Source organism: Micromys minutus (genome assembly GCF_963924665.1).
Source record: "Micromys minutus genome assembly, chromosome: 24".
NCBI lineage: Eukaryota > Metazoa > Chordata > Mammalia > Rodentia > Muridae > Micromys > Micromys minutus.
In genome coordinates this window covers 27,588,904-27,837,259 of record NC_137959.1, presented here as the reverse complement: position 1 = coordinate 27,837,259, position 248,356 = coordinate 27,588,904, and the positions used below count along the sequence as shown (strand labels likewise).

The 248,356-nt window shown below is 45.9% G+C and overlaps 8 protein-coding genes and 2 pseudogenes across 19 annotated transcripts; 5 read left to right on the top strand and 5 right to left on the bottom strand.

Moving 5' to 3' along the window:
• The first annotated feature begins 2,467 nt into the window (after positions 1-2,467).
• DYNC1LI2 (dynein cytoplasmic 1 light intermediate chain 2) lies at positions 2,468-24,828 on the top strand. Of its 2 annotated transcripts, XM_080937354.1 has the most exons (13): positions 2,468-2,778; positions 2,925-2,998; positions 4,860-4,976; positions 7,614-7,844; positions 14,338-14,507; positions 14,885-14,978; positions 16,180-16,315; positions 18,284-18,395; positions 19,120-19,179; positions 20,309-20,350; positions 20,703-20,820; positions 21,479-21,595; positions 23,156-24,828. In XM_080937354.1, the coding sequence occupies exons 1-13, from the start codon at positions 2,672-2,674 to the stop codon at positions 23,254-23,256; spliced, it is 1,479 nt and encodes a 492-aa protein (XP_080793480.1). In that variant the 5' UTR covers positions 2,468-2,671; the 3' UTR covers positions 23,257-24,828. The 2 variants fall into 2 exon arrangements, with proteins under 2 accessions (XP_080793480.1, XP_080793481.1); XM_080937355.1 differs by lacking the exon at positions 20,309-20,350.
• Positions 24,829-43,362: 18,534 nt separating this feature from the next.
• CMTM4 (CKLF like MARVEL transmembrane domain containing 4) lies at positions 43,363-78,701 on the top strand. The gene is made up of 4 exons (XM_080936843.1): positions 43,363-43,618; positions 74,992-75,168; positions 76,255-76,353; positions 78,193-78,701. Exons 1-4 carry the CDS (start codon positions 43,433-43,435, stop codon positions 78,355-78,357), a joined length of 627 nt encoding a protein of 208 aa, XP_080792969.1. The 5' UTR covers positions 43,363-43,432; the 3' UTR covers positions 78,358-78,701.
• A 6,851-nt stretch (positions 78,702-85,552) lies between these two features.
• CMTM3 (CKLF like MARVEL transmembrane domain containing 3) lies at positions 85,553-92,400 on the bottom strand. The gene is made up of 6 exons (XM_080936840.1): positions 92,369-92,400; positions 92,037-92,252; positions 89,334-89,489; positions 88,385-88,480; positions 87,894-88,014; positions 85,553-86,438 (listed from the first exon to the last, which is right to left on the bottom strand). The coding sequence occupies exons 2-6, from the start codon at positions 92,181-92,183 to the stop codon at positions 86,404-86,406; spliced, it is 555 nt and encodes a 184-aa protein (XP_080792966.1). The 5' UTR covers positions 92,184-92,252; positions 92,369-92,400; the 3' UTR covers positions 85,553-86,403.
• Positions 92,401-96,332: 3,932 nt separating this feature from the next.
• On the bottom strand, positions 96,333-97,646 carry LOC308436261 (large ribosomal subunit protein mL41-like; annotated as a pseudogene). Its single transcript has 2 exons — positions 97,640-97,646; positions 96,333-96,680 (listed from the first exon to the last, which is right to left on the bottom strand). The product of its transcript is annotated as a large ribosomal subunit protein mL41-like (transcript).
• Positions 97,647-106,592: 8,946 nt separating this feature from the next.
• Positions 106,593-130,746, bottom strand: LOC308436472 (CKLF-like MARVEL transmembrane domain-containing protein 2B). 5 transcript variants are annotated; one of them, XM_080937402.1, is made up of 7 exons: positions 130,613-130,746; positions 127,922-128,014; positions 121,191-121,288; positions 119,928-120,097; positions 116,992-117,150; positions 107,418-107,519; positions 106,593-106,871 (listed from the first exon to the last, which is right to left on the bottom strand). In XM_080937402.1, the coding sequence occupies exons 5-7, from the start codon at positions 117,139-117,141 to the stop codon at positions 106,644-106,646; spliced, it is 480 nt and encodes a 159-aa protein (XP_080793528.1). In that variant the 5' UTR covers positions 117,142-117,150; positions 119,928-120,097; positions 121,191-121,288; positions 127,922-128,014; positions 130,613-130,746; the 3' UTR covers positions 106,593-106,643. The 5 variants fall into 5 exon arrangements, with proteins under 5 accessions (XP_080793528.1, XP_080793526.1, XP_080793529.1 ...); XM_080937400.1 differs by lacking the exon at positions 119,928-120,097; XM_080937403.1 differs by lacking the exon at positions 127,922-128,014 and having other exon boundaries at positions 130,613-130,685.
• On the top strand, positions 117,957-118,504 carry LOC308435870 (small ribosomal subunit protein eS7-like; annotated as a pseudogene). The gene has a single exon. The product of its transcript is annotated as a small ribosomal subunit protein eS7-like (transcript).
• A 335-nt stretch (positions 130,747-131,081) lies between the features above and the next one.
• Positions 131,082-143,212, top strand: LOC308436473 (CKLF-like MARVEL transmembrane domain-containing protein 2A). The gene is made up of 5 exons (XM_080937405.1): positions 131,082-131,219; positions 131,946-132,104; positions 140,376-140,477; positions 141,060-141,142; positions 142,795-143,212. Exons 1-5 carry the CDS (start codon positions 131,172-131,174, stop codon positions 142,796-142,798), a joined length of 396 nt encoding a protein of 131 aa, XP_080793531.1. The 5' UTR covers positions 131,082-131,171; the 3' UTR covers positions 142,799-143,212.
• Positions 143,213-153,026: 9,814 nt separating this feature from the next.
• Positions 153,027-162,839, bottom strand: CKLF (chemokine like factor; the record flags this gene model as incomplete). The annotated part of the gene is made up of 4 exons (XM_080937130.1): positions 162,678-162,839; positions 158,629-158,787; positions 154,808-154,903; positions 153,027-153,149 (listed from the first exon to the last, which is right to left on the bottom strand). The coding sequence occupies exons 1-4, from the start codon at positions 162,753-162,755 to the stop codon at positions 153,027-153,029; spliced, it is 456 nt and encodes a 151-aa protein (XP_080793256.1). The 5' UTR covers positions 162,756-162,839.
• A 2,492-nt stretch (positions 162,840-165,331) lies between these two features.
• Positions 165,332-190,920, top strand: TK2 (thymidine kinase 2; the record flags this gene model as incomplete). Of its 4 annotated transcripts, none has more annotated exons than XM_080937387.1 (10): positions 165,332-165,464; positions 166,212-166,243; positions 171,431-171,505; positions 173,708-173,761; positions 175,911-176,000; positions 177,901-177,974; positions 185,183-185,271; positions 185,821-185,900; positions 187,307-187,387; positions 188,270-190,920. In XM_080937387.1, 10 exons carry the CDS (start codon positions 165,332-165,334, stop codon positions 188,366-188,368), a joined length of 807 nt encoding a protein of 268 aa, XP_080793513.1. In that variant the 3' UTR covers positions 188,369-190,920. The 4 variants fall into 4 exon arrangements, with proteins under 4 accessions (XP_080793513.1, XP_080793512.1, XP_080793515.1 ...); XM_080937386.1 differs by having other exon boundaries at positions 166,206-166,243; XM_080937389.1 differs by lacking the exon at positions 171,431-171,505.
• A 7,966-nt stretch (positions 190,921-198,886) lies between these two features.
• On the bottom strand, positions 198,887-231,304 carry BEAN1 (brain expressed associated with NEDD4 1; the record flags this gene model as incomplete). Of its 2 annotated transcripts, XM_080936937.1 has the most annotated exons (4): positions 198,887-199,220; positions 200,716-200,866; positions 204,542-204,805; positions 231,280-231,304. In XM_080936937.1, the coding sequence occupies 4 exons, from the start codon at positions 231,302-231,304 to the stop codon at positions 198,887-198,889; spliced, it is 774 nt and encodes a 257-aa protein (XP_080793063.1). The 2 variants fall into 2 exon arrangements, with proteins under 2 accessions (XP_080793063.1, XP_080793064.1); XM_080936938.1 differs by lacking the exons at positions 204,542-204,805; positions 231,280-231,304 and adding an exon at positions 201,826-201,919.
• Positions 231,305-248,356: the final 17,052 nt, after the last annotated feature.

Genomic DNA, 248,356 nt, shown 5'->3' with positions numbered 1-248,356 from the left:
CCCCACTACCTTCTCCATGGAAGAAAAGCAATTACAGCTGCTTGTTCTGCTGTGAAATACTGACTCTGAAAAATAGCAGTTAAAAAATCCAAAACCTTGCAGGGCACTGTGGCAGTCCCAGCATTTCAGAGGCAAAGACAAGCAGATCTCTGAGGTTGAAGCTAGCCTGGCCTGCAGAGTGAGTTCCAGGATAGCTAGGACTATACAGAGAAACCCTGTCTCAAACAACAACAACAACAAAAATTGGTGAAGCAAAGTTAACTATGGTGATAATCATTCACAGTTAATAAAGTCTACACAAGAGGAGATTAAAAACATTCTGAGGATTTGTGCTAAACTTTTTAATTAATAGAAATATTTAAAAAATACTAGTGTTAGTGTGAGCATAAATAAGAAATTCTATTTCCAGGAGAAGATTGCTAGTGATACTGTTTAGAAGTGTAAAATCATTCACCCAAAAAAAAAAAAAAAAAAAAAAAAAAATGCTTGCATTCAGAGTCTGGGAGTAGAAAAGAGCAGCTCCTGACTGTCTTCACAAGTCCACAGATGAGAATTTCTTTCTTTTTTCTTATTTTTTTCCTCTTTCAACTTTATTTAAAAAAGAGAGAGATGTACAGATTTTTAAAGGCATTTTGGCATAACACTGTATGAATATATTTTTGTCAGTACTTAATTCTTTTAGAAGTTTGATAGTATGCATTGAAATCTCCTAGTTACCATAAGCATAAAGTACATGTAGAACAGAACGTAACATGGAAGCAGTCAGAGTTTTCTTGGTGTGTATAGATTAAACATAATGATTTTTGTATACCAAAAATTGCCACAAGGCTATATTCTTAGCTCTTGGATTATTAATGATTTAAGGTTCAGGAGTACCACACTCTGAGAGGGTGCTATACACTTACGTTTTTTTTCCTCGGAAGAACTGAGGCTTTCACTTTTTGGCCTTTGCTTTTCTTGAGCTTCATATGGCCTGTGAGTTGTTTCTGGGGTGTTCACAGATGAGCATTTCTTACAAGAGACAGCTCCAACCTGGGAAACCATAGCCCGCTCCACTGCTCCTGCACACACTGCCAGTTCTTGTCTCGTACATAATCCTTTGCTTTGCCATCTTAATGTCTCATTGGAAATCCAATGCCAATTAAGTCTACCTGGATCCAGCTCATCCTTCCTGAGCTTCATCTTGATCCTCCTGTCCCCTTCTCTATCTGTGCTAAACTTTCAATGAGCATCTTGAGAATTAAGCCAAGTTCATTATTACACAATAGTTTAAGAATAGTGAACATGGCTAGAGAAATGGCTCAGTGGTTAAGAGCACTAACTACTCTTCCAAAGGACCTGGGTTCAATTCCCAGTACCCCACATGGCAGCTCACAACCATCTGTAATTCTAATTACAAGGGGGTCAGACACCCTCTTCTGTCCTCCACATGCATTGCATACACATAGTGTGCAGATGTACATGCAGACAAAACACCTATACACATTTAATAGAAGTAAATAAAGCTAAAAATAATGACTGGAAGTGGCAGAATACTCCCTCTAGAACTGGATCTTGGGTTGCTTTGAGATAGGGTGTCTTCAGGTTATCTATTGCTGTGATAAAACATCATGACCAAAAATGCAAGTTGGAAAGGAAAGGGTTTATTTGGCTTACACTTCCAGATCATAGTCCATTATTGGAGGAAGTCAGGACAGGATCTCAAGCAGGGCTAAAAACTGGGGGCAGGAGCTGATGCAGAGGCCATGGAGGGGTGCTGCTTACTGGCTTACTGGGTCAGCCCAGGCATGGTACCACCCACAATGGGCTGACCCCCCCCCATTCTTCCATTAATCAGTAATTGAGAAAATGCTGGATCTCATGGAGGCATTTCCTTAATTGAGGTTCCTCCTTCTCCGATGACTAATTGACACACAAAACTAGCCAGTGCACAGGGTCTTACTATGTAGCACTGGCTACCCTGGAACTTGCTATGTAGACCAGGATGGCTTCAAATTTATAGAGATCCTCCTGCCTCTGCCTCGCGAATGCTAGGATTAAAGGCGTGTGTGCCACCATGTCCAACCATTTTTAAATTAATTTTTTGGAAGCAGGATCTCACATAACTCAGGCTCATTTAAACTTGTCAAGTAGTCTAAGACCTTGAACTCTGATGCAGCTGCAGCAGCTTCCCGTTGCTGGTATGACAGACATGCAAATCTATGTCCAGTCATTTTTTTTCTGTGTGGATCTTTGTTCATGCTTGGCTACATCCCAGCCCATTTTCTTTTAAACTTCTGAGCTGTAGTTTCCTCACCTCACCTATTAAGAGTTAAGCAAGGTTCAATGAGACCGCTTATAAATAAGATCGGCAAGCTTGAGTTCATTTCAAAGCTTGGGCTTGCCACGTCTGGCCCCGCCCTGCAGGGGTCGCCAGCGCGCCCTAGGTCTGGTGGCGCCCGCGGCTCCACCTCCCGCGTAAGGCTGTCCGGCTGGCTGCCTGACCGAGCAACGTCCCTAGCTGCGACGGTCCCGCGACCCGCAGACGCTCGCGGACATTGCTGGCCCGGCGGGACGTACTGGATAACGAAGCTTCTGCTGCGTTGCGGGCGGACAGCGCGGCCCGGCCGGGGTCCTTGCGGGTCCTCGGCGGGCCCGGGGGAGGGCCCTCTTTGTGGCTGCAGTTGGCAAGATGGCGCCGGTGGGGGTGGAGAAGAAGCTGCTGCTGGGTCCCAACGGGCCCGCAGTGGCGGCTGCCGGCGACCTGACCAGTGAAGAGGAGGAAGGCCAGAGTCTCTGGTGAGGAGCGTATAGAGTCGCAGATGGCGCGGCCGGACCGGGAGCGGGCCGGAGTGGCAGGACTGTGGGCAGACATTGACGGGCAGTCGTGGGCCGAGCGGTCCAAGGCAGTCCCGCGCTGACCACTCTTGTCATTGTCGCCGCAGGTCTTCGATTTTGAGCGAAGTGTCCACCCGCGCCAGGTCCAAGCTGCCGTCCGGCAAGAACATTCTGGTGTTTGGTGAGCAGCCGAGTCCTGTCCTGGGGCGCAGGGGTGGGTCAGGCGGCGCCCCTCCCACAGGTTCCAGGCTTCTCCACCCTTACCGCCTGTTTGTCGCTAGCCTGCCTGGGAGGGCACACTGGATTCTAACAGAGTAGCCGGAGAGTGTCCAAGCCCACACTTCTACTGACCCCCTAGGATGCAGTTTCGTTTGGAGTCCAGTGGTGTGGTGTGGGCTTGTGGCACATTGATTCCTTCAGTCATTTGGCTGAGCCTTCAGCCTTGATTCCGTTCATCGTTTAGCCTTGTGCTCACCAAGTTGAGGATGTGGAGAAAGAAAAAAAAGAGGATGTGCAGGCTGGATGGAGAAGATGAGGGAACTAGGTGAACTGGACTGGGCACCGAGGAGATGTATGGAGCGTTTCTTCAGTCTTACGAGCAGTTCAGCAGTGGCATAAGGCAGTAGAGCTTGGGAGTGAGCCTCAGGAACTTTCTTGCATTAATCCCGTCCTCACTGCTAGGTTGCCCAGTCAGTCATTTAACCTCTCTGGCTTCAGTTATTTCATACAAACGAAAGAGATTATATGCATTCATGTACAATGCTGTTGTGGAGTGGGGAGCTGAGCAATGGGACAGGACAACCTTAGACACAGTGCAAGAATCCCAGTCTAGCAGACGCAGATTTGTGCGTGGTTGCATTGCATCTTCCCTGTCAAGAGCAGACTGTTGTGGGCGCTTCACACTGTTTGGTGTGTTGAGAGAGAACTTGGGGAGTCAGGTGTTTTGCAGGGTAATCGTCTAGGTAAGAGCACATTGACATAACAGGGTGAAGCATTTGGACCATGTTAGAAGTTTTTTGCTATGGGGATCAGATGGGGTCAGATCATGAAAGTCTGAAGGACTAATCCTCTTTCCTGGAGACTCCTGATTTTCAGATTTTATATTTCTCCACCCTTCCCCAAGTCTTATGGAGATAACTGCAAACTGCATGGGGATGTCTGTGTGTTTTTCTCATCATAGTGATGGCCACTGTGGTAGGTTATAGCCAGATACGTGCTTTAGAAAAATAACTCGGGCTTCCTTGGACCAGCTAGATCAGAATGCGCAGGAGCTGAAGTCAGGCTGACAAGCACTCTTTATGGTCCAGGTTGATCGTGGCCAGAGAGCTCTGGGGAGGAGAGAGGATCTTTGTGGACTGCCTTTCATTTCTTAAGTTTTCTGATTCCATAGTATTGAATCCAAGGTTGTCCAGTGATATTTGGTAATGATTCTAGTTCATGTTTAGAGAGGAGGGTGTTTGGCTATGGATAGCCCTAGAGAGATGAGAAAGCACTTGCTACAGAGACTGTACTTAGGAGTTTTGCTTGGGTCCATAATTCTTCCCCAATTTCTAAGCCTTTAGGATGCTTGTGAAGTTGTTCTACAAATGTGTGTAAATAACATAAGCCTCGTGACTTGAGACAGAACCATAATTTTATTTCAGTATTCCTTGACTTTGGGGGTTAGTTGAGGTTTTGAAGAGTTCTTGCTTTTACTGTAGCAAAGATTTATTTTGTGGGAAACTAGCCCCATCTCTGACTTTCACTTCCCTGGATGTCTATCTTAGAAAATGTAGGTGGAGCTGGTGGGTTTACCATACTCTTTCCCTTGTGAAGTGAAGAGACTTGTAGCAGAGGGTCATTTGGGATCTTGGGTTGGCTGTTTCTGCTGGTCATTCTTAAAAGCAAAAGCAGGTCTCCTTTGTTCATAAGTGCTGGTGAGAGAGACCTTAGCAGACTTGCTTGACATTCCTGGTTGTTCCATACTGTGTTGATGTTGTGACTGTCTTTGTGTAAAGTGATACACAGTACACTTTTTGTCTTCTTGCAAATGTCATTTGTAGGTGAAGATGGTTCTGGTAAAACAACTCTCATGACCAAACTCCAAGGAGCAGAGCATGGCAAAAAAGGAAGAGGCTTAGAATATCTTTACCTCAGCGTTCATGATGAAGACCGTGATGGTGAGTGACTGTTACTCCATCGGCAAGGGAACTTGTAGGCCTCTGACACCTTGTGTCCACACAGTCTCTGCTCTCTGTTACACCCAGAGAGAATGGGTAAATGTATGTCATTTGCAAGACTTTAGTCAGTGTTTTTTGTTTAGTTATTTTTGTTTGTTTGTTTGTTTTTGTTTGTTTGGTTTTTTTTTGAGACAGGGTCTCTTGTAGGCCTGGCTGGCCTGGAACTCACTATGTAGACCAGGTTGGCCTTGAACCCTCTGAGATGTTACTCTGTAGTTACTCCTTCATAATTTTTCATTTTTAATATTTGCCTTTGTCCACTTAAATACTAGTGATTGTGATGTTAGAGTGTTTTTATAACACATTCTCCTACTTCCTCATTGTTAAATTGAAGAAGATAAACTAAAAGCTGCTTTAGCTCTAAGAGTTGTATAGGAGAGGACATAGGCTCTTCCTTAAGCTTGGACACCTCCATGCGCTGATTGAGATCTCCAGGGATTTTATCCCTGCTCCCTTGACTTCGTCTTATTGAACATTCCTTAACGGTCCTGAAAAGAAGGCAGAATGTCGGCCTGGTGTCAAGCCCTCTATCAGAATAAGCATGGAGTGTCTTGTCTAGATCCACTGGAGTCTGCTTATATAACAGCCCACTAAATCAAGCCTGGAGGATCTCAGGTGTTTGCAGCTTTTGCTTCCTGCTTTTGCAGGCCACCTTGGTTCTCGTGGAAAGACCTTAGGCTTGGAAGCCAGACCAAACTGGTTCAGAATGCCACGCCAGTGGTCAGCAGTAATATGGCTTCTGATTAGTAACTTAACCACACTTGCGTTTCCTCCTGTGAGGAAGAGGTGCTGGTACGTTTTGCAGGTGGACAGAGTGTGTGTGTGAGGAGTGCTGGAGACGTAGTGAAAGCCTCCCTACCTTTGTGGTAGATGCTCTGAGCCTCTTCATCCTCTGGTGTTTCCAAGACTGAGGCACATTTCAGGACACAGCATCCCAGTAGTCACATTTACATGTCTTTGAGTTGAAGTTTACACTAACATCAAGTTCAGATTCCTATGAAAGTTTTTCCTTTCTGTATTTATGGAACTTTCTCTTTCGGCTGCTTACTTATGAGAATCCTTGTTTGATGGAAGAGTTGCCCTTACCTCAGGTTAATTATACATCTTGCAGCCCTAGCCTTTTTAATTGTGGGGTATGACTGGGTTGTAAGTGCACATTTCATAGGCAGTCACCTGCTAAAGACACTAGTCTCTGGCTGTATCTGGGTTGTGGTGGGATACTATACGTCAAAGGACCACTGCCTCTGGGTTACTGTCTCCTGCTGCATGTGATGTGTGACTCCCACACATGGGGGGGAGTCATGTATGGCTGGCATTGGCCAGAAAAACTGAAGAGACTGCTTACTGATAGGTAGGCATATAAACCTCAGATTTTGAATACAAAATATGTTTGGAGTCAATTCACAGACCCAGACTAAATACACTAAAATATACTGGTTTGGGACCAGTGAGGTAGCTCAGCTGGGAGAGTTTAATTCCTAAGACCCACATGATGGAAGGAAAAACTTGACTCCACAGGTTGTCCTCCATCATCACTGTGGAACCGCCACCTGTGCCCTGAGGAGCACACACAGCTCTAAATAAATGGTTTGAAGAACTTCAAGTAGGCGCTGGAGAGATGCATCACTTGCTGTTCTTTAGAGGACCCGTCCCAGCACCATGTCTGGTGGCTCACAGTGGTTAAAACTTCAGGGGGTCCAAGCAGGCACCTGTACTCATGTGCACATAACCACATGTAGGCAGGCACACACCTAATTAAAAACAATAAATTAAAATTCGTGAAAGTAACTTAGAGTTTGGGAATATAGCTAGACGTAGATACCTTTATGCTCAAACTCATAAAAATGCATTTTTATAGATATTAATAATTGGTTATACAACAAGGAAGCTAAAGAAAGGTAGATTTTAAAAGTATATGTTGAAAAAAGAAGTTAATGAAATGATGTTTTGATGTTAGGCGTTCCCTCTCGAGGTACTTTTACAGAAACAGTAATTAAGGAATATGTTTGAAATGTCCTAAAAATATCCTACTAAATTTAGAGAAATGTCTTCCATAGTTGAATTAGCCCAGTTCTTAGTCTGTTTTGATTCAGCTGTAACTTAAGATCTCCCTTTAGCCCACTCAAGCTGATCTCAGACACTCACACCATTTTATTAGTAAGTACTTCATAAGTCTGTCTAAAAGGTAAAGATGCTTGGAATGTATAACTGATATCCTGCAGAATGACTGCAGTCGCTTAGTGCAACACACAGAAGGGTTTGTTCACTCAGCTTGCTCACCAACTCAGATAACTGGTATCTTAGGACACTAGATTCTTCAGTTCATCATTAAACATTTGTGTCCTTTGGTTGTTATCAGCAGCTAATTATTCTCACTCTACTCCTTAGAGTCTGTCAAAAGCTTAGAGAGTTGTCCTATATGTGGCTATCTAAACTTTTAAAAGCCTAGGAGTTCAGGCTATTTGGCCCTACTGGCCTGGCTTCCTGTGTGAATTCATCTCTTCCTGCTGCTGCTGCTGTTATAACTGTACACATAGTCCCTGTTGGGTGATAACGCAGCTTCATTCCTCTCCCCAGATCACACGCGCTGCAATGTATGGATTTTGGATGGAGATCTCTACCACAAAGGCCTGCTGAAATTTGCAGTTTCTGCTGAGTCTTTGCGGGAGACCCTGGTCATTTTTGTTGCAGATATGTCTCGACCTTGGTCTATAATGGAATCTCTACAGAAATGGGCTAGTGTTTTACGGGAGCACATTGACAAGATGAAAATTCCACCAGAGGAAATGAGGGATCTGGAACGGAAATGTGAGTAAAATTCACTAGTCTGATTTTGGATTATCGGAGCTGCCTTCTACTTTTTTAGGCAAGAGGGTTTACTTGGGATAGAATTTGCTTTTGTTTTGAAATACTTGTTTCAGTTTTTGAAATTCTGTTATCAAGAATAATTTGGAGGGCTGGTTGAGTAGTTAGGAGTACTTGCTGCTCTTGCAGAGAACCCAGGTTCAGTTCCCAGTACCCAGCTCACAGCCACCTATAGCTCCCATTTCCAGGGGATCTAGTCAGTAGCATGCATATAGTGTACATGCAGTCACTCTAGTACATACACACAAATACAAGTAAGTAAGTAGATAACTAATAAAAAGAGTACTTTCGTCTGGTGTACTGGTGTGTGCCTCTGATCCCAGTATACCGGAGGAAGATGCAGATGGAGTTGGTGTATCACTAGAAAGGTTTGCTTTGTTTTGGCTTACAGTTTTAGATCTCGGTTCATGGCCACGTGACTTTCTAGACCTTGTAATGAGGCCATCCGTCGCTGCAGAAGGGAGGCAAAGTGGGTAGAAAGAGGGGGAAAGGATAGCCTTCAAAGGCCTTCCTGCAGGGCTTCTTTCCTCTGGGTAGGTTCCCCTTCTAATAACCATTGAGCCGAGAATACATGAGTAGAAATCTACTTCGAGCTTAATGGATTCTCTTCAGTCTTACCTCAGTAATGCCATCAACGAGGGACAGAGTCTTTGAAGACATTTTTCCTCAAACCCGGAGCCCATGTTTCTGGAATCGCATGGAGATCCCACGTCTCTTCTTGATCGGTTTAATAAAAACCCCAAAGAAGAGAAATCTTTTGTTTCTGACTAGTTGTTTTGTAATCTAGCAAATATGATTGCATTCAGGAATACGAAGATTGTTTTCAGTGAGAGGGGGTCATTAAAATACAATAAAAGTTATTTTAGGTTTTTTAAAACCCTTCTGAGAACTAAGAACTTACAAATTAAAGGAAGTTTGGTGGGTTTTCAAATGTGGTTCAGAAGCTTGTTTTTCCTTCCTTTGCTTCTGTGCAGTTACATCAGCTTCTGTCCCTGTGCCAGGGAAATGGGAGGGGCAGGGAGCGGAACCGGCAGCCACAGCATCTTGGCCAGCGTGAGCTTGGCTGCCCTGGCTCAGTGCCATGGAATGACATCACCCCCTTTGGTGAATTGATGAGGGCTCTGGAGCATGGCACACAGTATCTGCACGCTAACTGTCAGGAAAGTCTGATGGTGCTTCTCACACTGAGTTTCCTGCTGTATGCCTCCTGTCGCACACTTCACCTTGCCCTGTCCATCATCGGCTCAGCTGGAGCTCAACGCCTTACTCTTCCCTTGGTTGCGTGCGTGTGCCTCCTGGCTCGTCCACGCGTGGGTATTATGATTGCCATGCTGTTCATCTCATCTCTCTTCAGCCACTGACCTTTTTAGATAATGTCTCTTTTTCTTGCAAAACAGAGATGCTAAAGACAGCTCAGCAAAATAGGTCTGAGGCTGAAAAGCTGTTCCCAGACCACTGCACACACATAGCTTCATACACAGACTGGTGAGCTAAAGTGCTGCAGACTTCAGTTTTGTGAACTCAAGTTTCTTGGGTCTAATAACTGTACAAAGGTTTATTAAAATAGAAAGCCACATCTGCCAACAGTACCACTCTTTGTCAAATAAGGAAAGCGTTGGGTGCTGGGTGTTGTTCTAGGTGCTGTGAGGGTACAGCAAACAGGATACCTATTCTTGGGGAGCATGTGGAGGAGACACTGAATTAATTTAATGGTCTTAGTTATTGGCGTCTATGTCACTGAAGATTAGATTCAGAGACATATGACATATGAAAACTGGAGAGGAGGGTGGCTTAAACAAGACTGAGGTTTATTTGTCAGGGAAAACAAATCTCTAGAGGCAGGCAGTTTGCAAGTAGGGCACAGCCCTGGGGCATGACAGCTCAGGAGCCCTGGCTCCTATGTACTCCCCACTTTGTCATTTTGAGGGTGTGGTTCTTTTCCCTTAGACAACTAGAACTTTAGCAATATGTCCCTGTTCTAAGTAGCAACATGGAGAACAGGAGGCAATACTGTGCACCTGCGTGAGAGTGGAATCTTTTTGGCTTTTTAAAGAGTGTGGGCGCACTTGCACATACATGTGCCACGTAACTTCCAGAAGGTTCTCTCCTTTCATTGCAGGTACCACGGGTTGAACTCAGTGTTTCACAGTGTCCACTTTTTCTTGCTCACCACCCCACACCCCTTGCTAGTTTAGAAAGTGTCTTAAATTCTGTGTCGGGTTAGGGGGAAGAGGAGAGAACACCGGAGGATGTCTAGCAATTGCTGAACCATGCGTATGTCTGAGCATCTCTGATTTCACTGTCCCTGGTCCGTGATGTTTGGAATGGCAGCCATGCCTTGGTGCTTGGTGTTGAAGGGGTGCTTGTGTTCATGCCGGTTTTGGCTTTCCTTAGCGAAGTAGTTAGTTCTTCATATTCCTGCTCAGAGGACCACTGCCTTCCAGACTAATTAGTCTCTAGTATTCTCTTACTAAGATTTATTTTAGTTTTAATTAGAGGGAGCACAGTATGTGTGCATGTGAATGAGGTGCTCACAGACTGTGGTTACAGGAGCTGGGGTTACAGGAGTGCTGGAACTGAGTTCCGTCCTTTGCAGGAGCAGGAAATGCTCCTAACTGCTCAACACCTCTCCAGCTGCCTTTAGTATTATCCTCAACAAGGGAGCGCTGCTTTACAGTTGGGTTCCTGTCGGCCTGTCTGCTGTGGAGCAGACTTGTGATCAGCCACTGTGACCCAGAGCTGGCAGAGGGACAGCAACCTGGTGCTTGTTGTTGCAACAACTGGGCAAAGACATTGTAAAGAAGGTTTTGGTTTTGGTGTTTTTTTGTTTTTTTCCTTTGGTTCGGTTTGGTTCGGTTCGGTTCAGGCTGTTTGAAGGAATACAGCCCATCGTGGCGAGGAAAGCACAGAGGCCGTTGTTGGTCACGGTGTATCTGCAGTCAGTAAGCAGACATGAATTCTAGTGCCCAGTTAGTTTCTCCTTTTTTAAAATTTAGTCTAGATGCAGAGACTCTGGGATGGTGTAAATAAACTGTAAGCCATTCTGGAAACACCCTTACAGGCACACCTAGAGATGTATGTGTCTCCTAAATGATTTATTTATTTACTTATTTTTCTTAATGCAGGATCTGCTTACCTGGCTTACCTGGAATTCTCTGTGTAGGGTGGGCTGGCCTTACAGAGAGCAACCTGTGGCTCTTGACCCCTTTGGGGGTTGAACAACCATTTTATGGAGGTTGCATATTAAATATTTACATTATGATTTATAACAGCAAAATTACAATTATGAAGTAGCAAAAAAAAAAAACAGTTGTGTAGTTGGGTGTCACCACAATGTGGGGAACTGTTTTAAAGAGTTGCAGCATTAGAAAGGTTGAGAACCACTGATTTAGAGTAACTAGCTTCCCTTAGGACTTGTAGGCTACTTTCACATGTGACATGCAGAACACAGACCTGGAGAACTCCTGGAATAGGTGATCCAGCTGCTCCACCCCGCTGTTCCTCAGCTCACCTCTGTCTTCTTCCTGGCTCTGCCCTGCTCCCAGTTCGGGAAGCCCTGGACAAGTGCCTTCTCTGTTCTTGGACAATCAGATCTCACCCCGACAGTTAGCCAACCACTGCATTTTTTATTGACTTGACTGTTAAAAGAGTCTTTAATTCCTTTAAGTTCCTACAACAACATCAGATTTTCTGGTTTTGTCCAACGTAGAATGGAGATAACCTCGGTGGGTTTCTTTATGTTGACAGTGGAGTTTTGCAGCGTGTATTAGTCTCTGTGAGAGAAACTTGAGGAAACAAAAGAAGGTTATAAAATACTGCTGTGATGCATAAGGGCCAGAGTCTAGTCCTCTTCCCCATGTAAGGATTCGGTGTGGTCGCACACAGCAGTAATCCTTGCACTGGAGAGGAGGCAGGAAGATTCCTGAGACCAGCCAATAATGCTAAATTGCTGAATTCCAGGTTCAGTGAGAGACCCTATGTCAAAAAGAGTGAAGAGCGATTGAGTAAGACAGTACACTCAAGCACTTGCATGCATGAGCATGCACACACGCACACACCATACAGAGTGAGTTTTGTCTAGCTATAATTTCAGTTTGCTTGCACTGGTGGGTTGCTCTGTTGCTTTGGTGGGAAAATATTGCTCACCTGTTAGTAGATAGGGAACAGAAAGAGAAAAGAGGGCCTGAGGGTGTAGCTCAGTTAATCGAGGGCTTATCAGTTGGTAGAGGGCATACAGGAAGCCCTGGGTTCAGTACTACATAAACTGGGCATGGTAGCTCTGCTTGTAATCACAACACTAGGGAGGTAGAGGCAGGAAGACACGAAGTTCAAGATCTTCCTCAGCTATATAGTGAATTTGAGGTCAGCCTAGGCTACATAAGAATACACACAGTTAGGAGGGAGGGAGAGAAGGGTAGAGGAGAATGAGAGCAAGCCATAGTATATCCTTCAAAGGCACACCCTTAATAACCTGCTTCTTTCATAGAAGCACCCCCTCCACAATAGCTCATTCAGCTGGAAATTTATGTCTGAATTAATCCAGTAATAAAATTAATGCCTTCTTAATCCAGTCACCTCTCAAATACCACCAGCTAAGAACCTTCAACACATGACTCTTTTGGGGACATCTCATGACCAAAGCACAACACTTGTTACCTTTTAGTTTACCTGGTATTACTTGAAAGACCATGAGTTTTTCAGTCATTTCAGAAGCACAGACAATGATGAACTAAAATCTCTTCGTTTTTAAAGAATTTGAAACCTGTTCTGTGGGTGTAGAGGAGAGTGTCTATCTTTTCTTGATTTTCAGGAGTGATCTATCTATCTGTCTATGTGTCTGTCTATCTATGCTTGAGGGAGGAGTTTCTGCTTGAATATATGTGCACCATGTGTGTCGTGTCCATGGAGACCAGAAGAGGGTATCAGATCATTTGGAACTGGAGTTACAGACATTATCAGTCATTGCATGGGGGCTGGGACTCAAACCTGGGAACAGGAGACGCAGTCAGTGCTTGTAACCACTAATTCAGGTCTCCAGTCCCTGGTCTCCCTCCCCATACTTTCAGTTACATTTATGTTGCATGGTTTTAATAAAAGCATAATAAAAGGCCTTGGACCTTTTTCAGTCCTGCTAGGTTTATTAGAAAAATAGAGCTACCTATTGGCACCTCAGCCTGTAGGGCTTTTCCTGTCCTGTGAAGATCTAGTAGGTATGGCAGTTCCCAGCTGTAATCCTACACTCAGGAGACAGAGGGAAGGGATAGGAATTGCTGCAAGTTCAAGACCAGTCTTGGTCTACATGGTGAATTCCAGGTATCTAGTGAGACCCTTTTCAAATACAAACAAAACCCATCATTCTAACCCTGAAGTACTCATGTACAGACAAGTTCTGGTTTGCAGGCCTTGTGTTCACCTGGTTTAATGACAGCACAGCCATTGGCTACTCTACCTAAAAGCCCCTTCTTTGTGTAAGGATTTGTTTCATTAGTGTTGCACTTGCTCACATATACATGTGCTACATCCATGCCTAGTGCTTATGGAGGCCAGAGAAGGGTATTGGATGCCCTGAAATGAGTTACAGATGGTTGTGAGTTTCCACATGGATGCTAGGAACTGAAGCTGAATCCTCTGAGCTGTTACTGTTCCAGCCCCTAAGGGGCCGTTAACCAAGATAACAAATGTGTGTACCAAGAAGCAGATGTGTTGCTCCTGCTGTGATAGGCACAGGTAGGATGTGCACATTGAATGTGCAACTCAAGTGCCCTAAAGACAAAGTCCCTAAGAGTGGAGACAAGGAGGAACTGTGACTGGCGCCTGGCAGTCACATGGTCTTTGTTTGCTGCTACTATATGGAAGTGGCATGCTCCTGGAATCCAGAGGGTAAGCATTTAGTAGCTCTTCTAATGAAGACCCTGACTAGGTGTGCTGCTGTTATTTCCAGTGGTCACCTAGGATGGAATGGTGCAGCTGCCTGGCACTGTGACAGATGCAGGATGCATGAGAAAAGTGTGCGGGGGGGGGGGTTGTTAGTGGTAGTGTTTTTGTTTTGTTTTATTTTTGGTGGGTTTTATATTAGAAACTAATATGAGCTTAAGAACATTCAGAACTTGGGCTGGGGCTCGGTGCTAGAATGCTTGCCGAGCACATGAAAAATCTCAGGTTTGAGCCACAGTACTATTTTTAAAACCAGAGCATTAAAAACCTGTTTAGGAATTGGATGGGATTGAATGTGTCGAGGTCTGCTGCTCCTGCAGCTCACAGCTCAGCAGACATGAGAGCTGGTGTTTTGCATCATGGTCCCTAAACTGTGAAGTTGCAACCCCTGCCATGCGTAGATGCTTTTGTTTTATATTTGTTATTACCTTTTCCCTTAATTTTCTAGGCCTAAGCGTGTTTTTATTTGTGTTTGTGTAATTTTTCCCCTTTTCCTCTGTAGTTATGAAAGATTTTCAAGATTATATCGAGCCTGAAGAAGGTTGTCAGGGTTCCCCACAGAGAAGAGGGCCTCTGACCTCAGGCTCAGAAGAAGACAGTGTTGCCCTGCCTCTGGGTGACAATGTGCTGACTCATAACTTGGGGATCCCAGTGTTGGTGGTGTGCACAAAGGTACGTAAAACATTTTGGATTTCAAAGTTGCTTTATTCCTACTTTTTACTATGCCCAGCTGCGGGTTCTTCCAGCTTATTGAGATAGATGAGGTCCAGTGCCCAGCAGGGTGAAGCGTAGTGCACATCGGGTGACCTCATTTGATGTTAAAAACAGTTATGGGGTGATCAGACTTGTTATAATTGTGCTTTGTGTATAAGCTGAGACCCGGTTGAAAGAACTCTCTTGTTCTTTTACTCTTCTCTAACATCGGGACCCTTCTCTTGAGTTGTTTTGTTAGACTACATTTTTTGTTTCTAAAGAAGTTCCTTGTTCTGATCTTCAGCAAGCAGAAAGGTGGAGGACTCACATTCCTCTTGGTTCTGTCTCTCCTGCAGTGTGATGCAGTGAGCATCCTGGAGAAGGAGCATGATTACAGAGACGAGCACCTGGACTTCATCCAGGCTCACCTGCGGAGATTCTGCCTCCAGTGTATCCTTGGGATGCTGTATCGGGGCCCGGAGCACAGGCTTTCCTCCAAAGGGGGTGTCTTCAAAGCCCCTCCTGAACAGAGTAGTCTTTTATTTTCATTTCACGTAATTATGTGGGGGTGGGACACATGAGTGTAGAGGTTAGAGGAAAACTGGGGAGTCATCTTTCATCCATCATGTGGGTTCCAGGTCAGATTTAGGCTGTCAGGCTGGACAGCAAGCACCTTTATTCAAGTACTAACCTGTCTTGCCTGCCTTGTGGGGTAGTTTTTACCACAGGGAGGGGGTGGATGAAAGGGAAGTGTAATCTTTCTATCAGTTTTATAACTTTGCTATGTTGGAATGTTGGGATCTCATCCATAATAACTTAGGCGTGTCTTTACTATGATGGGGTATTTTCCTTGTTGTTTTGTTTTGTTTTGTTTTTGATAGAGTCTCACTGTGTCACCCAGGCTGACTTGGAGCTTGTGATCTGTCCAGCTTTGTGAGTGCTTGGATTGCAAGCATGTGCTGCAGACCCAACTTAGTTGTTTGTTTTGAAGGCTGTACTTTGATAGGCTTTCTTATTAAGAAACTGATGCATGACCATCTTACTACCCAATTACATTGTTTGTACTTAAAAATCTTATTAAACTTTGCTCTTAAGCAGAGAGGTATAATTACCAATATGGTTACTGGTTTAGATGTTGCAAGTGTTTCTCATGTTTTGTGCTGCCCAGGAAAAAGATGCCACAGCAGCAGCTTTTTGAGTCTTCTGTAAATAAATCCAACCGTAGTTGGTACCTTAGTTCCACACTGGTGACAGGCGCTTTCCTTGAGCCCTTCGTTGGCACCTATCTTTGAAGGTGTCCCTGATGATAAACTTGTTCCCTTGTGAGCCCCTGCCTGGGAAGTAACCTGTGCCCTCTGTATGCTGAGCGTAGTCTACCACTGATTTTGCTTCTTAGCAAGCAGCCTTGGGAGTGAGCAGCACTCCAAGAGTTAGAAAAACAGCTGCATCCTACTTCTGCCTCTGCTTGGAGTATTTATTTATTATGGTTCTCTGCTCCCTCCATTCCTTTGTAGTTTTTAAAGTTTGCATGCTTCCTTGCACACGTGCAGATAATACGACAGATCACCTTGTGCTTTAATGATTATGCATATGTGTGTGTGATTGGTTTTTGTCTCATAATGAATTGGTTTTCCTTAAGCAAATTGACTAGATGGAGCCGCCTTGATTTACACCTCAGTGAAGGAAGAGAAAAACCTTGACTTGCTGTATAAGTACATTGTTCATAAAACATATGGCTTCCACTTTACCATACCCGCCTTAGTTGTGGAAAAGGACGCAGTTTTTATGTGAGTTCTTTGGTGGTGGAATTTAAGCTCTTCTCTTTATAGTCCACTTTCAGTGTAGTGCTTCTGTCTGAGAGGGCACTTGGGCTGGCCCTAGGGCGGGAGACAGGTGCTCCTCTGCTCCTTCTGCATTGACTTGTTTGGCTTAAGGGAAGTGGGTGGTGTGGTCAGAGGTGCCACATGCCTTTATTGAGAGAAAGTTGCCTGACTGTAGGTAAGCCATTTTGTGCACTTCCTGTCAGCTCTGGGGAAGCATTGGCTGTGAGGAGAATTGAAGTTAGAGATTTCAGTGTGGTGACCCGCAGTGGCTTATGTGAAAGCATCTGGTGACTGCCCTTGACAGGCGTGACTTCGAGCATCTTTTCAATGTCCCCATCAGTGTGGGCCTCAGCTCTGCTTGCTATTTGCTGGTGTCTGCATTTTAAATCCTCTGAGATTGGTCCTCTCCTGTCAGACACTTAGGTACCCTGTTTTCCTGAGCCAGTGTCTTTTCTCTCAGGAGAATTGTATTGCTCTATCGGCATATGACAGTGTTGTGGTCTTACTTTAGCAGATTGATGTTAAGATTTGATAGGCTCTGAACTTGACAGTTAGAGTTGTTCATTCAGCAAACTTTTCACAGCACCCTTTAGGTACCCAGGTTTCCTGTGGAGGACACAGAAATGAATGTGGTACATCCCTGTTACAGCACAGAAACAGACATGTTCCAAGGAGGAGGGGACAACACTGGGTTGGTTAGTGGAATGGGGGCCACAGATGTACTGCTGGAAGATGAGGGTTCTATCTCAGGCAAACCAGCAGGAAGGGTTAAGGGCATCTATGAGAGACCCAAAGTATGAGAGCCAGATGCTTCGGGAAAACTGAACAGGTTACCTCCTGCATATTTGGAGAGACTCATCCAGACTGCTCATACCCTAACTCTGAAGAATCACCCAGAACAGCAGACAGGCACTGAAGCAGAAGCTCAATAAGTGGTCTGCTTTTGTACTCACTTAGTTCTTAGTTATGTGGTCCTGAAGCAGGACTTCTGGTTGGATTCAGGGCTGATGTAGAATGGAGACGCATCTTGTGCCTTCTTGAGGTTTATAGATAGGTCATGATAGAACCTCAGCTGTGTCCAGTCCCTTTTTTGCTGTTGTGTTTCTTGCTAGTTACCTGTGTCGAAATTTGTAAGGTCAGCAAGGCTGTTTGGAAGAAGCATCCTGGATGGCACCCTCTTGGTAATAGAAGCTGAAGGAGTGAGGGTGTGAGAACAGTCAGTTGTCTTTTTTTGTTAACTTGAGCTTCTTGAGCTCACAAGTGTGGTCAGTGTGTAATTGCTGCCCTTATGGGAAGTGGGGAGTCTGATTCAACCTTGTTTTTTCCTGCCTCGTGATGTTGAGCTGTCTGGCACCCACATAGGACCCTAAGGTTTCCTTGTGTCTCTTGTCAAGGACTCGGGATAGATATAGGTTTAGACAAGACTCAGATAGATATAGATATAGACGTAGTTTCCTCCTTGGCTTCAAGGCACATCTTCCATGCCAACAAAATTAATGAGCTGTTCATAGATAACAAAGAAGAAAGGGACAGAGTACAAGGGGAGAGCCAAAGCCCAGGAGTAACGGTTCTCTCTGGATCTCCCTCCTCTGTGTGTCGTTGCTCTGAGCAGGGTCCCACTCACCCCTTGTTCTTATAGGTGGTGTTGGGGGTTTCTGAACCCTTCCACTGGGGTAGTATCTTCCATTGGTTCCTTAGGGCTAGCTTCCCTTCCTGAGTATCTGGAGCAGGATGCGTCAGGTTGATCTGATGGGATAGGTGTTGTACCTTTTGGCTCATGTACCCAGAGCTACAAGACACTGACAGCACCTCCAGACTTAGAGCTGTGGGAAAGGACCTCATGCAGGAGCATCTTATAATCTGGAATGTGTTTGAGATGTGCGTGGGAAGGTAGTGGGCAAAGCACACTAATCTGTGTCTCCTTGCCTTTAGACCTGCAGGCTGGGACAATGAAAAGAAAATAGCTATTTTACATGAAAATTTTACAACCGTGAAGCCAGAAGATGCATATGAAGATTTTATTGTAAAGCCTCCTGTGAGAAAGGTACCTCATTTAATTCCTTGCAGACTTTACGTGGGTGGTTTGAAGTCATGAAAATGAGAGCTGCTGTTCCAGGAGTGGCTCTGATGGGATGGCCATGTCATGGCAGTTGTGTCCCAACAGCACTCCTACCACTTGTGAGTTACTTTTGCCAGATCCCCTCCCGTTGGGGTCTCCTGCTGGAAGACTATGATCTGGGAGGTGCTTGCTGTTTAGGACCTGCCGGACTTAAAATCACGAACGGGAAATATACCAATGGCTAGTTACATACCAATGGGAGAAGGTCTCTACCCAGTTAGAACAGTAACTGCAGTCTCAAGAAGGATTCTCCAAGCCCATGAGGAGGCATGGACCAAGATTCTTTTTGTTTTTTTAAACCAAAAACGAGATTTATTGCATTTCATGCAGTTTGAAGTCTGTGCAGCAACGAAGATAAGCACAATCTTTAATGTATTTAAAAAATAAAACATTGGGCAGAACAGTGCACAGAGTCCTGGTTCTCCTGGGTCTTGGAGAGAATTGATGGGGAGGAGACCAGCTATTTGTAGAGAATGAGTTCAGGCCCACAGGCGAGAAATGTTTCCACATCTTGTGGATGTGGAAGGCTCGAGGGAAGGAGCAGAGAAGAATGCTGGTGGAGTAGCCAGACCAAGATTCTTATAGCATGAACTCTGGCGTATATTTGAGAATTTTCATTGCCTGTGGTCACAAATGTATCATTTCACAGTTGGTTCATGACAAAGAGTTGGCAGCTGAGGATGAGCAGGTGTTCCTGATGAAGCAACAGGTAAGAGGCCTCTCTCCCATGGAATGTCAATTCTGGGGTGGGGGGATGAGACTGTTTGAGAGCTTGCAGAGGCATGGAGGTTAAGATGAGGTTTCCTCTTTCCCAACTTTCTCTACAGGTAGGGATTGGAGCACGGGCTTCATGATACCTGCCTGCACTGCACATTAATCTACAGGGATGGACTTAGTATGTTTTAATGTGCCCTAGGAAGAATTTCAGGCTTACTTCTTGAACTGACAATTTACCAAGTGGCCTGGTTCACTTCCATTCTTTCCCACAGTGTATAAAAGCAGTAGTACCTCAGTCCCTTAATCTCAGCAATCATGAGGCAGACTCAGGTGGATTTCTGTGGGTCTGAGACCAGCCTGGTCTACAGAAGGAGTTTCAGGACACCCAGTGCTTTTACACAGAGAAACCCTGTCTCAGAAAACAAACATACATACATATATTCACGCATACATGCATGCATTTTATTCATTCAAGTAGTGCACATTTTATACATAAGGAAAGTAATATAGCCAAAGATGGCATTGAGTTTTTAATCCTCCTGCCTCTGACTCTCAGGTGCTGGGGTTATGTGTCAACTGACTGTAATTTTTTTATGTGGTGCTGGGGATCTAGCTCAGCTTTATGCGTGCTGGGCAAGTACTGTACCAACTGAGTTACATCCTCAGCCCCAAACTGACAATTCACTATAATATTTTATTAATTTTTTAAAGAGCATCATGTATACATACAATTGTTTTTATGACATTCACTCTCAACTTCTTACAGATCCACCCTGATTTCCCCTATGATAACAGTTTTGAGCACAAACCTGTTCTTAACACTTCTCTTTCACTCAAATTGTTAGATACATCCCAAGGGTATGGCCCAGCCCTGTTAGTTTTTAGCAATTTTTCCCCCAACTCCTCTTTTCTATGGCCTGCTTATTTTCTTAGTCTCATAACTGGTTTCTGGGATGTCTTCATATACCAAATATGGAATTTAAGTTGTTTTGCATTTGTAGTGTAAAACATGAGTCTGTATTGGTGCCCTGTAGTAGAGTCATAGGAATCAACCCTTTCTCCAGACCTCAGTTCATTGCTGCAGGCCTTGGTTAATGGCCAGTTTGTCCCTCTCTTTGCAGTCACTCCTTGCCAAGCAGCCTGCCACGCCCACAAGAACCTCCGTGAGTACCTTTCACCAAACAGAGGGTCATGGCCCAGTGTCATGGGTGCCTTCTAATGTTACACTGTTATCTGCGACAGTTTATATATATGTGGGCTTTTATTGTATTTAAACTGAGTTGGTCTCCCTAAAGGCCCATAGCCAGAAATACAATAGACCTTCAGAAATGTTTGAGGAAAGACAACAGCTGATATTTTGTAAGCTTTGGTTCCTTTCTCAGGAGACTGAGCTGGGAGCAAACCTCCACTGTGATACAGACACTGGACCGCAGACACGAAAATGTGTTGACTTTGATTTTTTTATTTTTTGTTATTTTTTTATCTATGTGTGACGTGGGCTGGTTTTGGACTTAGGAATCCCCTGCCAGAGGACCCTCTGGCTCTCCAAGGACGCAGGGTCGGGGTGGACCAGCTAGTGTACCAAGCGCCTCCCCAGGAACATCAGTAAAGAAGCCAGATCCAAACATCAAAAGTATGTATGCCGCCTTTGGGGAATGATTTTAGTCCTAGGTCCACAGGGCACATTATGACAGTAGCTGCAGCTCTCAGGTGGAAACCCAGGACAGCTAGGCTGATGGTTTTCCAGGAAAGGTTGTTCCAGCAAGTAACCGTGTACACATGGTACTTTTAAGACCTTAGGCCCTATAGCTGTCTAAGGAAAGAATACAGCTTAGGAAGTCACTGTACAAAGTATCTTGAATCTGTCGCTTTATTTCTTAGCTTTGTATTAATACTATTTATGAGTTGGCCTATTTTTTTCTTTTGTTCTCACCAAGCCACTGCTTATTGATACACAAAGATATTGATTGCAGTAAACCATCAGAATAAGTCTGTAATTCTTACGTGTTCAGTTAGCATCTTCCACTTTGGATATGAGCTTTCCATAACAGGCTGTGAGCCTTGCACACTTAGGAAAACAAAGATTTTTCTGTGACCCTCAAAGGTGGGAAATGCAGACTTGTTTCCACTGGTGATCTTATCACTACCCAGTTAGCCTCAGCTAACAGACCGAGCACAGTGAGTGTGGTCAGTGCACTAGGAAGCTCCAGGCATAGATGCACAGTTTCAAGCTAAAGACCACCTTTTCTGTTTTAGTCTGAGTGACGTTTTGTTTTTCTTTGTTTCCTTAGATAATGCAGCAAGTGAAGGGGTATTGGCCAGCTTCTTCAATAGTCTGTTAAGTAAAAAAACAGGCTCTCCTGGAAGTCCCAGTGCTGGTGGAGCGCAGAGCACAGCCAAGAAGTCAGGTACAGGAGGAGGGCACAGAGCTTCAGGTCTTTAACGGAACAGTGCTGTCAAATAGGGGTGCAGATGACAGTGGTCACTCTGACCAGCCTATACACCTCCAGTGTTCTGGCTAGCTATGAACAGAGCCAAGCCTTGTGCTGTGTTTGTAGAAGACCCAGGGTCTCAACAACCACATAGTAGTTCCCCACCACCCTTAACTCCAGTTCCAAGGGACCTGACCCCCTCTTCTGACCTCCTTGGGCACCAGGCATGCAAATGGTGCATGTTCATACAGGAAGGCATAATGCTTGTGTACATAAAGCAAATTAATCTAGGGCTGGGTGGAAGAGTTTAATTTGCTTCACAGCCCCTAATTTTGCAGGGGTGGGGTCTGGACCTGCATGGTCTACTGCAGGATCCCTCTGTGGCCCAGCCATCTGGTCTTCCATGTAGGCTGGTAGGACAAGCTAGTCTTGAAGGTTTCTAAAATAAAATGGTTATGTTCTTGGGAATCACATACTTTCGTAAACTAGAATACATTTACTTCTTTTTTGTGGGGCCAGGAATTAAATCTAGGAGTTGATGAATGCTAGGCTTGCCTTTGTGTTAGAGACAAACCTATGCTGGCCTCAGTTCACTGTCTGGCCTTGAACTCTTGATCCTCTTTCAAGGATTGTAAGTATGCACCCCAACACCCCACATATAAAGGGCAGATTAGGCATATGCTGTTCAGTGTTTTCTCTAATTGATTTTTCCAAGGTAGATAAGGATGTTAGAAGTTCTTGTCCTCCAACATCTTAGAAGTTCCTATAGACCCAAGAATCTGATCTGGGTCTCAGCTTTGACCTTGTGTTTGTCCTTTACCAGGTAAGAGTCATTGTCCAGGCCCAAATAGTGTTTGACAGCAGGAAATAGGAGCGCCAGCATTGTGCTGGATGAACTAATTGCCTGGCCTGCTCTCATCCTAAAACATGGTATTTCCATGTGCATCAGATTAAACTAAACTAAATGACTTTATGGGTAGGGTGTTTTTGTTTTCTAGAAATTGAACCCTACATGTTGTGCCAAAGCCACATCATCAACCCATTAATCAGTCTGAGGTGTTGTAGTTAGAAATTAAATCTGAGTGCCTGTCTGGGAAACATTGTAGTTTACTACATGCCTGAAATTCAGATGGAGACCTCCAGGGAGGTAGTGGAGAAGACACACAGGGCTTAGGGACTGGGGCTGAGGGTTTTCAGAAAGGCCCCTGGAGTTTGGCACAGAGGCATCCCCAGCGCCCACAGAGAAGGCAGCTGCCCAGTTGGAGAATCCAGACCTGTGACACTGGCAGTAACAAGAGAAGGGTCTGTTTTTATGTTATCCTTGGCAAAAAAGCTTTCCTTATTTTGAGGATGCTGTCACTAGGAATGATGGCAGAAGTCTGTATGTATGGTTTTGAGGCTAGCCTGGTCTACAGATTAAGTTCCAGGATAGTCAGGGCTATACAGAGAAACTCTGCCTAGAAAAAATATAAAATTTTCACACTGTTATTTTGTTGTGTTTTCTCTCTCTCTCTTGTTCCATTTTCTTTCTTTAAGGACAAAAGACTGTGTTGTCAAACGTTCAGGAAGAACTGGATAGAATGACTCGAAAACCAGACTCCATGGTAACAAACTCTTCAACAGAAAATGAAGCCTGACCCTCCTTTGAAAGTGCATATGTCAAATGACCAAATAACTATGTATATTCATCTGATAAGACCAGGATTTTTCTGATATGGCACATGCTATCAGTTTTTGGGGGTAGGGGAGATGAACTTAAAAAAATACATATACTTCATTGGCTTGTCCGAGTGTGAAATGCACATTTAGGAAGGTTACATGTCAGGCCCCTTGTTGGGGATGTCCCTTGGACTCTTGGGCTGCGATTCTCTTGTGGGAAGTAAGCGCAGCTGGGCTTATAGAGTGAGTGGAGAAAGGAGGCCCACTTTCTATCAGGGTGGAGGAAACAAGACTAGGAAGGCATTGTTGAGATGGATGGTTAGTTTGACCAGTTGCATGTTAGCAAATTCACTTGTTGGGAAGCAGGTTAAGTAGCAGAAAGTCCAGGAAAGAGAAAGGCTCAGGAGGGACGAGAGAAGTGCTGGTGGGGAAGCTGAACGTTGAGGGAGTCGGAGGAAGGGAGCGAGCGAGCGGCATTAATGAGGACATGCACAGTAGAAACCAAATAGCATCAGAAAAACCTAACAATTAGAAACATTTCCAAACTAAGCACTAAACAGAATGGGAATGGACTTGTTCTGAATGCATCTTTAAGTTATGGGAAATGTGTTTTATGTGGGGTGCCTGAGTAAGGTAGGCTGACTCGGGTACCATGTCCCTTGTCCTTGGAGAGATGCTGGGCGCTAGGCACATGTAACCTGGAGCAGGCAGTCGATGTGCGTTGTGTTCAAAGTCAGCAGATACAAACTAGATATTTTAAATAGTTTATGTTTTGTTTAATTATTATTTTTAACTACCACAGGCTGGCCAACTAATAGAAAATGGGTGGTTGATTTCTCATTGTACTGTATTGGCAGTGTACTTTAGAAAGTTTGGGGAAAGTACTTAATGTCATTGTATTCTGGTTATTTGGCTTGTTCCTGCCTTAGAGCCTGTGGTAACCTTCCCTGATACAGAAAGGTTCTTTCTGTAGCTCCCTGGTCGAATCATTGCTGTCAGACCGTCAAGTGGGTGCTTACATGGAGAATGGAGGTGGTCGGCTGTGCTTTTCATAATGGAGCACCTCCTCTATCAAGGAAGTGCGACTTGGATGTGTCTTCATTAGGGACATGTTCTTGAACACTGTCGTCACACCGCCATGCTGAAGAGAACGTCTGTGGATTTGAAATAGCACTTTGAGTTTTCTGTGTGACACAGCACATGTAAATGCAAACACTACCATGACTTTAATGTATAAAATATTTGTTGTCCAAACCAAGGGGAAAACCACAGTTCACATCCGTGGAGTTTACTTTTTTATATGAATGTTATTGTGTCTCAGCATAATGTCCCTAATGTCATCACACACATGCCAGATCTGACTAACCACTAATGTAGTTCTAGGTGTAAGCTAACATCTAGTTATGTGATGAGGCTCCTCGACTGTGAGTCACTTTGTAAAGGTCTGAACACTGTTAAGGAGGAAGCTGAGTGCTTACTTGCCTCTCTTACAACAAAAAGATGTTTCTTGTGCCGGTTTTACTATTGAAATATATTTTTTCCTTTTTTAATTCAGTTTTTTTGTTGTTGTTATTTTGGTTTTGTTTTTTTAAACATGCTCTGTGGTTAAAATGACCAGGTTGTCCAGGTGACGACAGTAAGCTGGCTGGAGTAGAGACTATGATGGAGGGCCACCTGGTCTCCGTAGCAGCCAGGACAAAATCAGTGACCTCAGAAACTAGGAATTCTTGCAAAGACACATGCCTAATAGTGTGATTTTTTAAGATTTTGTTACACTTAAAATGTATCACTTGAACAGCTAGGCACTTTTTGTGTTGATGTCAGATGTGCTCTGAGGAAGGAAACACTGAGGTCTGGCTGCGAGGGTTTGGACCACTGTCACTCCTTCACTTGGATGCTCCTAGTGTTAGAAGAAACTGATGCATATTACCATATGCTCAGTACTTGCCAAAGTCCACCAGCTTTGGGAAGCTTCAGGGTTCTTTGGGGGTTTGAGGAGATGAGGTGATTTTTATTATTTTAGGATTTTCCAGCATTGGAACCAAAGGCCAAATAATAAACAGCCTTTACTTTTTAAAGTAAAATTAATCTTATTTTCAAAAATACAAATGTATGGTAGACTATAAAAGACAATTTTATGACTATTTATACACATTATAATGATTACCTCTGTTGTCTTTAAAAGGCTAATTTTAACTCAGCCCAACCTAAAAATTATAGCCCAGATGAGAGCTATGAATTGGTCTTTGCTAAAATCCAACAGGTATGCTGCTAGATTGTTTTATTTTATTTGCACTTTTTTTTTCTTCTAAATAACAGGGAGGGTTTCTTTGTATTGCCCTGGCTGTCCTGGAACTCATTCTGTAGACCAGGCTGGCCTTCAGAGATCCGCCTGCCTTTGCCTCCCAGGTGCTGGGATTGGCGTGTGCTACTGTGCCTGCCCGGCTGCACCTTTTTCCTATTTTACTTTTTTTTTAATTGGCATTTTAAAACCAGTATTTAACTGAAGAGACTGTTTTCTAAACTTGATGAAGGGGAAGTGACTGCTCTGTACATCATGACCTTAACAATGTTGATGCTGTAAGTGAAACTTCACTGTTGTCTCTGCTAAGTTGATTGGTGTTTTTAACTTAAAATAGGACTGCAGACGATCTCCCATTAGCCTTAGTCCAGGGTGTGGCACTGTCTGGGTGCAGTATGCAGTCATGTGGAACCTTGCTTTCTAGTGCTGGGGGAAAAGATGTCTAATTACTGGCTTCAATAAACAAGAATCCAGACTGCTAACAGGTTTTGGTGACTTTGTTTTTGATAAAGCATCCCACTAGATAACCCATGCCTCCTAATCATATGTGGGTATGTGGCGATATAATGTGTATACCTTGGGGCTGGTAAGTTGGCTCAGTGTCACCAAGCTGCCATGAAGCTTAGCAGCCTGCGTTTAGTCATCAGGACCTACTTGGCAGAAGGAGGATTAGCTCCTTGAACTTGTCCTCTAACCACCACAAGAACATACACAGTAAGATAAACTTGAAAACCAAACATTTAAAATATGTACGTCTCTTACTTGGAATAATCGGAAGAAATGGCTCAGTGGTGAAGAGTACTGACTGCTCCTCCAGCCTCCAGGTGATCTGAGTTTGGTTCCTAGAATTTACTTTAGACAGCTCACAACTGCGTGTAACTTCAGCTCCAGGAGATTTGACAGGTACCTCACACACATACACGTAAGTAAAATGTCTTTCAAAAAAATAAAATGAGAGCCAGGTAGCAGCGGTGCATACCTTTAACCCCAGCTTGGAAGGCAGAGGCAGACATATTTATGTGAGTTCATGGCCTACCTGGTCCACAGAGCATGATCCAAGACAGTTTGGGGCCAAACAGAAATCCTATCTTACAAAACTATAATATAATAAAGTCAGAAATGTGTTTTTTATTTACTCTTTGGTTTTTTGATAAGGAGTCTGCCATCTATGCTAATGTCAAATTTACATCAGACCTTCTTTCTGCCTCTGCTTCCTAAGTTTTGGTCTTACAGCATTCCTGGCCAATAACCAGAAATTCTGGTAAAAACATCTTGAAGCTGTGCTTCAGTGGTTGTGGCAGTGCAGTGGCTCTGTGGGTAGCCGTGTGTTGCTTGCGTGTTCTGACGTGTGCTGTGATTTTTCATGTGGCTGATTTAGGAGTGTTGAGGGTTCATGGAGAAGCTTTAAAGCAGCATTGAGGGCCTTTCGCTGATTAATTTATTAAGGACATGTATTACTTTATGTGTACAGGGAGCATATGCACGTGAGCCCTGCTAGCCTAAACTCTTTGTCCTTCTGCCTCCAGCTCCCTGGTGCTGTCATCCAGCAAGCCCAACTCATGAATTAAAATTTTAATTATTGAAGTCTTACCAATTTTGCTCAAATTTTTGGTTGAAAAATTATAAACCGAAGTTGAGAAATGTATTAAACCCACCTATTCTTTTATAGAGACTCAAACTTCTGCTCTCCTATCTAACATATCTATCTCCAAGATATGTTCTCATCCATAGCCTAGGCTGGCCTTGAGACCCCCTGCCCATGCTCCCCAAATTCCAGGATTCTTGGCCTAAGTCATGGTGCTTTGCTTTGGTTTTATCTGTTCTTAGCTGTGTCACACACCCCTCGCTTCCCAGCCTCCAGCTTTCTCAGTACATAGGTTTTAAAGAGCCGTCTGGTAGTCTGTGGTTGTGGCACAGAAACAAATCAGTGCTTCACAGTCACGCTTGGCTATACATCGAGTTCACAGTCAGGTTATGAGACCCCCCTCCTCAAGAAACAAAAGTTTCTGGTATCTACAATTTATCATTTATTAAATGTGAAAAGCACTTTGTGTACTATTGAAATGACTTTTTTTTTTTTTACCAAAACTGGGAAACTCCATATTTGCAGCCTATTTCCCTGTCTTCATAAAGATGGGGTGCAGTGTCTTTCCAGTCATGAATAGAAGAGATTCGTGTAAGCCTGACATATGGTAGGGTTTCAGTGTGATGGTCCTAAAAGTCCCTTGTTAACATAGTGGCAGCAACCTCTTTCTTTACCCTACTCTTTCCATTTATGGCATGTTGGTTTGTAGTGTAAGGAAATGGAGGACAGAGGGAGGGATATGCCTCAGCATTTACCCATAAGTCCTAGCTCATTCTTACAGGATGCAGCAGCTGTGGCAGTGAGATTGATACTGGTATTGCATCCCTCCCTGTTCTGCTCCTTCCCATTCCCTACAAGGCCTGTAGGCAGCCAGCAAGATGGAAAATGCTCTTCTGGTGAGTTGGGGGTGGGGTGGGGTGGAAACGGGGGTCAGTCAGGCCTGGGTACCAGTGAGACTCTCCAGATAGAAGGAAGGACAGAAGCTTTGCTGAGTAAGAAGGGTTTGCAAAGCCCCGATTCTGGGGGATCCCAGAGCTGGGGGTAATCTATGTGGGACAAGACATCCCTTAGCCTCTTAGTCGTATTTCAGATAGTAGCCTGGCCTGCCAAATGTATACAACCTTGTTAAATTCCTTTGTGTCTGAATTGGTGGCCCCTGCCTATTTTACTTTCTTGCATGTGTGTGCACCATGTATGTATCTGGTGCCTGCAAGTCAGAAGAGGGCCTTGGATACCCCTGGGACTGGAGTTAGTCATTCGGGAGCCTCTGTAGATGCTGAGGATCAAACCTGGTTCCTCCAGAAGAGCACAAGTGCTCTCAACTGCATCGATACCGCTCCAGGCCCAGCCTAATCAACGGAGACCCTGTATTATAAACCTAAATGGCACTCCTTATCAGGGACACTTGTCTTTGTAGCAGACACAGATCATTACAGACAACCAAAGCCAAGCAGACTGCAGTTATGGGGCTCAATCTCAATGGATACAACTTTCATACCTAAGGCTTGGGACATTTCAGAAGAGGCAGCAGAAAGATTGTAAAAGCCAGAGAGGTTGCTGTGAAATTGTGTCCCCTGGTAATGTCAGAAGCTACACCCACAAAGTCTCATCAACAGGACTGTCCAATCATGATCCGAACAAGGACAACAATAAACAAGCCTAAGTGCATGGAGTGGGGGAAGGGTGGGACAGACTATAAAAAGATGTCAGGACACCACAAGGCCTCAACCCTACACAAAACTACACACGACTAAGGAGGCACCAGGCGCACACAGTGTACATACATGCAAACAAAACATACACAAAATAAATCTGTTCATATGTAGTAGATTTGAAGCTTGGACTCCATGGGGGTTCCCCAACAACTGGAGCAGGGACTTACCCTGACTGTTGCTTGCCTATGGATCCTGTTTCCCTAACTGGGCTGTCTTGTCTGGCCTCAGTGCAAGAGGATCTACCTAGTCCTGCAGTGACTTGAGGCGCCAGAGTGGGTTGGTACCCGAGGGCACCTCCCCATTCTCAGAGAAGGGGTGAGGGGTGGGGAGAGGGATGCGTGAGTGGGTACAGGGAGGGGGGCCACAATCGGGGTGCAAAATGAATAAATAATTAAAATATGTGAATCAGAACAAGGGCAGTGCTTGTCTTGCTTTCTTCCTGTGACAGCTAATAGAACCTATTTCATGGGTAGAATGGAATTCCCATTCCTAAAAGACTAGGGTTTTAGAAAGGCAAACACGTTTAGACTTTTGGGAAGAATTCAACAATTTAAAATTCCGTTCCTTTTTAAGACAGTAATTTATGTTAAAGAGTGGGGGTGCCTCCGAGCATCTGTCAGCAGCCTGTGTCATGTTACTATGTTCTTGATATTTTAAATACTTGGTACAGTCCTACTGTGAACTGATTCCTGGATTCCTGACCTATTCAGACTCGTCTGACAAACACTAGCCTGAAATTTTAATTCTTAGGTGTTTATAGGAAATGAGAAATAGCTACAAATAAATAACTGCAACATTTTAAATCCTGAACACGGAAAATGTGTGCACATTTGAAGGTATTTTAAAAGGTGGTTTTGTGTCCCGAGAGAACATCTCTCTCCTATCAGTCCCAAGGGGGATGAACAACCCCGAAGTTTGGTTTACTGAACTACTCAAGACAGACCAGAAATAAAATCCTACAATCTTAACTGCCTAACTCCTGCTTGCAAGACTCAAGCCTACCCTTCCCTAAGTGTGTTCTGGAGAGCATCAAACGGGTTTGGAGGACTTTGGAGTTCACTGCATTTTCCGGGCTTTTTTTGCCTTGTGAGTGGCTGAGTAGCATGAGTTGTTCAGAACAGCCTGAGTGTAGTGTTCCCCTCTCATCTTCCAGGTTCTGCAGAATGGGTAAGTGTGCTCCAAGAACATTTGCCTGCAGAGCACCAAGGCCCCAGCTAGGTCTGGGGTCCTCTCAAGTTTCAAATTTGGATTGTGGTGGACTGTAGTACCTTCTTTGACCCCATGTCTTTTTTTCCTGCCCTCCTTCCTTTTCATGTGTAATAGGACAGCCTTAAATTTTTCACAAGAGCAGTTGAACTTACCAGTGCCCACCAGTAGCCCCAACCTAGGCACAGAGGGAAGTTAAGTAAACATTTCCCTGCAGGTGACAGCAGGCCTTGTCACCCAACACAGCCTCCATTCAGCTGCTCTGGCAGATGGTTCCCATTGCACTCAGAACCCTAATGGGATTCAGCCAGACTGGGACAGCTGCAGAAAAGGGAAACCAGCCCACAGCTGCAGCCTTGACACCTGGGCTGCCTCAGCTGGGGACCGACCTAGACTTGGGTGTGAGTCTTGGCCCCTGAAGTTGACAGCTGAGTGGTCAGGGGAAATCCCTCAGCTTCTCTGAGTCTTGGTGTCATCCTCCAAAGAAGAGATAATCTCACCTGCCTCTTAGGGAGACCCCAAGTACTGTCAGACCTGTGTGTACTAAGAGACCTGTACTTAACAATGCAGTGTCCTGAATTATGTGTCAAGGACAGAAGTTAGAACTTTGAGAGGACTTAGAAATGGTGACAAAGGGTCAGGGGGGAAGAGCAAACAGGAACAGAGCCAGGGACAGGAATCCCAATGTGTCTCTAATATGGTCTCCTGCCTAGGTTGCATGCTTTCTACTCCAGGCTGAATAGTATCAAATACCAGGCCTTAAAACTGAAGAGAGAAATTGCTAGTTCAGACTGAGGAAGATAGCTATTTTAGGGCAGACAGCCTCTCAGCGAATCATAAATCTCATCACCTGGGCAACTGCCTGCATTCGTGGGTAAGGCAGTTCTCTGCCATCTGCATGCGTGGGCATCTGGATATGTGGATATATATGTAGCCCTGTGCCTCCTTCCTGCCTCCCTGGGTAGCTATGATCACCCTCCAAGGACCCATAGACATGGGCTGCTTAAGATGCTGGTAATGGAAAGTTGAACATGGAGCCCACTTGGTCCAGACAGGACCAGTGTCTCTGACACTACAGGTAAACTCCGTAATTTCTCTTAACTCCACACTCAAAAGCTAGAATCTTTACAGGTCCCTTTCCCCCCACAACAGTTTGGTCCTCAGGCCTTTTGGTGGGTAGTGCATGGGAGATGGCTACCTGTGGGTGTGATGGGGGACTATGGAGCCCTGGAGCAGGTGTTTGAAACATCAGTAGGTGGAAAGACATTTCCTATGTTTGGGAGTGGAATGGGTCTGGCATGGAGTATTAGCCACTGTCACAGGGGAAAAAGCACCCTCCTGCAAGACATCAGAGCTGAAATGAGCTTAGAAGTATAAAGCCATAGAGTTGACCTGACTCAGGATGTGACAAACACGCCAATTTGATGGGGTCTAGTATCACTAAGGAGACAAGTCTCTGAGCATTAATGTATCTTTATTAGGTTAATTGAGATGGGACAGCCCATCCTGAACATGGGCAGCACTGTTCCCTGGGCTAGAGAACTGGCTTGCATAGGAAAGAAAGCTGCCAGGTCTGCTGGCACATGCCTTTAACACTCAGGAGGCAAAGGCAAGGACATCTCTGTATTTGAGGTCAGCCTGGTCTGCAACTTGAGTCCCGGGCTAACCAGACTGCATAATGAGAGACCCAGCCATAAAGAAAAAAAGGGAGGCGGGATGTGTGTGTTTCAGCAGGGTACTGGCTGCATCTCCAGAGTACCTGGTTTGATTCCCAGGACCTACATGGCAGCTCACAACCATCTGTAACTCTAGTTCCAGGGGATCCAACACCCTCTTCTGGCTTCTGTGGGCACAAGACATGCATGTGGTATGCTTACATACATAAAGAGAAGCCACCCATAAACACGATAAAATAGAACATTTTTTTATAAAAACAAAAGGAAAAAAGCCTACCATTCACAGCCACTTTTCTCTGTTTCCTGACTCAGTGCAACATGATCAGAGGCCTCCAGCTTTACTGCTGGGGATAACTCACCATGATGGACTAGCTACCCTTAAACTGTAAGTTGAAATAAACCCTCTCTTCCCTAAGTTGCTTTTGCCAGGGTTTGCACATGGATGTATTACAGCCAGGTATGGGTGTGTGAGCCAAAGGGGTGAGCCAGCCACACGACAAGACACCCCTATAAAGATGAAGCTGGTGGTGAGGATGGGAGAGCATGTTATATAGAGACAATGGTCCAGTAAATTCACAGAAGATGATCAGGCATCTCTCTCCGTGCCAGAGGAGGGAGAAGGGTGGGATGAATACAAAAAAGGGCAAACTTCAGTGAACCCTGTGGTGTTGGGCAGAAAGGAGGCAAGACAGTGTGAACTTAGGCAGGAAGGCAATTAGGCTTAAATGTGTGGTGTTACCTTAGTACCATACACTGAAAGGGCCAGGAAAGGGCAGCAGAGGTCGTATATACTAAGCAAGGCAGCTGTCTCACTGCATACAATGTCCTGGGTTCAGTTCCCAACACAGGAGGAAAGGGAGGGAGGAAGGAGAGGAAAAGGATATGGATGGAGAGAGAGGGAGAGAAGAGGAAAGGAAGGAAGTTTTCCCCACTCTAAATGGGCAGTTGTAGTAGCCTTGGCTTTCCACAGATTTTCCAGGCAGCTGTTTCCTTTTGCCACCTTAGTCCCCAGCAACATATGATCCAGGGATGTGGGGTTGCTAAGAATCTGCCCCTAGTGAACATTGAGAACCCGTACATTCCAGAGAAAACAGCCAGGGTAGGATTCTTATCAGCTCAGTTCATATCATGTACTCAGCCCAATCAGTGGAAGGAAGGGTCTTTCTGTTTCGTTCTTCCTGGGTGGACCTCCTTGTTCCAGAACACAGGGAATAACTGTGTTGTCTTAGTGATCTTTCTCACTGTCCAATCCCCAACCTGGCTCTCATGCAAGAACCTACTGATCCCAGTGCATATCTTGGTACTTAGGGTGAGCCATTAGCACATGGCTGTGGGTGTCTCCTGCTGGTTACCTCAATGGCTTCCTGAGGTTCCCATGGCTAAACTAGTCGCGATTTGGCCCATCAGGACACCAGTCTTGGGGATAAACAGTCAGTTTGCAATTTTCCTTGTGGCCACATTTCTAGCCTTTGCCCAGAAGGAGGAGAAGTAGGAAAACAACCAGGAAAATTCCCCTGACAGCATCAAATGCCAACAGGGTATGGAGGACCCCGAGGACACAAAAAGTGGGGTTTCCCCATGGTGGGATGTCACTGGAAACCTGCAAACCAATGAGGGTTACAGGATGGATTGGTTTGAGTTGTCCTTGGTCACAGAAGGAATGTCAAACTGGAAAATCCCGGCAAGTACTATTTTTAGAGAAGCCTCAGAAAACATTTTTCTGGCCAAAGGGGACAGTTTTCTTTTTTTCTTTTTTTTTTTTTTTTTTAACAGAAACAGCAGTTAGCTCTAACCCTTAAACGAATCACTCCTGCCTGGAATTCTCCTCTGGCCCCTCCTCAAGTCACATGGGAATGTTGCTGGAGGAATGTGATGCTGCCACAGAGGAGACTAGAATCTTTCAGATGAAAAGATGTTATACTGGTAGCTTCCTCTTTTGAAAGGCCCTTGGAAGCAGAATCACTTCAAACATCAAATATAAACTTTTCCACTTGTCTGGCTCATGCTTGATGCTGACAATTGTGTTTTGAGACTTATTTTATTTTTCTTACCATGTTGAGAATCTAATCTGGAGCTTTGTGCGTACTCCACAAACATTCTAGCCCTGAAATACACCTTCAGTTCCCTCCTTGTTTTTCCTTTGAACTCACTCTATGGCATAGGTGTGCCTCAAGTGTGTCATCTGACTGTCTTGGCTTCCTAAGGTTACAGACCTGTACCCCCGACAGATTACTGATGAAAGATTTTTTCCCAAGATTTATGTTTTTAATTATATGAATGCATGTGTCTGTGGGAGTATATACACTTGAGAACAGGTACCCTTGGGTCCCTTTGGAGCTAGAGTCACAGGTGGTGGAGAGCCACCAACAAGAGCAATAAGGACTGAGCTTGAGTCTTCTGCAAGAGCAGTATGTACTCTTTATCTTTTCCCTTCTCTTATATTACCTCCTGAATGCGGTCTCTCCTTCCTCCTCTTCTCCCGTATCATCTCTCTCAACCTCCATCCACTCTTCCCCCATTTCCCTAAAGGAAATGAACAGGCCTCCCAGGGCTGTCAACCAAACATGGCATATCAAGTTGCAATAAGATGAGGCACAACCCCTCATAATAAGGCTGGACAGTCGTCATCAGAAGCTTTATCCAGCAGCTGGTGAAACTGATGCAGAGATCCACAGCCAGACGTTAGGTGGAGCTCAGAATCCCATGGAAGAGGAGGAGGAAGGATTATGAGCCTGAGGGGGTCAAGGAAACCATAGTCTGTACTCTTAACCTATGATCGATCTTTCCAGCCCAACCCCTTCTTTTTTGTCTCCAAAGACAGAATCTTGTTATATGTTCTAAGCTGTCCTCAAACGTACAGTAATCCCCCTGCCTCAGTCTCTTCAGTACTAGGATAATAACTGTGCTTCACTACAATAGCTTTGATGATGATCTTTAAGAAAACAGATTTATTTTTACTTTATGCTTTGGCAGCCTACATGTATGTCTATGCACCTTATCTGTGCCTGGTGCCCTCAGAAGTCAGAAGAGGATGCTGGATCCTCTGAAACTGGAGTAACAGACAGTTGTGAGCTGCCATGTGGGTGCTGGGAACTGAACCTGGGTCTTCTGCAAGCACAGTTAAGAGTAACTACTAAGCTGTCTCTCTAGGCCCTTCAGTGATAATCTTTGTCTTCTCATCCTATCCTTTCTGCTTGAAACCTACCTGCCAATAGTCTGTATTTTTCTTTAGAAACTGAAGTCTCTGGGAGCTCCTGCTAGTTACAGAATATATATATATGTTACTCACTCTAGGTGAGACCAGCTAGTTCACTGAAGCCATAGAAATACCTTTCCTGCTTCCAACCTTCACAAGGACGTGGCAGGGCATGGCCTGGATGAGGAATGAATTGGAAGCCTCTCACCTCACCATGGTCAGGAGACATAGGAGCTCAGAACCTGGGCAAATGGTTTGTTTTGTGGAATTTGGAATCTAAACTTGTAGGCTTGCTGCTTCGAAGCAGAGAAAGCTATGAATTCTGATGCTCAGGGAAGTGTGTGTGTGTGTGTGTGTGTGTGTGTGTGTGTGTGTGTGTGTGTGTAGGGTACAGGTGAGGAATTCCAAGTTTCCAGATTTGGAGGCAGCTGCCTTTGAAAGGAGCCAAATCCAAACCTAAACAAGAAGCTGAGGGACTTAAGAAATGCCAGACTTAATTCAGTTCTCTCTGATCTGCTGTTTAGTAGGGATGTTGCAGGGTGAGCAAGGTCTGCAGTCGGCTGAGTGGAGAGGAAAGGGGATTGGCCAAGAGCTTGTTCAGGCTCTCACTGCCTGGATGGAGAAGACTTGGCCCCTGACACTTGAGAGGCCCAAGCATGTCTGTAGGTGTGAGCTCTTTCTCTCTGGGTGTTCCATGGCTATTCTGAGCAGTTCATCCTGGATCCACTGAGAATAAGGTCCCTCTGATGGCTTGGAATAAAGTAGCGTCTGGCTTCTTCATCAGCCTTATCTGAATCTGCTTACGCTGAGTCAGCCCTAGACTTGTGGATCAGTCCCTGCAACAGGGACCTCTCCAAGTGCTGCCTGCTTCCCCATCTGTTCCTAACTTCTTCTTGCCTCTAGCACTAGCCGATACACACAGAGGCACAGTTACTGCTAGGAACTCCTGATGTATTACAATCCACCTCTGAAGAAAGGATCACAACACCAGGTTTTGTCTACTATTTAAGGATCCATGTGGGATTCCCAACAACCCCCCTTGGAAGTCTATGAACTTCTGTTAAAAATCAGAAGGGAAAAAAAAAATGAGTCTGTCTCTGGAACTAAAAATAAACGTAGGCTAGTGTCCAGGAATGGAGAACAGTTAAGTAGTGGAGAGAAGCCTCCAATCTTGCTTCTGCTCCATCCATCTCATGCATGGAAGCCAGAGAGAGTCCCAAGAGGCAGGCCACTGGGCTGCTCTACTGCCAGACACTCTTCCGCTTGGAACCCACCCTCTGAAATGCCTCACAAGGTCCGCACTGATGTGCAGCATCTGGCCTCATCTGTCTGTCTTCCCCTTCAATTCTGCACTTGCTCCCCACTCCTTTCTATCGCTCTCTATAATTAAACTCATTTTTATTTGTTTTAAAAATGTGTTTTATGCATATGAGTGTTTTGCCTACACCTGTATGGGTACCATGTGCATGCCTGGGACCCGGGTGCATATGCATCCAAGTGTGTGGCTGGTGCTTGTGGAGATTACAAATGGTTACGAGCCATCATGTGCATGCTGGGAATCAAATCTGGGTTTATCTGCTAAAGCAGACAGTGCTTTCTTCACTGTTGAGTTGTCTCTATGGCCCTTTGTTTGTTTGTCTGTCTGTCTGTCTGTCCATCAAAGGACAACTTGCAGGAGTTGGCTCTCCTTTCACCATTTGAGTCCTGGGTCATTGGGTTCGTCAGTAAGCACCCTCACTTGCTGAGCCATCTTGCCAGCCTTCTGTTTTTGTTTGCATGTGGTGTAGACAGGATCTCATGATGTATCCCTGGCTGGATTAGAACTTGCTTTGTAGACCATTCTGACTCCAAACTCACAAAGCTCTGTCTTTGCTCCCCTCCCCACAAGTGCTGGAATGAAAGGTGTGCATTGGCACGCCCACTCTTCTGGTTTGTTTGTTTGTTTGTCTCAGACGAGGTCTGGAACTGGCTCTGCTTCCCAAGAGTTGGAATTGCTGGTGTGCTCTGCCACACCCACGCTCCAAGTGTCTTCAGAGTACTTTGTTCTCACTCATCTCTGGGCCTTTGCATGTATTGTTCTCTTTGTCCAAATGCTTTTCCACCTCACCATCCTGGTGCTCATATTTCAGATCACCACTGAAAGTAGGACCAGAATGTGAAATCCTTTTGGTGGTGATGCATATAATGCTATGAGCATCCTCCTCTACTGGGGCTGGAAGTGGTCCATTCACTGTTCTGGTCATTGGGAGAAGGAGAGTCCTTCAAATAAAGCACTCATGCCTTTTAGTTCTTGAAAATGTAACTGAACGACCATTGTATATATGTATGTATGTGTGTATGTATGTATGTTCAAATGTTTGTTTCTTTTTCAGTCTCCATTTCCTTCATTCTAACTTCATGGAAGTTTTTCTTTTGGTCTATGTTCTATATATTTGGTCCTTTTATTTACTACTCAAGAATATGTATGTACTGATACATGTAGAACACACACACACACACACACACACACACACACGCACACACACACACATATATATATATACAATTTATCTTCTTACCCCTTTGAAGTGTGTCGCTCAATGGCATTAAGTACATGGACAATGTATATGACTGCCTGACCATTATCTAGTTCTAGAACTTTCTTATCACTCAACTGGAAACTCCATACTTAATAAATCATTATTCCTCGTTGTCGATCACTTAGTCCCTTGCAAGCATTGGTTTGCTTTTTCTTCCTATGGATTTGGCTATTCTGGATGTTATAGGAATAAGACAACGCAGTCTTGGATTCGACTATTTTCACTTAGCATGTTTTCAGAGTCCATTGCAGTTAGCATGTACCCATGAGCCAGTGACCATTCTTGTTCTTTCTGGTTTTGTTTCATTTGGAAACAGCTTCCCTATATGTTCCTAGCAGTCCTGGAACTCACTATGTAAAAACAAGGCTGGCCTCGTGCAATTCTCCTTCCTCCCAAGTGCTGAGATTAAAGATGTGTACCACCACTCCCAGCTTTTTTTTTTTTTTTTTAAATTATTTTATGCATGTGAGTACACAGTAGCCGACTTCAGACACACCAGAAGAGGGAATCGGATCCCATTACAGATGGTTGTGAGCCACCATGTGGTTGCTGGGAATTGAACTCAGGTCCTCTGGAAGAGCAGTCAGTGCTCTAACCACTGAGCCATCTGTCCAGCCCCACACCCAGCTTTTTAATGTCCAGTTCATCATGCGGCTATGCCATACTGTGTTCATCAGCTGGTCTGCTAATGGCCATTTGGGCTGTGTCCACCTTCTGGCTTTTTTTCCTGAAGTCTTGCTTCATGAAGCACCTGCTGTTGATTGCTTCAAGTATATATACCCAAAAGTGGAATTGCTACACATTGTGCATGTGTGTGTGAGTGTGAGTGTGTGTTGTTATTGTTGATGATGCTGATGCTGTGTGTGTATGCACATGTATGGAGGTCAGTGGACAACAGTTAGTCCTCTCCTTTTACCACATGGGACTCTGAGATCAAACTCAAACTCAGTTTATCAGGCTTGGTGGCAGGTGCTTTTATGGGAGGAAGTCTCCCTTTATTTTCATTTTGGGGAGGGTTATTTGTCTGTTTTTTTTAATTTTTATTTTAAATAAGACAGTGTCTCTCTGCATAGCCCCAACTATTCTGGAACTGGCTATGTAGACCAGGCTAGCCTCAAGCTCAGAGACCTATATGCCTCTGTTTCCAAAGTATTGGGATTAAAATTATGTGCCACCACACTAGGGGTTTTGTTTTGTTTTTAGTTTTCAGATTTATTTATTTTAATTGTTTATGTGTATAAGTGTTTGCCCAACTGTATGTGTGTACCCTGATGACTGCAGAGATCAGAGAGAGCATCAGATTCTCTGGAACTGGAGTCACAGATGGTTGGGAGCCACCCTATGGGTGCTTAGGGCCTTTGTTCTTAACTATGGAGTCATCTCTTCAGTCCCTGTATTATGGGGGGTGGGGCAGGGCCGGGTCATAAATATATGTGGGTTTGTGCACATGAGTGCAGTGTCCCATGGAGTCCAGAAGAGGGCGCCAGATACTCTGGAACCTACTCGCTGCTGAGTTGTCTCTCCTGCTCTTTTTGTTTCTGAAACAAGGTCTAACTGTTTTCCCAGGCTTATCTTGAATTCATGGTCTCAAGAGATCCTTATGTCTCATCTTCCCAAACAGCTGGGCCTCTCAGCATGTCCCTGGCTCCCCTATGGAAATTCTATGTAACTGTTTGGAGAATTGTTAATCTCCACTACTGTGGCTGCGCCATTTTATATTCCCACGAGCAATATGTGGAGTCCCGGGTTTTCACAACCTCACCAACATTGGTAGTTTTCTTCTTTCTTTCTCTGGACATGGTGTTATTCTGTAGAACTCACTATGTTGCTGAGAGTAGCCTCGGACCTGACGGCCATACTCTAGTCTCAACCTCTGAGGGGGGAGGACATAGGTGTGAGGTTTGTCTAGTTCTGCTTCTCTCTGTTCTGCCATCCTAGCAAATGTGAAATGGTTTGGATTTGCACACTCTTCATGAGTAATGACACTGAGCATTTTCCCATGAGTTTGTTCAAGAGGGTTTCCTTATACTCTTAAAGTTCTCTTTGTGGTCTTTATTTTGCTCTTTTCTTCTTCATTCTTTCCTTCCTTCCTTCCTTTCACCTCGAGACTTTCCTGCCTCAACCTCCCCAGTGCCCTGCTTGGCAATATCTTCCTTCTGTTTTTCTATTTTTCTTTTCATCTGTCTTTCTATCTTTCTTTCCGTCTGTCTTTCTTTGCTGTCTGTCTTCCTTCCTTTCTTTCATGCACACTGTTGCTGTCTTCAGACACACCAGAAGAGGGCATCGGATCCCATTACAGATGGTTGTGAGCCACCATGTGGTTGCTGGGAATTGAACTCAGGACCTGAAGTAAGAGCAATTAGTGCTCTTAACCGCTGAGCCAACTCTCCAGATCTTTTTTTCTCTCTTTAGATCTTAAGAGACCCTTTATACGAGCCTCTTTATACACCTCTTTTATCTGGACCCCCCACCAACGGTCACATCCCCATAAAAGTTGTGAAGAAAGTGGTGGAGCTTATTGAAAAATGCTCCATGCATCAGCGGTGACTTCCACACCAAGTGTCTGTGCAAGGATCCCCACTATTCCTTTGAGAGAAGCTGCCCAAGAACCTAGCAGCTGTGCCATATGTAAGCACATCGATTCAGAGACACTTTGTGAGAGGTACTTCCTTCACGCTACAGGAGCGGAGAAAATGGAAGCTTCAGTCCAGCCTCATAGAGGTAGACCCTGACACTAGGGAAAGACTGTAGCTCTGGACTTCGGCTGTCCCTCCAGCCGGCAGACTATTCAGCTTGCAGTGGAGATGAACTTGAAAATACCATGGAGTAGTTGAATGTTCTGTTGTAATATTTTCTTCTTTCTTTTTCTTTCTTTCTTTCTTTTTCTTTTCTTTTCTTTTTTTTTTTTTTGAGACCAGGTTTCTCTGTATAGCCTTGTAGACCAGGCTGGCCTCAAACTTATAGAGAGATGCCTGCATCTGCACCCAAGTGCTGGGTTAAAGGTGTGTGCCTTCACCTGCATCCTGGTCGTGTTGTGATATTTTCAATAAACCTGGGAATAATATACATGTATGTGTACACACAATGAAGTTGAAACTTCCGGTTCTTTGGAAAGTCAGTTATGTCGAATGATATTTTGCTGGGGCAGACAGGTGAAAACATGTTTTGCTATAGCAGACACATGAAAGGAATCATTTTGAAAGAATATAAATATGATCCCACAGACCCCACAATTCACTTAGCTCCGATTCGCTAATCTTTGCTGACAACTCGCCATGTATTGGTTCACCTTACATTATGTTGTTGAGATTCGCTTGTGGTGATTTCATAGGGAGAAACTCAACAAAGAACTCGTGAGGTTCCTGCATCTTCTTGATGCTTCTGTGAAGTAGGTCCAGTTGGTGAGCCTCAAGGTTTCTTCTGGATTGAACTGCCCTTTGCTGGTTTGTGTGTTGCATTTGCCAAGTGAACTGGACTGTGGCTGTTGGTTTGTGTGTGGTGTTTGCTAGGGGACTGGACTGAGAACGAAGATTGGAATTGCCCCAAAGAACTATTTCTAAACACGTTCACTTCCGCCATATCCTAATAACCCCCCCCCCACTATGTCTGCTGGGTGGTGGGCTAGACGGGAGGTTAAACCCTTATTAGATTAGGTTGAGAAAGTTATATGTCTACATACACAGATTTCTATTGGGGTATGGGAGGGGATCCAGGGATCCTTTTAGACTTCTTCAAAGCTTTTAATGGATCGTCTTGTATTTTTCCTGCCTGCTGTCACCCCTCCCCCAACACCCACACACTTCTAGACTTTGCTGGCGCCCCTGAGCCTTTTGTTCTGATATGCAGTCTGGGTTGTATTTCCGCCTTCCCCACAGCAAGCTTGGGTGTCCGTCCATTCTCAGACGTGTGCCGCGCATCAGTTGCTACGTGCACATTTCTTCCCAGCATCCAGTGTTCTATGGTCTTTTGTCTCCTTTCCTACTCTTTCTCTCAGTGGTTTCTGTAGCTACCATTTCAGAAAGATTTTAAGAGAGAGTATGTCTTTGCGGTTTTTTTTTTTTTTTTAAGAGCTATTAACATTTATCCTTGGGGTGGAAGGATTCTGGTACATGCTTTTGGAGGTCAGAGGGCAACTTGCAAGAATCGGCTCTCTTCTCACCCGTGGGTGTCACAGGAACTAAACAAAGGTGATCAGGTTTGGTGGCAAGCATCTTCACCCACTGAGCCTTCTCTACATCCCTGTTCTCAATTCTTAGCATATTGCCTAGCTTATACAGTATGTGTCCCCCCCCCAAAAAAATATTTGGTAAGCCAAATAATGCAAGTATTGAAACCGCTATCCTTTCAGCTGTCGAAACAGACCACGTGTGCTACTTACTGAATATTTGCCTGCCCGTGGACAAACCGCTTCCACTCTGGAACCTTGCTCTCTGCTTGTGTAGAATAGTAATGATCATAACACCTCATCCAGTGCCTTCCCCAAGGCCTAGAGCAGAGAAAGCTCTGTGTTCAGGGTGCTGAAAGGTTCAGTGTCAAAGTGACGATTCTTAGAAAGTCTGTGTTTTACTTAAGCCTAAAATTAGTCTTCACACTTGAATGACAAACTGGTCTATAATTAATGCCTCCAGGGCAAAATTTGTGTGTCACCTAGCCTGGCACTTAGAGGTAGCAAAAACTTTTCTCAGTCAGGATAGGGAACTAATATCAGTTGCCAAGGTCCTACTATGTGCTCGGATGCCTCCTATGCCAGGATGCTGGGTCCCAAATTGACACTGGGGTTGTGTGGATTCTGCGGGTTCCATTAGCCCCAACCTTTCACCCTCCTTCCTAGCCCCAGCCGGTTGTATCTCTGGCACAGAATAGGTTTGTCTCAAGGTGCCCAGTGTGGGAACACACACACTTATATCCTGCTGTCACAGCTGCAGACAGGTCCCGCTTGGAACTGGCACCGTGCCTGGTTCTAGGCCGAGATGAGACACCGCTGATCTTTACTATATTTACACTTCATTACATATTGAGGGAGGGTCTTTTGCTGCACCGTGTAGGTCCCTGGGATCAAACTCAGGTCATTAAGTTTGGTGACATGTGCCTTTCTCCCACTGAGCCATTGAGCCATCCAGCATAGCCTCTCTTTTTAAGATGTGTGTGTGTGTGTGTGTGTGTGTGTGTGTGTGTGTGTGTGAGAGAGAGAGAGAGAGAGAGAGAGGATGAATGAATGAATGAATGAATGTGCACACGAATGCAGGTGCCTGCCACGTCCAGAAGAGGGTGTCAGACAGCCAGTGAGCCACAGGAACGCTCTTAACTTCCTAACCATCCCTCCAGCCCCAAGCCTCGGGAAGTCCCCCAGAATACCTGCAGATGATCCCACTTTCTCTAAAGCAGGCTCTGAGGCTACGGGCAGAGAAAGCAGCTGTGACTCCTTGGTCAATCTCCATCCTTTCCATTCTTCTTCTCTTTTGCTCGACTGGGCCTTTCCTTGCTAGGGCAGCCAGCGACCACCGAGATCCAGGCCGGACGCCCAGCAGGTGAGGGCGTGGTGGGGGCGTGACTAAGGCTCTCCACCGGCCCCGCCCCAACCTGCAACGCCCCTCCTCTCCCTGACGACCCCCCGCCCCCAGCCCCCAGCGCCCCGCCCCTCCCCGCGCCGGCCGCAGTCTCCGCCCCCTCCGGGCCGGCGCGCGACTCCCGCCTCCTTCCCTCGGCGCCGGCTCCCGCCTCCCTCCCTTTCCGCTGCCGAGGCGGCGGGAGCCGAGCCCCAGCGGACCGAGCGGCAGCCGCAGCGGGCGGCGGGCGCAGAGGCGGCGGCGGGGTGGTCTGGCGACGGTGATGCGTTAGCCGTGCTGAGCCTGCCCGCTCCAGGCGCCGGGGGAACCGGCCTCGCGGGGCGGCAGCATGCGGGGCGGCGAGGAGCTGGACGGCTTCGAGGGCGAGGCCTCGAGCACCTCCATGATCTCGGGCGCCAGCAGCCCGTACCAACCCACCACCGAGCCGGTGAGCCAGCGCCGCGGGCTGGCCGGCCTGCGCTGCGACCCCGACTACCTGCGCGGCGCGCTTGGCCGCCTCAAGGTCGCCCAAGTGGTAGGTGCCGGGCGGGGCTCCAGGTACGAGCGGGCGGGTCGGCGGCCTAGCCCGCGCCTACTTTCCCCGCACCCCCGGCCGCTGGTGGAAGGCCCAGCGGATCAGAGTCAGATCCCGGCTGCGCGGTCCCCGCTCGGTGCACCCTGTACTCCGAGGTCCTTGGGTTGCAGTCCCTGCTCCTCTGGGGACCGCGCCCTCGGCCGGAGTCTGTCCTCTGCAGCTTCGAAGCCTCAGGAGTGCCTGGTCCCTGCACACCTGCTCCCGGGCCTACCTGTGCCCTCCCTGCTTCATCGACGAGGTTGGTGCGCCGAGCCGGTTGCGAGGGCCGTGCCATTCCCTGGTTACTACTATGCTTAGCAACTTGTGGCAGGTTTCGCGGAGCCCCCAGACGGTTCTCTGCTAAGAGAGGCAGGGGGCTGTGGCATGGTTTCCTCCCTGGCGCCTAGCAGGGTGCCCAGCAGATGGTGGACGTTCAATAAATATTTGTTGAATAGAGGCATGTAGCCCAGATGCAGTGGGGGAGTCCAGATCTACCCACAAAGCCTCCAGTCTTTATTGCGGACGTTAGCTTCCTTCTTAGCATCCCGTAGTTCTGGACAAGCACTGGTGGCTTCTTGGGACTGCCCAAATTGGTACCCAGAGTTAAGTCACTCTGGTAGGGCGGCCAGTTTGGGAGGTGACATACGGGTGTGTGTGTGTGGGGGGGGGTGGGTTTCTGTTGGACTTAGGCATTCTAGAGCACATTTCTTGGGGTCCTCAATTGTTTTATTTTAGCCCCCAGAGTCTTTGGTTCAGGTGCTTGTGGGTTCTGTTTTGGCTTTGTGGTTTTCTAGCAGGTCCATTTGGGCCGCGGTTTACCTTTGCTGTGGACTGGGCATGGTCCAGTTTAGGAAAACCTTTGTATCCCTCCTATTCTCTGTCACAGGTAGCCTTTTGCTGAGGCCTCAAAACTTTACAGACTTCCCAGCCAGACAGAAGCCATTTTCACAGACCTGCAACATACTCGCACTTTCTTTCCGGGAGCATTGGGCCTGTTATGCTTAGTAACTGAGTGCATGCTTGGGAGAAATACCATGCGTGGACGGACACCCTTTAAATAAAGGTTCCCGCGTTTGTACGTTGCAGAATGATGGCGAGTTTCCCCTCTTATGCATTAAGGCTTGGTCTTCTGGTGCATAGTTTTTGAAGGGCTTTGATGAGAAATAAGTGGAGCAAGTTATCTATCTTTAAATTTTAAAATCGCAATCCAGTAATCTGGAATGTTCTCAAGGATGTAATGCTTTTGTTAGGCGTTGCCATTAGCCAAGAGAATGTAGGTGTGTTGAGTGATATGTAATCCTTTTTTAAAAGAGGCAGTGGCAAGCTAGCTAATGTTTGAGTACACTGTAGATAACCAGAAGTAAGAAAAGGGCAGGGCTGAACTTGGAGCCAGGTGGGCTACAAGGTCTAGTCAGGGACCTTCTAGTTTACTTAGCAGGCCTTTGAAAGTAAATAGAACTCTAAACCTGCCCCTCGGAATGGAGGTAGATTGACTTGTACAGACCATTGTCAGCTCACTGCTGGGACTTCGCCGTCTCTAAGAGCTGGAGCCAACCATGTTTACCCCTTTGGAAAGGTGTGGTTGTGTGGTAGTCCGTACTTTCCATGTGGAAGGATTTTAGGGGCCAGCCTTTAAAAATCTTTCCTAATTGCTGAGTGTCTCCTCTGGATTGTTTACTGTCAAGTGAAGGAAAGGTCACTTGAGTGATGTGGCAGTTCGATGGTTTCATGCCCTTTGGGTTCTCAGCTTTGCTAAGTGTCAGGGCTTTTAGGGTGCTCCACCTTCCCTCAAGAAAACAAACAAGTTCCAAGAAATTAGACTTGAAATTTAAACTGGAAAATAAACGAGGGTCCTCCTGAGATGCTACACAGCTCAGACTCCGCCCAGAGAGAAGGGAAAGTACTAATTCTTTCACTTCAGCAAAATCTGGCTTTTAAAAGGCTTAGTATTTATAGACATTGTGATGTGAGGCCTAAGGAAACTGCAGATCCTTGCTTTTCCCACACTCCGTTCAGCATCACTGCCCTAGGCCTCTGTAGATTCAGTAGACCCAGACCCTCTGAAACCTGTTTAGGGTTTAACAGGACTTCCTAGGTGACCCTCATGAACACAGGAGGCTGGAAAGATGGCTTACTAATTAAGATCCATTGCCATTCTTCCAGAGGACCTGGGTTTGATTCCTAGCACCCAGGTCTGGTGGCTCACTTGTAACTCTAGCTCTATAGGGAATCTGATGCCATCGCCTGTCTTCTGTGACACCTAGGTGGCATTTCCTCACAACAGACCACATATTTACACATAAACATAAAATTTTAAGTCTTAAAAATCCAGAAAACCCGTGGTTGGGTGTTAGCACTTGTCTCTGTCTTAGCCAATGGTGTTTTTCCTTTAAGAGATTGAGTGGGTAAACTTTACCCCAGATCTCTGCTCCACCCCTTTCCTCAGTAGTAGAGTGTGGGGGAAAAATGACTAACTGAACGTTTAGGAATTGCAGGAATTAAAGGAGTTAAGGTAACCACCTAAGGTGCCTCTTTGGTGACTCAGAGGCAAATCTAAGCATTTGCATCTCAGGGTCGGGTATTAGAATGTCTTTTACTTTAGCCTTGTCAGTTTGTAACCTGGAGCCAGTCAACACAGTTGGGGATTGTTTTATTGTACTCTTGAGATGTGTGGGATGTGATGGTAAAACAGACAAAAACCAAACCCGCATTTCCACTATAGCCCAATGGGAATATAAAGAAACTATGTATGGCATAAAACAGCCACATTTCCACAGCTTCAACTCTGGTAAACACTGACTGCGGCCACTGTGCAGAGCCTATTGGTTCCAGATCCCATAGTTACTCTAGAGAGTCTGGGCCAGTTGAAGGTTAATTGCGACAGACTTTGGTGTCCACTCTTTTGGAGAGCTGGTCTAAAGACCAGGCACCAGAGCTGGGGAGATAACTGTCAGAAAGCGGCTTGCCTCAGAAGCCGGAGGACCTGTGATTGTAAACTCAGTGCTGGGAAGGCAGAGACAGGCAAATCCCTGGAGCTTGCTGGTTCACGAGCTCCAGTGAACATTCATGTGTCGGTCCTAGGATGACTGTTAGCTGCTTCTCTCCTCTACCTCTATGTGGTCTGTAGGGGTGTAATGAAGATCATCGGGTTTGTATCTCCAAGTGGCAAGCATCTTTACTCACTGATGCATCTCACCGGCCCCCGGATTCACCCTCTAAGTGCTGTCAGCAAACTTGGAGGAAAAGGGAACCTAGTTCTGGAAAAGGGTGACTGAAAACTCTGTAGCTAGCTTCCTACTTATGGAAACAGATGCTTTGCCCTCAGACGGGGGCCAGGCAGTGATGCCTGCTTTTCATAGTGAACAGCATACCAAAAGCTCTATTTGGTGCAAACATGGGTGGGTATGGATGGATATAAACTGGAACTTTTGTGCAGGTGGCCTGAACAACTCTGTGGATAATTATCTAGCAATATGCTAGAATTAATAAGTGAATTAGCAGGGTTATATGTAAGATCAACATGTAAAAATCAACCTTATTTCTGTATCCTAGCAATAAATTACTAGCAGTTCACATTTTTAAAAAGCCTGGTTTAGTGGCTCATACCTGTATGTAATCCCAGTATTGGGGGCTGAGCTGGGAAGGTTACTGTGAGTTTGTACTGAAGAGGAAATCTATCTCACCAACAAAGAAAAGAATAACAAAAGGAGTTGCTAGCTTTGGGAAGGATGAAATGCTTAGACGGAAATCTACCCCAATATGTAAATCTCTACTCTGAAAACTACGAGTCACTGGAGAAAGAAATCACTTGTGAGCAAAATAAATGGACAGATGTTCTGGAGAGCTGCAGTCTTAACACGTTCCAAAAACTCAGCAGCTGTTTTTTGTTTTGTTTTGTTTTGTTTTTTTGGTGTTTCAGAGACAAGCTTTCTCTGTGTAGCTCTGGCTGTCCTGGAGCTTGCTCTGTAGACCAGGCTAGCCTCAGACCCACCTGCCTCTGGAGTTCTGGAAGTAAAGGTGTGGGGCCACCATTGCTTTCCTTGGCAAGATTTTAGTATAGAGAAAAGCAGGGTCTAAAATTCATGTGGGCAGTCCAAGACTCCAGAGGTGGCAGTGGGAGAGAGGTGTTTGTGTTGGGTGGGGTGGCAGGAAGTTCCCTTGGGAATGGACTTTGTGTCTCTTATCAGTTGTGAGTCTTAGAAGCTGAGTTTGGTGCCCATCCACTGCAGATCTGCATAGCCCTGGACTCCCTATTGCTCCTGTTCACAAAGCTTCAGGGTGCTTGCTGTGGTCTGAGTGCCGCTCCAGAATCTCTACTTCATACCCTGGGAGCCTTACAGGGTGAGGTACTCAGTCACTCTGGGGAGGCTGAGGCAAGAGGAGAAGGAGTTTGAGGATAGCCTGGGCTAAAAAAAATGGTTAATGTTTGGGAAGTCTTGAGAGCTTAATCCTCAGGAATGGTGTCAATACCATTGTAAGAAATTATCATTGCATTATATGTGGGTGAACAGAAGGTGTCCACTGTAAGAAATAGGCTTTCACCACGGACAAAATCTGCAAACACCTTATCTTGGACTTTGCTACATCCAGAGCAGGAAGCAGTACATTTTTATTGTTTATATCTTAGCCAGTCTAGGATACCTTGTTATAATAGCGTGATTAGACTACAACAGCTGTATCTCTCTGGTCATTCTTTCTCTGGATTAGAGAAATGGATAGCTAAAGTCTTGAGTAGCAGGGAGACATTTTTCACTATCTGAATTTTTTGTTTCACATATTGAATTTTGTTCTCCCTGCAAGTATTTTCTCTTAAAAAGTGCTGGGATATGTAAAGTGTATATGGCTAAGGTATTTGTAAATATATTTTCAGTCTGTGTCTTATTTCGGGGCCGGGAGGAAGAACTAGACCTAACTTCAATAGGGATGTGTATACATAAGTATATATTATATATAAATTATCACATATATTCATAATATGATATATATAATACATGATATATATACTATAAAGTATATTAATATAGTTATATAACATGATATATATGCATGTGACAATACAATTGTATAGTATATATTAATATGTAATAAATTTATATTAATATCTACTATATAATTTATATGTGGGGATAGTTCAGTAAGCAAAGTATTTACATGTAAGCATGGGAGATTGAGTTTTTAAATAGTTCCCCAGAAGCCATTTAAAAAGATAAAAAAACAAAAAAACCCCAGGTGTGGTGGTGGACATTGGTAATCCCAGAATTTAGGAGGTGGCTCATCCTTGGGGCTCCCTGACTAGTCAGCATAATCTCTAGATTTCAGGCCAGTCAGAGACCCTGACTCAGAGCATATTGTGGATAGTATAGGAGGAATGATATCCCAAGTTGACCTCTGGCCTCCACACACAAGTGCACACATGATATTACATGTATCTGTAACTGCCAATATACACCTCCATGCAGATATTTTAGAAATAACTGGCACCAGCTCTACCTTAGTGCAGATTAATTTTAAAGGTAACATATCAGCCATAATCTGCAGTTCTTCCTTTTCCCCTGTTACATAATTTGGAGGTCTTTTTTTGTTTTGTTTTGTTTTGTTTTGTCTTTTGTTTTTCTCAAGGCTTGGTGGCTCACATCTTTAATCCTAGCTCTCGGGGCAGAGGCAGGCAGATCTATCTGAGTTTGCGGCCAGCTCCGTCTTCCCATCAAGTTCCTGGCCAGGGCTACAAGAACAAAATACATTTCCTTATAAAAAAAAAAAAAAACAAAAAACCCCCCAACAACCCAAGCATTCTGTATGGTAGCTGGTACTACTCAAGCTAATGGGTCACTTCTATCTAAAAGGAATCTTATCTTTAAATAATAAATCTTAATAGGGGCTGGAGAGATGGCTCAGCCCCTATTCACTGACTGTTCAATTCCCCATAACCACATGGTGGCTCACAACCATCTGTAATGGGATCTGATGCCCTCTTCTGGTGTGTCTGAAGACAGCTACAGTGTACTCACATAAAATAAATAATTCTTAAAAAAATCTTAATAACAATAAAAACTTTGTAGCATTGTAACTGTTTTATTTACATGATTTGTTTTGTGGTGCTGGGATTAAGGCATTCACTACCATGCCCAGCAAACTTTTAAAAAAATTTATTTATCTTATTTATTGATCTGTCTATAAAGATCTCATTATAGATGGTTGTGAGCTACCATCTGGTTGCTGGGAATTGAACTCAGGACCTGTGGAAGAGCAGTCAGTGTTCTTAACTGCTGAGCCATCTCTTCACCCCCCCCAACCCCCCACTCCCCCCAGCAAACTCTTAATGTTAAGGGAAATTAGAAAATCCATCTTAGTATGACAGACTCAGATGGACAGAATCTTAGCTATTTCATGTATGCATATCTGTGTCTGGAGAGGCTGGAGGCTGATGCTAGCTTGTTCTGTGATCATTAACCATCCTGTATACTGTTGCAAGCAAGAGCTCACTGGATCTAGAGTTTGCTCTGGGGATTCCTTCTTTCCCTTCGTAGTGCAGGGGCTGCAGGTGGGTTGCCCCGCCTACCTGGTGTTTACACGGTAGGCCAGTTCTCCGGCCTGAACCACAACTCTAGATGACACTTACATGGTAAGGAGCCAAACTCTAGTCCTCATGCTTGTGTGCCCAGTGTTTTACCCGCTGGACCGTCTTTCCGGACTGGAATTTACGTTTTGAAAGGTCACATAAGTACCTAAGTACCTCTGAAGGAAGCCCACGGAGGGGTTCTAGGGGTTTCGTTGCTGCTGTTTGCTTGTGACTGCGCGTCTGTAAATGTGCTCACGAAGTAGCCTGGATGTTTCTTTTGAATTGTTACCAGATTTGTTGTTAAGTTTCCAGGGGTGCAGTTGCTACTTCAAAGGTCAATCCTCCACATTTCTAAACATCACAAACCCAGACTTATTTAACATGTCCCATACATATGTGAGGTCTCTGTGTCCCTGGTCTGTACTATGCTTAATCATCCCTACAGAGACATGCAGTGGTGAGCTGTGAGCTCTCTGAGTCCTTGTGTCTTCCCCTGGGTCACCAGGCCCAGTCGGTTCTTTCCTGACCGCCCTAGAGGAACTGTGTTCCTAACTGGAGATTGGGACATGTCAACAATTCTGAGACCCAGGAGGAGAAACAAGGGTGGGGTTTATGTGTGCCTCTGAGTCCCAGGTGCTTCTCTGTCTTGCTCAAGTGATGACTGCTCTGTTGTTGAAGGACGTCCCCAATGTTGTGTTGTGGGTTTCATTTCTCAGTGCCAGAGTGTAGGGAGGTAGAGTCGGCTGAGAAGTGTTTGGATCCTGGATGCAGAACACAGTAAATGGGTGATTGCCTCTTTCTAGTAGGTTCTCTTCTCAGGGACTGGATTTGTTTCTGTGAGAATGACTTGTTACAAAAAGAGGCTGTCCCTGCCCCCTCCAGCATGTCCTCTCCTACACAAAGCCTGCTGACCCCTCTTCCCACCAGGATGGTAACATGAAGGGTTGAAGTCAGAATGGGGGGCTAAGCATGAATTATATTTCAAGTCTAGTATAGTATAAACCAAAGCACCATAAGATACATTTCTTTCCTTTGACTGGAGTTTTTCTAGTCCTGCTTTTGTGTTCATCAGGAGCCTTGGTTACCTTTTTGTTGTTACTGACTTGGAGGCTCAGCCAGGGTGGGGGGTTGGGGGAGTAGCTCAGGGCCTCACATGTGGGAGGACACTGGAGCACCAAGCTTTGTTCCTGTCCTTCACTAGCATGCGGATTGGGGATTGGCACCTTTCTGCCTCGCTCAGCCCTAACGCTTCGGCTTATCGCTGCTGTTAACTCCCTTTGTGAAGATTGCCCTCTTAGCTGTGTTCCTCAGGTTACCTCCTGATCTTTCTAGGGCTGCCCCACTCCATGCCCCCCCTTAAATCTTTGTCAGCCCCATGGGAATACGTTTTTCAGTTTCTGCTGTGTCCCCGGTGCCTGGTACATCATGAGGCACTGACTGAGCAGATGAATACACATATTTGTGTGATGAATGCGAAAAACATGGGGTAATTACTCAGCATAGTTTATAAGGCCAAGGTATTTAAACACAAGGAATGTATAAGGGGAAATTAATGTATGTTCATAAACTGCTAGATTCAGTTTTACACGGGGGAATGTTAAGGAGGAAGCATGGAAATAAAATGGCATTGTAATGACTTTTCGTTTGAACTTTTTGTGAAGAGTGTCTACTGCTCCTGGGAAACTGCAGCTTTTGCTTAGGAGACAGATTTTTGTAAAAGTGGGGGAAACCATAAGAAGCTTTGCCAAGTTGTTTGCTTAGAGACGTGTAAAATGAAAACCAGGGATCCTGTAATTATTATTGCAGTGGTTGGCTTTCTGATAACTCTGTTTAGAGGACAAGCTGCTCCTGTCTGCCAAGCTGGGGTCCTTTGGTACCCCTCAGAGCCCAGTAGATGTTTGTGGCCAACAGTTAGGCTGAGGGTCATGCGGCTCATAGAAAACCTGATTTAAAGCAAAGAACAGCAGCTCCAGCGCCTGGGGAAAGCCATAGGCAGTGATATAGTCCAGGATCTGTGGAGGCTGCCCGTGTAGCTCAGGGCCCTAAGTTCCTTCCTCAGCAGCACATACACATTTGAATACCGTACCCACCCATGCCCTTCATTTGAAAAGATTTGAAAGGACCAGCTGACTGAGTTTGGGAACTGAGTTAAGGAGTACCTAAGGTTGTCAGAGTTTCACCAGACTGGCTGGTTCTGGGGGAGTTCTTTGCTGCCACTGCAGTTTGATGATGGGGTGCAATGGAAGCTTTCATTTTTGTGGTTTCCCATTGATTCCAGCGTAGCTATGAAAAACAGCATAAGGTTAAAGATTTCAGTGCCAGTGGGGGAGGAAAAAAAAAGGAAGAAAGAAAGAAAGGCAGGCAGGCAGGCAGTCAAGCAAGCCAAAGGCAGGCTGAGGACTCTTCTCGTGGAAACCCCTTCAGCTGTGTGTGTCCAGGGGTTTGTGAGTGTGTGTAGCTTGAGATTCAGACCTGTGCGCGGCGGCAGAGGAGTTCAGCCACTGAGTGCTTGTCACACAAGCTTGATGGCCTGAGTTCAATCCTAAGGTCCCAATGTGAAGGAGAAACTCAAATTCTGAAAATTATCCTATGATCTCCAGGATGAGGGCCACGGCACATACAAGCATCCCTTACATTGCACACAAACAAACATGTAGAGTAATAATAAAACAAGAAAAAAGAATTATATAACACATCTGCCCTGTGTGCATTCGGGGTCAAACCTGGGCCTCCTGCACACCAGGTCATTGCTGTATGGTTGAGGCTCATCTCCAGTCCAGTGCCTATGTTTCCTTTACTTTACTTTTCTTTTCTTTTCTTTTTTAAGATTTATTTATGGGGCTTGAGAGGTGGTTCAGCGATTAAGAGCACTGACTGCTTTTCCAGAGGTCCTGAGTTCAATTCCCAGCAACCACATAGTGGCTCACAACCATTGTAATGGGATCGGATGCCCTCTTCTGGTGTGCCTGAAGATAGCAGCAGTGTACTCACATACATAAAATAAATTAAAAAAGATACGTTTTATATAAGTACAGTATCACTGTCTTCAGACACACCAGAAGAAGGCATCAGATTTCATTATAGATGGTTGTGAGCTACCATGTGGTTGCTGGGAATTGAACTCAGGACCTCTGGAAAAGCAGTCAGTGATCTTAACCACTGAGCCATCTCTCCAGCCTGTGCCTGCACTTTCTTAAAGCTTCATTGAGATGGCTAATATGGAGGACAAGGGAGAATAGACCCCTTTAGCTTCCCTGTTTTTGGGGTCAGGGAACCTCTTGATTCTCCTCTAGGACTAAACCTGTCATTACAAACTGTCCCTGCTCTTTCAGAATTGAGGTTGTTAGTTTTAAAGGATTTTGTTACTACAAAATATAAGCAGTTCTGGTAGTGAGGAAACCAGTAAGATGTTACAAATTGTTCAAGGAAAATTTGGAAATCATTACATCCCACTTCTAAGATAGATACAGATATCCCTGGTTTTGTTTTTGCGCCCTAGACAGAAATCATTTCAGTCAAACAAATTAGTTCCATACAATTCAACCAGTTGCAAAGTAGCTCAGAGACATGAAGTGTGCAAGCTCCACAGGACCAGGTAATTTTGAAACTCGAATCTGACAAGATCTAGTTTTCCATTGGAAGTACTTAGGAACCTTTTTACTCCATTTCAAAACTGAGTTTATCCTGAGATGGTGACCACTCTTAATGAGGCTGTGAAGGCTAGCGTTTTGTTTTATTTTAAGACAGTTTCTTTATAACAGCTCTGGAGGTCTAGAACTCTTGTCTGGAGACCAGGCTGGCCTCCAACTCACAAAGAGCCTCCTGCCTCTGCCTCCCAAGTTGTGGGTCTAAAGGAGTATGTCACCACTGCCTGGTGAGGGCTAGAGGTTTACCCATGCTTATTAAGCCCCTATTCCTCTTCTCCAGCCTGAAGCATTGTCCTTACATAGGACAGGTATCCTTCATGGTCTTGAGCGCCCCACTCTAGACTTCCTGCTTATCCCTGATCACCTTGATTCTCGTTAGGTGTTTTCTGCTGTGTGTAAGACTGTGTCCTAGGAGCCTTCTTAGCCTGGCCTTGCTGGGCCCAAGTGACTCATGAGACTTGGTCAGGAGTCTAGGTGAGAGGTTACCAGTAACCAAGGGCGGGGCGAAGGTGTCTGGCACTTAGCTGTGGGCAGTGCTTGGTAGATATTAGCCATTGTTTTAAAAACTCTGGGTCCTGTCTCATCGGATCCAGTTCTGACCTACTTCTTTTCCTTTCAGGTTCCCTCTGTAGAGTCCACCTTGGTTTAAAGGTGCTTGTTCCTCTTCAGTAGCATGAATCACACACTACTGCTGTACCTCCTAGTCCCAGCCTGTCAGGCCTGCAAGTGAATAGGCTGGGGCAGGGCAGGAACCCTATCCTCATTTCTGCCAGCCTCCCTTACTGACTGTCCTTGCTTGACTGAACACCTGTGTCCTGTGACACTTGCTGGAACTGTATATTTCTCTTTCTTGTTGGTCTGGTCCCATTGTTTTCTGTTCGTTGTACATACTGGGGACCCAGGTAGGACCTTCACTACATAATTGTGAAAGCTTCAGCTGCTGGTCTGGACTTTGAGGCCCCAAGGGCTGCCAAGCTAGGAGCCCACAGAGAACAAATGATTGCCAGGAAGACCCAAGGGAGTCTACAGAACCAAGGGTGTGTCAGAACATCTGTGTTCCATTCCCAGCTCTTGAAGGTTTGTTTGCTGTTTTGTTTTGTTTTTTTAAAGAAAATCTAGCTGTTTAAAATAAATGTCTTAGTAGAGCATCCATACCTGACAAATGCAGAATTTAGCTAGACTGGTCTAGCCATCTCTCTCAACTTCCTGCAACAAGTAGCTATGGCTTAAGTTGGGCAGGTTGTGCACTACGTGGCTCATTTGCCTGAGGATGCAGGAAGGCTCAAGTGCTGGTTGCTCAGCCACAGGCCTGTCAGACTGCAGGGAAGGCTGGCTGTTGTCTAGAATGAATGTGGTTTCGTTTGCTTATTTCTTCTGCGTCAGTCTCAGTGTATAGCTTAGGCTGGCTCCCAGTTCTCAGCACTCCTGCCTTGGTGTCCTGAGTGTTGGGTTATAGGTGTACCTTGCTGCGCCTGCCTTCCTATTTCAGAAGTTCTGTAGGGAACAGTGATGTCTGCCTCTCCCCCCCCCCCCCCCCCCATCTACAGCTTGTTTCTTTTGTTTTTCTTTCTGCAGCTTGTGGCTTATCCAGTAGGGAAATTTATTTCAGACATATCTTGGGCATGGTGTTAAGCCAGATAGAAAAGTAAGTTCTCACCTAAGCAAAGACATAATCTGTAGGTATCTTCCAGACATACTATGTAAAACTGACTTATTTTGAATTGATAGACGTGTGGTACCTTGCAGCATTTTCTTTGCTATATGCAGATAATAGTGTATTCAACACCACATAGTTGACTAAATGAATTCGGACAAACAAGTAGCTGACTTGCTGACTTATTTCAGCAAGTGTTCCTGTTTGTTGAGTGAAAAATTTATGGTATTCCCCCATCCTTCCCTACCCCCTGACCAGGTCTTTCTATGTAATCCTGGAGCTTGTAGATTAATCAGGCTGGCCTCAAACTAACAGAGATCCTCCTGCATCTGCCTTTCTCTGACTCTTCCTCCCAAGTGCTGGGGTTAAAGGTGTTCTCTCAGTGCCTCTTAAAACCTAAGTTATGGGGTGAGGTGTAGCTCAGTGGTAGAGAGAGTTCTTGCTTAGCATGCACAAAGCACTGGTTTCTGTTCCTGCTACCCTCTCAGGAAAACCCTGAAGTTACCAGAACATCCGGTGAAAAAGCAGTGATGTGTGATGGCAGTAGAGTTGGAAGAGAGGTGAGAGAATGTCTACCTGCATCCATGTAAGGAGCTTCTTCCTCCTCCTTTCTGCCCCATACCCATGTTCTCTTTTGCTCTTTCCTAGGCAGGCCTTGAACTGCTGAACTCAAGCAATTCTCCTGTTTCTACCTCCCAAGTAGCTTGCAGGGCTTGAGTCATTGTTCATTTTCTTCTGACTGTCTGGTCAAGGGCAGCCTGTGACCCTGAGCCTCAGTGGTCCACATCTCCCTTCAGCACATCAGACAATACATTTGAAAGAGATCTCAGCTCTGCCCAGCATTGTTCTGGCTCTACTTCTGCCTGAAGCCCATGAGATACTTCATTCTCTGCCAACCTGGCCAGCTTAGGGAGGGCATCCATCTGTCAGCCATGTCTGATAGAGGCTTCTGAGCATTAACTGCCTTGGACTGAGAACCTAGGGGCAAGACTGGTGGATCGCTAAGGGGTGTGCCACTGTGGCACTGCCTGTTTTAGAGGGTGAGGGCTGGCTACCATCAGCCAGAAAGCATCTTGTGAGTGTCAAGGTTTGAGAAAAGGTGCGGACCATTGCTGAGGAAGCTACTGTTCTGAGGACAGTGCCAGCCTCTGTGTAGTTACTGTCAAGCCAAGGAACCCAGCAGGGAGAATGCTGTGTTTTAAAGTGAGTGGAATAAACTGCAGGGAGTAGTCTGGGAAGCCTTGCTGCCTTGCCTGGCTCCGAATGCTGCATTAAGAGGTCGGCGGAGCAAAGCACATTTGCCGCACATTTTTGGTCAGTGCAGGGCAGTGTTCAGAATGTGCCCTGCTCTCCTATACGTTTCCCATTTTACAGTAGCACAACTCACACAGCTCCGAAGTGTCAGAGGAATCGTAAAGGAGTGGCTAAGCAGAGTTCAAGCATTACATTTTTTTAACTACCTGCAGTGCATTGTGATGGGCAATGCATCTGAAATGTCTGTGTCTGGCTGATTGCCAGACTCCACGCTAACCTGCTCCTGGCAGTTTGATCCCAGTGTGCATGAAACCATCCCTTTTATATCTATCTGGGTCAAGCTAGAGGTACCCGGCTAGCCTGGGTGTTGGGCATACCCCATTGTGTATAACCCCTCTGAGCATGGAACATGGTGTGAAGAGCAGCCTTGAGTCACATCTTTTAGTGTGATGGAAGGAATGAGTGGCTAGCTTCAGAAGCAGGGTGGTGTGTGCGTGTGTGTGTGTCTGAGTGTGCGGGTCTCTGGAAACTGCTTCTGGCTCCATTACTGGCCTTACTGCTGCTGTGTGCCCACACATTTCTTCAGGTTTCTTATTTCCCAGCTCCTGTCAGCCACCTGCCTCCCTCCACTGCCTTTGCTGCTTTCCTGGTGTCTTGCCCTCTGCTCTAGATCCAGGCTACGGCTTAGAGCTACTCCAGTCTCTGCTGCTCTACCCCACATCTTGTGAAGGGTCTTTGTGGAATCTGGGGCTGCACAGGTCCCTTTATGTCAGGAACCTCAGAGTTGAGCTCATTTGATTTAGGAATTGCACACTGTACTGGACTATAACCCACAGAGTAGGAAAACAACCTCTTAAATCATGTGTGCCTTAAAAAAAAAACAACAGGCTTTTGTAGAAAAGTGTTTTTAAAGTAAAAATTGCCAGGGCCTGGAGAAATAGTTGTGTTTTAGAGCACTGTCTGCTCTTTCAGAGGTCCTGAGTTCAATTCCCAGCAACCACATGGTGCTCGCAACCATCTATAATGGGATCCAGTGCCCTCTTCTGGTGTGTCTGAAGTAGCTACACTGTACTCATATACATAAAATACAGAAATAAATATTTTAAAGGGTAAAAGTTGCCAGTTTTCCCGGCTATCAAGCATAGCCTCCTCAAATAGTCGGGTCATATTGTGTTAGCCTTATTCCTGTGTGCAGGCTACTTTGAGATACTGTGCCTGCTGCTTCATAACTTATCCTTGGACATGACCGTTTGAAAATAGATTTACACTATTTCTCTTAAGAACTTTCCATGGAGATGGCCGTGTGGTTAATATGCCTGCTGTGAAAGCATGAAGCCCCGAGTTCAGCTCTCTAGCATTCACATGAAAAGTCGGGGTGCAGCAGCATGCCTCTAAACCTGAGTCTCGGGGATGGAGCCGAGACAGGTGGCTCCTTGTACCTCATTGGCCATCTAGTCTAGCTAAATTGATAAGAGACTCTTTCTCAAAAAAGAAAGGTGAAGGATGATTGAGGAGAGACATCAGATATGACTCTTTGACCTCCATGTGTGCCCACCCACATATGCACAATCTCGCACACACAAAACTTTGTATTGAAATCCAGAGTATATATAGGCATAAGTGTGCATGTAGCTTCTGGTAGCCCACTCTAAGGGGCTCTGTCTTGTTTGACTAGTATTTTGGAAATGAAACTTTTGTTTCATGATTGAGTGACAAAAATTGAATACTTTTCTCCACTAAACCTATAGACACAGTAACATGTCATGATTTTATATTAAAAAATTAAATTAGGAGACACCCATCATTTTTTTTTCTGAAAACATAACTCCAACAACATTGATCCTTTGGGGGTTGGATACATGCCGGCAAGGCTGGTGGTCATCACTGTGTTGTGTCATTATGAATGTGCACACAAGCATCGACTCATTTAACAACTCTGCAGTTGAGATACAGAGCAGTCAGCACAACACCCTCAGCACCTCCTCTCTGTGCAGTCTCACCCAGCCTGTGCCTGCCTCCCACTCCTCCTCATGACTACACTTTCTTTTCCAGAATGCCCTAGAAGGGGAGTTGTAGAGGTGTGTTTTTGAGACTCTTTCAATGGCATAATGTATGTGAAACTCATTCACTTTTATTTTTTGTCTGCTAATTTCTTTTTATTATTGCATAGTTTTTGATTATGATATATAACTTACTTTCCCTCTGCCTGTCCCTTCCTCCCTCAGTTCCTTTTCTTCCATTAGAGACAGTTTCACTGCCTAAGACTAATGTACATAGTAGGACCATAGGTACCCAACTCTGCTTTAGTTTAATTATTCATTCAACTCTTGGAAGCAATTGGGTTGTGGCAGGTTTTTTTTGACAGTGATGGATAGAGCTACTGTAGTTGGACATACGTTCTTCTGTTTGTTTCACTGGGCTGGGAGTGCAGTTGAGCTGGACATGCAGCTCATTATAGAACCCTTGCCTGGCATGTGCAGAAGTCCTGACGCCCATGTGAATATACACCTGGACACACTAAACCTACAAGGACTTAAGGGGATGGCCAAATATTAGAGTGCTTAGGCCCTGGTTCACTTCACACACATGCATGGGTGTACACACACACACACACACACACACACACACACACACACACACATACACACACACGTTTTCTAGGACTATGATTGCTCTCTATAGGGTGAATGTATGTTTTAATTAATTTTATGTGTATGGTGTATTGCCTGCATATATGTCTGTGTATTATGTCCATGCCTGCTGCCCAGGGAGACCGAAAGAAAGTTTCAGATCCCTGGAATTTTAGTAACAAACTGTCATGCTTATGTTGGGAATTGAACCTGGGTGGAAGAGCAGCCCTTACCACTAGGATGACTTTCAGCTCCCTGTTTATTTAAGGATGGTGTAAACAGTTTTCCAGAGTGCCTCTATAATTTGTTTGGGTTTTCTGTTTGTTTTGAGATTTTGTGTGTGTGTGTCTGTCTGTCTGTCTGTCTGTCCGTCCAATTCGTTATGTCCCCTACTATCCTGGAACTCATTCTGCAGACCAGGCTGGCCTGGAACTCAGAGATCTGCCTGCCTCTGCCTCCCGAGTGCTGGGATCAAAGGCGGGCCACCACCCCAGCTCTCATTTGTGTTCCTGCTAGCATTATTTGACAGTTGGAGGTGTTTTGCTTGGCCAGCACTTCATAGTTTCCCCATCTATTCTGTCTGCTTAGAGGTGGGTCTGACTGTATAGGTCAGGCTTGCCTTGAAATTGTGATCCTCCTGCCTCAGCTCATAAGTGTTGGGATCATAGGCATGCAACTGTGTTCTTTATATGATTTGGGTATTGACTGTTATATGATTTATAAAATTTCTCCCACTCTGGAGCCAAGTGGTGGTGGCACATCTCTGTGAGTTCAAGGCCATCCTGGTCTACAGAGCAAATTCTCGGACAGCCAAGGCTACACAGAGAAACCTTGTCTTGAAAAGCAAAAAAAAAAAAAAAAAAAAAAAAAAATAATCTCTGTAGTTTTATTGTTCACTCTGTGGATTCTTTTGTGTAGAAGCTTTGTGTTTTGATATAGTACTGATTCTCTTGTTAACTTGTATTTGGTGAGATCTTGGTGTCACGTTTAAGGAATCATTAGGAAACCCAGTATTAGGAAGCTTCTGCAGTCCCTCCTCCTGAGGGTTTCATAGTGGGGGCTGTGCTGAGACCTTTACCCCTCAGCACTTCTGCATTCTTGACAATTTTATTTACTGGTTGAAACCGGTTATGAGGAAAAGAATGTTGACTTGCATCTGTGCTGGTTAATGTCTTTCCCTGTGATAAGTTTTTGCTTCGTGTGTTTAGTGGCTCTGTTGTTGGTTGTATGAGCATTTGGGATTGCTCTGTCCTAGTGAGTTGGGTTTTTTGTGTAACGCAGTGTCCCTTCACTTCATGGCAGCGTTCAGGGTGAAGCTTTCTTGTCTGATGTTTATAGACTCATTCCAGCTTTCCTGGGAACCATCTGTGTAAATGCTAACATCTGCTCTGGTTGTCGTAAACGCCACCATAATTTTGTACTTCCCCTTTGCTGTCTCAGATTTGCAGAAACCATGTTGGGGGGAGCTAAAATTTTGCACTTAACTATCAGGCATATTTTAAAGAAGAAGATTATGAATTACTCAATTGTTTTTATTGAGGGATTTTTTTTTGGGGGGGTGGTGGTGGTGTTGCTTTGTTTTTTTGTTCTTGTTTTTGTTTTTTTGAGACAGGTTTACTAAGTAGTCCTGACTGACCTGGAACTCCTGTGTAGACCAGGCTGGCTTCAAGCTTATGGATTTCTGTCTGCCTCTGTCTCCCTAAGTGCAGAGGTGTACAGAGGTATATATAAAGGTATGTGCCACCAGACCTGGTTCCTTCTTTTGAGACTTATATACACTTGTACACATGTATACGAGTGTACACACACACAGAATACATAAGTTAAAAAAAAGAAGCCATTTTCGAGGACTAGTTCTTCTGATAGGGAAAGATGCATCCCATTTCTGAGAGTTGCGGGCATCCACATCTGCCTCCTTTGCTCAGTGCCTCTGCTCAGGTTTGGGATATAAGAAATGAGGAACAACCTCATCATTTTCCTTATCTGTGAGTGTGAAGAAACCCTTTGCTCACTGCCTGGACTATCTGCACCTGCTTCCCTGCTCTGGCTGTGAGGCTGCTTTAGATCTAACCTGGGAATACTGAAGGGAAAAATAGGTCCCCGACTGCTGAGGGTGGTCTCCCCCCTCCCCCCAACTCCCTTCCAGAGTCCTGCTCTGAAAACCTGCTTCAGGCAGCAGTCAGTAGGAAGGCAGACTGAGTTGAGCCTGTCATTAACTGAACTGGAATGTCAAAAAAGTTGTGATATTTGGATGCTGTCTAATTTGTTTTTATTCTGTGTATCTGGCAGTCTGTTGGCTTGCTTTGCTCAATGGTGTGATTTTTTTTTTTTCATATTATTCTTGGATGGGTGTGGCTAGGGCTAGGAATCACAGAAAAGAATCCATACTAATAAGGCTGGAGCTTACTGTTAATGTCTGCACAGCAGTGAATGGGTTTCCTTGGAGGATGTAAAAACAAGCTTTCTAGAAAAGAGTGGTGACCTCTCACTCAGTCCCCCTCCCAAACCAATCTTTTGTTTCTGCTCTCTTACCGCCTGTGACGCATGTCCCCAGATCATCAGGCCGGGTTTTCACTTGGCTGCTCTGCCCTCACATACTCCTGCTGCTGAATCTTTGAATCCTCAGCTCATGCAGGCTAGAGTTCACTGGCTCCTGGGAAGCTGCTCCAGGGCCAGGGTGATTATAATTCTCCTGTTGGTTGCTGCTTCAGATCTCCAGTCCATGAATAGCACAGGCGATGGGCCAGTTCTGCAGGTTTTCTCTAATGGTTTTTAGAAATAAATGTGGCCTCCCCTGAGCCTGTGCTTTGGGCTGACACGGGACATTAATTATAGCTTGTTAGAGATGTTCTGTTACCTGTGGACATGGTTTCGTAGTTGGCTCATGGATGCTTTTCTGGTTGCTGGGTTAGTCATTGCTCAGCCATCTTACTTCATATTCAGGGGTAGAGCAGGACATAAGTCCAGGAATAGGGCACAGGTGGCGGCTCCTGTCGGAAGGTAGCAGGTGACTGGAGAAAAGCCAAGTCCCAGGGTGGTGTGTGCTGAGTGCTGTGTGGACTCAGAACAACACAAGGGATTTGGGTTCCCAGAGGGGCCCTCAGCTTGGTAGCTCTTTGTTTTAAATTTACGTGTTAAGGAAGTCTTAACAAGCAATACCAATTCAATTAGAAAGAAAGAAAAGGAGAGGAAGAAAGAAAACAACCAGCAAGGCAGAAGATTTCTAATCTGAACAAGCAGTCTACTGTGTGCAAACCTTTTGACTGTGTGTTTGGATGTACTGGGATGATGGAACCCTGGGCCTCACACATGCTTGGTATGCATTCCACCACCATTTCCCTCAGTTTCAACTGACCCCTGTCAATCATTAACTCTGCTTCCACAAAGCTTTGCTTTCCCCAGAGCATCACCTAAAATACCATCATATCACATGGAGCCCTTTGAATCTGGCCTTACCACTTAATATGGATCCCTGACATTAATCCTCATCACGGGTGTGGGTAATCCATTCCTCTTCCCTGATGAGTGGATGTCTATTTGATGGATTTACTGCTGCTCACTTATCTATTTACTGAAGAACATTTGGGTTGTTATTAGATTTGGGTGGTCATGAATCGAGTCCACATGAATACTCATATAACAGGTCTGTGTATAGTTATAATTTTTATTTCTCTGGGGGTAATATTGAGGAGTGAGATGGCCAGGCCATATGGTCTGGTTAACTTTATAAGAAGGTGCCATGCCGTTTTCAGAGCTGCACCATTTGCCTCCTTCACAGTGTCAGTTACAGCCACCTGGAATCCTGGCCATCACTTGGTAGTTTTAGATTGAAGCCACCCACTGGAGTTGATTGATTCAAAGCAGTGTCAGTGGCTTGACCTTGCCTTCCTCGTGGCCAGTGTTGGGAGTGCTGTACTTAGTTGTCACTGGTGTTTCTCATGAGTGTTGGAATGGGGACATGTGTCCCTGCATATGAGTGGACATCAGAGCCAGCTTTTGGGTGTCTCCTTCTACCAGGTGGCGACAGGAATTGAATATAAGTCAGGAGGCTCGGTGGCCCCTGCCATATTTACTTGAGTCATCTTGCCAATTCTCAACATTTTTCTTTTAATTTAGCTTTTTGAAACAGGACCATCTGAGTGAAACCGATGTTCAGAGCCCTCACCCTGCTCTGACAGTTCTGCACTCCACACTGTCCCATATTTATTCACTCTACATCCCATTCATTCTTCCCAGTATGTTCTCACTCAAATCCCCCCCCAGTCCTCCCTCTCCTTCTCTGAGAAGGGGGAATCCTCTTTGGCATATCCCCTACCACACGAATACCAAGTCAAAGTAAATTTAAATGTGTTTTGTCTGCATGCATGTATGTGCATTAGATGTGTGCCTTTTGCCTGAAGACGTCCAAAGAGGTTGGAAATAGAGTTTAGACAGTTCAAAGCCACATGTAGGTGCTGGGAACGGAATTTGGGTCCTCTGCAAAAGCTCTTAAACAGTGAGCTAGCTATTTTTGTGATATTTTAAAACACATCTTAGATATTGTAACACTCAACTATAAATAAATACCAAGTGAACATCTTACCAGGTGAGAACCTCTCAACAGCTGCAATATCTGTAGCACATTTAAGTACTAATTCCTAGATGTCTTCTATTAACTGACATAGACCCACTTTGTCCCAGTAGCCTTTGCTTTGAGTTAGGATCTAAACAAGACCCACTCATTGTGTTTGCTTAATATGTTTGTTTTTAAAAAAAAAACTATTTTGACTGGTGTGGTGGTATATGTCTTTAATGCTAGCATTTGTGAGGCAGAGACAGGCAGACAGAGCTCTTGAGTTCAACGCCAACCTGATCTACATAGTGAGTTCAGGCCAAGGCTAAAGAGTAAGACCCTGATTCAAAAAACTAAAACATCCAACAAACAAAAACTTTAAAAAAATTATGTGTGCTGTGTGTATCTGTGTGTAGATATGTATATATGAGTGCAGGTGCCCATGGTCAGAGGCACCGGAACCCCTATGGATTTGGCATTATAGGTTTTGAGCCACCTGATATGGGAACTGGAGATTGAACTTGAGTGCTGGCTGTGTAAGAGCAGTAAGTGCTCTTAACCACTCAGCCATCTCTCCAGCCCCCATTTCTCTGTCTGTAGCAGCTCCATCTTCTTTGGCACTTTGGGGAGGGGAGGGGAAGCATGTGTGGCAGTTAGAAGACAGCCTTGGGTTGATTCTCATGTCTGTGTTTCTGCTGAGTTCCTGGGGATTCTCCACCTCCCATCTTGTCACAGGAGCACTTTAATTACAAATATCCTCCTGCATACGGCTTCTGTGGCTTCATACTCAGGCCTTACACTGGCACAGCGATCACCATACCCACTGAGCCACTCTGGTACTATTCCTTTGTTGAGGAAATGAGGCCATTCATCAAGTGTCTGTCCCACATGTCCTCATTGGTTGGAGTCCCCTCTGCATGATTTTACCCTGTTCATTCTTTATGTTCTCTGACCTGGTAAATGCACCCAGAAAGCTGTGTGCACGTATTGTGTGTCCCCCTACAGCCGTGTGAACAGGCAGTAGTAACGGACTGCCTCATGCTTAGTGAGAACCACACTGTCAGATGACCGATATGTGTATCTATTGTAAATCCCTAGCCATTACACAGGGCTTTAACAGCTATTGATGACCATGGCCCATCGGTTGTTTCACATAGGCATGAGGATTTTGGTTTGCTTTGCTTTGCTTTGAGTCAGAGTAGCCCTGGCTGTTCTGGAACTCACTCTGTAGACCAGGCTGGCCCTGAAATCAGAGATCCAACTACCTCTGCCTCCCAGGTGCTAGGACTAAAGGTGTGCACCACCACTGCCCCCCCCCCCCTTTTTTAAAGTTGATATGTTTAGTTGTTTTACCAGGAAGTAGATACCCATTGGCACCTGATGCAGGGAAAGGCCAGGGATGCCAACACACATGGTATCACAGTCAACATGCCAGTCAAAACTAAGAATGATTCAGTCCAAAATGTCAGTAGGGCTATTTCAGATATCCTGTTCTGGGGTGTAGCCTATGCTATAACAGGAATTTGGAAGGATTCCCAGTGACCAAGTATAAGAACTCTGAGTGTAGAACAAGGGCTATGGGAAATGAAACCAGGAGGCAGAGGCAGGTGGATTTCTGAGTTGGCATCCAGCCAGTGCTATATGATATGATCCTGTCTTCAAACAAACAAACAAAAACATAAAACATTTCATACTTTAGTGTCCTAAAGACAAGAACATTTTCTAACATAATCATGGTATCATTGCCCAACTCTGGATAAGTTAGTGACTCAGTCTATTTCTTTCCTGTTTCCCTGATTGTCTCAAAGCTTCTTAAAAGGAAGTCTTGCCTTGGATGTGGAGTTTAGCATCGTGTCTCTTTAATCTCACTTCTGGAATAGTTTGTCAGCTCTTGTGTTTCATGCCGTTGACATTTTGGAAGGATACAGGCCAGTTATTTTGTAGAATGGCCCTCAATTTGGGTTTGTTGACGTTTTCTGCTGTTTGGATTCTGGTCACTTTGTGGTACTGTCAGGAAGACCACAGAAATGATGACGCATTCCTTTCAGTGATCCCAGCCTACAGAAAGGGAGGGTGCCAGGCATTTCTGTTGCCGAGCTACACTTCTATGTCCTTAATATTCTTAGGGAGGGTACTGTTTGACCAGGCAAGTCTTTCTTAAACTCTCTCTCATGCATTACTTTGAATGACGCAAGACCATTCTTACTCAAGTATTTTTATGATGGCTGCCAAAAGATGATTCTAATCTACCCTTCTTCCACATGAGTTGAAGGACTATAAGGAAGGACCTGGAACTTGGATGCTCTGCACTAGTCTCTGTCATGCTGGGCTTGCAGGCATGTGCTGCTGTGTCTTTCCTTGTGTCCACATGAACTCATGAGCTTTATTCATAAACCTAAATACTTTGATGCTGGGGACTATACCACTCTCAGCCCTATTATGTTTTCTGAAGCTCAGATTGTCTCAGATTTGGCCACTGTGAGTTCCCATGTGCAAGGAACACATTTTCTTCCTTCTCTGAGCACAATGTGCTGGGCATTTGGACTCTTCTGCCATAGTTCTGGACTGGTCCAGAAGTTCTAGTTCCTTTAAATAAAAAGAGTATTTAGAAATGGAAGTTTGGACATGTCCCACACACTATGCCTAGCTTTCCCCCTCTGCCCTCCTTCCTTCCTTTTCTCTCTTCCTCTTTTCGACCCTCCCTTCTCTCCTCCCCCATCCCCCTTCTTCTTTCTGCTTCAGATCAGTTTTGCTAAGAAACCTTTGTTCTCTTCAGTAGAAAAGATATTTAAAGATGCATGTCTGGGTGCTTATGTTTACTGTAAAGTATTCTCATAACTGGGTTTGACTTCAGCTCTGCTGTTAATGAGACAGAGAGATCTAAGGCAGGTTGCTAGACATCTTTGCCTCACTTTCCTTATTAATAAGATGGTACTTAAAAGCTGTTCCCCAGCAAGATGGCTTAGTGGGCATAGGCAGTTGCCATCACTTCTGGTGACATGACTGCTTCTGCTTGCTTACTGATACCCCTGCCCCCTGCACCCTCACCCCATACAAATAAATACAGATGTTTTAAAAAATGAAAATCTCTATAATCCTTACTGGGACTTGCTGGTCACCACTTAGCTGGGTTAAGTCGGAACTCCAAGTTAGTGAGACCTTGTCTCCAGGAAATGAGGAGGCAGTTGATAGAGTACATCCCCCTACACACTGCACATATGTGCAAAACACACACACCACACACGCCACGCCACACAAAATCATTATCTTGGGAGTATAACTCAATGGCAGAATGCAAGCCCAGCCTAGCATGTGGGAGGCCCTGGGTTTAGACCCCAGTACTAAAAAAAAAAAAAACAAACAACACATCAAAACAAAATCCAAAATCATCAAACTTCTCTTCAGAAGAGGCAAATGGTTGCACACTCAACTGGGAATTTTATGGACTGTGAATTAGACCTCAGTAAAAAGCCAATGGACTGATCCTGATTTTTGCAGGGTTGATAAAGATTAAATTCAAAGGAGAATGCTTTGACTGTCCGTTTCAGCACAGTAGATGGCCCTTGCAGAAGCTGGACTTTACTAAGGCTGCAGTGTCACCATTTATAAATACAGCACTGAATGGTGAGGCAAGGGGGTCAGAGGTTTGGTTACAGAGGCATCATGGTCACAGGCGGCTGGCTTCCCAGGCTGGATCCCTTCCTCCCTGGATCCAGCGGAGTTGCTGGGACCATAAGGACAATGGGAGATTGTAAGTTGGGCTCTCCTCAGCACACATACCTCTTAGGACAGTTTACTCTTTACTGGACGCTGCCAAAGCCTTTGTTTGGTCAGTGAGCAAAGCAGTGTTCTGTTTTCACTTGGTTAAGGGGGCATGCTAGAGCCAGTGGGATGGCATTGGCTACTTGGGATTAAAGAGGAAAGGAATAGGGAAGGCTTTGCTTTGGGATTCTGTGGGGATGGATTCTAGCTTCTGGGCTTTCAGTATCACCCATGCTAACATCTCTGAACATCCTCTGCAGGGTATGGTTTGAAGGCATTTTGCTTCCTGTGTCCTGTGCAACTGTGCTGTTTTGCTCCATTACTAATCTAAACGGTCTGGAAATGGAACTTTTGGGGCAGAGTGGCATTTGCTATAAAACTCTGTGGGTATTTTCTTGGCAAGAAAGATGCTGACCGCCCTGTGGCTCTCTGAAATTGTGTGCCACTATATCATCAGACCACAGAAGATCTTCCAGGTTTCCCTTTAAAAAGAAAGAGAATATTTTACACAACACTCTTGTGTTCTCTAAGGAGTTGGATATCCCAGAAGACTATCATGGTTTGCTGGGACTGTCCCCTGTGGCCAGCCCTTAATAACAAGCAGCTCACAGGTTGAATGTGTACCCCGGTGCTTACTCAAGCTGCAAAATATAAATTCCTACGTTTAAAAAGTAATGCATTTTTAAAAGCTTCACTTCGAGCTTTAGTATACCAAAACTAAAATTATTTGTCCAGTGGAACCTGCCTTGGAAAGCCTGTCAGAACACTGGTAGAGTAGGCTTTGGTGGCGAACAATAGCTTGCTAGGTCACTAGCCACTGCACCCTGCCTAATGCTCCTAGCTGCACTCTTAAAGAGCAAGTGCTTACCTTTTCCTAGTTTCTACCTTTTTTTTTTTTAACTTTTTCTTTTCTTCTTTCTCTTTTCTTTCTGTTGGTTGTTTCTCTTTGAGATAGGGTCTCAGTTGTTAAGCTGGCTTGAGGCTCACTATGTAGATTAGGCTGACCTCGAACTTGAATTTTTTTGCTTTTCTTTTTTTGCCTCTGCCTCCCCAGTGCTGGTAGTACAGATGTGTACTACATTAACCAGCATCCTTTGCGACTCTTTTGTTTGTTTGAAAAAGGCTTTCTTTGTGTATTTTTGTATGAAATTTGCTCTGTTGACCAGGCTGGCCTTGAACTCAGGAGATCTGACTGCCTCTGCCTTCCTCATGCTGGGGTTAAAGGCATGAGACACCAAACCAGGTCTCCTTAGCAACTCTTAAATTAATAAATTTGGCATTGTTTATTTACCTGGAGAAAAATAAAGAACCCAAAGTTAATCTGAAGAAATGGATTTGCAGGTTAAATAATTTTCACTTGCTGTGAGCTCCTGTGTTTTAGAACCAAAATCAAACCAAAACAACAACAACAACAACAACAAAAAGAAAACCCAAAAACCTCTCTGGCTATGTTGTTTGAGTGGTGGAAGGGGCACCGTTAGAAAAGATCTGCCTTCCTCAGTAGATGGTGTCCATAAGAGGAAAGTACCCATGGATTTTCTTTCTTAGAAAAAGATGTGTTCCTATAGCTCCTTTGGAAGCGGTCCTTACACAGGGACTTTGTCAGATGCTCTCTTGGCACTGCCAGCCTAGCTTCCATGTTGTATTCTTGAAGAAAGCTGTACTGGTGGGCTTTCCTGTGCCCAGAATGCATAGAACTCCAGATAAGCTCCGTTGGGCAGCTCATGTAGGAGTCTGTGGCACAGCAAGAACTAACCTTGGCCATGTCGGTGTGTGTCTCAGAGCTGGATAGTCCCGTGCAGGTAGATGTGCAGTGTGAACTGTGGTCGTCTGGGGCACCTAGCAAGGTACAGTGCTTCAGGCCCCTCTGCAGACAGATGTGTAGCTGAAATTTAATACTCAGAAGGGTAGGAAGGTCTTATGCCTCTACTCTCTAGTGGCATTATCCCACCTGTCCCTTCAGAAGACTGCTAGAGACTGACCCCAGGTCCTCTAGCAGAAGCCTACATGATAGCTCAAAGCAGTTGCTAACTTAACAGGATCTTGAGAAACAAACCTCTGGGTATGTCTGTGAGGGGGTTTCTAGATCAGGTTAATTGAAGTGGGCCGCCCCAAACACAGTCCCGTGGGCTGGGCTGCAGCATTCATCTCTTTCTTCTTCCTAAATGGATATCATGTGACCAGCCGCCTCAAGTTCCTGCATTTTTTAAAAATCATATATATGAGTCCACTGTCACAGTCTCCAGACACACCAGAAGAGGGCATTGGATCCCATTACAGATGGTTGTGAGGCGTCCCACTTCTCTGCCTCAGGTTCCTTACTGCTTTGAAGCTTCCCTGTGTGCACTGAGGAGAGGGATGGCTCTGCTAGATCGACTTAGTGATGTAGGAGTCACCAGAGCACTGACTTCTTCAGGCCTTTTGTGAGTTGGAGTAGCTTTGTGTACCATCTTACTGGGGTTTGTTGGTGTGTCAGTTTAAAATTTGTGGGAATCTTCAGGTGCAGTCTAACAGATCTGCACTCTCCCACACATGTGCTTGCTGTTTGTGGTACTGCTTAGGGGTATGCCCCTCACGCCCTGGAGTGAGTTCTCTTCAGTGTGCTTTCCACCCAAAAGGAGAGCAGCTACAGAGCAGGCTTGTGGCTATATAGCTACATTATGCAGTATGTCTTCAAGACAAGAGACTCCATTTCTCAGGTTTCAGTCACATCAGGAGTCTCCTCTTGCAACCTAATGCTTGGGATGAGCAGAAGAATTTCCACAACAGTTTGATGGCTCCGTAGGCTTCAAACTGTATTTCTCTTCTGGTACTCACATGCCCCTAGTTGGTATGTAGAACACATAACTACTTGAGGAAAAGACGGCTAATCCCAAATTTAATACATCCTCCACTCAACTTCCTGTTAGTTGAACCCCTTGAATGTCTTTGCTGTTTCCTTATCATTCGCCACAAGGAGCAGAATTTGGAGTAGAAGAAGGTGGAGGTCTGCGTGGACGACAGTTGAAGTAGCTAACTTTCAGAAGCTTTGCGGAAGCACAGCCATGTGCACGCATTGCTGGGTCCCTTCCAGGACTTTGCAAGAAGCAGAAACAAGCGAGGAGCTCTGAAGCATTACCTTTATCTTGTAGAACAAGCCTGCTTTTACAGAGCCATACAAAATGGGTCTGCAGCTCCACGTGTGCCGGCACGGAAGAGAGCTGGCTTCATTGGGAGGATGCTGGTCCAGGAAGGCCTTCTCGGTCGCACGCAAGTAGCACAGGGCTTTCTCACTACTTACAGCATTGTGAGAGCTGGCAGCATGGCTCTGTGGAAAGGTGTGTGCTGCCAACCTGGTTACCTAAGTTAGTTCCCAGGTCCAACCAATTCCACGAGCTGTCCTCTGACTTCCACAGTAATACACATACACTCCCCACACCATACCCACCCATATGTATGATGAATATAATAAAAATTTAAAAACTTTAGAAGTGTTAACTTAAACATTGTTAAGTATTATTAATTATTGATTAATTATTAATAAAGTATTAATATAATAACTTGACCAGTCAGGCCTTCCCGTTCTCTCCTTCTCTTCCTCTGCTTTGATATTGACAGTCACAGCCATGGGTAGTGGAGACCTGACAACCGTGTCAATCTTGACTCACCAGTCAACTTTGAAATTATTCTGTGGTTGGTAGGTCCTGATGAGCAAAAGCTGTAGGATGCCATGCCTGTCATGGTTTTAACATGTGTACAGTTTTACATCTGCACGGTTGCAGGTTCAATTCCCAGCACTTATGTGGCAGCTTTCAACTGTCTGTAACGCCTGTTCCAGGGGATCTGACGCCCTCCTCTGGCCTCCCGGCACCAGACATACATGTGATAGGCAGATATACAGGAAGGCAAAATACCTACATGAATAAACAAAATTAAATGATGTGTTTTTGTATGTATGTGCATGAGTTTGTGTGTGGCACGTGTGCAGGGGGCTTTGGAGGCTGGAGACTACTATCAGATCCCCTGAAACTGGAATTATGGGTGGTTGTGAACCAACCCTGGGTCCTCTGCAAGAGCGGCTGTCACTCTTAACTGCAGAACTGTCTCTTCAGCCCCTATACCATGTTTTTATTCCCTTGTTTTTATTGGCTTATTATTCATAGAAATGATTCTATGTTTCTGTTTGTATTTGGAACACTGAGATGTCTACAACAGTCAGCTATGACTTCCAATATGAGAGTTGATAGGAGGCAGTAGAGTAAGGCAGTAAGAACTGGCTCTGACTCCTGGCCTTACTTCCTGTTCTTCTTTACCTCATAGACTTCTGTTTGCGCGTCTGTGATGGGCTAGTGCCTATGTTGAAGTGTTTGGGTTAATGGTAACCAATGAAAATTCCCATGTAGTCCTTGATTCTTGGTAACTAGTGAGTAGCAGATCCTGCTTGCTAATGGCAGCTGTATTATGAATGAGGTTTCCCTCTGTGTATCATCCATTTCTGGATAACCAATTCCTCCCAAAACATAGACCGGAACCAATAGTCCTTTGTCTCCCCCAGGTTCTTCTGAGGATCAAGCATTCTAGAGTGAAGGAGATTAGCTGTGGTTCCCTTCTGTGTTCCTAGACAGGATGTTGGCTTCCATGGTGGCTTTTCACCTGGCTGTGGGCAGAAAGCTTCTGGTTTTGGGTCTCTTCTGCAGCACGTTGTCCCTAAACGAACAAGGCAGCCTCCTCAGTGACTTTTCTGATTCAGGCTTTGAAATCAAGTAAACAGCTCAGCCCTGTGTTTTGTGCCACGGGTAAGAATAGTGGGGAAGTGAGGATGATTGTGGCCAGCTTGGAGGTTAGATTCCGTACTCCCATTGGCTTTTGAGTGTGCTCACCCTGGAGCTAGTCTCCACCTCAGCTTTTCTTCCAGCCTGGGCTTGTTTCACATTACTGTGTCCTAAGCCAGAGTTGATCCTCCCTGTCTATTTCTGCTGGTGTCCTTTCTCAGCCACGCAGTCAAACACGAGAATTACATTGGCCTCCTTGCTTATCACATCTCGTCAGCAACTCCCGTGGGGTTTTCCCTGAACATATGTCCAGAATTCACCCCTGCTCACCCTCTAGGCTGTCACCTCGTTGGTCTGTGCCACCATCCTCTCCAGGTTACTGCAGAGGTGCTCCCTCCACCTACCTGTTCTCCAGTCTCTGCAGCAGCCCTCCCCTTGCTGCCTTCTTCCAAAGGAGACAAATCATGGAGTGTTTCCCTGATGCTGAAAGCAGGAGAGCCACAGGCCTACTGCATTCCCAGGAGAGCCACAGGCCTACTGCATTCCCAGGAGAGCCACAGGCCTACTGCATTCCCAGGAGAGCCACAGGCCTACTGCATTCCCAGGAGAGCCACAGGCCTACTGCATTCCCAGGAGAGCCACAGGCTTACTGCATTCCCAGTCCTTGGCTCTGTGCATCTAGCCTTCCTTCCTGGGCATCTCCCTGGAGCTCATCATGCTACAGCCCTAGAGAATTTGCTCCTGACAACTTCCCCTCCTGGGCCTCCTCTTGCTTCCCCCACCCTTTTGGCAGCCAAGCCTCCCAAGGCCACACAAGTCCACAGCTTCTACAAGCTGCCTGCTGGCTTCACTCTTTCTCCTCTTATCACCAATTCCCTCTTTAAACTTCTGAACATTTATTAGACCACAAGTAGGGATTCCTGTCTGTTGTATTCATTACTGTAATGAGTGGCCTATCACACTTGTACATCCTTGAACCATTTTAAGAATGTAGGTATTGCCTTTCCATGCAAATGTGATCAAAATTAGGGTACCAGAAACATTTGTACGCCATCAACACAGAGTTATTTCTTGCCCAAGATTATTAGCCAAAATCATTTTGGAGTTTCCCTTATGTGAGCTGACTTGATGCAAGTTAGGCCTGTAAGTCAGAGAGTTGAGGTCCGTGGTATGGAGAATTAGAAGGAATATGTGCTTAGAGACCCTTATTTCCTTTTATTGTCTATTGGACTAAGAAAATTTGTATCTGTTGTGTGAGATGCTGGGGTTCTGATTGTGGAATGGTGCAAGCTTTACCTAAAAGAAGCCCCTTTCTCTTAGCCATTTTCAAACAAAATACATTGTTACAATCACCACAGCCATCTGCTGCACAATAGATCTCTTGAACTAATTCTTAAATGGAATTTTGTATTCCTTAACTAACAAACCAATATCCTGAGTATTGCCTTGAAATAGAGAAGTATAGACTGTGCAGGTTAGGTAAGGGTGGATTTGATGGCAGGAAAGGGGGGAGTCTGACACATTCAGGAAGGATAGGTACGAGGCTGTTGTGGCTCACCTGCCTTGCCAAATCCTGTTTGTTATGTGCATGTTACAGCGCTTGGTGCCATAGCCAAGGGAGTAAAATCAGGTCTGGTAGGGAAAGCAAACCACAGGGAGGGCTTGCGGAGGAAGCATTGTCTGGAAGTTTGGAAAGGTCTGAATGACACTTCAGGGGAGAAGGCCAAAGCCTGAGGCCGAGCCTCCACATTTTGAACCATCCCATTTTAACCAAAGGGATGCTGGAGGGCCTTGGAGAGCTTGTGTCTGCTTCATGACCTGTGTCTCAGTGGAGTGGGGCTGGAGTCCATCTGATAAAGGACATGGATAAGTGTGTGAGCAAAGGCTTGGAGCCTAAGGCAGATCAGTCACTAGGTATTAGAGCACCCTTGCTTTAATTAATTTAATTAATACATTACACTGCCTGGGATCCCCTTCTTCTCCTGGAATCTTCATATGGTCATGTCCACTAGGATCTCTTCAGTTTAATGATCTCTGAATTTTGGGGATAGATTTTTCAGAAGAAAGATTAAAATGATGATACTTTTTTTAAAGTCCAATACCAGCCCAGCTATTGATGGAACCCAGTGACCCACTTTACAAAAAAGTGTGAAGCTGATGAAGATGGGCTCTCTTTGTCTGTAGCTAAAGAGAAGCCAGGCAGCTTCTAAAGAGGTAGCTAACACATTGTAGTGATAACTTTTCCTTCTTCCAGAGGGCCAATGGCTCCCAAGAGGGACGATAGCACGCCTGGCTGGCTTCAGTATGGTGGTGGAGGGGCCTTTACTGTTTTCATTAGGAACCTGACCTTGCTCTTTCCTTGTTCTGCTTATGAGTTGAAACGGGTCATGTTTCTGTGAGTCACACTGTTCTCTGCAGAGAGCTCTGCCTCTGTACTGTTCAATTGTATTGAACACAGTAGGCATGTCTGTTCATAGTTCCTTTCCAAATATATACATGCTTGTATTTTCCAATTTTCGTTCCAGATTTTGGCGCTAATTGCATTTATCTGCATCGAGACTATCATGGAGTGTTCCCCATGCGAAGGCCTCTACTTCTTTGAGTTCGTAAGCTGCAGTGCATTTGTGGTGACTGGGGTCTTGCTGATTCTCTTCAGCCTCAACCTTCATATGAGGATCCCCCAGATCAACTGGAATCTAACAGTGAGTACACACCAGCTGTCTGGTTGTGAGAGAACGGACTGCTGCCTGGCTCTCAGGGAAAGTTGGAATCTTCTAGTTTGTTTTGGTGCTAAGAGCCATTTATAAAAGTACTGTTTCTAGAAGGTGTAATGGCTCACACCTATAATTCTAGCACTTTGGGGACAGAGACAGGGGATCACTACAAGTTCAAGGCCTTCTTGACCTACAGAAGGAATTCTAGACTTACTTGGGTAACATAACAAGACCTTGTTTCACCAAGTGACAAAATATTGATTCTGAAAAGATTAAGAATACGCATGAAAATACCAGAAACCTTAGGATACTGTCACATGCAGAGCCGTTGAGGGCTGCAGGTTTGACAGAAGGGACTTCTCTCATTGCTTTGGGTTCTTAGCCCCATTTGGACCCTCTTATCAATTGGCCTGAGATGCTCACAACTGGTCAGTCCTAGTGATATAGAAGCTTGAATGTCTGCTAAGAAAGTGTGTTCTCAGTGTATGAATACCATGTTTTAGATGTCACACAGGAAACAAATGCTGGGAGGTTGCCCTGGCTTCATTACCTTTGGATTTTTGGGAAGCTTGGCCTAATCCAATGATATGAGAACCTTTTTTAAAAGGTAATACTAAGCCAGGTGTGCTGGTGTAAACCTTTTATCCCAGCACTTGGGAGGCAAAGGCAGGTAGATCTCTGAGTTCAAGGCCAGCCTGGTCTACATAGCAAGTTCCAGGCCAGCCAAGGATCCATACCGAGACCTTGTCTCAAAAATAAAGTAAAAGATGACAGCAGAAAGCTGTGGGTAGGTTAATGGCAGTGTGTTGTCTTTCGGATGTTTCAAGGACCTGGGTTCAATGCCCAGCACTGCAGACAAATAACCCACACTCTGATGGTAAGCAGTGTTGCCAGTTTTGGTTGCTCTTTAAGTCAAGCCTTGGAACACAGGTAAAGGTGTGTTGTAAACTGTTTTTGCTTGCTTCCTCTCTGAGAGTAACCCTGTGGCACTGAGAACTGGAGAAACCTCTTGCAGGGCCTTAGTTGGAAAGTTCTTCCATTGTTTTGCAAATGACTCTACTTTTTCCTCTTTAGGATTTGGTCAACACTGGACTCAGCACGCTCTTTTTCTTTATTGCCTCTATTGTATTGGCTGCTTTAAACCATAAGACCGGGGCCGAGATCGCTGCTGTGGTAAGCAGACAACTGGTTTAAATCAGACTGTGTTTGCACTTTCTGAGACTTGCTCTCCTTTGTACCCAGGCATGTGTCCCATTCCCCTCCTTTAGTGTTTGCTATCCTGGCTTTGAGGGACTAAGATGAGAGGTGGTTATCAGGTAATAGAGAGCTCGCTCTGCATGCTCTGTGTTTCTGCCTTGCTGTTGATTTGTAAAGAACAAGAATCACCCTTGAGAAGGGTAACGGAGGATAAGTGGCTTTAAGAAACACTGAAATCGGGTGAGCATCAGAGTTGAGCAGGTAAAAGTCACATACTGCCAAGTATGGCCTCAGTCCCACCTCCAGGTCCCACTCGGGAGGAAAGAACTGACTTGTACAGATTGTTCTCCTGTGTGCCATGTGTGTACCCCCGACACACAAAGTGAATACATGTAACAAGCAGTTTGTTGAAAACCACAAACCTGACTGCCCTTCTCACATGATCAGGACATCTAGGGAGCTCGACTAAATAATTAAAACCCCACTTCATCTCGCCTGGTACTGCCCAGGCGAGAGCAGTAGGAGGTGTGCTTCTATAGAACACGGGCTCTGTGGCATAATGTCAGGTCCTCGTGTAAGACTCTGTTCTTTCTATATCATATTGTGTCTATATTATATTTTTACTTGTGGGACCAGTGACCATGAATTGCAAGCAATAAAAGTACTTTTGTGATTTAAAAATACAAAATATTCAAGGCCAGGCATAGTGGTACAAACCTGTAATCCCAGCACTCAAGAGGCAGGATTGCCTTATATTTGGCATTATGGCTTACATAGAGAGAGTTCCAGGTTAGCAGGCCTATATAGTGAGGTCCTCAAAATAATATCATCATCATAATAATATTAAATATTTTTCAAAAATGGACTGGAGGGCTGGCTTGGTTGGGTTAGTACTTGCCATGCAGGCATGAGACACTGGGCATGGTAGCAGGTATATCCATAATCCTAAAGCAAGACGGGGAGAGGGAAATCCCCAGAAGCCCTCGGGGTCATCTAGTATTGAGAAGGGAACTACATGTCACAAGACAAGCAGTGCACAGCTGGAAGATCCAAGAGGTTCTTGGACTGTCCCCCTAGTGACTGAGCTCTTCTTGTCTTCCACCCCCAGGGCATCTAGGTAGTTAGCATGCTCAAGTGAGAAACTTCCTTTTAAACAAAAAAGGATCGACAGCAGTTCTGACTCCACATGCATGACCCCTGCTGCCCCCACAGAAAAGGAGAGATGAAATAAAATAGCCAGACAACAGGTGACACACCTTTAACCCCATCATTCAGAGGCTAAGGCAGGTCTGTCTCTGAGTTTGAGGCCAGCCTGGTGTACACAGTGAGTTCTAAAAACAGTGGGATACACAGAGACCCCGCAACAGCAGCAGCACAACAACAAAGGGAAGGAAAAAATACATTTAAAGGATTTCAAAAGAACCCTCTTCAGTTGTTTCCACGCTAGAGTTTCTGTGGGTCACATGACTATAGCTTCAGACAGATAACAGCTGCACATTGTAGGACATATTGCTGTAAGGGGCTGCACACAGCTTGGGTCCCTATGACAACACTCAGCTTCTCCGGGACTGGAAACATGACTTAGCGGTTAAGAGCACTGTCTGTTCTTCCAGAGGTCCTGAGTTTAGTCCCCAGCAACCACATCGTGGCTCACAACCATCTGTAATGGGATCTGATGCCCTCTCTGGCATGTAGATATATGTGCAGATAGAGCACTCATACATAAAATAAATAAATAAGTCTTAAAGTGTGTGGGGGAAATCCCACTTGCTTCAGGGCACATGCACAAAGGTAAACTATGGCTGTGTATTTTAGATATTTGGCTTCTTGGCAACAGCAGCCTATGCGGTGAGCACGTTCCTGGCTGTGCAGAAATGGAGAGTCAGCGTCCGCCAGCAGAGCACCAATGACTACATCCGAGCTCGCACCGAGTCCAGAGATGTGGACAGCCGCCCTGAGATCCAGCGCTTGGACACATGAGAATGTCTGGAGTCCTCCCGCTGCCCTCTGCCCTTCTTCTAATCAAGTTTTCTTTCTCTTAGCACGTCAGATTTTTGTGTGAACCAGCTGAATTTTGTCCTGTTTGGTAAAAATTCACTTTGGGAAAGGTTGCCGAGAGTAGCCCAGTGACTGATCTGTGGTGGGCTGAAGAGGCCCAGGTCCTTTGGCATTGGGTGCCTGTGGGAGCAGCCGACTTTATTGACTGCTCTAGGTCTTAACTGTCTGTCTCAGAACACACGGTCTCACCTGACACTGAGCCACCCTGTCGTGTATTTGTGATGAGTCAAAGCCTTACTGAATGGCATTGAGGAGGGAATTCTATATCATAAGACCAGAAGCACAGGGATGGACCAGCCAGTGAGGTACTTGGACAGACTTCCAGCCAGTGGGGTGTGTGTTGAGTCTCTGAGACCCACCCTCCCTGTGTTCTGTCCCAGAGCATCTAGGCAGCCAGCGTGGCCGGAGTGGAGCTCTGAGGGCTCTGATGAATGGATGTGTTCCTGTAACTTCCTTGCCAGGCTTACATGTTACAGGGATAGGGAAAGCTAGCGTCCTAAGGGACAGCTCTATGGGACTGACTCCCAGAGCAGTGACCATTTGTCTCCTGCCCTGCTGAGAAATCACTTGATTCTTCCTTATGTGAATCACCTTCCTGTGGTCCATACTCACTTTCCAGAATAGGGGTCTATGACCTGTGCTGGGGTCCTGCCTACCTTACATTTCCGGAGGCTGAGTTGCAGTTTCAGCACTTTTACCTTCTCAGGTGAAAGCTGCAGAAGAAACAGTCCTTCCATTAGCCCAGGCACTTTGTCCACTTGCTGGCCTCATCATGGATCACATGTGTGTATGTGTGTGTTACAGAGTGGCACACTCAAGCTCACACTTCTATTGTATGGACACATCTAATTTTCTGAATATCCGAGACAAGTTCTACAGTGGTTCTAAGTCAGTTTTTCTAGGATTTGAAAATACTTGAATCTGTACCAGGACACACCCTTCTACGGATGTTCCATGAGACACTGCTATCATTCTGGGTACCTGAGTGTCTTCACTATGTTCAAAAGTCCTGGAACGTGTTAGGAATCCTAGTTATATATGGCTTTTGGATTGGTTCTTGATAAACTGAAGATTATTTTTGTGGTGGATGAGTTACACAGGCCCCTATGATGCTGTAATTTTATTAGAGACTAATTATACTTTTTTGGAAAGTTGTTCTAACATGTCAGAACTGTTGATGTTTACAGATCTTATTGTAGCTCTAAGATTTTGTGGCTAGCCTCACTAAGGAGATGTGGCTAGTGGGAAGATAGAGTGATGGTAGAGAGCCCCCACTCCCTTCTAAGGACTTTCATAGCCTGAGAGGTGTCCTTTGTTGTTCATAACCCAGAAGTAGGTGGCAAGGCTGCAGAGGAGAGACTGAGGAGGTGCTCCCTGTGCACCACGGCTCTGCATCATTCAGGGAAGAGCAGTGTTGTGAGGCTGAATAGCAAAGAAGGGCTATCGCCAAACACCACTGCAGGGCTCAGGAGTCCACAGACAATAAGGTCAGCTTGTATCTGAATGGGGACAGGGTAGGGAGCACTAGGGGCTGGTTCCCTAAACCCGGTATCCAGTGAAATCCAGTTCTGTTGCAGCTCCAGACTGGCAGTAGTCCAGGTCCCATGTTCAGAGGATGACCTGGCTAGTCCGGGTGTACCTCCCTCTCTGCTTCTTCAGAGGGCAGCCTGGACGTGCTGAGTCAGCGCACACTGTGCTTTACCAGCCTGTTGTGTGCTCTGATGTGGGGGCGTGGATGACATCTTGATTTGTATCTGTTAGTTTTACATGGTCATTTTGATGTTGTTGAGTATGTCTACATAATTAAAATTTGGCTTTTCTGTCTTGGAGAATTCCCTTTAAAATAGGGTTGCAAAGACTCAATCTGTATCAGATGGGGCCCACTTGGAAGGACCACCCTGAGCTTTATCATGTTACTGGGCCCCAGGAAAAAGCCACCTTTGAAGTGAGTCAGAAGAAAGAAGCATTCAGACAGGGTGTCTGCTCGGTTTCCCAAGTCCCTTCAATAAACCCGTTTATCCCGTGCTCAAAGGAGGCCTTCTGAGAAGTGTTTTGGCTGAAAAGAAATGATCCTGGGACCCACTGAGACCGTGAATACTGATAAATGATAAAATGTGGTGGTGTCTTAGGGCCAAAGAGACTTGAGAGCAATTTGCATCTTAGTGACAGAATCATTGTAATATTTATATCCCGGTAACTATTTAATATCCTTTGTGCTATGAAGCTTCCCCGTGGCCTTTTGTATATGTATTTTCTTGTACTATTTAACTAGCTCCCATAGAGCCAGAAGTGTCTTGTACACGTTCTAATAGCGTGATGCACAGCCCCCCTCACCCTGACAGCCAGCGTGATGAGGAAAAGCCATGAGGGAATAGGTTGTCTACAGTGAATGCAAAGACGCCTATATTTTTTCTGTTGTCCTTCTGTACAAACAGAAGGTGATAGATTTGGGGGAAAAGCATATTTTTGTGTTTATTAAGTCCACTGTGGATCAATGCCACTTAGGTTTGGGGCATTTTAAGTCAACCTTACCAGTCTCCATTTCCTGATGGGATGGAATTCCCTTTCTCGGTTGGAGAAAATGTGATGAGAGATGCAGTTGTTGGGAACATCTGGTGTGCTTGTGGAGACGTGGGGCCAGAGCCCTCTGGCATGTGGTAGTTTTGATGGATATTCACTCATCTCTAGAGAAAGTGTATTTTGACACTTGTTTTCTCAACTGGGTGCCAGCCACCACTCTTTTCCTCTACCCTCCCTGCCAAAGGCTCAGGGTAGGTAAGACTGCAGTCAAGAAAACCTAGATATGTATTGACTCCTAGGAAGGGCAAACACAGTGAGGTAGTGAATTCTTCTCAGAGAAGTTCTGTTTAAAGTATAGAGCCATGCGAGGCAGATTGCTTTTGTCTACAGCAAAAGCAAGAATTCAGTATGCTGCCCATATCTTTCTTAGCAATATGCTGAAACACCAGCGTGGGCAGAGCCTGGGCATCTCGAACCAGAAAGGACAAGCTCCTCACTGAGCACTCAACCCTAGGGTCCTTCTGTAGACCCCTAGCAGAAGACTCACGGGCAAGCCTGGTACGCCCTGTCTTCCAACCTGTGCTAGATGCTTCTGGGGAGAATTTCATGATTCAGTTGAAAACATTTCTTTTTTTTTTTTCAATTTTCTTTTATCTTGTTTAAAGTTTTCTATTGGTTCAGGCAATCTTAGAAGAAATGAAGGTCTAACCCTTGTCCCTGCATGTATATGAATTCTTGCTGTGAATGAGTCTTGGCTAGCCCTCTGTGATACAAACTCACCTTTTCTTGTCGATTTGCATGTACTGTTTGGAGGAAATCTCTTGCCTGTCTAAGAGGTGGCCTGAGGATTCATCCCTGCTCATGTCAGATTCCCTGTGGGTCAGTCTTAGGAGCACGGGCTCTTCTGTCCAACTTAGTAGTGACATAGGTGGTTCCTACTCTGCCATCTGTGTTCAAAACAGACAGAAGTCATCCCATGGTTAGTATGCTCCTGCCTAACTGCTTTTTTTCTGAAGATGTCATCTACATAGCAACAGTGACATTAAACAGGTAGCATTGGGGAGTGGGGGCATATACTATCTATGAAGAGAATTGTTGACTGATTCTCATAAGCTTAAAAAAAAAAAGTAGTTGCTGCTTCTAGTGTGTGAGGTTTCCAGGTACCTTTTAGTTCTTCGTAAAGCTGCAGAGTCTGAGATTCCTCTTGCTGTCTGGTTTCATCAGCACCAGCCCCACAGCAGGGCCAGCTAGGCAGAGTCTAGTTTGGTGGACACATGAAGTTTGTGTGACAGAGGCTTCAGTGGCAGCAGTGGGGAGACATAGATGGCACTTGATGTGTTCGTAACCCCTGCTGCCCTGGAACATGCCCACCACCTCCCCTCCTCAGAAGGGCCCCTGAAGGGCTGACTGTGGAGACCATGATTCCTCAGTGCTGACCTCTGCCTAGTCTGGGTCTGGGTCTGCCTCGAGTGTGCTCCAGGTAGGATGCAGACATAACACTCTGGGCTTTGTTAGCTTTCCTGACTCCTTAACACCTATTGTTTCTCTCTTCTCGGCAGACATCTTTAAAATAATCAGTTCTGTCTGGTTGAGAAAGTAATTTGGGATTTCTGACCTATCAGTGTTTACGTAGACATTGTCTCTGAAAGAAAATAGCATCAGTGTTAGATCTAAAATTTTCTTCTAAAAGGGAATGTTCTCTTGGGCTTCATGCTAGTCAGTATAGCATTGGATGTATGTTCTCAGGCTTTAAGACTTTTTCCCCCTTTCTAGTTTTCTCCTATTCCAAAGAAGCCCGAAGAGTAAAAGGGGTAGAGAAGGTTCACGCCCACTGAGCTCAAAGCACTAACCACTTCGCAGAATCAAATTTACATCGTGGGTTTTTGAACAATGTATTTGTGACATTAGTTTACCTCATCACCATCTTTATTCTGATACTTTAATTCAGGTGAGCCTTTGGTTAGAGGTTAGTATCACTTGGACCATGACGAGCTAGCAGAACTTGTTTGGTTATGATTATGGTTAAGAGCATGTCTGGAGCTACTTCAGGAGTGAGAGGTTTGTATTCTTTTGTAATTGTGTCTGATACCCTAGCAGGAAGTATTTTGACCTTCTTTAATCAGAAGCTTTTTATTCAATAGCTACCCAAGGAATCTACCAGGAGGAAGGACAGGGAAGGAAGACTTGTGTCTTCCACTAACTGGGCTTTGCTTCAGTTCTTTGAGAACTGATTTAGCAAGTTACAAAACTGTCCCTTTCCATGGCGCTGAAGGGTACAGCGATTCAGGGTTTAAAGAATTGCTGAGGTCAAGGGCTAGAGCGGGCAAGAACAGCTGTGTTACAGTCCAGGTTCACCTGTCCCAACTCTTTAGAAAACTAATACAAATAATGAAATTGACCCATTTGCCTGAAATCATTGCTTCTCGATAACTAGGTTTTGACATGGTCCCATGTGCAGGAATGCTGGGGAGAGAATCTGTCTGTGTGTGTTGAAGTTTGTGAGAGTTTAGGAACCCATGGAAAAAACACTAAGCTAATTATTTGTCTGTCTGTCCTCCCCCCCCCCCCCCCCCCCCAAGTAGGCAATTCTGTCTCTGTATATTTTGACAAACAACCACTTCACCTTCGGTGCCTTCCATGTGTCACATAAGCACTCTTGTCAATCATGGAACTGGGGCGGGGATGCACATTTAGTTAAAACAGATAACACTATTTTTGTAGCGTGATTGTGTCCTTTCAACATTGCTTTCCACAGTTATCGGTCCTGGTGTTTGGGCCATTTCCTCTTAAATTCTGTGTATTTTCCAAAACAACCCCGTCCAGCAAGTCCTGTCCCCTGCCCTGTGTGCTTCCCACACCGCACTTCTGCTGGTTTAGTCTGAGAGTCAGAGGATATTTCTGGAAAAAGTCAGGTTCTTGTAATCATGCTTGACACTGACTGTTTGAGACGGAAGAGCTGTTGCTCACCACCAGAAGAAAGTGTTCTCATTTTTCAACCGCGTGTCTCCTTCCTGCTTGCAGGGTCTGGTGAGAGCGTGCATGTGGCTACTGGGCCTCCGGTCCTAGCCAGGCCCGCGCTGCTGTCTGGCCTGTCACTGAGGAGAGGCTCAGTGCCGCTGTACCCTAGCCGCACTTCAGCCCTGCTCTGGGATTCACCCCCTGGGGCTTTGGTAGGGCTTTGGATGCGGCTGGCGGGTTTCTGGGTAGCCTGACTGCAGTAGGCCCGGTGCTGTGGAGGGCTGGGTGAGACCAGGGCACAGGGTAACCTAGTCTCCCATTCTGTTTTCCTGACCCTGCACCTTGGAGTTGTCTGGCCGGGAAAACCTCACTGAGCCGTTGCTGGGTAAATGTATCTCTGAGACATAAACTTGTAGCCCTTTGATTTTGTACTCTGAAGAGTCAAAATATGTAGTTCTGTGACAACAAGTCATTATGTGGCCGAATGACAGCTTTCTGCCAGGACAGGCCACGGCCACTCCATTTAACTAGTGGCACTCTGGGGGATGGTGTTTTTTGTTACCACATTTCATTTCTTGAGTTGGGTTTTCTTTGAGGATGGGTCTTGGTAGGTAGTCCTGTCTGACCCCTAACTTGTAGCAATCCCCCTGTTTCTTCCTCCTAAATGCTGGGATGGTACACAGAAGTGTACCACCATGCCCAGCTAAAGTTTGGCATGGGAATTCCAAGGTGAAGGCTGTTAAAAAAATTAATTTGTGCTGTTTGCAGTCGTAGCTTCCCATCCTGGCCATCTGACATTGCTACCACGGATGGGCCTCCCCTGACCCCCAGCTTTGACCCTGTGCATTTCAATGATGTGGGAGCCATGGCATTTGCTCCTGTTGATCTGCCAGACAGCAGGAAAAGCCTCACACTGCCCTCAACCTCCCCACTTTTCCTTTAAAGGACCAATTTTCCATGGTACTTGTCTTGATTGTTTTCATATTGTTCAAATCTGTATTTTTGTATGTAGAGGGGAATAATTTTCTCAACACTAATCACTAATGAATACTGTATTGTCATGAAGGAGTTCTTGTTTAATAAATGGACATATAAAAATGCTTTAGTCTTTCTCTCTCTCAAAGGCTTGGGTACCACTTTTGCAACAAGCTTGCCCTGTGGAGGTGAGATGGAACACAGTCAGCAGGCTGTAAAAAGACTAGACCAGCTTGCCAGGCCGTGGGGCATCACACAGCCTCTGCCTCTGACTGCCCACGTTTTCAGTGTGTGCTCAGCGACAGTGACCAGAATGTTTTGCTGCCTCCCATGTGCTTGGGCCAGAATGCTGACTAGGGTCCTGGTAGCAGCTGCTCTGAGGTCCCTTGCTCAACTAGTTTCTAAACCATGAAGCCTCACGCTTTGTCTGCCGCAGGACACCAACCTAGCTAGAGTGTATGCTTACCCTTTAGTGCCTCGACTACAAGACTGAGTAAAGGCACCCGTGGTGGTCGCGTGCTTCCCTGACGGCCTCAGTACGTACTGTCTTGCCACTGATGCCAGAGCTGCCTGGACTCGCTGTGCTAGTTGTGTGGAAACAGGCAGTCACTGCAGGGTGTCAGTTTGTTTTAATCCACTGTGGCTTTCTTTTAAGGAGGGGATTCACATGCAAGATAAAAAGGTTACAAATGCCCAAGACAAGGGCCCAGAACTCTGGCTCATTCATGGGGCCTCTTGGGTTACAGAAAAGGCCATTTGTTACATTGTTTTTATATAAAAAATGTAAAAGAAGAAAACACCATTAAAGACACATACACAGTATCAGTCCCCAAGTGAATATAGAGAAGATCCATGTCACCAGTGGTCCTACCTAGGTGTCCAGAGGGAGCACTTTGTCTTTTAGAATCCCCAGGAGGAGAGTGCTTGGCAGGGCCTGCCCAGCCACTTGTGACTTGGTCACTGCCACTACACTGTCTGTAGTGGCCCTGGTAAACAAATCTTTGGGTTCCTTTCTGAAAAGGTCTCAGACCCCTAATGGAAGACTCAGCTAGCCAGGTTTCTCCCTGTTTCACAGTGAGGAGGGAAACTCCTTGAACAAAGGATTCCTGAAAGTCATCGAAGTGCAGGGGTGAACAGGAGCACCCTGTGCAGACTGGGTCTGGTGGCCCAGCCTGCTGTGATTTCTGTCCCTGTTAATAAAAGAAGTCCCACCCCACCCTATGCTGCCACTTGAACTGAAGTGATTGGCTTCATTTGGTATGTGCTCCTCTGGGGCAGTAAGGTTAAAAGGGGCTCAAGGACTGAGGAGAAGGAAGGATATTCAATGTGCTCTACCATGCTAGCTCAGCAGCACCACGCCAGCACAGCTGGTTTTGAATGTGAGGCCTCAGGAGTATAATCTCTAGAGACTGGCTCCTCAGTTTTCTCTCTCATCCTACCATGCTCCTGTAGCCACGTCAGGACAGTATGGATGAGAGCGCTGAGTGGCTCCAGTTGTCAAGCGCAGACAGGCCTTCAGTCAGAGTCTGAGTCAGAGTTGGAATTCTCTTCTGAAAGGAAAGCAGAGGGGGTACTGACACCAGTCCCTGGTCTGTGGAGTAGGGATGGGGGCACCACCAGACAGCAGGAGACCTGGGCTCTCCCATCTTAGTGGCAGACTGGGCCTTGGGGCACAGGTAGGGTAGAGTAGGTACTTCTACTTAGCCCAAAACCCACATGCTTCCTTCCCAGGTGGTCCAAGCATGCCCAGACATCTCTCGGCCAAGGATATCAGAGTTGTACACCTGTACCCCTTTCTCTACCCCCATTCAGCAGGACAAGGCAGAGACAATAATTCTTATCCCTGAACTAAAATACACTGAAAGATGATGAGGCAACCCCCCCTACTTTTTTTGTAAAGCTATTTTATGGCTTTAGCCGTTAATATTCTGTAGAACCTTCTGGAACTGCCCCATAAGGCAAAGCACTGTACTCTAATGCCTGTCCCTAGGACTACCAGCTGTTTCCTGACATTTGTCACGTCCCTTCCCAAGCCCTGCTTCTTCCCCTCACCTACTAGCCAGGAAGGTACAAGTAGGACAGGCTTGCTGTATTCATACTTGGCATATAGGCCAAGAATTCTTTTATTGCAAGACAACTACTTTGCATTAAAACCATACAATATTTAAAATACATATTCATGGACCTTTATGCTGGACCTTTATTTGTGGGCCCTGAGCTGGCTGAGCATTTGCTACAGGTTCCAAAGGCCTGAAGACAGACAGCATCCAGGAACATTTAATTCACAGACTAGAAATGAGTTTGGAATGGCATTTATTTTTTTAGCACTCAGACAGTGTCTGGGACCCCCAATGGGAAGTTGGTGGCCCCTAAACCTAACCAACTAGGTCCTACTTTAGACATTAGTACTTAATGGAGAATATCTTATGGCCAAGAGCTGCCCTGAGCAATTCTAGTCCAGCACGGCACTGCTGACCTGCTCCAGAGAAGCACCTGGCTCAGGTGCACTTCCTTTGGGGAAAAAAGAACCAATCAAGCCAGGTAAGTAAGGGCTGTCATGAGTTCGAGACCAGCCTGGGCTACAGAGACTTCTAGGCCAGTTTGAGCTATACAGACTGAGGTCCTGTTTCAAAAACAAACTCAGCCCAGACAGAATCGAGGCCAAATTGTGCTGGTGTTTGCCTAGGTGCTGTGGGCCTCCAAGCAGGAAAGGAGCTGGTCTAGTACGTTGTTCCCAGAAGAATTGAAGTCCTGACTAGCTGTACTGGAGGCACATTAGGGATCCTCTAGAGGTGCAGACATACACTCACTTTCCCGATAAGCTGAGGCCCTAGAAGACTAACCTTGACAATGAAGGGGCATGACAGGTAGTCTATAAAACACTTCCCATGCTCCTTCAGCCCGTTTGTCCCCAAAGTGTTCCCAAGGAAGGGCAGAACCCTACAGCTGTCCTGAAAGTGGTCAGCTAGGTTCTTTATCAGAAACCACACAGACTGGCCACTCACCTTCTCTCCTGTGGGCGGTGGTCTCGTCCCCAGAGTCTCCTTGCTTGAGGAATTTGGCCACTTCGTTAAAGATCAGGTAGAAGTCAATTGCAAACACGATTGTGGCAAAAAAGCCAAAAACCTGTGGGATACACACATGGGATATGGCACGGGACAAATGATGGCTAGAAACATTGCAAGGACCTCCGGGTTCATAGACCAGGAGACGTAAGTAAGCAGCACTGAGAAATGTCCCAGGCAGGTACAGCCCTTGAGTTATTGCAAATAAGGGACACGGGTTGTGGGCCTGGTAGACAGCAGCCTCCCAGCTGAGGGCAGAGTAAATCTCTAATTAGCAGAATGGAATGGCAGAGACCCACACAGGGACCTAGGACGTAAGCAGGGGCAGGGTGTGCCCAGGTTCCGCTGTGGAAGTAGGTGCCAAGGGGGTGATCTGGAGCATCCGGAGGGACGGTTTGGGGTATCATCAGAGGGATAGGGCGGCCACTCACTCCAGCTGCTTTGTAAGCCCCATCTGAGTATTTGGCGACAGCAGTGATGGAGATGACGAAGTAGATGAGAGCAGCCGTGACGCAGCGCAGGAAGTCCTGAGGGGAGAGGGGTGTGTCCACTCTGTTCCGACCTTTCACAACGGGGCACGGCATGGGGACCCAACACACCCAGGCCCAGCACCCACGGAGTCCCTGTCCTGGCTCCACTTGCATGTCCTGGTCCTGAATCTGTTCCTCGTGTGCCTCTTGTCCCGAAGGCCTCCAGCAACCTACACTGCCCTGTCTCTGGTCCAGCTGTATTTTCTCTACAAATGGGTACAGACTAGGCTACAGCTTACTCTGCAGACATGGGAAGTGGAGACCATCTAGTTCCCCAAGAGTGGCTTTGCCACGGTGAGATCCACTTATGATCACAGACTGCTCACTCCCTAAGGTGGAGCTGCAGTGCTGGTAGCTATCCCCCCGGTGTATACACGGGCACTGGAGATTAAAGTCTCGAGAGCAGGGTTCAAGCCCAGTCTTTGGTGCCTTATTTTAGGGATGCGTTTTATCCATTAAAGGGCACTCTCTCAGGACTGCCAGGTCTTCAGGTGGTCACATAAGGCCAGGTGCCAGGTGACTCGACTCTAGGAAGTCCTGAGTTACCCTACTCTGCTGGAAATGGCTCAAATGCCTGTGGCTGAGGCACATTCCTCCAAGGTCAGAGCAACAGCTCCCCCTAGTGGCCATGAGCCATCCTTGGGTGCCCAGCTTCACAGACCAGCTCCTTCCTACCACCCATCAGTGATGTCAAGGGTGGCAGTGCTAATGGGTGGGCAGGGATGCAGATGTGTGAGGGTCCTGAATTATCTGAAGCTTTCAAAATGCTCACCATTGCTGGAGACAGTAGGACTGAAATGTGGAACCCCAGATTCTTCACGTGACAGCCAACCCAACCCCTGATCCTTACCATCATGGGCCAGCACAAGCCCTGCCACTTGTCATTCAGCTGCATGGCATCAGCAAAGAGGAAGTAAACAGCCAACAGAAACTCCAGCAGAGGCACCGTGAGGAAGGCAGATGCTGAGGACACCACGTAGCAGATGAAGGTAATGAACGAAAGGCCCTGCGGAAGAGCAAGGAGACTCAAACCCTCTTATCACCCCCAGTCCGGGACATAGCCCTAAGTCCTATCCCTTGCTGAATCCCTAGAACCTCATCTTGAAGCCCCAGACTCCCTAGCATTGGACTTGTGGGGCTGCTGAACTCTTTTAGCTCCATGACGGAACAGAGTCAACTTAGCTGTGTCCACAAGGGGGCGAGCCAGAGCTAAAATCTACTGTTTCGAGCCACCACACCTATGGAAACCTAACTTGATGACGTGCATGCCGAAGTGGTTACCGCTGAAATGGACTGGCATCTGCAGTTGAGTCTGCATGACTGAAAGTACAGGGGAGGTGGGTGGGAACGAGTGACAGGCTGAGCAATGTCAGCCAGTGTACCGTTCCGGTGGGGCGGGGGGATGCAGGGGTCTTGCCACTCCCACATCTGCAAATCTTCATTAAAAGAGCAATAGCTATGCATGAGGCTGGGGTTGCAGCTCAGCTGGTAGAGCACACAAAGCTTGCCTAGTGCATACAAAGCTCTGGGTTCGAGCCCAAGCACTGTATAAACTAGGCATGTGGTACAAGCATGTAATCTTAGCACCTTTTGGGGGGAGGGGAAGCAGAAAGACCAGAGGTTCAAAGCCCGCCTCAGCTTTGTATCTAAGGCTGTAGGCAGCCTGGGATGCACGAAACGCAATCTCAAACCGAGTTCCTGCTGTACCATTCACAGTCTCTATGAAAGGCAGGGTTAGCTATACCACATTGGCCTGGTTCACAGAGCTGGAGGTAAGAAGGATGCTAAGGCTGCTGGTCACTACTGCAGACTCTGTGCATGGCAGGGAAACAAGACAGGTCCGTGGCTTTTCAAGCCCAATTCTTGCTAAGGTTTCTTGACTTCTCTGCATCTGAAGACCACATGTGTGCTACTCACAGCCTCTCTTAAGCAGACCCAGTGTCACCCAGGTCGTGAGAGGGCATCAGAATCTGTACCTGGCATTTGAGGCGTTCATCTCCCTTCATCTATCACTGTGGACGGGTTGGAGCCTATCTATAGCTTAGTAGTTTCAGGGACTGTAAGGGGAAACCCAGTCCTGCAGGAAGTACCATGGCTGCTTCAGACAAATGAACTGATCTCAGGGACCTCACGCCCACCCCTTTCACTGAACACATCATGGGGGGAAGCTGAGCTTCCCTTGGACAAACAGGAAACTAAGGCTCAGAGAAAGACTTTTTGAGGTTGCCAAGAGCTCCTGCTGTATTTCCTTGTCAAAGGCTGCTCTATGTCTCTCTTCTTTCTGTTCCCGTTCTTCTTAAGAAAGTCTGGTTCTGGTGACACTCCCCTGCCCCAACACACACACATACACACATACACACACACACACATACACACACAGATTCTTGTTTTCTCACGCCCTAATTCTTGGTGGCTGCTTTCCCTAGCTCTCTATCCTGGTCAGACTCCCTACTTGCACGGGACCAAGGGAAGGAATGGCTAGCGATGGCTCCTAGACCCTATAAGCTTGCCCATCTTGTGAGTTCTGGTTGGCACTTACCCCCTTTCCATGAAGGGGTACTGGGTAGGGTAGGATTGAAACCAGTGGCCAGTGGATTCCAAGTCCCCTGCCCTATACCCCCAGAGGCTTCCAGAGATCTGAAATGGCCACTTGGTACCTCACTTAGGAACAAAGTATTAGGTTCTACTGGTGACCTGAGGGTAGTGCCTTCTTCATAGGTCCTGGGGTAAAAGGGAGAGGTCCTAGGGCAGAACCCCCGGTCCCTCCTATCCCCAAGGCCACTCGACAGTCACCTGTCAAATTTCCTAGCAGTTAAAGACACTGTCTCTTCTATTCCCGACTCTAAGTGGGAACAAGTCGGATATTAAGTTGCTAAGGATCTGAGCAACAAGTTGCTGTCACCATGGGCTGCTTGCTTCCTCTTTCCACTGTCCCTCCTCCCACCCCTTTCCCCATCTCCACAGGCTCCATGCCAGTTCCCGCCCCACACGTGATGATGCCGGGGTGTTGGGAGGACAAAGGAGACCTTCCTATCCGGGTGGGGACAAGCAGGGGGGGAGGAAGGAGGGCATGAAGTCACCCTGCTGGCTTGCCACCCCGAGACAGTGGTCGGCCTGACCGTCACTACGTGGCCCCAGCCTCACCCACTCCCCGGGGGCTCATCCCACTCCGCGGGATCTTCATCACACAGGCGGCTCGGTCTCTCCCGAGGAGGTGGAGGGTGTGCAGAGAGGGCGAGGCCAGAAGGAGCAGAGCGAGCGCAGCAGTCCGGGGGACCCAGAGAGGGTGGAGGCGCTTGAGGTCACACAGCAGCAGAGCTGCAGCTCTAGCGGGGTCCAAGTCCCTAAACCCTTGACCTCTGGTCCCTTTCCAGGGCCTCGAGGGCTGGAGAAGCCAGGAAGACCACGGCCCGGGCCTGATTCTGAATCGAGCTCGGCTACAGAGAAGCCGTAGCAAGTTTGGGGTTTGGGAGCGGTGGCCCAAATTCACGCAGTTCCCTGGGCTGGGGCGCGGGGACCTGGCTACACGCACCGGGGGAGCACGCGCACTCACCGACTCGGCCAGTAGGAGGCGGCCTTTGAGAGAGCAGAGAAAGGCGCGCGCGGGCAGCAGGGCTCGGAGCCCGGGCACTGTCCTGCCACTTCGGGGGCCATGCTCGGACTCCGGATCGGGCTCTGTCTCTGCGTCGGGGGGCCACATAGCGGCGCTATCTGGTCGAGTCGCGGTCTCACTGCCTCACCCACCGTTCTGGAGGGAAGCGGAAACCCGCTGTGCGGAAGAAGAAAAAGTGGAGTTAGACTAGGCCGGGGACTCATCCTCCTCTGCCCCGCCTCCACCTCCCCCATCCCCACCCACAACTGCCCCTCGAACCCTGCCCCGCCCACCCTCTCTCCGCCCGTTCTCTACGAAGCCCCCCGTGTTCCTGGGACGCTGCCCTACCCATCCGTCCCCTAGACTCTCGGATCTCCGCCTCCCCGACTGTCCCTCTGACTCAGTCTTGCCCATATCCTGCCCCATCCTTCCAACCACACTCCTCATTGCTCCTCAGACCTAGTCCAGCCTGTCTCTCTCCGTCTTCTCTATTTCCACTTACGTTCTCTTCCCTTCCACTAGCCCTAGGATCCATCTCCTGCCCCTTGTCCTTCTATTTTTAGTTTCCCCTCGGTCCTGTCCCACCCACCAATCCCGGTGCACCACACAGTCCCTCGGACCCTGTCCTGCTCACTTCCCCCCACCCATGGATCTTTGCACCACTCTAGGCCTCCGACCATCTTTTCTCGGGTCACTTCTCATTCTCCACCCACCTACTGCTTCTCCCGCGACCCCATGCCAGTCCTTCTCTCTGCCCAGCCACTCACAGCCTCTTTACCTGCCCCGCCTATCGTCTGCCCCATTCTCCCACCCCTTTCCATTCTACCTTCGAGGACCTACCTCTCCACCTCCCCCCACTCACTGCTTCCGCTCTGTCCCACCCCCTCTGATTCCGTACCCAGGACCTCCCTGTCGCCTGGTAACCCAGCTAGCTGCCCGGTTTGCTCTGTGTGGCTTGCTGGCTTGGAGTCTTCTTGTGTCTTTTGTCTCCTTGCCCCGTCCTGGGCTGACACAGATCCACTTACCTGCCCTAAGCGCCTCGGAACGCAGACCACCTGTCCTTGCTCCGCGTTTCTGCTCTTTAAGATCGGAAATAACTTTCTGCCCCTAGACAACTCCAGGACAGGGACGCCCCCTACCCCCCGCCCAGTCCTCGCTAGGCTTGGCTCTAACCATGTGATCAGTTTTTGCAGAATGCTTTCCTCCTCTTGACTCTTCTTGGAGTTTTCTTACGGCCCCAGGCCACCTTTCTCTAGTACTCCACTTGCCCACCTTCCTCTTGTATTTTACAGGCCACGCTCCTGTCAGGCCTCAGCTAGCCCGTCCTCCTTCCTACTCTCTTTTGTTAGCTGCTTGGGTTCATTCACCACTGGACTAACCAGAGATCTGGAATAACCTAGTTCTCCCCCACCGCCGGCACACCACAGATGCTCTCTTACCTCTACTAAGTTTGCACTCCTGCCCCCATAACTATTATGTGGGTCTTTAAGAGCCCCCTGTTTTCTTCCTTGTCAGCCAGATACACTTTAGTCATGCTCCCTCCCACTGCGCTCTCAGGAAAACTGATGCTTCCTCTTGCCATGAGGGACTTTGTACATCTGTCCCTTCTAACCGTCCACAGTGTGTGTGTGTCTGTGTGTGTAGCTGTCTTTGGCTATTTTGTGAGTCCTTCTTTCTTCCACCCTTCTCCATACCTTTCCCTCCACACTTTCTTTTTTAAAAAGATTTATTTATTCATTTTATGTATGTGAGTACACTGTCACTCTCTTCAGACACACCAGAAGAGGGCACTGGATCCCATTACAGATGGCTGTGAGCCGCCAGGTGGTTGCTAGGAATTGAACTCAGGACCTCTGGAAAACCAGTCAGTGCTCTTAACCACTGAGCCATCTCTCCAGCTCCACCCCCCCCCCCCATTCTACAGTTCAAACCCCTAACATTAGATAAGAGAAAAAAATGGATAGAGAGGAAAGGAGAAAGGAAAGGAAAAAGATCCCTGAATAAAGTCAGGGGTTGGAAAGAGGTGACATTATTATTAAGCCTTCCTGCTAACTAAGGGTATTGAGTTCCTTGGGGCAAGTTTGAACTTTGCTGTCAAGATGTCTAATTTCTTCTTTGTGCACAACTACTTAATAAACTGCAACCAATGACAACCAATCAACAACCGACCCTGCATCTCCAGACCCTAGCATGTATATACTCTCTCTGAGAAGTCCCCAGAATTCCAAATGTCACACAGTTGCATAAACTATCTGCAGCTGGCAAAATCACACCCTGCAAGAGCACGAGACAAATCTTGGTCAGCTGCTGTGGATAATCTGAAGCAGCCCCACACCCCACACTTGGGATTAAAATGGAAACATAATCTTAGGACCTTTCTGTGTTTTCTAAAGAAATCGAAATTTCAGAATTCTCACTGGTGATTATCCATAATATTTCTTGAGACAATATCTCATTGAGCTCGGAGCACACGGGATTTCCACAAAACTTACTTGGTCAAGGAGCCCCAGATGTTCTGTCTCTGCCCAGGACTCAACTCAGACGCAACTGAGGCCCTCATACAGCAAGCATGTTACTGCACGAGCTGTCTTTCCAGCTTCCGCCATCTTGCCATCTTAAGCAAGGATGGTTTTCTCACGGATGGTAAGGCAGTATGTTTTCTTCAGGAAGACGTTCCTTATATTTCTTTGTACATTCAGGAGCAGTGCAAGAAACCCAGGATGTGAAGAAACCCCAGAAGCTTAGGGTAGGGGTTATCCCTGAATAAGATGAGGTCTGTGATGGCCAGAGAGATGGCTCAGCAGTTAAGACCACTTGCTGCTCTTTCAAAGGTTCCCAGCATCCATAAGGCAGCTCACCACCATCTGTAACAGTTCCCATGTCACAGATGGCGTGAGGGGGAAAGTGATGCTACCCCCTTCTGGTGCCTTTGAGTATTGCATGATATGAAACAACCCTGCAGACAAAACACGTATTAAAATAAAAAATGGCTCAGTAGTCTAAAACTACACACAAAATTAAATAAATAAAATTAAGAGAGTCCTGTGTCTTACTGGCTGGTTTAGAGGAAAGCCAGCTGGCATTAAAATTAAACGAGATCAGTCCTGTCTGGGGCTTAGGAAGATGAGATTCTTGTACACAGCATTACTCACAGCACCCAAAGAAAACATGTGAGAATTCTAAGTGAGATTCCCACTTCTAATCTGTATTATAAAACGTGACTATAGGGCTGAAGAGATGGCTCAGAGGTGGAGGTCCTGAGTTCAGTTCCCAGCAACCACATGGTGGCTCACAACCATCTGTAATGGGATCGGATGCCCTCCTCTGGTGTGTCTGAAGACAGTGACAGTGTACTCATATATAATAAGTAAATAAATCTTTTTTAAAAAAAAAAGGGAAAAGGGGTGGGAGAGGGGCTGGAGGTGGAGGTTGGTTTATCTGTTAGGAGTGATGTGTAATGTTGAGGACTAGAATTCCAAATTCAGAACCCGTGTAGAGGCCAGGCCTTTCTCCTCATATTTTTAAGTCTGGCTCCAAGGAGGGTAGAGACTAGATGATCATTAGGGCTTGTTGGGAAGAAGCTGATATCTCTACAATCAGGAAGAGACTCTGCCTCAAAGAATAGGTGGGAAGTGATAGAGAAGGAACCTTGAAGCCCCTTTCTGGCCTCTACATACAGAGGCACACACATCTTACACACATACAAGTACCACATTCACACATAAGTAGGCATGTGTGGTAATCTGAATATGCTTGGTCCCTGGGAAGTGGCGTGGTGAGGAGGTGTGGCCTTTTTGGGTTATCAGAGGAAGTGTGTCACTGTGGGAGATCCTGGATGCTCAGGCTCTGTTCAGTGCAGAAGAATCTCTTCCTTTGCGGAGATGTAGAACCCTCAGCTGCTTTTCCAGCACCCTGACTGCTCATGTTATTCTCCTAGCTGGCAATTCTTTGTACTGCCAAGTAGCATACTTGTACGTGTGTGTGTGTGTGTGTGTGTGTGTGTGTGTGTGTGTGTGTGTGTGTGTAAGGCACAGTCTATCCCTTTTGGAACACTGGGCTCTTTCTTTTCTTTTCTTTCTTTCTTTCTTTCTTTCTTTCTTTCTTTCTTTCTTTCTTTCTTTCTTTCTTTCTTTCTAACTAAAGGCATTTAATTTAATAGATGTGCCCAAGGAAGCTGCCCCTACTCTGAGACACCCAGAATTCAGGTCAGTATCGTCTCCACTTTGTAGACAAACCTTGGGTCAGTGTCACGGTCTTCTAGCGTGGAAAATTCTTAGGATACAATTGGAACAGCTTGCCTTCCTGTGTGGGCTCGAAGCCATATTTCTCCAGGTTGTCAGGATCAAAAGTACCTTCTTTAAAGTCTTTTTTCGATAGCGGGTGTTTCCAGGAAGAGCACTTTGGCGGTCAGAGGTGTGTCTATGCCTGCAGGAGCTCGGTAATTAACGTAGGGCTTGAGTTTGAAGCCGGTCAAGTCTGGGACGACAAATTCTGGGACCATTTCTTTTATTTGCACAAACTTCCTATCAGAAGCATAGATGCCTGTTTTCTTGGCACCCCGACTCTTATTGAAGGTGCGTGGTTCCCGCTTGCTTGTCCTCGTGCCTTGAGTCACGGGCAGTCAGGAAACCCATGCTGGGCTCTGGATAAATCAGCTCTGGGCTGGCAGCTCTAGAGCTCGCCCCTTTCGACCTGAGTCAGCTCAGACACGGTTTCCCTGGCCTGAGCCGTTTAAAACACGGCCAGACCGCTCGTCCACCGGCACAGAACGGTCCTCAGTGCGTTTCCCCACTGGGCTCTTTCTAGGCTGTTGTCTGCTAAGAATATTGTAGTATACCGTTACTCTTGGCTAGGTACCCAGGAGAAGTGCTCACGGTAACCCAGAAGAAGGAACAATATGGGCAACTGTGTGGAGCTGCTTTCCCTCCTGGGCCTGGAAAGACAGCAGGCTGAGTAGTAGGGAAGAGTATCGGTCAAGGTCTTAATGCCAGATGTCTCCGTTTCTGGGGAGATGTGAGCAAATGTGTACTCAGCCTTGATAAGTCTCCAACCACAGACCCAAACAGTGATTTTGCCTGATACCCAACTTGGGGAACCCGCGATGGAGGGGATATATATCAGTAACATGCATGACTCAAAGCCACTGGATTACTGAAAACCCCACCCTAGCATAAATGATGTCTCACGGAGGTTGCTTCTCCAGAGATGGGATAATCACCTATGGGAGGCTTGACTACTTGGAGAGTCTCCTTGGCCAGAGATCATCCACTGCCTCTATGACCGTAGGGTAGGGACTTTGTGAATTTTGTCAAGTCTCAGCTTTCCTGGACTGGATTTTGTTTACTACCCAGGTCTCAGGAGCATCTCTCCTTCCTGAAGAGGGGGTGCTTGTCTGGTGGATGTCCTGGCTAGATTTATGCCAATTTGACCAAATATCTGAGAGGAATGAACTTCAATTGAGAAAATGCTTCTGGAAGATTCCGCTGTAGGCAAGCAAGCCTATAGGGTATTTTCTTAATCTGCCTGAGGGAGGAGGGGCCAGCCCCCTGTGGTTAGAGACACACTTGGCATGGTAGTCCCAGGCTCTATAAGAAAACAGGCTGAACGAATAATGGGATCAAGCCAGTAAACAGTACTCTTCCATGGCCTCTGTCTCCCATTCTGCCTGTAAGGTTCCTGTCTTGCTTGAGTGCCCGTCCTGACTTCCTAGATGGTGAACTGTGATGGGAAGGTGTATGAACTCCTTTCTTCCCAAGTCGCTTTGGATCATGGTGCTTCATGATGACAAAGCTCACCCTAGGAGGAAATAAAGGGCTTTATTACAGAGGTTGGCCCACCTGCCTATCTCTGCCAGCCTGAAACAGAGGCAGCAACCTCTTTCTAGCTAACACCCTGTGCCACAGAATTGTGTGCAGCATTCTCCCATCAGACCCTGCAGTTTGGTTAGCTTCGGGGATGCTTATGCCATCTAAGATGAAGTCTAAAATTATCATGGGCCCAGGGCATGATAAATAAACTACAAACAAACTAACACCATGGGCATTTGGGACTAAGAGAACTGTGAAGGAGCCATAGAGATGGTTTAGCAGTGAAGGTGTCTGTTGTCAGACCTGGGAACCTGAGTTTGATCCCTGAATCCCCATGGTAGAGGGAGGGAACCAACTCCCACAGGTTGCCCTCCAAATTCTTGCTAAGACACCACGCCCACATAGACAATAGGGAGATGTTTTTAAAGACAAAAGAGTGTTTTAAAATGGAGAGGCAGGAACAGTACAGATAAGAAATGGAAGGCCCTGGAGCTTGGCCTGAGCTAGACAAGCTGACCAGATAAGAGCTCTGAGAACAAAGTCAGTACAGATAGGCCAGTTGATTCTTCCCCAAATTCCCCAACTTGTGGAATATATACTGGATACTGCAGGCCCTTTCCCTAGTGTTTCTGATGTCGCTTAACTGTAACTGATCAAACTGTAATTACAAATTTCTTCTAGCATGAGGTTGCCACTTATTCCAGAAACAACACCCCAGATCACCCCGTAGACTTGGGGTAGGATAAGAGCAACTGCAGCTATGTCTCAGTAGGTGGGAAAGAGTTAATTCTCTATAGACACTGAAGGGGAGGACTTGTGGTAAAAGGGACTGGTCATACAAGCACAGGAACACACAGAATAGTCTCACATCTAGTAGACCCAGCGAAGGGCAGAAGCCAGTAAGATCTTCACAGCAGACAACTAGCAATGCTAGCTAGGGCCAGCGGAGGAGCAAACGTTAGAACATAGACTTCTTGTGGGGCCACTCTCCTGGCTGGCAAAGCAATGTATATGTGGCATTATGGGTATGGTTGATCCATGGGAACTTGTATAGTGCCCTCTTGTGAAACACTGTGAGAACTGTCCAGTCTCAATAGAAGCTACTTCTGTCTTTGCTTTCTGCCGTGAGTCCTATGAAAAGCTGCTAGACAAGTAGCCCAGAGCTTTTCTTTATCTTGAGGCTCCCTCTGGGGTTTTGTGTTCTTCTTGAGATCTGTTTTCTGCCATAAATTTTAAAAACTATTTTTTAGATCTTATAAAAATCTGTATGGGTAAGATACCCATGGAGATCAGAAGGAGGCACTGGAACCTTTGGAGCTAGAGGGACAGATCTTGTGAGCCACTGTGTGGGTGGTGGGACCTGGACCCAGGTCATCTGGAAGAGCAGCCAGTGCTCTTAACCACTGAACCATCTCTCTAGACCCTCTGCGCAAATCTTTTTAATTTTTCACTTTTAAGTTTTTTTTCTTATGCTTTGTTAAAGGCTTATGTGTATCTATGTTTTTCTGCGTGGGTTATAGGCATGTGAGCGCAGAGGCAGAAGCCTGGAGAGGCAGCTGGATTATGGAGCTGGAGTTAGAGACAATCATTAACCATCTTACCTCTGATCCTCTGTAAGAATGGGATGCTTAAACCACCGTTCCTGAGATTTCTTTCTATGATAATGCCTTTCCAAAAGTAACCTTTGTCCGTGGATTTCTGTTTTTTTTTTTTTTTTCTCTTGAGTATCTGAAACAAGAAACTGGAGCTAACTCCTGTGTTATGAACCCTTAGATGAGAAAGTCTCACTCTGCTCTCAGAAGAACTTCATTTGTCCCTGTTTCTCCTTTTCAGGCTTAGGACTCCAGGTTCCTCCTTACAGATCTCCTTCTTTAGATGCCTGTTGGAGTCTTCACTTTTCCCTCAGGAAGATGATTCCCCTTCAGGATGGCTATGGCTTGATCATCTAGGGTAATGATTCTCAACCTGTGGGTTTTGATCCCTTTGAGGGTTAAATATCAGATATCCTACATATCAGATATTTACATTATTATCCATAGCAGCAGCAAAATTATAGTTATGAAGTAGTCATGAAGTCATTTTATGTGTGGGGGTGACCACAACATGAAGAATGGTATTAGAGGGTCCCAGCTGAATATTAGCATCCATCACTCTATGTTTTCTGACAGTGAATGTGATGTTGGTAGAAGATTGCTTATCTCCTGGTGATGATGCTTCTCTTGCCACAATGTATTGTTCTCCCTCAAACTGAAAGCCAAAACTGTAGCCCTTTCTCCTTTAAGTTGCTTCTGTTCAGTGACCTGACAAGTAAATAGTACATCCTCATCACGGGCCAGCTCTGAGGAGCTTTCCTCAGGCTCCTTTTGTTTGCCCCATTGTCTTGACCACTGAACTTTAACTAAGGTCCATTTCAGACTCCAGAGTAAAAATAGTGACGGGAGTGCATAGTTCTCCTAGCAGCCAGTGAGGCAGGTGCTTTAAAAGGGGCACACCCTTTGGCTTTGTGGTTCTTTATATTTTTCTGGACCTTCTGGCTCATACATTTGACAATTTTCAGTAGGTAATGTCATTCATTATTTTTGGTTAGCCCCAAACTGTGCCCTCTAGTCCATAAATGTGGGAGAATTCTGGGTTCCAGGTCCAGGTGCAGATTTGACTTTAATTTTCAGAAGTTTCTATGGAACTAAGAGCATTGGATAAATGTTGTCCTGTTTTTTAAAATTTATCTATTTTATAAAATATTATTATACCTCACAAAATTTGTTACATAATAATATATGATGATAAATACATGCTTTTTTTCCCCTATTTTTTTTCTTTCATTTTTTCTAAGAAGAACTGAAGCTTCCACATTTTAGCCTTCCTTCTTTTTGAGCTTCATAAGGTCTATGAGTTGTTTCTTGAGTATTCAGAGATTTCTGGGGCTAGTATCTAATTATCAGTGACTGCATACCATGTGTGTTCTTTTGTTACTGGGTTACCTCACTCAGAATGATATTCTCTAGTTCCATCCATTTGCCTAGGAATTTTGTAAAGTCATTGTTTTTAATAGCTGAGCAGTACTCCGTTGTGTAAATGTACCACATTTTCTGTATCCATTCCTATGTTGAAGGACATCTGAGTTTTTTCCAGCTTCTGGCTATTATAAATAAGGCTGCTATGAACATGGTGGAGCATGTGTCCTTATTATATATTGGAGCATCTTTGGGGTATATGACCAGAAGTGGAATAGCTGGGTCTTCAGGTAGTATTATGTCCAATTTTCTGAGGAACTGCCAGACTGATTTCCAGAATGGTTGTACCAACTTACAACCCCACCAACAGTGGAGGAGTATTCCTCTTTCTCCACATCCTTGCCAGTATCTGCTGTCATCTGAGTTTTTTATCTTAGCCATTCTGACTTCTGTGAGGTGAAATCTCAGGGTTGTTTTCATTTGCATTTCCCTGATGAGTAGGTATGTTGAGCATTTCTTTAGGTGCTTCTTGGCCATTTGGTATTCCTCAGTTGAGAATCCTTTGTTTAGCTCTGTACCCCATTTTTAAAAAATAGGATTGATTCTCTGGAGTCTAACTTCTTGAGTTCTTTGTATATATTGGATATTAGACTTCTATCAGATGTGGGATTGGTAAAGATCCTTTCCCAGTCTGTTGGCTGCCATTTTGTTTTCTTGACAGTGTCCTTAGCCTTACAGAAACTTTGCAATCTCAAGAGGTCCCATTTATCGATTCTTGATCTTAGAGCATAGGCCATTGGTGTTCTGTTCAAGAAAATTTTCCCTATGCCTATGTGTTCTAAGCTATTTTCCACTTTTTCTTCTTATAGTTTCAGTGCACCTGGTTTTATGTGAACATCTTTGATCCACTTGCACTTGAGCTTTGTGCACGGAGATAAGAAAGGATCGATTTGCATTCTTCTGCATGCTGACTGCCAGTTGAACCAACAGCATTTATTGAAGAGGCTGTCCTTTTTCCATTGAATGTTTTTAGCTCTTTTGTCAAAGCTCAAGTGACTATATGTGTGAGGGCTCATTTCTGGGTCTTCATTTCTGTTCAATTGATCTACCTGCCTATCTCTGTACCAATACCATTCAGTTTTAAACACAATTGCTTTGTAATATAGCTTGAGATCAGGGATGGTAATTCCCCCAGAAGTTTTCTTGTTGAGAATAGATTTTGCTATTCTAGGGTTTTGTTATTCCAGATGAATTTGCAAGTTGCTTTCTCTTTCCAACTCTATGAAGAATTGAGTTGGAATTTTGATGGGGATTGCATTGAATCTGTAGATGGCTTTTGGTAAGATGGTCATTTTTACAATGTTGATCCTTCCAATCCATGAGCATGGGAGATCTTCCCATCTTCTGAGATCTTCAATTTCATTCTTCAGAGATTTGAAGTTCTTGGCATAAGAGCTTTCACTTGCTTAGTTACAGTCACACCAAGGTATTTCATATTGTTTGTCACTATTGTGAAGGGTATCTTTTCCCTAATTTCTTTCTCAGCATGTTTATTCTTTGAGTAGAGGAAAGCTACTGATTTGTTTGAGTTAATTTTATATCCAGCCACTTTGCTGAAGTTGTTTATCAGCTGTAAAAGTTTTCTGGCAGGATTTTTGGGGTCACTTAAGTATACCATCATGTCATTGGCAAATAGTGGTATTTTGATTTCTTCCTTTTCAATTTTTATCCCTTTGATGTCCTTTTGTGGTCTAATTGCTCTGGCCAGGACTTCCAGTACTATATTGAATAGGTAGGGAGAGAATGGACAACCTTGTCTAGTCCCTGATTTTAGTGGGGTTGCTTCAAGTTTCTCACCATTTACTTTGATATTGGCTACTGGTTTGCTGTATATTGCTTTTACTATGTTTCAGTATGGGCCTTGGATTCCTATTCTTTCCAAGACTTTTAACATGAAGGGGTGTTGAGTTTTGTCAAATGCTTTCTCAGGATCTAGTGAGATAGTCATGTGGTTCTTTTTCTTTGACTTTGTTTATATGATGGATTATGTTGATGGATTTCCATATATTGAACCATCCCTGCATTCCATGGTGAATGTTTGTTTTGATGTGTTCTTGGATTCGGTTTGCAAGAATTGTATTGAGTATTTTTGCATCAATGTTCATGAGGGAGATTGGTCCAAAGTTCTCTTTCCTTGTAGGGTCTTTGTGTGGTTTAGGAATGAGAGTAATTGTGGCTTCAAAGAATGAATTGGGTAGTGTTCCCTCAGTTAGTTTGGAGAGTATTGATTGGTATTAGGTTTTCTATTAAGGTCTGATATAATTCTGCACTGAACCCATCTGGTTCTGGGTTTTTTTTTTTTTTTTTTTTTTTTTTTTGGAGGCTTTTGATGACTGCTTCTATTTCTTTAGGTGTTATGGGATTGTTTAGATGGTTTATCTGATCCTGATTTAATTTTGGTATCTGGTATCTGTCAAGAAATGTGTCCATTTCCTCCAGATTTTTCCAGTTTTGTTGAGTATAGGCTTTTGAAGTAGGATCTGATGATTTCTTGAATTTCCTCAGTTTCTGTTGTTATGTCTCCCTTTTCATTTCTGATCTTCTTAATTTGGATACTCTCTCTGTGCCCTCTAGTTAGTCTGGCTAAGGGCTTTTCGATCTTGTTGATTTTCTCAAAGAACCAGCTCCTGGTTTTGTAGCTTCTTGGCATGGTTCTTTTTGTTTCTACTTGATTGATTTCTGCTCTGAGTTTTGATTATTTTCTGCCATGTAGATTTATGTTAAGGCAATACATGATTAGACAGGGAGAGGAGGTGGGAAAAGGAGATGAAACGGAAGAGGAGGAGTCAGAGGAGAAGGAGGAGAGGACCGAACAGAAACAGGACTGTTCAGGGCAAGTGAAAAGGCATCTCCTAGGAGGGGAATAGAGTGTAGTGGTAAACCTGCCCAAAATAGACGCAGCTTGTTTTCCTAATTACTGAGTTGTGTTTTCATTGAATAGGTTTATTTGGGTTGAAGAAGAAAATGCAACAAATTGGCCATTCGGTTGAAGAGGATATTGCAACACTATTGTCTACTTCTCTTGGGTGTATCTGCTTCTTTTTATTCTAGAGCTTTCAGCTGTGCTGTCAAGCTGCTAGTGTATACTCTCTCCAGTTTCTTTTTGGAGGCATTCAGAGCCATAAGTTTTCCTCTTAGTACTGCTTTCATTGCATCACATAGGTTTGGGTATGTTGTGCTTTCATTTTCATTAAATTCTAAAAAAAACCCTTAACTTCTTTCTTTATTTTTTCCTTGACCATGTTATCATTGAGCAGAGCATTGTTCAGCTTCCATGTGTATGTAGGCTTTGGTTGTCTTTGTTGTTATTAAAGACCAGCCTTAGTCCATGGTGATCTGATAGGATGCATGGGAGTATTTCACTCTTCTTATATCTGTTGAGGCTTGTTTTGTGACCGACTACATGGTCAGGTTTGGAGAAGGTGCTGTGCTGTGCTGAGAAGGTGTATTCTTTTGTTTTAGGATGAAATGTTCTGTAGATGTCTGTTAATTCCAATTGGTTCATGACTTCTGCTAGTTTTGCTGTGTCTCTGTTCAGTTTCTGCTTTTATGATCTGTCCATTGATGAGAGTGAGGTATTGAAGTCTCCCACTGTTATTGTGTGTGGTGCAATATATGCTTTGAGCTTTAGTAAGGTTTCTTTTATGAATCTGGGTGCTTTTGTATTTGGAGCATAGATGTTCAGGATTGAGAGATTGTCTTGATAGATTTTTCCTGTGATGAGTAAAAAGTGTCCTTCTTTATCTTTTTTGATAACTTTTGGTTGAAAATCTTTTTTATTCGATATTACAATGGCTACTCCAGCTTGTTTCTTGGGACTATTTGCTTGGAAGTTTTTTTCCCAGCCTTTTTCTCTGAGGTAGTGTCTGTCTTTGTTGCTGTGATGAATTTCTTGTATACAGCAAAATGCTGGATGCTGTTTACATATCCAATATGTTAGTCTATATCTCTTTATTGGGGAATCGAGTCCATCGATGTTAACAGATATTAAGGGATAGTGATTGTTGTTTCCTGTTATTTTTTTGTTAGAGGTAAAATTACGTTTGTATGTCTTTCTTCTTTTGGTTTTCTTGCATAATTATTTTCTTGCTTTTCCTAAGGTGTAGTTTCCCTCCTTGTGTTGGATTTTCCATTTATTATCTTTTGTAGGGCTGAATTTGTGGTCAGATATTGTGTGAATTTGGTTTTGTCTTGGAATATCTTGGTTTCTCCATCTATGGCAGCTGAGAGTTTTGCTGGATATAGTAACCTGGGCTGGCATTTGTGTTCTCTTAGGGTCTGTATGATGTCTGTCAGGATCTTCTAGCTTTCATAGTCTCTGTTGAGAAGTTTGGTGTAATTCTGATTGGTCCGCCTTTATATGTTACATGACCCTTTTTCCTAACTGCTTTTAGTATTCTTTCTCTGTTTTGAACATTTGGTGTTTTGACTTTTATGTGTCAGGAAGAATTTTTTTTTTCTGGTCCAATCTATTTGGAGTTCTGTAGGCTTCCTGTATGTTCATGGTCATCTGTTTCTTAAGGGTAGGGAAGTTTTCTTCTATGATTTTGTTGAAGATATTTACTGTGCCTTTTAGTTGACATTCTTTACCCTCTTCTACACCTATTATCCTTATGTTTAGTCTTCTCATTGTGTCCTGGATCTTCTGGACATTTTGGGTTAGGAGCTTTTTGGTTTTTGCATCTTCTCTGACTGTTTTACCTATGTTTTCTATGTTGTCTTCTGCCCCTGAGATTCTCTCTTCCATCTCTTGTAGTCTGTTGGTGATGCTTGTATCTATGACTCCTGATTTCTTTCTTAAGTTTTCTATCTCCAGGGTTGTCTCTTTTTGTGATTTCTTTATTGTATCTCTTTTCATTTTCAATTCCTTTACCTGTTTGGTTGTGTTTTCCTGTAGTTCTTTGAGTGATTTCTCCTGTAATTGTTTAAGGGAGTTTTTCATGTGCTTCTCAAAGATCTCCATATGATTTTAAGTCTAAATCTTGTTTTTCTGGAGTGTTGGGAAATATACTACTTGCTGTGGTGGGAGAACTGGGCTTTGATGTTGCCAGGTTGTCTTGGTTTCCATTGCTTCAGTTCTCATGCTTTTTTCTCTTACCATCTTGTTGTCAGTGACTGTAAGTGATCTTTTTGTCTCTTACTGGTGCTTGTCTCTCCTGTGGGTCTGAAGGCCCGTGGGCTCAGGAGGGAGATTGCTCCTGGTTGTTCGGCTCTTTGTGGGCAGGCAGTGAGTTCTGATGGCAGTGACTCAGTTCTGTCTCTGTGGGCTCAGGTGGGAGAGCCCTTGCTGTTCTGGAAGCTCAGCCCTCTACCCACAAGTCCTGAGTCCTAATGGTGGAGACCTGGCTCTTTTTCTAGTCCATAAGGGACAATTTTCCAGAGAAAAGGAAATGCTTCCTGCGCTCTGAGAACTCCCGGTATCCCTGTTTTTCATAAAAAATCCATTTAAAGAGAATTATCTTGGGCTGGAGAGATGCCTCAGTGGTTAAGAGCACTGACTGCTCTTCCAGATGGTTCTGAGTTCAATTCCCAGAAACCACATTGTGGCTCACAACCATCTGTAATGGGATCAGATGCCCTCTTCTGGTGTGTCTGAAAACAGCTACAGTGTACTCACATAAAATAAATACATAAATCTTAAAACAAAAGAAATATCTTTTATAGGATGCGTTTATTGATGGAGAACTCTTCTAGAAACCTGACAAAGGGAGATGGAAGAAAGGTCTCTGACCACAGGTGCTGTGCAGTCACCACTTAGGGTTCTCTTGCTCTTTCTTTGCTTTTGCTGCCAGCTGCCTTTGCTTCTCCTCCTCATCCTCTTTGGCCGCCAGCACTGCAAGGAGTTTCCGGTCTTGCATCTTGCCGTTCCTGTCTGGGGAAAGTCGAATGAACTTTCGAAGCTTCCTGGATTTGAAATGTCTCCTCTGAAGACACAGGTCAGTGATAGCAAAAACTGCGGTAAGTCCCATGAAGATCTAGGAAAACAAACGGCTGCTCATCATTTTGGGTTTGTACCTAGAAGGAAGGCACAGGTGCTCTCCCTAGTTTTTTATTAGAGGTGATACACACTGTACCCCTCAGACTTCCTGATCCCTCCCCTGAGTTTCATGCCCAATGGCCCATTCTTTTCTTTTGATAGTCATGAAGGTCACAGGAAACTTGGCTTAAATTCTTACACACCACCTTAAAAAATGTGTCTTTATCAACAGAAAAATTTATCGACTTTTTAAATTTGCTTTGACCCCCAACTTTTATTTGTTCATTTGAGACAGGTCCTCATATACCACTGGCTGGCCTTGAACTCATTATTGTACCAAGGATGACTTTGAACTTCTGGTCCTCTGCTTCTACCTCCTGAGTGCCAACATTGTACATAAGCTTGAGGCATGACAATAGGTTTTTGCAGTGCCATAGAGCGAGCAAGACAAGAACTCTACAGGATGAGCTCCCTCCCAGCCCTTCACCCTAGGATTTGTTTCAGTGATTCGACGAGATCCACAACTCAGCAGCAAACTCCTTACCATAGTGAGTAAGTAGGGCATGGGGTATTGTCGTCTCGCTTCAGTAGCAAAGGCTATTCCACATGAGAGACATACGGCAGAGAATAGGTCATTCATGAGATCCTGGAAGTGGGAGAGAGAAGCTGGTCTTAGATGCTGTGTCCCATCCACCCTGCAAACAGCACTGTCTCCTCCACAGAACCACTCTCAAATGCCTCCCTCTCTCTGACCATTTAACATGAAATACATAAAGGCAAATGTGCTTCTGACCAGGCAGATCAGCCAGAGACTCCCTGCTGCTAGCCTCTGTGAGTGGAGCACAAAGTCTAAACTTAACTGGCCCAGCCCTCAGGAGACATGGGATACCATCTTGTCTACAGAATCAGGTATCTGGGGCCCATCAAGAATCGAGTGAATAAAGGCATAGCCAGGCCACTTTGATGGCATCTCTGTTGGGTTCTCCCCTCATCTTTCTGCTCCCTCCTCTCAGGGGCTTCCATGAGCAGTGTTGCTGACTCGAGTTTCTTTCTCTCTCACTTATCACCGGGGAGCCTTACAGCTTTCTCTTCACCCCAACCCCTGGCTCAACCCTGGACCACCTTCCACGATGGCTTGCTCCTCCATCAACTTTTTTCTTTGCATTCCTTGGGGATTTGGCCTTCCCTTACAGAATACAACCTTTCTTCTCCCAACAAAGAATATGTGATAAAATAATAAAGAGGAGAAAAAACAAAACAAAAGCCCCAAATTTCTATGTATTTGTGCCAAATGTCCCATTTTGTATTACTTGTTTTTTTTTCCCAGAAAGTCTAAATTTTCATCTTTTTAATTTTAGTGGGATGTACAATCTCCCTGCCAATACTCTAGCATTCTCTCATAGAATATTCTGTACAAGTTTTCTTTAAAAGAAAGACTTTTAAGTTTTATTTTTATTTTATGCATGTGAGTATGTTGTCTGTATCTCTGTATTTGTAACTAATCTGTTCAGTGCCCAGGGAGACTGGAAGAGGACATTGGCGTCACAGTAATTAGACTCACTGCAGCTTGGGCACTGCTTGGCTGCTGGGATCCTAACCCAGCTCCCCCGCAGGAGCAGCCAGTGCTCTAAACTGCTTAGCCATGTCTCCAGCTCCTGTCCTAGTCTTCTTCACTGCCACCTCTGTCACATGCAAGTCACAGGATGTATAGATGTCTGGGTTCTCTGGCTAACTTCTGCATTGGTCTGTTCAGCATACCATTATAAAATGCTACAACACAATCCAAACAACACAAGCTCATCTTTTTAGAGTTATGGGGCAGGAGGACTAAGATCAATGGACCAGAAAATCTGGTTTCTGCTGAGAGTCCTCTCCCTGGCTGGAGGCAGCTGCCCTTCCCTCTCTGTCTTCATATGACCTTTCATTGGAGAGATGAGAAGGTGGGTGGGGAGCAGGCAGAGAAGATGCTTCTGTCTCTTCTTGTAATGACGCCAATGCTCATTTTGGACCAGGGTCCCAACCTTAAGTTTTCTGTTTCCTCCTCATGACACTCTCAAAGGCCCAGTCTCAGGATATGAATTTGTGGAGGACGCAGACATTCAATTTGTAACAATTCCATTAGTTAATTCCTGATCTACCACCAAAGCTTTGTGGCAAATCAGGTATCTGATTGAGAAAATCCATTCTTCCAAATGCTATTCTTCCAAACACTTTTATTTGTGATGTTTAAATTTCTCATGTTAGTGATACAGAACTATAGTTTCATGGTATTTTCATACATGTATATGAAGTATTTCAATCTGGTTCCAGGCTCTTCTATCACCTTCTCTTTGTGCTTCCCACTCTGGATACTCTGCTCTTTCCAACGGTCCCCGCCTGCTCCGTGTGTGTGTGTGTGTGTGTGTGTGTGTGTGTGTGTGTGTGTGTGCGTGTGTGTGCACTTCCGTGTGTGACCCAGTGAGTTTCACCATGGCTGTTTTGGGAGCATGGGTGGGGATTTGTGTACGAAAGCAAGGCTTCTTACCAGTGGCTCCACACTGAAGAAAATGTCTCTTCTGTCTGCGTCAATCCTGTGACTACACATACATCTTTAGGTCAGGCCAGCAGCCCCTGAACCTTCCATGGAGGGTGTTCATGGGCCACACGTGTGCATAGAACCACAGCTGTTATGAATTCAGGAGTGTGACAGCCTCTTCAGTCATGTCCATGCAGGAGAGGTCACCCTTGACAGTTGTTTCTGTCATCTCCATAGTAGTAACTTCACATCTGGGATTGCAGCAGACTTTTCCCAACTCCTTAGGTTTTCCCTTGCTACCCAGTCACCAGATTTCATAATCTTGTCATGAAGCTGAACTTGTCTCTGCAGGTTTATTCTCAGACAGGAGATAGACTCTGCCTGGTGTGAAGGTTTCATTTTCCCACTGTCCTCTGCTACAGGCAGGAGCACCACTGTCTGGGCCCTGGGACCCAGAATCACTCATTTGGAGCAGCTGTGGCTGCAGCTCCTCTGTGTTCTCTCTGCAGACTCCTGGTACATGGGAGCAATCCTTGTTCCCTGCCCCAGTCTGCACACACCTGCATTTTCTTATCACATTTTACTCAGATTTCAGTTCAATTAGAGACAGAATCTGCTGGATTTCCAAAGAAAGGCTTCACTGAGAAATGCAATGTTGGCTCCACAACTCTTATTAAGATCAGATGTGTCCTTGGTGCCTAGTTTGTTAGGATTTTTTAAAGAGTTATTATTGATAATTACCAAATAGTTATTCTGCAACTTACAACATTTTTGCTGTGAATACAACAGGGTAAAAGTGCATTGATAGGATTTGAGGACAAATCACATTTGCATCCCTGACGTGGATGACGCTTCTCTGCTATGGTTTTTGTGGTTGCTCTTTGATGTGCTGCCTGATTGGTGTGGAACAGTTTATTGAACATTCTGTGTTCCATGTAAGGAAGACCTGTGTTTATTTTTATTCTAACATCTGCTTTGAGGTGGAACCCCTCTCATTTAGAACATTATACACACTTTAAAAAGGGAGTTAGAGGAAAGGGAGACCAGGGAACTGGAATGGAAAGACAGGACGTGATTCTTACATGTGGGATTCTTTCAGCATTTGACAAAAACAACATTTCAAATTTCTGGGAGAAAGATGAGTGAATTAATAAAAGAATAACAGGGTTATGGTGTTGACAAATTATTTAGTTAGTGATTAGGATAATAAGGCAGAAGCCTTGCTTCATGGTGCACTCCCAAGTCACCCAAACAGATCAAATCTCTTAAATGCAGCAAATAAGTTACCCTATGAAAATATACATTTTAAAAATAAGTCGTCTTTCTGTGCACCTATTCAAGTGTGTGATTGAGCTGTTTTTTGTAAGTTATATTTTTTCTAGTAAGAAATTAATTTCAACTTTCCTATATTTTAGCATTAAACTTTATGTTTCCCTTGTGATCTTCTAAAGCTCTATTTTTCTTTTGATATTTGCACCATTTTCTTTGTTTTTTCATTTTTCTCAATATTTTATCTTATTTCTCATCCCTGCCCAAGGACCTAGATTTTAGTTCTTTTTCTCCTCTTTGTCCTCCTCCTCTTCCTTTTCCTCCTCCTCATTCTCTGCCTCCTCCTTCTTGTCCTCTGCCTCTTCTTCCTCTTCCTTCTCTATCTCTTCTTCTTTCTCCATTTCCTTCTGCTTCTCCTCCTCTGCTTTGCTTCCTCCTGTTGCTTCTCTTCCTCCTCCTTTTCCTTCTTCTCCTTCTCCTCTTCCTCCTCTTTTTCTATCTCCTCCTCTTTCTCCTGGTTCTCCTCCTCTTTCTTTCCATTCTCCTCCTCCTCCTCTTCCTCCTCTATTTCCTCCTGTTTCTCCGTCTTTTCCTGCTTCTCCTCTTCTTCTATCTCCTCCTGCTTTTCCTCCTTCTTCTCTCCTTTCTCCTCCTCCTCTTCCTTCATTTCTTCCTGTTTCTCCATCTCTTCCTGCTATTCCTCCTCTTCTATTCTCTTCTCCTCCTCCTCCTGCCTCTCCTCTTCCTGGTCCTCCTAGTCTTCCTCCTCTTCCTCCTCCTCCTCTTTTGTCTCCTTGTCTTCCTGTGGAATCTGGTTGTCCTGAGACTCACTATGTAGACCAGGCTGATTGATCTGCCTCTACCTTCCTGAGTTCTGGAATTAAAGGTGTGGGCCACCAATCTGCTCATTTTTTTTTAACCCTCACTGTTGTTATTTCTTTTCCTTTTTCATCAGTTTTGGGGTTACCTGTTTTCTTTTTGTTTATTGTTTTCTTTGAGATAGGCTCTCTTGTCTCCCTAACTTGCCTCAAAATCATGGTGTAGACCAGGATGAACTTGACGTTTGATCTCCTTGCTTCTGCTTATGAGTACTAAGACTATAGAAACACACATCCAGTTCCAGCAGTGCTGAGTATCAAATCCACAAGTGTGCACATTTTGGCAAGTATTCTACTAACAGCCACATTCTCAGATCCAGTGTCTCTGCCATGTCTTTAATACCCCGTCTTATTTTAATCTTGGTATTTCCTTCATTCAGACACTTAATTTCATTTTTCCTTTTTACACAGGGTCTTATGTTGGGACAGGCATGCATAGATGATAGTTTAAGAACTGGGACACAACTTGGTTTGGGTTATGTATACAGTCCTGTTCTGTTGCTATTTCTTTTTAACTTTTAATTGTATTTTATGTGTTTGTTTTGCTGGTGTATATATCTGTGTATCATGTGCATGCCTGGTGTCTGCAGGATCCAGAAGAAGATGCCAGACCCTCCGGGAACTGGAGTTAAATGTGGTTATGAACTGCCATGTGCTGGGAATTGAACCCTGGTCCTCTTGAAGATCAGCTTGTACGATCAGTCAGTGAGCTAACAACTGAGCCATCTCTCTAGCCCCATACATCCCTCTTTTAACAATGCATTTGACGTCCTAGGACTCACTTGCATGTTCTATGCATATATAGTCCTCTCTGAAGGAAGCACCTAGCAATGTGTTAGCAATCTAGGACCCTTACTTACATTAAAGTAAGAATTGGAATAAATTTCTCCTTCCCTATTAGCAACTTGGACATTTTCTACTGAAGTATATTTAGTATTATGGAGAGTGATGTGGAAGGTAGGAGGGCTGATCTGGCCTAAACTGTTTTTGGGTGCATGTGCAATAAGCCAAAACTGAGTGTTCAAAACAATCTCTGGAAGAACAGTTATAGTATGAAATATTTTATGTTCCTGGACCTTTAAATGGCCCAATGATCTTGATTGACAGTTGGCTCTTGGACTTCTGGGCACAGGAGTGAAGATAAAAGCCAGCAGACACTGAGAGAGTAGTGAGAAAGGAGTTTGAGAGAGTAGTCGTATTAGGCAGAAGTAGGGTCCAGCAGTCACAAGAATAGGTTCAGAGAAGACAACTGATGCAGGATGAAAGAAGATTGTGTAGGGTAGAGAGAGGAGATTTTTTGAAGAGTGACAAGAGACAGTTGAGAGTGAGTTGGGCTAGCAGGCTGAGAAGATAGTTGGAGGCACATGAAATAGAAGCTCAGCTGAGCAGAAGATATTAGGAGACAGATAAAAGAAGAACCCACAAATAAAGTAGCCACATAAGAATATGATGAACGAATTTAAAAGCAAAAGGCAATTATTATTACAAAAAGCTACATTAGCCCCCAACATGGTAGGCTGTTGAAGGAAAAAGAAACAGGAAAAGACATGTGGCCACCACTGCTTGAGCCTTAAGTCTGACAGAGCCACAGGCAGGAAAAAAAGGATGGAAACTTTGAACAAGCTGACAGGGTGTTCACTGAAGCTGCTTTGGGCCACCTCCTGCATGGGTTTTAGAAGAACGTTCCCCTGGCTTTTCCTTAGTTTGGGCTATTGTGTTTATCAAACCCTGGCTAGGCCACTGGAAAACAAATCCATTTGAAAGGAGCGAAAAGACTGTCTGAGCAACTGGGGGAAAATGTAGGTGGAAACAGAGAAGCATTGAAATTAAATAAAAAGAACATCAAGAAAAGAGAGGTCCAATACATTCATTCCCAGGACCTGAACAGGAAAGAGGGCTTTTCCCCAGGTAGAAAGGATGGAAGGAAAGGTGTCAAAGGACAGTCAATCAACAAAATGGAATGGGGTTAAACCCACAGCACCTTTGGAGGACAGATGGTACTTGATCAAAAATATTACCAACAGTGTTCCAGGATTATGCAGCATATGCCTACTAGTGAGGATAATCTACAAGGTTATGATGACATATGATGGCATCTAATAGAAATGAAGGACCTAAATCATTTTAAGGAACCAGTGATATCTTATGAGTTGCACTTACCCCATGTGAAACAAACTCTAAATAATTGGTCTATTCAAAATTGAATTATTATTCCCCAAGACTTGGGAGGGGGAGCATTTATAACAGCTGTCTTCAACTGCGATGGTTGTCATGGTGAAGAGAAGAAGCCAGGAGTTTGGAACATGGAAATAAAGCTAGAGAATTAATGAGTGAGGGCCCAGGTGATCGGGAAAAGGTTGTCATGCAGATATACAAGAACAGGTTCAATTTGAAGACACAATCATGATACTGTGGTCTAGCAGCTTTAAGAGCTTGGGACACAGTTGAGGAGCCAGGAAAGAAGTCCACATCATTCACAAAAATTATACAAGGTTCTGGAGAAGCCTTGATGGATTTTTTTTTTTTACAAAGATGGTCTCAGTAGTAAATAAAATTATATCAGATCCCGACATACAACAGGTATTGGTGGAGACTCTAGCATTTGAAAATACAAATGTGGGGTATAAAAAAAGTTGTAAGACCACTGAAGGTACAGACGGTGCCTATAGATGAATAGACAAAGAATACAAATGTTATTAGTTGTAATATATTCCATACTAATATAATAGGTCAAGCAATAGCTAGAAGTCTCTGGTATCAAAAGGCTCTGTGCTTTGCTTGTGGGAAATATGGACATGTGAAACAAAATTGTGAACAAGGAAATTCTAAGGATAGTGGTTTTTCAAAATGTAAATCAGAAAGAAGGCCCAGGCTTCCAGGAATGTGCAGATGATACAGCAGGGCTTGCCATTGGACCAATGAATGTAGGTCTGAAAGAGATATCCCAGGCCATTGCTTGCCATTGGTAAGCGATGTGGGGGTGGGGCTAGTTTGAGGCCCCTGCAGTAAAAAAGTATGATCGGTTTCCTTCTTGTCAGCCAGGAACTAACAAGCAGGCAGGAAAAACAAAACAAACAAACAAACAAACAAAACCCTAAGTATTAGAGATCTAACAAACATTTCTACAGGCAGTGCTAGACTTGGCCACAGATAAACATCTTACACTATCCCCAACATTTCTATGTTATAAAACATCTACTGGAGTTTATGGTCCTTTGCCCTCAGGGACAACAGGAATGGTTTTGGGAAGAAGCAGTTTGACTTCCCCAGGATTCATTGTGCATATGGGAATTATAGATAAAGAGTTCAAGGGAGAAATTAAAATAATGGCTTACGTAAAAAGAGAGATGTGGTTTAACACTCATGATGGAATTCCTCAGCTATTGCTGTTTCCCTACATCAAAGGCAAAAGTGCTCCAGAAAAAAGACCAAGAGGACTTGGAAGTACTGGAAAATGTGTGTTCTGGCAAACAGCTGGTAACCATCAAAGGCCAAAATTAAAGCCACAAGTGAATGGCATTGAAACAGAAGGTTTGGGGGCTACAGAAGCTGATGTAGCCAGTTCACCACCCAGTCCTACAGGACAAGTAATTATAGAAAGATCTAATTGCATCCTAAAAAAATACTTATAAAACAAAAAGGAAGAATAAAGACCCTCCAGGGAATGATGAAGTAGTGCTCTGTTAACTTTAGATTTTCTAAACATTAACAAGAAAGGAACAGCAGCAGCTGGGTCATAGACCAGACTGGAATTAAGTCAGACTATGTAGTATAAGGATGTGTTGACATCAGAATGGAAGTCAGCGATTGTTTTGCATTGGGGATGAGGATTTTTATATTTCTGCAGGAAATGAAAAGCTGTAGATACCATCAGACTAATAAAGCTCAGGGTTGAACAGGAGAGGTCTTCCAAAAACATTGTCAATGGCCCCCAAAGAGCAAAGATGACCAGCCAGTGCTTCCCACTCCTAGGTAGAAAGAAATGCTCAACACTTAACCTCTGACTGGCCTATGACCAGGACTTTGGACACCTGGTATACAAAGTCATCCACAATGAAGAGCAACCACAGACCTATGAACGGGTCTTTAAGACAGATCATGCTAAATACCACATTCTGCCAAAATCAGGACTACAAGCCAAAGGTTGACAGAGCTGGGGACAGAGATTAAGAGAGGAAGTCCAAAACACAAGATGCTAGAAGACAGTCCAGGAGTCAAAAAAGATCTGAGAAGCAGTACCCAAATCACCGGAAAGAGGAGTGGCCTCCTTAGGTTCTTATCTCAGTTGGGGATCTAGGGAAACAGAAAGGTCCTATCAGACACCTGAGGACCCTGGGAAGAAACTGGGAAGGACTGAGCAGCAGCTTCAAAACTGCATGATTTGAAATATTTTAGGTGCCTGGCTCTTTAAACGACCCTGTGCTCTTCAGTGACAATTGGACTTAGGGGATGAGGAGTACATAGTAAAGGAAGCAGAGTGGGGGAGCGTGCTGAGAGAGAGGAGTTGGACAAAGAAGCAGTGGCAGCCGAATAGGAGAGCCAAGCTGGAGAAGACGTGTTAGGAGAAGATAAATGAAGAATCTACTAGCAAAGTAACTATATAAGAATACAAAGACAAAGAATAAAAAAAAAAAAAAAAAAAAACAAGGCTGAGAAATGGTTCAGGGGTTAAGGGCACTTACTGCTCTTCCAGAGGTCCTGAGTTCAAATCCCAGCAACCACATGGTGGCTCACAACCAGCTGTAGTGAGATCTGATGCCCTCCTCTGGTGTGTCTGAAGACAGCTACAGTGTACTCACATATACAGAGTAAATAAATCTTTAAAAGTTTTTAAAAAAATTTTTTTAAAAATTTAAGAAAACAAAAGACAACATTTTTACAAAAAGCTACCGTTTTTATTTCCCGCCTAAAGGCTATGTGTAAGTGGGGTTGCATATGATTAAAATCAAATGCATTGTGGGAAAAGACAAGCTCTGTGAGCAAGTGCTTACATAATCCAAGCCTACTACCAGTCAAAATAGGGAACTAACCAAATTACTTCCTTTGTAACCAAAATCCTCCTTCACTTGACCCTCATAAAGGAAGTCTCAAACCATAACTGAAAGAAACACCAAGGAATAACGGGGATCTTGACCTGACACTTTTTTTCCCCCGTAGGATGGATATTTGCTTCGTTTTACTCTACAGACTTATGCAGAGTCTGATTTTTTTCTTTGGATCCTAGAATGATATCCCAATGAGACATATGCCAGCATTATCAGAAATGGCTGCGAATAGCAAAGCCTCTGGCTCTTCTCTCTTTGATCCAACACAGTTACAAACTGGGAGCATCTCCTGCCCGGCTTTCCCTCTCCAACCCAGCTTCCCAGCCTGAGCACCAGCAGAAGAGGTGAGGTTGTCTTTTTTTCAGTTATTAGAATGTGACTCATATCACCTTCCCCAAAGTCTTTACTCACCATCATAGGCCAGAAGATGAAGGGAATGTATCTGTTGATGGCAAAGGAGTAAAGGAAGAAGAAGAAAGCAAAGATTGCCAATTCCATAGTGAGGACCAGGGTCACGAAGGGGTGCGTGGCCACTCTTTGGGAACATGCCAGTGCAATCATTATGCAGATCTGGATGGAAAAATACATAAACCTGGGGTGTTGCAAGCACTCTCCTATGCTTTGAGGAACCCCATGCCACCCCCCAAAGACACCACTGTCATTCCAATCCAGTTTACCAAACACAAAGACTTGGTCTCTCCATGTCCCTGCATCCAGAAGTCTTTATTGCTGTCTTTGAATTCCCACTTGTAGCGGCGAAACCCTTTTTTGTCTTCCTTGGTCTTCTTGCCTATCCGTCCTCCAGGCGCGGGCGTTGCCATGGTTGTTCTCAGTTTCCTACTGCCCAGCCTTGCCTGCAATCCCTGAATAGGTCCAGCTCAAGAGAGAGCCTGGTGTCTCCTGACCTGTTCAAGGGCGGCTCTCAACTGACCACTGGGACTGCGGAATTCCAACGCGTGCTCTGCATTCGCGCGAGCCCACTTCAGGATCTCCTCCGTCCATCAGGAACCAGACAGTCCCGCCCTCCATGCACCAGCATTCAGCAAGTCCCACTGCTCCTAGCAGGGTCTTCCTTGAAAAGAAGTACCAGGCTTGTGGTTGCTCTCACTTCCTAGGATTTCCTCAACCCCTGGGTACCCCCAGCACCAAGCCCTGACCTCCTGGAGCAGCCTTGTGGAGCAAGCAAAAGTGTAACCTGCGCGACTTTTCCAGAAGGCCACAGGAGAAAGCGGAAGTGTTGCCTACTTAGAGGCATGCCTTTGGGGTTACACTCAGTCGGCATGGGAGCTCTGTGGTGGCCTAGGGGAGTACGTGTGGACATGATTTCGAGTCTCTGCCAAATGCTGTGGAGGGCTGGGTCTCTTCACGGCAGTTGGATGGTAACTAGGACACCTATCTATCAGGAGTTTTTCTTGCAATATTTTATATGTAGTGCATTTTATTTGTACAAGGCGCAGCTGCGGAAACTCAACATCACCGCGGGCAAGGAAATTGAAGTTGGTGGTGGTCGAAAGGCTATCATAATTTTTGCGCCAGTTCCTCAGCTGAAATCTTTCCAGAAAATCCAAGTCTGGCTAGTTCATGAATTGGAGAAAAAGTTCAGTGGGAAGCATGTAGTCTTCATTGCTCAGAGGAGGATTCTGCTCAAGCCAACCCGGAAAAGCCATATGAAAAATATGCAGAAGCGGCCCAGAAGCCGCGCCCTGAAGGCAGTGCATGACGCCATCCTTGAGGACTTGGTCTTCCCAAGTGAATTGTGGGTAAGAGGATCCGTGTAAACCTGGAGGGCAGCCGCCTCATAAAAGTTCATCTAGACAAAGCATAGCAGAACAACGCGGAGCACAAAGTCGAAACTTTTTCTGGTGTGTACAAGAAGCTCACAGGCAAGGATGTTAATTTTGAATTCCCAGAGTTTCAGTTGTAAAAAAAATGACTAAATAAAATGTCATTCATAGTTAAAAAACATGTTTAGGGAGTTGCTCCCACCTTTTTTTTTTCTTAACAGTACCCGTTGGTCTTGTTCCCCACAGACCCCATGGGACTCCTAACCTAGAGCTCTGCTAGTCTGAGCTGTATCCCCAGTCTTTGATCGAAAGCTGACTTCTCCATTCTGTGTTCTTAGGATGTTATCAACTCAATGGTAACCACACTATGCATGCTTATTGTGTCTGTGTTGGCTCTAATCCCAGAAACCTCGACAATGACAATCCTTGGAGGGGTAAGTAGAAGGCTTTCAGGTTTCTTCCAGTGGATCAAAATGCAAATCAATTTGGAAATCTGACAGGATCCTGGACTTGGCCTAAAGCGCCTACAGTCTTTATAGTTTGTGAGAGAGAGTGCATTCTCCGATTAGCATAAGCAGACAGGGTTTCACACTGGAATCCACCAAACAAAGAGGTCCCTGCGTGTCTCTTACAGGGCTATACCAGACTGAGAGAAGCAGCTAGAATCAGCTACCACTCTTAGCTCTGAAAAACCTGATGTTAAACAAGAAAAGAAGCATGACCGTTTATAGTTCTTCCTTTGAAAAGACCCACATCACTGTTAAGTGAGACAGAATGTTCCCATAACTCATCAGATGCAATATAACACATTTCCTTACTGCAGGGATGTGGCAAAAAGCCTTGCAAACCAAGGGTTATTCTGAGTACTGCCGAAAGAGAAGCAAGCCAACCTAGACACACTCATGCCTGGCAAGCAAGCTCAAAGGGAAGAGTGCAGAACTTCAATATTCTACCTGGTTTTCTCCCGAGCTTGGTCATCTGATTTTCCTAGGCTCTAACCTAGAGAGCTGATTTAGAAAGTCTTCCTTCCAACTTTCTTGTTCTTCCTTAGCAAGGGCCCACAGAACTGACCACACTCTGTCATGACTGTCAGAATCTTAGATTTCAACTCCTGTCGGGACTAAGCAACTTTGTGAGAGATGATCCAAGTTTTTCTAGATAGAAGGTATGCCAAACACCTCCCCCCAGTTGTTGTAAAGACAGTTCTGTCTACCTGTTTAAAAGAGGAGACAGTCATAGGACTCAAATTCATTTGCTTATCTGTGGAGTTTTCCCCAGCACAGCAGCCAGTAGCCGAGTGGCTCCTGAGCAGAGAGAAAGGGGCTAGTGCGGCTTGAGATAAGCTCTGACTATAAAATACACATTTCATTTCAGAGACTTCATTTTCTCCCCAAAGAACAGAGAATGTTTCATTAATAACTTTTATTCTAGCGAGGTTCTGTAAGGGAATGCAGCAAGCAATAGATAAAACATTAATGGGGTGCTGCCCGGTCCAGAAGAGAGGGAAAAGCTACTTCTCTCTGGCAGTAGACTTGCAGTCTGCCCACTTTCCCTTCAACTCACTTTTCTCCTCCTCCGGCCTGTGTAGACTCCTCTGCCTTACAGGGAGGGCGCCCAGCCTTGATGGTTCCCTCTGCAGCATCTGATCAGTCCACTTCTGCAAACATTGTGTCTCAACTGTGGTCTCCAGGACTTAATCTTGAGCTGCTGCCAGCACCCGCTCTTTCCCCAGACTAGTTTGGTGACAGAAAAAGCAAAGAACTGAGCCCTGGAGAGAGAAATGTGGGGTGGGAGCTAAACATGGTCAGTAGGGCTTTAAAGAACTCAGGCATGCACATGCGTAGTGCAAATCAAGATGGAGAGGCAACTTGCAGAGCACCTCGGGGGTAGTGAGTTCTGCTCTCTGCCTATCTTTTCCTTTACTGTGTGTGGGTCTGGGGGACCTTAGCAATGCTCTCTAAGGCCACAGGAACCTTATCAGGAAAGGACTGCTGATAACATAGACAACAGATAATTTTTTTGTATTCATTTTTACTATTTATTACATCTTTTATACTCTCATATATTTTCTGCAGTTTTTCAATTTCAGTGTGAGTTCGGGCTAGTTTCATGTCAACTTGAACCAAGCTAGAGTTCTTTGGAAAATGGGAACCTCAGTCGAGAGAAAGTTCCCTATTAGTAGGCCTGTGGTTACTTTTCCTTGATTGTTGATTGATTTGGGAGGACCCAGATGACTGTTCATTGTACAGTCCCTGAGCTGATATTTCCGGGTGCCGTAAGAAAGTAAGCTCAGTAAACCTGTAAGGACCTTCTCCAAGGCCTTTGTATCAGCTCCTGTTTCCGGGTTCCCTGCCTCGGGTTCCTGCCCTGATTTCCCTGGAGGATGAACTCTGAAATGAAAGAAACCTTTTTGCACCCAGCTGATTTTTGTCATGCCGTATTCTCAAAAGCTCTTAGCCCATGAGTGGCCCTTTACTGGACCGTGCTGTGCTCGACCAGCAGGCCTCACTGTATATGGCTTAGGGCTGGAATCTGTCCAGGTATACCCCCAAATAATTTCCAAACTCCTTTTCTCTGGGTTTGCTGGCAGTTGATCCTGTGGATGTAGTTGCTGGATCTTGAGTTTTCAGGCTAGGCAAGGTTTTTTTTTTTTTCCTCACAAGGACAGCAGACTGCTAGGTTAGGCAGCAACCATGAAGAAAAGGTGCACGCGGGAAAGGCTGGCAGCAGCCGTTGAAGCCAGTTGCCTAGTGGACTACCGCCCTGCGACCAACCCGCAGACGGGAGGCGCAGAGCCAGCCTCACATAATCAGGCTTGGGACCCACCATGAATCCTGCACCACCCAGGCATGAGTCCAGCCGCTTGACTCCAGGACCTTCGCAGTCTGTTGCCTCAGCTGCACCTCATCAGGGACCTTCAGTACCTGGAACACAAATCAGCCACGGACCTTCAGTACGTGCCACACCAGCCGGCCAGCAACCTGCGGGACCTGCCACACCAGCCGGCCAGCAACCTGCGGGACCTGCCACACCAGCCGGCCAGCGACCTGCGGGACCCGCCACACCAGCCGGCCAGCAACCTGCGGGACCGGCCACACCAGCCGGCCAGCGACCTGCGGGACCCGCCACACCAGCCGGCCAGCGACCTGCGGGACCGGCCACACCAGCCGGCCAGCAACCTGCGGGACCGGCCACACCAGCCGGCCAGCGACCTGCGGGACCCGCCACATCAGCGGGCCAGCGACCTGCGGGACCCGCCACACCAGCCGGCCAGCGACCTGCGGGACCGGCCACACCAGCCGGCCAGCGACCTGCGGGACCGGCCACACCAGCCGGCCAGCGACCTGTGGGACCCGCCACACCAGCCGGCCAGCAACCTACGGGACCGGCCACACCAGCGGGCCAGCGACCTGTGGGACCCGCCACACCAGCCGGCCAGCGACTTGCGGGACCCGCCACACCAGCCGGCCAGCGACCTGCGGGACCCGCCACACCAGCCGGCCAGCGACCTGCGGGACCCGCCACACCAGCCGGCCAGCGACCTGCGGGACCCGCCACACCAGCCGGCCAGCGACCTGCGGGACCCGCCACACCAGCCGGCCAGCGACCTGCGGGACCCGCCACACCAGCCGGCCAGCGACCTGCGGGACCTGCCACACCAGCCACTAAGTTTCCGCAGTCAGTCCAGAGAGATGACATTGACCACAATTTACCAAAGAAACAAAGCCAAGATGAGAAAGTGCAACCGGTCCAAGAGTCTGAGAAAACCGACAAAACACAGGCTGAATCAAAAAGCTTCAAAAGCCGCTTCTGGATTTTTTGCTTTTCAGCCAGTGGGATGCTGAAGGTCATGAGGATGGTGAGCAGGACCTGCCAGCTGACTGGTTGGGGGGAGGGAGAGTGGGTGCCCTTGGGAGTTGAGCACAAAGTTGCTGCTTGAGCAAAGTCTCCACAGTTCCCTCTGCCACAGTTTTCTGTCTCCTTTATGTCCCCAACACATTAAAAAAATTTTTTTTTAATGTTTTTTTGAGACAGAGTATCACCATGTAGTGCTGGCTGGGCTGGAGCTCACTATGTAGACGAGGCTAGCCTTGAACTGAGATAGATCTGCCTGCATCTGGCTCCAGAGTGCTGGAACTAAATACTGATCCAACACACCCAGTACCATAATCAACTCTCAGTACTAATGGGTTCCCCCTGTCCTCCTCCTTTAAGGGTTTCCCCTCACAAATGGAAGTAGGAAAACAGTAATAACACAGTTATAAACAAGCAATCACAACCAATAAGAACTGCCACTCAGAAGAGCTAGTCAGCGTTACACAAGAGGCAGGAGCCCAGGACAGACAGAGAGAGGGCAGACATGTAAAGTCAGAGTGGGGGAGCACTCCGACCATCCCTGAGAGTGAAGAGGAAAAGGGACAAGGAAGGTTTGGGGTCCAAACTGACCCCAAAATAGATTCAAAGGGCACAATGTATAAAACAAAGGGAAAGCAAGGGGCCTGTAAGGTGGCTAAGTGTGGAAACCCTGCTAGGGCCACGCCCAAAGACCAGACTGCAGTCCCCAGAACTCCTGTGGTAGCAGAGAAGCAGCCCCAGTGAGCATCTATTGTCTGACCTCCACATGCAGCCTCTCCAGAACCCCTGAACCCCTCTCCAAAACCATAAACAAATGGGATTTAGTTTGTTATTTTAATTCTAAAAGGATCCTTTCCCTAAAGTATTTCTTAAAAAGGGAATCAGACCAGGGTTGATGTCAGGGTCTGTGATTTCAAAGCACGTGGTTAGGGCTTTGTTCAGAGTCAGCATTTTCAAAGCATTAGATGTCATACTGATGATGCTCACTTTTTTTTTTTTTGTTTTGTTTTGTTTTGTTTTTTTTAAATATATAGAAACAAGCATTTGGGGATGATTTGCTTTTCTGAAGACTGAATCCACTTCCATTTGTCAGAAAAAATTCTCCCACTAGGCTAAGTCCCCATCCCCTATATGAGTGATTAGTTTATAGTCAGTGGAACATTGGCATCAAAGCTTGATCAGGTTTAGAAAAAACAAACTAGAGATCTCACAGAGCCAAGGCAGAGATTAGCATACAGGTCCAGGATGATTAGCAAGTGTGAGATCCTGGGATGGATCCCAGAACAGAAAAAAAAGTTACCATATTAAAAATTATTCATCTTTATTTTAAAAGCATATATAACAAATAAGAAAACAAGGGTGCTTTCCTATTAGAGCTCCTAAAATAATCCACCATTTTATAAGTAAAATGTTATGGGATTAGATCAAACAGTGTTTGAGAACATGTAAAAAACATGAATGTTTGTTTCTGATTCCCAGAAAGAAGGAAGAGGAGGAGAGAGCTGGAAAATAAGCATAGAGATCTCATTGCCATTCTAAAGCTAAACATCTTTGCCCCAGAATCAGCTAGGTCTTTAGTTAAGGTATTACAAGTATTCTTACTCATGTGCAAAAGAGAAAGGATGTCTACCACGTTAGTGAGTACTTTTCCAGGATGACAGTCACTCCACAATTCCTCATCATAATGGAAGAAAGGAAATGAGACTAAGAGAGGCAAGATCTATTTCTTTCCACTGGGAAATCACAAATCTTAAATCCCCCGGGAGATCACAAATCTTAAATCTTCCGGGAGATCATGTAGAACCAAATAACTTAGCTGGGTGGCAATCAAATTCATAAAAAGGCTTTCCTATAATCAACTAAAGTGCAAGAAGTCAAGACAATGACGAAAACGTTGATCAGATCCCAGCCTTTGGGAGACAGAGGCAGACAGATCTCTGAGTTCAAAGCCACCCTGGTCTACTCAGTGAGCTCCAGAACAACCCAGGACATAGCAAGACCCTCTCTCTAAAGCAAAATAAAACAAGCAAAATAAAAAGTAAGGAAATGTTTCTCTTCACTACAGATATCAAAATGAAGCAAAGAAGTAAAAAATAAAAACCTGTAAGAAGAAAACTTCAAAACCTTCCCCGGGGAGAACACACACTAAAAGAACAATCTGTTATTGGTTAAATGTTAGATGAAATCCTAATGAAATGCCAACAGGTTTGATGTAGGAACACAACCAAGATACACACGGATGTCATAAAGGGTTTGAAATGAAGAATGGGTCAAACAGGCACTAGTGAGCCACCCTACCGTTTGCAAAGCCTGTTGGTGGCTGGAGAATGGCTCAGCACTTAAACTGGGATCAGGTTTCAGCATAGGTGGCTCACAATCCCCTGTACATCTACCTGCAGGGATCTAATCCCCCTTGTCCTGTGTGAACAGACACACACACACACACACACACACACACACACACACACAACTTTTTTTAAAAAGTATTTAAAATTAAAAAGAGATACAAATACATCTCAGAATTTAGTAGATGACAAAGATTAAATTCTTTGTCCATGAGGCAAAATCCAAGCATCTCTCAGGGACTGACTGAGACAACCAGCTCTTTGGACAGAAAGAAAACAGGGGCTCTACCTTACTACTCCTGTGAATATCAACATATCTTTAGTTCTATAATTACCAGTGGATAGTTGGGTTTCCTTCTAGAAATACAGACCAAGGCTGGAGATACTTGGATTTTCTTCTAGAAATACAGACCAAGGCTGGAGAAATGACTCAGTGGTTAAGAGCATTGACTGCTCCTTCAGAGGTCCTGAGTTCAATTCCCAGCAACCACACATGTCTGTAGACAACTACAGTGTACTCATATAAATAAGATAAAAACATCTTAGAAATACAGACCAGTGTGAGTGATCTCCCCTCAGGAGGCTGACTTGCTAGGAGTCAGTGTCAGTCACCTCTAATCTCTCCACTTAGGAGGCAAAGGCAGGCAGATCTGTGAGAGTTTGAGGCCAGCTCGCAATAGTGAATTTCTAGCCAGCCAGAGATGCATAAGGCGAGTATGCATAAACATTTCCTATAAAAACAGAGAAGTACTAGGTTTGGATAGAGAAGAAGAAAAAAGTTTAAAAGCCTCATTGGCCAGTGATTGTGGTGTTGCCTGTCTTTAATTCCCAGCACTTGGGAGGTAGAATAGGTGGACCTCTGTGAGTTCCATGCCAGCCTGGTCTACATAGGGAGTTTGAGGATATCCAGTGCTATACAGGGAAATACTTTAGAAACCAACTACTGTTCTGTGTTCAATCTTCACTATTTGCATATATTTTAACAATTATATATGATATTTAATTTCCAAAATTAAAAAAAAAAAGTGGGTATGTAGCTCGGTAGTAGATTTGCTTTCCTAGCATGCTGAAGGCCCTGAGTTTGATCCCTAGCATTGTCGACTTAATTAGTTAAGTAGAAATTGAAAATTGCTAACTGGGAATGTAACTAAATAGTAGAATGTGGACCCGCATATGCCAGGCTCCTAGCTCAACCCTCAGTATCACAAAACTAAATAAATAGATAAATTAACTTAAAACAATATTGAAACCAACATTCTTGTGGAAAACAATAGAGGCTTGTGCTGGAAAGGTGGCTCTGGATAAAAGTGCTTGCTGCAAGCCCCGGCCTCCTGAGTTGGATAAGGTGGGAAGGACGATGTAAGCCCAGGATCCCTGCAGTAAGTTGGGAAGCAGAGACAGGAGAGTAGCCTTGAGGCCAGAGGGCCAGCTAGCCCAGAGTAGGTGGTATGGCAGGAAGCCATAGGCCCTGTGCCAAACAAGGTGGCAAGTGAGTCCTGATACCCAAGTTTGACCTCTGATTTTACATGCATACCATAACATGCCCATGTCCTCATATGTAAACATGCACACACACATGCACACAGACACACGCACACACAAGCACATTTTTAAAAAGAGGCTATTGTAGTATCATGAAATTAAACATAACAACTGCTGCCTGTTAATAGGCACTACTGGCAAATATCTACACGCATTGAACAATTCTGTTCTCTCCTTACAGTGTATTATTGCTGCATCGGCGTTCTGTTTTACCATTGACGGTGCCCAGGACATGTATATATCTATCACGATTCAGGAAACCTGCATTGTCCTATTTTTTATCATAATCAATTTTATAACCCATCTAAACCTGCTGACCTGTATCTACTGGCCTCTGATTGTAAGTTGTTCATTTTCGTAACTCAAATGTCAGCTTTGCTCATAACCCCAAAAATAAGCCTCCAGGGAAGACAATGAGCTATCTAGAAAAGTTCAAGATGAACCATTGTCTTGGTCCCAGGAGAGAAATCACCCAAAGCCCAGAAAGGTCTCTTGCACTTCTCTATTAAGTGGAGCAGTGAAGACAGCCTACCCCTACCTCCCAGAGTTTCTGTAGGATTAAGATTTATATAGATAAAGGTATCCCAGTATTTCACACCAAGTACACACTCAGCACACGGGATTCAGAAAAGAAAAACAAACTCCCACACCCCATAAGGGATTTGGATAGCTAGCTTATGTCATTCTCTCCTGTGCTGGGAACCACCCTGATATGGCTTTGGTCTCTTCCACATCCTTTGTGTTTTGTGGTTGAGGGGACTGAATTTAAGGCCTGTGTGCTCCATGCAAGTTTTCTACCACTGGGCTGAATTTCTGTCTCTTAAGACTCACTTTTATTTTCTGTGTCTGAGAATTTTGCCTGCCTGTACACTTCAAGTATGCCTGGTGTTCCTGAAAACCAGAACATGGCGCCAGATACCATGAAAATGGAGTTAGATCAGTTGCAAGCCACCAAATAGGTTCTGGGAACCCAGCCCAGGTCCCCTGTAAAGAACACCATGTGTTGTTTCCCACAGAGCCTTCTGTACAGCTCTTTCTATCCCCCCCCTTTTGGAAACAAGATCTTAGCATATTTTCAGACTAGCCTTGAGCCCACTCTGTGGCACAGGCACATATTGAATTTGAGATCTTCCAGAGGAGCTGGAATTGCAGGCCTGTGTTCCCAATCCCAGTCTCAGTTCCTTATAATACTTTTTTTTTAAACATTAAAGTGGGTGGGATGTGAGTGAGCTAGACCACACGTTTTCTTCAACTATAATATATATAGTTATAATATACATAATTATAATGTATATATAATAATATAATATATTATATCATATATTATCATATAATTATTATATAATATATTATATATATGTGTGTGTATGTGTATATGTATACATATGCAGTGGTTAAGAGCACTGACTGCTCTCCCAGAGGTCCTGAGTTCAATTTCCAGCAAACCCATGGTGGCTCACAACCATCTGTAATGGGATCTGACATCCTCTTATGGTGTGTCTGAAGACAGCTGCAGTGTACTCATATACATAAAGTAAATAAATATTAAAAGAAACATGCTTATTATAGACTGTTACACATAATTAAAACATACAAGTTAATTATACATATGCATATACTAAAAAACAGCCAACATGAATTTAATGAAATTAAACTTATTTCTACAATGTTTATCCAACACCATTTTATCACATGAATTCATAGCTCTGAAAAAATAATAACTATATCCCTGAATATCCCTGTCAATCAAAAAAAGTATTCAAAAGTATCTGTTCTAGAGTGGATAATTGAGCAGATTAAATGTTTTGAAGTTACCTTCTCATTCAAAGTTGATCATCCTCAACTCTGTATTGCAGGATCTGCTCAACGCTCTTATTTCAATGGTATATCTTGGCATAGTTGGCATAACTGTCATTAGAGAAGAAAATACAAAGGATATGACCTATATTGGAGGGGTAAGTACAGGCCTTCATGATTCTATTTAAGACCAGTATTCTGGGGCCAATGAGATAGTTCAGTGAGTAAAGGCACCTGTAACCAAGTCTAATGACTTAAGTTCAACACCCCAACCCCAGGATTGAAGAGACTGACAAGAACACTAAAGATGTACTCGTATTCAATTGTGTGTATGTGTGTGGGGAGGTAGGTATGTATGTGTACATCCACGGAAGTACCCGAGGAGATCAGAAGAGGACATTGGATTCCCTGAAACAGGAATTAACTACATCTGTGACCCTCCACATGGGTCCTGGGAACCAAACCTGGGTCCTGAACAGGAGCAGCCAGTGCTCTTTAGCACTGAACCATTACTCCAGACCATCTTTCTTTTTCTTGTAGTGACTTCTTTAAATGATGTCATGTTGCCCAAACCTTAAATTCATGAAACTCAATTTTGAAATGTATTCTCCAAATAAGTATTTTTGTCTATAGAATAACTTGTACAAATAAAATACATTACATATAAAATATTGCTGTTAAGAAACACCATGACCAAGGGAACTTACAAAAAAAAAAAAGCATTTGATTTGGGGCTAGCTTACAGTTGCAGAGGATGAGTTCATGACTATCATGGTTGGGAGCAGGGCAGTAGGTAAACAGGGACTGCTTAGGAGCAAATGGCCAAGAGGTTGTATCTGATCTACAAGCAGCAGGTAGAGAAAGGAAACAGAAAAGTCCTTTGGAAACCTCAAAGCCCACCCCCAGTGATGTAACACTTCCAACAAGGCCACACCTCCTAATCCTTCCTAAACAGTCCACTAACTGGGAACCCAACATTCAAATATATGACCCTACAAAAGCCCTTTCATTCAAAACCCTGTTCCATCACTTTGAGTTTTCTGAATGAGAGAACCTTATGGAACACAGATATAAAAGAGGAGGTGGGAGAGGTGGTCAGAACTGAGTAACTCAGCTTGTTGAAGGAGGAAGGGAGCCTGCCTAGGTTAAAGGACCTTGTGTGCCCTGTACTGCTCTAGACATGTTCCTCTTTAATGTTCCTCGTTGTCTTGTGAATCAGGAATCCAATCCAGCCCAGCCTCTAACTTGCTCTGTAGTTGGGAATAGCCTTGAACTTCTGATTCTCCTGCTTCAATTGCCCCCATCCTATGAAGGATTACAGGGATACATCACCACCCTTGGTGTAGGTGGTGATAGGGATCCAACCCAGGGCCTGTGCATGCAAGGCCAACATTCTGCCAATAAGAAGCAAGTTACCAACTCCCTGACTTGGTCTTTGAACTTTCAGGGTTAGGTACTTTGTCCTGCCTCACAAGGCTTAGGTAAACTGAGCCTACATCATTATCAAATGGATGGGTGCAAGAAGTAGCCAATCAAAAGTTGGAAGAATGGGAAGTGTAAGGGAATGGGCCTCGGTTCATGCTTAACAATGTGGATGGAAGGTCATCAAGAAAAGAACACAGTTTGAGGCAGGGCTGATGTCTCAGTGCTACCTGACACTAAACATGCTGGCCTGAGTTCCAGCCCTGGGGTCCAAACAATGGAAAGAGAAACTCATCTCCTTCCTATTGTCTCTAACCTCCACACATGCTGTATCATGTACGGGACTACACACAAACACACTCACCCACACGTGCAGACAGAGAAACAGATACACATATGAAAGAAGAATGAAAAAAAAGATAGAAACTTAAAAAAAAAAGAGTTTTATGTTCCTGAAGTTCATTTTATAATTGGTGATTATTTGTCAACCCCATGGGATTGGGCCAAGCTAGAGTTAAGCTCTTGGCAGAGCCCTTAGCCCTGAGAAACTCACACAGGGACCAGAACAAGACTTTCTAGCAAACTCATCAAGTGGCCTGGAGGAAGCATTTGTGGCTGGAAGAGCAGGTGCTGTAATCCCTGGTCCCAATCTGGCAGCTCATCAACTGAGCTTCTTTTGCACTGCCGGTCCCGCCCTCTGCCCCAGCTTCCAGTTCTTGCCCACTTCCTCAGCTGGGTTTGCTATCCCTTCTCCTCACAGACTCTGCAGGTGGGTTTTCTGAATCTCAAACCTGCCCCTTCCAGGCCCGTCACCACCCCCAGACTCAACTCTGTTAGGCTCTCAGACTTGCAAAGGTCATTATCTGACACAGTGGTCCTCAACCTTCCTGACACTGGGACTTTTTAATCATGTTGTGGTGACCCCTCCCCCAACCACAAAATTATTTTAGTGGCTGCTCCATGGCTGTAATTTTGCTTCTGTTATGAATTGTAATATGACTGTGTTTTCTGTCAGTTTTAGACGACCCAGGGAAAAGGTCATGCTACCTACAGGGTGGAGACCATCTGATCTAAGAGCTAGTCAAGTTCAGGCCAGTGTAGGCAGCAAAACCCACTGCCTCCCTTTTCTTGGCAAGAGGAACCTGGTCTACAGCAGCCAGGAGGGACCTGAGGCCTCCTGAAGCTCCTGACCTCCTAGAACGGGAGCAGGAATGAGGGATGGGAGCTGAGCTTGTAAAGTAATCTGGCCTTTGCTTCCCACCCGTGTTGTGTCTGACAGATCCTGACCTTCTCAGCCGCAGTCCTGTGTGTCATCGATGCATTGTTGGTTATCGAGAAGATGAGGCACAAATCGAAATATGCCTTGAAGAAGAAAACTAAGCCCTCTCCCGAACCGAAGCAAACGGAAGCTAAGCCTTCTCCCGAGCTGAAGCAAACGGAAACCAAACCTTCAGATACAGAGCAGAAGCAAGCGGAAACTAAGCCCTCTGCTACAGAGCAGAAGCAAGCGGAAACTAAGCCCTCTGCTACAGAGCAGAAGCAAGCAGAAACTAAACCCTCTGCTCCCGAGAGGAAGCCGGCGGAAACTAAACCCCCTGCTACAGAGCAGAAGCAAGCGGAAACTAAACCCTCTGCTACAGAGCGGAAGCAAGTGGAAACTAAGCCCTCTGCTACCGAGAGGAAGCCGGCGGAAACTAAACCCTCTGCTACCGAGAGGAAGCAAGTGGAAACTAAACCCTCTGCTACCGAGAGGAAGCAAGCGGAAACTAAGCCCTCTGCTACCGAGCCAAAGTAGGAGCGCTGAAGTCACCCAGCCCTCCACAGCATTTGGCAGAGACTTGAGATCATGTTCACACGTACTCCCACTAGGCCACCACAGAGCTCCCATGCCCACGTGAGTGTAATCCCAAAGGCATGCCTCTAAGTAGGCAACACTTCTGCTTTCTCCTGTGGCCTTCTGGAAAAGTGGTGCAGGTTACACTTTTGCTTGCTCCACAAGGCTGCCCCAGGAGGTCGAGAAGGAAAAGGTCCCCAGGGAGACAGAGCAACAGCCACAAACCTGGTACTTGTTTTCAAGGAAGGGCTTCCTTAGAACCAGTGGGGCCTTAGGGAATCCTGGTGCATGGAGGGCGGGACTGATTGGGTCCTGCTAGATGGAGGAGATCCTGTTGGTTCACGAGATGAGGTGGGCTCGCGCCAATCAAGAACAAGCGTTAGAATTCTGCAGTCCTGGTGGTCAAGTCAGTTGAGAGCCGCCCTTGAACAGGTCAGGAGACACCAGGCTCTCTCTTGAGCTGGGCCTGTTCAGGGACTGCAGGAAAGGCTGGGCAGTAGGAAGCTGAGAACTTCTGGTAACAACTATGGCAAACCCGCTAAGACTCCTTTTTCGGCTCAAAGCAGCTCAGACTAAGGAGGATACGACCCCCAAAAAAGGGTTTCGACGATATCTGTTGGAACTGAAAGAAAGCAATAAAGAGTTCTGGATGTCGGGACATGCCGTCTCTAAGATTGTGACTTTGGTATACTGGATTGGAATCAAGGTGTTGTTGGGATGGGAAAGGTCCTCAGAAGTAGGGGAGAGTCCTTACAGCAGCTCAGCTCTCTCTATTTTTCCACCCAGGGTTGCCTCATCTCTTCACTACAGTACTTTGAAGCAATGCTCCCACATCCTGTCCTGGTCCTGGTCCTCAGTATGGAAGTGGCAATCTGCATATTCTTCATCTTCCTTAACACCTTTGCCATCAACAGATATATTCCCTTCGTCTTCTGGCCTATGACGGTGAGTAAAGACTTTGGGGAAGGCGATGTGAGTCACATTCTAACAACTGGAAAAAAGACAACCTCACCTCCTCTGCTGGTGCTCAGGCTGGGAAGCTGGGTTGGAGAGGGAAAGCCGGGCAGGAGATGCTCCCAGTTGGTAACTGTGTTGGATCAAAGAGAGAAGAGCCAGAGGCTTTGCTATTCTCAGCCATTTCTGATAATGCTGGCATATGTCTCATTGGGATATCATTCTAGGATCCAAAGAAAAAAATCAGACTCTACATAAGCTTGTACAGTAAAACAAAGCAAATGTCAATCATGTGGGAAAAAAAAGTGTCAGGTCTCTGAATAGAAAAAAATCTTCAGAAGCTTGGTTTACTTAAAACAGTCATCCTGTGGCTGAGGCTAAGCTGGGTAATCTGAGTGCTCTCTTCTCTGTAGCACAGGAGACATCAACAACCTCTAGTGAGACTGACTACATGTAAACTTCTTGTCATTGTGTCTTCGAACTCAGGACCTGAATTCCCTCCCATCACTTATGGAAATACTGAGTATACCCACCTAACTCTCTCCTAGGCAATGAATGTATCATGTTCCAACTCATCTTGTTCATTACAAACAACTGGCCCTTGGGGTCACCCAACTAGGACACAGCAAGGGGGAAAATGATTCAAATGTAATGGACTATGCTTCTGTTCGCCATAACCACCTATCTACCATGCCCTCTTGTTGAAAGCTTTTAGTGTCCAGGGATCTATGAGTCCTTGGGAAGACCACAAGTATAGAAGGAAAGGAGGAAAGAATGCAAAAGAGAACCTCTGGAAGCAGAATGAGCAGAAGACAAAGTAAAAGGATGAAGTCCATGCTCTCAGTGAAGGAGCTGAGGAGATTCCTTCAGCTTAGTAAAGCACAGACCACCAATCTGTGCAAGTCAGCCCTTCTCTATGGGCCCCAAAATAGTGTAGACAAGTAACCAATATTGCTTTAACTAAATAGTTGAGAAAGGAAAGAAAGAAGGTAGGAAGAAAGGAAGGAAGGAAGGAAAATGTGGGAAGCATGGAAGAATAGAGGGAGGAGAGAAGAAGGAGAAGAAAGAAGGGAGAATCAAGGGAGGGTACGAGGGTTCTAGAGATGGTGAGCAGGGTCAGTGATGATACAAACTGTAGACTTGCCGTAGACTCCTGAGGTACCGTCTCAGGAACTCGTGATATGGATTCTCAAATACTGTCTTTCAAATAAGACAGGTAAGGCCTGTCTTAGTGTGTGTGGGTTTCTAATGCTGAGACAAAACATCATAAACAAAGCAACTTGTGGAGGAAAGGGTTTATTCAGCTGATGCTTCCACATCACTGTTCATCATCAAGGGAAGTCAGGACAGGAACTCAAACAGGGCAGGGACCTGGAAGCAGGCACTGATGCAGAATCCATGGAGGAGCTTTACTTGATTGCTCTCTGCCCATGGCATTCTCAGCCTGCTTTTGTAAAGATCTAGGACTACCAGCCCAAGAATGGTACCACCTAAAATGGGCTGGGCACTTCCCCAATGATCACTGAGAACATGCCCTAGAGTTGGATCTTATGGAGCCATTTTCTCAATTGGGACTCTCTTCTCTGTTCCCTCCAGCTTGTGTCAAGTTGACATAAAACTAGCCAGGGCATAGCCTTAAGTAAGCCAATGCCAAAGCCAAGCAGAGACTTGGGAAATTAGAGCAGCACCTTGAGAATCCTGCATCTGGGAGAAGGATGGAGAAAGTACACAGAACACTGGGCCAACACAAAGAAGAAAGAATCATTGATCTCTACCTGATCTGTGGTGGTGAGCTTTCTCTTTGAAGAAAGCTAAATCGCTTCCCTTTCATAGATCTGGGCTCTTCATTTTGTTTTATTTTGTGTTGTGATTTGATTTTCAAGACAGAGTTTTCTCTGTGTAGTGCTGGCTGTTCTGGAACTCGCTTTGTAGATCAGAGTGGCTTGATCTCTTCCTCTGTCCATCTCTGCCTCCTAAGTAGTTTGGAATCTGAATTTTTGCTTCCCAGAGCCTAGAAAGCCCATGATTTGTGCTGATGATATTTGTTTTACATCCTTAGAACTCATAACAGAAGTGAAAGCAGGACCACAGCCAAAACACAAAGAGATTTGTGGTACACTTGACCTTTTAAAAGTTTCCCAAACTAAGAATTAAATTTGCTAAACATAGGAGGTGTTTGATAGAATATGTCTCTAATCCTACCACCCAAAATCAAGACAGAAAAAAATGAGTTCAAGGCTATCCTGAACTCATAGCAAAAGTTATGCATAACAATACTATCACACCTTTAAAAATATCAAGTACTGACGAAAAATATAGTCATATAGTTTTATGCAAAAATGCTTTTAAAATCTGTACATTTATCTCTGTTTTTTCAAATAAAGTAGTTGTTTAATTAGAAAATTATGCATAAAAATCAATGCAACAAGTTCAAAGATTAAAATTCTGACACTCCAAGATTATAGATGACCTGAGGGGTCCGAAAATAACCAATGTCGTTTAAATAACCAAAGACATAAAACAAGGCTGTGACACTGGGCAGTGGTAGGAGCACATGCCTTTAATCCCAGCACTGCAGATTCAGATGCATGCAGATCTCTGAATCTGAGGTCAGCCTGGACTAGAGAATGAATTCCAGGAGATCCAGGGATCCATAAAGAAACCCAGTTTTAAAAACAAGAACAAGAAAGGAAGGTTGAAAGCCAGCCTTAGGCACATAGCAAGTTTGAGCCTAGCCTGGACTACACTGGAATTGGTGGTGAAGGTATATGTCTAAGGTGTTTTTAGATGCTTGACCTTTTACCCAAGCCCACAGAAACTGCAAAGTAAGTAGTAGTCTCTATTTTCAAAGTGAAACAATTGAACAGAGACACCCACTTTCAAGACTGACAGCAGCTACAAGAGGGAAGGTTATCAGGACTTCAGTTATCCCTTGGGGTCTCCTTCGGTTACCCTTTGAGACTTTGTATATGAGGTTCAAGTAAAGGAGGATTTCAGTTACAAAGGGAGTAATTTGGGTGGATCTCCAGTTTGACTAATAGGCTTAAATTATATGTGAGCACTTGCTGACAGAGTATGTCCTTTCCCACAGTGCATCTGATTTTAATCATATGCAACCCCAATTGTGCATACTCATTAGATAAGAGATACAAGATTCTTCCTAAAGTTTTCTCTTGAACACTCAGTTTTGGCTTATTGCACATGCAACCAAAAAAGGTTTAGGCCAGATCAGCCCTTCTACCTTCCACATCCCTCTCCACAATACGGAATAAGTTTCAGTAGAAATTGTCTAAGTCATTATTAAGAAAGGAGAAACTTATTTTATTAGCACTTTGATGCAGAGGGTGGTTTGAGGTTGCTAACAAGTTTCTAGAGGTTTTGTTTAGACAGGACTATGTATGCATACTACATGCAAGTGAGTCTTAGAATGTTAAATGCATTGTTAAAAGAGGGATGTATGAGGCTAGAGGGAGATGAATCAGAGGTTAGCTCAGTGGTTAAGAACACAGGCTGAGCTTCCAGAGGACCAGGGTTCAAGTCCCAGCACATGGCAGTTCATAACCATATTTAATTCCATTTCCCAGTGATTGGAACTTTTCTGGACCATTTCATCAGGGTCCTTTTTCTGGACCCTGCAGGCACCATGCATGCACATGGTACACAGAAACACACATGGGCAAAACATGCATATAAAATAGAATAAAAAGTTAAAACAGAACAGGAATGTATACATAACCCAAATAAAGTTGTGTCCCAGTTGCTAAACTATTACCTATGCATGCCTGTCCCAATATTTGACCCTGTCTAAAAAGGAAAAATGAAGTCAAGTGTTTGTATGAATGAAATACCGAGATTAAAATAAAACAGGGAATTAAAGACATGGCAGAGACACTGGATCTGAGAATGTGGCTGTTGGTAGAATACTTGCCGAAATGTGCACACTTGTGGATTTGATACTCAGCACTGCTGGAACTGATTGTATGTTTCTATAATCTTAGTACTCATAAGCAGAAGCAACATCAAGTTCATCCTGATCTACACCATGATTTTGAGGCAAGTCAGGGAGACAAGAGAGCCTATCTCAAAGAAAACAATAAACAAAAAGAAAACAGGTAACCCCAAAACTAATGAAAAATGAAAAGAAATATCAACAGTGAGGGTTAAAAAATAATCAGCAGATTGGTGGCCCACACCTTTAATTCCAGAACTCAGGAAGGTAGAGGCAGATCAATCAGCCTGGTCTACATAGTGAGTCCCAGGACAACCAGATTCCACAGGAAGACAAGGAGACAAAAGTGGAGGAGGAGGAAGAGGAGGAAGAGTAGGAGGACCAGGAAGAGGAGAGGCAGGAGGAGGAGAAGAGGATAGAAAAAGAGGAGGAGAAGTAGGAAGAGATGGAGAAACAGGAGGAAATGGAGGAAGAGAAGGAGGAGAAAGGAGAGAAGGAGGAGGAAAGCAGGAGGAGGAGGAGGAGATAGAAAAAGAGGAGGGAGGAGGAGAAAAGGAGGAGGAAGAGAAGCAACAGGATGGGGAAAATGGAGAAGGAAGAAAGATAGAGAAGGAAGAGGAGGAATAGGCAGAGGAAAAGGAGGAGGAGGCAGAGGACAAGGAGGAGGAGAAGGAAGAGGAGAAGGACAAAGAGGAGAAAAGAACTGAAATCTAGGTCCTTGGGCAGGGATGAAAAATAAGATAGACAACCGAGAAAAACGAAAAGACAAAGAAAATGGTGCAAATATCAAAAGAAAAACAGAAGTTTAGAAGATCACAAGGGAAACATAAACTTTAATGCTAAAATATAGGAAAGTTGAAATTAATTTTTTACCAGAAAAAATATAACTTGGTCTGGAGAGATGGCTCAGTGGTTAAGAGCACTGATTGCTCTTCTAGAGGTCCTGAGTTCAAATCCCAGCAGCCACATGGTGGCTCACAACCAGCTGTCAAGGGATCTGATGCTCTCTTCTGATGTGTCTGAAGACAGCTACAGAGTATTTATATATAATAAATAAATAAATCTTTAAAAAATATAACTTACAAAAACAGCTCAATCACACACTTGAATAGGTGCACAGAAAAACGACTTATTTTAAAAATGTATATTTTCATCGGGTAACTTATTTGCTGCATTTAAGAGATTTGATCTGTTTGGGTGACTTGGGAGTGCACCATGAAGCAAGGCTTCTGCCTTATTATCCTAATCACTAACTAAATAATTTGTCAACACCATAACCCTGTTATTCTTTTATTAATTCACTCATCTTTCTCCCAGAAATTTGAAATGTTGTTTTTGTCAAATGCTGAAAGAATCCCACATGTAAGAATCACGTCCTGTCTTTCCATTCCAGTTCCTTGGTCTCCCTTTCCTCTAACTCCCTTTTTAAAGTGTGTATAATGTTCTAAATGAGAGGGGTTCCACCTCAAAGCAGATGTTAGAATAAAAATAAACACAGGTCTTCCTTACATGGAACACAGAATGTTCAATAAACTGTTCCACACCAATCAGGCAGCACATCAAAGAGCAACCACAAAAACCATAGCAGAGAAGCGTCATCCACGTCAGGGATGCAAATGTGATTTGTCCTCAAATCCTATCAATGCACTTCTACCCTGTTGTATTCACAGCAAAAATGTTGTAAGTTGCAGAATAACTATTTGGTAATGATCAATAATAACTCTTTAAAAAATCCTAACAAACTAGGCACCAAGGACACATCTGATCTTAATAAGAGTTGTGGAGCCAACATTGCATTTCTCAGTGAAGCCTTTCTTTGGAAATCCAGCAGATTCTGTCTCTAATTGAACTGAAATCTGAGTAAAATGTGATAAGAAAATGCAGGTGTGTGCAGACTGGGGCAGGGAACAAGGATTGCTCCCATGTACCAGGAGTCTGCAGAGAGAACACAGAGGAGCTGCAGCCACAGCTGCTCCAAATGAGTGATTCTGGGTCCCAGGGCCCAGACAGTGAGCTCCTGCCTGTAGCAGAGGACAGTGGGAAAATGAAACCTTCACACCAGGCAGAGTCTATCTCCTGTCTGAGAATAAACCTGCAGAGACAAGTTCAGCTTCATGACAAGATTATGAAATCTGGTGACTGGGTAGCAAGGGAAAACCTAAGGAGTTGGGAAAAGTCTGCTGCAATCCCAGATGTGAAGTTACTACTATGGAGATGACAGAAACAACTGTCAAGGGTGACCTCTCCTGCATGGACATGACTGAAGAGGCTGTCACACTCCTGAATTCATAACAGCTGTGGTTCTATGCACACGTGTGGCCCATGAACACCCTCCATGGAAGGTTCAGGGGCTGCTGGCCTGACCTAAAGATGTATGTGTAGTCACAGGATTGACGCAGACAGAAGAGACATTTTCTTCAGTGTGGAGCCACTGGTAAGAAGCCTTGCTTCCGTACACAAATCCCCACCCATGCTCCCAAAACAGCCATGGTGAAACTCACTGGGTCACACACGGAAGTGCACACACGCACACACACACACACACACACACACACACACACACACACACACACACACGGAGCAGGCGGGGACCGTTGGGAAGAGCAGAGTATCCAGAGTGGGAAGCACAAAGAGAAGGTGATAGAAGAGCCTGGAACCAGATTGAAATACTTCATATACATGTATGAAAATACCATGAAACTATAGTTCTGTATCACTAACATGAGAAATTTAAACATCACAAATAAAAGTGTTCGGAAGAATAGCATTTGGAAGAATGGATTTTCTTAATCAGATACCTGATTTGCCACAAAGCTTTGGTGGTAGATCAGGAATTAACTAATGGAATTGTTACAAATTGAATGTCTGCGTCCTCCACAAATTCATATCCTGAGACTGGGCCTTTGAGAGTGTCATGAGGAGGAAACAGAAAACTTAAGTTTGGGACCCTGGTCCAAAATGAGCATTGGCGTCATTACAAGAAGAGACAGAAGCATCTTCTCTGCCTGCTCCCCACCCACCTTCTCATCTCTCCAATGAAAGGTCATATGAAGACAGAGAGGGAAGGGCAGCTGCCTCCAGCCAGGGAGAGGACTCTCAGCAGAAACCAGATTTTCTGGTCCATTGATCTTAGTCCTCCTGCCCCATAACTCTAAGAAGATGAGCTTGTGTTGTTTGGATTGTGTTGTAGCATTTTATAATGGTATGCTGAACAGACCAATGCAGAAGTTAGCCAGAGAATCCAGACATCTATACATCCTGTGACTTGCATGTGACAGAGGTGGCAGTGAAGAAGACTAGGACAGGAGCTGGAGACATGGCTAAGCAGTTTAGAGCACTGGCTGCTCCTGCAGGGGAGCTGGGTTAGGATCCCAGCAGCCAAGCAGTGCCCAAGCTGCAGTGAGTCTAATTACTGTGACGCCAATGTCCTCTTCCAGTCTCCCTGGGCACTGAACAGATTAGTTACAAATACAGAGATACAGACAACATACTCACATGCATAAAATAAAAATAAAACTTAAAAGTCTTTCTTTTAAAGAAAACTTGTACAGAATATTCTATGAGAGAATGCTAGAGTATTGGCAGGGAGATTGTACATCCCACTAAAATTAAAAAGATGAAAATTTAGACTTTCTGGGAAAAAAAAACAAGTAATACAAAATGGGACATTTGGCACAAATACATAGAAATTTGGGACTTTTGTTTTGTTTTTTCTCCTCTTTATTATTTTATCACATATTCTTTGTTGGGAGAAGAAAGGTTGTATTCTGTAAGGGAAGGCCAAATTCCCAAGGAATGCAAAGAAAAAAGTTGATGGAGGAGCAAGCCATCGTGGAAGGTGGTCCAGGGTTGAGCCAGGGGTGGGGTGAAGAGAAAGCTGTAAGGCTCCCCGGTGATAAGTGAGAGAGAAAGAAACTCGAGTCAGCAACACTGCTCATGGAAGCCCCTGAGAGGAGGGAGCAGAAAGATGAGGGGAGAACCCAACAGAGATGCCATCAAAGTGGCCTGGCTATGCCTTTATTCACTCGATTCTTGATGGGCCTCTGACACCTGATTCTGTAGACAAGATGGTATCCCATGTCTCCTGAGGGCTGGGCCAGTTAAGTTTAGACTTTGTGCTCCACTCACAGAGGCTAGCAGCAGGGAGTCTCTGGCTGATCTGCCTGGTCAGAAGCACATTTGCCTTTATGTATTTCATGTTAAATGGTCAGAGAGAGGGAGGCATTTGAGAGTGGTTCCGTGGAGGAGACAGTGCTGTTTTCAGGGTGGATGGGACACGGCTTCTAAGACCATCTTTTCTTTCCCACTTTCAGGATATCTTCAACGGTGTGTTCTCCTGTGTGTTCCTCGTAGGCGCCATATTCTTTGCTGTGAAGGCTAGACGATCACTGCCAAAGCCCTACTTAACGGCTGTGGTAAGGAGTTTGCTGCTGAGCTGTTTATTTCCTCAAATCACTGAAACAAATCCTAGGGTGAGGGGCTGGGAGGGAGCTCATCCTGTAGAGTTCTTGTCTTCCTTGCTCTATGGCACTGCAAAAACCTACTGAGGTGCCTCAAGCTTATATGTAGTGTTGGCACCCAGAAGGTAGAAGCAGAGGACCAGAAGTTCAAAGCCATCCGTGGCTCAAAAGTGAGTTCAAGGACAGCCGGGTGTATATAAATTATGTCTCACATGATCAAATAAATAAAACTTACAGCCATAGCAAATTGATGAATTTAGTAAACGTTTTTATGATCAAGATACAGTTAAAAAAAAAAGATTATGATTTGGAAGTTAGTCAAGTTACTTGTCACCTGCATGTATGTCAGAAGAAGAAAAGCACAAATAAAGATGTGGCACCATTGGGCATGAAACCAGGGATGGCAGAAGTTGGGTCCAGGATGAGGAGGTCTGAAGGGTACACAGTGCGTCACCTCTGATAAAAGACAAGGGAGAGCAACTGTGCCTTCCTTCTAGGTACAAACCCAAAATAATGAGCAGCCGTTTGTTTTCCTAGGTCCTCATGGGAATTGCCGCACTCTCTTGTTTCTTCGACATTTTTCTTCAAATGAGACACTTCAGAGGTCTTAGGCTGAGGAAGTACGTAAAAAATTTTACATTTTAGAAGGTTGTGTTTCCATAGTTGACATGAAAGGTGCTTGCATTTCCATTGTGGGTGTCATTTCATCAATTTGACACGGATATACACCTGTGAAAGCATCCACCAGAGGCAGGATAATCAATACAGCCATCCATGGCAGACCCTCTTAGGTACGGCTGATTGCTCATATAACAGCTGTCCAGTGAGATGATGTCTCCTGGTGACATCTTAGTATCTGTTTTCTTATGATAGTTTGCACAAGAAAATCACTCAGTAATGCATTTCCCAGAGTGAGTCTGTTTGAGTGGCTCATGATTCGCATCCAAACCCCTAAGATATTCCTCATGGTCTCATTGCCAACTCCAGCCCCAGGGGTCCACTCATCTGCTTTCTGTAACTGTATTTTCTATAAAACTTAGTTCTGTTTTCCATATCTATACTTTTTGCTGTAACTGCAGATGAGCTTTTATTCTCTAGAATTTTCTAAAAATAGCTTAATATATACTCATTTTGTCATCTTCCATCCATCATAATTATTTTGAGAGTCATCTATGTCATATGACAATAGCATATCCATATTAATACTTCGTTCTTTTTGCTAACATTCTGTTGTGTGGATAGACCTGTTCCCCTGCCCTTCATGCCTGCGTGCACTTGCCTGTGTGTACATGAGTGTGTGCACCTGTATGTACATTTGTGTCCATGCATGCCTGTATGTTTCTGAGCATGTGTGTGGCCCTGTGTACATGTATGTAAGTGGTATGTGTATGCATGTGCATGTCCATGTGTTTCTGGGGATTAACAAAGGCCTCCACATGTGCTCAGTTAGTGACCTCTCATACCTCTCACTGAGCTACAAACCAGCTCCGATCACATGTTCTTTCCGTTCACTATGGGTATCATTCCGGTTGTTTCCAGACTTCAGCTGTTCACTAATTCTAATGGCAGTGCATTCAGTGAGAGGAATTACACAAAAATGCACATGGATTTATTTTTCTTCTGACAATATTTCTACCCACTGCCTCCCCCTCTTCCACTCCCACCCTCCCCTTCATCTTTCCCCTCATGGCAACATCCAACTGAAGTTTAATAGTAGATTGCAGATTAGTAAGAGTTAAGGAAATGTGAGGGAGCAGACGATGAAGAATTCTAGGCAGCCAGGATGCAGATGTTTCTGAGAAGTAGCAAGAAGCAGAAAGCAAACAAGCAGGCAGAAGAGAACAGGGTTTGTCTGGGGAGTTTACAGAAGACAACCTACATGTGCTTATAGGAGGACAGCAGAGCTGGCAGCAGAAGGCAGACTGGGAGGGAGAGGAGATCCTGGGGGGGGTGACAGGCCTGAGGAGCACAGGGAGTGGTCAGCTGCACTTGAAACAGGTCACTCAGTCCTCTAACCCACAAGCAGAGTCAGTTCCCACAAGGTAGCCATGTCTCTCATGTCTACAACGGCTGACAGAAATCTTACTGTTTTTGGACCTCATTTTGGAGCTAGGGATATGTGTAACTCACGGTACAGCACTCACATACCTGAGACCCTGGATCCAATCCCCAGTACCACACAGGCACACAGCTTCCTGTAGAGAGCCAACTGATTGTTTCTATATATTAAACTGGTATGATCAATGACTGAGTCTTTATTTTCTCCTTCTAGGTGATAACTGTGGCATCTATGACCTTTTTTTTTAAATCATCGCACAAGCCCCAGAACCATGCATTGTCATCACTGGGTTTGAAATGGTATTATTTCCTTTCTGATAGCCGTGTATGTGTGCAGACCTGGAACGATGAGGAGATAGCTCTTTTGGCCTTTTCTTGCAATTGCTGAACTTCAACCTTAAACCTTAAGTACCTTTCCTGTCATAATAAGACAACTTAGACAACTACTTGGTTCTCCTAAATCTTTTGAGGTGATCTCTGCTCACTTCTAAACAATCCATGTTGTCCTTGGGGAAGGCTCTCGGGGACTCAGGATCCCCACACAACGTAAAATTCTCTTTACTGTATTACCAGTAGGTGTGGCTGACCTTCCTCTTAACTATAAATATTATGAAATATAATCTGGTGGCTGGTGGGGGTACCTGGAGGACCCATGCCAAGGTGTACAACAAAGAAATAAACACCATGAAACAGTCCTGGTATAAGGGAGGTTTATTTGTGGGAATGGAGGGGTGTGAAGACCGGAGGAGAAGGCAGTGGCAGACAGAAGGGAGCAGAGAAGGGGCCAGAAATTGTGCTGGGGAGGGGGAGAAAGAGAGGGAGGAATAGGAGGGAGGGGGGGGAGAGAGAGGGGAGAGAGAGAGAGAGAGAGAGAGAGAGAGAGAGAGAGAGAGAGCTGCCTCTGCTGCTCCTGGCTCATACCTATTGGTAGTGCAGGTAATGACGCAAACTGTTGCTAGGTGGAATCAGAATCGCCTGCAAAATAACATTCCTTCCCTTTTTTAAATTAAAACGGGGAACTAGGAAGGGGTAATGGCAAAGCAGGAGTGAGGTCATCCTGTTCTTTAGACCATTTCCTCCTGACTTTGGGGTGAGTACTTTCTGTATTTAGGAACCCTAAGAAAATTGGGAGGTTGTTCAAGTCCTGGGAGAGCTGGCTCTTTTGCCACTGTCTCCAGGATCCGTAGAACCAGCTATGGCGGAGGAAGTGCAGTCTCAGCTGGAACCGGAACTGTCTGTGAGGCTAGCCTGGAGCACCTGTGGGTACCCAGCTACTTTAGAGCTTTCCTGGGTGCAGATTCTGAGTGAACACCTGGACTTTGGCAGGATGCTGAAACATATATACATATACATATTAGAGGCAAAAAATAAAGTTAAGTAGGTTAGGGAGAAGGTTTGTTCCCCCCCCCCCCCCCGCCCACACTCCCGTCCTCTTTTTGAAACCTTTAGGCCCATGGTCTTGGTAGTTGGGGTAGGGGAGTACCAAAACCAGGGAAAGGGGGAGGAACCCTACCCTCTGGAATAGACAACAAGCAGAAAACTTATGTTATTGGCAGGGGTACTTATCCAGGGGTGTTAGGCGTGTCTTCTTCCACTGAGGCCAGGCCAGGCAGTCCTCTGCTGTATATGTGTTGGGGGCCTCAAACCAGCTAGTGTCTGAAGCTTGGTTGGGGATCTCCGGGGTCTGTGTTAATTGAGACTGCTGGTCTTCCTATGCGGTCACTCTCCTCCACAACTTCTTCCAGCCTTTCCATAATTCAACCACAGGGGTCCCTGACTTCAGTTCAATGGTTGGATGTAAGTATCTGCCTCTGTCTCAGTCAGCTGCTTGTTGGGCTTCTCAGAGGACAGTCATGCTAGGCTCCTGTCTGCAAGCTAACCGTGGAATCAGTAATAGTGTCAAGTCATGGAGGCTAACCTTGAGCTGGATTCCAATTTGGGCCAGTCACTGGACCACCTTTCCTTCAGTCTCTTCTCCGTTTTTGTCTCTGCAGTTCTTTTGCACAGAAACAATTCTGGATCAGAGTTTTGATTGTGGGATGGCAACTCCATCCCTCCACTTGATGCCCTTTCTACTGGAGTGGGATTGTACACGTTTCCTCTCCCTACTGTAGGGCATTTCATCTAGGGTCCCTCCCTCCCTTTGGGTCCTGAAAGTCTCTTATCTCAGAGGTCTCTGGTGCTTTCTAGAGGGTTCTCCCACCTCACATCCTTGAGATTGCCTATTTCCATTCATTCTGTTATTTTTCCTTTTTTACAGTCCAGTTATTACCCAACTCCCAGTCCACCCTCCCACAGTTCCTCATCCCATTCCTCCTCCCCCCTGTCTTCAAGAAGATGTCCTCCCTTCCCTGGCCTGTCCAGGCCTTGGGGCTTCTCTCCTGTCTCCTCCCTCCCCTGCCCCTCACCTTCCCTCTCCTACTCAGTAGCATCCCTATCTGTGATAGCCAGAAGCTAGAAACAACCCAGATGTCCCGAAACGGAAGAATGGATACAGAAAATATAGTTCACACAGTGGAATACTATTCAGATACTAAGAATGTGGACATCATGAGTTTTTCAGGCTAATGGATGGAAGTAGAAAATATTATTCTGAGTGAGGCAACTAAAACCCAAAAGGACATGGTATGTACTCACCAATAAGTAGATATTAGCCAAAAGAAAAAAAAAACCCACAGCATCCCTAGGATATGATCCATAGAACTCATTTAATAAGCAGAAGAGCCCAAGTGAGGATGCTTCAATTCCACTTGAGAGGCAGGGATCTGGTAGTTTTAACTAGCTAACGAATTGACTAATGAACTAACATGGTAGTGGATCACCTTGGGGTAAGGAGCTAGTGGCCTGCTTTCATGTCAAGCTAGCTGCAGTTAGCTTAGCTGTGAATATGACCTGAGAAGGATACATTATAATCTAAACACCATGTCTTAGTTAAAATGAGAGAAATTAGTCCATATTCTGCTACATAGACAGTTCCCCCAGCTCCCTGTGTCTCCGTCACAATGTGGGATGTCTGGCTATCAGGCCCAAACGAGGAAAGGCCTTTTTTTCCTGTGGAGGAGGAATGTGGGAGAGATAACCTCATCTTGCCCTTAGCAGCTTGAGACAATTAACTCTCTGGGTGTCCTCTGTCCACAGTTCAGGCTGGGTTCTGGCAGCAAGCAAGGCAAGTGCCCAGTGTTTGGTTTACCACAATCCAGATGGAGTCCTTTGTCACTGTGCCCGTATCTTTTTAGAGACCTTGGAGGGGGATCAAGATGGTGGTGAAGCTATGGGTCCACCTTCTCCAGCCCTTAGCAAAGATGGCAACTAGACATGTGTTGGTTTCATCCTGGAATGGAATCATGTCACGTGACTTAAGATTATGTGAGCATAAACTTTCAGTTACCGTTTTGATCCGGGACTTTAAAAACATGCCTGAGTCTGAAGAGTGTGGGCAGTTACACATTTTCAGAACTAGCAATAAGGTAGAACAGCATAAAGTAGCAGGAGGGCAGTATGAACAACTTCAAAATTACCTGCCCTTAAATAACATCCGCATCCCTATTATATTAGATCAGGTGACCAGAAAACCAGGGGAGGAACTGAGCCTAGGTGGCAGGAGAAACAGCATTCTCACAAAAATTCATGCCAACTTAAAATAGGAAACTTGCTGTTGCTCTTTTAGCCTAAAAGGAGACACAATAATAAACAGTTCATTAGGGCTAAGAAGTTTTAGAATTGTTGCTTTATATCATGTAGTCATCTTGAGAAGGTAACTACTGGTACTATCTGGTACCACCCATCCATCCATCCACCCATCCACCCATCTGTCTGTCTGTCTGTCTATCAATCAATCAGAGTAGCATTCAAATTATATACACAGATTTAAACCCAAGTTATATACATACAGAGTTGAATTTGAGTTAAGTACACATATATATGTCCTTAACAAGAGCTGAATAAAGCATATATTGTTGCAAATTAGACTTTAACCCATACCCAAAGGGCAATTTATGAATCCTTAGATAAGAGCTTGCAGCATAGTCAGGTTTAAGACTTAATTTTTCTAGAGGAGAATGCAAAGAAGTCAGAGATAAAAGGTTTTTAAGAGAGGGGGATAGAACTTTAAGTGTAGAGCAGGGAAAGTTATAGGAGATGTTGGAGAGCCATCTATGTGTGTCAGTGAGAATCTGGAAATCGGGTAAAATCTGAGTCCATGTAACTGGAGACAGTGCTTCTAGTGCTGCAGGGAGGGAGGGGATGGGGTGGGGGAGGGACAGGGAGGGGTTCACAGGTCCATGTGGGCAGGCTGAGAGCCAGTGCTACCAAATAGTGTGGGTAGAATTTGGAATCAAATTCACCAACAAATGATCTGTGTAATTTAGGAGATTAGTGGCTAGGCTGAGGAATAGCTGTTGGCAGGAACAGGCATGTATGTTTTACCCTGCCCTAATCTAAGTTATAGATTAGATGTTGGAGGGACACCGGGAAGGAAGAAACATGGTTTAGAAAAAAAGAGAAATACAGGATGGGTACTTTTGTTCTATTTACTGGATTGTTGACAATAATTTATTTGGTGAAAGGGAGGAAGTGAAGACCTGGGTAGAAGGGGTCTACAGAAGAAAGCAGAGCCATGAGGGCAGAGAACAGAAAAGATTAGAGAGGAAGAGAGACTAGCTGAGATCCTTTAGAAACTGAGAAAGAGGAAGAAGAGTTAGGGTAGTAAGTAGTCCTCTTATATGTTGCTGGTGTACCTGGCTTGTCCCTGGCTTGTCCCTGACTTGTCCCTGGCTTGCACCTGGCTTGCACCTGGCTTGTCCCTGGCTTGCACCTGGCTTGCACCTGGTTTGCACCTGGCTTGTCCCTGGCTTGTCCCTGGCTTGTCCCTGGCTTGCACCTGGCTTGCACCTGGCTTGCACCTGGCTTGCACCTGGCTTGCACCTGGCTTGTCCCTGGCTTGCACCTGGCTTATACCTGGCTTGCTCACACCTGGTTCATCTGGTGCACCTGGTAGAGAGAGGCAGATGATGACTCAAGCTCTTGTTAGGTCCCATGGAGAAGCCTAGCAGAATTGCCTATCAGCTAACACTAAATGTTCTAAAGAAATTTCGATTTACAACCACATTAATAAATTAGAGCATGTTCTTAACTTTTCCCCCTTATTTTTTTCTGTTATTGAAACTAGATCTTTGGTTTACCCTTCCTCTACAGCTCCCAAGTTCCTCCCTTGTGGAACCATTTCCTATCTGTCTTTTATTAGAAAAAAACAGACTTCTAAGAGCTATCCAAACCTGACTGAATAAAATATAAGATGAAGCAAAAGCTATTGTATTGAAGTTGGACTTTGTACTCCAACAAGCTTAAATATTATCTCAAAATAAAAAAGAATAAGAAAGAGGTACGGGGCTGGAGAGATTGCTCAGTGGTAAACAGCTCTTGGTGTTCCTTGCAGAGGACCTTGGTTAGGTTCTCAGCACCCATATAGTGGCTCCCAATTGACTATAACTCCATTTCCAAGAGACTTGGACTGTCTTCTGGCTTCTCAGAAGGAGGCAACTTCTCATAGAGATCTGCCTGCCTTTGCTTCCTAAGTGCAGGGATTAGAGGTGAGTGCCACTGACTCCTAGCAAGTCAGCCTCCTGAGGGGAGATCACTCCTACTGGTCTGTATTTCTAAGATGTTTTTCTTTTATTTATATGAGTACACTGTAGCTGTCTTCAGACACATACCAGATCCCATTACAGATGGTTGTGAGCCACCATGTGGTTGCTGGGAATTGAACTCAGGACCTCTGGAAGATCAGTCACTCAGTTAGTTACCTGGCAACAGCCTGGTAAACCCCGCCCCTCAGTTACGGGGCAATAGCCAGGTATGCTTCCCCCCAGTGACCTGACACAATAAAAGGGGGCTACTTGCCCCCTCCTCTTTCTTTTGCCTCTCTCACCTCTCTTGCCTCTCTTGCTCTCTATCTAGCTCTCCTCTCCTCCCCCCCCACTCTCCATGTGCTCCTCTACTCCTCTCCTCTCCTCTCTCTCTCTCTCTCTCTCTCTCTGCCTCTACTACCCTCTTAGCTCCCCCATGACTTGAATAAACTCTATTCTGTACTGTACCTTCTTGTGGCTGGTCCCTCAGGGGGAAGAGATTTCCAATGGAGGCCCCACAGAGGCATCTCCCTTGTCCCCAGGCCTCACCGCACCTCCATGGGCCACATCTCCCCCACTCTCTTCATCCTTTTCCTAACATTGGTGCCTAATCCCTGGATGTCATCATCTAACAACATTGGTGCCCTGAGACTTTTAACAAAAGTCATGCTCTTTAAGCACTGAGCCATCTCTCCAGCCCTGGTCTGTATTTCTAGAAGGAAACCCAACTATTCGCTGGTAATTATAGAACTAAAGAGATGTTGATATTCACAGGAGTAGTAAGGTAGAGCCCCAGTTTTCTTTCTGTCCAAACAGCTGGTTGTCTCAGTCAGTCCCTGGGAGATGCTTGGATGTGGCCTCATGGACAAAGAATTTAATCTTTGTCATCTACTAAATTCTAAGATGTATTTGTATCTCTTTCTTTTTGATTTTAAATGCTTTTTAAAAAAAAGTTTTGTGTGTGTGTGTGTGTGTGTGTGTGTGTGTGTGTGTCTGTTCACAGAGGACAAGGGGGATTAGATCCCTGCAGGTAGATGTACAGGGGATTGTGAGCCACCTATGCTGAAACCTGATCCCAGTTTAAGTGCTGAGCCATTCTCCAGCCACCAACAGGCTTTGCAAACGGTAGGGTGGCTCACTAGTGCCTGTTTGACCCATTCTTCATTTCAGACCCTTTATGACATCCGTGTGTATCTTGGTTGTGTTCCTACATCAAACCTGTTGGCATTTCATTAGGATTTCATCTAACGTTTAATCAATAACAGATTGTTCTTTTAGTGTGTGTTCTCCCCGGGGAAGGTTTTGAAGTTTTCTTCTTACAGGTTTTTATTTTTTACTTCTTTGCTTCATTTTGATGTCTGTAGTGAAGAGAAACATTTCCTTACTTTTTATTTTGCTTGTTTTATTTTGCTTTAGAGAGAGGGTCTTGCTATGTCCTGGGTTGTTCTGGAGCTCACTGAGTAGACCAGGGTGGCTTTGAACTCAGAGATCTGTCTGCCTCTGTCTCCCAAAGGCTGGGATCTGATCAACGTTTTCGTCATTGTCTTGGCTTCTTGCACTTTAGTTGATTATAGAAAAGCCTTTTTATGAATTTGATTGCCACCCAGCTAAGTTATTTGGTTCTACATGATCTCCCGGAGGATTTAAGATTTGTGATCTCCCGGGGGATTTAAGATTTGTGATTTCCCAGTGGAAAGAAATAGATCTTGCCTCTCTTAGTCTCATTTCCTTTCTTCCATTATGATGAGGAATTGTGGAGTGACTGTCATCCTGGAAAAGTACTCACTAACGTGGTAGACATCTTTCTCTTTTGCACATGAGTAAGAATACTTGTGATACCTTAACTAAAGACCTAGCTGATTCTGGGGCAAAGATGTTTAGCTTTAGAATGGCAATGAGATCTCTATGCTTATTTTCCAGCTCTCTCCTCCTCTTCCTCCTTTCTGGGAATCAGAAACAAACATTCACGTTTTTCACATGTTCTCAAACACTGTTTGATCTAATCCCATAACATTTTACTTATAAAATGGTGAATTATTTTAGGAGCTCTAATAGGAAAGCACCCTTGTTTTCTTCTTTGTTATATATGCCTTTAAAATAAAGATGAATATTTTTTAATATGGTAACTTTTTTTTCCATTCTGGGATTCATCCCATGATCTCACACTTGCTAATCATCCTGGACCTGTATGCTAATCTCTGCCTTGGCTCTGTGAGATCTCTAGTTTGTTTTTTCTAAACCTGATCAAGCTTTGATGCCAATGTTCCACTGACTATAAACTAATCACTCATATAGGGGATGGGGACTTAGCCTAGTGGGAGAATTTTTTTCTGACAAATGGAAGTGGATTCAGTCTTCAGAAAAGCAAATCATCCCCAAATGCTTGTTTCTATATATTAAAACAAAACAAAACAAAACAAAACAAAACAAAACAAAACAAAAAAAACGTGAGCATCATCAGTATGACATCTAATGCTTTGAAAATGCTGACTCTGAACAAAGCCCTAACCATGTGCTTTGAAATCACAGACCCTGACATCAACCCTGGTCTGATTCCCTTTTTAAGAAATACTTTAGGGAAAGGATCCTTTTAGAATTAAAATAACAAACTAAATCCCATTTGTTTATGGTTTTGGAGAGGGGTTCGGGGGTTCTGGAGAGGCTGCATGTGGAGGTCAGACAATAGATGCTCACTGGGGCTGCTTCTCTGCTACCACAGGAGTTCTGGGGACTGCAGTCTGGTCTTTGGGCGTGGCCCTAGCAGGGTTTCCACACTTAGCCACCTTACAGGCCCCTTGCTTTCCCTTTGTTTTATACATTGTGCCCTTTGAATCTATTTTGGGGTCAGTTTGGACCCCAAACCTTCCTTGTCCCTTTTCCTCTTCACTCTCAGGGATGGTCGGAGTGCTCCCCCACTCTGACTTTACATGTCTGCCCTCTCTCTGTCTGTCCTGGGCTCCTGCCTCTTGTGTAACGCTAACTAGCTCTTCTGAGTGGCAGTTCTTATTGGTTGTGATTGCTTGTTTATAACTGTTATTACTGTTTTCCTACTTCCATTTGTGAGGGGAAACCCTTAAAGGAGGAGGACAGGGGGAGCCCATTAGTACTGAGAGTTGATTATGGTACTGGGTGTGGTGGATCAGTATTTAGTTCCAGCACTCTGGAGCCAGATGCAGGCAGATCTGTCTGAGTTCAAGACTAGCCTCAACTCCGAAGGGCACCCACCCTATTTCCACCTAACCAATCAGCTGGCAGCTCTTGCTCACTACCTTTAAGAACTTCAATATCCTTTCCTTTTTTGGTAATGATTATACACACACACACACACACACACACACACACACGTTGTATTTATATATAAGTACACTGTTCAGATGCACCAAAAAAGGGGCAGCAGATCTCATTACAGATGGTTGGAGCTACCATGTGGTTGCTGGGAATTGAACTCAGGTCCTCTAGAAGAACAGTCAATGCTCTTCACCATGGAGCCATCTCCCCAGCCCTTTTAACAGGCTTTTAAAATGGAAGCACCACCACTACATCTATCTCACCCTGCAGCCATCCCAGGAGCTGTCCATGGTTTCTATGGTCTTTCCTGCCTCAGCAGAAGTTGCAGTCAAGAACTGTCTAAGGCGGCAGTACTCCTTCTTTAACAATAACCTCACTCTCCCAGCAGTCCCATAGAGATGGTACCTCAGCAAAGCTAGATGAGGCCAGGAAGGACTTTCCACCCTAACCCATGGGCTGGATGTGAAAGACCCCTCGTCCGCTTTAGCTGCAGTAACGCCATTTTGTGCAAGGCTTAAATTAGACAGAAATGGAAAAACACTAAACTGAGAGTCAGCCAAGAAATAGCACAGTCCCTGCCAAACAAGATATCTGTAGTTGACCACCTGGACTGGGGTAAAGACACAATATTTTGCCATACATGCTGAGACAAGGACGAAAAACAACACCCTGTCCCAGAAGAGGGGCCAAGGCCGCCCTTTCCAAAAACTTGGGGCTTGTCCCCAGTTCACCCTGGTTTCATTTAAACTAACCAATTAAAACCCTGTTGCTATGCTTCTGCTTCTGTACCTTGCTTCTGCCCCCCAAGCCCTATAAAAAGGGGACTGCCCCTTTGTCCGGCGCGCAAGTCCTCCGAGAGACTGTGTGCCCACAGGTACCTGTGTAAATAAACCTCTTGCTACTTGCATCCGAAGTGAGTGGTCTCGCTGTTCCTTGGGACGGGTTCTTCAGATGGAAGATACCCTCCGGGGGTCTTTCAGATGCAGGGGGCAGGGAGTGAAAAAAGCCACCAATCTCTGAAAGGAAAATCTACCAATCTCTGAGTTCCACAAGCTCAGGTCCTGAATCTGCCCAGAGAAGCTCCTTCCTCTCAGAAATCCTATAGAAGCCCTGCCCACTGTCCCATTCCATGTTGCCTACTCCAGCAGCTATCCCTGGATTCACACCTGTGCACCATGGATTCCCCAGCAAATCTCTTCAGTGAGATTTTCTTCTTGGTATGGACTCTCTCCTTGGAAGAAGCCAAGAAGAAGCAAGGAAGAGAAACAAGGAGAGTGGTTGGGAGTCCTGAGCTCAGCTGTGGATTTCCTCCCCTGGAGCTGAAATGCCTCAGCTGGGGAGGCTTCTTTGCCAAGCTGTGTGGTTCCTGAGTCCATGTGCCTCAGGATGCCCTTCCACTGGACCCATTTCCCAAAGAACTCTAGCTTGGTTCAAGTTGACATAAAACTAGCTGGTACTTGTGTTGAAATGAGATCTGCAGAAAATATATGAGATACAAAGAATTTAATAAATAGTAAAAATGAATACAAAAATATTATCTGTTGTCTATGTTATCAGCAGTCCTTTTCTGATAAGGTTCATGGGGACGAAACCGAAGTTTCTGGCACATCAGGGCACAATCAGCAACAGTACATATTACTGTCAGGAGACCACACACCTGCAAACAGAGACACTGTCATCAATTTCTGCCCTGAAAATCCTTAGCCATCTACCCATTGGATTCCTTTCCTGCTAGGGTGGGGAACTTGCTCACTGTGCTAACATCCAACACTAAAGTGGGAAGGGCCTTAGAGAGCATTGCTAAGGTCCCCCAGACCCACCCACAGTAAAGGAAAAGATAGGCAGAGAGCAGAACTCACTACCCCAGAGGTGCTCTGCAAGTTGCCTCTCCATCTTGATTTGCACTACGCATGCGCATGCCTGAGTTCTTTAAAGCCCTACTGACCATGTTTAGCTCCCACCCCACATTTCTCTCTCCAGGGCTCAGTTCTTTGCTTTTTCTGTCACCAAACTAGTCTGGGGAAAGAGCGGGTGCTGGCAGCAGCTCAAGATTAAGTCCTGGAGACCACAGTTGAGACACAATGTTTGCAGAAGTGGACTGATCAGATGCTGCAGAGGGAACCATCAAGGCTGGGCGCCCTCCCTGTAAGGCAGAGGAGTCTACACAGGCCGGAGGAGGAGAAAAGTGAGTTGAAGGGAAAGTGGGCAGACTGCAAATCTACTGCCAGAGAGAAGTAGCTTTTCCCTCTCTTCTGGGCCGGGCAGCACCCCATTAATGTTTTATCTATTGCTTGCTGCATTCCCTTACAGAACCTCGCTAGAATAAAAGTTATTAATGAAACATTCTCTGTTCTTTGGGGGAGAAAATGAAGTCTCTGAAATGAAATGTGTATTTTATAGTCAGAGCTTATCTCAAGCCGCACCAGCCCCTTTCCCTCTGCTCAGGAGCCACTCGGCTACTGGCTGCTGTGCTGGGAAAACTCCACAGATAAGCAAATGAATTTGAGTCCTATGACTGTCTCCTCTTTTAAACGGGTAGACAGAACTGTCTTTACAACAACTGGGGGGAGGTGTTTGGCATACCTCCTATCTAGAAAAACTTGGATCATCTCTCACAAAGTTGCTTAGTCCCGACAGGAGTTGAAATCTAAGATTCTGACAGTCATGACAGAGTGTGGTCAGTTCTGTGGGCCCTTGCTAAGGAAGAACAAGAAAGTTGGAAGGAAGACTTTCTAAATCAGCTCTCTAGGTTATAGCCTGGGAAAGTCAGATGACCAAGCTCGGGAGAAAACCAGGTAGAATATTGAAGTTCTGCACTCTTCCCTTTGAGCTTGCTTGCCAGGCATGAGTGTGTCTAGGTTGGCTTGCTTCTCTTTCGGCAGTACTCAAAATAACCCTTGGTTTGCAAGGCTTTTTGCCACATTCCTGCAGTAAGGAAATGTGTTATATTGCATCTGATGAGTTATGGGAACATTCTGTCTCACCTAACAGTGATGTGGGTCTTTTCAAAGGAAGAACTATAAACGGTCATGCTTCTTTTCTTGTTTAACATCAGGTTTTTCAGAGCTAAGAGTGGTAGCTGATTCTAGCAGCTTCTCTCAGTCTGGCATAGCCCTGTAAGAGACACGCAGGGACCTCTTTGTTTGGTGGATTCCAGTATGAAACCCCTGTCTGTTTATGCTAATCGGAGAATGCACTCTCTCTCACAAACTATAAAGACTGTAGGCGCTTTAGGCCAAGTCCAGGATCCTGTCAGATTTCCAAATTGATTTGCATTTTGATCCACTGGAAGAAACCTGAAAGCCTTCTACTTACCCCTCCAAGGATTGTCATTGTCGAGGTTTCTGGGATTAGAGCCAACACAGACACAATAAGCATGCATAGTGTGGTTACCATTGAGTTGATAACATCCTAAGAACACAGAATGGAGAAGTCAGCTTTCGATCAAAGACTGGGGATACAGCTCAGACTAGCAGAGCTCTAGGTTAGGAGTCCCATGGGGTCTGTGGGGAACAAGACCAACGGGTACTGTTAAAAAAAAAAAAAGGTGGGAGCAACTCCCTAAACATATTTTTAAGCTGTGTTTTATTCAATTTTCCAGACATCAATGTTTTTTAGGAAACTAAAATGTTCCAGTGAAATAGTGCCTATAGTTTCTCAACAATCTACCTTGAAGGCCTCTTAGAACATGGGGATTCATTTAATTTTTTAACCATTTGTATATTTGTTTCACTCAACATGGATATAGCTAGAGGGAAAATGTATCTGGTTAGGGAAGATAGATAATCATGAAGAAGTTTTATAGTTTAGAGGGTCCCTTAGGAAGCATAAATGCTAATTTTTTTAAATAGGAGATGTGAAAAAAAATTGCTGTCAAACAACTTTGTTTCTAAGATGTTATTAATAAACATGAAGCCAGGCATGGTGGGCTTAATTCCAGCAAACGGAAGTCTGAGGTCACCCTGGTGGATATGAAGTCGTAGGTCAGCTAGTGGCACACAGTGAGACCTCATTTAAAAACCAACACACAAACAAACAGAAAACACATCCCATCCCAACCCCCACAACTGAAAACAGCACACATTTAAACTGGTCTTTTCCAGGATGAGCCACGCCGACATTTGTCATGCAGTAGCTTGACAACTGTTATTACTTTTCATCATTTGTCCAAAAGAAATCACTTTAACAAGAGCCATTTACATTTTTAGATTAATGTGTATTGTGGAAAAATAAATGGTCCTCCATTTGGAATGGTCTGTGCAGGCCTACAATTAAGCAGGCAAGAAGAAATTAATGAAGAACTTGTAGATTCCAAAAGAAAAGTCATTAACTAAGAGAAAAGAGGTTTGGTTTAAGGAAAGAAAACAGCTGCAGCAGATAATGATATTTGGTGACTTAGGTAAACTCCCCTTGGCTAGATATTGTGCTTCAGAGAAGCAGGTCCCACCCCAGCCAGCAGCTGCATATAGCTATGAGCTAGTCTGCGCCTGGCTTGATATGAAACTGGTGTTCTAGGGAGTACATGGAAACATGGGGGTGGCGAGGGGAGGATATGCTTATGTCTGAATACCTACTCTCCCTAGAGGAAGTTTAGAATATTGTGTTTATTTATTTTTGAGTTTTGATGCAGGATTTCAGGCTGTAGCCCAGGTTGGTCTGGTACTCATCTTGTAGACCAGACAGACGTCCAGCATCCAAAGATGCTTTTGTCTTCTGCATGCTGAGATCATGGGTGTGAGCCTACACACCCAACTTTACTGTCTTTACCTGGAAAGTGAAAAATGCAGCCAGGCCCCATGGCATAGCCCTTTAAGCCCAGCACTTAGGAGGAGAGGCACACAGATTTCTGGGAGTTCAAGGGCATCCTGGTCTACATAGTGAGTTCTAGGACAGCCAGGGCTAGTGAGAGACCCTGTCAGAATCCAGAAATATAGAGAAAGCCTTGACCTCCAAATATGCTGTGAAACAGGATGCAAACTTAATTGCAAGAAAATGAAGATTTCATAGTAGGTTTGAACCTCAAAGCCCTTTAATGCCATAGAGAGCCTCTGACTGAGCTCCTCCTCACCCTGCAGGGACCCTGTTATTACTACCTCTCTCTATAGAACTCCCTTAGGAAACAGGAAATTAGAGCAGAGGTTGCCCATTGGTTATAAGTTGTCTTCCTATGTGCTTGGCATCACAGCCTTTCTAGTACCTGCCAGTCATGGCAAACCACTCTGGAGAGAGCCTACCAGGGCCCATCTATGATCACAGCCAGGGGTAGAGGTGAGGTTTACACATTTTAGTACTTTTCTTTTTGTCTAATGACATTCTTCACTATTCCTGTATGGTTTCAGCTGCTAACTCTGGGCATCCTTGGTTCATTCCCTATCTTTCTTAGCTGCTTCTCTTCACTCTCTACATTCTCTCTGTGCCCAGTACCAGAGCCTTAGCTCTCCTCCTCCTCCTAAGCTGAAGAGGTTATCAACATTTCCACCTGAAGATGCTATGGGACCCCTTAGCCTGTTCTCCTCCCTCAGTAGGTGGGTAAAAACTCCTCCAAGGTCAGTATTGGTGTTTACACTGGGGAAGCTGAGGCAGGAAGAGAGAATGAAGGCCAGCCTGTGCTACAGGGTGAGTTCATGGCCAATTTGGACAACTCACTAAGACCTTGTTTCAAAATAAAAAGCAAAAAGAGGGCTGGAGATACTGTAGCTCTGTGGTACAGTATCTGCCTAGCATGCAAGTGTCGGTAGAAATACTTCCAAGTCAAGCATCAGTGGCGACAGCTGTGCAGAAAGCAGCTGCTGAATCCTGTTTTGAGGAGTAGAAACCTCACTAGAGAACTTTTCTCTCCTATAACTATAACCTTAGTCCACACTTTATCATTTTATGGCTGGGTTATGACAACAACTTAAATTGTCTCTTTTAAACCACTTCTAGTTTGGGCTTTATTTTTAACTTGTATTATGTTATTATTTTGAGATAGGGTTCCTCCCCATCTCCCTGTGTAGCCAAGAATGACCTTCAACTTCTGATCTTCCTGCCTCTACCTGAGATGCTGAGTATAGGTGTGTGCTAGCATAGCTGGCTATGCAGGGGATCAAATCGAGGGCTGTGTTCAGGCTTGGCAAGCACTCTACCAACTGAATCACACACCTCCAGCCTGAAATTCTCATCACTTGCTTCCAAAGATGGTTCCAGAAGGTACCACTTAAAAGCATACGTCTGGTTTGAGAACAGCTCTGAAGTCTTCTTCCCTTAGCAGCTTGGATGTGAGTACAACAAAATCCAAGAGGACATGACAAGGGCAGTGGGTGAAGAGGTGGCAGCTTCCTGTTTAGCCAGAGAGGGGCTGGAGAGTGGGGGCACACAGGGTAGATGTGGGGGGCAAGGTACTGGGATGTGATTTGAGAGAGAAGTAAAAGTTAAGCTTTTTTTTTTTTTTTTTGTTTTCTAGAACTAACTTTACAAGCTCTTGCTGAAGGGACACTTAGACCTCACCCACTACTTTCCATTAGTCTCTTTTGACAGCTGTGGTGGCCACAGGAACAGCTGACAGGGCAAACATTCCTAATGGCATGAGTGGGTCTCTTGACTCTTGTGCCTGCTCTTGGGACTCTTTTCCTCCTGTTGAGTTGCCACGTCCAATTTCAACATGACAGCTTTTGCCTCATCTTCTTATACTGATTTTGTCATGTTTGGTTTGTCATGTCATGGTTGAGAGACAGAAATGGAGTGAATCCAGGTCGAGGGGAGTTAGGGAGGAACTGGGAGCAGCAGATGAAGGAGAAACTATAATCAAGATATATTGTATGAAAAAAAGGATCTATTTTTAATACAAGAAAAAAGCAGAAAAAGTGGGGGGAATTAAGAACATGCTCTAACTTATTAACATGGATCTAAGTCTAAATTTCTTTAGAACGAATTCTCCAAATGGAAAGGTCAGCCACACCCACTGATACATACAGTAAAGAGAATTTATGTTGTGTGGCTGCCCTGAATCTCCGAGGGCCTTCCCCAAGAAAAACATGGGGAGCTTAGAAGTGAGCAGAGGTCACCTTAAGAGATTTAGTAGAATCAAGTCTTTGACTACAGTGTCTTCCTATGACAGGAAAGGTACTTAAGCTTTAATGTTGAAGGTCGTCACTTACAAGCAAAGGCCAAAAGAAAGATCTCATTATCTTGTCAAGTTTGCACATATACAATGTTAGGAAACAGAAAATAATGGTGACTTCAAACCCAGTGATGACGATGTATGGTTCAGGGGCTTGTGCAATGATGAAAAAGGTCATAGATGCCACAGTGACCACCTAGAAGGAGAAAATAAAGACTCAGTCATTGATCATACCAGTTTAATATATAGAAACAATCAGTTAGTTGGCTCTCTACAGGAAGCTGTGTGCCTGTGTGGTACTGGGGATTGGATCCAGGGTCTCAGGTATGTGAGTGCTGTATCGTGAGTTACACATATCCCTAGCTCCAAAATGAGGTCCAAAAACAGTAAGATTTCTGACAGCCGTTGTAGACATGAGAGACATGGCTACCTTGTGGGAACTGACTCTGCTTGTGGGTTAGAGGACTGAGTGACCTGTTTCAAGTGCAGCCGACCACTCCCTGTGCTCCTCAGGCCTGTCCCCCCCTTCCAGGATCTCCTCTCCCTCCCAGTCTGCCTTCTGCTGCCAGCTCTGCTGTCCTCCTATAAGCACATGTAGGTTGTCTTCTGTAAACTCCCCAGACAAACCCTGTTCTCTTCTGCCTGCTTGTTTGCTTTCTGCTTCTTGCTACTTCTCAGAAACATCTGCATCCTGGCTGCCTAGAATTCTTCATCGTCTGCTCCCTCACATTTCCTTAACTCTTAGTAATCTGCAATCTACTAGTAAATTCAGTTGGATGTTGCCATGAGGGGAAAGATGAAGGGGAGGGTGGGAGTGGAAGAGGGGGAGGCAGTGGGTAGAAATATTGTCAGAAGAAAAATAAATCCATGTGCATTTTTGTGTAATTCCTCTCACTGAATGCACTGCCATTAGAATTAGTGAACAGCTGAAGTCTGGAAACAACCGGAATGATACCCATAGTGAACGGAAAGAACATGTGATCGGAGCTGGTTTGTAGCTCAGTGAGAGGTATGAGAGGTCACTAACTGAGCACATGTGGAGGCCTTTGTTAATCCCCAGAAACACATGGACATGCACATGCATACACATACCACTTACATACATGTACACAGGGCCACACACATGCTCAGAAACATACAGGCATGCATGGACACAAATGTACATACAGGTGCACACACTCATGTACACACAGGCAAGTGCACGCAGGCATGAAGGGCAGGGGAACAGGTCTATCCACACAATGGAATGTTAGCAAAAAGAATGAAGTATTAATATGGATATGCTATTGTCATATGACATAGATGACTCTCAAAATAATTATGATGGATGGAAGATGACAAAATGAGTATATATTAATCTATTTTTAGAAAATTCTAGAGAATAAAAGCTCATCTGCAGTTACAGCAAAAAGTATAGATATGGAAAACAGAACTAAGTTTTATAGAAAATACAGTTACAGAAAGCAGATGAGTGGACCCCTGGGGCTGGAGTTGGCAGTGAGACCATGAGGAATATCTTAGGGGTTTGGATGTGAATCATGAGCCACTCAAACAGACTCACTCTGGGAAATGCATTACTGAGTGATTTTCTTGTGCAAACTATCATAAGAAAACAGATACTAAGATGGCGCTGATGTCACCAGGAGACATCATCTCACCGGAGAGCTGTTATATGAGCAATCAGCCGTACCCTAAGAGGGTCTGCCATGGATGGCTGTATTGATTATCCTGCCTCTGGTGGATGCTTTCACAGGTGTATATCCGTGTCAAATTGATGAAATGACACCCACAATGGAAATTCATGTGTCTTTCCCATCAACTATGGTAGCACAACTTCTAAGATGTAAATTTGTTCCTGTACTTCCTCACCTTTAAAAATTCCTTCAAGTCCGAATTCTCTATTATGGAGGCCCCTTTCCCGTGTTTCTTGGGTCTAAGAGTCAGCTGCTGTCCTACTCCTGCAGCAAAAATCTGCCTGTCAGTTTGTCCCTGTAGAGTCTCCAGCAGTTGCCTCCCAGGCCTCATTTACTTCCGTTCCCTCTGTGTCTTCACTTAGCATCCAGGACACCATGACCTGTCTTGCTCCCCATCCCCAACAGCTCCCTCCTGCTCTTTGAGGCTCACAGGCTGCTAAGGTTCACTCATTCCCCGGCCTGTTCTAGCTACAGTTCTTTCTTCATGACCCCATTCGCCACTTTAAATACGTCCATCTCTCCACCAAACTCCCGCTCTATCCAACTCCCTATTCGGTTTTGTTACTCACGACTCTCACAGGTATCTCTAACCTACTACTGAATTTGAAGCTGGCTGGTCCTCCTTCCACACTTGCTTCTCCTGCAGGGTTTTTGATACCAGTGGACAGCAAGTCCACTTTTCCGTCTGTGCAGACCCCAAAACTGTGTGGTCACATTGGACCATTAGCAAATCTTGAGCACCTCTAACCTAACATTCCATAATTTCCCCAAATCTAATTTGTTGTTCTTGTTGTTGGGAGTAGCGTGACAACAGGTTCTCACTGTGTCACTATGGCTCACCTGGAACTTACTATGTAGACCAGGCTAGCCTCAAACTCACAAAGATCCTATGCCTATGCCTCCCAAATACTGGGACTAAAGGCATACACCACCGTGCCTGAAGAAAATCCAAAAATTTTGAATGTGTGCATGACAGCTGACTTTTGATGGTTGTCAAAACCAAAACACAACAAAAAGCAAGTTATGCCAAAGGTAAACTCCCTTCCACACCCACAGCTGTCTCTTTCACTGTTCTGGAACTAATGTAAAACTCTAGATCGCCAGTCACCTTCTTGACTAAATTAACCAAAGATAACCTCTCCCTTGGCTTCACAGCACTTTTCTGAATGTCTCATATGAATCATAATTTGGAGCTATTTCTCAGAACCACAGATTTCCAGTATGGGGAAGGTTTCATATGAAATTAAATTTTACTCATTCACCTGAAGTTTGAATCTCCCTTACAACACCCTCATTAGTGGCCATCTGTGCTTTCTGTCGTCTGGGAAATACTGCTTTTTCTGGCGGTCATTTAAATTTGGTACCCCTTCAATAAAATAAACTCTTCGTGCTAAGTGGACACGTTATGCTTGAAAAAACTTTTAACCACCTCATGTCAACTCTCAAAAATTTTAAACGATTTACTTTTCTTTGAGTTTTCTTACATTCCTTTACTGTAATAGTTCTTGAATTAAAAACAAACAAAAAACAAAACAAACAAACAAACAAAAAAAACCAAGCAAACAAACAAACAAACAAACAAACAAAAAAAACAAAAAAACGAGGACCAGGGATACAGAATCTGGAAGTGATCAGTCAGATTGAATTGAGCCATGAGAGGAGGGGGCGGGGCAGAGAGGAACAGGAAGAGGAAGAGAGAATCAAGAGGACCGAGGACCAAGAAAACCTGCTGAAATGGCCAGTTTTATGGAAATAAGAAGCAGGGGGAATGAAAGTGAAGAGGTTTAGGGTCGGGGGCGGGGTCAGGAGTTCTGGGTGGAGCTACAGGTATTGGGTGAGCCCAGTCCCGGTTTCTTTGGGACCTGGCAGTTTGTACTTCTCTAACTAGCTGAGAACATTACCCTTTAATGAGGATCTCCTTTCTCCAAAGTGCGTCCAGAGCAAACTGCAATGTCCCTGTTATGACAGGAGCCCTAATACGGGCAGTTTCCTCTTTGCTCTCGCCCTGGGGTTGTATCCGCTCTAAGTTCGGAAACATCCGATGTCCGACTTACAGTAAAAGACCATCAACTTAAAAGAAAAAAAAATTTAAATCTTTATGGCTTCTGAGTGGTGGGATTGCAGCTGCCTTGTCTGGTAGGCTATCACCAAGTTCGTAAAACAAGTGAAGGGCTTTCGGCTAGACCCGTGGTGTGTTCCTACGTCATCTGAAGGTGAAGCCACTCTATGGCTCTTCTCCGGTCGGACTGAGCAACAGAGCTTTGCATCTGGAAAGGTGTAACTGGAAACCAGATGGCCGAGCAAATGCTGCTCCAGGGTCCCGAACCCAGTCTTCTCTACCCTGGAGCATTCCTGACCACCGACCGCCCTGCGTCCCCGCCCTGGTCCTCACCAACCGTAGCATCTTCACAAAGCATTTCAGAGTGCTCCAGAAGGGCCGATGGTGTTCGACCTGCTGTGGAGAGTCCATCTTGCCCACAGGCCCAACAGTATGGTTTTTCTTTCAAGCCTTCTCAGTTAATTGCTCTCTCCAGGACTCGCGCCACAACCTCAACTGCCGGTCCTGGGTCTGTACTACCTCAGCCAGCCGAAGTCCAGGCGCGCGTGCGCAGTAGCGCGGGCCGCCCACTGGCTCCGCCCTCTTGTCTTTAAGCTCTGACGGCACTGACCTGGAGTCAGGCCAACTAATCCAGGCCAGGTCCCCAACACTGCTCTGTTCTGGAGCTTTCCGGTAAAGAAACACTGTTAGGAGAGGAAAACCCAAGAATGTCAGTCCATCCTCCTCGCCATTTGAGCATCCCAAATGCCACCTCCTTAGGATTTCCCTTGGTTACCTTGTCTAGAGCGGCCAATCATTCCTCTGCATTTTTTTTAAAAATAAAGATTTATTTATTAGATATAAGTACATCATAGCTATCTTCAGACACACCAGAAGAGGGCATCAGATCTCATTACAGATGGTTGTGAGCCACCATGTGATTGAGGGGATTTGAACTCAGGACCTATGGAAGAGCAGTTTGTGCTCTTAACCACCGAGCTATCTCTCCAGCCCATCCCGGGCAATTTTTTGAGAGCCCATCTCAGATTATAAGTATTCCCCCCCAGGAAAACATTGATTCACTGGTAGAAAGTTAGACTTAGGCAAGAAAAGTCCCAATGTTCTGTAAATCTGACTGACTATGGATAATGAGAATGTATTGTTTTATTTAAAATTAAAAAGCTACAAGAAAGGAATTTGAACGTTTTCAGCACAAAAATTCTGAGGAGACAGGCTTATCCTGATATGAATATCACACAACGTGCACCTGTAATAAAACATCACATGGTATCTTGTAAATATGTACAATTATGTATCAATTAAAATAAAAATACCAATTCTATAGAGCAAGGATCGTCTGCTTCTCTGCTCACAGGGTCTTTTGGGGGGGGGGGAGGGGTACTCATCAATAGCTATAGAATAGCCTGAACTTATGGCCTGACCCTCTTAGTCTGTCCTTGCTCTCAGAATATGCAAGCTTGTCTCTAGAGTACTTTTTGCCTCCCACTGCTGTGAGCTGTTTCAGTTTGTAAAGTGCTCCAATGGAGCCAGGCATACACCATCTTGCAGCCTTTTCATTTTAGACACAGGAAGTGTGTGTCACTTTCCTTACGCGAGTTAAGTCTTATGGTCTCTCTTGGATAACTGCATAATCACCTGTCCTAGTTTGCTTCTCTGTGATAACACAAACACCGAGCAAAAGCAACTTGGGGGAAGAAAGGGTTATTTGGCTTACAGGCTACATACAGCCTATAGACAAGGGAAGACAAAACAGGAACTCAAGGCTGGAACCTGAGGCACAAGCTGAAGAGGAGACCACGGAAGAACTAACAGTGCTCAGTTCTCAGGCTTGCTCTTTCAGAAACAGCCCCAGCTCTCCTGTTCAGGGACAGTACTGCCCATAGTGAGGAAGCCTTCCTTCTTCAATTAACAATAAGGTGCCCCCAGACATGCCCACAGGCCAAAGTGACACAGCCAATTTCTCAGCTGAGGTTCCCTTTCCGTCTTGTGTTGTGTTGTGTTGATAAGAACTAACTAGTCCACCAACCCAGTCTGTTTAGACCTCTTTGGGCCTTGTCCATCTTAGACCTGTTCATTCTGCTGAATCTGATCAGCAGTTACCTACAACCTCACCCCAAGATGCTCACAAAAAACCCCCCCGCTAACTTTGAAGATTATATTTGCCTTTGCTAGGTGCCTAGCAAATAAACAAGGAAGCCCTGTTAGGGGGATGGATGGCTTCTGGTTATAGATTTAAAGGAGTAAAGCAAAATCTTGAAAATGTCTTTCTTCTTCCTGCCCAAGATAACTACCAGCATCTTGCCACCCACGCCATATATTGTAACTGCCCATATACAGTCAAGGTAGCAACATCTGGTTTTATTGGTCTTGAATGGGTGAATTATAATTCCCACGCTGCACCTAATCCGGGTTTATTTTTGCTACCTGCTTACATGTGAGACTTACAGGCTTTTTTTTTCTTATCCTTTTTTGTTTATTCGGTGGAGATATTCGTTATGCTTTCCCGAGGGGTCTAACATTAAAGTCCAAACGTTGAAAATGCCAAAGACTGTGGGCTTTCATCCCCTCTCACCTGTGTCCTTCACGCTGCTTTTTGTGAAGATAGGGATTAATCCGAGGGCCCTTTAAAGCCCAAGCACAAGCTTGGAAAAATGTTCCCAAAATTGACAAGGTCTACTAGCAGAGTTCTTAGAAGGAAAATACAGGGCATCTGAGTAAGCGGTGCTAGGTATGGATAAAGGCAACAACCAAGGAAGTAATCGGATGTACTAAGCAACCAATCAGCTCCCAGCATCCATTCTCTAAGTCTACTTGGGTCAGGGCCATTCTGCTGTCTGTAAGCAGGACAATCTTTATTTTGAATCGATTCGGTCTGGTCTAGAGGGCGAAATACGAGAGGACACCTTAAGGGGCGGGGCCGGGCGAGAAGTGGGGCGGGGCTCCAGGACGCACCGGAAGGAAGTGGGACTGCACATTAGCTAGAGGCTATGCTGCTGAGGTCGCTGCGCCGCTGGGCTGCCCGGTCTCTGCGTAGCGTGGGCCCGGGGAGCTCCGGGAGCCCTGGGAGTCTCGATTCGGGCGCCGGGCCGCTGTGGGCACCTCGCCGTGCCTGGCCTCCGGGTAACTAGTATTTTTGTGTCACCTCGAAAGGGGCCGCACTGGACCCCGCCCCTTCACCTGCTAGATCCTAGGAAGGGCCTGGGGGCTGTGGAGCCTTAAAGAACTGTCAGGACCCGCACTTGGTGGGGCCCCAAACTCGCCTTCTCCGGCTTTTTTTTTTTTTTTTTGGGTCAGATTCTTTAACCCTGGAATGTGGCTGGTTTGGGCACAAGCTGTATTTAGTCAGTTTTTAGTGGATGCAGGTGCCTGCGGATCTTGGGGGCGGGTTCAGGCTTCTGACTTTCTCCTACTCTCGCTGGTAGTGCGGTTCTCTTCTGAAATGGAAACCAAGTGGCATGTATTTCATTGGTCTCGGACCGCTGACAGGTGGGTTGGCAGTGTCGCCAGCCTTGGCCTAGAGAACAGACAGCCTGGGTTCCAGCCCTAAGCCTAAACTCACCCCTCGGAATCCCTCGAGTGTAGGTTATTCCTGTGTGCACTGTGAAGATCCTAAACACACACAGTCCAGGTGAAGCGTACATAGAATGTACCAAGCAAACCAAAGTAAGCAAGCACAAATGGACCTGGACCTAGCCTGCCACTGTTCAGTGTCCCATACAGGACCCAACCAACCATAGAGGGTCCCAAGAATGGTAAACGTTTTTGTAAGCCAAGGAGCAAGCATACAAAATGACTGTGGTCATTTATCAGGTCAGCACAGCGCACAGTGAATAATTGAAACGTCGATTTCTTTTCTTTTAGATAAAGATAGAGAGAATGATAAGGAGAAAAAAGCGGTGGTAAGTTTCCCTTTGCATGTCTTCTCCGGTGGAGAGTAATCTCTTCGTATTTTGAGGCGAAGAGTTAAACAGTGGTGGTGCGCACAGTGAAAAACAAAACAAAACAAAACAAAAAAAAAAAAAACCAAAAAAACAAAAAACAAAAAAACAAAAAAACAAATCCAAGATGATAGCCGGGGATAAAAATCCCTCTTCCTTTTTGTGGCCCGGGCCCTTTCCCCAGATTCCACCACTGTTAACGTTTTCTCTCTCTCTCTCTCTCTCTGTGTGTGTGTGTGTGTGTGTGTGTGTGTGTGTGTGTGTGTGTGTGGGAGTGGGGCATCCAGGTAGTACTTTTCAGGTATTTGTGAACAACCAAAGATGCTGGTTAAGTAAATGGCTTTAAAAATGCAACTATTTGTTTCACTTCAGATTGCTCCGCCCAGCTGTGGGGGAAAGTGTGCTCACTGCCTTCTGCTGTCTAGTGGAGACCAGAGAATCCACGAGGGTCCACAGCGTGGGCTCAGTCAGAAGGCTGGTTCTAGGGGCTGTGAGGGCAAAGGTCAAAGGAGGTGCAAGCTGGACAGGTTTAAATGTTACCGTCAGCCCAAGGGTTCAGTTTCTTCCTTTGAGATCATCTCACCAAGTACCCCAGGCTGGCCTCAAACTTGTGATCAATTCTTCTGCTTCAACCCCTGAATACTGGGATTTCGGGTGTGTCACTCCCAAGTGGTCAGGGGCTCATTCCTGTAAGGGAACTGAAAGCCTGTAGCTCAGATGGCTGGGGAAAGGGTGCCTGGGGCACGATGGATGGTGTCTCTGAAGAGGGCAGAAGGAATGCCTCCCCCAAGTGGCATGGGTAGTGGGGGGTAGTCAGAAGAATGAAGTGACCCTGGGAAGGAGGAGTTACATCACAGGGAGAGGAGGATTGGTTTTCAAGGTTGAAGAAACGGTTCAGCAGTTAAGATTTTTTTTTTTTACAGAAAATCTCATTGATTTTTATAAAAGATTCAGGTTTTTGTTCTTAGCACACACATGACAGCCCAAAAACTGTTTAATTAAAATTCCAAGGGATCTGACATACCCCCACCCCTTTCTGTCTTCCTGGACACCAGGCATACACTGGAGCACAGACATACCAGCAGGCAAAACATTTATACATATAAAATACATCCAAAAATTAGATGAGGAGGGTGTCGGTAGCACAGGCCTTTGATCCCAGCACGAGAGGGTGGGGTGGGGTGGGGTGGGGCAGATCTCTGTGAGTTCAAGGCCAGGCTGGCCTACGGAGGGAGTTCCAGGACAGCCAGAGCTACACAAAGAAACTCTGTCTTGAAAAAACCAAAATAAATAAATAAATAATAGAAATAAGGATGACAGCGACACCTAGTGACATAGAATCGTTGCGCTAACATTGCCAAGTATTGGGCTGTCTAGATATGGTCGGATGCGCAGTTTGTAGTATGTGGGCCCTGTAGGGCCAGCCTGTTCTCAGGCTCAGGATAACTGATAGCCATTTAAGTACATTTCTGTGTGGGAGGCCTTAGGCTGAAAGCATGGGACCTGAAAACAAAGCCACTGGCATTGTGCACTGTAACAGTCTGACAGAGGGAACAGTAAAAAGGATGATGGTGAATCTAGAAAGCAGTGAGTCTGGGGCTTTGGGGAGAGGCTACTATCTGTGAGCAGCCTTGGAAAGCTGTGATGCTGTCTAGGAGGTAGAGGAAGAGAGCCGTAGTCTGTCCTCACAGGTAGCAGAGGCTTGAGTGTTCAGAGAAACTGGGCCAGGTGCCAACAGCAGAGCCACCAAAGGACTTCCACATAAACTAACTTCTACTAATTTATTTATTTTTTTTAATTTGTGAGACAGGGTCTCACTGTCTTACTATGTAGCCCTGTCTGAACTGGAAATCACAGAGATCCTCCTGCCTCCACTTCCCAAGTGCTGGGATTAAAGGGTATATCATGTAATTGAGGAGTAGAAATTTATTTGGCTCATGTTTTTGGAGGCTGAGAAGTTCAAGGTCAAATTGCAGGCATGCTTCATCCCTTGGAAGAGAAGAGAGACCCATTTCGAGGTTCATCCCTTTTTTATCAGGAACTCGCCCACTGATAACTGACCTATCTCCACAACACTGCTCTGCACGCACCTCCGTAAGTCATTCTTGGTGGCGGAGTTCACACAATTTCTCTGCAAGGTCTAATCTCTCAACATGTCGCGCTGGGGACTAAGTTCTCAGCACTGCCATGCAGTGTGATCCGATTTGCCTTTCAGGGTGAGGTGGTGCGTCCCGTGGGGTAAGCCAGGAGGCACAGAGGAGTAGAGAGGTCTATCTCTAGGATTAGGAAAAATGCTACTTGTTTGTTCTTGGTTTTGATTAAACTTCCAAATGGACTGGCAGTTCTGTGGGGTTAAGGGTGATCCTTACATATTCCTCCTCCCCTGAGGTCTCAGCCATGTCCTGGCTGGTCTTGGACTCACAGAGACCACCTGTAGCTCTGCCTTCTCCGTACAGAGATTAAAGGCCTGTGCCATTATGCCTATCTTAAGCACCTCCACTATGAGAACAAGTAACTCTTATTTTTTTAAATAAGAAAGGTGTAGAGCTGGGTATGTTGGCACAGGCCAGTAATACTGGCATTGAGGAGACTGAGTGGGGAGGAAGGAGGATTTGAAGTTAGCCTGGGCAACACAGCAAGACACAGAAACTCATACGTAAAAGACGTACTTATTTTATGTATGTGAGTTCACTGTAGCTATCACACCAGAAGAGGTCATTGGATCCCATCACAGATGGTTGTGGTTGCTGGGAATTGAACTCAGGACCTCTAGAAGAGCAGTCAGTGACTCTGTCTCTAAATAACTAAAAAGTGAAAATGAGAGTGGGGGTGGATTTCAGTCGGTAGTGTGTGGATTAGCAAGCATCAGGTAAGTTCCATTCTCAGCTCCAGAGAAAGATGTTCATCCCTGTCAGTTTCCGTTGTTGGAGATTAGACTCAGCCTCTGGAGGAAAGTGGGCTGAGTCACGGCACACACACAGAACTTGGGGCCAAGCAGCCTGCAAACTTCAGCAGCACGTCCTCCTGTTTCTGCAGTCGCTGGTTACTTTCTTTGCTACCCTCACATTTATTGTGAACACTGGAGGTTGGGACTGGGTTTTCCATGTGATGTGCTAGGCACATAGTAGGCCTTCAGCAAGCAGTTGAAAGACTCAAAACTGAGAAAAGTTTTATGTGGAGAACAGGCCAAAAGCAATGATGTTAGCTTTGCATTGAGCTTATGGGTGATATTTTCTGTGTGATGACTTAAATTTCTTCTGTAGGCAGACACCCCTCAAAATATTTTTAGATGTCAGGTAGAGGTTGGTGGGGATGGCTCAGTGGGTAAAGTACTTGTTGCATAAGCATGGGGACCTGAGTTTGGATCCCCAGCCCTTGCATAAAAAGCAGAGCATGCGTCATCCCTGTGCTGAGGAACAGAGACAGGAGAATCCTAGGCTAGCTTCAGAAGATAAGGTTGAGAATGCTAGAGGAAGATACCTGGAGTTTGTTTTTTGCATGCAAACACATGAGTGCATATTTGTGCCCACATATGTACACTCACAAAAGAAGGATCTGGGCTGGATTGTGCTGGTATATGCCTGTAATTCTACTCAGGCGGCGGAAACAGAATTACAAATTCCAGGCCAGTCTAGATTACATAGTGAACCCTCATTAAAAAAGAACAAAATTAGAAAACTTCTTTTGCTAGGTTATTCTTTTTTTCCTCTTGTGTTCCCATTTTTATGTCTCTTGCTCTATGGTGAGGGGTGGAGGAGAGGGTAGGGTGCTTGCTGAGCACATTTGAAGTCTACACTACCATCTCTTGAGGATTTCATGGTGGGAGCAGGGGCAAGTGTTTTGAACAGTCTGAACATCAATGATGTCTTTGTAGTGAACAGGAAAGAAGCATCAGATGTAGAGTGATGTTCAACTTGAGCTCTTTTTGTGAGCTATATTGGAGGAGAACTCCAGGTGTGTTGTCTTCCCACTAAAAAAGGCAGTTTTCAGGAAGGAGCAGCAAAAAAAAAAAAAAAGCCCAGTAGTGCCCTGCGGGGCTTCTTGCTCTTCACTGACTCCTTTGGGTTCATTTTGTATTTACTCTGGGTTCTGTCATATGAGCTGTCAGGGACCTGGGATTGGCCATCCTATGGCCTTGCATCTGTGGGAAGTGTCTGTAGTAGAGTGATTGGACAGTAGAGAATGGGGCGGGGACAAAGTTGGTAAATCGAAAGAGGAGAGAGGTGGAGATTCATGATGGAGGCAGCAGAGAAAGATGGTTCAGATCAAGGTGAATCAGATTGGTTTATCTTGTTTAGGTGGGCAGTTTATATCTTTATTAATTGGCAGTGAATTTGTTGAGCTGTATTGTGGATTGAGAATTTAACATATACATCTGTTTGATAAGTTAGTGATTGTGGAGCCATGTTTTTATTGGGCTGGTAAAACGAGATGTGTGGGTACCTTGTTTGGGAACTAACCACTTAGGGGATTGCACTCTGTTACGTGTGGAATGTGACAAGTGCTTCCTGTTATAAGAAGGGTCCTGTTGGGCCTTAGGTGTAAATTTAACTCACCTGCCTGATTTACTGCCTTGGCAAATCACATCTGGTGGATACTTCCAGCCAGGGTGTGAAGCAACAGGCTACTATATGATAGGTTAGGCACTTCTCTGTGTGACCCAGAGGATGTGTAAGGGTGTTCTGATGGAGCAGTTTGTCTTATATTGAACTGTGCACCTATTGTGATCTGATGGAACCAAAGCCAAAATATCAATTGAGGGCTTTTCTGTACAGGTCAGCAAGTTGGATCCTAGACAGCACACACTCGCTTTTCAGTCTCAAAGCCATTGATAAGAGTCAGGCTAAGGAAATGGAACACTTTTATAACCGACACACAACTGTCTGAAGGGTGGGTCTAGGGAAGGGCTCAGAACTTGACTGGGCAGGTGTGGATGGGTCACATGGGTTTGTCAGAAGGGTCAGCATGAGGGATGTTTTTTTCTGTTGCTGTTTGGTGGGACCTTGGGGGATTCTTGAGGCGAGGTTTTAGCTTACCACTCAGAGTCCTGGCCAGGACCAAGTGGGCTATTTACCTGAGCCTAATCGTTTCATTGTGTTCCTCTGGGTGCTTTATCTCTACCCCTAATGCACATTTGTCTTCTGGCAGGTTTGTATTGAGGGCAATATTGCAAGTGGGAAGACGACATGCCTGGAGTTCTTCTCCAACACAACAGATGTCGAGGTATGGCTGAAACACCTCAGGGAATAAGTTACACAGATAGCCCTGTCCAGCCGAAGGTCCACACGTGCGATCCAGGGCTTTTAAAGCCCCGTGGAGTGAAGTAGAAGGAGCTCTGTAAGATACCCAGATATTAACATGCCAACGTGAAGTCAGTATTAAAGTAATAAATGAGCTGTTCACATTCTGTGTTTGATACTAAATCCCTGGGATCTGGAGTTCAGTTAAATTTACAGCATTCTCAGTTTGGACTCTCAGATAGTCTCTAAGTCATGATTTTTCAACTTAGGATTTTACTTGACTCTGCAGTGCTGCCAAGGCAATACATGTTCAGTAGAAACAGTGCTGTGATGCTCAGTAGATTAGCAGATGATGCACTTGAACATGAGCTGTTTTCAAGTGAGGACACAGACCCTTTAAAGGGGAGCAGCTGTGGTCAGACTTCAAGGTCATTGTGGTTGCATGTGGCTTGTGGCCCCTGTATGGAGTGGTACATATACAACATAGGTCCTAGGGAGTGGGAGGCTCTCACCATCCCTGCCTGAGAAGGGAACTTTCTGTGCTTAGCCATGATTCAAACAGTATGGATTATCCTGAACAACTGCTTGATTCTTGGGGAGCTGGGGTTTTGGTACATGCCAGGCAGTGATAGCTGGTGTCCCTATGAGATCCCTGACCTCCCAGGTCCAGGTCAGCTTCCCTGGTAGACAGCACTTGACAACAAGTGTTGTCACAACTTGTTGCTGGGAGAATTGTGTCTTGCATGAGTTCACTGGGCAAGGATACTTGGGAGTTTTGCCCCATCTCCTTCCAGGTATTACCCTGTCTACCCTGCCGATTTGGTGCTGTGACCTCTCGTGGCTGTCAGCGTTGGATGATGTCTCATCAATTATCAGATGGGAAAAGGGTGTCTTAGCCCCAGCACCTGCCTTGAGTCGTGACCTTCTGAATAGAACCTGAAAAGTGCTTATGTCCTAACTTTAGATCTCGGGGCCAGTTAGCAACAGTAGCAGCAGCAGGAGCTGTAATTATCCAAAGCACCATGTTAAGTGTTTACGGCATTATCTAATTGATTCCGTGCTTATCTCCTTATTACCTCTGCTGAGTCGAAGCAAAGGATAACTGGCTTATAAAATTTATATGGTGTGATAGTCAGTTTTAGGTGGCAGCTTGCCAGAATTAAAGACTACAACAGCCTCCCACACTCAGGTGTGGTTTCAGTTACCCGAGCTCAGCCAGGATCTAAAAGTATTAAGTAGAAACTTGTGGATGTAAACAGTTCATAAAATTTAAATTATGCATTGCAGTATGATGTACTCAATGATCCCTCCCTTCCCTCCCACCCGTGTGAACCATCCCTCTGTTCAGCATAGGGGAAAAAGCACGACATGTATCAGGCTTGTATCAGAAGCTTCTTGCATCCCCTGGGGATCTTGCAACATAATCCCAGCAAAGAGGAGGCAGGTACTGTGCATGGAGAGCTAATGGACTGTGACTTCTGTACATGTTTAGAGGGTGTTTCTGGAGAAGACTGATATGTGAAATGGTGGCCTTACTAAGTAAGGAATATCCACCTTTAATATAACAGGCCATATAATTGGCCATAGTCCTGGATAGAACAAAAAAGGGAAGAAAAGGATTTCCTCCCCCTTCCTGCTGTGGGACATCAAAACTACAGGCCTTCAAACCTTGGGTCTTTGGGACTTAGCCAGGCCCCAGGTTCCAGGGCTCAACCTCATATTTAGCATTACACCAATGACTTTCCTGTTTTCAGGCGTTGGACCCAGACTGAGCTGTGCTGCTTGCACCCCTGGACCCAAGCTGTAGACAACCTGTCAACACAGAGAGATCTTGGCCTCCATAATGACATGAGCCAATTTGCTAACAAATTTCATCTTGTATGTCAGTTTCTGTGTTCATGCAATCCGATCTGCCCCTGTGGAGCGTCCTCACCTAACAAGTAATGAGTGTCGGGGCCAGTCCCAGCAGTGCTGCCCAGGTTTGTCTCCCAGCTGGGAAGAGCCCACTCCCCTTTAGACTGAGCCGGTTTGCAGTCATTCCAAGTCACTTCTGGAAGTCACAGGAAGGACTTCCCACCCAGAAGGAGCTGTGGCCATTCAGAGGGCTCGTCCCACCCTTGGCCTGTAGTGTCTGTCTGTATTCTAGACTTGGCATGCTGTCACAACATGTTTTCTTTCCTTCCAGGTGTTAATGGAGCCTGTGCTCAAGTGGAGAAATGTCCACGGCCATAACCCTCTGGTGAGTAGTTTGTCCCTTGCACAAATGCCAGACTTCCCTGTGAGTTCCTAGGAATGCTGAGCCCAGCACAGCCAGTCTGTTAGTGATTCAGAGGAAAGGATCGTGGTGAGCTGGGGATTTCTGAGGCCTGGGCAGGTTTGCACAAAGCTCAGGAACCTCCTGTCAGCTGTCTCTAACATTGCAAGTGGCTTAGCTTTCCTTGGCCCTCATTCCAGGTCATCAGCTTTCTCGATGAGCCTCTGATTTGGGTTTGGGCTTTACATTATCTAGTAATGATGGATCCCTGTGGTTTACCCTGAAGCTACCTATCCTCCTTCCCAGGGTAAGGCTAGAGAGCAAGGGACCGTAGTGTGCATGTGCCTCCTCTCCCTCCCACACTCAGAAAGCTTTCTGCTTGCTTGAAAAAAAAAAAAAAAAGCAGATTCTACCAGAGAGGATGAAGAAAGGGACCATGGTTCTGGGCTCCTATGCCATGGTATGTGGCACTTAGTATTTCTCAGCTAAGAAAACTGGTTGTGTAGGTTTAGCAGTGCCTTGCAGTGCTTTGGCAATACCTCATGGGGTTTCTTAGACTCAGGTCCACAGCAGGCCAGCACCGTGTCTACTGTGTTCACTGTTTTTTGCTAGAACACAGCTGTGTTGCCTGGGCTTTAGAATCGGCTTGCTCATTCATTCAGAGAGGGTTTATTACATACCTTCTGCTGTGGCAGACACTGCTCTGTACACTAGGACACTGAGCAATTTAATAAGATCTGTGGTCCCCTGGCCCTAATAGCCAGTGTGGAGATGAAAGGAGACAGGTATTAGAACCTGGTGGCTGGTGACACTAGCTGTGAGGAGAGCTACAGCAGGTGAAAGGATGCTAGTTAGATAATTACACAGGCCGGGACACGAATCTCACTTGTGTGCATGTGGAAGAAGTATAGTCTCAGAAAGTTGCATTATGAGTGCTATCCTTATGAGCTCATCATCATCATCATCATCATCATCATCATCATCAGGACCACCACTGTCATTATCCCCATCACTGTCATCATCGTTAGATATATTTCCACTACTTTCTGCTGATTGGAAACGCAAGACTGATGCTTGTGTGACAGTTGTTGGCTCACCATGCTGGTTCTGTGATGCAGAAACGTATCTGTTTCTGCCGTCATCCAGCTTCTGTGCTGAGATTTTCTTTCTCCCATTATTAGGAAAGCCTTTAGTTCTTAGTGCTGAGGACTTGAGTGCCATGAGTTTACTTCAAGAAGAAAAAACAAAACCAAACAAAAAGAAAAAAATGCAGAAAAGAAGCTGGCGTAGTGTCACATGCCTGTGATCTCCCCACCCATGAAAATTGAGGCAGGAAAATCCCAAGTTCCTGACGCCCTGGCTGTATAGTAAGACCTGGTCTTCCCTCTTCTCTAGAAAGATCTCCCACTTTATCTCCTCAAGTGCATACGTACGCGCTTGCACACCTCCCCAGAGAGGCAAAAGATTACTAGAGATCAGACTGGAGCAGGAAGTGCTTTTATCTGTAGTAACAACGATGGAGGGTTGGGCTCTATTTTATTAGGGTATGTAGAGAATGCATCTCTGTTAAGGCAACATTTGTCAGAGACCCACATTCGAGGGGAGGGGCCACTCTGCAGGCACCTGGAGGAGGAGTGAAGGAGGCAAGTACAAAGGCCCTGAGATGGGGCCTGCTTGGCATGGCTGCAGAGCATTCAGGAAGCTGGTGTAGCTGGAAGCTGATTGGCTAGAGAAAGAAGGGTAAGAGACAAGTGGATGATGGTGGATTTCTAGGGCCCGTGGTTCAGATGAGGGTTTGGATTTGATTCGAACACAATACAAACTCCTTAGAAGGGAGATGTTGCTCATTTTGGCTGCTGGATAGAGAACAGACCATAGGGAAGCTCAAAGGCCAACTATGAATGTCTGAATGCTTTTTCCTCAAGGACCACATCCTAGTCTGGCTGTTAGGGGGCTCTTTGATAATTGTGTACACATCTGTCTCTGTCCACCCTACTCTGAGAGTCCTACAGCTGTCCTGAGTACATCTCTGGCCCCAGCCTCTGTGGGTTTCCTGAAATGGCTTTCAGGGTTTCTGGACCTGGGTCCTGCACTGGCTACCTGGACACAAAGTGCTTTGTTTTCTGTCCTGCAGAGTCTCATGTACCGTGATGCCAGTCGATGGGGCCTCACTCTGCAGACATATGTGCAGCTCACCATGCTGGACCAGCACACTCGTCCTCAGGTGCGTTGGCTGCAGGTCTTACTTTCAGCCTTGTAAGCATCCTTCAAATTCAGGTATTGTCAGAAAATGACGTCTCACTAAGACATCCCTTTGGGCCTTTATGCTGTATAGTCTTCTCTGACTTCAGCAAGGTCTCCTGTCCTCACAGGGGGGTGCCCTGGTGCCACCCTGAGCTCACGTCTGTAATCAGGTGAAAAGTTGATAAGGATAACACTCATAATGCAACCTTCTGGGACTGTACTTCTGCTCTGTGAAGTGTCTCCTTTAGGCTCAGATATCTAAACTATAGCCGTCTCACTTGATATCAAAAAGCCTTGAGTTCCTCTCTGGCTTCTGTATGAAGGCCGATGAATTTTTTCCATTTTGCCAGAAGATGGCTGATGATCTTCTTCCACATGCACATAAGTCAGTGTCACAGCTCTGGGATTCCAGCTTTTAAATATCCTTTAACACAGAGTGTGTTCCCTGAGCTGTGGCATCATTGTCACCTGGGAACTTGTTAGAATTGTATATTTCCTAGCTCTTCCCCATATCTGCTGAGTCAGAAACTCTAGTACTAAGGTCTAGGAGTCTGTGCTTTTTCGGGCTGTGCAGAACTCCTAGATATGTGTTCTGTGTGTCTATGTGTTTGAGAGTGGTTGATCAGACCTTTGTGAGGTCTGGCTTTCAGATTCTGGAAAGAATATAATTCACCTTGGCTCACAACCAGGTGTAGAGGCAAGACAGGACACACAGAGATACTCAGACCCTTCCATTAGCAGGGGCCAATTGTCTTAGGAGGTAAGGTGGCAAGAGTGACCATTGTAGTTACCCATGGGTAAAGCTTGTACACAACTAGAGCCTTTCTGTGTAGGAGACAGGATACCCCTATAGCTAATTACAGCAGCACAGTCATTAGGCTGAGCCGTTTGCTCCAAGTTTGGTTCCCTGCAGCTGTATCATTCTCCTGTTGACATCCATATACATCTTTTCAAGCTGACAGATGTGAATAAAGTCTTTAGAAGAATATGAAGTTGTCCTTTCCAAATGTTTTCCTAAAGGATGGAGAACAGACACCTACAGTTAACACCTCTCCTTGGTTTGCTCTGCTTTGCCTAAATGGGCATTCTAAATTATATCCGATGATACATGAATATTATGGGATGTGGGCTGAAATCAGCTAAGAAGGCAGAGACAGAGCTGGTTGGACTAAGCAGGAAAGAGATGGCTGAAGAGGGAGCCAACAAAAGATGGGCAGAGAAAGATAACAGCATGCAAGAGGGGACGGAGGAGAACAGATGGATCAGAATCCGGGAGGCCCAGAGGTATGCAGAGTGGGCTGTAGGTTTGAGTGTACTCTGGGCCACACTGTCCACTAGGTGTCAGATGGGCAAGTCCCTCCTGCTCTTCAAAAGGGCGTTGTAGATGAAGGGAAAGATGATCCATAGCGGATGTGAACAACTTGCAGAAAGGCGATGTCCAGCCTCTTCCCTGTTGGTCAGAGATCTTGTCAGTTTCAGCAGGCAGAGCCTCCCCAACCCTAGCCTTTTGAGGCTCTGCTTTAGACACCCAGGTCCTCAAGTAAGCGGATTCCCTGGCTCAGGGTTCCACTCACCAGACTGCATCAGTAGGACAGCTTCGCTAGCATGTTCATATCCTAGTGAGCTCCCTTCTCCTGTGAGCCCTGGGCCCCCAAACGGCTGCCTTTACTGTCCTTTGTCCTCTGAACTTCAGGATGGAGGGAGATGGATGCACAGGGAGCCTCATGGCAGATTTGGCTTCTGTTGTCCTGTTGTCCGCGCCTCACAGTCTCTATTCAGCAAAGAGGGGTCTTTCCTGTGAGAGCTGGGGCAAGTTTTCAGGGCTTCCTGTACCTTTCTCCTCTTCGCCTGAGAGTAAATCCCTTTTTCCATTCCTTTAGATGTCACCTGTACGGTTGATGGAAAGGTCACTTTACAGCGCAAGATACATTTTTGTAGAAAACCTGTATAGAAGGTACTGTAGCTTGTATAGTCCATCATTTATTAAACAACTGACTTTGTGTATGTGTGTGTATGTGTGTATAGGTGTATGTGTGTGTGGAGGTGTAGGGATGTGTGGACCTATAGGTGTGAGTGCATAGGTGTATGTATGTAGGTATGTGGAGGCCAAAGTACACCCTTGGGTGTTGGTTCTCAAGAATGATCTATATTACTGTAATTTTTTCTTTAGGTTTATTTAGTGTTATGTGTATGAGTGGTTTTTTGCTTACTTATATGTATGTGTACCAATATGTTCACTGAGGACAGAAGAGGCTATTAGATTACCTGGACCTGGAGTTACAGATGATTGTGAGCCACGTGGGTGCCTGGGAACTGAACCCAGGTCCTTTGTAGTAGTAGCAAATGTTCTTATTTACTGAGCCATGTCTCTAGCTCTCCACCATGCTTTCTGAGAAAGGGTTGCTCACTGGTGTACTTGTTACTGACTTAGACTAGTCTGACTGGCCAGCAAACCTCAGGGATCTGCCTGTTTCCGATTCTCAGTGCTGACATAGCCAGCAGATAGCCTCATGGCCATGCTTTTTATATGGGATCTGGCAGTTGAACTCGGCTCCCCATGTTAGCACAAGTACTTTACCAACAGAGCTATTTCCCAAACCCTAAACTACTGCCGGTGGAGTTGCCTATCCACCTGACAGATATGGAGTACCAACAGTATTGTGAACTTCTGTTGCTTTATAATATTGTGTAACAACCACAAAACCCAGTAGTGACAGCCACCTTCCTTTATTCCTAGGTCAGTTAGGAGGTCAGCCAGGTGGCTCCTTTTACATTGGCTGATCTTGGCAAAATGTCTGGGAATGGGCTGGACTAGAATGGACTTGGCCAGGGTAACCCAGGCAACTCATTTCTCTTCCCCTTGCCTGTCTTCCCCTCTGGGACCAGAGGCAAGCATAGGCTTTGTCATCTCATGTTCATGGCATAGGGCAAAAGTCCTAGCAGAAACACAGCAGCACATTCACTGTTGTTCCACCCTTGTGCAAATCCCAGTGGTCCCATGCCCAGGGTTGGCAGGCGAAAAGGACAAGGGGATCCCATGGCACAGTACAAGGCTGATGGGAAGATGAAGATTGGGATGCTTAGAGTCTGCCCAGTGCTTATGCTATGTGTAGCTTCTGTCCTCATGGGTGGAATCTTTTACCTAGTGACCCACCAGTGTTCAAGTGTGGAGGCCTACATTTCTGTGCTCAGGTTATTGATGATTTGGAGGGGTCTTAGAGGAGACGGTTTGCAGACTGGTCTGAAGTTTCAGCCTTTTTCTGAGTTGTTTCCATCTTTATAGCCATATGTCTGGTCCCCAGGTCCTTGTTAGTACCCGATTCTGCCTACCTCTTCCTGCTCTGAGCCTGCAGTACCACAGCCATTTCTTGTGCAGCTGGTTCTGACACTTGTGCAGAATGTTCCTGGCTCCCCAGAGCCCTCTCTACTAACACAGCTGTCCTTGCGGTTCTGCCCCATCCCTTCTAGTGCATGCGTGCATGCATGTGTATGTTTTGCATGCATGTCTATGCCTGGTGCCCATGGAACAGGGCATTGGATCCTCTCAGCTGTGAGCTTCCATGTGGGCAACGGGAATCAAAACCTATCCTCTTCAAGAACAATTGCTCCTAATTAACTCCTGAGCCATATCTCCAGCTCCCTGACCATCTTGTCTACATGGATTGAGCCTCCTTGGTTTTGCTTTTGGTGTGGTGCTGTGAATCAGACCCAGGCCCTTGGATATGTCAGACAAATTCCTTGCTACTAAGCTACACTCCCAGCCTTCCCCTTGCTGCTTTTAATAATGAACTTGTTTGAACCACCCTAAGCTGAACAAGCACAGAGGGCCCTGCTTAGTGCATGTTCAAGCTGCTTAGATGGTTTTGGCCTCTAGCCAACTTGTTCCTCAGTGCCCACCCTCTCTTTCAAACCCCTTCTTTTGAGGGGGCACACCCCTGCTTGTCCTGAGCTGCTATGCATTTGGGCTCTTGAGTCTACAGAGCTTCTGAATGGGATCCTCTGTTCTCTGGCCACCTTGAGTCAGGCTTGTGTTATAAGACGGGCTAGAACAGGTCCCTAAAGTTGCTTTGTTCTCTGATCGAGGATCTTCCTTGTGGGCTATCTTCTTGTGGGCTCTGGCTTGCCTTCCAGCAGGTGGCATTCCTGAAGGTTCCTTTCTCTTTCCTGCTACTTGGTTTCCAGAGGGTGTAAGATGATTTGCTGCTTGGTTCCTCCAGCCTTCCTTTCTCCACTGCTTCCTCAGCAAGAGGAAGGGCAGTGGAAGAACGCAGGAAAGGATGACCCATGTTGAGGCATGGGACTTAGGTAAATGGGACCTAGGTAAATGGTAAATGACACGGTGTGTGTGTGTGTGTGTGTGTGTGTGTGTGTGTGTGTGTGTGTATGATTTCCTGTGAACCTGGGAGACAGCATTGCTTCTCTTGAAGGCTATTTGCTGGGCTGGTTTGTGAGGTGTTTACCTGGAGTAGAATGACTAGAGGTGAGGAGAGAGTGTGAAATCCTTGATGGCTCCACCCCTTGTCAAGATAGGCTGCCTGGGCAGCAGAGCCCCCTTCCCCTAGTGGGCTTAGTTGGTGTCTTACTGCTGCCTTTCCTCATTAGGCTCAACGGAGCAGCTCTGAGCTTCCGTTTGCCTTGCTCTGGGCTCTTTGTGGGTGGCACAGGAGGAAAATGTAGCCCCTCCCATTTTTTTTCTTCCCTGTGCTCCTTTTCCAGCTCTTTTTCTGTCCTGGTAACTTCATGGTTGTGCCTCCCTGGCATCTGTGGTTTGGATTTTTGTGAGACTGTGAAGCACAGAAGAGTTTAGTCTTTGTTTCTGTCCTTGTGAGCTATTTGTTTTGAGGTTATGTAGCCTTCAAGAGAGCAGGGTTCTCTGAAGACCTTCCTGTAGCCTGGAGACCTTTGAAGAAGCCAAAGACTGTTGGCCCACGTGTGGCCTTGAGTAGTTCAGAGGCTGCTGTAGCACTGGGATGCTCTGAGAGCATGGCTACTTGCCTCAGGGTACAGGAGCATGGGAGAGGGCCGTGACCCTCAGACTTCTGTGGGGACGGCTTAGCCCTTCACCCCTCGCCCTGCTAACTGTCCAGGCATTTATTCTGAATATCATCTTTTACCCTAGGACTCTGTGTTTTCCATTCTGTCCCCATCGTGTTCTTCTGTTCAGATTTAAAAATTAGTCTGTATAATTATCCTGAGAAAATGGATGGCCTTCTAGTAAATACATGCTTGTCGAGTTGCCTGGAGTGTCCCTTCCTGTAGTCTCATGGCGTGAGCCCTGAGGTCAGCAGAGAGAACCTGGACCAGGCATTGGAAGCAGCTTCTCTAGGTGGGTGATTGACTTGAGAACTGGGCCAGCTTTGTTCGTCCTTCGCCACAGGGGCATTTGCGTTTGGGGTAAGGGGGGGCAAGCCCATGGACCAGAGCTGCACCAATTGACTTTAGGCTCTGGCAAGGGAGGAGCTAAGATGGGATCACACAGCCAGCTCCTTTTCAAAGGTGGAAGCAACAGTTCTAGACAAGGGATGACTATTTACATCTTGCTAGCCAGGCAAGCAAGGGGTGAGGAACAGTGAGAGGCTCCCAGAGTTCTCTTACTCAGGACAACCCTCAGGCACCACTGAAGCCTTTGCCTCTTTCCACACTGGCCTTCCTCATGCCTCTTCCTCTATTACCTACCTGAGCATCCCATAGACACTCAAGTCTCCTTAGTGCTGCAGGCGGGGCCCAGGACTGTCAGTGTTTATCAAGCATCTTCTGGTTGAGCAATATGATGTAATGATACAGGGAGCCTCCATCCTTAGCCCCTTTCCTGGGGAAGAAGGCCTTCTGTTGTGGGAACAAGATTGAGCTCTGAGAATTGCCCTTGGGACTGAGGGTTTATGGTGCAAGGTGTTCTCTTCTCTTTTTTATACTCTGCCTGTGGTTTCTATTTCACTCGTGTTGTTTCTGGTTTTGCTGGTTGGGTTTTTACACTCTTTGTGGTAGAGATTCCAGGGTTTTTGTCTAGGCCTAGAGCAGGGCAGCTGTCAACCAAGGGCTTTCTGTTTTGGCAATGAAAAGGGCTTTTGATCAGAGCTCCAGAGGACCAATGGGAGGGAGAGGTTTTTGGGGCTCTTGTAATGTCACTCTCCTTGTAATTCCAGAATGCCCAGTGCAGGAGGTTATCACAGTGGGGTGCTATAGACGAGGAGATTGGCTAGAGCTTTCTGCTTCCTGTTTCCATCTTATCAAGGTAAAAGGTGCTGAAAAACCAAAGAAAGAGGCAGATCCAGGATTGTGCAAAGTGCAGTTTATTAGGGACTTGTGGGCAGAAGTGTGTCTTGGGAGACAGCAGGAAGATAGATCCCAGCACCCTATAGCAGGAGGAGAGATCCCAGCACCCTACAGCAGGAAGAGAGATTTATTTGTTCAGGCTGGCAATTGGAAAGCACCTGACTTCTTAAAAACTGTCAGGGTTGCTGGGTGTGGTGGTGCACATCTTTATCCCAGCATTCGGGAGGCAGAGGCAGGCAGATCTCTTGAGTTTGAAGCCATGCTGGTCTACAGAGTGACTTCCAGGACAGCCAGGGCCACACAGAAAAGCCCTGTCTCACAAAACCACCACTAAATAAACAAAAATTATCAATGTGTCCTGTGTCAGTTAAGAAGCAGTTTGGGCATCAGTGCCCAGCATACATCACCCTGGAGGGCTATCTGAAGATCTTTAGTTGCTCTTTAGGGCTTGAAATACATGCCAGGTTCACATGGCGGATAAAAGTTACAACCGACATGTATATGAACTGTTAACCTGTTGTCGCGAGTCTGTAACACATGTAATGTAGAACTATGTTTAGTGGTATCCTTAACCTGTATTTGGAACAAAATGTCTTGGTTCTTACCTGAGGAAGGTCAGTTGGGTTCTGGTGTGCTTCCCCACTTCCTGTGATGCCCAAGGGGAAGGCTTGCTAATGCACAGTGGTAGACAGCCCTTCCATAGGTCTAGTCATGGCTGACGTGTCAGTGCCTGGTTGAGCTTTTCCTCAGGGCTTCCTGGAACCTTTGCTGAGGATCTGGAGGTGGGGGCCTGGTTTTGCAATCTGTAATTGAAGGCTTGGGTTTCTGGAAAAGCCCACAGACATGAATTGGTGTTCTACATTTCCTCAAAGCAAAACTTCTTAGTGTTCTCGCCCTTGGGATCTTGAACAAGTGAAGAAAACCACAAAAGAGAAACCCACCTCCTCGGTGAGGTGGGAGGCAGAATGAGTGCAGTTCCACTTTGTGCAGCTGAAGAGAAAGAACAGCCTTCATGCTGACCTCAGACACAGGATGGTCTGAGCTGTGGGCACCGGGCTGCAGTGCAAAGCTGAAGGGGGTGCAGAAGCATCATATGGCAAAGGAAGCCACACAGGCAGTTGTGTGGAAAGCTCTGTGGATTGACTGCAAAGGTTTGGCAAGACTGCCAGGTCCTCCTTTCCTAAGGACAGGGTAGACGTGATGGAGTGGGCCGAAAACTGGGAACACGGCATTGACTTGCCTGGCTTATGAGGACAACAGGCAGGTTCTACCTACCTTCCCACCCAGACCCAGAACCAGGAGGCTAGGCCACAGAAACATACTGATCCAGGTTAGCCCCACAGGGAGGTCAGCTTTAGGACTGGAACAGAAAACAGTGTATTTAATTATCAGGTTTCTGTCTGAATTTGTTTAAAATAGTGTGTCATTGTGTGGCCTAAGCTAGTCTGAACTAAGAGTTTTTATGTAGCCCAGGTTTGTGTCAGTCATGAGATCTTCCTGCCTCAACATCCTAAGTGCTAGAATTACAAGCAGGTGCCACTACAACTAGCCTTTGATTGTATTTTTTGAGCTTCAAGTACTTTCAGCTGAACTAAATGGAAACCTGGTGCAAAGCATGGTGAACAGTGGAACTGTTCGTGGCTCAGCTGATGAGTTGAATTGGTCTCTCTGTGTTTTGGTCACGGCTACGATTGCTCTAATGAAACACCATGACCAAAAGCAGCTTGAGGAAGAAAGAGTATCTCACTCACAGTTCCATAGAACAGCTCATCATCAAAAAGCATCAAACAGGCAGGAACTTAAGCAGGGCAGGAGCCTGGAGGCAGGAACTCATGCAGAAGCCACAGAGGGGTGCTGCTCACCGGCCTGCTCCTTATGGATGGCTCAGCCTGCTTTCTTATAGAACCCAGTGTAAATGCATGTTCGTTATATATTAGTGTGGAGGCCCGATAGGGACAGTGAGTCCTGCTTTATCACTTTTTTACCGCCTTCTAGTGAGATAGGGTTTTTGACTGAACCAAGCTTGCCCTTTGGTTAGACCAGCCGGTCTGAGAGCTCTGCAACCCAGGGCTGGGTTTATAGGCCCACAGGGCCATGCCTGGCTTTTTTTTTCCTTCCCTTTCCTATGGGGAATTGGACTCAGGCACTCATGCTTGAAGAGCCGGCACTCTTACTGACTGAGCCTTCTTCCAAGCTTTGCTTTTTTAGTTTTAATATTTAAACTATGTAATAATGCCACCTCACTCTTGTTTTGAGCACTGGTATTTTGCTCCAGTTTGAAAAGTAAAGAGTAAAGGAGAAAAAAGTCTACCATCTGCAGCTCAGAGAACGTCGCTGTGAGCATTTCTGTGTTTTTCTTTTCACATGTGTGGACATGTACTTTTTTGTGTGCTCAGGCATATGCATACAATTTAACCTCCTGTGTTCATTGAGCATCAAGTTCGGAGCCTTTCCCCTACACCGTATGTGTACTTCACCATATGTTTAGCTACTGTGTGCTTTTGCTGCAGAGACAGATCAAGTCTGCGTTTCTCATTATGCTGAACAGTGGTGCATGGCAAGCATCCATGAGTACTCACAGAAAATGAGTTCTAGAAGTGAAGCTGAATGACGTCTCCACGTTCAGAGGGCAGACCAAGGTGCTTTTGTCTACTTGGAGTTCAATTCCGAAGCAGCCTCCATCAGCCACTGATGGCCAGTTCCCATCTCCTAGTGGTGGAAGGTCAGACAGATAGATATCCAGGTCCTGTCAGTGCCACATGACCATCATCTGGACCACACTATGCAGCATGCTCTTGGTACTGCCCTTCCAAACAGGAGCCACCCCTTGGTTCTTTGGGGAAATGACGTAGCACATGGGTGCATAAAATCCTTTGACCTCTATTGCAGTGGGAAGATGCCCGAGGTTGACTATGTGATTCTGTCTGAATGGTTTGACTGGATCATCAGGAACATTGATGTCTCTGTTGATCTGATAGGTAAGACAGTCTTTCCCTGTTCTCTACCTGGAGGCTTCCCTAGGCACAGCTGGGGTATACTTGGGAGGCTCTACCTTGTAGAGACAGCAGGCATAGACACCTGTCACCCACGATACCTTCTCTATCAGAGCTCCCCAAAGGCAGGCAGAATTTAGGGGTTTCTTCTGCCTGTGAAAGAACTCTGGCCTTGGTTTCTTAAACTTTTTCCTCTGGGTCAACTACTTCAGGGGCCCCCATCTGTTCTGATAGCTTTTCTGTATTGTGTGGGAGGGACAGAAATTGGGTAGTGGCTAAAGCCAGTGGCTTGCCAGACCCTGTCTAAGAATGGAATTCTTTTAAGCTTCATGATGATACTGTGGGGCTGAGGACAAGAAAGGGGACTGGGGCCTGAGGGTTAAGACTCCTGTTAATCACACAAACTGAGCAGGCTTAGTGAAGCTCCTGTCATGACCAAGGTAGCACCTCTCCACACAGCCCATGTGCTGCCCTTGTCTTTGCTCCCACACCGGGAGCAGGACAGTCAGGGCCGCTTGTGGTTTTACTTCTCAGTTTATCTTCGAACCACTCCTGAAATCTGCTACCAGAGATTGAAGATGAGGTGCCGGGAAGAGGAGAAAGTCATTCCGATGGTGAGAGACCAGAACCACCTCCACCCCATCCTGCTGGCCCTCCCTCCTCATCCATCAAACACTATCAAGCTTGTCTGGAGTGAAAACCAGGATGTACAACTGAAGGGAACTATGCCTTCCTCCATGGCTTTGGAGCCCTTGTAGGTCCAAGGGCCACTTAACTTCCTGTGTTTCCTGACTCAGGCCTCTGAACTCCCATGTACACACACTTATACACACTTGCATATGCACTTGCAGACACGCACACTATGGATATACACATTTGCTCTTGTACAGTAGTTTGTCTTCACACATGCACATGCATGTGCTCACACACCATGGACTTAAGCAAACGTACCTTTGTACAGTAGTTTCTTTGTCTTCAGCTGTGATGTCACCTCCCCTGACCATACATTGCCCCTGGGCCTCCCATGGTGATAGCCCACAGAATAGCTATTGTCAGTGTTTGCTCCCATTACTCTCTGCACTTTTAGATTTTGGTCTTATTTCTTCTGTCTTTAACATGTGTCCTGGGGCCTGGCACCTAGAAGCTGCTCAGTTAATATTGGACCTTATATGCACATTTGTCCTTGAAGCAAAGACGGGCTTGGCAAGCTCTTTTGGGACATCATGGTGCTCTGGACTTTAGATGAACTGGAGCCCTGAAAGGCCTGTCTGATCCCTAAAGCTTAGCCAGGTTTTGTTTTAGCCTAGCAAGGCACATTCCAGTCCTGAAGGCCCAGGCCTTGCTCTGCTGTAAATGGGGCTTGACATTTAGAAATGCCATGTCTGGAGTCCTTTCAAGCTGCTATCCAAGGGCTTGGCTTCTGGTACCCAGGGGGAGTCCGGTGGTGGGTAAGAAGGTAGCAGCATGGTTTGTGGCCAGAGTGTTGCTAGAGGCACCAGGTAGCCAGCATACACTGGCTGAGTGCCTGAGAGTGCATGTGGTCAGGGCCTCCCAGAGTGGAGGCAACAGTGGTGTGGGACGTCTGTTTTCTTCACTAGTGCAGCCCCATATCAGGCTTGCCGCAGGACTGGTCCCAGTATTCTAATGAGTGCTCTATAGGAGTGTTTAGTAAGAGGAAAGATTTGATCCTTTTGCTGACAAGCCAGAGGGAGTGTGTAGTGGCTGCTCAGTCTGGGGACACCTGTCATTGACTCATGGTGGAACTGGGTCTCCCACTGGAGAAGTGGCAAGAAATGGGAGCCGCCAGGTTGGGAGGTATGCGTTTAAATTTTGCTGGGGAAGGACCAGTGGGTGGTTGGGGATGCACTGACCATTTGAATCATAGGCTGTTTCCACAGACAGGCTGGTTGTTACAGGGACCTTTGTCCTTGAGAATTCTGCCCTGCCCTGTCCTGGTGAGGCCCTTGGTGGGTGGAATTTCCCCCTTTCCACTCCCACAGCCTTTGTGTTTCCATGGCAGGAGTATCTCCGTGCTGTTCACCACCTCTACGAGGAGTGGCTGGTCAATGGCAGCCATTTCCCAGCTGCAGCCCCTGTTCTGGTGAGTCACTGTCCCTCCCAGAGTCGAAACACCGCAGGAAAGAGCTCTTTGTCTCTCTGGCAGAGGCTCAGAGGGACCCGGACTTGAGAAGGCTAGTTACTGTAGTGACATGTCATACACACTGCCATGAATTCCCCAGTTGCTCTGGACAGGGTTTACATTTGAACCTTCGGGAATTGTCCCCACTCTTTAGTGGGTGACACAGAGCCAGTCCATCATCATGGTTAGGTGACTCAGTGTCTTCTGAAGGCATCTCAGTGGTTGTCCTTTGTTGTCACATAGTGGCACCTCAGGAGGTGCTGAGGTGTACAAGTGCCATGCTCCTGCTGTCTCTGAGCTCTGGCCCACTGTAGCAGTGTTAGTGTGTCCTGCTTGTCCATGTGTCCTACTGTGTATGCCATGTGCTCTCCCTGCATTTCCTCAGGCAGGCAGGTGCTATTGAGGCTATCACATATCCAGCAGGGGATCATGGGCTTTTGTCTATGGCCTTGGGCTGTAGGCTACATAGTCATTCTAGCCCTGAGAGACAAGTGGCAAGGGACATCATAAACTTTTGGTATAAAAAGCAAACTTTAGGGAGCTAAGGAAGTTCAGAGTGGCAGAGAACTTGTCTAGACATTTTAGTCTCTGGGTTTAACTCCAACAGAGCCCCTGACTCCTACCCCCTGCTTTTAGCTCACAACATAGCCCCAGACTCCTAGACCCAGTGAAAAGAAAAGGCATTGTTGCCAAGATGGATTCTCCCATTGAAATTCAGTTGAGTGTCGGTTGCCCTGGAGCCAGAGTCTGTGATTCTGACCCTCTTGGTCTCTCATCCTCTTGCCTCCCTAGTGGAGATGGAGTTGGCTAATGCAGCCTGTGACCTGTTTGTTTTATTTCCAGGTGATTGAGGCTGACCACAACTTGGAGAAAATGTTAGAACTCTTTGAACAGAACCGGGCCCGGATATTGACTCCTGAGAACTGGAAGCATGGACCTTAGGACTACACAGTCCACAAGACATGCCAGGAACAGCCCAGGCAGGGCAGGTTAGCTGCTAGGAACATTTGGAAGAATCTACTCTCAGGAGGGTCTGTTACCTGATTAGATCTGTTTTCACAATGGTCTTTTCATGGTAGTCCAAAGGCTTTTGTCAGTCAGATCCTGGCAGCACACTTTCTCCCTGGTGCCCCTCCTGGTAGCTTCCTAGTGTTGAAGCCCTGTGTAAAAACAATTGCTGTATCCCTGGGGTTGTTCTGGGTCTTATGCATCAGGTCACCTTGTGGAGTGAGAGAGCAGTCTTACTTCCCAGGCAACGATTTGAAACCCAGAGGGGTGCAGGGACTCTTCAAGGTCATAAGCCAGTGCATAGTGGAGCTGGGACCATTCAGATACCTGGCTTGGGCTCTCTGCCTAAGCTGTTCCCCACAGCCCTGCTGCTCTGAGCGCCATGCCCCCACCTCTTTGTAAGAAGAGCTGGCAGTTTGTGGACCCGTCATCTTTCAGTACTGGACAAATTTCAAGGAGACGAGACATCACTAGGCATTGGCACTCCTCTGTTCCTTGGCATGAGCCCAGGGTTTCCTGGCATGAAGATACTGTAACCTCTATTCCCTTGTCATCTGGACCTCAGTGTCTACTGAGGAATCCTGGACCAGTTTTTGCATAGTGCCAGTGTCCTTGAGGATGATATCCTTCCCAGACTCTGCCAGTTTCATGTCATTCCCTGTCAGAAAAAAAAAAAAAGAGCTTATGGGACCTGGATACTTTACCCCGTGCTGAGCAAGGCCAAAGGCAGCAAGCTGGGCTTCCAAGGCCCTATCACTCTCTCCTGTTCTTGTGTGAGGAGCAGTGCCCTTGTTCCAGGGAGAGTGACAGTGGCCTGAACTCCTTTGAAGTGTTTTTCCATCTGAGCAGATGTCATGGACCACAGAGCGTGAAGTCATCTCTATTGGATCAGAAAATACCTTAGTTTTGCTCGGCCATAACTGCACCAAAGGTGCAGCTGTTACTTGAACCAGTTGAGACCAAGAGAAAGACCGATCATTCCTCAGGGACAGTGAGACTGGGAAGTCATGGCTCGCCAACAAAAGCATTTAAAGCCTTGCTGCTCTTGTCATTCTGGACCAGATGGAGTGCATCTGGAGATGACCGGACACAGATGATATAAGGAGGCGATAACTATATGCTGGAGAAACACAGCCCGGGCTGGGGCGGGGCTGCTGATGAGTGTGTGCCAACTGGTCCTGCTCTGCCTGTCTCCAGGTGCCTGGTGTGCCTGGTAGCTAGAAAGAGGGCCAAGAGTCCAGCTCTTGGTCCTTCCTGTTTGGACCAATTCTTGGGCCTTTTGGTAGTATGAAGAATAGCAGCCAGGGGATTGTCCATCAGCACCTGCAGTCCAGCAATGGATAAACCATAAAACTGAGAAAGGCAGGAACTTTGAACCAGCAGTCCTGAAGGGGGCATCTTTGAGATTTGCAAATGAACAGACCAGTAATTGTCTCTTTGCTCAACCAGAGCATCCATTTTGGGGAGAAATGTGATGTTTGTCTTGCTCTATGGTAGCCACTGAATTCTACAGCTAAACTCTGATCTCTCTCTCTCTCTCTCTCTCTCTCTCTCTCTCTCTCTCTCTCTCTCTCTCGTAGGGTTATATTTTATAGCCCAAACTGGCCTATACTCTCTAAACTCTCAGCAATGTTTTTGTCTTAGCCTTTTGAGTTACAGGCATGTGTCACCATGTCTGGCTTGTGTGTTCATTTTTAATTTGGCATGATTTTATTTTTTTATTGTTATGTGTTTGGGTGTTTTGCCTGTATATACATGTGTACCTGGTGACCATAGAGGCTAGAAGAAGGCATTGAATATTTTGGGATTGGAGTTGCAGTTGTGGGTTGCCATGGAGATGCTAGGAATTGAACCTAGGGTCTCTAGAAGAGCAGCCAGTGTTCTTTACCCCCGAGCCATCTCCAGCCCCTCGTGTTCATTTTTTTAAACACCACATTTTCTAGTATAGTGCCCATGGCTCAGAAAGACACCTCGGCACTGCAGAAAGGAGACCATCTCCAGTATGGGCTAGGGTTTGCAGAACCTTCCAGCTCTCAGATCACACGGAAACAGCCAGAACCAGCCTTTTGAAGGGCTGCTACCTATCTGGTGTTCCTGGAAGGGGCAAGGTGGGCCACAAGGCCTAGTTCTTAGACACAGGGTGTCATTGTCTCCAGCTGTCTGTGGGTGGTTAGTAGAGCATGACACAGATTGGCATCCCTGAAGAGCCGGCATGCCCTTGCTTGATCCTAAGACGACTTGTTCCTTCCATCTGGGTCAGACTTTACAAACTGTATTTTGGAGGGTCACTTCTCAGTTTTTGTGAAAATAGCCCATGGCAGAATAAATTTGGGACTCTACTAAACAAGGCCCCCTTGCTTCTGAACTTCAGGATGTCTTGGGCTGAGCGGTAGGCTATTGGGGTATGGGATTCTTGGCGAGAGATGTGTGGTACTTCCCAACCTCTTAGACTCTGGTTTCCTAAATAAAAATATTTCTGTTTTGAACTGTGTATGCCTGTGTATCTGTGGTACCCCACATATGTATATGTGTTGAGTGTGAACAGAGTTAAGAATAGGGTCCTGGATGCCCTGGAGCTGTGGTTGCATGTGGCTGTGAACTGCTGGATGTGGGTGCTGGGGACCGGATTTGGGCTCACTGTATATTTTTCAAAGCTCCTTTGCAGGGGAGGTGAGGCAGGCAATCAAGGGATAATTCAGTAACGTGGGGCTCTTCTGCGTTAGGCTAGGCACATCTTCCTCGTCTGTTAATAATGGGCGACCCAGCTCCTTTACATGCACATACTATGCACATACCCCCTTCTCGTAACCAGGTTGCCTAACAACACTGGACCACTACCTCTGTCAGGTTGCACATACACTCCTTGAAACAATGGGGTAAGGTTCTCTTCCGCTAACAACAATCAGATGGTTTCTATTCAAATATATTCCCAGTGTGTCTAGGTATGAAGGATAGAAAGGCTGGTGTGGCACAGCTGATCTTGGGTGTACATGCAGGATAAGCCAAAACTTTGTCCTGGATTAAGCTTGTAGGCAGAATCTTCTATTTTTACCATCTCATGCCTATGCTTCACAGGGTGTGTGTATGATGAAAGTCAAATGCATTATGGGAAAGGTTAGGCACAGAGGAAAGATGATTAGATGTCCAAAGCTATCAATCAAAACAGAACCGTCATCACCTCTTAGTAGCATACATAGCATTCTTTTGGGAACCATTATCAGAGCCTTGCGCATCCTCACCCACGCCAGTCTTGACATTGTGGTCCTCTCCAATATTTCATCACTTCCCTCTGATTAGAGTTATTTGCTATGGCGAGGGATCACATTCAAAGACCTTTTAGGTGTGTGTCGTCCAGCTGGAATGCTGACATGACACACTTAGCCCCTCTGGCTGGAGTACAGACATGCCTTGTGTACACAGTTTAAATCCCGAACAATGGAGGTACGGTTAGTTTGTAGAAGGAAGCACCCATGTTTGAAAGTGATGTCTAATTGAGTGGCAAAGGGACAAATGAGAGAGAGATTTGACAGAATAGGATATACCCAACTATCACAAGGAGAGGGAAGGCAAGAATTGACTTAAGAGAACATCACAGAGGGGTAGGGGAGGCAGATGTACTGGGACAGTTTCACTGAGACAGGTTGCAGGAGAAGACAGAACGAGCCAGAGAATGAGAAGGGACCAGAAGATTAGAACAGATTTGACAAAGTTTGGAGGCCAAGCAGAGCAATTTATTCAGAAGCTGAGAGAAGCCAGTTTGAATCAGTCAGCTCGGAGAGACGTTTTGAGCCAGAGCAGCTGTGTTGAACCAGCCAGCCAGAGCTCAGAACTAGAAGGGTGAGCTTATTCAGCAGTAAGCCTCGGAGACAACAATTATATCTGGTAAGCTACATTTACACAAATTGGTGTGAGCTCTTCTTTTTTTCTTTTAACATTTAATTTATTTAAACAGTTGACTTAGGCATCTGCAATGGTGATTCAGCCTCCACTCCTGGCTCAGTATTGATGGAAGTGATCTGCTTAATCATCTCAGGACAGTGTAAACCAAAGAATAGCTGTGGACCCTCATTTGGAAGTGATCACATTTGGAACTTTGACCACCAGGTGTTTTGTCTGGCAGTGATTCTCAGTGTCTTGGTACGCATGCGCACCGGCCTTTTCACGTTCAGATTCCTTTGTGCCTCTGATCAGGTCTGCACAAACCTCCAGCAACTTCACATTGTAGGTGGTGAGCATGACTCAAATTCCGTGAATTGCTCTCAGGCTCCATGGGCTTCTTTCCTGTGATCTTTAAATGCCGTGGCTGAGGTATGGCTTCCTGACCGACTTACTCTTCAGAGGGAGTGTACAGCAGGGAGTTAGGGTGGAGCAGACTGTACAGAACCACAGCATTCACCACCACATACAGAAAGCTGAGCCTTTATTTTCAGTTCCTTGGATAAAAGGCCAAGAACATAGAAATACCTGCTGCAACCGTGACAGCTCTGACCACCAGTAAGAAAGCAGACTCATAGATTCTGGGATTAAGAGGCAAGCATCTTAATGGGGATGTCCTTCTTTGGTCTGTCATCTCAAGTCTAGCTGATACTCAAGGTCATGCCTGTCTGATATTGTGAAACTTGGTAGTTGAGAAGGGAGGCTTCTAGATGGGGAGATGCAGGACTCTAGGTCCTTGGTTTATGGGCTGGTTTTGTGTGTCAACTTGACACAGGTGGAGCCCCTACCCACACCCCACCCCCTTTTGAGGCAGGATCTCATGTCACTCAGGCTGGCCTCCACCCAGGATGGAGCTGAGCCTGGTTTTGATCTGCTTCTCTGGCCTCTATCTCCTTGAGTGCTGACATTCGGTCAGGTGATCACCATAGTTGGCTTCCTATTTCTTTCTTTGATTCCTTGCCTGTGGGCCTACTTGTTCCTTGAAGAGAAGGCTGGAGTGGACTCCTTTTCCATTAGCCCAGACCTCACAAATTGGCAGACTCGGTTTCCTCCTTCTCGGGAGATTCTTCTGTTTGCTTTGGATTTCTTGCTAAGCTAACCATTTCTCTGGATCTAGACATCTTAGTCTCCAGCACTTGAAACCCATCCTGCCTAAGAGCCGCCCACCTCGACTTCTCAAAGGGAGGCTGTGATTGGGAGAGTGAAGCCACTGGGCATGGTCCTGAAGTGTCCCTTCCTTGTCCTCACATGTTAGAACCCGTCCTGCTTTTCCATGGCACCTTTCTGACCCGATGCCTGCCCCACATTTGGCCTGCTTAAGCCTGGTATATTTGCTCAGAGAACCAGTTCTACACTCTGGGCCCTCAAGAGAGAGTGATGGGCTCAGAGAGAAATTGCTTTCACTAACTGCTCAAGCACTTAGCCCCAGGAGAACAATGGGGATTAGCATGGAGGCTGGACAAGGGATATTCAAGGACTTCTTTGTCCCAGTAGACTGGAGAACCCTCACTTTCAACAGCCCCTAAGGCCACTTGTATAATTTGGACTTACAAAGAAGGGAGATCCAGTTAAGGGTGCAGCCTGTGCAGAGGGTCCCAGGTATGGGACTCGGCGCTGAACTGTCATCAAGCTTATGTCTTACACCAGGCGAAGGGCTGTTTTCTGTCAGAACAGAACTGTACGTTGTTACATGTTCTCCATTCCAAACCTTCCTCACCCCTGCTGAGCTCTGCTGGACCACCCTCCCCACCCGGGAGAGTAACCAGCTTGACCCTGAACTTCCAGTCTCAGGTAGACATCTCAAATACTCAGGAACAATCCAGGAACAGAGAGGCTGGAAGGAGGAGAGATAGGAATCCCAGTGAGATAGTCCTGAGGGAGGCGACAAGTTCCTGGACTGTCACCTAAGGCCTTTGTGATGTCTCAGATTCATACCTTAGACCCTGGCCAAATTTATGTCTCTTGTCAGAAGCAAAGCTGTGTGATAACTGGGGGTGACAATGGCTTTAGGATGGACTCTGCAGATAAGCATAAAGACACTGGAGCTGTGCCCCACTGGGCACAGTGTCCTCATCCCTGTAACAGCGAGGTAAGAGCCAAGATGGATTTAAGATGTTACGCAGTGAGTCCAGTCTAGCTGGAGGCCAATTCTGACTCCATCTGCTATGGGCCTTGGTGAGCGTCATCCTCTTGCCTTCCTGGGCATCTGTCATCACCATGGTTGGTGATCACTGAGGCTGATGTTTGGTGGGTAGAGCCAGGATGGGTATTGAATGATGGAGAGGACCAAGGAGGGGAGAGCTTGGTGGCTTAGGATGATGGGGAGGGGAGAGGACACAGGCTACAGCCTCATATCTGAGTATACAGTCCTCTTTGCCTCTTCCTCTTTTGGAAACCCCATCCTAGGATAGAATATTTGGTTTACCATCCCCAGAGTGGCACATGCCCTCAGGACAGAGATAATCAGAGATTCCCCCCTTGCTCTGCCCCCAACTGAGCCACTTAGAGGCTCCAGGAGAGTCCTGTCCTGGAGATTCCAGTGAGGTAGCATGTAGCTAAGCAGAACAGAACCCAAGACAGTAGATGTTCTCCTCTGATAACTGAGCTGTGGTCTTCTCATACCCAGGCCTTGGACAACCACACTAGTGTCAGAGGATGCAGACGGGAGCCCTGCATGCAAAGGTCCTACTGTGGGTGACAAGGCTATCTGAGTAAATGTGTGTGAAGGGGAGGGAGCTGTATAATGGTGCTGCATACATGTACGCGGTTTGCATACGGACACAGGCTTACCCCAGTGATGGTGGATGTTGCACATGGTGGCCATCGACTGCTGTGACCTCACTAGCATCTTGTTCTCTCTGTCTTTGCTTTGGTGAGGCCTGGTGCTCAGCTGTGGCAGAGGCCGTTGGTTGCTATCCAAAGCCTGGGACTTTCTGTGTCCGTCCGTAATGATCCAGCTACAGTATGGCTTTGTCTGCCAACAGCTGTGGCTTCCCTGTATGAAGTCCTCCTCTGATCAGAAGAGCCTACATGGCAGGAATCAACACTCCATAAAGGGCAGCCTCCAAAGGGCACAGGTATGAGTGACAGAGATCTGTCTCCTCCAGAAGCCTGACTTTGAGGCCTTCGAGGCATGGTGCGCCCTGCCTCTTGGGTTGCCAGTGGGAGAATTTGATGGCCCATATCCTCCCAGGCTTTCTTCTCCCCCTTCCCCACCTCCCCCTCCCACTTCCACTTCCCTGAGGCTATTTCTCTGACCAGGACTTTTGATAGTATGGCTGTGTTCCAGGGGATGGTCCTGCTTTCTCCTGGCATACCATCGGAGTGATAAGACTGTCAGATGCGCCATCTCCTGGGTATTCTAAGCACCCAGCTGTTCTCCTTGGGCCTTGTTCCTGGCAAAGAGAGGACTCAGCCTCCTTGTAGGAACGTGCCGAGCCTTGAGCATGATGCCCACAGCCCAAGAAGTGTGTGAACAGAGGGGACAGGGAGAACTGAGTATCAGTGTAGTGGTCCAGGTGGGAGTCAGCATATGGCTGGACACCATCACCGTAAATTTAGGAGGCGGGACCTCACAGTGGAACATGGTTTCGAACAGAACAGAGAGGCAAGTGTTTTACATAGAGAGGGCATAGCCAACAGGAATTGCCAGAAAACAAGAGCCAGGGAGAGTCCCCTCTAGAAAACCAGCGGCATAAGACAAGTCCTGGATCCAAATGTCCGGCTCGGCATACAGCTCCGAGTGTCCAAACACCGGTTCAGCATATGGCTGTGAGTGTCCCAAGGCAACAGTGGGCTTTAAAGCAAAAGGGATTTCTTCCTCCTAGAGTGGAGTCTGTGACAAATGAGTAGTGGCAGCAGAGAGCCAGCAGGTGGCAGTATGTGCCCGGGTCTGGCCAGTGCTGGACAGCAAGGCTACATTTTTGCCAGCAGAGAAATGGGATTTCCAGAAGGAACTTGTGGTTCCCCGTCTCATGATACCCCACCCCATCTGCCTTACCTTGTTTAGGATCACACCCCAATCTTAGGGTGTGGTTTTGGGGTTCTCTGTGCTAGCCGAAGGAAGGAAACCATGTCCGAGAAGGACAGTTTCTCTGTGTTAAGAGAGGTTACCAGGCAAAGCCCCCATCTGAAGGGGAATAGGAAAGATGAGCGTTTCTGTAGAGGGGAGCAAGGGGGCATATTCCTGTCTCTTTCCCTCAGAAGGACAAGACTTTGGATATGTGGAGTCATCTTCTGAAATTGGCCTTTCATCATATTCTCACTTGCATCAGGCAGGTCTCAGAGGAGTGGCACCATGCTTCATAAGAAGGGGGCTGGGGATGGCTTAGTAGGTGAAGTGCCTGCCGTGCAAGCAGGGTGGTCTGAGTTTAGATTCCCAGTACCACATAAAAGTCCAGGTGCAGTAGCATGCACTGGGAGGTGGACACAGGAGGTTTGGGGGACTTGGGTGGCCAGCCAGTCTAAACTAATAGGGGTCTCCAGGAACTAAAGACGCAGAAACATGAGGATCGCCATCTGGGCTACATAGCAACATTTTGTTTAGAAAACCCAAATACAAGTGGAGAAACAAAAAGGAACTCCTATGAGTCTGTGCAGACACCCCTCCTTACAAGAGCACCACCTGGCTCACACTTGAGGAACAGTCAATGTTCAGACTCAGTCTTGAGAAGGCTTGTTTAGAGGGTTCCTTCCCTCTGAATTTGCAGCCACCAGGAACCCCCAAGGCCCCCATGAACTCATCCCTCGAAAGCATTACTTCTTTCTACATCTTTGTTGATAACAAGCATTTATTTTGAGTCCAGAAAAGATACATTGTTGCTTATTCAGCCTAATCTAGGAAGGAGAAAAAGCTGTTCTGTAGATTCCCTCCAACATGTTGAGTAGGCAGAGATGTGTTTCCTCCCCCGCCACTTCCCAGAGCTCTAGAAACAGGCTGTGTTTCTCAAAAGAGTCTCATTCCTGGGGTGCATTTAAAAGGCTGTACAGGCAGACTTTTTTTTTTTTTTGCCTAGAAAGCGGAACACCACAAAGGTGGGCAGAAGTGCTTGTAAACAAGGTTCCCTCACCCAGGCCCGTGTGACTCCAGGGTGCCGCTCCCAAGATGCTGCAGAACCCGTGGTCTAGGGCCCTTTTCGGCTCTGCATCAGAATAAATGCTTTTTCTATAGAAAATAAAGATGAAGATAGTCATCCTTGCCATCCCTCTGCTTAGGAAAGGGATTGCTGAATTTTCTTAGCCCTTCATTGGAGGAGTTGGATGCGGGAAGGGGGTCAGTGGGGATGAGTCTGCTGCTTTGGGATGACTGACAGAAAGTAGGAGTTGGGAAGGCAGGAGGCCTCATCCCCTGCTAGCAGCGGTGCTGACAGGAGACTCCTCAAGGTGCTTAGCTTTGGCAAGCTGGGTCTTCAAAGATTGCCTTGTCACCTTATATAGCCCTCACTGGAGACTGATAGACTCACAGGCTTATATCTGAGCCTTTCTCCAACCGGCTGTCCCCACACACCTGCTTCCGCCATGGGATGTTGGCAGCAGACAGTGGTCTTCTCATAGTGACATGGAGGGTTTTTTTTTTCTTTTTTCTTTTGTGTGTGGGTGGGGGAGTACATTCGTGTTTTGTGTTTTTTTTGTTTTGTCTCTGCACGTGTCCCAGAGAGGCAAGGTCAGGATTCATCAACTCAGTCCCCAGTTGTGAGTTGCCACCCTGGTTGACAACGCTGGCTCTCAGGTTGGCTTGAGACCTCCTAGATTCAGGCTGTCAGGGCTGACTGGGCTCTTCCTGAGCAGTGGGCCCTTCTGTGCCTCCTCTGAGTAGTGTCCAGGCAGCACTGGGGAAGGGCCACCCGCACCTTGTATTCTTGTTTTCCCGGCGCAGACATGTGATGCCCCTCCACGACACACGCCCAACGGCCTGTCTCCCCCTGAAACTTAGGGTGGGTGTCTGAGCTAACCCCACTAGCACCGCCAAACTGAGGACACTGAGACAGGCTAAATGGGCTACGAGGACCTCCAGGTCATGCCTAAGCCACCAGACCCGTTTTAATTTCCACCTTGTAAGTGGCAGTATGGTGACAGTGTGGCTCTTCTGCCCTGGAGTTGAGGGATAGGCAAAGTGCACAGTGGGACCTCATTGGTACCTGTCTCAGCTCCCAGTCGGATAAGCCCTGGGGTAGGTGTTACGGAAGGAAGGAGGCTGGGGAGAGGGTAGAAAGCGGGGCTTCCTCTCTCACCTCTGCCCAGCACTGTTCAGAGAGGCATTACCACCAGGCATCAGGCTGAGGAGGAAGAGATACCAGGTAAGGAAAATTTCTTCTAAAAAGGAAACCTTCCCAGTTGAGTTTGTGCATATACAGGTGTCTACATATGTGTGGGACGCGTCAGTGTATGCACTTTGGGGTGTGTCAGAATATATCTGTAGTCATATATATGCATGTGCATGAGTTTTGTGTGTGTACCCAAGTGCCTGGAGGAGATAGGGTAGCCTGGGAGGACAATGGGACCTATGGGCTCCATCACTCACACAATCCTTTCAGGGCGGGGAGCTGGAGTCTGGGTTGAGGTGGGTGAGCCCTGGGAGTTACTTGGCCGTGGTTCTGGTCCCGGCAATGGCAGCAGGTCAGATGGGCAGCCTGCCCCACACACGGCTTCATAAGGTGGCAGCGTGTCCATGGAGACAGTATGGAGGCCATTCTGGCCCTGGGTCCTCTGCTCTGGCTGATGGTGGCTGTGGCCGCTGTCTGAGTCAAGGGCACCATTCAGCATGGGGCAGGAACCTGTCATCGAGTAGGGCGGTGGTGCATCCGTGGGGACATACAGCTGAGTGGCCCCTGGTCCCACACACTCCTCATACCTGTGAGAGAAGAGTTTTCACTCAGGAGCTGTAGATTCCATGGCCTTAGGGCAGGTAAAGAGTCTATATTCTGTGTGGTGAGAAGCTGCCCTCACTGTAGACTATGGCCAGCCTCACATATGCTGGCTCCCATGAGACCCTCTAGTCCCCAGGGAAGACAGTGTGACACCCTTAGCTGGGTCAGACTTTACCCTCACATCCATGTGAACCCAAGCAAGTTCATACACCCCTGCCCCTCTCTGTGGGGTCATAGATTCCCTGGAGCAAGAGCAGCCCCTGTCTAGGGAGGAGTCCCAGCCTGGGCATTGGGAATGGGCCTGAGATGTCTCCACTGCTGTTTTCTAGATTTAGGAAGGGATCACTGGGGCCTCCAAAACCAAAGCTGTAGGGCTAAGAGCATCTTCTGCTCCTCCCAGAGCCTCTGGTGGGCGGGAAATGGCCTATTTGACAGGACCAGGGTCTGGGAGAACTCAAATGGCTAAGAAGGCACTGTCACTTCTTAGGATTCAGTGCCCCAGTGAAGGCTGGCCAAGATGCTTCCTGTCCCAGTGAGTGGCTTTTGAAATCTGGGGATTGAGAAGTCCCGCCCCAAGGGCAGAGACCTAGTGTCTAGCAAGCTTCTTTCTATATTGTTGCCCTGCCCTCGCCCTCCCCACTGCCCTTGAGTCTCCTGAAGCAGTGGCTGTAACTCCTCCTTCCCAGGCATTAGTCTATTTCCTTGTGTAAAGTAGGATGGGCCATTCAGTTTACTCCTCTTGGTGCTAAGAAGGCACTGTGGATAGGGAACTGGGGGTGCTTCCGAATGGACCAGAACCATATAGCTCCCGAAGGTGTGCCCTGAGAACATGCCAATCTCCCTGTTCCCCTCAGAGCCTAGCTGGCTTAGTTTGAACGGGGAAGGAATTGGACTCCAAAGGATACCCCTCTGTCCTTGTGATTCATCTAAAGGACAGGGCCAACAGGGGCTACTTGGATGGATGTAAAGGTGCAAGGGGTAGAGTCTAGGTGGAGGTGGGCTCTCTGTGACTTGGAACTATGGGAACGGGCTGCTAGAGCCCATCCTGCCTGGGCTGAGATCGGGACCTGGGTGGACCTATAACAAGAGTGTGCAGCAGGTCCGGGATGGGACTGGGAATGCTAAGCAAGATGGCAAAAACAGGTCTTGAGACAAGAATATGCAGAGGCTGGGGAAAGCACTGGAAAGGCAGGCTGAGCACAGCACACAATGGAGACCCAACCGATAAGAGGGGCTAGCCAGGTCTGGCATGAAACCACACCAAAACAACGAGGCTTCTCACCCCATCACCCATCAGCCTGAAGAAGCCAGCTGGTGTCTGTAGCCACCCTTCCTTGGCAGCACTTTCCAAGGGAAGAAGCTGTGGCCAAGCCAACTGGAATCCTTTTGTATTTACACATGGGGAGCTGAGGTTCTTACCCTGGGTGGGAGATTTTATCCAGGGGAATCCCTGCTCTTCCCACCATGGGGCCTCCTTACCCCGGTGGAGAATCTGGGTACAGCTCCCGGAGCACAGTGACATCCACGTCCCCCTCAGAGCTGATGTCCAAGGGTGGGGGCCAGTCCTCAGCAGGGCTACAGGCGTAGGGCATCCTGTGGCTGGAGTGGCTGCGTGTGTGTTCTTCAGATGCTGCAGAGAACAGGAGCATGGGCAGTGGTAGGGACTTCCCACATAATAGCTGTCTATCCAAGGTTCAGAGGTCCCCACACGACCATCCCCTTACCAGACTCAGCTGCCTCTATCCCAAACAACACCACCAGAATGTGAGCACTGCAGAGTTCTGGGAGTGGGGTCACAGACAAGGCTGGTCCTATCCTGAGGTCCTTCCAGGGTAGATGACAGTTTAGCCCAGGACAGTGATAGCACTAGGGGGTACCTGCTAAGCTTTGAAAGTTAGCTTAGCCATGCCCTCTTCCCTCCAACCAAGCAAGTCCCCTCGAGGATGGATGTGACTCAGGAGATGTCACCAGGATGTTAGCACAGGACTTCCGGAGGAGAGACAGGTGTACTCAGCACACAGGTGACTCCAGAGACTAATTCTCAGTCCCCACACAAACTGCTCTTTTGACCCAACAGCAATGGAAGATTCTGGACGAGGAACCCCATCTACAGGTCCACTTCTGGGGTTATTCATGGGAATCAAGAAAACTCTCAGAGGAGAATATTCTAGGCATATCTTCTCATTGGTGGCTCTGCCTGTCTGGCAGGTCATGGCCCTCATTTTATCCCCCATATTGCCTGTGTCTTAAAGGTTTTTTCTACAATGAATACTTATTACGTTTCTATGAGAAAAGAAATGAAACCAATAATAGGTTGTGAAAAAGGAGATGAGGTTTATTCCTCCTCTTCAGGTGTCAGTTGGAAAATGGGAGCTCGGGGGGGATGTGAGAGAGGAGAGCCAGGGGAGATGAGACAAAATAACATAAACTAGCTGGGGTCCTGCACTAGCAGCACTGCCCAGAAGGGTCTCTGGGCTCATACAGGGTGGGGTCCACCTTACAGTGGAAGCTGGAACTTGCTGCTTTTCTCATCTCCCTACCCCTGGCTTGGGAACTATAGAACTCATCCTGGTTCTATGTGAGACTTACCATGAAGACTCATGAAGGTCAGTCCTTCCATAGCCTCTGAAAAACCTCCTCTGGGCTGCAGAAGGGGTGGACCACACACAAGTCCTGCTCTCATGGATGTCACCCCTGTGACTGAGGCGGGAGGCGTGGGTATGTGGGCGAAAAAGAAGGGGAGGATCCTGCTTTGCTTTTCTGGCAGGGAGAAGCAGGGCTGGGGATACCTCCCAGAGGAAGCAAACAGCTTTGGAGCCAGGCCTGGGAAGCCTCAGAACAGGGGCTGGGCAGAGGTACCACATGTGCAAAAGGGTGGGTGCTGGAAGAGCATAAGGTGCTCTGGGTGGGGGTGGAGGCTGGGGGTGGGACAGGGCTGAGTGGGAGGAGCAGGAAGGCAGGAAAGATGTACTGGGTCTGCCAGGATTGGAGACAGTTAAGGTAGCGCCTGGGCTTCTCATGGGAACATAGGTCATACCAGCCTGGTCTGGGCTGTATGTACCCTTGACTTGTCTGCTAGGGAGAGCTTAGCCCCTGCGGAGATGTGGGGCCTGGGCTGGTTGAGTTTCCTCCTCTGACCATGCAAACCTGCTGACTTTCCTTTCTAGCCCTAGCTGGTTCAGAGAGCTTGTCACTAACTGGCTGTCTTCCATTGTCACTGCACTCAGTCTTGTGTAAGATCTGGTCTTTTGCTTCTCTCTAGACTTCCAGAGGATTAGCATGTAGGTCCAAAGGGCCTTTGGCATCCATGTGTCTGCTGGACCCAGCCCTAAGCCTGTAGGTGGCCCTTTAGGGCTGTGTAGAAGTTGGTCTTCATGCACCCAGGTCAGCTACCCAGGATTCGCATCTCTAATCTACCTCTTGCAAGAGGGTGACCCCAGGTCCATTGTTCAACTGTTCCAACCTCAAATTTGGATCAGCACATTGAAGTGGGGAGCACAACTAGCCATCCCAAACTGTTGGGAGGAAGATTTTGCATAATGAGATTATGTAGAGGAAGTTCCAGGAATCAGCAGGTGCTCTTTCCCACCAGTCCTCTGTGCTTGCTTCATGTGTCCCAGTCCTGCTGGTTCTGCCTTAGTCAGGGTTTTACTGCTGTGAAGAGGCACCATGACTAAGGCAACTCTTAAAAGGACATTTAATTGGGTCTTAAAGCTACACCCACAATGACAAAGCTACTCCAAAAGGGCCATCCCTTCTAATAGTGCCACTCTCTAGGCTGAGCATATATAAACCATCACATTATTCTTGTTCCCTTGTCTTGAATGGGAAAGGCCCTGCAGGTCCCCCCCCCAAAAAAAAATGCAGCTACAATAAGAAGCCTCTCAGGGTCCTGCCTTTCATGGGGAAGTCTGTTTTTGTTTTCTCATAGGGCAGGTGGCCTCTAGTCTGGGTAGGAGCTCTGGCTGCCCAGTGCATGCTCCCGTGGGCCTTGTTCCTGCCATGGAACACTGTCTCAGAACTGAACCATTCTGCTTCATTGGTGGTCCCTGCCAGGAATGAGCTGGAGTCAGGTAGCCATGTTCTGTTCAAGTCCATGCATTCTGACCAGACATGTTCTGTACAAGTCCATGCATTCTGACCAGATGGACACTCCTGGGACTGGTCCCCTTCCTCCCCAACAGCCACCAATGTATGACAAGACACCCCACAATAATTTCTTTCTTTATGGGCTTATATTTTCACTGCTCCTTCATCCTGTCATCGAGTCATCTGTCTGTCTGTACAGCTACTCACCCTGTCCCCACTCTTACCTGGGCCTCAAGTTCCCACTTACCCACCCAGATCATCTATCTCACCTGAGCATTCGACTCAATCCACCTGAACCTCTATCCTCTTAGCCATACTCATCTATTTCTCCATTTGTCTATTCATCGTCATGCCCATTTATCCATCCATTCCCTCCGTCCACCAATCCACTGATCTACGCATTCAATCCCTTATGTGGCATCCCTCTGCTGGCCTATCTCACCCACCCTCTCTCCATCTATTCATTCATCCGCCCATCCATCCTTCTGCTCATTCATTTCTCTTCTCATCCACATCTCCACTTACCCACTCACCCATCCCATGCTCATCCATCTACTCATCTACATACTTATGCTTTGGTGTAGTCACTCATCCACCTATCTACCCATTTCTCCATCACCCACCACTCACCCAGCCTTCTGTCTTTCTACTCATTCATCCTCATTCATCTATCTACTCACTCATCTTTCTATTTGTCCATCCACATATCTCTCTACCCATTCACCCACCTAACCATCTTCCATTCATATTATCATCCACTTACTCACCTACCTACTCACAAATCCATCTATCTCTCCATCCATATCACCATGCATCCATAAATACATGCATCCATCCATGCATTCACCCATCCATCCTTGCATTCATTTATTCATTCATCTATCCAATATCCTATCCATCCATCTATCCATCCATCCTTGCATCCATCCATCCATCCATCCATCCATCCATCCATCCATCCATCTATCCATCCATCCATCCATCTGGCATCTGGACCAGTATCAGCACAGCATGGCCCAACAGTGGCAGGGGCTGAGGAATATGGCATACTTTCCATCTGGCTTTCAGCCTTTGTAGGTCCTTCTCGTGGTAGTGGATACCCGTGAGCTCTTCCTATAGATCAGGATACTTCCCTGACCGCATAGCAGAGATTCTATCCCCTGGACAATGCCTTAAGCCAGTCTCAGTGGCAGAAGTAACATGACTCAGAGCTCACCATGATCCTGCTCATATTCTCGGTGTCGGCGCCGGCGGTGGCGGTGATGGTGATGGTGGCGGCGATGGCGATGGTGGTGTCGCTGGATCCGGGCCTGTCTGTCCCTTCTGATGCTTCCCACAATGATGGTGATGCAGGAGAGAGTGATGACCACACCTATGACAGCGCTTGCCACCAGCACTGGAGACACCAGCAGGTGGCTGTGCTCAGAGCTCTCGGAGAATGTGGTGGGGTAGAAGTAGCTGGTACGATTGTATCGTGCTACTGTGGACAGAGAGAAAGGACACTCAGATGGGTCCCAGGATGACACAAACCTTCTCTCAACCTTGCTGTCCTGGGTTATCTCTAAATAAACAGATAGTCAGGGTCAGGCTTTTCATCCTGGTTGATTGTTCTTGCTTCGGGATAGAGAAACAGGACTCCACCCAACTGCTTGTCACCCAACTTCTGTTGTAGGTTAGCCTACTTTATTTCCTTTGGCCCCTCTGCTTCAGCAACCCATCTAGCCTACGGACAGGAAAACTCAGATAGGACAATGGACCTACTCAAGGCAGAACTGAGGCTCTAAGCGAAGAATCTCAGTACTAGACCAAGAGTCTCTTTTACCAAGATGTGAGGCTGAAACGTCTTTACCAAAGGGGATGTACAGAGGTAAGAGTATGAGCACTTGGGGAAAGGGTCTCAGGAAGGGGTCAAAATTAGCAAGAGTAACCACGCCTGCCACACGGCTCAGGGATAGCTGTCATCTCAGTGGTGAGTACCACCGAATTCCTCTAGCTCTCTGAGGGTGGTCCAGGTCACCCTTATCACAGGTGGGTGGGGTTCAGTGCTGGAAGAGTCCATCCTATAGCTAGCCAGTTACCCTGTGGTAGAGCTAAGCTAGAAGTGTGGATCTCAAATCCAGAAGTCCCTCTGTATCACCCCTGCCTGTTGGTGGGGGGGATTTCCTGAGATGTGCTCCCAACTTCTGGACAATCGTGGGACACAGATTCTCAGACTTACTGAGCATCAGGAGCATGGCAAATGTGGGAATGAGGAAGTTAGGTCATTTCTGGATCCTATTCTGAGAGGGGTTTCCATGTGTCTGCCCACAGCCCATGTTAGGTGCACCTGTTGCTTAGGACTGTGTGAAGTTTCCAGGCCTTGCACTTGATAAACCCTTGTGTCCTTATGTCCAGAAGCCAGGCTTGGTGTAGTGAAGTTGCCTAATGTGTACATGGTATGAGTGGCTCCAGACTTGAGACCAGATGGGAGAATGCCAGGGAGGGTTTGAGTTGCTTTGGAGCATTGAGACTTCTGTCTTGGATGGTAACCAAGTAGAGTGTGAATGGTAATCTGCCTGGGTAGCTGAAGAAAGGTTTTTTATTCTGTGAGGGTCTCTACATCCACCTTTCAATGGTGGCTGCTTTTTTCTTCAAATCCCTTCCCAGAACTTACCTCAAAAACCCCACCCACTCACCTCAAAAGCCCCAGAACACTCAGTTCCCAGCGAGGACAGATGGGTAAAGAAAGAATTCAGGAGTTTATCTGGGACTTGAAAATGCCTGGCAGCATGTTGGCTCATGCTGGGGGCTTTTGTAGCTCATCATCATCATTAGTGGGTAGGTCACTGTTCTCCTGCCTGATTCTCTGGTGGGATGTGCACCTAATGGTCCCAGCTAGGCATGCATGCCTCTCAATTAAACCACCATCTTTATGTATGTTTGTATATATATATATATATGTATATATACATATATATATATATGTATGTATGTATGTATGTATGTATGTAGGTATGTATATATGTATGTGTGTATGTTTGCATGTGGGCACATGTCAACATGGGGGTACATGCATGTGGAAACCTAAAAACATCCAGAATCACCCTCTATCATTCTTCCACTGCATTCACTGAAGTAAGGTCTCTCAATCAAACCTGGAGATTACCAATAGGGCTAGTTTCAGTAGCCAGCCGACTGGAAATTCTCTGTCTCTAGCTTCTGAGGCTGGAATTATATGGCTTCATAACCTACCCAGCATCTACATGGGTTCTGAGCATATGAACTCCAGCCTCCAGGCTTGGGTCCAAATGCTTTAACCACGGAACCATCTCTCTGCCCACATGCACACTTCTTTGATGCTCTGACAGGAGAATGTCCATGAAAATTGATTCTTGGGATTCTGTGAGGGCAAATACAGGCCAGTTTTCAGAGGCCCTACTATGTGTAGGCTCAATGCTTAAGATCTTGCTTTTTCTTCGAAGTTATGTTCATCCAAATCTTCTATCTTGCATGAAGACATCGAGACTAAAAAGCTGATAGAAAACTCCATTGCTATTAGGTAACTGAGGCAGGCTCTCTCTGTGCTATTGTTACCTCACTAAACAAGTCAGGAGGAGATGGACAAGAAGCTGGCAGGGGCATTAAAACAACAGGGAAAGGGAAGATAGAACTGAGTCATGTAAGACTGAAACTTAATCCTCACTGGGATTACTATGTATTAATGTGAAGTCGCTGTGGCAAGATGCATGTGGCAAGCCCTAGAGAAAAAAATCACAGAATGTGGTGGGAAATCTTTTAACGGAGTCAAAATATTACACTATAAAGTATTCAGTTATAGCAAGAAGGAGAAACAGAAGGCAAGAGGCACACAGACAAAAGTAAAATGGCACGCGTGTCGACTGTCACACTGAATGTGATCTGCTAACCAACCCGACCAGGAGGCAGAGTCTGTCAGGCTGGGCAACTGTCTGTAGGCATCTCACTTGGGAACCAGAATTAAGAGTAAAGTAATAGAAAAATATCTACTATGAAAACAATTATAAGATTGCTCGGGTGGCTGTAATCAGCCACTTTAAGACATAAAAAAAGACACTTTAAAACAGAAAGTCATTAGAAATAAAAGGGATGTCTTATAATAAAAGGGTTAATCTTTCAGGAAGTCACAAAAGCTATAAACATATATTCACTTAAAAACAGAATTCCAAAATACATTAAGCAGAGGCCGAAAAACAGAGGAAATAGACACAGTACAACAGCTTGGGCTTCAATATCCCATTTTCTATAAAGTTAGGTAGAAACCAGGTATAGGGGTGTGTACCTATAATCCCAAAGGTTCCCCTTTAAGTCCATAGCCAGACTGGGTTACATGGTGAGACCCTCTGACAAACCAACTAATGAGCCAGCCAACCAACAAGTGAACAACTAACCTGAAGAAAAAAAAAAAAAAAAGAAAATACAAGACTTGAACAAAATTATAAACAAATCAGATCTAACATGCCCAGAGCACTCCACCTGACAGAGCCATTCTTCTCCAGCAGAGGAATGCTTTCCAGGATGGGTTATGTGCCAGGATGTAAGATGAACTGCAGTTTATTTGAACTGATCAAAACTGTACAAAGTGTGTTCTTTGATTACAAGGAAGTTTAGAAATTTGTAAAAAGAAATAAACATGTAGAAGTTACAAGACACACCAATAAATAAATAACAAGCCAGAGAGAAAGGCATAGGGGACATCCAAACATATATTAAGATGAGTTTGAGCGAACCCCCGTGAGATGATGCTAATGCAGTGGCTGAGGGACAGTCACAGCACCAACTGCCTATATACTTTTAAAAATGATCTCACATCAACAAAAAGCTTCTCCCTTAGAATACTGGAGAGAAAAGGGCACACTGGAGGTTGTGTGAGAAGGAAGGAAGATTAGAAATTTGTGAAACAGTGACGCAGAAGAGGTAAAGTCAGAGTGGCCATACTTTATTTTATTTCTTAAAAGACGGACAAAATAGATAAGTCTTAAGCTAAAATGACCAAGGAAAGGAGGGTGGAAGGAGATGGTTCAAAATACAATAATCAGAAACGAAAGAGGGAGCATGACTACAGACCTTACAGAATACCCAAGAAACAATTCACAGGTATTATGAAGCTCAAAAAGAAGGAAGGCCAAAATGGGGATGACTCAGTCCTTCTTAGAAGTTAGAACAAAACACTCATGGGAGGAAATGCAAGGTCAAATAGAGAAACAGGGATTGAAGAAAAGATCACTCAGAAGCCGCTTCATCTTGGGATCCACCACATATGCAGCCACCAAACCCAAGCACTATGGCTGATCCCAAGAAGTACTTACTGGCAGGAACAAGATGGAGATGCCCCCTCAGAGACTGTGCTAGAGTCATATAGATACAGCTGAGCATGCTTGCAGCTAACCATCCGACTGAACTCTGGGACCCCAATTAGGGTGCTGAAGAAAGGACCTAAGGAGCTGAAAGGGGTTACAACTCTATGGGAAGAACAACATTATCAACCAACCAAACCCTCCAAAACTTCCATGGACTAAAACACATTGAGAGACCTATTGATCCAGTTGCACATGGAGCTGAAGATAGCAGTATCTGGCATCAATGTGAGAAGAGGCCTTTGGTCCAGGGAGGGCATGCTTTTCCAATGTAGGGGAATACAAGGCAATGGGGTGTAGAGTGGGATCAGAAGGGAGTGCACCTTTGTGAAGGCAAATGGAGGGCGAGGAAGTATGGGAGTGGGGGGGGGAGGGATAACATCTCAAATGTAAGTACAGAGTATCTAATAAAAAATGAGAAAAGCTCTGGCAGAGAGGCTTGGGATCTGCCCAGAAAGCTCATGCGCGCCGACCAAATGCTCAGGTCCTTTGCCACCTGGAACAGCAGTTATCCGGGGACACAGGCCTGGTGAGATTGCACTGTGAGTAACCAAAGCACAGAGAGGGCTAGGTGGAGCTTTCGGGGGGGGGGGTCGGGGAAGGTGCCCCTGCGGCCCACAGTAAGGGCCGGGCCTCTGGGAGAGGGACTCAGGATCTTTTCTTCAATCAGGGTACAAATGAAAAAAAAAAGGTTCTGGAGCAGATAATGATGACATTATACAACATATGAACAGATATATTATACTTCATATGTATAAATAAAATAATTATATATGTATAATTGTTATATGTATGAATATATATATATATATATATGAAATGATGCCAATTTTCACAGAATTCTTAAAAATAGTAGTATAGGTGAGAATGCTGATCAACTTATTATGTAAGGCTATGTTCACATGGATGCCAAACCATAACAGTCCAATATTTATAGAACAAAGCCTTCTGCTATAATACTAGTCAAGTGCATTGCTTGACTTCATGACTTCCGATTTGGCAAACAGTTCTTGGATATGAAAAGAACATGAGAGACAGAAGGAAGACAGTTAAACATAATGTTTACAACTCATTTGTACCAAGCAAGACTACGAAGGAACGGATGATAAGTCCATGGAACGGAAGAGAAATGTCTGAGAGTCAAGTATCTCAGAGGATGTGAGAGTCTAGAACATATAAAGAGCTGTTATCACACTGGTAATACAAAGATTGCGCTATCAGAAGTAAACCTTGATCAGAATAGACATTTCTCCAAAATACAACTGGCCAATAAACACATGGAAATGTGCTGGGTGTAGTGGCACATGCCTTTAATCCTAGCACTCGAGGAGGCATAATCTGGCAGATCTCAGTGAGTTCGAGGCCAGCCTGGTCTACATAGTGAGCTCCAGTATAACCAGAGCTACCGAGTGGGTGTGACTTTAGGGGAAGTGTGTCTTTGGGGTTTCAAATGCCTAAGCCAGATCCAGTGTCTCTGCCTCTCCCCCACTGCTGCCTGCAGATCTGGAAATAGAGAATTGAGCTCCCTCTCCAGCATCATGTCTGCCTGCATCCCACCGTGCTTCCCACCATGATGATGATGGACAAAACCTCTGAACCCGTATGCCAGCCCCAGGTACGTGTTTTCTTTATAAGAGTTGCCTTGGTCACAGTGTCTCTTCACAGCAATAGAACACTTAGACTTAAACAGAGACCCTGTCTTGAAAACAAGCAAGCAAACAAACGACAACAACCCTCTAACAACAACAAACAAACAAACAAACAAAGCAAAGGTGTGGAGATCCAGATAGCTATCATCTGTGGGGTCAATAGCATCAAGTACCGTGGAGAAATGAGAATCTAGACCAATCACGGGAATGCATGTGACGCTGTTGGCTGTTTTCTGAAAGCACTCTGGTCCTTTCCAAATGTAATATCAGATAATCCAGCCACTATTCCCCAAGGCATATACTAGGAAAACACATCTGTGCAAAATTAATATTCAAAATAATATCATAGTAACACCCAAAGCACACAGAATATGGCTTCTTCTTTCTCAGTCTTTAGACTTTCTTAAAAGCTACATCCTCGGAGAGTACTGAATTCAGAGATCCTAAGGCATTATTGGTAATTGTGGATGCTTTGGGAGGTGGGGCCTCACAGGAGGTCTGTAGGTCACTGAGATACACCCTCCATGTGAGATTCTGGTGGATTCTCTCCCTTTCTGCTCTGACTAGAGATGTGTGTGCTGACACACAGTCCCTACTCATTGTCACTCATGTGGTGAGGTGGCGAAACAAGGCAGACTTTACCTGACACTAGCATATACAGAGGGTGCTTTCCTCAGATGATGCCATTAAAATCTCTGAATGCCTCACTTGCTCATGTGCTTGCTTGGTTATTATGATTCTGTGTCTTAGTGCTCCTTGCCCTCCTTACTAGTTTGTTAGCCCCTTGAAGACAGACATCCCATCTGTCTTGCCTAACTCACTGAATCTGCAGCACCTGGTCAAATGCTAGGCACATAATAGATGCTCATTAAATATCTGCAGGAGGACTGAATGAGCTGCAGTGGACTTGGTCAGCTCTCTGTTTTCTATTAGGCTAGAATCTGGTTTCGTCTCTCTTTAACAGCTTGAATTTTAGTGCCAACTTCTCATTTTTACTGACAGCTATTGTTTTCTGTTTCCCTTCATGATGCAAAGATGAAAGGTGAAACTCCCCTGCACCCACCTACTCCCCCATCCCCATTCCAAAGGGATCATTTTAAATTGTGCTGTCTGTCCTCAGCATAGGGCTAATCTGTAGCATGCCTTCCACTATTTCATGTCTATACCTGTAACAGTCACTACTAATCAATCATGACTTTTCTCCCTGTTTGGCATCCTTAGTATTCTTTTCTACAGGGCACTCTATGCAATGACTTAAGCTGCCCAGAGCCGGTCATGAATTGGTGCTTTTGGCTGTCAGTCATTTTGTGTGACACATGCACCATGATGTCCCTCCCAAACCAATGGACCCGCTCTTGCTCTCACTGTCAGAACCAAGGGGAGGGACTATGGCGTGCGTGCGTGTGTGTGTGTGTGTGTGTGTGTGTGTGTGTGTGTGCTGGGCAACAGGGAGTTTAGGGTAAGAGTCTTGCTCCCAGTGGGACTCTGGGCTGTCCCATTCTGAACCTAGATGTGGGGAGGGCTGGGAACACACTAGTAATACCCTGATCTAAAGCAGATGAACACAAAGTTGTCACTGTCAGGACCGCAGGTGCCTAAGCTGTAAACAGAAGGGTATGTGTGCATGTGTGTGACTGTGCACATGTGCATATATGCCCTGTCTCCTTTTCTCAATGTGCAGAACCTGCTGCCAACAGGTGCTAGTTCCAAGGGGCCACCTTGAAGATGTCCCTCCCTCTACGTGCTACAGCAGGAGATGAGAACCCTATCTTGTCCATGGACTCCAGGCTCATTATGCTGGGTGAAAGATGGCATCTCCCATGCCTGTAGATGAAGTCAGCTGGCACCAGCGTCTCTTACATGGCTGCCTGGGAAATTAATCTCCCAGTCACCATCACCTACAGAGGAGGCTCTGCTTTCAATTATGAGAGCAACTCTTGCGATTTCCAAGCTCAGGGCCATTTTTATCAAGAAGATAAATATGACTGCAGAGCTGTAATGTGACAGCTCCCTTCAACCCCCACCCCTGCCTCCCTGTCCCCTGCATCAGCTGTGGCAAGGGCAGAGGAAGAAGCAAGCTTTGTCTCAGACCCTGACTTCTTTTCCAGCCAACTTCTTCAAAGGTGCCCAGGGTCAAGTGCACACCACTTCACTGTGTCCACAATTCCCTGATATGTCACCATTCCTCAGAGGGGATGGTGGCCATCTCCAGAGTACCTGCTGTGTGGCTCTACCATATCACTTCATTTAATTTAATGATGAGATAGATCCCCAGGTAAAAGGAAAGGGAACAGCCACAGAGAGGTTAGGGAATTTCCCCAACATCACAGAGCACTGTAGAAAGGGATCTGGGTCAGTGGGAAGTCAGAGCTCCTTACTCTACATTTTGATGAAGGTCTGTGAACACCAGGTGCTGTATCCTGGAAGCCCAAGTGTCTTAGGCAGGGTTTCTATTCCTGCACAAACATCATGACCAAGAAGCAAGTTGGGGAGGAAGGGGTTTATTCAGCTTACACTTCCATATCACTGTTCATCACCACAGGAAGTCAGGACTGGAACTCAAGCAGGCCAGGAAGCAGGAGCTGATGCAGAGGCCATGGAGGGTTGTCACTTACTGGCTTTCTTTTCCTGGATTGCTCACCAGGGTTTCTTGAAAAAAGACAATTTCTCCTAAAATGATGCCTGGCTTCCAGACTGTTTTCTGTGTTGTCAGGCTGTGATCTAGGCTTTCTAAGGCCAAGTTAGCAGAACATTGCTGGTGAGGTACCAAGTTTCCAGAGGTGGGAGCTCATGTGTCTCAAGCAGGTACACATGGGAAGGGGGAGCTGCCTAGGACTGGGCCAGGAGCCACTGCTCTGTGGGTGTTCTACCTCTGGATTTATTCCAGAACATCTGGAGGCATTCTGGGCTGCAGAGTGGGATGTGGAATTGCTGGTCCTGTCGTAGCTTTAACAGGGCGAGCATTTGCTACACGCCAGGCAGTTGATGCATTCTCTGCACAAAGGTTCAGCTCATTTAAACCCCCAGAGGCAGGTGCTTGGGGCAGATTGCTCTTTACGGTTCAGGAACCTGTGATCTGAGAAGCCTTGGTTTGGAGCCACTGGAGGGTTACTGTCTTTCTGTCTGTCACCCCCCTCACCCTGCCCAGGGCTAGCTCAGAAAGGAAGCTCAGGAGCCCATCAATGGCACCAAGAGCAATCAGTGATTCAGCAGTCTGTGTGCCTTGAGGAGAATGAAGGAGGTACTCTCTGTCATTCTCATGTACCCATTGGCCCATCCTCCTGTCCATCAATCACTCAACTCTCCAAGTCTGACTATAAGGTCCACGGACACGTGCAAGCCAGAATATGTACATCTCTGATGGACAAAGAGAGTTCATCAGGTTGTGTGGGATTTTTGTTTGATTTTACTTTGTTTCTGTTATGAGACCCTATACAGCGTCTTTCTATGTATCCTAGGCTGGCTTGGAACTCACAATTCAGCTTCAGCCTCCCAGGCACCAAGATATAGGCATACCATCATGTCCAACTGTAGGTCAAGTCTTGAAGAAGGAGCTCAAGTCTGGGGAAGATCACCAGTTCATGATAAACGGGTCTGGAAAATTCCACTTCACGAGAACTTTGGGGCCCTGATGGGGGTCAGTGGGTGCAAGGAATCACAAGAGGTGAAGGCTACAGAGAAAACTGGTGGAGAGTGACCATGGGGGGGCTCTTAAGAGTCAAATCAGTTCTTCACCTGGGGACAAACAGTGGCATTGTCAGAGTGTTTTAAGGGAGCCTAGGGACTGCAGACTGGGAGGTAGACAGGCCAGAGGCATGATGGGAGGCAGGAGACTTGTGAAGAGGCTACTGTATCTGATACTGGAAGGGGTGCCCAATATCCACATAAGCGTGGATCTGGGGATACAGGATGCTGTGGATCTGGGGATACAGGATGCTGTGGATATGGGGATACAGGATGCTATGGATATGGGGATACAGGATGCTGAGCATATGCTCTCACACCTTGCAGGGCAGACCACAGACCCTGGTTTAGGCAGATGTGCTTGAGGCCACAGTTTAACTCTGCAGAGACTTTCTTGGCTCCATCAACCTGTCTTCTGAGCAAGCTTTGGAGACATCCTAGTAATCTCTTATTCTGCAGATGGGGTTCTGAGGCCCCCACAGGGCTGGGGTGGTGCTGGGATCCATGGGCCACTAGTGTGTCAACCGGGGGCCAGGTTCTAGTGCTTATGGGTTGATGGTCCAGAAATGAAATGGGCCGGGACTCATACTAGCTGAGAAGGTCTTAAATGACTGTGTGGATACCCCTGTCACCCCATTTACAGATGAAGACATTTTTCTCTGGGGGCTGAAGTAGCATGCTTTGGATCACGCACCAAGTGTATATAGGCCTGGGATCTAAAGCAGGGCTTATCTGCAAGTTTGTGAAGCAGCAAGGCACAGAAAAGGCACTATGTTCTGCCTGTGGATTTTCCTTCAGAAGTTTATGCTCCGGAAGTTGCCCCCCCCCCCCCAAGTAAGAGTAGTGAGTAGTGGCCATCTTCAAGAGGGCAGGGCTCAGTGGGAGGGAGATAGATCATGGGCCATTACCTTTGAAAGTACCGGTCTTGGAGCAAATTAGGTCTTATGGGAGTGGGTTGTAGGATTGTTATGAGAGAATTAGGGTGGACTCCTCTCTCTTTCCCCATCTCTGTCCCTTCCTCTCTCTCTCCATTCCTCCATGCCTCTCTCTCAAGGCTCTTAGTAGAAGCTAATACCAGTACCCCACCCACATTTACACCTCCCATCCTATAAACCAAAATAATTATAAAGCAACCAGCTTCAGGTATTTTATTTGTTAGCAACAAATAGACCAAGGCACCAGGCAAAGAGGGCAATGGAAGGGATCAGTATCTGTTATATCCTGGCTCTGAGACTCGTTTATTATCTCTGCACCTGCTGTCAGCCATAAACTGTTCTCCCCGAAGGGTAGGTAGATGGTGTTAAGAGGGCAGAGAGGGGTTGGCAACCATGAAGGGAGGTAACGAGATTCAAGATCCCTGTTAGGCTGAGGGCAAGGTTGGCTCTAGTGTGGAGAACGTAAGCAGGTCAGGGACACTGTAGCAGACCACTGCTACTAAATCCTTGCTGAGTACAGCATTTGGGCAGCCAAAGAGCCTCAGTGAGCACAGAGAATCCCCCTTAGAGCCCCAAGCTATCTGAGCCTCAGGGAAGCGGAGAAGGCACAGTGACAGCAGGGTGCTGAGTCAACATTTTTTGACCATCCCCCCCACACCTATTCTCCCAGAGATTCTGCTGAGAGAAAGAAGGTGAGGAATCAAGGACATAGGTCTGACTGATGGTTCCTGTCACAAGAATTACTAAGGCATTTGTCACAGGTGTACTTCCCTGGGAAAGTCTGGACTCAGCAGGGCATCCCTTCATAGCAGAAGTGGACAGGGTAGCCATGCAGTCAGTGGAAGGAATAGAGGGGACATGGTACAGGTACCATCTTCCTCTACTCCCCATCGACAGGTCTCAGCTTCCTATGGAAGAGCACAGAGGACAGAACTTGTTGACTTGGGCTCTTTTACAAGTTTACTCTCGTCCCCTGCTGTCTTGGATGACATTTCAGCTCATTTGCTGATACCCAGCCATGGAATAGATGTTTCAAGAGACCGACATGAGGAAGCCAGAGGGCTTGGCAGGTCAGAAACATGTCAGAGAGGACACAAAAGGTAGCATGCAGAACAAGATGAGAGGCAGGGGGACCATGGGTAAAACTACAGAGGAGTTAGGTCTTAGAAGAGCTCAGGGTAGAGGGTGCACTCCAAGGGGATAGTGGGACTGTCACCTCAGGCCATGGTGGGAGGGGGTGAGGATAGGCTACTTGCTGCTCAGGATTCTTCTTACCTCTGTAAGAAGCCAACTAATGCCCTATCAAGGTCTGTGATGTCTGGAGTGGGGGCAGATCATGGTAGAAAACAATAAAGTATAAGGTTGTTTACTTCGCCACTTCTCTATAAATCTAACTAATGAAGCCTTCTCAGGCATTGTCTATTTAGGTAGCATCTCAGCATCTACTTAGTAAACCCACTTATCTGCCTATCCATTTACCCACCATCCATCCATTTATCAATTATCCATCCATCATCCATCTATTCATTTATAAACACATCTCTTCACCCACCCACCATTACTTGTCTGTTTGTTCATCTACCCAACCATCTACTCATCAATCACCCATCCACCTACCTATCATTTATCTGTCCATAAATCCAGCTTCCCAACTACGTATCATACATTAATTGATCCATCATTGCTTAACTATTTAACCTTCATTCCCTCATCCATTCATTTACCTATCCATCTACCTGATGTACCCACCCACCCACCCACCCATCTATCCATCCATCCATCCATCCATCCATCCATCCATCCATCCATCCATCCACCCACCCACCCACCATCAGGTTAACCTACCCATTCGTTATCCATTTTTTTTCATGCATTCTAAACTGATACCCACTAAGTGGTTATTTCATGCACATTCTAGGCTTGTACCATCACCATGAATCAGACAGAAATGAACGTCACAAACTGGACAGCGAGCGATTCCCCCAACAGATGTTGTGGCATGGAGAGGGGGAGACTCACTGTGTCGTTGGAGTTTCCTGGTCCTACTTCAGTAGAGCATCTCTGCTCCCATTTGGTCTACAAGTCAGAGTGAACAGGAGAGTGCGCCATTGTGAACTAGAAGGTTTTCAACCACAGTGCTCAGACAGAACTGGGGAAATATACGTGACCACCCACAAGACATTAATGATTCTCTAAACAGGAGCCCAGAGTGACTTATCCTACTATTGGGACACATCCTGCCTCTCAAATAAACACACTAAAATGAGCTCAGATGTCTCTTCACATACCTCAGTCCCACATCTTTGCCATTTGGCCATCATTCCCTAATCTTTTATTACTGGCTTGCGGAAATATTTATTCATGGGCTGGAAGTCCACTGAACCAATTTCACAAGCCTATTTCTCTTTGTATGAGCCAGCTGCTGTTATGGACCAGAGCTGTAGTGGAAGAATACTTGTTTAGAACCCAAACCAGCTCTCATTTCCTTGCTAGACTCATCAGTGGCCTCAAGTGATTCCTGCTTTCTTTTGTCTCTATCTAGAGTTGGCTTCATATTTCTTCTTTCTTCCCCAGTGCTGCCAACTGAACCCACTGCCTTGTACAAGCATCTTGGACAAGCACTCTCCCACTGAGCTATACATACCTCCAGGTTGGAGAAGCCAGGTTCTCCTAACATTGGTAGAGTCACTGTGTATACAGGATACGTGGGAGGTGTGAAGCTGGGTCGAGAAGCATCGTAAGGGTGAAGATGAGGGGACTGCCTGGGGCCACCCATCAGCCAGGAGATTAGCTCCAACCTGCCAACTTGCATCACGAGATGTATAATCACGACAGAAAAATGACCATTTGTTTTAACATGAAATTTCCAGGAACTCATGAATATCTAATCCATAAAATATTAAATTCACAAATGCTGCAGATGACCACAATCTGTTACACACAGGGAGAGAGAAGATCACTGGTGGAGGCCATATTATCCATGGACCTCTGTATTTCAACGCTGGAAAAGTCCCTGAAACAAGCTGAGTCAGCTCAGAGCTACAGTGGCTGAGACTTTCTTAAGTGCTGTCTTCTCAGCGATTGATTCACTGTGGTGTCTGCCTCAGAGCCCGGACCGAGGCAACTGACCTAGGATGCAGCTCTATTAAAGGTGTGTCACTGCAGGTACTGTTTATTAATCCCACTCGTGTCTGTTCTAGCTTCCTTTACTCTTGTGACAAAATACTCTGGACACGAGAAACTCAGGGAGGACAAGACGTTTACTTCACCTTATAGTTCTGGGTCACAGTGCATTACTGAGGGAAGTCATGGCAGTAGCTGGAGGCAGGAGCTTGAAGCAGAGACCACTGAGGAGCTTACTCACTCACAGGATTATCCTTAGCTAGCTTTCTTATATAGTCCAAGATTACCTGCCTAGCGACGGTGCCGCCTATAGTGGGCCGGGGCCTCCTACATCAATTAATAATTAAGACAGTTCCCCCTACAGACATGCCCAGAAGCCAGGCTAATCTAGATAGACAATTCCTCAAATGACTGTGGGCTCTGTGATGTTGATAATTAAAGATAACTAGGACAGAAAATTAATGTAAAACACATCCAAGATATGAAGATCATTAAAATCTGTTTTCCCCAAAGAGCTGATGCACAGCGGGGAAAGTTAAAAGGACTCACGGTCAAATTTCTGGCACATGCCTATGATCCTAATATTCAGGAACCAGTTCAAGATGATTCTTTGCTACATAATGAGTTCAAAGCCAGCCTGGGCTATGTGAGAGCTCGTCACAAATGAGCAAAAGAAAATGAAGTCCAACAAAAGAGAAGAACATGGAATCTATATAACTGATTTTCTCTTTGATTTGGCCCACAGGACAGTCAGAGATATGTCTACAACTGACTTCAACATGAACAGAAACTGGTCTTTCCTCATTTGTCTTTTTCTTTCTTTCTTTCTTTCTTTCTTTCTTTCTTTCTTTCTTTCTTTCTTTCTTTCCTTCTTTCTTTGGTGCTAATTATATAAGAAAGAAAATCCCAATTATTTCCATGAGTCAGACCTGGGGTCCACGAAGATCACCACTACATTATTCGCTGTTGCAGAATGAATAATCATTTTGATGTAGGGGGTTACCTTTCCCCACCCCCACCCATCAAAAAAACTAGAAGGTCCAAAAGCTTTTGGGAGAGGAAGTCCTGCAGGTGATAAATACAGTGATTAAAGCCCTTGTTTAGTGACATGCTGTTACTGATGTCCTTAATGTCCTCATCTTTCAAACAAGGTAATTATATTTGAAGGTGTTTCTGTGAGTTGGACCAGATCATGGAGGTGGATTATGTAACCACTCCATGAACGCAATCACCAAGCCTGACCTAAGAACACCATTTCGATTCTACGTGAGCAAAGGACAGTGAGAACTTGAAAAATAGGTGTTCCTGCCTGGGATTGCTTCCCACATTCCCCACCAACTCTGCTGGCCAAATTGCAGCAGGTTGTGGAAGCCAGCAGCTCCCTGATGCTGTGGATAAGAGACAGTACCATTTACCTAGAATGGTACCATTTAAGCAGCAGTCATGGTGGTGAATAAACAGGGGTAGCTATTACCCTAGCCTGAAGCTGTGGCTCTGAGTGTAGCAAGAAATGGGTTATTGGGCTAGCTGGCACCAGAATGGTCCAAATAGTCATTCTGAGGGCTTGACAGGCTCTCCAAATTGGCTGGGGTTGACTACTGTCAGGCACCTAGTGGAGCAGAGCCCAGATCTCTTCGGCCAGTGGTCCTTAATGTCCTTAATGCTTTGATCCTCTTTAATACAGTTCCTCATGTTGTGGTGACCCACAACCATAAAATTATTTTCATTGATATTTCATAACTGTAATTTTGCTACTGTTATGAATCATAATTCAAATATTGCTGTTTTCCTATGCTCTTAGGTGACCCCTGTAAAAGGGTCATTCCACCTCCTAAAAGGGTCTCGACCCAGCCTCTGTCTTAGGTTAATGAAGCCTTTATGTGCAATGAGATAATAATCTTACTGGGAACTGAAAATGAGAGCCATCTGGGACCCAGCCTGGGGAGAGGATGTTTCCCTGGGCCTCACACTACAAATTCACCAGCAGAGAGTGTAAGCTGTACTATCTCAAAGCATTTGAGTACAACCTCTTACTGCTCTTTGGGTGAACCCTGAGCCATGCAGACTCCGGTAAACTAGAAGGAAGGAAATCTTAAGACTGCAACCAAGAAAGGAAAATCCAAGGAGAAACATCAGCAAGTGTCTGGTGCAGTTGAAACTCATGTTTTTTTACAGCTTTAATTCAAAGCATGTCTTAAAGAACTTGACAAACGACAGCTCTTATGGCATAAAAAGTAAGAATACACAGTCACTACATTATCTAAAATGTTCAATGGTCAACAAAATACAACTTTTTGTCATAAAATATCAAATAAAAACAAAACAAGAAACAGTCAATGAAAACTATGTTTCAGATAGCAGACTAGGTAGACAACAACTTTAAAGCATTGATAAATATGTCTAAGTCAATAAAGAAAGTTATGCTTAAAGAGTTTAAGGAAAGTATCATTACGATGCTCCAAGGAATAGAGAAACTTGGTAAACCATAATAAAGAACGAGATGAAGCCAGGCGGGTAATACACACTGCAGTCCCAGTCCTTGGGAATTAAAGCCGGGAGGACCAGGGGTTTAATGTCATCCTCAGAGTTCTAGCTTCCTTTCTATTGCTGGGATGAAACACAGATCAAAAGCGACTTAGGGAGCCACACCACTGATGACAGAGAAAACACGAAAGCACATACAAGGGGACAGCAGTTAACGTCTGAGAAGAAACCATGGAGCAACCCGAGGTCATGGAGTGGCCCAATCAAGCTAACCACGAAACAAGAGCTTTGCATTGGCAGAGCTGCCTCAGAACTGCAAACAAACGAGCTCCTAGATAAACATGAGTGGGAGGTTTTGCTGCCGCCGAACTTGTCATGCATGTGTACGAGAGCCACTGCCGCCGAGGAGGAGCAGACAGACAGCAGACATTAGCTCCATTCCACAGGAGGGAATGCAAGTTTCTGGACAGGATAAATATCAAGATAATTAGACAAGATTTTGTAGGTTTAGTCTCTCATTTTATTCTCTTTAAGATAACTTATGTATGTGTATGTCTGTGTGTTTGTGTCAAAGTAAACAGATGTGCACGTGGGTGCTCAGGGAGGCCAGAGCAGGTACTGGGTGGCCTAAAACAGGAATTACAGGCGGTTGTGAGCCACCTGATGTGAAGGCCAGGAACGGACTGGTCCTTTGCAAGCGTCCTTCACTGCTGAACCGTCTCTCCAGTTCCCTCATTTCTTCCCCTAGCTTCCTTAAAGATATAAGGTTCTGCAATAATAATTATCAAGCCATTTTGTTACGTTCCTGTCATACAAGGATACAGTGAGTATGAGAATAAAAGCACACAAGCGAGGGGCAGGGAGTTGTGTTCGATTGGAGCCAGACCGGATTGGTTATCGCTGTTCTGAAATAGATTGTGATACAGGGAAAGGCATGTGGAACCCTCAGAGCAATTACGACAGAATTAAAAAAAAAAAAACCCCAGAAGACTCTAACAGCAAATTCAACATGTTTATTTAATGCCAAAGAGGCAGGGGGCATGGACAAAAGGTCAGGAGACAAAAGGAATATACACTAAAATGACCCTAGTACTAGTCTGTTTTTTATATTTTTATTAATCCGTGTCTGTAAAAGCTTACAGATGGATTCATTACTGAAGCAACAGAGAGAATCATAATGAATTAGTAGGCAAGATCAACTATATACTGACCTCAAGAAACATATTTTAACTAGATTAAAAAAAAAACAAACAGATGAAAGTAAAAATGGGAGAAGAAATACCATGCAAGTAGTTGGCAAGATTATTTTTTTACATTTTTTATTTAATGAATCTAGTCTCTCTGTGTGTGCACACATACGTGTGCCACAGCATTCATGTTGAGATCAGAATAGAACCTGTGGGGTAGGTTCTCTCCTTCCACCATGAGTCCCAGGGATGGGGCTCAGAATGTCAGGCAAGAACCTTTACACATGTGGGATCTTACTGGCAAAATTATGCTAATTCCAGACAAAGTTTAATTTTAGGTAAGAAATATTACTGGAAACAAGGACACTTCCTAGTGCAAGTCATTATTAGGAAGGTATAGTTATTGGGTGAACATACCAAACAATGAGACCCCTAACACATGAGTGAGAATATTGTTATAATTGAAAAGTCATGGGGATTTCAACACTCCATTCTCAATAGAAACACAACAGCTATCTAGAAACTCAGCAAGACTCTGGAAGGCTTGAAGCACACTAGCAACCAGCTTGAACTAATTGATACTTAAAGATACTTCACCCAGTGTTAAATCTGAAGATTTCAGAACCATCTCAGCACATACGAGATACTCTTTGCATGGGGGGGGGGGTCACGACCCAAGCAGCAACAAATTCAGAAAGATTAAAATGTACAAAATATGTTCTTTGGGTATAGTGTAATTAAAGTGGACACCCACAACAGAAAGGTACATGAAAAATGTCGTACTGCCTTCTCCAGCCACTGTATACCTTTGTACAAGAAGAGGAATTATGGCCCTGTGGCTGCTGTTCCTGCTGTAACCTGGAACAGGACTCTGGGGTGTCTGAATCTGGGACACATTAAATGTGGCAGAATTTTGTCTCTGTATCCATAGAAGTTTCCCAAGTATTCAGAATTAACCACACAAAGGTTAGCAGTGTGCTACAGGCAATATATCATTAGTAGGAAAAGAAATATCTAGAGGAATTTTAGTCCAACAACATGGCCACTTTGGCAAGGGATCACATTCAAAGATAAGATCTAGCCAGAGAGCTGACACTCCCTGGATTACAGTATGATCTGGCTGGGGCATAGACACACCCTTAGTATACACCTTTAATCCCTAACAATGAAGGTAAGGCTAGTTTGTAGAAGGAAGCAGCCATGTTTGTAAGTGATGTTTAATTGGGATGATAAATCAGAGAAAGATTTTTTTACAGAATGAGTCAAAGATAGGATATATCCAACTCTTAGGAAAACAGCATAGAAAAGAGATGTTACTTAGGTCAGCAACACACATAGAAAATAAGCTAGATACAAGTGAAGATAGAATTAGCCAGAGAATTAAGAGCCAGAAGATTAGAACAGATGCCAAAGTTAGTATGAGGCTAAACAGAGCAATTCAGTCAGAAGCCGAGAGAAGCCAGATTGAATCAGTCATCTTGAAAGATTAGATTGGATGAAGGTTAGAAGCTTCTAGGCTTAGGTCTAGAAATAAGAAACCTCTGGGTTCAGCCCAGGCTGTATATTCACATAGCTTGGGTAAGGCTCTTGTCTCATCCTACCATCTCAGGAAATAAAAGTGATATTTATAGAACTAGGCCAGCCCAAGTTGCAGAGCAAGATCAAAAGTCATGGGTTCAAATGCTGCCTCTGTTTCTGGTTACTAGTGGCTACTGAACTCTTTGAGCCTCATGACTCATTTGTAAAATTGGAGCAGTATTCTCTGATATTAGCTAACCAAACCATACTGGCTAACAGGCTGACTGGCTGATAACAGGTGTTCAGTATACGGAATTAAACAATAGAACCCTAAAGATATTTCCTACATGCAGATCTAAATGTGAAAGGCTATCAGGCATGGTGGCCAACACCTTACTTAAATCCTAGCGCTCTGGAGGCAGGACATCTCTTAGTTCAAGGCCAGCCTTGTCTACATAGTGAGTTCCAGAACAGCCAGAGCTATACGGAGAAATCCAGTCTTGAAACAGCAGCAGCAGAAAAACCAAACAAAAATAAACACGAAGGGCGAAGCCGTAACACCTGAAGAGGGAAATTCTATAAATACCTTCATGACTTTAGAACTTTTAAATAGGACACAAAAGGTTCTAACAATTTAAAACATACAATGCATCTGCAATGAAGTGAAGAACGCTAATGGGATGTGTAGGATGCTGAGAAGGTTCAAGGATTGCCCGGGGACTGAGATGTGAACAGGGTCAAGGCCATATCTGAAGTCGGCAGGGATGCTAAGAAAAGACTCGTGGGATATACCCCTTCATTAACCACATGCCCAGGATGATGCGGAACACCTCTCTAAGCCATTTGTCTACCGAGACATCAAACAATCCTTTCCCACATCTTCACAGAACCATCCTTTTCCCATGATTAGCTTTTCACCTGAACAGGCTTGTTCTTCACTGGATACACAAGCGATTAGTCAGGCCACCCATTACAGCTGCTCAGTGTCAAATAGCACTAACAGCCGAACCCATCTGTGATGATGCAGGAAGACCAATTAAAAAACCCAGGCCTCTTGTTCATCCAGAGAACCCAAGACAGCCTGCCTTTCTTCAACTGATAAGAAGCCCCACGGGGATCCTTTTCAGATAGAAATATACAGTCCTCAGCCACAGCTGACAGGAAATGTGTGCTGTTTACCCAGAGTGTCTTTGAATGATGGCTCTCTTCAGCAGTGCCTCTGGAACCGCCCACTACCTGACTCAGGGTTGACTGAGTTGCCTTTGGCCCCCACTTCTACAGCTGAAGTGAATGTTCTTGGTCACTAACTTAAACTGACTGACAGACCTTCACTTGGCTTTTATGTGTCTTGACATTATCACTTACATCAAAGCCGTGTGGAACTGAGGGAAGGTGCCGTGTGTCCCTTTGTCCCGAATGTACTTCCTCAGCTTGCTGCACCGGTGGCATTTGTGTGAAGACTACTGTGTACAGCTGGGCCTTCCATTTCTCAAATCCCAGTTCAGGAGCTAAGACGGAACAAAACCCAGTCTGTGCGTGACAGCTAAACATTTACTAAGCCAGGCTGGGAGCTTCAGCCGCACCAGTCTACTGAAGTCGGCACTTTTGCTTAACACTTGGTAAAATTTATATTTTAAAAGAACTTATAGATGATTTATATTTTAAAGATCACAGGCAGGGCTTCTGAAGATACGAATTCAGTTGTAAATTACACACTGTCTGGGTTGCTGATAGTCATGTTGTTGTAGATAATTGAATTTTACACTCAGCAGACAGGCCAGCACATCATTACTCCTCCACAATGCCACTGTCCCCAAGGTTGGCAGTGTGCTGATGGCATACTATGCATGTGTAATAGCCACGTGTCCTCTAATGTCCTTACAATGTCAGGATCACTGTACATGCTTTAAAGTACTAGGATCTTTCTTTACCTTGAAAAGAAAGGGGGGATTTCGGAAAAAGCTTAAATTATTTCATGAGTGCTCTCTTAAATGTCACTACACATGTATCTACTGAAATCTGAAATGTCGGTAACAATAGAATATAACCTCTCCCACAAGGTTGCTATGTGACTGAAAGTACTCAACATAGTTTTCAAATTTGTAAAATTTTATTCTTGGAATGGCAGTGATTAACTCTCTACTCCCAAGGAGTACAGAAATGTTTTTCATAACCTCATGTTCAGTTAAATATGCATAAGCTAAGTAACTGCATATATGAAAATTCACACATATTTATGGACTAAAAATGTAGGCATATTCTATTAATCCAAAGATACCATGATAAAAAACAGGCAATTGCCAGTCAGGAAGATTTTTGTAATAATATGTCCAACTGAGAAGTAAATCACAATATATAAAGAGTTCCTAGAAACAAATGATAAAATGCACACAATAAATGGGCAAAAGACTTGCGAAGTCCCTTAACAAAAGAGTTTAAAGTACTATATAAAGTCACCATAGAAATTTAAGCTAAAACCACCATACACTATCTCTGTTTCCCATCGAATGGCTAAGACAGAAAACTTAGATTACACTCACTGTTGTCAGGGCATACAGTGGCCAGGAATCTCACATTTGCTCATACAAGGCCAGGCTGGAACAGCCACTGTGGAAATGCTTAGCTTCTATCCTTGAAAGCTAAACACATGTGCACCCTTCTATCCAGGCTCCTATTCTTAGGTGGGATGACTTTTTTTTTTTAAATATGTTCACTGGAATTGGGCCATATACTTTGATGGCCATGGGAAGCTACTAAATAAAACAAATTAAACTTTAAAAATTCATCTCTTTATGTTTTTGAGTGCTCAGTAGCCACATGTGGCTTGGGCTGTCTATACTGAACAATGAAGACAGAGACAGTTTCCTTTACTGAAGAACTTTCACTTGGATGGCACTGTACTAGGCTGTCCACATCACGGCTATCTGTTCATCGTCTCAGAACGGAGAACACCCAGACGTCCATTAAAGTACTCCCTCCAGAGGTGGAGACTCAGGTACCCAAAGCCTGAAGAAGGCTAAGGCTGCTCCAGCCAGGAGCTGAAGTTAGGCTTCTCTGTTCCTGGCCTCTTAAATGAAGATGTGAGGTGTCTGTGGGTAGGGGGATGTGGGGTGGGAGTGGGGACCATATAGTGACCTTTGTCCCTTGAGGCCACACTTAATTCTGAGGCAGAACTGAGGTGGCCTCACTCTGTGATCTCATCCACTCCTTCTCTGCACTTGGTTCCCGTGCCTGTAGTGAGAGGGAGTTGGGACAGAGACTCAAGAGGAACAGCTCCTGCAGAGGGCTTCTATCTAGCCTACATTACAAGGCAGGACAAGCTGGTTTGCTTCTGGGCTTGTGTGTGTGTGTGTGGGGGGATCCTGATGACAGTGACAGTCACTGTGGCAAGCTGGGGTTGATGGAAAAGAAGAGAAGATTATTCCTTGGGGGAGGGGCTGTCTTAAGAGGACCCTGCAGGGAAGTCTGAGTGTAGGTTCACAGCTATCACTGTGGGATTGAAAGTCGGGGAGGAATCACCCTTATTGAGCATTCTCCGTGTTCACAAAACCCCCAGGTTACATTGGAAACATAGCCAAATTATCCCAGTTCACAAGGGGCTATACAGAGGTTCAGAGGAGTGAACTACATTTGCTTCAGTGTTGGCCGAGCCTGGCTCCTTCAGACTTAAGTGCTGCCCCTGCATTTGGGCACACTTAGTCCCACAACCTACCCTTCGACACTTTCCTGGGATGCAGGGGCTGGTTGGGAGCAGAAAGGGGACAGTTAGTGGGGGGGGGGGTGAGGAGTGAGGGGTGTGGAGGACAATGGGACCAAAGGATGATTTCCCCCTAAACTGCAGAGGGGGGTGCACTCAAGTTTCAAGAAAGAGGGGGTAGCCTCTAGAAGCTGATAATATGGGGACCCGCAGGGTCCCTGGGCAGGTGGTTTCCCCTCCAGATTCTGCTCCCTTGTTTCTGAAGCAGACAGGCTGTTCATTTCTGCCGTAGCATCATAGAGGACAATCAGCCTCTCCCTAGCCCTGGGAAGCGTTCCAGATGCAGGGAGAGCTGAGTGCCGGGTGGCTAACTCATGGGAGCTCTTGGCAGAGGAATGGCAGCGTGCTTACGCATCCCCTAGCTGGAGAGGCCATCTCTCCACGAACCTGGCTTTGGGTGACAACTCCAGGGATCCTTGTCTTGGCAGGAGCACTAGGTGTGGAAATCACTTGCCCTCCACTGATGTGATGCTCACTCTTGACTTTCTTCTCTTCCCCACTTTCCCACACTCATCCTGTCGGGCGACCTCATCCCACTTCTCAGCCCTGAGAGCTCCCCAATTTACACCTCCAGCTCCAGACTCACCCTTGAGCCCCGGGCTCATATGTCTAGCTGTCTGCCCGCATCTCCGCCCTGGTGTCTGCACAGCATCTTAGGTGCAAGGCACCTATGTGCCTTTAAGTCCAGCGCAGTCAGGTTGCCAGCTGAGCCAGGACTTTCCCCAGCTTGGTCCCTGACAGACCGGTCCCTCCATGTGCTCACTTCCAAGCTTCTCCTCATCCTTCCTTCTCATCCACTCCATACCCGAATGACTTCACTTTCCAGTCTGTTTCTGGCTTCGATCTCTGTCCCGTACCCTCTCACTACTTCCTGGACTACTTCCTAGCCCCTTGACTACCTCCACCTCTCCTTTGGTGCCCCGCTCCAGCCTCTTTGCCATACCAGGGCGATCGAAGCTTTTTTCACCTCGTCATCCTCCAAAGATTCCCAGGAAGCAAAAGCCAAAATCTGATCGTGGCTTCCAGAGCCAAGCAACCAGTGACTGATGTGTTAACTCTGTTACCTCCCATGTACCTTCCAGATCACTGGTCCTCCTGTGCTGCCACAAGCCACAGCAGCACCCATTGCGGAATGTTCCCACCCAGGGTTCTCTTCTCCAAGACACCTGTATGACTCAGTCTTCCCGATGAAAACCCATCCACCATCATCACATCTAGCGATGTTTATATTTTTGACAATTGTACGTGTCTAGGTGTTTTGCTTGCACGTGTCTGTGCATTGGTGCTTGCCTGTGGGGTCCAGAAGAGGGCATGGGAGTCCTTGGAGCTGGAATTAAAGTGGGTAGCCACCATGTGGGTGCAGGGAAATGAACCCAGGCCCTCTTTAAGAGCATTAAGCACACTTAGCTGCTAAGCCATCTTGCCAGCCCCATTGTGGACATTTTTTTTTTAACCTGCTACTTCATCCTGCTGTATTTGTTGCATTCCACCCCAATACATTATAAATGAACACACACCCTGTTGATGCTCATGTGGGTGTGTGTGTGTGCACACATGTGTGGATGGATGTCAGAATGCCTCCACTATTCCCCCTCCCCTTTCTTAAGGTAAGGTGTCTCTCTGAACTTGGGTCTCACTGATTGGCTGGCCAGCAAACTCCAGGAATTTTCTTGTCTCCACTTTCCCAGGGCTAGAATTACAAGCACATGCCACCATACCTGGCTCCACTCCTATGCGTGTCCAGCTGTGGCTTAGTTAAAACTGAGACTGATCACTCTTATTCTAGTCTGACCCTACCCCCCACCTTCTAGCTGTGACACCTTGATTAATTTCTTTACTACTTTAAGTTCAGTTTCCTCGTGTGTGGAGTGGACACATTAATCCTTCTTTGCAGAACTTCTTCAAGGAAGTGAGGAGGCTACAAGAAACATGGATCCTAAGTCCTTACAAGGGTTTTCCCATTCTACCTCACAGTATCCCTCTAATGTGCAAACCTTTATCAACTCCCATTTTATTAGTGAAGAAACTGAGAGTTGGGAGTGAACAGCTAAAGTCCCTTCCCCTCTAGTCCCTTGCTTCATCAAGGGATGGACAAAACCTAGTGATCTATGGGTATTTCTAGCATGCAATCTAGGTGCATTGAGAAATAGTACCATAATTGATTAGTGATGTCTGCTCTGGACACAGAAATGGTGGAATGATGAGTGTACTCCATTATTTTCCCCCATTGCCTTCAAATCTTTCCTTCTGTTGATAGTGACAGAGGTAACAATGGCAACAAGGATAGTAAAAAAAACACTGTACTGTGAGTGTCCACAAAGGTCCATTCATCAATGAGAAGTAGTAGAGCCCTTAAGAGGTGGGGCCTTGCTAGAGAAGTCAGATCACCAGGGACACACCCTTGAAGAGGATGTTGAGAACCCAAATGTTTCCTTGCTGTCATGAGGCAAATAGTCCTCTATCACTGCTATGATGTTCTGCCCTATCACAGGCCCCAAATCATGACCAACCTACCATGGGCTGAAGCCTCTGAATCATAAGTAAAATAGCCATGTCCTCCCTAAAGTGAATTGCACTGGTATTCTGTCACAGTGACAAAAAGCTAACACACGGTCCACATCCTGTTCTCACCTCTGTTTTCCCATCTCCACTGTTAAAGACACGGCTAACACAGAGATGGCAGTCGGCCGGTTTCTTGAGCATCTTTTCAGACCCTGAGACCAAGCTCAACTCTCTCCCCGTGGCCCCTCAAATCTGAGCAGCAAACTGTAAGATTCTACCAGTTCCATTTTATAGATGAGCAAACTGAGGGCTTGGAAGGTGAGTACTCTCACAGCTGGCAAATATCAGTGCTAAGGTATTTCCATACCACAAACCAACATCACCCTTACTCTGAGGGGATGGGGCCCTGTCACACTATGATTCCTGTCAGGCCTCTGGCAGCCACCATGAATTTGACAGTGATATGTCCTATTGACTTCTCCATAGATTGTGCGGGTATTTCTCCCCCTCTCTTATTTGCTTTGCTACATGCTTCATCTCCAGTCTCTTTTGTCCCTCCAAACGACTCCTTCAGATCTGTCCCCAGAGGCCATAGGGAAGTGGCTTGCCCTCACCACACAGGGAGCCACATGGTGCTGCCATCTGTGCTTAGAGCCTGGGTCCCCAGGGAGTCCTAGGCTGTTCTGCCTGGCAGAGCCCATATGGAACCGATTCCCCATCCCAGGCTTCCCCAAGGAACAATGGGCCTCCTCCACACTCAGGGCGCCAGGCAAGGCCTCTGCGTTCTGGGCAAGGCTCACAGACATCACTTCCAGCAGAGGAACCTCCTTTCCTTGTTCACCCACATGGCCTTCACACATCTAGTCTTCCCTGACACAGTTCCCCTCTTTCTCATTCTCGCTGCATTTCTCCCTCAGTCTTCTCGTCTTCCCAATGGGGCTTCTGCTGAGAGCTGCCGGAAGTACCCTGCAAGGGGCAGAGACAAGCCGAGGTATCTGGAGTTGAAATGGGGTTGAACGTTAGCAGACCGACAGCCCAGCCCATTGTGGCTGATGTGTGTGCGCAACTCCCAGGAGGCCAGAGAAGCATGCCACATCCCCAGGGTCTGCAGGCACTGGTTTCTCTGTTTCCAGCAGGGCCTTAGCACCATGCAAGCACCAGGTGGCTACCTTGCTCTCTGCTCCAGGAGGATGTGACTCTTCCACTCCCTGCAGACTTCTCAAGCTCTGACTTCTGGATTGAGGTCTTTCTTTGGGAAACTGTTAGGCTTGGTTTCCTTTGGGAGTCAGCCCCAAGAACTCAAATTCATTAAGCATCATTTGTGGGCATTTGAGTTTTGGAAGAACTGAAGGCTCTGTTTCCCACAGAAAGCATACATCATAGCACACCATCATACTAAAGGCCCTGAAAAGGTTGGCAGTATCTAAAATGTCTCATCTGATGCTTTGTACACTATGGGGTTGTGGGTGGACAGAGACTGCATTATAAGTATGCTTCATCTATTAAGAACCTTGATCCACATTTTGGGAACAGGACAAAGTGTGACTTTTAGGTTCTAGAGAGCCCACTGCAGACATTGGGATGGCCCGCATCCCTGTTCCCCAGCCCCAGATTCAGTCCCATCACACTAGCCCTGGTCAGACTCAGTGCCTTAGCCAAACATCCAGGGGCCGTCCTTACAACTCCACCCCCTGGCTCTGCAGTAGCTGGGCCCCAACAGTGATGGACAAGGAAGAGACTTACAGGGGCAAGGGCGTTTGAAGGACATGTAATCCTTGGAGCAGAACAGCGGAGCCAGTCTGCCCACGAGCACAGCTCTGACTTCTTGAGGGGGAAGGCCTCCACTCACCTGTGGAGACACAAACAGGCAGGTGATGGCATGCCTACCGCATCCACCATGTCCAGGGGTGGGGTGCTTGCATCACTTTGGGGGACGGGTCTTATGAACACGTTACCCATCTGGGATCCCTGGGCTACAAAGTATGGGGTACAGTTACAGAAATAGGGTAAATGGGTGTTGAAGTCACAGTGATAGGGGGACCTGGAGTGAGAGTGTAAAGCCATGGAGGTCTACAGTGGACTCACTGTTCCCACTTCTCCCATGGGCTACAGCATCCTCAGTGCCTTGGGGCTGTAAGGCATGGAGCAATTCTTAAAGACTGGTCCAGAGTCCTTATTTCATAGAAGAAAACAGACCCAGAGAAGGGAGAAACTTGTTCACAGCTTTGTGGCTGGCTTTGGGAGGGTGTTCCCTGACTGCCTGCTCAAACTGTGTTATGATTATTATACGTGCTCTTTTAAGACTCAGAGAAGTCATGTAGCTTGGCCAGGATCACACAGCTGCCAACTAACAGGCTGGGGAGAGATCCCAGATCTGCTTTCCCCTCCTGCCCGCTGCCAGCCAGCACATCCCTTTATAAGGAAGCTACTGCATCAGTTTAAGGATAAAGGCAAGTGGAAGGGAAATACCTCTTTACTACTGTTCTTATTCCCACATGAACTCTGTGTGACACCTGATTTTCCGTGCTGCTAGAATGCGCTGGGCTACTTTAACGCTCCTTCACAAGGGGAAACATTTTCAAAGTAATGTTCTCTAATGCTACACTAAATAACTGTCCTAGTCAGTCTCTCCTTGTGTGTCCCCAAAGGACACAGCATGGGCTCTTACTTCCTAGGGAGTGGCATACTTGACATCAGAAACTAAAATGCACTTTAAGAATTTTGTTGTTGTTATTTTTATTTGTATGGGCATTTTGCCTGCACATAGGCCTTTGTCCACTTGTGTGTCTGCTGCCCTTGGGGGCCAGAAGAGGACTTTTAGTTCCTTGAAACTAGAGTTTCAGAGTTGTAAGCCACCGTATGGGTGCTGGGAACTGAACCTGGGTCCCCTGGAAAAACAGCCAGTGATATTAACTGCTGAGCCATCTCTCCAGTCCCCTAAAATGCATTTGTGGGGGTGACCAAGTAGAACCATGGATGTTGCGTCCAGGGCCTCTCTTGCAAGGAGTCCAGTGGGAAACAGCCCGTCCTCTTCCCCTCTGTCTTGGAGGCCACTAGCTTCTCTGACTGCATCATGTGGCCAGAATTTACCTGTGACAATCAGACCCCCGGCTCTCAGCCTAGCCCCACATAGGGGTCCTTTTTCATACATGCTTTCTGCTTCAAACATGCACCAAGTTTGGATGGGGCCCATTGGCTGAGCACACTGCGTGGAAACATTGGCTTTTCTGTTTAGTAGGTGAACAAGGTCTTTGGTCTCCCTTGCTTTTCTCCTGGATCCCTTAATACTAAAGTCAATACAGCCACTTCCTGGCATTGATTCTGGACAAAGCACTTCATCTCCTGAACTCATATCCTTTCTAGGGAAGCAGGGATAAATTTGGGTAAGGTGTGTGTGTGTGTGTGAGAGAGAGAGAGAGAGAGGGAGAGGGAGAGGGAGAGGGAGAGGGAGGGAGGGAGGGAGGGAGAAAGAGGGGGGGGGAGGGAGGGAGGGAGGGAGGGAGGGAGAGAGAGAGGCCTCATCTCATGGTTCTCTCTTTGTTCTTGGTGGGGGGCAGGAGGAATACAGATGATCTGTGGTCACCTCTGTGAGTAGTGACTTGCCACTCACCTCCCAACATTGTTCAGCTTTCTCTGTGTGAACCTTAGGCTGGATTGACATCCACTCTTGGTCTCCATAGAAACCAAGGGAGAGTTTTGACCCTGGGAGGAAGGGGAGGGGACAGGAAGGGTAGGAGGTGATCTCCCAGGCTGCTAAGAGAACCAATTTCACAACCAGAAGAGTCAAGAAGAATTTTTAAGGCCTGTGAACCTTGCTTTCAAAAATTACATGTGAGAGCTCATGTCTGCATTCACATTTGTAGATGTTCAAGGGGTACTACGTGTGTACACATACATACATGTGTATGTTAAGGAGGCATGCCAGTGAGCAGATATCTCACCATATTACTCCACATATCTCTCTTCTCTCTCCTCTCTCTTTCTTCCCTACCCCACTCTGTGTCTGTGTACCTGTGTGCACACACACATGCCTGTGCACGCCTGTATGTGTGTGAAGGCCAGAGGAAGGTTTCAGGTGTCCTGCACTATCTATCTTATTCTTGTTACACATGGTGTCTCACTGAACCAGGAACCAGCAAGCCTCACAGATCCTGTCTGTCCCCATGTCCCAGCTCTGGGTTATAGGTATACATGCCCCCCTTCTCTCTCTCTCTCCTTTCCTTTCTTCCTTCCTTCTTTCCTTCCTTTCCTCCCTCCCTTCTTTCTTCCTTTCTTTCTCTCTCTTTTTCTTGTGGGTGCTGAAACCCTAACCCATGCCCTCATGCTTATAGAGAAAGCCTCTTATCACTGAGTCATTTCTCCAGTCCTGAGAAATCTGTTTTAAGGACAAAATAGACGTGTCAATCCCTTCCTCACTCCCTTCCACAGCTCCCCTGCACCTCAGGCAAATGTCCCGTTCCTCACTCTAGCATCCACAGCCCCAGAGTTCTAACTCTCTAGTGCACTGGCATAGTGCAGGAGTGCCTATTGAAGGTACTTCCTGTAGTGCTGCTCCCGGGGACCCCAAATGCCATAAAGAGGTGCAGGTTACCTTCTCTTGAGGGGCTCCCCTTAGGGCACTGCCTCTCTGAGAGGACTCTCTGGGGTTACCTCTCCCTGACCCAGATGAGGTGAAGGCTGATGATTCTCAGGCTATAGGGAGGATGGGTGTCTCACAGTCCAGGGCCTAAGAACTCCTGTATTCCGTGTGGTCAGCAGCTTAAGTAGACAGTCCTATGTGGGGAAGCTTTGGGGGTACTTGGCTCTATACATGTGGTTCATATCAGCTAAATATTTGGAAAGTTCCACTTAGGTCACCTGCTCTGTTGGGACACGACCTTAGGCAGATGAGAAAACTGAGGCTAAAGGTTGTTTACTTGGCCAAGGTCACAGGAAAGACACAGAGAAAGAGCCATATGTACAGGTACTCTGCCACTCCTGGTGTACCTCACTTGCTGCCCCTGGTACCCGTGGAGATCTGCTGTTTGCCCTTGGTGTTCTGGTTAGCCTACTAGCAGGCTACAGTCGGACTCTTGGACTTAAGGGCTGCTTTCTCTCCCAGGCATGTCTACTTGGGGAGTTCCTATGTTACCATGAAATCTAAGCTTTGGAGATCTCTTTGTGAAGCCTCTTTGGCTGCTGGTGACCAACCAGTCACAGTGGTGGAGCTTCCCTAACATGTGGACATTCCTGAAGCCAACTCAGAATGATCCTACACAGAGCACCTTGGGAGCATGGGGAGTCAGCATGGTCTATGCACACTAGCTTGAGTTCAGTTAGTGGGACATTTTCACAGGTACCTGGAATGTGAGAGTAAGTCAATCTCAACCTTGTACTAATATATAGTACAATCAGAGATAGCTATCAAGTAATGGTTCACATGCCAAGAGCAGGCTTTTCCTGTTAGCTTGATTATCTCCACATAGCCTGTTGCCCATGGTTACACTGATATATGTCACATTCAGGCCACGATCCCCTGTACTGTAAAGGCTAGCCCTTTACACATAGCCTCTGGCTACACCGTCCCAGTACCCATTCCTTTTAGTCTTGTAAGAAGTCTCCTCAGATCTGTGGCAACATAAAGAATGGCTTTTCTTATCTTTTGAAAAATTTTTTCATTAAAAAAATTTTTAAAATATATTTTTACTTCTTTAGGACTAGGTCTTGCTATGTAGCCCATGCTGGCCTTGAACTCAAGTTTCTCCTGCTTTAGCCTTTCATAACACTGGGTTACAAATGTGTATCACCACACTTAGGGTTGTAGGTGTAATAGGCAAACACTTTATTCCTGATATATAATGAAAACCACTGCCCTGTAGCATTAGACCCTCTGGGCAAAGCTTTGCTGTTAGTCCCCAGGACAAAGGAGCTAGCTGCATGGTAGGTATCCGTGTGAACAAGTGCCTACCTGGGCTTCCTGCATGTGGACAGAGCTGTGATGGGACAGTTGGACAACCCTGGTTCAGGTGGGCTGAGTCCTGGCCAGTGTGGGCCCATTTAAGGTCTCTATTGCCCTGCCCGCCTTGCTCTGAGCCTAGCACCAGATTCAGCTGTGACTCATCTCTGATTGGATTGCCTGGCTCAGAATGCAAGGGAGGGTGGGCGGGCAGCGCTTCAGGCTTCAAGTGGCTAAATAGTGTGTGGAGATCATGCCGTTTGTACATTTATTTATGTTCCTGTTCCTGGCACGCCTCCACTCCGGGCTTGTGGGATACTCAGCCCTGGATAAGGAGAGTGTGGGGTCTCCTGGGGAATATTGCCAGGGGAGAAACCTGCCTCATACCAGAGACAGCAGATAGGAAGGGCTTTAGGAACGGGCTGGAGCTCCAATCATATCACTAGGGCTGTGAGACACAGCTGCTGTCCCATACTGTCAGCTCACCAGGTCCTCAACATGCACCTCAGTTTTTATAGACGAGAGTTCTGAGATTCAGAAACAGAAGGAGGGATAGTCGAGGCGGTAAGCGCATTGCCCTAAGAAGGCTTCTGGGAAGAGTCATAGCTGGGTTGCCACAGGGTTGGCTTTTGTCATTCTGGAGGACATCTGTGGGCTTAGGGTGACACTCACTGGTTCTGATGCTACACAAATTCACCACTATAGTGCAGTGTTGAGCAACAGGGGAGACAGGACAGAGACAGATGTGGCTTTGGTAGGAGGGTGGTAGCTGAGCAGAGATAAGCCATCTGGGGAGGAAACTAGTTGAGTGCAGCTGAGCAGATCAAATGCCTTGGCAGGAAAGTGCAGGTGAATTTGACAGACGTTTGGGTCTGGGACGAGAAAGGGGAGGTTGGTGATCAAGGTTCTGAGTCTACTCTAGTGTAGAGGGACCAACTGCAGACTGTAGGTGAAAGTGACACAGATCACCGAGCACCCTTCCTGACCCACAGGAAGTACAAAGTGACTACTGAATGAATGAATGACGTCATCTCACAGGGCTTTGTTCCCTGCATCTGTGGGTGGGCATGTGATCCCTCGGAGCAGGAAGGAAGTGAGAAATTTTCCTGGACTTGGTTAGATGCAATGCTCTTGCAACGGGTGCTATCTACCTCACCCCTGCAGGTCTAACGTCACCAGCAGAACCTTGTTCTGTCACAGGAAGGGACCCAGATGGGAACTTCCTCAATGGGGGGGGGGTCAGAGCCTTGGTAAGTGCTGCTAAGTCACACACTATTTATAGTGTGGTTGAAGTGAGGAGAATGAACTCAGGAGCTGGGGTGAGGGCAAGTGGGAAAAAACAGTGGCGGGGGGGGGGGGTAAGAGGCCTTGAAGCTCCCTGGCAAGCTCCATGTGTGCTGAACTGAATTGGTCAAGATCTGTCCGGTGGTTTTGGGGCTCTCTCTATTTAGACGAACTTACCAGAACTGTCCCTCTATAGCAGAGCTTCTCAACCATTCTAATACTTTGACCCTTTAACACAGTTCCTTATGTTCTGGTAGCCCCAACTATAAAATTATTTTCATTGCTACTTCATAACTAAGTTTGCTACTGTTATCAATTGTAATGTAAGTATTTTGGTAGACAGATGTTTGCCAAAGGGTTTACAACCCACAGGGTGAGAACCACTGCTCTATAGGGTATAATCCTACCACTTTGGCCAAAACGTAGAGGCCTAATGTCTTAGGCAACTTCATGAACTAGGCCATCTGCAAGCTGGTTCGGTCTTGACCAAGGGTACACAGGAGCCTGACTCAGGGTATGGTAACACCAGAAGAGAATCATTATTTATGATAATGAAGTATGACAAAATCCCAGTGTGGGTACCACCATCAGTAAGACTGAGAAATCTATGGTACCCATTTATAGTGCTTTATTATGTAGCCATGAAATCATGTTTTCTAAAAATCTTAATGACTTACAGACCCTCAGTATAATGTTAAATGGAAAAAGAATCTTGAGTATTTTAGGGAAAAAAAAAAAGCAGGTTATAGATCCGTGCATGAACTTTATTTTGTAGAACAGAGTCCTAGTGAAAACATTCACACACAGCAAAAGATTAGAATGAAAATAGAAATAGCGGGGGATTAAGGAGAATTTTTATGTGTTCTATATTTTTTTCTATAGTGAAATGAATTGATTTTATAATCTGAAAGATCATCAAAATGAAGATTCAGAGAAGAATCCTTTGTGGTAGAAAGTAACTGGAAGAAAAAAAAATCAATGCCAGTTTAATGGGAAAAGGCTAAAGCTAATTTGCCTTTGAACTTTTATTACTGAAAAAGTTTTTATCTTCTTCTTTCAAGTTAACTTCCCATCTAATTTACTGATAAGAAGTTTCCTTAAGATACTTGAAAATAATCTGTTCTGTGGTATAGGGGATTGGCCCCAGGGTCTTGTATCTAGGACACAAGTGTTCTACCATGCACACTCTGACTCTAAACATTATTTTTTATTTTTATGTTTGTTACTAAGTAACCTAGGTTGACAATGAACTCACTCTGTAGCCCAGAGTTTCCATGAGCCCGTGATTCCCTTGTCTCAGCCTCCAGAGTGGCTGGGATTACATCTTGCGTCCGCAGGCAATAATGATTAATGTTAATGAATTACCAATATTCATAAAGCTATCCATGATACTCAAGCAAGTCTTTTTTAAAAAATTCCTTATTTTACTGTGTGCATGTGTGTGTTTTCAGGTGTACTCATGCGCATGTGTGTGTGCCTTGGGGGTCAGAAGAAGGCATCAGATTCTCTGGAACAGGAGTTACAGGTGGCTATGGACCAGCCAGTGTGGGTTCTGCAAGCCAACGCTCTGGTATTCTGCCAGAACAGCCCCAGGAGCTCCTGACCACTGAACCCATCCCTTTCAGCATCTTATTTGCCAAATATTTGAGGGAACAGTGTCTCCCATACTGTAATATTTTGTTTTTAATCAATCTACACACTTGGCAAGAATAATAAAAATAGAAGACCTCCTGTTTGACAAGACATCTTAGGAGTTTTGCAAAGCTTCTGAGGGCGGAATGCCATTCTAGTCTCGGGAGCAGTCACGGTGAGGGATATTGCTGGAAGAAGGTAATGGATAAGTAAGGGCTACAGATACTGAAGGCGCTAAATGCTTTGGAGAAAGCTGAAGAGGTGTGGATAGCGAGTGGGCGACTGCTCTTTTGAGTCAATTTGACTACTTGAGTTTGATAATTGCTTGGGAAGAGTAAAAAAAGGAGCATCTCAAAAAAAAAGTGCTAGCCCACAGACAGTTAGCACCTTCATTTTCAGCTCTCAGACACAAAAATCATTAAGATCTCTATGGAGGAATCATCTTGATAACTAATTGCATGTGGCTGAGGTTAAAATGTGCTAATTATCAATTTCACAAACTCCGTGTAAAATTATGACATGTCACAGTGATGTCTTTTCCTACAGCCAGCTTATAGTCCCTGACCGACTAGGTGGAGGTGACCATAGGATGGCCCTGCCCACCTCCCCTCTACCAGAATGCTCTTGTTTTAGATCAAAGCAAAAGTGCTTGTGTTTACAAAATCCCGTGGAAGGAGTGTTTACAACGCAGATACGGCAAAGTCTCCTGACCAAGGTCCACCGGACATGGTCATACGCCTCGGACTCGCTATTCCTTTTGTCTTGACTGTTCTGACAGGTGTACGATCAATACTCATCCCATTTTCAAGGCAACACTGAGGCTGGGGGCTGGGGGGTGCCTGTCCAGAATCAAATGCTGTAAAACTTGGCTGCTGGCTCCAAAAGGAGCCACAGCACTTGTATGCACTTCCCAGGGGACAAGCCTCCCTGGCCTCAGTTTCTCTTTTAGAAGCTGTGAACAGATTGGTACCTTCCTGCTCCCTACACCATGCTTGGCACCGGGCTTTCAAGGGACAGCGATGCCCTCTGAGGGTGCTCAGCTGGTTATTGCCGGAGACCCACGATCATCTCGCATCCCCACCTCGCTCCCTATCAGCTGTGCTCCAAATGAGTGAAGCAGCAGAGCAAGCCTAATTAGCTTCTGATGAGCTCCTTTGGGAAGTGGAGGGGGGAGGATTATAGATGATGCAGGGAATGGGACACCATAGTGAGTGAATGGGGAGGGGGGATGGAGGAAGCTACAAAGGAAGGAGAGAGGTACTTCTGGAGAAAATAACCCCTAGGAAGTCATTCTGCCCAGCAACAGGTAGACACATTTCCTGATTTCACTCCTGTTCTGGGTAGCAGGGATGAGAGTATCATCTGCTTTCTTGCCACCAATGCTCCTGGTTCCCTACAACCTCTGTGCCACCCCATGGATGCTCATATTTTTTCCTAAGCCATAGGTATGTGACTGGTCTGCTTTAGGCCTATGGCCTCAGCTGTCCAGACTCAGAAAGCTCTTTTCCAGAGATCAGTCCAGTTCTTAAGTTCAAATCATTATGTCTGTCACCAGCTCCAGTTCCTTCAGTAGGTTCATCCCAGGGTCCTGTGACCTAATGGCCTGGATAGACAAGTCAGAGCCGGCAAGGAATCACAGCGCCTACCTTCCTGGCTCACGATAATCTCACTCTCCCACCGAGCATCTTGACACCTGTTGGAATCATCACCTGTGGCTCGACTAAGTCACCCTCTGGCAAGCAATTCTCTCTTCACCTAAACCAGAGTAGATCAAGGTGTGTAAATTCCTTTGTACAGAGTATGAACACTACGTGGGTGGGTGTGTAGGGTGTCTCCGTCTGGGGAGACAAGTACCAGCCAAAGGCAAAAGAAAAGGCAGAGTTACCCCCTTTTAGTCATCGAGCCTCTTGAAACCTGGACAGCGGCACTGGAAAGGTTTGGGTGGGACAGACATGTCAGCAAGTGCCTGACAAATACAGAGGCTAAAGGAAAGCCTTGTTTTACCAGGAGATGTCAGTAGGCCCCCTGAGGGCTAAATGCCTTCTTAGAGGGCGAGAAAGAAGGGAGTACCATGTTTCCTCAGATCAAACTCGCTTTGCCTCAGAAAACCACACCTGAGGCCAAATGCAGTCAATGACTAGATGTGTGTCAAGTTCCACAGAAGAATCGTCTAATGATCTGGATTCATCTTCCATACTTTTTAGGTGAGGGAAACTGAGGCTCAGAGAAGTCAAGTGTCTTGCCTAAGGTCACACAGCTGGGAAATTAGCCCAAAGGGTGTCTCATGGCTCCAAATTTCCTGCAGAGTCCACTAACAGAATCATGCATACTTCTCAAAGAGGGAAACTGAGGCATTTAGAGTCCTATAGCAAGCAGCTTTTATCACTAAGGAGAGTCTAGAGGGTCATCTGTTGGCCCTCACGTGCACTTGGACTTTGAATGAAGACTCTCACAGCCCCCTGCTTCTCTAGGATGTCACTGTGCTCACCCCTTCCCATCCTGGGTTTGGCTGCCCATGCTGGCACTGGAGTGGCTGAGGAAGGACACCAGGGTCGACAGACACTACGCGACCGTTCCTGGACCACAGAGCCCGGAAGGACAACCAGGAAAGGAGTAAGCTCCTAAGCTCCGAGCAGAGTGGGCATTGCTGAGCTTGGGAAGGACTCTGAAGGGAGTGGCAGTGTAACCAGCGGAACTGTCACCTAGGATTCAGCTTCCGGTCATCTGCAAAGAGACGCACGGGGAAAGTCTGCCTTACGGATGGAGGGGGCGGGCGGGGGTGGCGAAGACTCTCTTTCTGTCCTAGGTGCGACAACATGATGAGGCATGGTCCAGGTGACCCGGCCGTTGGAGTGTCCAACTTCCTGGCTTAAGGTGGTGGGAGAGGGTTCAGGCTCAAACTCAGTAGAACCCCAGTACCTCTCCTCTCTCACCCCAGACAAGAGTGCGCCCTAGTGTCTTTTCTTCAGTGGGTTGGTCCGTGACCCTCCAAATCGAGGGCGCAAGGTTGGGGACCCTGTTATGGGCTTGCACCCGGGGATGATACTCGTCTGAGACTCGGGCAGGCGGGAGTCCTCAGATTCCTCGCTTTTCCCGGGGGTTCGCGGGTCCCGGTGACCCGCTCGGGGGTGGGGAGGATGCGGGATCAGGAACCGCAGGAGTGCCTGGAAACCGCTCAGTTCCTCGCGCGCTGAGGTTCCTTTGGGGACCGCGTCCCCCGCCGCCCAGCAAGTCCCCGGCCGCGTGCGTATGCAGCCGGTAACCCCCCCGTCTGCGGCCCTCCCCGCGCCCCGCGCCCCTTACTCGGCTTGGCTGCTGCGCTCCGCTCCGTGCGCCGCAGTGCCGGCTCCAGCTTCGGCTCCAGCTCCGGTCCCGCTCCGGCTCCGGCTCCGGCTCGGATGCCGCGGTGCTCGGGCTGGGCTGGGGCGTCCCGCCGCTCCGCCTGGGCCTGCTGTGCGTGCAGGGGCGGGGCGCACCGGCAGGGTCCCGCAGAACCGACCAGCGCCGCGATCCCCGGGCGAGCCTCGGGCGGTGGGCTCCGGGGCCCTGCCCTGCCCTGCCCTGCCCTGCCCTGTAGCAGCAGCCCCGCCCTTGCCTCCCGTCGCCGTCCCCGCGCCGCCGCTCGCGCCACGGTCACCCCCTCCGGTCCTCCTCGGCGGTGGCGCGGCTCCCGGGTCTCAGCTCGGCACCGCCACGGCCCGGGTCATTGCTAAGATGGGGACGCGGAGGAGGTGGGAGCGCCGAGCCGCGCCCCTCCGCGCACAGCCAGCCCGACACCCACACAGCGGCGGGCGGGCGGGGCAGGGCGGCTGGGAGGCCAAGGGATGCAGGAGGGAGGCCAAGGGATGCAGGAAGGCCGGCGCGCCGGGTAGATTTGTGAAGGGTGGACAGATAGACATATGCAGAGAAGGGTGGGTCGACCATATGTCAGGGATGAACAGCTAGAAAGGTTGGACAGAGGCAAGAGCTAAGGGCAGAAGGCAGGATGGGGGCAGCAGAAGGAACACAGGCTGCTGGCCTTTGGGATGGGCAGAGGAGCCTGTCAGGGCCGCTGGTTCCCAGCTGTTGGAATTCCCTTCATGTAGGCTTGGCCAGGGCTAATCTGAGCTATCAGCAGGCTTATTTTCTTCTTCTCTTGCCCACCTGATGCCCTCTGTTCTGCGGTCAGTCTTGGCAGATTCCTTGGAAGATGCCTGGCTCCGGGGAGGGACCTGGGCTCTAGCATGCCCCCTACTTTGTGACCTCTGGCATGCCGCAGACCATCCCCAGGCCTGTTATTATTTTTCGTTATTACCACAAGGTAATTATTTTATTTATTCACTTAGATACGCTGCTGTGCTCTGCAGTTACTGGTAGAATCGTTCGGAATATTTATTCACCTAGGAGTGGTCCACAAGGGCTGATACCTCTTGGTGAGACTGCAGGGGTCTGCCTAGGGTGACGCTTGGTAAATGTGACCAGCGAATCCATCAATTGAGTTGTTGCCAACCCTCTCCAAACCCTGATTTTATTGATGAGGAAGCTGAGATTTGAAGGAGGAAGGACATCTGAAACCCTGATGTTTGCTACTGGCCGGAAGGCAGTTCTCGAAAATAAAACAAATGACAAAAAGCCGGTCATGTTGATGATAAAACCTTGGGGAAGCAGAGGAGCCCTGGGGACCTTGTGGAAGAGAACTGAACCAGCTGCAGGCCCCAACTGGGAGGTGGGGACAAAGCAACCACCAGGAGAAAGCAGATGGCTTTGTTCCTCAGTTCTGCTAGGCACCATGGCTCCTGTTTCCATGTGGGGAGTCAGGGTTAGAGCCCCTCCCAGCCTCTGTGGGTAACTGTTCTGTTGGGACTCTGCATCCTTTACTGGCTCCTCTCTGAACACCTACTGGTTCATCTCAGCTCATTGGGGCTGTCATGGGGGTGGGAGGTAGGCTTGAGCCATGTGAACGGTGGGGTCAGAATGAAGGTTCTTAAGAAAAGTCTTGGGTGGGCTCATCATCCAAACCCAGACATTCCACACATTCTGTAGATGAACAAATAAAAGACCAGGAAAAGAGAAGATAGGACCAAACCAGGGAGCTAGGACTGGAGGCTGACCACTAGGCCCCAGTTCTTCCCATTGCACCAAGACTGGCCGTGAACAGACATCAGCTGATCTCGATGGATATTCTGGCTGGAGTGCTCACTCTTTGGCAAGGCTGAGTGTATTTGTGTTGTAGGAGTATGGGGTGTGGGTGACTCACTTGGAGTGGGAAGACACAAACCTAAAGAGTTCATTGCTTTACGCTTTCACCCTCTTATCTGAGTATCTATGGTCTGGGGAACCTGTGCCTCAGAACCAAAAGCAGTTTCAAGTGGGCTGGGTGAGGCTGAGCCTTGCTTAAATGAGTTGGATTGTGACTGCTTGCCCAACCGTCTCTGTATCTCTACCCATCCACAGATGCATCCGAGAGTAGGATTCGAGGAAAACACCAGAGAAAGAAGGTGAAACTACCCACTCAAATACTGTATTTCCTTTTTCCTTACAAAAGTTGTGTGTGTCTTTAAATAGGCTTGCTGAGTGTGGCCTCTTTCCTCACCCGAGTCACAGTGTGAAAAGCTGCCCAGTGCTGTACTTGAGGGTCACGCTGGCTTTTATTCACTGTTTCTCTACCGGTGGACATCTGGCGTGATTCCCTTCTCTCCCCGTAGACATCCTGATGGGTAAGTTTGTACATGTCTATGAATATCTTTTACGCCAGCAGGTGTGTCGGTGAGCTTCACAGACATCGGGGATGCATAGTAATGTCTCGAATCTGCTCTGTCAAGAATCAGACAGGGAGGCTGCAGAGGGAAGCCCCTCAGGGATTCACGTGGTCATGGTAAGGACATCTGCCCAGAGTCCATGTGTTAGAATTCCTAATTCGGGAGGATTGAAAGGTTTTACTGTTATGGAGGGAGTGGGGCCACTAGAGCAGCATCTTTAGAAGCTCTGCTCCCTTATTCTCTTCACCCATGGGATGGGATACATGTAAACATATAAAACCCCACCCCCGATCCACCCCGTCCCGGAAGTGTGGCCCATAATCTTGGACTTCGGAACCTTCAGAGACACAAGCCAAATGCATTTCTGTCCACTATAAATTACCAGTCTGTGGTATAGCATTACACAACGGACTATGGGGATTTCTACATGACCTTGACCTTAGGGGTGTGTGTGGGAAGCCTAGAAAACCTCTTCTGCCAATTTTATTAAGAACTTTCTTATATATATATATTATGTTGTCAGTACCCTGGGGCCTGTTCTGGTAGCACTAGGCATTGAAGAAGCAAGGGACCTTGGCTGGTGGGAGGTGGCAGAGAGAGGGTCTTTAACATCTATTCTTCTTGGGGATAGCTCTTTCGTGCTGAGACCTTGGGCAGTGTTGTGTATGCAACCCCAAGGCCCCATATATACACACACATGGAGAGATCAAGACCTTTGACATTTAGTGATTCTCCAGTGATGTTCAGCTGGGTAGGTGGCACCAAGAAAGAATGAGTTTTTTTTTTTTTAAATTAAAAAACATAAGCCAGGTGTTCTCTAAATTGAGTACTATCATTTGTGTCTCTAGGGCTTTGTTCCTTTCATGGCTCCTGAGCTATTGTATTAAACTCTAAGTTCCAGAGAATGAACGGTGATATAATTTTCATGTCCTTGGAGTTGTCTATGAAGTCTGTGGGAGCCAGGCTACAGTTGTCCATAAGAGCACATTCTTTGGAGTCTCCACCAAAATAAGGCATAACATCTTTAAAAAAATTAGAGTAATCCAAAACAATTAGTTTCTTTAGGCATTTTCATACATATCACACTCTGCTTATTTCTGCCCGTATCACCTTCCCTGTCTCCTCTCCCCCTCCTCCTGACCCTAAATAGTCCCCCTCCCTTTCTCCCTTTCACTGAAGAGAAATGATTTTATCTTTAGAAATTTTATTTATATGTATGCATTTGTGTATAACATCTGCCTGCAGGCGTTCTAGGAGTCCAGAAGAGGGCATCTGAGTCCCTGAACCTGGAATTCAGTTGTGAGCTACTTGAAATGAGTGCTGGGAACCAAATAGGTTCTCTGGAGGAGCAGCAAACACACTGAACCCCTGAGCTGTCTGCACACTTTTCTCTTTATAAATTATATTTGAATACTCTGCATATATGCCTGCATGCCAGAAGAAGGCATCTGATCCTATTACAGATGGTTGTGAGTCACCATGTGGTTGCTCAGAATTGAAATCAAGACCTCTGGATGAGCAGCCAGTGCTCTTAACCATTGAGCCATCTCTCCAGCTCCCTTTCTTTCTTTTTGATACTATTTCAGGAAGCTTATTCTATCCTGGAACTTAGTATGTATTCAAGGACAACCTTAAACTTCTTTGTAAAATTATTTTTTAAGATTTTATGAGTGTGAATGCTTGGCCTGCATTTATGTCACTGAAGTTACAGATGGTTGTGAGCCTTTTTATGAGTTCTGTGAATCAAACCCAGGCCCTCTGGAAGAACAGCCAGTGCTCTTACTTGCTAAGCCATCCTTCTAGCCCCTGACCTTGAACTCTTGATCCTCCTATACTGACCTCCAAAGTGCTGGGGTTACAGGATTGTCCTGTCCTAAGTATTATTATGTCTCACAAAATTTGTTACATAATAATATATGACAAATACATTTTTTTTTCTAAGAAAGACTGAGGCTTCCACATTTTGGCCTTCCTTCTTTTTGAGCTTCATAAGGTCTGTGAGTTGTTTCTTGGGTATTCGGAGCTTTCTGGAGCTAGTATCCAATTATCAGTGACTGCATATCAAGTGTGTTCTTTTGTGACTGGGTTACCTCACCCAGGATGTTAGTCTCTAGTTCCATCCATTTTCCTAGGAATTTCATAAAGTCATTGTTTCTAATAGCTGAGTAATACTCCATTATGTAAATGTAACATGCTTTCTGTATCCATTCTTTTGTTGAAGGACATCTGGGTTCTTTCTAGCTTCTGGCTATTATAAATAAGGCTGCTATGAACATGGTGGAGCATGTGTCCTTATTATATGTTGGAGCATCTTTTGGATATATGCCCAGAAGTGGAATAGCTGGCTCTTCAAGCAGTACTATGTCCAATTTCTGAGGAACTGCCAAAGTGGTCATACCAACTTACAATCTCACCAACAGTGGAGGAGTGTTCCTCTTTCTTCACATCCTTGCCAGTATCTGTTGTCATCTGAGATTTTGATCTTAGCCATTCTGACTGGTGTGAGGTAGAATCTCAGGGTTGTTTTGATTTGCATATCCCTTATGACTAGAGATGTGGAGCACTTCCTTAGGTGCTTCTCAGCCATTCGATATTCCTCAATTGAGAATTTTTTCGTTTAGCTCTGTACTCCATTTTTAAAATAGGATTGTTTGATTCTCTGGAGTCTAATTTCTTGAGTTATTCATATATATTGGATATTAGACCTCTATCAGATGTGGGATTGGTAAAGATCCTTTCCTAGTCTGTTGACTGCCATTTTGTTTTTTTGACAGTGTCCTTAGCCTTACAGAAACTTTGCAATCTCATGAGGTACCATTTATTTATTCTTGATCTTAGAGCACAAGCCATTGGTGTTCTCTTGAGGAAAATTTCCCCTGTGCCAATGTGTTCTAAGCTGTCCCCCACTTTCTCTTCTAATAGTTTCAGTGTACCTGGTTTTATGTGGAGATCTTTGATCTACTTGCACTTGAGCTTTGTACAAGGAGATATAAAAGGATCCTTTTGCATTCTTCTGCATGCTGAGTGCCAGTTGAACCAACACCATATGTTGAAGAGGCTGTCCTTTTTCCATTGAATGTTTTTAACTCCTTTGTCAAAGATCAAGTGACCATAGATGTGTTGGTTCATTTCTGGGTCTTCATTTCTGTTCCATTGATCTACCTGCCTATTTATGTACCAATACCATGTGGTTTTTAACACAATTGCTTTGTAATATAGCTTGAGATTGGTGATGGTGATTCCCCCAGAAGTGTTTTTTATTCTTGAGAATAGATTTCACTATTCTAGGTTTTTTGTTATTCCAGATGAATTTGCAAATTGCTCTTTCCAACTCTATGAGGAATTGAGATGGAATTTTGATGGGGATTACATTGAATCTGTAGATGGCTTTTGGTAAGATGGCCACTTTTACAATGATGATCCTTCCAATCCATGAGCATAGGAGATCTTTCCATCTTCTGAGATCTTCAATTTCTTTCTTCGGAGATTTGAAGTTCTTGTCATACAGGTCCTTCACTTGCTTACTTAGGGTCACTCCAAGATATTTCACATTGTTTGTGACTATTGTGAAGGGTATCTTTTCCCTAATTTCTTTCTCAGCATGTTTGTCTTTTGAGTAGAGGAAGGCTACTGGTTTGTTTGAGTTAATTTTAGCCACTTTGCTGAAGTTGTTTATCAGCTATTAAGTTCTCTGGTAAATTTTTTGGGATCACTTAAGTATACTATTATGTCATCTCCAAATAGTGATATTTTGACTTTTTTCTTTCCAATTTGTATCCCTTTGTTTTCCTTTTGCTGTCCAATTGCTCTGTCCAGGACTTCCTATATTGAGTAGGTAGGGGAAGAGTGGGCAGCCTTGTCTAGTCCCTGATTGTAGTGGGATTGCTTCAAGTTTCTCACTGTTTAGTTTGATGTTGGGTATTGGTTTGCTGTATATTGCTTTTATAATGTTTAGGTATGGACCTTGGATTCCTGCTCTTTCCAAGATTTTTACCATGAAGGGTTGTTGAATCTTGTCAAATGTTTTCTCAGCATCTAGTGAGATGATCATATGTTTTTTTTTTTTTTTTTTGAGTTTGTTTATATGATGGATTACGTTGATGGATTTTCATATATTTAACCATCCCTGCATCTCAGGGATAAAGCCTACTTGAACATGGTGAATGATCATTTTGATGTGTTCTTGATTCAGTTTGCAAGAATTTTGTTGAGTATTTTTGCATCAATGTTC

Bases quoted from the DNA above. Each gene is read 5' to 3' on its own strand.
- DYNC1LI2 (XM_080937354.1), top strand. From the start codon at position 2,672: ATGGCGCCGGTGGGGGTGGAGAAGAAGCTGCTGCTGGGTCCCAACGGG. The intron at 14,508-14,884 runs GTACGTAAAACA...TCTCTCCTGCAG, and splicing joins TGTTGGTGGTGTGCACAAAG to TGTGATGCAGTGAGCATCCT. The intron at 21,596-23,155 runs GTACAGGAGGAG...TCTTTCTTTAAG, and splicing joins GAGCACAGCCAAGAAGTCAG to GACAAAAGACTGTGTTGTCA.
- CMTM4 (XM_080936843.1), top strand. From the start codon at position 43,433: ATGCGGGGCGGCGAGGAGCTGGACGGCTTCGAGGGCGAGGCCTCGAGC. The intron at 43,619-74,991 runs GTAGGTGCCGGG...TTTTCGTTCCAG, and splicing joins GCCTCAAGGTCGCCCAAGTG to ATTTTGGCGCTAATTGCATT. The intron at 76,354-78,192 runs GTAAGCAGACAA...TGTGTATTTTAG, and splicing joins GGGCCGAGATCGCTGCTGTG to ATATTTGGCTTCTTGGCAAC.
- CMTM3 (XM_080936840.1), bottom strand. From the start codon at position 92,183: ATGTGGCCCCCCGACGCAGAGACAGAGCCCGATCCGGAGTCCGAGCAT. The intron at 88,015-88,384 runs GTGAGTGGCCGC...TGTATCCCACAG, and splicing joins GGGCTTACAAAGCAGCTGGA to GTTTTTGGCTTTTTTGCCAC. The intron at 86,439-87,893 runs GTGAGTGGCCAG...CTTTCCTTTCAG, and splicing joins CACCGCCCACAGGAGAGAAG to AAGAGAATTCCAACTCTGAC.
- LOC308436472 (XM_080937400.1), bottom strand. The intron at 107,520-116,991 runs GTGAGTAAAGAC...TCCCACTTCCAG, and splicing joins TCATCTTCTGGCCTATGATG to GATCTCATGAATGACCTATT. The intron at 106,872-107,417 runs GTAAGGAGTTTG...TTGTTTTCCTAG, and splicing joins TGCCCTACTTACTCACTATG to ATCTTCATGGGACTTACCGC.
- LOC308436473 (XM_080937405.1), top strand. From the start codon at position 131,172: ATGTTCACACGTACTCCCACTAGGCCACCACAGAGCTCCCATGCCCAC. The intron at 131,220-131,945 runs GTGAGTGTAATC...TTTTCCACCCAG, and splicing joins CACAGAGCTCCCATGCCCAC to GGTTGCCTCATCTCTTCACT. The intron at 140,478-141,059 runs GTAAGGAGTTTG...TTGTTTTCCTAG, and splicing joins AGCCCTACTTAACGGCTGTG to GTCCTCATGGGAATTGCCGC.